The sequence below is a fragment of the Choloepus didactylus genome, chromosome 2 (genome assembly GCF_015220235.1).
Source record: "Choloepus didactylus isolate mChoDid1 chromosome 2, mChoDid1.pri, whole genome shotgun sequence".
Classification (NCBI taxonomy): Eukaryota; Metazoa; Chordata; class Mammalia; order Pilosa; family Megalonychidae; genus Choloepus; species Choloepus didactylus.
Window position 1 is genome coordinate 33461005 of NC_051308.1, and position 206591 is coordinate 33667595.

At 38.8% G+C, this 206591-nt stretch overlaps 3 protein-coding genes and 1 pseudogene across 7 annotated transcripts; 2 read left to right on the forward strand and 2 right to left on the reverse strand.

The window, feature by feature from the left end:
- Nucleotides 1-31325: 31325 nt before the first annotated feature.
- Nucleotides 31326-33197, reverse strand: LOC119515387 (annotated as a pseudogene).
- A 3171-nt stretch (nucleotides 33198-36368) lies between these two features.
- On the forward strand, nucleotides 36369-37165 carry LOC119515393 (transmembrane protein 128-like). The gene has a single exon (XM_037811288.1). The coding sequence runs from the start codon at nucleotides 36369-36371 to the stop codon at nucleotides 36852-36854; it is 486 nt and encodes a 161-aa protein (XP_037667216.1). The 3' UTR covers nucleotides 36855-37165.
- A 3832-nt stretch (nucleotides 37166-40997) lies between these two features.
- Nucleotides 40998-168457, forward strand: LIN9 (lin-9 DREAM MuvB core complex component). 5 transcript variants are annotated; one of them, XM_037811317.1, is made up of 16 exons: nucleotides 41050-41076; nucleotides 46307-46339; nucleotides 47357-47486; nucleotides 47841-47935; nucleotides 49479-49583; nucleotides 69353-69486; nucleotides 71161-71286; nucleotides 79523-79680; nucleotides 109428-109561; nucleotides 111093-111212; nucleotides 111484-111585; nucleotides 115416-115496; nucleotides 151489-151614; nucleotides 166638-166817; nucleotides 166947-167044; nucleotides 167556-168457. In XM_037811317.1, the coding sequence occupies exons 4-16, from the start codon at nucleotides 47933-47935 to the stop codon at nucleotides 167659-167661; spliced, it is 1473 nt and encodes a 490-aa protein (XP_037667245.1). In that variant the 5' UTR covers nucleotides 41050-41076; nucleotides 46307-46339; nucleotides 47357-47486; nucleotides 47841-47932; the 3' UTR covers nucleotides 167662-168457. The 5 variants fall into 5 exon arrangements, with proteins under 5 accessions (XP_037667228.1, XP_037667262.1, XP_037667245.1 ...); XM_037811310.1 differs by lacking the exon at nucleotides 41050-41076 and adding an exon at nucleotides 45591-45629; XM_037811300.1 differs by lacking the exon at nucleotides 47357-47486 and having other exon boundaries at nucleotides 40998-41076.
- A 24209-nt stretch (nucleotides 168458-192666) lies between these two features.
- LOC119511354 (coiled-coil domain-containing protein 191-like) lies at nucleotides 192667-197422 on the reverse strand. Its single transcript, XM_037805783.1, is given in 5 exon segments — nucleotides 192667-192882; nucleotides 195819-196431; nucleotides 196433-197041; nucleotides 197086-197275; nucleotides 197278-197422. Coding segments are annotated over 5 exon segments (1773 nt in total).
- Nucleotides 197423-206591: the final 9169 nt, after the last annotated feature.

Below are 206591 nucleotides of genomic sequence, written 5' to 3' on the forward strand. Positions count from 1 at the left end.
AAAGGAGGAGTAAGCTTTGCTTGTGTTGGGTGAATACAAGTAAACTCGTAGGGAATGAGTGGCCAGAAGGATATTGAACTCTGCTTCTGCATCATGACTTGTTCATGGCTTTTTACATTAGCTATCTGATGAAAGAGGTTGCTATTACTCCTTCAAAGAAGTGTTATTCTTCCTTGGCCTTGGCTCCATTACACAGATTGATAAAGAAAGAAACTTCCATTAACACACCAGTAAATTTTGCCCAGCATACAGTCTTTAGAACTAATGCCTCATAAATACAGGAAAGAACATTTAATTACCTCTGGGCACAATTTAGAGAAACAAGACATACGAAAGAGGGGCAGGGAGCCGATGTTTTATGTGCTGAGATGTTTTACCTAAGTGATTGCATTTAATTTTCACTACAGCCCTAGGAAATAGGTTTACTAATCCCCTCCCCGATCGTTTTTAACCAAATGCTACTTTTGTGTGGGTCTCAGGAGAAACCGTTATTTGGTGACCATCCTAGGATTCATTCTAAGAAAATGTATCTGCCAGGAATCTCAAGATGGAGCGTTTACCCTGGATTATTCAGATGAGACCTAAAGGAAAACACAAGGATCCTTATCAGAGACAGGGAAGAACAATGAAAACAGTTTGGAGTGATGTGCTTTGAAGATGGAGGAAGGGGCCATGAGTCAAGGAATACAGATGGTCCCTAGAAGCTGGAAAAGGCCAGGAAACATATTTGTCCCTAGAGCTCCAGAAGGAGCACTGACATGCTGACACTTTAAATTTAGCCCCAATGAAACTGATTTTCAATTTCTTATTTCCAGAACTGTAAGGTAATAATGTCATGTTGTTTTAAGCCACAGAATTTGTGGTAATTTCCTCCAGCAGCAATAAAAAATTTAATACATGAACCCAGTCTCAGTAATCATATCAGTTTTGTTGCATTTTATTAGTTACTAATGAATCACAAGACTCTAGATTCAAGGGAATAAATACAGACTCCACCTCTTGAAGGAAGAAGTGTCAAGGAATTTGCAATTATTACACCAGTATTATTAAAAATAATAACATTGACTATGAATAACATAGACCCTATTCTATCAACCCGATTATTGTAATACCAGTATTTTAGATGTACTAATCAGAAATATTAATAAAACTTGCCATGGGTAGCATGGATCTTAATCTAGCGACATTATTCTTGAATTTAGTCTAAGTACAATTTTCTTACTCTCTGGATTAGTGTTTTTCAAACTGTTTTGGAAATGGGACAACTGTAATTCTGGATAGTCTTTACAGAAAATAAAACATCAAGTTACTTAACTTTCTCTAAACCCATCAGCTTTCTCAACTGTAAAATATGGATAATAATAAATAACTCAAAGTTTTATTGCAGAATGAAGGGAACATTCCTTGGAGAGGGTCAGTACAAGGTAGATCAGACTTAGATTTCCAGAAGCCGAATTAGGGCTGTCAATGATGCATGGAAAGGAGAGTCCTAGAAGATGTGGTTTTCCAATTACCTGAGGTGAACATGGTTGTGTGTTGTAATGGGATTAGCAACAATAACATGAAAGGGGGTGGGAAATCAATTCTAGGATACAAAGTCTGAGGTTCCCAAATAAAGTTGGCGAAATGGTAGCGTCTAGAGCATGCACACTGTTCCTTCCATCAGCTAAGGCAGCATTAAACTAAGTCAAAATGATGCACACTGGTATCCTAGGTCCTTTGAGTCACGTTGGCTGTGTCATCTTCTCAGTTTCTGGTCCTTCTCATATCCATTGTCCTTTTCCTCCTGCATTTCGCCTCGGGCTCCTAATCCTGTGGTCACACTCAAACCATAACTCCAAACCAGTTCAATTTAAAATCTTTGAATACAGTTTCCCATTTTCTGATCACAACCTATATCCTCTTTACTTGCTCAGGTTTCCCCATTATGATTAGTCTTTAAATCAGTGTGACTCACTGATCCCACCATTTTTCTCATTGTGCCTCACCCATCTCATGTCTTCCATCTTGTCCAGAATAATGTCTATGTTCCCTTGCTATAATCTCCCTGCAGCCACTTGAGTCCACGAAGGAAAGCAACTTCTCTTTCTAGCATATTTTGCAGAAGAGTAAATAAACTCAGAAACAACAGAGTGTAAAGGAAAACAGCTTGTGATTGGTCTTTTGTTGCAACTATCATTTAAAACTGCCCAGCAGAGTGCCTCTTTGACTTTGCATATTCATTAAGTGGCTAGGGATCTGTAAAAAGAGACTGTCAGAACTTTTAGATTGAGATAAAACCCAAACTGTCTGAAAATAAGATGTTTTTGGTAGCAAATTTATTGAGATACAATCATACAATTCACCTATTTAAAGTGTACAGCAGTTTTCAGTATATTCGCAGCATATTACAACCATCACCACAATCAATTTTATGATATTATCAACATCCCTAAAAGAAACCCTGTATTATTTAGCAGTCACTCTTCATCCCCCACTCCACCCCACCCCCAACTTCCCCAGAGCCCCAGGCAATCACTAATCTGCTTTATATCTCTATAGATTTACCTATTCTGGACATTTAATATAAATGGAATCATACAAAATGTGGTCTGGTTTTGTGACTGGCTTTTTTCACTTAGCATAATTTTTCAAGATCCATCCATATTGGTAGCATGGATCAGTACTTCATTCCTTTTTATGACTGAATAATATTTCATTTTGTTGTTTGGATATACCACATTTTGTGTATTCATTCATCAATTGAGGGGCATTTGGGTTGTTTTCACTTTTTAGCTATTATGAGTGAATTATGCTGCTATGATCATTTCTGTTCAAATTTTCATATGGATCTTTAGTTCCATTTCTCTTGAGTACATTCCTAGAAGTAGGATTTCTGGGTCATATGGTAATCCTATGTTTCCTTATGTTGCTTATGATGTAATGTTTACTCTATGAGGAACTGCCACTGTTTTCCAAAGTGGGTACATCATCTGACATTCCCACTAGCAGTGTATGAGTGTTCCAATTTTTCCACATTCTTGCCAACACTTGTTATTATCTATCTTTTTCATTACAGTCATGCTAGTGTATGGCACTTGGAATCTCGTGGTTTTGATTTGTATTTCCCTAAAGACTAATGATGTTAGCATCTTTTCATATGCTTATTGGCCATTTTTATATCTTCTTTGGAAAAATTTCTATTAAAGTCCTTTGCCTTGATCTTTTTGTTGTTGAGTTGTAAGGGTTCCTTATATATGTTCTAGAATATATCAGGTATATGATTTGCAACTATTTTCTCCCATTCCATGGCTTGTTTTTTCACTTTTTAAAAATATCCTTTGGAACACAAAAGATTTTAATTTTTATGAAGTCCAATTTATCTATATTTTCTTTGGTTGCTTGTGTTTTGTGTCATATCTAAGGAACTGTTGTCTAATCCAAAGTTATGAAGATTTACACCTGTTTTCTCCTAAGAGTTTTGTAGCTTTAGCTCTTATATCTAAGTCTTTGATCCATTTTGAGTTAATATTTATATATGGTGTTCCAGTTTCCTAAAGCTGTCATTATGCCAAATACCAGAAATGGATTGGCTTTTATAAAGGGGATTTACAAATTTACAGTTCTAAAGCCATGAAAGTGTTCAAACTAAGGCATCCAACAAGAGGATACCTTCACTGAAAAAATCCTGAAGGTGCCCAGAACACCTCTGTCAGCTGGGAAGGCACATGGCTGGCATCTGCTGGTCCTTTGTTCCCGGGTTACTTTTGAAAACAGCTTTCTCCAAAATGTCTCTGGGGTTCTGTCTCTTAGCTTCTCTCTTTCAGTGCCTGTGCATCCTTGCTTGTTCTCCCAGGGCATTTCTCTGTAAGTATCTAGGACTACTCTCTTAGCTTCTCTGGGGCAAACTCTGGGCTTCATCTCTTAGCTTAGCATCTCCAAACATCCTTTTGTCTGTGTCTCCAAGCATCTCCAAACATCCTTTTGTCTGTGTCTCCCAGCATCTCCAAGAGTCTGTGTCTGTGTGGGCTCTCAGCTCTCTTAAGGACTCCAGTGACCTAATTAAGACCTACCCTGAATAGGTGGGGTCATACCTCCATGGACATAATCTAATCAAAAGGTCTCACCCACAGTTGAGTGGGTCACATCTCCATGGAAACAACCTATTCAAAAGCTCCCACCCACAATAATTCTGCATCCACAAGAGTGGATTAAAACAGCATGGCCTTTCCTAGGGTACATAACAGTTTCAAACCGGCACATATGGTATGTGAAAATAAGATTTTTTTTAACATTTTTTATTATGAAATATAACGTATATGAAGAAAAGTGATAAATTTCAAAGTACAGTTTAACAAGTATTTATAGAGGAAATTTCCAAGTATGGTATGAGTTACAGTTCCACAATTTCAGGTGTTTCCTTCTAGCTGTTACAACACATTTTAGACTAAAAAGAAATATCTATATGATTCAGTATTCATGATCAGTTGTTGAATCTCATATTCTCTGTTACAACTCCTCCCTCTCATCTGATTACTCTCTCAAACTTCAGGGATATTTGAGTAATACCATTGTAACTTCTTCATGTTGAAAAGGGGTGTTGACATTATAGGGTAGGGGAATGCAACTGGTTGATGTTCTTGGAGAGATTGGCACCTCTGGGTTTCCAGGCTTTTCTGGCATAGGAACAATCTGGAGGTTTTAAGTTCTGAAAAATAAACTCAGTGAGTGAAACTTTTATAGAGTCTCAGAGCCCTATGTATTCTTTAGGGTTTTCAGGAATGCTATTGTCTTGGGCTTGGCATACTGTGACAATTTGCAGTATCTAGCTGAAGCTTGCATAAGAGTAACCTCTAGAATAGCCTCTAACTCTATTTGAAATCTCTTAGCCACTGAAACCTTATTTTGTTACATTTCCTTTCTCCCTTTTGGCCAAGAAGGTATTTCCAACCACACTATGCCAGAGCCAGACTCATCCCTGGGAGTCATGTCACAAGTTGCCAGGGAGGCTTATAACCCTGGAAGTCATATCCCACATAGGGGATAGGATAGTGAGTTTATTTGTAGAGTTTGGCAGAGAGAGAGAGAGAGAGAGAGAGAGAGAGGGAGGGAGGGAGGGACAGAGAGGCCACATCTGAGCAACAAAAGAGGTTCTCTGGGGGTGACACTTAGCCATTATTATAAGTAGGCTTAGCTTTGCCATTACAGAAATAAGTTTCTTAAGGGCAAGGCTCAAGATCAAGGGCTTGGATTATTAAATTGGGAGTCCCTAATGCTTGAGAGAGTATCAGGAATTCCCCAGATGGGGAAGTTTAATAGTTCCACATTTTTTCTTCAGTCCCTCAAGAGACTTTGCAAATACTTTTTTATTATCTTCCCAGCATACTCTGGAATGTATTAGGGTATTACACTAAGCTATACACAATTACAAGATCGCATTCCCTATTCTAGGCTCCATGTGTTTAGGTTGTTTAAATGAACAGGCCAGACAAGTTAAGTTAGATTTTGTGCGATAGAAAATTTAAATTTTGTACAAAATAAACATCGCTTCCTTTGATCTCACATAGGAGGGGAAGTTTTAAAATGTAGACATTATCATCATTTACCCTGTATTCTGATTTACCTTAGTCCCAACCTGCTCTGCTTCATTCATATCTCTAATTGAAGTCTAACCTCTCTTTTGGCTTTTTTAAGAGTTGCTGTATGGAGTAATGCTGACTTTCAGAGCTGCAGAATTCTAACTCTGAATCTTAGGTGCCACACAGATACCTAACGTTCCAGGGAAATACCAGGTTATACACATAAAGCACAGCATCTCGTAATTTAGAGATGACATTTGAAACTCAGAAATAAATGTGACTGCTATAAGAGCTTACAATCCAGACCCTAATTTTCTTATAAGTATTTTGTAAATGAGATGATACAATATTTGTTCCTTTGTTTCTGGCTTATTTAGCTCAACATAATGTCCTCATGGTTCATTCGCCTTGTTGCATGCCTCACGACTTCAGTCCTTTTTGTAACCACACAGTATTCTATCATATGTATATGCCACAGTTCACCCTTCTGCTCCTCAGTTGATGTATGCTTTGGTCACCTCCATTCATTGGCTATATATATCGTGAATAATGCCGCCATAAACATCAGTGTGCAAGTGTCTTTTTGTGTCCCTGCTTTCAGTTCTTTTGAGTATATTCCTAGTGATGAGATTACCTAATTATATGGCTACCCTATATTTAGCCTCCTGTGGATCTGCTACATTACCCTCAGGAGGGGCTGCACCAGCATTGAACAGAAATACCTCTCTATCCACATTTTCTCTAGCACTTGAATCTTTCTTTTCGTTTATTTATTTTGAAGCTGTAAATTTTGTTGAGATATATTCACACATCACATATTCTATCCAAATTAAACAATGCCTCACAATATCCTCACTTAGTTGTACAATCATCATCACTCTCAATTTTAGACAATTTTCATTGCTCCAAAGAGAAAAATAACAGATAGACACACCCACACCAAAGAGAAAACCCAAAACACCCCATAACTTTTATCCATCCCCCCAATTATTTACCCTTAGTATTGTTGTGGTACTAGTGAGGAATTCCTGTTAAATATAGCCCATAGCATGCAATAGGTAGGTTTTCCCATATACCACTCTATTATTAACTCTTTATACAAATGTCATGCCTTTGAAGTAGTTCATGCAAGAGCTTATTTATATTTGTAGTGCTAGCCAGTGAGATACATGACTTTCAAACATATTCACCTTCAATACAGCACTATTACTTATAATCGCACTAACAAACTACCATCACTTCTTTCCATTTCCATACATGTAAGCTTAACCTTGTTAATAAGTCTGTACATTTTAGGTATCTGCCACCTGTTCTCTAGCTTCTATCTCTAGGTCCCCTATATTCTACATTTTAAGACTCTAAGTTTACACTTGCTAGGGAGCTCATATTAGTGAGATCATACAATACCTATCCTTTTGTGTCTGGCTTACTTCACTCAGCATTATGTCAAGTTTCATCCATATTGTCACATGCTTCAGGACCTCGTTCTTATTTACTGCTGCATAATATTCCATCCTTTATATGTAACATATTTTGTTTACTCATTCATCTGTTGATGGACACTTGGATTGTTTCCATCTTTTGGCAATTGTGAATAAGGTTTCTGTGAACATCAGTGTGCAAATGTCAGTTTGTGTCACTGCTTTCAGATCTTCTGGGGTTTTATCAAGTAGCAGAATTGCTGGTTTTTAGGGTAACTCGATACTTAGTTTTCTGAGGAACCACCAAAATGTCTTCCACAGCAGCTATACCATTATACATTCCCACTGGCAGTGAATGTGTTCCAATTTCTCCATATACTCTCCAACATTTGTAGTTTCCTGTTTGTTTAATGGCAGGCATTCTTATAGGTGTGGGATGATATCTCATTGTGGTTTTGATTTCCATTTCCCTAATAGCTAACGAAGATGAACATATTTTCATGTGCTTTTTAGCCATTTGTATTGCCCCTTTGGAAAAATGTCTATTCATATCTTTTGCCCATTTTATAATTGGGTTGTTTGTTCTTTTGTTGTTGACTTGTAGGATTTCTTTATATATACTTTATATATAGTGTGTTTATATATATTATATAAATATACTTTATATATATTTCTTTATATATACTGATAACCCTTTTCAGATATATGGTTTCCAAATATTTTCTCTCATTGAGTTGGCTGTCTCTTCACCTTTCTGACAAAGTCCTTTGAGGCACAGAAGCATTTGATTTTGAGGAGCTCCTATTTATCTATTTTTCCTTTCATTGTTGTGCTTTGGGTATAAGGACTAAGAAGCTACCTCCTATTACCAGGCCCTGAAGATATTTCCCTATATTTTCTTCTAGGAGTTTTATGGTATTGCCTCTTATATTTAGGTCTTTGATCCATTTGGAGTTAGTTTTTGTATAAGGCATGAGGTAGGGGTCCTCTTTCATTCTTTTGGATATGGATATCCAGTTCTGCCAACACCATTTGTTGAAGAGACTGTTCTATCCCAGTTCAGTGGATTTGGGGGCCTTATCAAAAATCAGTCTATTTCTGAACTCCTGATTAGATTCCATTGATCAACATGTCTACCTCTGTGGCAGTATCATGCTGTTTTGACCACATATGAGGCTTTATAATAAGTTTTAAAGTCAGGAAGAATAAGTCCTCTCACTTTGTTCTTCTTTTTTAGGATATTTTTGGCAATTCAGGAGCAATTTCTCTTCCAAATAAATTTGATAGCTAGCTTTTCCAGGTCTGCAAAGTAGGTTGTCAGAATTTTGATCTGTATTGTGTTGAATCTGTAGATCAATTTAGGTAAAATTGTCATCTTAATGACATTTAGACTTCCTATCCATGAACATGGCATATCTTTCCACCTACTTAGGTCATCTTTGATTTCTTTTTGCAAAGTTTTAGATATCCTTTATATCCTTGGTTAAGTTTATTCCCAGATATTTGATTCTTTTAGTTGCTATTGTGAATGGAATTTTTTTCTTAATTGCCTCCTCCATTAAGTCATGACTACTGTATAGAAACATTACTGATTTTTGCACATTAATCTTGTGTCCTACCACTTTTGCTGAATTTATTAGCTCAAGCAGCTTTGTTGTAAATTTCTCTGGATTTTCCAAATATAGGATCTATAATACGCAAATAAATAAAGTTTTATTTCTTCCTTTCCAATTTGGATGACATTTGTTTCTTTTTCTTACCTAATTGCTCTAGCTAGAAATTCTAGCACAATGTTGAATAATAGTGATGACAGTGGGCATTCTTGTCTTGTTCCTGATCTTAGGGAGAAGGCTTTCAGTCTCTTACCATTGATATGATGCTGGCTGTGGGTTTTTCATATTTGCCCTTTAACATATTGAGGAAGTTTCCTTCAATTCCCACCTTTTGAAGTGTTTTTATCAGAAAGGATGCTGAATTTTGTTGAATTCTTTTTCAGCATCTATTGAGATGATCATGTGATTTTCCCCTTTCAATTTGTTAATGTGTTGTATTACATTGATTGATTTTCTTATGTTGAACCACTTTTGCATGCCTGAAATGAATCCCACTTAGTTGTGGTGCATAATTCTTTCAATGTGCCTTTGGAATCAACTTGCAAGTATTTTGTTGAGATTTTTGCATCTGTATTCATTAGGGAGATTGGCCTATAGTTTTCCTTTCTTGTGGTATCTTTACCTGATTAGGGTGATGCTAGCTTCATAAAATGAGTTAGGTAGTGTTCCTTTTCTCTTCAATTTTTTGAAAGCATTTGAGCAGGAATGGTGTCAGTTCTCTTTGGAATGTCTGGTAAAATTCCCCTGTGAAGTCATCTAGCCCTGGGCTTTTCTTTGTAGGAAGGTTTTTGTTTTTGTTTTTAATTTGATTGAAATTTTTTCACATACCATACAATCATCCAGTGTAAAACAACTGTTCACTGTATCATCATATATTTGTGCACTCATCACTGCAATCAATTTATGAACATTTTCATTGTTCAAAAAAGTTAAAAAAATAAAAGTAAAGGGGAGAAAGAAGATGGCAGCACAGAGAGGAGTGGAAAGTAGCTAATCCTCATGGAATAACTAATAAACAACCAGGAACAACAAGTAAATAATCTGGAATAACTGCTGAGGGACAACCATGACTGTCCACACATGATACACCAACCTGGATTGGGAGGAATGCCTGAGATCACAGCACAAAATCTGTAAGTAAAAGCTGCAGAACCACACTGGGATCCCCTCCTCCCACAGCATCCCAACCTGCAAAACCTCACTGTGATAGAGAGCAGCACTCTCTGAACAAGCGAATATACCTCAGTCCAGCCCCAACTGGTTTTGATTAACAAACATGGATGGCTCAATACAAGCTACAAATCCCCACCAAGCAGACAGAGGCTTTTAGTGATGACTGACCTTTAAGAGCCAGAGGACCTCTCTGTGCCGGGAGGGGAGCCCAGGGGACTGGGTGCTATCTCTGGCCAGTGGGTGAAGCTGGGGGGACTGTGGACTAGCCCTGAAGGGGGGCTTTCTGTCCCTTTTTCTCTCTCTAAACCTGGGCATGTCAGTGAAGAAAGCCACAGCCATTTTCAGTTCATAGCACTCTGACCCAGACAAGGGTGGAGATAGCAGAGTCAGAGAGACAAAGAACCTATTTAAATGCTGAAGACACTCCCTAAGGGGTGTATCTTCCCTAAGAGGAAGGAGGTGGTGCCCAGCTCTACTACCCACCTTCCATTCAGAACCAGACCCCAGAGCCTGGGGAAAACAGCCAAAACAGAAACTAAGGACAAAGGGGGCCACACCTCCTTACACCAGTCAGGAGCTACAGGCTGACAGGTGCCACCTGATGGCAGGTTAGGAAAAGCACAGCAGCTTGAGGCCTCACAGGGTGTGTCAGTCTTCTAAGACACACCCTCAGGGAGACCTGATACTGAATTTTGCCCCCTTCTGGGGTCTGAGCCCATTCTAGTCTGGGAATACCTGGTTGGGGTAACCAAGGAAACCAGATACCTAGACAACAGAAAACTACAACCTACACTAAGAAAAATGAAGTTATGGCCCAGTCAAAGGAACAAACTTACACTTCAACTGAGATACAGGAATTGAAACAGCAAATGCCAAATCAATTCAAAAAGTTTAGGGAAGACATGGCAAAAGAGATGAAGTATATAATGAAAACAGTGCGCAAATATAAGGTAGAAATTGAAAGTTCAAAAAAACAACTGGCAGAATCTATGGAAATGAAAGGCACAACACAAGAGATGAAAGACACAATGGAGATATACAACAGCAGATCTCAAGAGGCAGAAGAAAGCCTCAGGAACTGGAGAACAAGACTCCTGAAAGGCTACACACAAAAGAACAGATAGAGAAAAGAATGGAAAAATATGAACAACATCTCAGGGAATTGAATGACAACATGAAATGCATGAATGTATGTGTCATGGTTGTCCCAGAAGGAGAAGAGAAGGGAAAAGAGGCAGAAGCAATAATAGAGGAAATAATCAATGAAAATTTTCCGTCTCTTATGAAAGACATAAAATTACAGATCCAAGAAGCACAGCATACCCAAGCAGAATAGATCTGAATAGGCCTATGCCAAGACACTTAATAATCAGATTATCAAATGTCAAAGTAAAGAGAATCCTGAAAGCAGCAAGAGAAAAGCAATCCATCACATACAAAGAAAGCTTGATAAGACTATGTGCAGATTTCTCAGTAGAAACCATGGGGGCAAAAAAGGAAGTGGTGTGATATATTTAAGATACTGAAAGAGAAAACCGCCAACCAAGAATCCTATATCTGGCAAAACTGTCCTTCAAATATGAGGGAGAGTTTAAAATATTCTCTGACAAACAGACAATGACAGAGTTTGTGAACAATATACCTGCACTATGGGAAATACTAAAGGGAGCACTACAGACAGATAGGAAAAGACAGAAGTGAGAGGTTTGGAATACAGTCTTGAGTGATGGTAGCACAGCAATGTAAGTACACTGAACAAAAATGACTGTGAGTATGGTTGAAAGAGGAATGTTAGGAGTATGTGGGACACCAGAAGGAAAGAGGGGAGATAAAGACTGGGACTGCATAACTCAGTGAAACCTAGAGAGCTCAACAATTGTGATAAAATGTACGAATATGTTTTTAAATGAGCAGAACAAATTAATGTCAACATTGCAAGTTGTTAAAAATAAGGAGGTATTGCAGGAAAAATACAATCAATGCAAACTAGAGACTATAATTAACAGAAACATTGTATTATGCTTCCTTTAATGTAACAAAGGCAATATACCAAAGCTAAATGCGTATAAGAGGGGGCCATATGGAAGGGGTATGGGACTCTTGGTATTGGTGATGTTGTCTGACTCTATTCTACTTCAGTTTAATGCTATCTTTCCTTTTGTTACTTCCTAGCTGTCATATTTTGTTTTGTTTTGTTTTTCTCTTTCTTTTTTTTTTTCTTTGGTCTCTCTACCTTCTTTGACTCTTCATCCTTTGTGGAAGAAATGGAGATGTCCTTACAAAGTGGTAAGGGTGAAGTGGTGAATGCATAAATACATGACTATACAGGGAACCATCGATTGTTTACTTAGGATGGAGTGTATGGTGTATGAACAAAACCTTCTTTAAAAAATGGGTGGATGAAGAAACCTATGTTGAGTGAAATAACTCAGACACATAAGGACAAATATTTCAGGGTCTCACTGATATGAACTAATTATAATATGTAAACTCATAGACATGATATATAAGTTACCAGGATATAGAATGAGGCTAAAGAATAAGGAGCAGTTGCTTATTATAAGCAGAATTTCAACTAGGTTGAATTTAAGTGTTTGAAAATGGACAGAGGTGATGGCAGCACATTGTGAGAATAACTAACAGTGCTGAATGGTGTGTGAATGTTGTGGAAAGGAGAAGCTCAGAGTCATGTATGTCACCAGAAGGAAAGTTGGGGGTTAAAAGATGGGAATGAATAAAACAGTGAATCCTATGGTGGGCAATGTCTGTGATTAACTGTACAAATATTAGAAATCTCTCTGATGAACTAGAACAAATGTATGACACTATAACTAGAAGTTAATAATAGAGGGGCACATAGGGATAAAATTATACCTGTTGCAACCTATATACTACAGTTAGTAGTATTTTAACATTCTTTCATCAATAGTAACATATGTACTATACCAATACTATGAGTCAATAATGGATGGGGGGGTGGTTAGGGGTATGGGAGGATTTTAGTTCCCCCCCTTTTTTTTGTCTTTATTTCTTTTCTGGAGTAATGAAAATGTTCTAAAAATACAAAAAAATTAATTGTGGTGATGGATGCACAGCTGTATGATGGTACCATGGGCAATTGATTGTACACTTTGGATCTTTGGATAATTGTATATTCCATACAATTCTCAATTTTAAAAAAAGAAAAGTAAAAAGGACACCCAAAACATCCCAAACCCCTCCTCCCCCATTATTCATTTATTTTTTGTCCCCATTTTTCTACTCATTTATCCATACACTGGGTAAAGGGAGTGTGCACCATAAAGTTTTCACAATCACACTGTCACACCATATAAGCTATATAGTTATATGATCACCTTCAAGAATCAAGGATACTGGATTGCAGTTCAACAGCTTCAGATATTCCCCTGTAACTATCCTAATATACTAAAAACTAAAAAGGGATTGTCTATAATGCACAAGAGTTACCTCCAGAATGACCTCTTGACTTGATTTGAAATCTCTCAGCCACTGAAACTTTATTTAATTTCATTTCTCTTCCCCCCTTTTGGGTCCAGAAGGCTTTCTCAATCCCATGACACAGAATCCAAGCTCATCCCTGGGAATCACCTCCCATGTTGCCAGGGAGATTTACACCACTGGGAGTCATGTCCCATGTAGGGGGGAGGGCAGTGAGTTTATCTGCAGTGTTGGCTTAGAGACACAGGTCACATCTGCAACAATAGAGGTTCTCTGGGGGTGACTCTCAGGCACAATTATGAGTAGGCTTAGCCTCTCCTTTGCAGTAACTAGCTTCATAAGGGCAAGGGCCATGATTGAGGTCTCGGCCTACTTATCTGATAGTCCCTAATGCTTGCAAGAATATCAGGAATTCCCCATCTTGGGAAGTTTAATATTTCCACATTTTCCTCAAGTCCCTGAAGGAGGCTTTGCAAACGCTTTTTATTCTCTGCCCAAATTACTCTGGGTTGTACCAGAGCTTCTTGGTAACCCATACAAACCAACCAGATCTCACTCCCAAGTCAAGGTTCCATGTAATTATGGTATTTGAGTAAACTGAACATACAAGTTAAATTATACAGTGTGCAACAGAAAATATATATTTTGCACTAAACAAACATCAATTCCTTTGGTCTCACACAGAAGCTGAAGTTTTAAAACACAGTAATATCATCCTCTACCCTTTAGTCTGATCTACCCCAATCTCAAACAAGTCCATATTGTTCATATCTCCAAAGTCTGATCTCCTTTTCAGCCTCTTTAACAGATGATTCATGGGGCAATGCTGAACTCTGGCTCTGAGTTCCAGGTGCCACATAGATACCTAAAGCTCCAGGGACTGACCAGGTCATACACAAACAGCTCAGCACCTCAAAATTTAGAAATTACTGTTACAACTCATGAACAGATATGACTGCTGTAAGAGCTTACAATCTAGGAATCTTTACATAAGCCTTCCCCTGATAACCCATGCTTCCAGAATTCAATTCTCAGAGTTTGAACATTTTTATTAGTCCACATTAGTGAGATATTATAACATTTGTCTTTTCATTTCTGGCTTATTTCACTCAACCTTCTGTCCTCAAGGTCCATTCACCTAGTTGCATACCTTACAACTTCATCCCTTCTTGCTGCTCCATTATGTAAAAACACTCTTATATTTGTACATTTAATCATATTCATTGACCAATCTAGGTTTCACTAAGTTATACAGTCCCAGTCTTTATCTTCTATTTTTCCTTTGGTGTCATACATACCCCTAACCTTCCTCTCTCAACTGTATTCACAGTCACCTTTTTTCAGTATGCTTACAATATTGTGCTACCATCACATAGTTTTGTGCTGTCCATTTCTGGATCTATACAATCAATCCTGTTAAATATTCTATACTCCATTAACATCAAATGCCCAATCTCTACCCTCTTTCTATCTCCTGGTATCTTCATTTCTACACTCTTCTCCAAACTGCTCTTTCTTGTCTTTTCCTATCTGTCTATAGCACTCCCTTCAGTATTTCTTGTAGAGGAGGTCTCCTGTTCATGAACTCTCTCAGTGTCTGTTTATCTGTAAATATTTTAAACTCTCCCTCATTTTTGAAGGACAGTTTTGCTGAGCATAGGATTCTTGGTTGGCAGTTTTTCTCCTTCAATATCTTGAATATATCATACCACTGCCTTATCACCTCCATGGTTTCTGCTGAAAGAGCCACACTTATTCTTAATGAGCTTCTCTTGTATGTGATGAATTGCTTTTCTCTTGCTGCTTTCGGGATTCTCTCTTTGTCTTTGACATTTGAAAATCTGATTAGTAAGTGGCTTGGAGTAAGTCTATTTAGATCAATTTTGTTTGGGGTATCCTGTGCTTCCTGGACCTGTAACTTTATGTCTTTCATAAGAGTTGGGAAATTTCCATTGATTATTTCCTCTATTATTCTTTCTGCACCTTTTTCCTTCTCTTCTCCCTCTGGGACACCCATAACATTTGTGCACTTCATGTTGTCATTCATTTCCCTGAGACTGTGCTCATATTTTTCCATTACTTTCCCTATCTGTTCTTTTGTGTGTAGGATTTCAGATATTCTGTACTCTAGCTCACTGATCCTTTCTTCTGCCACTCCAAGTCTGCTGTAGTATCCCTCCATTGTGTTTTTCTTCTCTGCTATTGTGCTTTTCATTCCCATAAGTTCGGCTCTTGTTTATTCAAGCTTACAAATTCTTCCTTATAATTACCCAGTGTCTTCTTTATATCCTTCATCTCTTTTGTCACATTTTCTTTCAAATCATTGATTTGATTTAGAAGATTTGTTTGAACATTTATAATTAGTTGTTTCAAGTCCTGAACCTCAGTTGAAGTGTTAGTTTCTTCCTTTGCCTGGGCCATATCTTTCCATTTCCTGGTGTGGCTCATGATTTTTTGCTGTCTAGGCATGTAATTTTCTTGACTGATTGATTCTGAAGGTTGTTTTCTCTCTTTTCCCTGGTTGTCTTTGTTTTGTTGGTTGTCTTTGATCTCTGTCTTTTCTTTGTTTCTCTCCCTGGAAAGTTGTCAGATTGGCTCTGCCCCCCAGCCCTCCCCCCAAAATCAGGCACCCATGGTGGCCTGCCACAGGGAGGAGAGGTAGGCACTGGGCAACCCAGCAAGTTTTCAGTGTGTGGTAATACAAATCTGCTGGCTTCCAGTGGTGCTCTATTTTCCACCAGCTAGCAAGACCTGGGTTTGTTTTAGAGCACTGCTTTAACAGTTGGGTCTTCCCTATTTCTCAGCAAAAACAGAGCTGGGTTTCCGTATAGGGCATGTTGATAAGCTCCTGTGCTCCTAAGAAAGAGTCTGAAGCATCTTTTAAACAGCATTTTACTTCCCTTGCACTTTCTGGAGTGTCTGGCAGATGGTGCTGTTCAGTAACTTAATCATCCTCAGTGGCTGCTTTGCCTCCAAGTGCAGGCTATATCTACCCAGGTGAGCTGAAACTGCAGGATTCCTATGCCCTCACTTTGCTGGCAAAATCTGACTCGATGTGGGGCTCCACCTGTGGCAAAGTATTCCCTCAGCTGACCCAGTACCCCAGCTTTCTCCAAGGCAAGGAAATGGCCACTGGCTGCTGCTTCCCTCAGGAGTGGGGGAAGGGCCCCCTACGTGGGACCCAACTCCCAGGGTTGTGGATCTCCCTGGCAATGCAGAGTATGACTCCTGGGGATGAGTGTGGACCCGGCATCGTGGGACTGAGAGTATCTTCTTGACCAAAAGGGGGATGCAAAATGAGACGAAATAGTTTCAGTGGCTGAGAGATTCCAAATGGAGTTCAGAGGTCACTCTGGTGGACATTCTTATGCACTATATAGATAACACCTCTTAGGCTTTAATGTATTGGAATAGCTAGAAGTAAATACCTGAAACTACCAAACTCCAACCCAGCAGTCTGGACTCCTGAAGACAATTATATAATAATGTAGATTACAAGGGGTGACAGTGTGATTGTGAAGACCTTGTGGATCACACCCCCTTTATCTAGTGTATGGATGAGTGGAGGAATGGGGATAAAAACTAAAGGACAAACGGGGTGGGGTGGGGGGATGATTTGGGTGTTTTTTTTTCACTTTTATTTTTTATTCTTGTTCTGGTTCTTTCTGATGTAAGGAAAATGTTCAGAGATAGACTGTGGTGATGAACGCATAACTATGTTATCATACTGTGGACAGTGGATTGTATATCATGGATGATTGTATGGTGTGTGAATGTATTTCAATAAAACTGAATTTAATAAAAAAAAAAGAGTGGGGGAAGGGCTTTCAGACTCAGGACTGGAAACAGTCTCTGTCCAGGTTTTCTGTCTCTTTGTCCCTCACTGATCTGGGCCTTGAAATGTCCTCCCCTGTCCACCAGGTCTTCAAACAGTGAGCGTATTTTTCACTTCTGTGAGAGATTTTTAAATCAGTGTCCCTGGTGGGAGGGGTCCCATCTGCTGCTTCTATGCCTCTGAGACTGAGTGAGGGGGAGGGGAGAGGACCAGCTTGTCTGGGAAGGAAGATTCCTACCTGATATTTCTTCTTTTTCTTCAATTTGGCATTTGCAGGATCTTTCTCCAGTCTATATCCTCCTCCAGAGTTTCAAATAATTCAGAATTGTCCTTTTATTTCATTGAATCTCTGGAGTGAAATTTCCAGTAGTTGTCTACATTACCATGTTGATGATGTTACTCTCTGTAGGAAGGTTTTTGATGACTGATTAATTCTCTTTACTTGTAATTGGGTTGTTGGGGTCTTTGATTTCCTCTTGAGTCAGTATGGGATGTTCACGTATTTCCAGGAAAATATCCATTTCCTCTAAGTTGTCTAGTTTATTGGCATACTGTTGTTCATAGCATCCTCTTGTGATTTTTTAAAATTTCTTCAGGATCAATGGTAATGGTCTTCCTCTCATTTCTGATTTTGTTTATTTGTATCTTCTCTCTTTTTGCCTTTGTCAGTGTAGCTAAGGGTTTGTCAATCTTGTTGATGTTCTCAAAAATGAACTTTTGGTTTTCTCTATTGTTTTTTTGTTCTCCAGTTCATTTATTTCTGCTTCAATCTTTGTTATTTCTTATATTTGCTTTAGGGTTAGTTTGCTATTCTTTCTCTAGCTTCTTCAGTTGTTCAGTTAGGTCTTTGGTTTTAGCTCTTTCTTCCTTTTAAATGTATGTATTTAGAGCTATAAATTTTCCTCTCAGCACCGTCTTTGCTGCATCCCATAGGTTTTGATATGTTGTATTCTCATTATTATTTGTCTCCAAATATTTACCAATTTCTCTTGTAATTTCTTCTTTGACCCATTTATTGTTTAAGAGTGTGTTGTTTAACCTCCATATATTTATGAGACTTCTTGTTCTTTGGTGATTATTGATTTCCAACTTCATTCCATTATTGTCAGAGAAAGTGCTTTGAATAATTTCAATCTTTTAAAAGTAATTGAGACCTATTTTGTGCCCCATCACATGATCTATCCTGGAGATCATTCCATGAGCCCTAGAGAAGAATGTATATTCTGGTGTTTGGGGATGCAATGATCTATATGTCTGTTCGGTCTAATTCATTTATCACACTGTTCAGGTTCTCTATCAATTTTCTTATTGTTCTTCTGCCTTATTGTTTTATCTACAGAAGACAGTAGTATGTCTTTTATAAGGGTTGGGAAGTTTTTCCCAAGTATCTCCTCAAATACACTTCCTAGCCTTTTGCTCTTCTCTTCTCCTTCTGGGATACCAATGACCCTTATCTTTGTGCACTTCATGTTGTCCATCATTTCCCTGGGATCAATTCAAAATTTTCCATCTTTTTCACCATTTGTTCTTTTGTGCATTCACATTTAATTGTATTTCCCTCTAGTTCACTTATTCTTTCTTCTGCCTCTTCAACTCTACTGTTATATGTCTCTATTTTTAATTTGGTCTACAGTATCATTCATTTCCATAAGCTCTGCTATTTTTCTATTTTCTCTTTCATATTCTTCTTTATGCTCTTCTAGTGTCCTCTTTTTTTTAAAATCTTCATTTTATTGAGATATATTCACATACCACGCAGTGATACAAAACAAATCATACATTCAGTTGTTCACAGTACCATTACATAGTTGTACATTCATCACCTAAATCAATCCCTGACACCTTCATTAGCACACACACAAAAATAACAAGAATAATAATTAGAGTGAAAAAGAGCAATTGAAGTAAAAAAGAACGCTGGGTACCTTTGTCTGTTTGTTTGTTTGTTTCCTTCCCCTATTTTTCTACTCATCCATCCATAAACTAGACAAAGTGGAGTGTGGTCCTTATGGCTTTCCCAAACCCATTGTCACCCCTCATAAGCTACATTATTATACAATTGTCTTTGAGATTCATGGGTTCTGGGTTGTAGTTTGATAGTTTCAGGTATCCACCACCAGCTACCCCAATTCTTTAGAACCTAAAAAGGGTTGTCTAAATTGTGCATAAGAGTGCCCACCAGAGTGACCTCTCGGCTCCTTTTGGAATCTCTCTGCCACTGAAACTTATTTCATTTCCTTTCACATCCCCCTTTTGGTCAAGAAGATGTTCTCTGTCCCACGATGCCAGGTCTACATTCCTCCCCAGGAGTCATATTCCACGTTGCCAGGGAGATTCACTCTCCTGGGTGTCAGATCCCACATAGTGGGGAGGGCAGTGATATCGCCTTTCAAGTTGGCTTAGCTAGACAGAAAGGGCCACATCTGAGCAACAAAGAGGCATTGGGGAGGAGGCTCTTAGGCACAATTATAGGGAAGCCTAGCCTCTCCTTTGCAGCAACCGTCTTCCCAAGGGTAAATCCTGTGGTAGAGGGCTCAACCCATCAATCCACCAGTCCCCTATGTCTGTGGTCATGTTAGCAACCATTGAGGTGGGGAAGGCCAATAACCCTGCATTCTCCACAGGCTCCTCAAAGGGGCTCTACATATTTTTTTTCCTTGTTTTTTTTTTTTTTTAACTTTTTCTTTTTAATCAACTGTATGAAAAAAAATTAAAAAAAAATTTAAAAAAAACATACAATAAAAGAACATTTCAAAGAGACCATAACAAGGGAGTAAGAAAAAGACAACTAACCTAAGATAACTGCTTAACTTCCAACATGTTCCTACTTTACCCCAAGAAAGTTACATAATATAGCAACATTTCAGTGAACTTGTTCCTACTACATCCATCAGAAATTAACAGACCATAGTCATTTCTGGGCATCCCCAGAACGTTAAATAGCTTATCTGTTCTTCTTGGATTATTGTTCCCCCTTCCTTAATTGCTCTCTACTGCTAGTTCCCCTACATTCTACATTATAAACCATTTGTTTTACATTTTTCAAAGTTCACATTAGTGGTAGCATATAATATTTCTCTTTTTGTGCCTGGCTTATTTCGCTCAGCATTATGTCTTCAAGGTTCATCCATGTTGTCATATGTTTCACGAGATCGTTCCTTCTTACTGCCGCGTAGTATTCCATCGTGTGTATATACCACATTTTATTTATCCACTCATCTGTTGAAGGACATTTGGGTTGTTTCCATCTCTTGGCAATTGTGAATAATGCTGCTATGAACATTGGCGTGCAGATATCTGTTCGTGTCACTGCTTTCCGATCTTCCGGGTATATACCGAGAAGTGCAATCGCCGGATCGAATGGTAGCTCTATATCTAGTTTTCTAAGGAACTGCCAGACTGACTTCCAGAGTGGCTGAACCATTATACAGTCCCACCAACAATGAACAAGAGTTCCAATTTCTCCACATCCCCTCCAGCATTTGTAGTTTCCTGTTTGTTTAATGGCAGCCATTCTAACCGGTGTTAGATGGTATCTCATTGTGGTCTTAATTTGCATCTCTCTAATAGCTAGTGAAGCTGAACATTTTTTCATGTGTTTCTTGGCCATTTGTATTTCCTCTTCAGAGAACTGTCTTTTCATATCTTTTGCCCATTTTATAATTGGGCTGTCTGTACTATTGTCATTGAGTTGTAGGATTTCTTTGTATATGCAAGATATCAGTCTTTTGTCAGATACATGGTTTCCAAAAATTTTTTCCCATTGAGTTGGCTGCCTCTTTACCTTTTTGAGAAATTCCTTTGAGGTGCAGAAACTTCTAAGCTTGAGGAGTTCCCATTTATCTATTTTTTCTTTTGTTGCTTGTGCTTTGGGTGTAAAGTCTAGGAAGTGGCCTCCTAATACAAGGTCTTGAAGATGTTTTCCTACATTATCTTCTAGGAGTTTTATGGTACTTACTTTTATATTGAGATCTTTGGTCCATTTTGAGTTAATTTTTGTGTAGGGGGTGAGGTAGGGGTCCTCTTTCATTCTTTTGGATATGGATATCCAACTCTCCGAGCCCCATTTGTTGAAAAGACCATTATGGCTCAGTTCAGTGACTTTGGGGGCCTTATCAAAGATCAGTCGGCCATAGATCTGAGGGGCTATCTCTGAATTCTCAATTCGATTCCATTGATCTATATGTCTATCTTTGTGCCAGTACCATGCTGTTTTGGCAACTGTGGCTTTATAATAAGCTTCAAAGTCAGGGAGTGTAAGTCCTCCCACTTCGTTTTTCTTTTTTAGAGTGTCTTTAGCAATTCGAGGCATCTTCCCTTTCCAAATAAATTTGATAACTAGCTTTTCCAAGTCTGCAAAGTAGGTTGTTGGAATTTTGATTGGGGTTGCATTGAATCTGTAGATGAGTTTGGGTAGAATTGACATCTTAATGACATTTAGCCTTCCTATCCATGAACATGGAATATTTTTCCATCTTTTAAAGTCCCCTTCTATTTCTTTTAGTACAGTTATGTAGTTTTCTTTGTATAGGTCTTTTACATCTTTGGTTAAGTTGATTCCTAGGTACTTGATTTTTTTAGTTGCTATTGAAAATGGTATCTTTTTCTTGAGTGTCTCTTCAGTTTGTTCATTTCTAGCATATAGAAACATTACTGACTTATGTGCATTAATCTTGTATCCCGCTACTTTGCTAAATTTGTTTATTAGCTCTAATAGCTGTATCGTCGATTTCTCAGGGTTTTCTAGATATAAGATCATATCATCTGCAAACAATGACAGTTTTACTTCTTCTTTTCCAATTTGGATGCCTTTTATTTCTTTGTCTTGCCTGATTGCCCTGGCTAGCACTTCCAGCACAATGTTGAATAACAGTGGTGACAGCGGGCATCCTTGTCTTGTTCCTGATCTTAGAGGGAAGGCTTTCAGTCTCTCACCATTGAGTACTATGCTGGCTGTGGGTTTTTCATATATGCTCTTTATCATGTTGAGGAAGTTTCCTTCAATTCCTACCTTTTGAAGTGTTTTTATCAAAAAGGGATGTTGGATTTTGTCAAATGCTTTTTCAGCATCTATTGAGATGATCAATTGATTTTTCCCTTTTGACTTGTTAATGTGTTGTAATACATTGATTGATTTTCTTATGTTGAACCATCCTTGCATGCCTGGAATGAACCCCACTTGGTCATGGTGTATGATTTTTTTAATGTGTCTTTGGATTCGATTTGCAAGTATTTTGTTGAGGATTTTTGCATCTATATTCATTAGGGAGATTGGCCGGTAGTTTTCCTTTTTTGTAGCATCTTTGCCTGGTTTTGGTATTAGATTGATGTTAGCTTCATAAAACGAGTTAGGTAGTGTTCCATTTTTTTCAATGTTTTGAAAGAGTTTGAGTAAGATTGGTGTCAGTTCTTTCTGGAAAGTTTGGTAGAAATCCCCTGTGAAGCCATCTGTCCCTGGGCATTTATTTGTGGGAAGATTTTTGATGACTGATTGGATGTCTTTGCTTGTGATGGGTTGGTTGAGGTCTTCTATTTCTTCTCTGGTCAGTCTAGGTTGTTCATATGTTTCCAGGAAATTGTCCATTTCTTCTACATTATCCAGTTTGTTGCCATACAGTTGTTCATAATATCCTCTTATAATTTTTTTAATTTCTTCAGGATCTGCAGTTATGTCACCTTTTTCATTCATTATTTTGTTTATATGGGTCTTCTCTCTTTTTGATTTTGTCAGTCTAGCTAGGGGCTTGTCAATCTTGCTGATCTTCTCAAAGAACCAACTTTTGGTGATATTTATCCTCTCTATTGTTTTTTTGTTCTCTATGTCATTTATTTCTGCTTTAATCCTTGTTATTTCTTTTCTTCTACTTGGTTTAGGATTGGTTTGCTGTTCATTTTCTAGCTTCTTCAGTTGAGCCATTAGTTCTTTGATTTTGGCTCTTTCTTCCTTTTTAATATATGCGTTTAGTGCTATAAATTTCCCCCTTAGCACTGCTTTTGCTGCATCCCATAGGTTTTGGTATGTTGTGTTCTCATTTTCATTCGTCTCTATATATTTAGCAATTTCTCTTGCTATTTCTTCTTTAACCCACTGATTGTTTAGGAGTGTGTTGTTTAACCTCCAGGTATTTGTGAATTTTCTAAGTCTCTGATGGTTATTGACTTCTAATTGTATTCCATTGTGGTCAGAGAATGTGCTTTGAATAATTTCAATCTTTTTAAATTTATTGAGGCTTGTTTTATGTCCCAGCATATGATCTATTCTGGAGAAAGTTCCGTGAGCACTAGAAAAGTATGTGTATCCTGGTGATTTGGGATGTAATGTCCTGTAGATGTCTGTTAAATCTAATTCATTTATCAGATTGTTTAGGTTTTCAATTTCCTTATTGGTCTTCTGTCTGGTTGATCTATCTATAGGAGAGAGTGATGTGTTGAAGTCTCCCACAATTATTGTGGAAACATCAATTGCTTCCTTTAGTTTTGCCAGTGTTTCTCTCATGTATTTTGTGGCACCTTGATTGGGTGCATAGACATTTACGATTGTTATTTCTTCTTGCTGAATTGCCCCTTTTATTAGTATGTAGTGGCCTTCTTTGTCTCTCAAAACATCCCTGCATTTGAAGTCTATTTTATCTGAGATTAATATTGCTACACCTGCTTTCTTTTGGCTGTAGCTTGCATGAAATATTTTTTTCCATCCTTTCACTTTCAGTTTCTTTGTGTCCCTGTGTCTAAGATGAGTCTCTTGTATGCAACATATTGATGGTTCATTTTTTTTGATCCATTCTGCGAATCTATATCTTTTAATTGGGGAGTTTAATCCATTTACATTCAACGTTAAAACCGTGAAGGCATTTCTTGAATCGGCCATCTTATCCTTTGGTTTATGTTTGCCATATTTTTCCCTCTCTCTATTAATATCCTTTATTGTACCCATACCGAATCTCTTTAGTACTGAACCTTTCTCCAAGTCTCTCTGTCCTGTCTTTGTTTCTCTGTCTGTAGGGCTCCCTTTAGTATCTCCAGTAGGGCAGGTCTCTTGTTAGCAAATTCTCTCAGCATTTCTTTGTCTGTGAAAAATTTAAGCTCTCCCTCAAATTTGAAGGAGAGCTTTGCTGGATAAAGTATTCTTGGCTGGAAATTCCTCTCACTCAGAATTTTAAATATATCGTGCCACTGCCTTCTTGCCTCCATGGTGGCTGCTGAGTAGTCACTACTTAGTCTTATGCTGTTTCCTTTGTATGTGGTGAATTGCTTTTCTCTTGCTGCTTTCAGAACTTGCTCCTTCTCTTCTATGTTTGACAGTGTGATCAGTATATGTCTCGGAGTGGGTTTATTTGGATTTATTCTATTTGGAGTTCGCTGAGCATTTATGATTTGTGTATTTATGTTGTTTAGAAGATTTGGGAAGTTTTCCCCAACAATTTCTTTGAATACTCTTCCTAGACCTTTACCCTTTTCTTCCCCTTCTGAGACACCAATGAGTCTTATATTCGGATGTTTCATATTATCTATCATATCCCTGAGGTCCATTTCGAGTTTTTCAATTTTTTTCCCCATTCTTTCTTTTATGCTTTCATTTTCCATTCTGTCATCTTCCAGGTCACTGATTCGTTGTTCAACTTCCTCTAGTCTTGTACTATGAGTGTCCAGAATCTTTTTAATTTGGTCAACAGTTTCTTTAATTTCCATAAGATCATCCAATTTTTATTTAGTCTTGCAATGTCTTCTTTATGCTCTTCTAGGGTCTTCTTGATTTCCTTCATATCCCGTACTATGGTCTCATTGTTCATCTTTAGTTCTTTGAGTAGCTGCTCTAGGTGCTGTGTCTCTTCTGGTCTTTTGATTTGGGTGCTTGGGCTTGGGTTATCCATATCGTCTGGTTTTTTCATATGCTTTATAATTTTCTGTTGTTTTTGGCCTCGTGGCATTTGCTGAACTTGATAGGGTTCTTTTAGGGTTTGTAGACCTATTGAAGTCCTTATCTCTAATTTATCAGATCTACAGCTTCGTGGAGTACACATTCTCTAACTAACCAGCAGGTGGCGTCCACGAGCCACCTGTTCTCCACAAGCCAGTTCTCCCCTGCTTAGCCTTTTTGGTGAGTGGGGGAGTGAGTCTTGTGGGGCCCAATTGGTGTACCAAGCTTGCGTGTGTAGTTGGTGTTGCCTGCCCTGTATGTGGGGCGTGTTTCTGGGCAGTCGGGGAGGGGGGGTGGCCCTAACAATCAAATCTCCCTGATGATCCTAGAGTTTTAAAGCTGCTGCAATAGTCTAATCCTTCAGTTCAGTCCTGCCACAGTTTGTCTCTGCCACTGACCCACAAGTCTTTGGTATTGGCATATGGCTCCTAAGACTTGCAAGTGGGCCCCTCTTCCAGGCTGTGCACCCCGGGTCCTCTGTTGAGGGATGACTGTGCTATGTCACAGGTGAGTGCCGTCCCCCCAGGGCAGTTCTGGGCTGCTGGGCTGTGTAGGGAGGCTCCCAGTCTGCTCAAATGATGGCTGAATGGGGCTTTGTTAATTCACACTGCTCCACCTTCCCAGCTCTGGGACATTCAGCTGAGGTTGCAGGGAAAGCTAATGTCCACGCCCAGTTTTGTGGTGTGTGCCTGTTATTTGAAGCACTTCCGTCACACTGGGTTGTCTGGGGCAGCTCTAGGCTATGGGGCTGGCGATGGGCAGGAGTGTTTCCTGTCCACCAGGATGGTGGCTGTGAGCGGACACCCCCCTTTTCTTGGGAAGTTGTGTTGTTTAGCGAATTTTCTCAGCCACTGGATTATTGCCTTTTGTCTCAGAGCTCTCTTAGTTCTGCTCTTGACTTGACGTGCCCAAACTGCAATTCTTTGAAGCTTTCTGTATTGGGCTTATTAGAGTAATTGTTTTAGAAAAAGAAAAAAGGATTTAAAAAAAAAAAAACGGCCCTCCTCAGAGATCTAATGGGTTATTGAAATGCTAATAGACAAAGCAACCAGGGCCATTAAGGAAAGGTCCACAGGGCAGAGAGATCAGCTTTTCTTCGGGATTTGCATATGCGCCTCAAGGCCTGAGCTCCACCCTTCCCCTTTCTGTGTTCACCAGAACTCCAAAAATCCTCTGCTTTTATTTTGGAGTTTTTCGTGTTGTTTTTTTTCTATGCCTGTCTCCTCTCTGCTGGGCTGGCTGCTCTCAGAGTCTCTGGTGTCTGATCTCAGTCTATCTATGATTGGAGTTTGAATCAGTAGAATGAGTTTCCGATAAGAGCAGCCACTGCAGTTTTCCCTTCTCCTTCCCGGAGCTGACAGCCCCTCCTCCCCCGGGACTGAGCCTGGCCGGGAGGGGCGCGGGTCCCCTGGCCACAAAAACTTACAGATTTCGCTGATCTCAGCAGTTCCACGTTTTCATGAGTGTTGTATGAAGTATGCCCAAAGACAGATTGCTCTGTGGTGTCCAGTCCACGCAGTTCCTGGCTTTTTACCTACTTTCCTGGAGGAGTAACTAAAACTTACAGCTCACCAGTCTGCCATCTTGCCCCGCCTCTCCTCATAGTATCCTCTTATAATTTTTTGAATTTCTTCAGGATCTGCAGTTATGTCATCTTTTTCATTCATTATTTTGTTTATACGGGTGTTCTCTCTTTTTGATTTTGTCAGTCTAGCTAGGGGCTTGTCAATCTTGTTGATCTTCTCAAAGAACCAACTTTTGGTGATATTTATCCTCTCTATTGTTTTTTTGTTCTCTATGTCATTTATTTCTGCTTTAATCCTTGTTATTTCTTTTCTTCTACTTGGTTTAGGTTTGGTTTGCTGTTCATTTTCTAGCTTCTTCAGTTGATCCATTAGTTCTTTGATTTTGGCTCTTTCTTCCTTTTTAATATATGCGTTTAGTGCTATAAATTTCCCCCTTAGCACTGCTTTTGCTGCATCCCATAGGTTTTGGTATGTTGTGTTCTCATTTTCATTCATCTCTATATATTTAGCAATTTCTCTTGCTATTTCTTCTTTAACCCACTGATTGTTTAGGAGTGTGTTGTTTAACCTCCAGGTATTTGTGAATTTTCTAAGTCTCTGATGGTTATTGACTTCTAATTGTATTCCATTGTGGTCAGAGAATGTGCTTTGAATAATTTCAATCTTTTTAAATTTATTGAGGCTTGTTTTATGTCCCAGCATATGATCTATTCTGGAGAAAGTTCCGTGAGCACTAGAAAAGTATGTGTATCCTGGTGATTTGGGATGTAATGTTCTGTATATGTCTGTTAAATCTAATTCATTTACCATATTGTTTAGGTTTTCAATTTCCTTATTGGTCTTCTGTCTGGTTGATCTATTTATAGGAGAGAGTGATGTGTTGAAGTCTCCCACAATTACTGTGGAAACATCAATTGCTTCCTTTAGTTTTGCCAGTGTTTCTCTCATGTATTTTGTGGCACCTTGATTGGGTGCATAGACATTTATGATTGTTATTCCTTTTTGTTGAATTGCCCCTTTTATTAGTATGTAGTAGCCTTCTTTGTCTCTCAAAACATCCCTGCATTTAAAGTCTATTTTATCTGAGATTAATATTGCTACACCTGCTTTCTTTTGGCTATAGCTTGCATGAAATATTTTTTCCATCCTTTCACTTTCAATTTCTTTGTGTCCCTGTGTCTAAGATGAGTCTCTTGTATGCAACATATTGATGGTCCATTTTTTTTTTTTGATCCATTCTGCGAATCTATACCTTTTAATTGGGGAATTTAATCCATTTACTTTCAACGTTATAACCGTGAAGGCATTTCTTGAATCAGCCATCTTATCCTTTGGTTTATGTTTGTCATATATATTTTTCCCCTCTCTCTATTAATATCCTTTATTGTACCCATACCAAATCTCTTTAGTACTGAACCTTTCTCCAAGTCTTTCTCTCCTTTCTTTGTTTCTCTGTCTGTAGGGCTTCCTTGAGTATCTCCAGTAGGGCAGGTCTCTTGTTAGCAAATTCTCTCAGCATTTGTTTGTCTGTGAAAAATTTAAGCTCTCCCTCAAATTTGAAGGAGAGCTTTGCTGGATAAAGTATTCTTGGTTGGAAATTTTTCTCACTCAGAATTTTAAATATATCGTGCCACTGCCTTCTCGCTTCCATGGTGGCTGCTGAGTAGTCACTACTTAGTCTTATGCTGTTTCCTTTGTATGTGTTGAATTGCTTTTCTCTTGCTGCTTTCAGAACTTGCTCCTTCTCTTCCATGTTTGACAGTGTGATCAGAATATGTCTCGGAGTGGGTTTATTTGGATTTATTCTATCTGGAGTTCACTGGGCATTTATGATTTGTGTATTTATGTTGTTTAGAAGATTTGGGAAGTTTTCCCCAACAATATCTTTGAATACTCTTCCTAGACCTTTACCCTTTTCTTCCCCTTCTGGAACACCAATGAGTCTTATATTCGGACGTTTCATATTATCTATCATATCCCTGAGGTCCATTTCGATTTTTTCAATTTTTTTCCCCATTCTTTCTTTTATGCTTTCATTTTCCATTCTGTCATCTTCCAGGTCACTGATTCGTTGTTCAACTTCCTCTAGTCTTGTACTATGAGTGTCCAGAATCTTTTTAATTTGGTCAACAGTTTCCTTAATTTCCATAAGATCATCTATTTTTTTTTTTATTTAGTCTTGCAATGTCTTCTTTATGCTCTTCTATGGTCTTCTTGATATCCTTTGTCTCCCGTACTATGGTCTCATTGTTCATCTTTAGTTCTTTGAGTAGCTGCTCTAGGTGCTGTGTCTCTTCTGTCTTTTGATTTGGGTGCTTGGGCTTGGGTTATCCATATCGTCTGGTTTTTTCATATGCTTTCTAATTTTCTGTTGTTTTTGGCCTCTTGGCATTTGCTGAACTTGATAGGGTTCTTTTAGGATTTGTAGACCAATTGAAGTCCTTATCTCTAATTTATCAGATCTACAGCTTCGTGGAGTACACTTTCTCTAACTAACCAGCAGGTGGCGTCCACGAGCCACCTGTTCTTCACAAGCCAGTTCTCCCCTGCTTTGCTTTTGTGGTGATTAGGGGACTGAGTCTTGTGAGGTCCAATTGGTGTACCAAGTTTGCATGTGTAGTTGGTGTTGCCCGCCCTGTATATGGGGCATGTTTCTGGGTGGTCAGGGAGGGGGGTTGCTCTAACAATCAAATCTCCCTGGTGATCCTGGAGTTTTATAGTTGCTGCAATAGTCTAATCCTTCAGTTCAGTCCTGCCACAGTTTGTCTCTGCCACTGACCCACAAGTCCTTGGTATTGGCGTATGGCTCCTGAGAGTTGCGGGTGGGTCCTTCTTCCAGGCCGTGCACCCCCTGGTCCTCTGTTGAGGGATGACTGTGCTATGTCACAGGTGAGTACCCCCAGGGCAGTTCTGGGCTGCTGGGCTGTGTAGGGAGGCTCCCAGTCTGCTGAAATGATGGCTGAATGGGGCTTTGTTAATTCACACTGCTCCACCTTCCCAACTCTGGGACAATCAGCTGAGGTTGCAGAGAAGGCTAATGTCCACGCCCAGTTTTGTGGTGTGTGCCTGTTATTTGAAGCACTTCTGTCACACTGGGTTGTCTGGGGCAGCTCTGGGCTATGGTGCTGGCAATGGGCAGGAGTGTTTCCTGTCCACCAGGATGATGGCTGTGAGCGGACACTCCCCTTTTCTTGGGAGGTTGTGGTGTTTAGTGAATTTTCTCAGCCACTGGATTATTGACTTTTGACTCAGAGCTCTCTTAGTTCTGCTCTTGTCTTGACCTGCCCAAATTGCAAGTCTTTGAGGCTTTCTGTATTGGGCTTCTTAGAGTAATTGTTTTAGAAAAAGAAAAAACGATTAAAAAAAAAAAAAAAAGGCCCTCCTCACAGATCTAATGGGTTATTGAGATGCTAAGAGACAAAGCAATTAGGGCCATTAAGGAAAGGTCCACAGGGCAGAGAGATCAGCTTTTCTTCGGGATTTGCATATGAGCCTCAGGGCCTGAGCTCTGCCCTTCCCCTTTCTATGTTCACCAGAACTCCAAAAATCCTCCGCTTTTATTTTGGGTTTTTTCATGCTGTTTTCTTCTATGCCTGTCTCCTCTCTGCTGGGCTGGCTGCTCTCAGATTCTCTGGTGTCTGGTCTCAGTCTATCTATGGTTGGAGTTTGGATCAGTAGAATGAGTTTCTGATAAGGGCTGCCACTGCAGTTCTCCCTTCTCCTTCCCAGAGCTGACAGCCCCTCCTCCCATGGGACTGAGCCTGGCAGGGAGGGGTGCGGGTCCCCTGGCTAGAAAAACTTACAGATTTCACTGATCTCAGCAGTTCCACGTTTTCATGAGTGTTGTATGAAGTATGCCCAAAGTCAGATTGCTCTGTGGTGTCCAGTCCACGCATTTCCTGGCTTTCTACCTACTTTCCTGGAGGAGTAACTAAAACATACAGCTCACCAGTCCGCCATCTTGCCCTGCCTCTCTAGTGTCTTCTTGATATCATTTTTGTCTTTAGCCAAGCCATTGAAGTTATTTTGGGGATTTGTATGTACTTCTTTGATTAGTTGCTCTAAATTCTGTGTCTCCTCCAGCTTCTTAATTTGGCCATTTGGCTTGGCCATATCTTCTTGCATCTTTATGTGCTTTATGATTTTCTGCTGATTTTTTGGCATTTGATTATTGTAATAAGATTATTTTGAAAGTTGACTTCCCTCGGTCACCTAAGACTTTTTTTGTTGGGGGTGGTGTAGAATGTTTATTAATTTTTATGCAAAACACTTAAAGTTTAAGTCAGTGGGAAATAATTTTAATCAAAGAATTGTACATTTTCTTCCAACGAATCCTGCTTTGTATTAGGAAATGACATTGTGATCCATTTCACTATAAGTAAAATATTACAAAATATTTACAGGAAAATATTTAAAATAATTCAAACACAAAAGCCAAGATGGGGTAAAATAAACCAGTTCCTCAGAAATCTCTACTCAGTTGACCACAGCACACAAGAAAGGAGAGAAAAACCAATAAGTAACTGAGGTCTCCTGATCACGTTACAAAAAAATTGGAGAAGAGAAAGAAATGGGATGGAAATGGTGATATGAAAGGGAATGGATGTTAGCAGCGCTGTTTCAATAATCAATCTATTCTGAATGAAATACCCTCTCTTAAATGCACTAAATTCTGACCAAGGCTAAATTTTAGGATATTCTTGGCACTGAAATTAGAAAACACCCTGACAGTGAAAGTAGCTCTTTCACCTAACCTTAATAAGAGCCTCTTTCTCCATGAACCACTGATATAAACAGAAACCTGTCATGTCATCAAAACCTGTCAGAGTAGCCCTTCCATTTCTTTCATGAAAACTTCATACACATCATCCTTAGTTTGTACTGAAACAGGAACAAAAGGACCAGATTTGGTGGCTGCTTTGGCAACAGGCACAGTAGAACCATCCTCTGACTTTCTTTGTGGAGTAGCAGTGGCCCCTTTATTCTCCTGACATACTCTCAGTGCAGTGGGCACAAATCAAGTAATCTCCACCTTGGGATTAGTAATCTGTGGCTTGGCACTGACAGTTGCTATGGCTTTCTTCTCAATGCTGGCTGCACTCATATAATCTGCCTTGGGTTGCTGAATCAAATTGGGTGGGGCACTTAAAACCCCTGGGTTTGGCAACAGAGCTGGTGGGAAGAGCCCAAGTGGTACAGGTACAAGTGGAAGCACCAAAAATGGGTGCATCATGCCAAGACGAGGTGGAGTGATACCTGAAGGCATGGGAAGAGGTAGTCTTAGTGGAGATACCCCTGGGGAAGGACCAGGGGTAGTGGTCCTGGAGGTAAAAGTCAGAGTAAAGGCCCCTGGAGTCCTGGCATTCCAGTTGTCCTCAGGAATGGAGGAGATCCTGGAGGCAACCCAGGAGGAAGGTCTATAGGTGGTCCAGGTGGCCGTAAAGGTGGTGCAGGTTGTGGTCCAAGAGGAGGTGGTCCTGGCATGGGAGGTGCTTGTATCTGAGAAGGAGGAACAGACTATGGAGGAGCCTGCTGCTGTGAAGAAGGTATAGATGTGCCATCAGAAAGAGAGTCTTCTTTATGCTGTTTATTGTGATTGCTTTTCTGCTTCAGAATCATCAGAATTATCTTCATCATCATCCTCTGAAAATTCTTCTAGTTTTTGTCCCTCCTCTGGGATTGCCTGACCTGCCATTCAAAGCATGGCTTGAAGAGGACTCAGTTCCTTCATGTTTTTCTTTTTCTCCTTGATTTTCCAGGCATATCCACAAACTGTACACTCAGCCCTGACTTTGTTTCTTTAATGTTGTCTCTCTAACTATTATCATGGTATACAAATTCATCCCCCTCACCTTCTCCATCTGATCTGTCAGTGCCACTGTCATCAGTGCTGTCATCATGTTTATCTTGATCCATGTCCTCAGGATAGCCGTCATCCTCACTGTTGCTGGAAACATCAGCATCATGATCTCACTGAGCAAGTTCAGAACTATATAACATGTCTTCATCTTACCAAAGAAGAGGAAGATCTAGGGCAAAGCCCAGTTTATGGTCATACATCTGCAAGACTTGAGGAGGAGGTAGACCAGGGGGAGAACCAGGAGGTTTTCTGCCAGGGGGCAAACGTGGAACACCATGTCCAAGAAGAGGAAGTATAGGAACTGCCTGAGATGGAGATTCATAGGCTGTAGTCTAAGATGGAAGGTGGCTGGGCAAAAGGAAGTGGAATATCCTGGATCAAGACGTGGAAAGAGCATGAGGCATATCTGGCAAAGGAATACTCTCAACTTTCATGTGCTGAGCATTCTTGACAGCATCAAAATATTGACTAAGTTGATCCCTCTTCTGTTCATATTCTACTTCCATTTTTCTCAATTCTTTGTAAATATCTGGATTCTTTTTATCATAAAGTCGTAGAATACATTCAAAGGTTTCGTGCAGTTTTTTACATTTGTCTTTCAACACCTTCTCATTTAACTGAGGCTGTTGCACAGATTTAAACTCCATTTCATCCAATTTCTCCATGTCCCAGATAATCTGCTTTGGGATCCTTCATCTTTAAAACTGCAGCTCATGCCATCATGCACTATTTTTTGTTCTTCTTTAATTCTCTCTTCCCGGCTTCTTTTTGGGCCTGGTCTGTGGGGTTCATCAATTTTCCACTCCTGGTGGATAATGTAGATGTCAGTCCCATGTTTAAAATCTGTATTGTTTACTTGTTCACTACAAAAAAAAAAAAAAAAAAAAAAAAAGGCGACACTTCTGCTGAGTTCCCTGGACTGCTATTTCTAAACCTGTGAGCGCTATGATTGTTGAGGAGTCATTGAACCTCTCTGCCTCGGTTTTTCCATCTGCAGGGTGGGGGGACAAACAAAACCACACTGTTCTAGTGGGCTATTTCTGGTGTCTTCTACGTCGTAGGGATCTTCACTTCGGCCCCTTGGTCAGCCACTCCACCACCACCATCTTGAAACCTCGCCCCTGCCTCCCCCCAACCCCTTCAGATTTTATAGTTGCTTGGATTTGCGTTGAAAATCTCCTTTGGCACTTGGTTTATCAATAATTCCCTGCCAGACCGAGGCCAAGGCCTGCCGCAGGAGCAGCAAGTCTATTTGGACATCTGCAGAGGATTTGGCAGAACAGCGATTTGCCAGAGTGCACTTTCACTGCCTTCCCAGCAGATGGCACTCTTGGGCCACCTCTTCCCCTCAATCTCTCTTTCCTCTGACTGTGGCAGCCCGCAAACCAGGTGATAATGCAGCAGGTCTCCGTGGATGCTGGAGACTGCCAGCCCCAGGGGTGGGGGTTGGACACTGTGCACCTTAGCGGAGAATCCGCTTGAGGGCATAACGTGTCTGGTGATTTTTATGCTTCTGATCGGGACAACCTCGGTCTGTAGGACTGAGATTCTCACCTTCCCCAGCCCTCAGCCAGACTGGAAACACCCTGCTATTTGTCGGCCCTGCCCGTCATGCACCCACGGGTCGCTGGTGTTGGGGAGGAACTTTTGGTGCTTCCACGTGGCTGTTTCCCTTGCCCCCGTCTCTGCCCCAGGGGCACCGTGAGTTCTGCAGGCCTCTGTGGAGAAAGGATGCAGGATGCGGAACAGAGAGCGTCTTTCTCACCTGCTACCGGTCGGATCCGGATCCGCTCTGCTCTGCCCTGTGTCCCCTCTCCTCCCGAGGGGAGGGCCCCCCAGTCTCCCCCAAAACCAGACTCCCGCAGCGGCCTCCCTCAGGGTTGTGTGGTAAGCACTGCACCCCGCAGCAAGGTCTCTGTGTGTGGCTAAATCTAGTCTGTTGGTTCCCAAGTTCCCACACGGGAGCTCCCGGCTGCAGGACTGAGAAGGGTGCTCTCCTGAGCTGGCTGCGGAGCTGGGAGTGCGGGAGTGCGCGGTTTCTTCTTTACCGACTCTGGCTGGCAGGCAGAAGCCGGCGGGGCTGTTGTGATCAAAAAACTCACCCCCTCATTTCAGTCGTAATATCTCTGCTTTTTCATCCAGGTCCTCCCTAGGTAATGTAGAAGTCCCTCTCTGGCCGCTTATGCCCTGGAGCCACTGTCCTGGTCATTTTCTGCCTTTTCCTAGTTATTCAAAAGTGAAGTTACCTCTGCCTCTCTTATTCTGCTATCTTCCCAGAAAACAAGATTTTAATAAATTTTTTAAATAAAATTTTTAAGTGCCAGTTTTCATTACCTTCAATACTAAACCCCATTCAATTGAGCGTTTCATCCATAATATCTAGTATATTGAGAGAATTTTATCTTTTGTTATCTCAGTTTTATCCACAGCTATCCTACATTGTGATCTCGGTAGAACAGTGAGGTTTTATGTGTACCCCCACCCCCACTCTGACCCTGCAGATGAAAAAACCCAGGCAGAGAGGTTCAATGACTCTTCAACAGTCATAGCACTCACAAATGATATAGTAAAGTTTAGAAACTCTTGCTCCTGGTGCCTGTTCCCACTGCTCGGTCTCGTAAGACGATTTTGACTAGCATTACCAGGATAGTCAGTGGGCACATTTTTGTGAATATTTGTGTTGTGAAAAGGGGGTTCTGGTAAAGGAAGGAAATCAACATTTACTAGAGACCTTCATAGGCACTTAATTTACATTGTATCACTTAATCCTCATAATAACCTTCAATAAAGGCAGGAGTGTTCCAGTTTGCTAATGCTGCCAGAATGCACAATACCAAAAATGGATTGGCTTTTATAAAGGGGTTTATTCGGTTACAGAGTTACAGTCTTAAGGCCTTAAGGTGTCCAAGGTAAGGCGTCTATAATAGGGTACCGTCACTGGAGGAAGGCCATTGGCATCTGGAAAACCTCTGTTAGCTGGGAAGGCACATGGCTGGCGTCTGCTTGCTCCCAGGTTGTGTTTCAAAATGGCGTTCTCCAAAAGGTCTCTGTGCAGCTTCTTGGGGCAAACTCTGAGCTAATACTTCCAAAGCATCAGCAAAACTCTGCTTTCAATGGCCGTCTTCAAAATGTCTCTGCAAATTGCAGCTCTTCCAAAATGTCACATTCAGTTGCTCTCTCTTGGCTGAAGCTCCTTCCGTCTGAGCACTTATACAAGTCTCTAGTAAACTAATCAAGGCCCATGCTGAATGGGCAGGACCACACCTCCATGGAAATTATCTAATCAGTTATCACCTACAGTTGGGTGGGTCACATTTCCATGGAAACAACCTAATCCAAAGGTTCCAACTTAATCAACACTAATACATCTGCCCCCACAAGATTGCATCAAAGAACATGTTTTTTTCTGGGGTACATAATATATACAAACTGGTACAAGAAGGAAAATAAAAACTCCTGGGAATGCTTAAGTAAATTGCCCTAGGTCACATACAGAAGAAGCAGGGGAACTGTAATTTGAACCTAGATCCCAGTGCTATCACAATCCCTGGCGTTATTGGATACTGGGACCAGAAGGGCTGAGGCTTGTGTTCTCCAAACAGCTAAGTTTTCTTTTCTTTTCCTTTTCTTTTTAAAATAAAATTAAGATGCTTCTCACCTAATTCTGGTTGAGATTTTCAAGCCGTATGGTCTTTATTTTTTCATTACCAACTCAAATTCCCATGAATTTATCGAAAATATTTATGAAATACTTTTGTATAATTGCAACTGGCTGTTCACACAGAAATAATTCAATATTTGATTAATGGGCCATGGACTAGAAATGATCAAACCTGATACATCTAAAATGTGGCCTTTTTAATTTTTCGCATGGTGTACCTTTGATTTTTCATGACTTAGTATCTGTATTTCTCCAAAGAAACAGAACCAACAGGAGATATACACATATATATTATATAAGAAAAGAGATTTAGACTTCCGTCCCGTTTCCGGGGCGGTGCGAAGATGGACGCTCAGCGGGCGCGGGAGAGTCTCCGCAAGCGGTACCTGTTCCCGCCGGACACCGAGGTTCCGCTGGACGAAGACGGTGGTTCCAGGCCGGCTGTTGAGAAAAAGGAGAAACCTCTTCCAAGACTTAATATCCGTTCTGGATTCTGGATTTTGCCATCCATTGTTGTGACCTATTACGTTGACTTCTTTAAAGCTATTAAAGAAAACATTCACACTAGTAGTTGGTTTCTCTCTGGTGGTGCTTTGTTGCTTGTCAGCTTATTGATTGCATTTTACTGCATACTCTATCTGGAATGGCATTGTGGAATTGAAGATTATGATACCAAGTACCCAACGTTGATACCCATTACGACAGCTGCTTTTATCGCAGCGGGAATTTGCTTCAATATTGCTTTATGGCATGTGTGGTCATTTTTCACTCCTTTGTTGTTGTTTACCCAGTTTATGGGGGTTATAATGTTTATCTCACTCCTTGGATGATTTCTAAAGGTTTGAAGGCATTCAAATTTAAAGTGAATGACTAACATCCAGCTAGCTGAAAGTGACACAGACAGATAATGAAAAAGCTATAATGTATTCTCCTATCTGTCAAATGAGTGGTTTCCTCGAATAAATTGTGACTTTAGAGATCCATAGTTGAAATCAGAATAAATTATATTTCATTGGCATATTATTAAGCTCAAGTGATTATTGAATTTTCCAGATGTCCATGTTACCTAGAAATAACTTTCGAAATGTTGATCCATTTGAAGTTTTGGAGAAAGTAGTGATGTAAAAATTTAGCAAAGTTTTATTGTAAGTGCATAATGCACTCCCAATATTGTAAATAAATTGTTTACACTGTTCTTTAAAGAATAGCAGGAGGCTAGTTCATTGTGTAACATGACTGGATATGTATATAAAGGGATGATATTGTCATGTGCCTTTTACCCACCTTACAAAATTACTCTCTCTTAATTTTTATAATGGCTTTTTTAGGCAAGAGGACCAATTTATAGTATTTTGTGTTTTCAGTGTCTTTGAAATCACTTTAGATTTTATCATTGTGTAAATTATTGGGCTTTTAGCATTTGTTTAACCTATGAACTTTTAATCATTTTTAAATATGTATAAATTTTTTCCTTAAAATTTAAATAAATTATTTTCATAAACTTAAAAAAAAAAGAGAGAGATTTATTATAAGGAATTGGCTTATGCAATCATGGGAGCTGGCAAGTCTGAACTCCATAGGGCAGGACTGAAGCTGAAAATTCAGGTAACGGTGATGCGGAAATTCTTAGTCTGAATTCCCCCAGGGAAGCTGGCTGGCTGGAAACTCCCGAGAGAGCTAATGCTGAAGTTGAGTCCAAATTCCTCTGTTGACTTCTGAAATCCTCAATTCTGGCTTTTAAGACCTCTACTGATTGAAGAGGAGACTCCCAACATTGCTAAAGGCAATATCCATTGTTGATCACTGGGGACTGAATCATGTACCCCACAAAAGATATGTTCAAACCTTAATTCCCTTTCCTGTGGGTGTAAACTAATTTGTAAATAGAACCTTGAAGGTGTTACTGTTAGTTAAGTATGGACTAATTTGTGAATAGGATCTCTAATTTAATGAAACCGAATCGAATCAGGGTTAGACTTAATCTGTATTACTGAAGGCCTTAAAAAGAGAGGAAATTCAGACACAGTCAGTCAGAAGAAGCCAGAAGTTAGTAGAATCCAGAACTAGGAGAAGCCAGAGAGAGAGGGGCCACGTGATGGAGGGCTGCCATCACCAGAACACTTCTGCCTCTGGGAGAAAGCAGGGTTTTTGCTGAAATCTTGATTTTGGTCTTCTATCCTCCAAACTGTGAGCCAATAAATTCTTATTGTTTAAACCAACCCATTGTGTGGCATTTGTTGTAGCAGCTCTGGTAAAATAATATTGATGGTAGATGTAATCAATGGATTATAGATGAAAATCCCACCTTGAAATACCCTCACATTAACAAACAGGCCAGTGCTTTACCACACACCTAGACTCCATAACCTATTTTGAGTCGTCATATGAAATTAACTTTCACAGTGTCCTTATCCAAATTTTAGCTTAAAAACAAAGCAAACAACTACACTTAAACAATTATATTATGGAGGAAATTAAACAACTCTGTGTTAATGTGTTTTCCTCACAGAACAGAGGGAAAAGCTGAGGTGCTGAGACTAAGCCAGATTTCTGATTCTATCACCTAATCACTGCTGTCCTTGGACATGTTGCTAGGTTGTCGAGAGGATCAGGTAAGTCCCTGATTGTAAAACCTTTCATAAATAACCAATAAAGAACCTCACTGAAAATAATAGTTAAGTGCCTGGCTGCTAATAAGTGGCAGATGTAGATCTGGAATACAGCTTCATTTAGAGTTTTTCCTTAAAATGCAGATTATCAGGGGAAGGGCCCAAAAATCTTCATTTAAATAGCATTTAAATAGCAGCCTTGCTGTGGGTTCTGTTTTTGTTTTGAGAAAACTGCCATAGGATAAAATCTGGTTAATCTTGATTTGATGTGGATATTATTCACAAAATTTTGCCTAGTGTGAGCTTCTCTCACTCAGCTAACTTATTTCATGTTTTGTTTATATCTATTCTTTCGTTCGCAGAGAGTTGGCCTTCTCTTGAACTCATCTCCAAATTGATAATGAAGTGCAAGTTGCTGAAGCTCCCAGACCACAGGGACCAGTGTTTTTCATCTTCTTAGAGAGCAGATCAGAATGTGTTTAGAAGGCATCGGAAGGGTTAAATTTGTCATGAATGAAGGACTGCTTTGGAAAATTGAAGTTTCACCCTCCCCATTCACACCCTGCTCCCCCTCCTACCTCAGTAAGTGGCAACACTATTCACCCACTTTCCCAAGGCAGAATCTTGGTATTATCCATGATACTCCATTTTCCTCACAAATAGTGAACCACCAAATCCCATCTTTTTCCACACCTCTGGAGAGACAGAATGCATCCTGTCCCTCCATCTCCTCCAATACTCCCTATTTAGAAGTAGTCATAGCAGCAGCAGTAGCTGTTTGACCAAAATGCATGTTAGGAACTATTATCAGGATTTTACATCTATCAACTCATTTAATCGTCATAACAACCCTATCATTATTTGAAATTTATGGATACGAAAATGAAGCACAGGGAATTAATTTAAGAAACTTGCCTGAGATTACACAGCTAGCAGCCATAATCCCAAACCAGTCCTTCTGGCCCTCTCTGAACTTCTGCAACCATTAGTGCAGGCAGATACCTCTCTCCTTTGCCTGCCACAAGTTTCTTTCTGACTGGTTTCCAAGACTTTCATCCTGTTCCCTTCCATTTCATTTTCCACGTGTAAGAAAAATGAAACCTGCTACCGCCATTATTTAAAACCTGACCTCTATTGTGCCGATGTTCAGCCAGTCCAACCTCTTAGCCTGGACTGGCTTCTGTGTTCTGCTCTGTCTTCACCTCAGTCTTTCTACCAGTTTTCAACTTTTTAGTTCCTGGAGTTCACCCATGCTGTATTTCCATTGCTTAACCGACCTCCTCTGCTACCCCACCCCCAAGAAATTCTTGAAGCTCTGTATTTTTTAAATTAGTTGTAGAAAAGCAGCAGTGGTTTATTACCGGACAGTGTTATAGACAGGAATTGTGAAATTTCTTCCTGGGCTTCTTTCAAAACAGGATGAATTCTCATCCAGTGTTTTTGTAACATTTTGATCAGAGTACTTTATCACCTTGTGTCCCTATCGGTTTTTTGTCTGTATCCTCACGAAATCTCTTGTATTCATTTTGTAATTTCTCTCCTAGCTCAGTACATGATCCAGCCTCGAAGAGATGAAAGAGCTGACCAGAACAGTTCTTTAGAGGATGGCCTAAAAGACTAACTTTCTGACCTCTCCAGGTCGCTCTTCCAGGCTACGCGCGGCTCAGGTTCCAACATTCCGAGTGGGGAGAGGCCCCTGGTTCGCGAGGGATCGCAGGGGACCCCAAGTGCTGGACGGACACGCTGTGTGGCAGCTGCGGCCTGATCCCTCCTCCCCCTTAACTCTTCCAGAACGGAGGAGATGGAAGAGAAGGAGAAACGTGGGTTTGGGGAACTGTGAAAAATTTACTCCGAGTAGGGTTAACTTGGGTAATGCGACCAAGAACCAAGCTTCTTCCCCCACGCCGGGCCCACAGGTGCCTCCTCCCTGCTCCCCGCCTCAGTCCGCTGGGGCCTCCCTCCCACCTTCCCTCCCTTTTCCCACTCGGAACAAACAGCCTGCAGTTCCCAGAGCTGCAGAGCGAGACGCGAAACGCGCGCCGGGAGCGAGACACGGAGTGGACCGGGAGTCGGGCCGGAGCGGGACTCGGGAGCTCGCGCTGCTCACCCAGCGCTTCGGGCCCGGGCAGGCACAGCGCGAGACGGGCTTCTCCGCGGGGCCTCCCTTCTTTCTCCCTCCCGCCGGGCCTGGGGCGGGGGCGGAGGGACGAGGCGCAGCCCCACTCTGCGGCACCCCCTCTGCGGGCAGGAGCGGGCGGAGTCCGGCCCGCCTTAGCCGGCCGCCGCGGGAGCAGCGCTGAGCGGCACCGCGGGCAGCGAGCTCCGCATTCGAACCTCCCTCGCAAAGACAGTCTCCGCCCCACAATGCACCGCGGCGGGCAGCCTTTGAAAAAGCGGCGCGGCTCGTTCAAGATGGCGGAGCTCGACCAGTTGCCTGACGAGAGTGAGTAGCACCTCAGAGCACCCCCCTTTCTTCCCGTCGGCCGACCGCCTCGGGGCTGCACCGGTCGGGAGGGATGGCGTGCCCTCCGCCGACCGGGTGGGCTGTCTGCCAGTCCCACTGTGATGCTCCTAGTCCTCGCACTCCGGTGTTGCTGCCGCGTCGCCGCCTTTGTTATGGTGTCTGTGTATTGGTTTCTGGGGTTGTGTGAGCGCCAGGGCCGGAAACCGAAAGCCCGGGAGCCCAGCCCGTGCCTGGCGGAGGCGGTGGCTGCTTCCCTGGCCTGACTTCGGCCCCCGGCCTCGGTGCGGGAAGAGCGGCCCCCGGCCGCGGGGGCTGTCCTCGCCGCCTGCACCGGTCTCCCGGCGCGGAAAGACGCCTGCCTGGGTTATGTAACTCGCCTGTCCCTGGGCCGGGGGAGAACTCGGGCCGGGGAGGGGGTGGTCACAAGCCATTTCTTCTTGCCCCAGCTTCAGACGGAGTCCTGTCCCAGTTTCTGCCTCTACAGGCACTTATGATCTTCTCCCTCCCCCTCCCCCCCCGCGGTGTGCCCACCTCTGGAAGTGTTTCCGTGTCAAGGGGCTGTCCCTTCTTCTGGGACCACAGGTGGCTGTGGATCCTTCCAGAGATAATCCAGACTGGACACGCAGGGCTCAAGTAGCCCTCATCCCCACAGACCTTCTTCTGCGTGTGTGTGACTTGAGAATCATGGGGGGTACCTTGTACATGGATATGACCAACCAGCACGTATGTACAGTACTCTTCCTGACTCCTAAGTGCATTGCTTCACTTAGCCATGTATACTCACTCTCCCATCAATGGGATCTCCTGGACATATATGCTCGCTTGTGTTTAGTATGTAAAAGCACCAATTCCGTAGTTTTAAACACGATGGAACTTAACTTTGTAATTTACTAAGTTGCATAAATTATATAGAAAAGCGAATATTTTATTTTAATGACAAAAAGATCCTGAGTCCACACACACACTATTTAGTTTATGTATACATTTGCAAGAGTTTTAGTTTAACAAAATCAAGGGTATCAATCACTGTAAAATCTGTCAGTACACAAGATAAATAGACTTTAAAAACGAGAGCCAACTACAGGCAATTCTTTGTGAGGTCATATTTTTAATGTGTTATAAAGTTAAAATTAAAAGTTCAAGTTTTAGTTAAGCCAAGCTGGTGAAAAGTTGTATTAAAAGTATTTTTTTACAACACTTATTTTAAAAGTACTTTTTGCTCTACCCAGTGCCAAAGTTCCAATAGTACTTTCTCAGTGATGGAAATGTTCTATTCTTTGATGTCCAATAGGGTAGCCTCTAGTCACATGTGGCTGTAGGGCCTTGAAATGTGACTAGAATGACTGAGGAACTGAATTTCATATTTTATTTAATTTTCATTAATTTAAATTTGAACTTTCATCCTTGTTATCTTTACCGAGAGATGATTTTATCACCTCTTAGATGTTAAAATAGACCTGCTTTAGTTACTATAGTCATTTTGTTGAGCAAAAGCTGTTTTAAGTGGCTTTCAATTTAACTCTCATTTGGAATATTTTCTTCATCATCATCATCAAACATTTATTGAGGACTTACTATATTTCTTTGTAGATTCAAATAGCAGCTGCTCTCTCAAACTATATGTCCTAATCATTTATATTACTTTGTCACATCTCTGGTACATAGTGTGTGTGTATGTTGGGGGACAGGGTGCACTTGAATGCATGTCTTGTTTAGCTAGACTACAGCTTTGTTGAAAGCAGAGATTGCTTTACCTGGCTTGTCACACAGTGCCACAAATCAAGGATACATAAATACTTGATTTATATGGAACTGAATATAGGATAAGAGGCATTATTAATGATACTGGAACAGGTCTTGATAAAGGAGAAGTGATTTCAGCTTGATTCTGGAAATAACAGTTTATTTCTTCGCCAAGATTAGGCAGGGGACTAGCTAATATATTAGCTTATAGCCAGCGTACTGTTATCAATAATAAAAGCTACCATTTATTGAGTACTTACTAAGTACCAGATACTGTGCAAAGCATTTTACATATATTTACTCATTTAATCCTCGTTTCAATTGAGATAAGTACTCTAAATAGTTTGGTTTTATATATGAGGAAACTGTGGCTATCTTCAGGGCATCTTTCCTCTGAGCTCCTATTCTTGACATCTCTTACCTATTTCACATCTCCTCTTAGATACCTCAGAGGCCCCTCAAACTTCACAAGCTCAAAATCTAACTCATAACACTACCCCAGGACAGAGATATTTTCAGTGGTTCCTGTCTTAATTAATGCCTCCACTGTGCATTCGTCTGGCACAGCAGAAACCTTGAGGTCATCTTTGGTACTCCTCTCTTTCACGTCCCATATTTAAGCCTTTACTAAGTCTTATAACTTTTCCTTCAAAATGTCTCTCAAATCTGCCTACTTCTCTTCATTACCCTAGTCCAAGCTGTCACCATCTTTTATCTGCACTAATCACTTCAGCCTTTCATTAATCCATTGCTCCCTCCCCCACATACACACACACTTAAGCCAGAGTGATCTTTTCAAAATGTAAATATGTCATCTTCCCTTTAGTAGCTACAAGATCCTGCATGGTCTGCCCTGCCCCACCTTTCCATCCTCATCTTGGACCTTTCTTTCATTTATCCCTTTGAAATACATTGGACCTTTTTCATTCTCTCTACTTACCAAGATCCCTTTTCTGCAGGACCTTTGCATGTGTATTCTCTCTACCTAAAATGTTCTTTTCTCCCCTTACTACAAAATTCTGTGTATCCTTTAGATTCCATTTTAAGCTTCTTCAGAGCGCTGTTTTCTGTCCTCCCTGTCTATATTACATCTTCTTACTAAACCTTCTCATAGCACTGTGTAACTCCTTAGTGGCAGCTGTCACAGTTGTAGTTTTAAATTTGTTTATGTGATTGTTTGGTTAGCATCTGGCTTTCTTACTATTTTAGAAGCCCCACCAGAGCAGGTACTGGTTCTGTTTTTGTCACTCTTCACCCTAGTTCTGTGGATGAGGCCTAGCTTACCTCTCTGACCTTTTTTCTTACCACTTTTCCCTTGCTGCTACTCTCCAAGCACAATGACATTTATTTTCTCTGTTCCTTGAATATATTCTAAGCTCATTTCAGGGGTTTTTGTTTGTTTCTTTGTTTGTTTGTTTTACCATCTGTTTCTTATGCATTGTTTCTTCCTCCTGTTCTTCTCATGACTAGACCGTCCCAGAGGTTACCTCTTCCAGCCTTTCCTAACCACAGTATGTAAAGTAACTCTCCCATATAGATATCACTGTTTATTTCCTTTATAGCAATTACAATTAGCTATGATCATCATTTTGTTTACTTATTTATTGTGTGTCTCTTCCCACTAGAATGTAAGCTCCCTGAGAACAGGGTCATTGGCTATCTTGTTCCTTGAGGTGTGCCCAGCCCTAGAGTAGTGCTTATGGCAGGCATTCAGAAAATATTTGCTGCATGAGTGAATAAATATGTCCAGCTAGAGTGGAGTTCTAACTTAACCAGATTTACCTGTCTGTAAAATTCATGTTATTAACCTAATAGGTCTTTTTGATTGATCAAAGTGATTCTAACAATAAACACTATATAAAAATTAGTCATGTGGTATGTGCCCTTTTCTTAGCACTTTTACATATGGTATTGAGTCATTTAATCCCCACTTTACAGATGAAGAAACAGCTGCACAGAGAGGTTAAGTACTTTACCTAAGGTAACACAGAAAGAAAGTGGCCGAGTCAAGATTCACATGCATCTAGTCTCCATCTAGAGCCTGTACTCTTAACAACTGTATTATACTATCTCACAAAAATGGAAAAAGGTTAGAGCTGATAGGTCAGAATCCCCAAGACGTGGTTCCTGCCTTCATGGAGCAGAAATTCTTCAGATACCTGCTCAAATGTCACCTTACCGGAGGAGCTAATCATGAGCAGCATATAAAAGTAGCAGTTCCCCCATGCACACACACACACACCAGTCCCTCCACACTCTATCCCCCTGTTATCTGCTTTGTTTTTTTCTGTAGTACTTATTATCACCTGACATGTGTTTGTGCTTGTTTGTGATCCTTCACTAGGCTGCGAATACAGTGAGAGCAGAGACTGGCTCTTTTTCTTGCTCTTGAATCCCTAGTCCTAAAGCAAGGACTGACATGTAGTCAGGACTCTGTATAAAATTTTCGTTGAATGAATGAATGGTTACTTCTTTTCCTTAAATAAGCTGATTTACCTTGGTAGCTACATGGATATTTGCACTGGGTACTACTACTGCTTCTTTATAGTGTTGTGTTATTTGAGGCTTTTAAGCAAGAATTTATGGCATCTCTTTCTCTCTTTTTTTTTCCCTGAATACTGCCTTTGGTTATTTAACTTCAGTTTGTTATAAAGAAGCTTATGAGTTGTCCTGTTATCCATTCTCCATATCTAGGCAAGTGAAATGAGTGAAAGAATGGTTTTGATGCTGATGGAATGGCTGTTCTATAGGCCTCTCATTCTGCCTGCAGAGGAAAAAATCACTTGAGGGTTAGTGTTTCTCAAAGTGGGTCTGGAGGTTACCTACAGCAGAATCCCCTGGGAAGCTTTATTAAGAATATATATTCTGCATTTATGAGGTGTTTCCTAGTTATTCTAATATATGTGAAAGTTTATTCTAGTCAGCGAACCCCTCCAACTTTTTGCTAGCCCCTCTTGGCTGTTCTGGACTCCCTTTCCAGGTTGAATCTTTCAGTGTTGCACATGCCTACATTCTAGACTTTCAAGGGACTTTTTACCTGCTGTGCCAATCTCTGGGTCATTTCCATTTTTTGTTTTCTCCATTCCATTACTGCTTCTGATCTTTGCTGCAATAAATGTCAGTTCCCTTTTTCTTTTTCATCTCTAGCACCAGAACCCTTCCAGAGGAAAAGCCAAAATTGTTTCTTTCACTACTCTTCTTTCCTCCTTTCTACATTTTCTCTTTTGGAAAGGTCTCTAATTCTCACAACTTCAACAAGACTTCCAGAAGTCTGTCTCTGGTTCTTCTTTATCTGAGCTCTGTTCTGTAGCTTAAATTGTCTACTAGTTATTTCTAATTACATGTCCAACTGTCACTTCAAACTCACTTTTGCTAAAATTAAGCGAATCTACTTGTATCCCCAAACCAAGCTACTTTTCTCTCACTTTGTGAAATAATTATTGATTTGTTTTATTTTTAATTGCAGGCTCCTCAGCAAAAGCCCTTGTCAGTTTAAAAGGTAAGAATTGTAGCATTTTTAGGCATGGCATAAGCTGAGAATTTAATTCGTGAAAGTAATTTGGATATAATGTTACTTTTTCCTCTTAAGTTGCGATGCATTAAAGCTTATAAGTATTGGTGTTTACTGATAACTTTAAATTCATATACTGTTATAAAAGAACTGGTCCTCAGTTATAAGAAATCATTAAGGAAGTTTTTCCCCTAAAATAATTGGACAAAGAACTTTCTAACTAAATATTATAGATAGATCTTATTTAAATTTAAGGCATTTATTAAACAATTATGCTGAACTGTATGTTTGCATAATAGTTTTTTCTTTTGTTTTGTTTTTCTTCAAGAATCTTACCTTCTATAATAATGCAAAACCTCTGGAATAAAAAAAAAGATAGTATTTTTGTTTTTCTAAGAAAAAAATTAGACATACTCCTTAGTCTTCCTCTTTGTTTCTGCAGGTACATTAGCTCAGCCCTCTTAATATAGTTTATTTTGTAGTTTGCCTCTAGGGTAAGATTCTAATAGGTAAGTAAACTTTGAACCAGGGTAGACATTCTTAAAGATTATTAGTACTTTTAGTTTTGGAAGTTTCTGTATCATGCTTTGGATTGGGGGTTTACCAAATTATGTCCTTCTGGCTTTAGAAGACCACTTATCTTCCAGGATGCCCTGATTTCTTGGCCTAGCAGGATCAACTACATCCCTTTTCTTTTATTTTTTTGTTTCTTAAAGTATACATCTGAAGAAGTATTTTATTATTCTTTTCTTCTGCAATATTAAACCCATTTCACTTTTTTGAAAATATAATGGAGAAAAATTACACAAGTAATATACATTTCTTGTAGGAAAATTAGCTAATGTTTATGAGCAAATAGAGGAAAATAAAAATAATTTTAGTGTACATTCATCCCAGGTTTTCTATGTATTTCTTTCTATATAAACACATCAATTTTTTTACAAAAATTAAACACATGCCTCCTCATTTTTATATGTCTAATTCTTTATTGAATTTTCTTTCTAGTTGCAGCCAACTCTGAAGACATTTCTTTGAATTAAGGAAAACAGAAATACCTCACTAATTTCAATTTAATATACCAACGGTTTCACATATTGAAGCAAAAAAACATTTAGAAATATGTTCTAAATTCAAGGTTAGAAGGAGTTTTTTCCAAGTTTCCATTGCTGTGCTTTCAATCAGAATTGTGCCAAAAATTTATGAGATAGTTCTTGGCAAATTAGAATGGAGGAATTATTAAAAAACAAAAATAAAGAAAAAAAGAAGCCACACATGTTTCAGTGTGGAAATGTAATACTTTTAAGATGCATTGCACTATCAGATTATTTAGGAAGTTTGAAAAAAAATACAGAAAATTTTCAACTGTAATAATCTAAAATTTTTAATCAGTATATTTCAGACATATTTCTCTTATTAAAAAGTCAGTGTTCATAGTATGAAATGCACTGAACTAAACTTACATCTTATTAATCATAATTGTTTGTTACAGAGGGAAGCTTATCTAACACATGGAATGAAAAGTATAATTCTTTACAGAAAACACCTGTTTGGAAAGGCAGAAACACAGGCTCTGCTGTGGAAATGGTAAGGAATGAGTTTTTCTTACATTTTAGAATAATGATAGCTAAGTTATCTGTATTATTGTCATGTCAAACTCCCTTATAGAACAGTGAAAACTTTCAAAGATTTTTCCCCAACCCCAAGCTTTTGAGTCCTGAAATGTATCATTGAGCTGGATTTGAGCATGTGTAGGTAGATTATCTGGTCATCATTAAGCATTTGTTAAGTAATTGTGGTTTCTTTAAATAATCAGAAAACAAACCAACAACCCCCAAACATACTTTTATTAGAATGCAGAAATTTTACATGGCTCTGGTTCCTGCAAAAAGATATATAAGTAAGTGGTAAGGGATTAAAATATTAACGTGTGTAAAGGCTAAGTTCATTTAGGGATGGGAAGTAGAGGTGAGCATATAATAGGCACGACTAACGGTTTGAGGGCCTCTGTTCCTCCCCTGTCCAGCCAAGTCTTAGCTGATGCAATAGTATGTAGTCAGAAGTATTTGGGGGTAAATCATGAAACAAGCCTGGAACTGAGAAAGCAGCAGACATAGTAGCCTTGGCAGCTGGCCCTAGTGAATGCGAGGGACTTTTTCCACTTTATCAGTTCCCTACCCATCATTCCCTTTCTCCTCTCTGCCCATGGTCAGAAGAGGGGATCAAAGTAAAAGGGACTTCCTGTGAGGGCTCTGGAGTCTTGAGACTCTAGGTGGATTTAATTCCAAGAGTCTGTACCTTTAACCATGACCCATTTACTGAGGGAATCCATTTGGATTCTGCCCATATGTTGTGAGCCCTAAGCTCATGTGAAGCCGTCTTTACCTGTCTTCTTTCCAGATAAGTATGAGATTTTGTCTTAAATGATGGGAGAATGATTTGAAAAAACATGTTGGTCCTATTGGGGTGTTTTTTCTGTTATTCTGTCTGTTAATGGAGCTTATGTACCTTGAGTGGACTGTGGATTTTTCATGTTACAGGCCTTTAAGTCTATGATGTTGTTGTCCTTTTGGTACTTAAAATTTTCTTAATTCTGTAGGTACTTATCAAGTATCTGTTATGTGTATATTGTATTTGTATTCAGGAATGGAAATTTGGCTAACACTTTTTGGCAGCAGCTCTAGTGTATTATATATATTTAGGCTTACTGTTCTAGAGGGAACTGGTACCTTTTCTCCAGCTCAGCCCTACCCAGCAGACACAGCATATGATATACCCAACTGGTATTAACCCAAACACCAATATAATGTGAACTGGAATTTCCAGAACTTATTTCTTATCTTTGCCATCCAGAGTTGCTGCCAGTGTACTAAGGAGACTTGGATTTTAATTTTAATTTAATCATCAGCTAGGTGTTTCATTTTTAAACAAATTGCATAAATAAGTATCTCATTGCTTTCTGAAGCCAAGATTATATAAATTTGTCATTGTGTGTTTTATATTACCCATACTTCCTCCTTCCATACTACTGATAATCCAGTTAGCTATATTTTCCAAAAATAGAATTATATTTTGGAATAAAAGAAGGAAGTATTCAGTTTTTTCATTAAATAAAAAATTTCTGTCATAGCCTTTTAGAAATTCGAAACGAAGTCGACTCTTTTCTGAAGAAGACGACCGACAAATAAATACAAGGTCACCTAAAAGAAACCAGAGGGTTGCAATGGTTCCACAGGTATGTGTGGGCTGAAATTTTAGTTTCAGTGAAAGGGAGTAATTGGTTAGCATAATAAGGTTTATTTATATTATTCTGTTACATTTTAATTAACAGGTTATTTTATTTAAATCCATACTCCAGCTTAATTCCTATTTTAGTTAATTGGAAAAGACCATGAATTTATCAGTTATCTTTAATCCTGAGTAGAAAGGGAATCTGCAATCCTGTTTTTGCACTTTTTTCTTTTAAGAATGTTGGTGGTGAATGTTAAGCAAATGGATTTGGCAATATAATCAGTTTGAAGTTTTACATGGATAATGAGAGGGAAAAATATGTTTTACTTTATCACTGAGGGAAGTATGTAGAAGACTTGCTGTATCCAAGAGGAAAAATTACATCATGAAATTATGTCTTTTTCACTTTTCGTGTATATATATGTATATAAAATCATAGTGGACATGTAAGAATCAAAGGAATGAAAAATAGGTAAGGAAATACTTCAAAAATGTCATAATTTTTCTCTTATCAAACTAATGAGCTCTGAATATGGTTATTCCCTACTTCTCTTTAATTATTTTTCCGAAAGTTTTATTACAAAACAAGATTTTCTAGCAGAATGGGTCAAAATAGAGGTGGTTTTCTTGACCAACAATTTGACATCAAACAAATTAAAAGCATGACCAGCAATATGCCCTATCAAAACCCAAAAAACTCTAACATACTTTTATGATAATTTCAAACAGTAAATTATATGCATGTTCTATAAAATCAACAAAAATGCATTTTCTACTCTTTTTAAAATGTCAAGGACAAGTGTACATAAGCCTCTAAAATGTAATTTAAAAATTTGACCGAGTTGAAACTAATACGCCAACATCCTGCTTGATTTAGTATGTGCTGAATAAGGTTGAAAGAATGCATGAAATTAAATAAAAAATTTGCTGGCTATCTTAACTTTAGAAGAGCTGTGTTAGGATAATTTGGATGAATTAACTCTACTTAAATATATATATATATATATTTTTTTCATTGTCCTTTTCTATTTTTTTTTTTTTTTGCGATTGTTCACATACCATACAATTCCAAAGTGTACAGTCTGTTGCCCCCGGCATCATCATCATCATACATCTGTGCATCCATCACTACAATTAATTTTTTTTCAATTTTTAGAACATTTTCATTACTCCAGAAAAGAAAAAAAGACAAAAAAAAAAAGGAAACTCAAATCCTCCCATCCCGCTAACCACTCCCCTCCATTGTTGACTCACAGTATTGGTATAGTACATTTGTTACTGTTGTAAAGAAGGTTAAAATACTACTAACTGTAGTATATGGTCTGCAATAGGTATATATTTTTCCCTATATGCCCCTGTATTATTAACTTCTAGTTATAGTGTCATATATTTGTTCTGGTTCATGAAAGAGATTTCTAATATTTGTACAGTGAATCATGGACATTGCCCACCACAAGGTTCACTGTTTTATACATCTCCACCTTTTAACCTCCAGCTTTCCTTCTGGTGACACATGTGACTCTGAGCTTCCCCATTCCACCACATTCACACACCATTCAGCATTGTTAGTTATTCTCATAACATGTTACTGTCGCCTCTGTTCATTTTCAAACATTTCAGTTCACCCTAGTTGAACATTCTGCTCATAATAAGCAACTGCTCCCCATTCTTTAGCCTCATTCTATATCCTGGTAACTTATATTTCATGTCTGTAAGTTTACATATTATAATTAGTTCACATCAGTGAGACCCTCCTTTATTTGTCCTTATGTGTCTGACTTATTTAACTCAATATAGTGCCCTCAGGGTTTCTTCATCACCCCATTTTTTTTAAGACAGTTTTGTTCACACACCATACATTCCATCCTAAGTAAACAATCAGTGGTTCCCTGTATAGTAACATATTTATGTATTCACCACCATTACCACTATCTATATAAGGACAGGTCCATTTCTTCCACAAAGAAGGAGGAAGTGTCAAAGAAGGTAGAGAGACAAAAGAAAAAGGTAAAAGAAAGAGGAAAAAAACAAACAAACAAAAAAACTATGACAGCTAGGACCCAACAAAAGGAAAGACAGCATTAAACTAAAGTAGAATAGTCAGACAGCATTACCAACGCAAAGAGTCCCATACCCCTCCCTTATGTCCCCCTCTTATATGCACGTAGCTTTGGTATATTGCCTTTGTTACATTAAAGGAAGCACAATACAAGGTTTCTGTTAATTATTGTCTCTAGTTTGCATTGATTGTATTTTTCCTCCAATACCTCCCTGTTTTTAACACCTTGCAAGGTTGACATTCATTTGTTTTACCTCATGAAAAATCATATTTGTAAATTTTATCATAATTATTGAGCACTCTAGGTTTCACTGAGTTATACAGTCCCAGTCTTTATCTTTCCTCTTTCCTTCTGGTGTCCCACTTGCTCCTAACCTTCCTCTTTCAACCATGCTCACAGTCATCTTTGTTCAGTGTTCTTACATTGCTGTGCTACCATCACCCAAAATTGTGTTTCAAACCTCTCACTCCTGTCTTTTCCTATCTGTCTGTAGTGCTCTCTTTAGTATTTTCTGTAGAGCAGGTATCTTCTTCACAAACTGTCATTGTCTGTCAGAGAATATTTTAAACTTTCCCTCTTATTTGAAGGACAGCTTTGCCGGATATAGGATTCTTGGTTGGTGGTTTTTCTCTTTCAGTATCTTAAATATATCACACCACTTCCTTCTTACCTCCGTAGGTAAGATTTCTACTGATTTCTACTGAGAAATCCGCACAGAGTCTTATCAAGCTTCCTTTGTATGTGATGGATCACTTTTCCCTTGCTGCTTTCAGGATTCTCTCTTTGTCTTTGACATTGGATAATCTGATTATTAAGTGTCTTGGCGTAGGCCTATTCAGATCGATTCTGTTTGGGGTATGCTGCACTTCTTGGATCTGTAATTTTATGTCTTTCTTAAGAGATGGGAATTTTTCATTGATTATTTCCTTTATTATTGCTTCTGCCCTTTTTCCCTTTGCTTCTCCTTCTGGGAAACCCATGACATGTACATTCATGTGTTTCATGTTGTCATTCAGCTCCCTGAGATGTTGCTCATATTTTTCCATTCTTTTCCCTATTTGTTCTTTTGTGTGTAGGCTTTCAGGTGTCTTGTTCTCCAGTTCCCGAGTGTTTTCTTCTGCCTCTTGAGATCTGCTGTTGTATGTCTCCATTGTGTCTTTCATCTCTTGTGTTGTGCCTTTCATTTCCATAGATTCTGCTAGTTGTTTTTTTGAGCTTTTGATTTCTAGCTTATGCACGCCCAGTGTTTTCTTTATAGCCTTCATCTCTTTTGCCGTATCTTCCCTAAACTTTTTGAATTGATTTAGCATTAGTTGATTAAATTCCTGTATCTCAGTTGAAGTGTAAGTTTGTTCCTTTGACTGGGCCATAACTTTGTTTTTCTTAGTGTAGGTTGTAGTTTTCTGTTGTCTGGGCATCTGGTTTCCTTGGTTACCCCAATCAGGTTTTTCCCAGACCAGAACGGGCTCGGGTCCCAGATGGGGGATATAATCAGTATCAGGTTTCCCTGAGGGTGTGTCTTAGAAGATTGACACACCCTGTGAGGCTTCAAGCTGCTGTGCTTTTCCTAACCTGCCCAGCAGGTGGCACCTGTCAACCTGTAGCTCCTGACTGGTGTGAAGAAGTGTGGCCTCCTTAGTTTCTGTTTTGGCTGTTTTCCCCCAGGCTCTGGGGTCTGATTCTGAAAGGAAGGCAGGTAGTAGGGCTGGGCACCACCTCCTTCCTCTTAGGGAAGATGCACCCCCTCCGGAGTTTTCATCTGCATTTAAATAGTTTCTTTTTCTCTCTGACTCTGCTATCTCTACCCTTGTCTGGGTCAGAGCACTGCAAACTGAAAATGGCTGAGGCTTTCTCCACTGCAGAGCACTGCAAACTGAAAATTACTGAGGCTTTCTCCACTGAGCTGCTCAGATTGAGAGAGAGAAGAAGAGACAGAAAGCCCACTTTCAGGGCCAGTCCACAGCTCCCAGTTTCACCCGTTGGCCAGAGATAGCACCCAGTCCTCTGGGCTGCCCCTCCCGGAACAGAAGAGTCCCCTGGCTCTCCAAGGTCGGTTGTCACTAAAAGCCTCTGTCTGCTTGTTGGAGATTTGTAGCTTGTATTGTGCAGTCCATGTTTGCCTATTAAAACCCCAGTTCGATCTGGCCTGAGGTATATTCGCTTGTTCAGAGAGTGCTGTTCTGTATCAGAGCCAGACTTTGCTGTTTGAGCTGCCATGGGGGTGGGGGGGGCTTCCATCTCAGGTCTGCAGTTTCTACTCACAGATTCCACGCTGTGATCTCAGGCATTCCTCCCAATCCAGATTGGTGCATGATGTGTGGACAGTCCACAGTTGTCCCCCAGCAGTTATTCTAGATCATTTACTAGTTGTTCCTGGTTGTTTATTAGTTACTCTGGGGGCACTAACTAATTTCCACTCCTCTCTGTGCCACCATTTTCTTCCGTCTCTTTCTAGTTTATTTTTAAAATATCCAAGTGTGTGGATTTTTTTAGTTTTTTTTCCTGCCAACTTTTTATTAGGAAAAATTCCAAACATAAAGAAAATGGAAAGAATAGTATGATAAACCTGTATACTGTCCACCTTGTTCAACAATTTACATTTTTCTATGGATGATTTATTGGTGTGTGTTTTTGTGTATACATTTGTATGTATATTTCTTTTTCTTAACCATTTATGTTGCATATATACTAAATACTTTACCATGCAGCTTTGTAGAGTAAGCATTCTCCTGCTTAACCATTGTTACCAACCACATTATCACCGCCAAGAAAATTATCAATAATTCTCTAATAATATCTAATATCTAGTCCATGCCCAAATTTTTATAATTATACCCCAAATATCTTCTAAGCTGATAAAGTTATCTTTTTGGTAATAGTTTTTAACTTGATTGCATTATCGTCAGAGAACATGATATGTATGATATTGATTCTTTGAAATTTTTCAAGTCTTGAATTAGGGTATACTATTTAGTCAGTTTTTCTGTGTTTGATGTTCATATGAATAGAATATATAGTTTCATTGTTAGACACAGAGTTCTATATATGTCTTTTAGATAAAGTAGATTAGTTATATAGTTTAAATATTCTATATCCTTATGATTTTTGGTTTGTTTGCTTTATGAGAGATGTTATTAAAATCTCACCGTAATTGTAGATTTGTTGATTTTCTTTGTAAGTCTTACCAATTTTTGCTTTATGTATTTTGAAGTGATGTTAGGTGAATACTGTTCATGATTGTAACATCTTCCTGACAAATTGTTCCTTTTATTGTTTTATCTCTAATGTATTTTGACTTAAAATCTGTTTGGGCTGATTGTGATACAGCTATATCAGCTTTCTTTTGGTTAGTATTTTCTATATCTCTTCTACTTTCCAATTTTCTGTGTCCTTTGTTTTAGACGGCTCCTAAAAAAAAAAATTAGATTCTGTTTTTCTGTGTAATTTGGTAATTTTCATCTTTTAAGTGTACAATTTAGTTCATTTACTTTTGTTCAGTTTTACAGAGATACATTCACACACTATACAATCCATCCAAAGTACACAATCAGTAGTGGCTCACAGTATCATCACATAGTTGTGAATTCATTACCACAATCAATTTTAGGACATTTTCATTAAAAAAAAAAAAAAAAGCATTCCCATACCCTTTATCCCCTCATTATTGACCCCTAGCATTAATGTGGTACATTTGTTACTGTTGATGAATGAATATTGAAATATTACTGTTCACTTTAGTCCATAGTTTCTAATAGATGCATTTTTCCCATTTCTATTATTAACTCCTTGTAATGGTGATACTAATTTGTTCTAGTTCATGAAAGAACATTTTTGTATCTGTGCTATTAATCACAGTCATCATCCACCTTGGGTTCACTGTGTTATACAGGCCCATGTTTTATCTTCTAGCTTTCCTTCTAGTGACATACAGAACTCTAAACTCCCCCTTTCAATGACAATCACACCCATAATTCAGTGCTGTTAATTACATTCACCATAATCTACCATCATCTCTATCCATTTCCAGACATTTAAATTCAACCTAGTTAAAAATTCTGCACACATTAAACATCTGCTTCCCATTCTCTACCCTCATTCTGTCTCCTGGTAACCTATATTCTAGATTTTATCTCTATGAGTTTACATATTATAATTAGTTCATATTAATGAGATCATACAATATTTGTCCTTGTGTGTCTGATGAATTTCACTCAACATAATATTTTCGAGGATCATCCATGGTGTCACATGCTTCAGTTATTTCATTCCTTCTTACTGCTGAATAATATTCCTTTGTATGTATATACCACATTTTGTTTATCCAGTCATTGGTTGATGGATCTTTGGGGTTGTTTCCATCTTTTGGCAATTGTGAATAATGCCATTGTGAACTTTTAAGTGTGCAAATGCTTGTTTGTGTCCCTGCTTTCAGTTCTTCTGGGTATGTACCTAGTAGCAGGATTGCCGAATCATATTGCAGTTCTATACTTAGCTTCCTAAGGAACCGCCACATGGTCTTCCACAGCAACTGCGCCATTTTACATTTCCACCCACAGTAGGATGTGTTCCTATTTTTCCACATTCTTTCCAACACTCATAATTTCCTGTTTATTTAATAGCGGCCATTCTAGTAGGTGTGAATTCATATCTCGTTGGGGTTTTAATTTGCATTTACCTGATAGCTACTTGAGCATCTTTTCATGTGCTTTTTAGCCATTTGTATTTCTCTTTGAAAAATGTCTATCGTGTCTTTTGCCCATTTTTTAATTGGGTTGTTTGTCTTTTTATTGTTGAGTTGTAGGATTTCTTTATACATCTGGATATCAAACTCTTATCAGATATGTGGTTTCCAAATATTTCTCCTATTGAATAGGCTGCCTTCTCACCCTTTTGACAAAGTCCTTTGAAGCACAGAAGTATTCAATTTTGAGAAGGTCCTGTTTATTTTTTCTTTTGTTGCTTGTGCTTTGGGTATAAGGTCTAAAATCACTGCCTATCACTAGATCTTGATGATGCCTCTCTACGTTTTCTTCTCAGAGTTTTATGGTACTCTTATATTTAAGTTTTTGATCCATTTTGAGTTAATTCTTGTATAAGATGTGAGATATGGGTCCTCTTTCATTCCTTTGGATATGGGTAGCCAGTTCTCTCAGCACTATATATTGAAGAGACTGTTCTGTCCCAGTTGAGTGGACTTGGGAGCCTTATCAAGGATCAGTTGACCATAGATCTGTGGGTCTATTTCTGAACTCTCAATTCTATTCCATTGATTAAAACGTCTATCTTTATGTCAACCCTGTGCTCTTTTGACCACTGTGGCCTTGCAATATGCTTTAAAGTCAGGAAGCGTGAGTCCTCCCACTTCATTCTTCTATTTCAAGATGTTTTTGGCTATTTCAGGCCCCTTGCCCTTCCAAACAGATTTGATAATTAGCTTTTCCATTTCTGCAAAGTAGACTGTTGGAATTTTGATTGGTATTGCATTGAATCTGTAGATCAATTTAGGTAGAGTTGACATCTTAACAACATTTAGCCTTCAATCCGTGAATATGGAATATCTTTCCATTTATTTAGGTCTTCTTTGATTTCTTTTAGCAATGCTTTGTAGCTTTCTGAATGTAGGTCCATTCTTGGTTAAGTTTATTCCTAGATATTTGATTCTTTAATTGCTATTGTAAATAGAATTTTTTTTTCTTGATTTCCTCCTTGGATAGCTCATTACTAGTGTATAGTGTATAGAAACACTGCTAATTTGAGGGTGTTGATCTTTTATCCCACCACTTTGCTGAACTTGTTTACTAGCTCTAGTAGCTTTGTTGTGGACTTTTGGGACTTTCTAAATATAGGATCATGTCATCTGCAAATAGTGAAAGTTTTACTTCTTCCTTTCTGATTTGAATGCCTTTTATTTCTTTTTCCTGCCTAATTGCCCTAGCTAGAACTTCTAGGACAATCTTGAATAACAGTGGTTACAGTGGGCATCCTTACTTGTTTCAGATCTTAAAGGGAAAGCTTTCAGTCTCTCACCACTGAGTACGATGTTAACTGTGGGTTTTTCATATTTGTCCTTTATCATGTTGAGGAAGTTTCCTTCGATTCCTACCTTTCAAACTGTTTTTATCAAGAAAGATTGCTAGATTTTTTCAAAAGCTTTTTCTTGTCAATAGAGATGATCATGTGGTTTTTCCCTTTCAGTTTGTTAATGTGGTATATTACATTAATTGATTTTCTTATGTTGAACCACCCTGGCATACTTGGACTAAAACCCACTTGGTCATGGTACATAATTGTTTGAATGAGCTGTTGGATTTGATTTGCGAGTATTTTATTGAGGATTTTTGCATCTATATTAATTGGAGAGATTGGTCTGTAATTTTCTTTTCTTGTAATATCTTTATCAGACTTTGGTATTAGGGCAATGTTGGCTTCATAGAATGAGTTAGGTAGTGTTCCATTTCCTTCAATTTTTTGGAAGAGTTTGAGCAGGACTGCTATTAATTCTCCTCGAAATGATTGGTAGAATTCGCCAGTAAAGCTCTGGTCCTGGGTTTTTCTTTGTTGGGAGGTTTTTGATGACTAATTGAATCTCTTTACTTGTGAAGTCTTCTGTTTCAGTGTAGGTTGTTTCATGTATTTCTAGGAAATTGTCCATTTCATCTTGTTCATAGTATCCTCTTACGATCTTTTAAATTTCTGTGGTGTCAGTGGTAATGAGCTCCCTCTCATTTTTAATTTTATTTATTTGCATCTTCTCTCTTTTTGTCTTTGTCAGTCTGTCAATTTTATTGATCTTCTCAAAGAAACATCTTTTGTTTTTATTGATTTTCTCTATTTTGTTTTGTTTTGTTTTTCCCAATTTCATTTATTTCTGTTCTAATCTTTGTTATTTCTTTCCTTCTGCTTGCTTTGGGATTAGTTTGCTGTTATTTCTCTAGTTTCTCCAGGTGTTCAGTTAGGTCTTTGATTTTAGCTCTATCTTCCTTTTTAATGTAGGCCTTTAGGGATATAAATTTTCCTTTTCAGCACTGCCTTCACTGCGTCCCATAAGTTTTGAAATGTTGTGTTCTTGTTTTCATTCATTTCAAAATATTTACAGATTTCTCTTGAAATTTCTTCTTTGACGTTAAACCGTTCACTGATTGTTTAAGAGCATGTTGTTTAACCTCTTTATATTTGTGAATCTTCTAGTTCTCTGTCTTTTATTGATTTCCAGCTTCATTTTATTATGATCAAAGAACATGTTTTGTATAATTTCAGTCTTTTAAAATTTATTAACAACTGTTTTGTGCCCCAGCATGTGATCCATGAACAATTGAATATAGTGTATATCATCCTACTGCTTTGCGGTGTCATGTTCTAAATATGTCTGTTAGGTCTAGTTCATTAGTCATATTATTTAGGTTCTCTATTTCCTTATTGATCCTGTTTAGATTTCTATCCATTTTTAAAGTCTCCCACTATTAATGTAGAGATGTCTGTTACTCCCTTTGGTTTTGCCAGTTTTTGCCATCCATTGTTGAATGGCTGTTCTATCCATTGTTGAAGTCTCCTACTATTATTATAGAGACTTCTGTTACTCCTTACAGTTTTACCAGTGTTTGCCTCATGTACTTTAGGGCACCTTGTTTGGGTGCATAGATATTTAATGATTGTGATTTCTTCTTGGTGAATTTCCCCTTTTATTAATGTATAATGTCCTGTCTCTTATAACATTATTGCATTTAAAGTCTATTTTTGTCTGATACTAGTATAGCTACCCCAGCTTTTTTTGTTTCTACTTGTGTGGAATATCTTTTTCCAGCCTTTCACTTTTAACCTATTTGTATCTTTGAGTCTAAAGTAAGTCTCTTGTAAACAGCATTTAGATGAATCTTTTTTTTTTTAATCCATTCTGCCAATCTGTGTCTGTTGATGAGGTAGTTTAATCTGTTAACATTCATTGTTATTACTGTAAAGGCAGTATTTATTTCAACCAGTTTTATCCTTGGGCTTTTATTTGTCTTAATCTATTTCTTTCTCTCTTTTTATCCCTTTAATTATCATTACTGATAATCCTCATCTCTCCACTTTATTCCAAGCCTCTCTGTCCTATCTTTTCTTTTCCACCGGCAGAACTCCCTTTAGTATTTCTTGTAAAGATTCTTGTTAACAAACTCTCTCAGCATCTGTTTATCTGAAATTTTAAGCTCTCCTTTTTTCAAGGACAACTTTGCAGGGTAAAGAATGATTGGCTGGCAAATTTTCTCCCTTAGTATCTTAAATTTATTGTACCACTGCCTTCTCGCCTCCATGGTTTCTGGTGAGAAAGTGGAACTTAGTCATATTTGGCATCCCTTCTATGTGGTGAATTGCTTTTCTCTTGCTGCTTTCCAAATTCTCTTTTTCTCTTTGGCATTTAACAGTCTGATTAATATGTGTCTTGGAGTGGACCTACTCAGATTTATTCTGTTTGCAATATGTTGGGCTTCTTGAATTTGCATATCTAACAATATCTAACAATAACTCTGTACCCATTAAGCAATAACTCCGCATTTCCCCTTCTCCCCCGCCCCTGGCAGGTGCTATTCTACTTCCTGTATCTAAAAATTGCCAATTCTAGAGACCTTATATAAGTGAAATCATATAATATGTGTCCTTCTATGTTCAGTTTATTTCATTTTGCATACTGTTTTTGAAGTTCATCTATGTTGTAGCTTCTGTCAGAACACAATTCTTTTTTTTTTTTTTTAATTTTTATTGTGTCAAAGGATAAAAGTGCAACAAATGGAACCGTTGGCTGGGAGTTGTGCATCCCCCACTTCTCCCCTTCCCCTCCTTCCCCCCCTTCCCCAAGGAGATTGCAGGAGACAAGGGAATGGCACGGATCAGCTGGGCCTTGGCGGAGGGAGGGTGAGATTGAGCCAGCGGTGCCGAGGGAGTTCTGGGAGCTATCACCCACCGGTGGCGGAATCGAAATTAGGCTCATTTGTAGGTTACTTCAAGGAGATCCGCGAGGGCTGCCCTCGGAGCTGCAACCCTCCCACGCGTGCGCGTGCACACACACACGCAAGTCGTTGTCCGCCCAGCAGCCCGGGTGGCAGCGGGGCCTGCGCTGCCGCCCTTGCCTGCCTCTGGGACTGGACAACCCCAGCGGAGCAGAGGGGTTTCTGAATTTGTGAATTTCGGTTTCTTTTTCTTGTCCTTCTGACCTTCTTTTTGTAATTGTTGGGAGGCTCGGGCAATTGCAGCCATGACCTCTTAGCTGGGAGAGGCAGGCAATGAACCTGCCACCCGGGTCGGGTTCGCAGTGGGCTGTACAGATGGCATTGTAAACGATTTGGAGCCAAGGACTTTTCCTTGTGCATGCGTCGCAGCCTCGGTTCCTCCTTTGCCCACTTCGCCACTGGTTTCCACAGAAGTTAAATCTTGAAGGCTTGTCTTCGCCCCGGCTGCTGCCAATCTCAGCTCCTTCCCCAGTACCTCATTTTCGACTTTTTCATATGCTAAGTCATTTAACTACTCTCAACACCATTCTTTTTAATGGCTGAATAATATTCTGTTGTATGTATTTAACACATTCATCTGTTGATGAACACTGGATTTATTTCTACCTTTTGGCTCTTGTGAATAATGCTGCTATGAACATTGGGGTACAATATCTGCTCAGGCCCCCCTTTTTTTTTTTCAATTCTTTGGGAAGTATACCTAGAAGTAGAATTCCTGGGTCATAGGATAATTCTTTGTTTAACTCTCACAAAACTTCCACAGCAAAGGTACAAGAGTTCCCATTTTTCCACATTTTCACAAACACTTATTTTCTCTTCTTTGATCATAGTCATCCTAGTGGGTTTGAAATGGTATCTCATTATGGTTTGATTTGCATTTTCCCAATGGCTAATGACCCTAAGCATCTTTTTATGTGCTTATTGGCTATCTGTATATCTTCTTTGGAGAAATGTCTTTTCAAATCCTTTGCTCATTTTTAAATTGGGTTGTCTTTCTGTTGTTGAGTTGTAGGCGTTCTTTAATATATTCTGGATGTTAAATGCTTATCAGATATATGATTTCCAGATATTTTCTCCCATTTTGTAGGTTGTTTTTTCACTTTCTTGGTAATGTCCTTTGATGCACAAAAGTTCTAGCAGCTTTCAATATTTTCTCTTTCCTCTTTGTTTTTTAGCAGTTTGCTGATGAACCTGTATGTGATTTTCTTTGTTTATATTCTACTTGGGGTTCATTGAGCATCTGGGATATGTGTTTTTGTAATTTTCAGATCTGAAAAAGTTCTGATCATCATTTCTGCAAATTCTTTTTCTGTTTCCCTCACCTCTGCCCTTTCTGAGTCTCAAATTATATGTATATTGCCCACTTAATTTTGTTCCATAGATTGAAGCTCTGTTCTTTCTTTCCAGTCTTTTTTCTCTCTGCTTCAGTTTCTATAGATTATATTGCATTTAATTGTCATATCTTTTTAGTCTTCTACAATCTGACAATTCCTTCACCTATCTTTGTCACTCATGTCCTTGACACTTTTGAAGAGTTCTGGTCAGTTATTTTGTAGATTGTCCCTCAATTTGTTTGTCTGACTTTTTTTTCATGATTAGATTATTAAGTAATCTTTGGCAAGATTACTATAGAAGTGATGTGCCTTTCTCTGTGTATCATTTAAGGGCATAAATAACATTATTATGTCTTACTACTAGTGATGTTAGCTATGATCACTTGTTTAATATAGTTTCTGCCAGGTCTCTCCACTGTAGAATGAATTGTTTTTTGCATTGTAATTTTTAAATATCTTGTCAGGAGATACTTTGAGTCTTTGTAAATACCCCCTTCATCGAACTTTCACCCGCTAATGTTAGCATCCATTGATGGATCATGCATGGTACTGTGAATTTTTCATATCTCCCATTTCTCTCCTTTTTTTATGTTTTCCTTTACCTTGATGGGTATATTGAACATTTTTCTTTTGTAGCTCATGCTTTTGGTGTAAAGCTTAAGAATCCATTGCTTAATTCAAGGTCCTAAATATATTCCAGTTTTCTTATAAGAACTTTATATTTTTAGTTCTTATATTTAGGTCATTAATTGATGTTGAGTTAATTTTGGTATATGGTGTGAGGTAGTGGTCCACCTTCATTCTTTTGCAGGTGGATATCCAGTTTTCCCAGCACCATTTGTGTACAAAACATTCCCCATTGAGTAGCTTGGCACTCTTGCCAAAAATCAGTTAACCATAGATGTGAGGATTTATTTTTGAACTCTCAATTCATTTCCATTGGTCTATATCCCTGTCCTTATGCCAGTATCACACACACTCTTGATTACTGTAGCTTTGTAATAATTTTTGAAATTGGGAAGTGTGAGTCCTCCAACTTTGTTGTTCTGTTTCAATGGCAAGGGCTATTTGGGTCCCTTGCCCTTCTGTATGAATTTAATGATTGGGTTTTTCAGTTCTGCAAAGAAGGCTGCTGGAATTTTGATTGGGATTGCATTGAATCTGTAAATTGCTTTGGGTAGTATTGACATTTTAATATTAAGTCTTCCTGTCCATGAACACAGAATGTCTTTCCATTTATTGAGGTCTTCTTTAATTTCTTTCAGCAGTGTTTTTTAGTTTTCCATGTGTAAGTCCTTTACCTTCTTGGATAAGTTTATTCCCAGATATTTGATTCTTTTAGTTATATTGTAAATGGAATTTTTTTCTTCATTTCCGTTTCACTTTGTTCATTGCTGGTGTATAGAAACACCACTAATTTTTTGTTTTGATTTTGAACTCTGCCACTTTGCTGAATTTGTTTATTAGCTCTAGTAGTTTTCTTGTAGATTCTTCAGGATTATCTGTATATAGGATCATGTCAACTACGAATAGCTAAAGTTTTACTTTTTCCTTTCCACTTTGGATGCCTTTTATTTATTTTTCTTGTCTAATTGCCATGGCTAGAACTTCCAGTAAAATGTTGAATAGCAGTGGTGACAGTGGACATCCTTGTCTTGTTACAGATCTTAGAGGGAAAGCTTTCAGTCTTTCACCATTGAGTATGTTAGCTGTGGGTTTTTAATATTTGCTCTTTATCATGTAGAGGAAATTTCCTTCTAAGCCTAATTTTCTGAGTGTTTTTATCAAGAAGGGTGCTAGATTTTGTCAAAAGCTTTTTGTGTGTCAATTGAGATGATCATGTGGGTTTTTAAAAATTTTATTAATATGGTGTATTACATTAATCAGTTTACTTATGTTGAACCACCCTTGCATTCCTGGGATAAATTCCACTTGGTTGTGGTACATAATTCTTTTAATGTTCTGTTGGATTAAGTTGGCTTGTGTTTTGTTGAATATTTTTGCATCTATATTCAGAAGTGATATTTACCTGTGATTTTCTTTTCTTGTGTTATCTTCATCTAGTTTTGGCATCAGGATGAGGCTAGCCTGATAGAATGAGTTAGGAGGTATTCCCTCCTCTTCATTGTTTTGGAAGAGTTTGAGCAAGATTGGGGTTAATTCTTTTCCTGAATATTCATATGAATTTTAGAATCAGCTTGACTAGGGAAAAATCCCATTGGCATTCTTATTGGGATTATGCTAATACTTTAATTTATGGGAAATGACATATATATAATTTTGAGACAACCTCTCCAAGAATTGGTTGTCATTCCAATTATTCAAGTCCTTATTGAAAGCCCTCAGATTTAAAAAATTTTCTCCATATAAATATTGCACATTATTTAAGTGTATTCCTAAGTATTCTTTTTATTCTTATCATTGTTGCTGTTGTAAACAATGTATTTCTTGTTTATTGGCTAACTAGTTCTCATATATAGAGGAGAAAGGTGATTTTTTAAGACTGATTTTTATCAGTTTTGCAGTCGCACACTTTATTAAATTCTCTTATTTTTTTTGTCATGGTTACTGTGATCCTTTTCGGTTTTCTGGGGCAGTTATATCATCTGCAAATGATAGTAGTTTTGTCTTCTCTTTTCCAATTTTTATTCCTTTTATCTGATTGGTTATTTCCTTTAAAGCAGAGCCAAAAAGTAGTGGTAGCATAGGAAAGCTTTGTCATGTTCCTCACTTTAATGAGAATATTTTTAGTATTTTACATTGGGCATGCTCCTGGCCTTTGGACTAACATGGAGAGAAATACAGTGCAGTGTGTAATTTATCAGGTTAAAGTATCCATCTATTTTGTTTTTCTGGTCATTCAAACTAAAGATTTATTGATTTTGTTGATCTTTTCTAAAAACTAACTTATGGTTTCACTGGGTTTTCTCTTTTTTTTTTTTTTTTTTTGTATTTTCTATGTCATTTATATCTGCTCTAGTCTTTTTTTTTCTTCCTCCTGCAGATTGTTTGCTCTATTTTCTCTAGTTTCTTAAGGTAAAAGTGTAGATTATTTATTTCAGATGTTTCTTATTTTCTAATATAGGCTTTTACAGCTGTAAATTTCCCTCCAAGCACTGCTTTAGTTTCATTGCCTAAGTTTTCCTATATTGTGTTTCTTCATTTATCTTATATATTTGTATTTTGTTAAAAGTTTTTCTTAATGGATCTTGAATTTTATTGTGTCTTACGTATCAGTGGAAGTAATATTATTTTTTCTTGTTTTACATCTTACAATGACAAATTATATTTAATAGTTTCCTAATTCTCAACAATCATCACATTCTGGAGGAGAATTCCACTAGGTTGTGTTGTATTCTTTTGATGTTTTGATCATGTTTATCAGGTAACTTTTTTTTTTCCATTCATGTCTTTATTTTTTACTCATCTGACCATACACTGGATAAAGGGAGTGTCAGTCACAAGGTTTTTACGATGACATGGTCACAAGATAAAAGTTATATAGTTTTACAATCATTATCAAAGTTCAAGGCTATTGGATTACAGTTCAGCAATTTCAGTTATTTCCTTCTGGCTATTCTAACATACTACAAAACTAAAAAGAAATAGCTATGTAATGATTCAGTAGTCATAATCATTTGTGTGTTTTTTGTTTTTTTATTTTTTTTATTTTTTATTTTGAAATAAATTCATAGTTATAGGAACAGTTGCAAAAACAATACAAACCCCATACACAGAACTCCAGCATACCCTGAACCCCCTCTCCCGATACCCCAACCTACCAACTTTAACATGCTGTCACATCGCTGTTTTTTTCCCTCCCTCCCTATCTATCATCCATCATCTATTGCTCTGTCTTCGGAACATATGAGAGCTAGCTGCACACATCCTTGAACAAACACTATACTTCACATATACACTTCCCATGAACAAGAGCATTCTTTTATGCAATCCCATTAAGCACAGCTAAGAAGTACAAGAGATTCAACAATGATACAAAGCTTACATTCTATATTTCCTTTTCCTTATGTCTCAACTGTGTCCCTTTGAGCCACCTGTCCTCCATCCTCCGATCCCATCCAGGTTCATCGTTGGCATTCAACTGTCATCTATTTAGACTGTCTTTTTTATTTTTTATTTTTTTCAATTGTGGAAACATGTATACAGCCTAAATCTTCCCATTCCACCCCCTCCCTAGCCTTCCATTAGTGGGATTAATCACATTTAGAATGTTGTAATGCTCTTTCCCACCATCCATTACTAGAAATTTCCCTTCACCTCAAACAGCAACCCTATACTCATTTCTTAACTCCCCATTGCCCCTTCCCCCATTTCTCTTAACCCATACTCTACTTTTCATCTCTATGGTCATATTCTCTGATAATTTCTTTGTGTTTACTGTGGGGCTTAAAATTAATCTCTTAAATCCATAACAATCTTGTTTTTCTTTGATACCACCTTCTCTTCAATAGGACACATAAACTATGTTCTTATACTCCTCCATTCCTCCACCTTTATATAGTTGTCTAAAATTACATATTTTACACTGAGTTCAAAACCACTGATTTGTCATTAGAGTTTGTGTATTTTCTATCATGTAGGAAGTAAATAGTGGAGTTACAATTCAAAAATTATTGACTTCTATTTGTATTCCATTGTGGTTGGAGAATGTTCTTTGAGTATATTCAAATTTTTTTTTTTTTTTAAATTTCTTGAGGCTTGTTTTATGTCCCAGCTTATGGTGCCTTCTGGAGAAAGATCCGTGATCACTAGAGAAAAATGAGTGTCCTGGTGATTTGGGATGTAAGGTTCTATATATGTCTGTTAAAATTCTCTATATCTCTTTCTCCTTTGTTTGTCTCTCTGTAGGTAGGGCTCCCTTTAGTATCTGAAGTAGGGCAGGTCTTTTATTGGCAGACTCTCTCAACATTTGTTTGTCTGTGAAAAATTTAAACTCTCCCTCAAATTTGAAGGAGAGTTTTGCTGGATAAAGTATTCTTGGTTGGAAATTTTTCTCTCTCAGAATTTTAAATATGTCATGCCACTGCCTTCTCGCCTCCATGGTCGCCGCTGAGTAGTCACAACTTAGTCTTATGTTGTTTCCTTTGTATGTGGTGAATTGCTTTTCTCTTGCTGCTTTCAGAACTTGCTCCTTCTCTTCAGTATTTGAGAGTCTGATCAGAATATGTCTTGAAGTGGGTTTATTTGGATTTATTCTATTTGGAGTTCGCTGGGCATTTATGCTTTGTGTATTTATATTGTGTAGAAGGTTTGGGAAGTTTTCCCCAACAATTTCTTTGAATACTCTTTCTAAACCTTTACCCTTCTCTTCCTTTTCTGGGACACCAATGAGTCTTAAGTTTGGACGTTTTATTTTATCTATCGTATCCCTGAGATCCATTTCAATATTTTCGATTTTTTTCTCTGTTCTTTCTTTTGTTCTTTCATTTTCTGTTCTGTGGACTTCTAGGACACTGAGACATTGTTCAGCTTCCTCTAATCTTGTATTGTGAATATCCAGAGTCTTTTTAATGTGGCCAGCAGTTTCTTTTATTTCCATAAGATCTTCTGTTTTTTTATTTACTCTTGCAATGTCTTCTTTATGCTCTTCTAGGGTCTTCTTTATGTCACTTATATTCTGGGCTGTGGTTTTCTTTATGTCCTTTAAATCCTTTGCCATGTTTTCGTTCCTCGATTGTAGTTCTTTGATTAATTGTGCCAAGTACTATGTCTCTTCTGATATTTTGATTTGGGAGTTTGGAATTGGATTCTCCATATCGTCTGGTTTTATCATGTGCATTAAGATTTTCTGTTGTTTTTGGCCTCTTGGCATTTGCTTTGCTTGATAGGGTTCTTTCAAGTTGTAAGAAAAGATACCAATCTAATTTTTCAGAACTACAAGTTGGTGGCGTATACTTTCTCTAACCAGCAGATGGTGTCTGTGAGTCACCTATACCCCTCAAGTTAGTTCTTCTCCACTTTGTCCCTGCGGTGTGTGAGGAAATAATTCTTGTGGGTTTCAGATGGTGAATTCAGTTTGGGTGTGTTGCTGGAGCCGACCGCCCTGAATGTGGGGTGTGTGTCCAGGTGGCCAGGGAGGAAGGGCAGCTTTAATATTCAAACCCCCCAGGTTCCCAGAGATTCAAGGCTGCCGCAAGAATCTAAACCTCCATTTCAGTTCAGCCCCAGACCGTCTCTCTCGCTGACCCACAAACCACCGGACTTGGCGTAGCATCCCTGGGTTTTCTGAGCAAGCCCCCTTTCTCAGCTGTGATCTTCTAGAACCTCTGCTGAGGTAATGCTGTGCTACGTCACCAGTGCGCGCCGTCCCTCAAGGGAAGCCCTGGGCCACCGGGCCGTGCTGGGGCGCTCTCAGTCTGATGCAAAGATGGCCGAACGGGGCGTCTCAACCCCCCCCCCCCCTTGCACAGTTCCTCCTTCCCAGCTCCGGGACAACTGGCAGGGCTCTGGGCCGTGGGCACGGCCCCGGGCAGTAGTTTATCCAGCCCTCCAGGGAGCCAGCTGCGAGCCGTGGGGTTTCTTTCTGCTTCCAGCTCTCCGCTCTGCTCCCCTGTCTCTGAGGGTATCTGCAGCAGGATATCCTCCAGGCCAGACACTGAGAGGCCGGGTCAGCCCTCTCATGCTGTGTTTTACTGCATGGTTCCCACTGTCACATCTGCAGCTGCTCCTGGGTTTTTCCCTTTTTTTTTTTTTTCTTTCAAAAGAACCAGTCAGTCTCCAAACGCCAACCCCTGGCTTCCCCACTCCACAGCGCGGCTGTGGGTCTTCCAGCTAGCTTACTCACTCATTTCAGAATGCAGACTCCTGGTTTCACCAACTATACGGCCCCTGTGGTACTAGCAGACCTCGTCCAGCTGGCGCATCGCTGATACCAGTATTCTGGGCCACTTTCTGTTTTTTATCTAGTATTTTTCATGGACGTGTTTTTTGCCCTGTCTCACCTAGCCACCATCTTAGGTTCTCCGATATTTTAATCCAGTCTTGTTGGGTGTGAACGTTTTGATTCCATAATCATTTGTTAAATCCTAATTTCTGTCTCCGTGGCAGCAGCGTTCTTATTGGTCTCTGGAGTGTAATGTTTACGAATATTTCTCACAAGTCTCTTACATGCCTAAATTGAAATAATACTGCAGTGCAGTTATGGTGGGGGACAAATGTTTCACCTTTTTTGTCAGAAAATGTTAAACTAGAGGTTTTCACTTTGAAAGAAATAATTAAAATGTTTATTTGTTGAACAGTAACAAAATCCATGTTGTTGAATATTGTTCTTTTGAATTCTTAACTGTAGTCTACCTTTTTACAAATGTATTCAGTGTTATGGATGTATAATTTTCACTTTGTGGAACTGTAATTAATCTCTTTTTTCTATTATAGAAATTTACAGCAACAATGTCAACACCAGATAAGAAAGCATCACAGAAGATTGGTTTTCGATTACGTAACCTACTCAAGCTTCCCAAAGCACATAAATGGTGCATATATGAGTGGTTCTATTCAAATATAGATAAGTATGTATCATGGATTTTATCATGAATATTACTTGAACCAAAAATTTGTTTTTCAAGTGTTAAAAAATGTAACATTTTCTGTACATTTTCAATCCTATTTTTTTCTGAATTCTTTTTTCTAGTCCTCATTCCAGTTCGATCTATTTCTATTTCTCAAAGTTTTCTGTTCTGTTAGTTTTGTTTTTTTCCTTACTGAAAAGAAGGTGTACATTTTTGTGAAAAATTAAATGAAAGAATCTTTGAATTATAATTAACAAAGGTAATAGAGTGGAGATATCCTTAAAAAAAAAAGCACCATTACTTGCAATGAATGAAAGTTATTTTTTAAATCTTGAGATTTTAAGTGCTAGTATAATAGTAGAGAAACCATTACTTAATGGTGAAAATGTGTTAAGTTTTTTAGGAGGATAGTCTTTCTAATTTTAAGGATATTGCTTAAGCACCAAAGTTATACAAAAATGTTTAAGTAGAACATAGTGAGAGATTTGGCTGGCATCCAATTATTCAACACCAGAATTAATGAAGAAAAATTCTGCAAGATTTCTAATCTGTCCTTGTATGTCAGTGTTTTCGTTTTCTTGGCTGCCTGAGCAAATAATATGGAATGGGTTGGGTTAAACAATGGGAATTTATTAGCTCACGGTTTTGAGGCTAAGATATCATCAAGGTGATGCTTTCTTCCTGAAGACTGGCATTCTGGGACTGGCTGACATGGCAATGCACATGGTAGCCTCTTCTGGCCTCTTTGTTCTTTTCCTGGTTTCGTTGCATTTCAGCTTCTTGCTTCAAGTGGTTTTTCTCTGTGTCTGAATTTCATCCTATTCTTAAGGACCCCAGTAATATGATTATGACCCATCTTGTTTGAGGTGGACCACACCTTAACTGAAGTAACCACACCAAAAAGTTCCTACTTACAATGTGTTCATACCCACAGGAAAAGATTAAGTATGTGTTTTTCTTGTGTAACTACAGCTCTAAACCACCACAAGCACTCATTGGTGCATGCTTTAATGGCTATTTATCTTTGCTTGCCTTCTCTGCTTTCCAAACTCTCATGGAAGTTCGTATTTGAGGCAAAGGCTTTCATGCATCACTGCTAAGACTGGTTCCTGGGTGCCAAATTTGTGAATTAAATTGTTTTATTATTGTCCACAGGTTTTTTTCCTTAGGCCTAGAGAGCTTTCAGATTGTCCTAGTATGATCTGAATTCTTCTGGGATTCCCAAGAACTAATCTAACCCTCTAGAGTCCTCCAGATTTCTAAAACTCATTTAACCCAAAGAGGACTCCTTGGTGATGATATTACCTTTGGGACAAAGTTACTCTATAGCTGGCAATTGTTTATCATTACCAGATACAATGCCAGTGCTAGAATAGCCTCCCAAGAAATATACCTGTATAGGAGATTTAACAAAAATCTGTATCTCCTAGAATCTCAAGCACAGAAAATATTCCTTGAGTAACTTTTTCGAATTGTTTGTTTCACAAATACCAAGGATTTAGTTCAGTTTTAGCACTTTAAATTTGTGCCTATTTTGTGTATGTATTGAGTAGAAGTGAACATTTGGCATTTTGTGATTAGTGTGATGTTGAAAATGCATATTTCTTATTTTGTGTCTCATAACAAAGTAGTACATTGCATATTAATGATTAGAATATCACTTCTGTTTTATAGACCACTTTTTGAAGGTGATAATGACTTCTGTGTATGTCTAAAGGAATCTTTTCCTAATTTGAAGACAAGAAAGTTAACAAGAGTAGAATGGGGAAAAATCAGACGACTTATGGGAAAACCACGGAGGTAAAAATGATGTTTGTTTGTTTAAAATAAAATCAGTAGATTAGTTGGTAGTCTCATGAATACATTAATTTTTTATTATTCAAATTAACTAATACCAAAACATAATTTTTGAAAATAATTGATTATATGTTAAATATATCTAGTTAACCAGCTTTATTGTGGTTGCTTTTCATGCTTATGGATCTTATAATTAACTGTATAGTTTCAATTTGTTTATATTATAGGCTTTGAACTTAATTTTATTGTTTTCAAATAATTAAAGATATATATATAGACACACACACACAAATATATATACCCTACTATGTTTGAAAAAATATTAAATAATGTCCTTAAGGAAGCTATAAGTATTTAAGGGAGCAATAAGGTTACACATAGCTTATTATCTTTTGTGAAACTTTTTATTGCCTTGAGTATTCCCATAAGAACTGTTTTACTTTATATCAAAACAGAAAGGTCATCTAGCTAATATGTTACTTTCTGGGAATTACTCTTCATTTGAAATAACGTTTCTATTCCTTTGTTATCCTGCTTTCTGACATATTTCTAACATTATTTTGAGTGAAATTATGGAATATGGTAGAAGAATAATTAGATCATTAGTTCTCACAATATATCTTTCTGCTTGGTAAAGACATGTGCAAGACTTTTCCATATGTACATGTATTCATGTACCTACTATGTGCTATGTGATTTTTTTAAAATGTTTTACTGTAGAATGATTTTGCAAATTCAATAAAGTTGTTAAATTTGAAAGAAAAAGAAAAGATATAATACCAGAAGGAGCTTAAAAGGAAATGTGCAAGATACATACAAAGAAGTAGGGATAAATATCAGTGGGCCCTTTTTCTTAACTAGGTGAAGTAATTTTAAAATTCACATTTACAAGGAGAAAAATCAAGAAAGAAGATCCAGAAATATTTTGGAAATGGAGATTAATGAAAGGAGACTAACTTTATCAAATATTAAAATAGATTATAAAAGCTTCCTGGACCAAGGTGGCTGCATAAGATGCTCCAGGGTGCCATTCCCCCATGGAAATTTGAACAGTTAGCAAAAAGTGGCAGACATGTCTTCCTCAAAACTCCGGAAAGCCCCGTTAGGGTTGTAATAACTGAGTGAATGCTGAATAGAGGAAATAGTTAGAGATGAATGAAAACAAAAATACAACTTACCAAAACTTATGATACATAAGGAAGAGAGTATTTAAAGGGAAATCGATAGCTATAAATGCCTGCACCAAAATAAAAACCAAATCTCCAGTCCGAGACCTAACTCATACCTTGAGGAGCTAGAAAAAGAAGAGGAAACTAAACCCAAATAGAGCAGAGTAAAGAAAAAACAAAAATTAGAGCAGAGATGAATGAAATAGAGAATTTAAAAATGGAATAGAATCAATGAAACCAAAAGTTGGTTTTTTGGAAAAATCAATAAAATTGACAAGCTTTAGCTAGAAAGACAGAGCAAAAAAGAAAAAAAAGAAAAGAAAAAAGGAGAGGATGCAAAAAACTAAAATTGGAAAGGAAAGCGGGGACATTCTACCAACTCCACAGAAATAAACAGGATTATAAGAGGTGATACTGTGAACAACTGTACCCGACAAATTAGATGGCCTAGGTAAAATGAACAAATTTCTAGACATGTACAAGCTACCTGTACTGACTCAAATATACATAGATCTCAACTGACCTATAACAAGTAAAGATATTTAATCAGTAATCAGAAACCTTCCAGCAAAGAAAAGCCCAGGGCCAGATGGCTTCACTGGTGAATTTTACCAAACATTCCAAGAAGAATTAATAAAAATCTTACTCAAACTCTTCCAAAAAACTGAATAGGAGGGAATACTCCTAACTCATTCTATGACACCAACATCACCATAATACAAAAGCCAAATAAAGATACCATACGAAAAGGAAATTACAAACCAGTTTCTCTTAAGAATATAGAAGCAAAAATCTTCAACAAATACTGGCAAGCCAAATCCAACAGCATAATAAAAGAATTGTACACCATGATCAAGTGGGATTTATCCCATGTATGCAAGGGTGGTTCAACTGTAAAAACACCACATTAATAGAACAAAAGAAGAAAACCACACAATCATCCTAATTGATGCAGGAAGGCATTTGACAAAATCCAGCATCACTTCTCAATAAAACACTCCAAAACTAGAAATAGAAGGAAACTTCCTCAACTTAATAAAGGGCATATTTGAAAAACCTACCTCTAACATAATACTCGATGGTGAAAGACTGAAAGCTTTCCACCTTAGATCAGGAACAACAAGGATGCCTGCTATCACCACTGCTATTCAGAATTTTACTGGAAGTTCTAGCCACAGCAATTAGGCAAGAAAAATAAATAAAAGACATCTAAATTGGAAAGGAAGAAGTAAAACTTTCCCGTTTGCAGATGATTTGATCCTATACATAGAAAATCCTGCAAAACCTGCAGCAAGGATTTAATAAACCAGCCTTCTGGTTTATTAACCAGCCACAGATGTCCTTGCAGTAATGGTTAGGCCAGTGCTTGCTTGAGCAGACACCTGGGTACCATCACCTGGCCAAGCTGACACATGAACCTAACCATCATAGTCAGAGGGATCTCTATTTGAATAAGTTCTGCTTCTCGCAATTCTATGACCATGGACAAGTAACTTAACTTGTAAACCGAGAATAATAACAACACTGAGGATTAAATCAGATGATATTGTAAATAAACTCCATTTCCATGTTCAAAAAAAAAAAAAAACCTGCAGCAAGGCAAGTAGAACTAATAAATTCGGCAAAGTGGTGGGATATAAGATCAACACGCAAAAATCAGTGGTGTTTCTAGACACTAGTAATGAACAATGTGGAAAGGAAATCAAGAAAAAAATTCCATTTACAATAGCATCTGAATAATCAAATATCTAGGAATAAATTTAACCAAGGATGTGAAGGACTTATGTATAGAAAACTATAAAACATTGCTAAAAAAAATCAAAGTCCTAAGTAAATGAAAGGACATTCTGTGTTCATGGAGTGGGAGACTAAATATTGTTAAGATGTCAGTTCTGCCCAAAGTGATTTACAGATTCATCACAATCCCAATCAAAACTCCAACAGCCTTTTGTTGCAGAAATAGAAAAGCCAATCATCAAATTTATATGAAGGGTAAGGGACCCCAAACAGCCAAAAACATCTTGAAAAAGATAGGAGTTGGAGAACTAACACTTTCCAATTTTAAAACTTACTACAAGGTTACGCTAATCAAAACATCATGGTACTGGCATGACGACAGGCATATAGACAAATCAAATCAAACTGAGAGTTCAAAAATAAACCTTACCTCTGATTTTTTATAACGGTGCCAGTTCCCCTCAATGAGGAAAAAATAGTCCCTTCCACAGATGGTGCTGGGAAAACTGAATCTCCATAGGCAAAAGGATGAAGGTGGACCCCTACCTCACACCACATACAAAAATTAACTCAAAATGGATTAAAGACCTAAGTATAGAATCAAAATAAAACTTCTAGAAGAAAACAGGGAAGCATCTTCAAGACCTTGTGTTAGACAGTGATTTCTTAGACTTTACACCTAAAGAATAAGCAACAAAAGAAAAAATAGATATATGGGACTTCATAAAAATTTAAAACTTTTGTATCAAAGGACTTCATCATGAAAATAAAATGACAACCTACAGAATGGGAGAAAATATTTGGAAAGCTTAATATTCAAAACCATTAGTTAACACTAGTGTAACTATAGACTATAGTTAATAGTATAATTATAATATTGTTTCATCAATTGTAACAAAGGCACTTCACTAATGCAAAGGTTAATAATAGGGAAAACTGTGTGTGTGAAGGGTGGTATATGGGAACTTTCTGTAAGCTTACAACTTCTCTAATTTAAAAAAAAATGCAGTATAAAGTAACAGTAGTACAACAGTGTGGTAGCAGATAGATCAGTGGAAAAGAAGAGAAAGTCCACATATAATCACAAATGACAATGGATTTTAGTTATGATATGGATTAGGTTGGTTGCATCTAAAATAAAGACAGATGAATTATTTATTTAATGGGAATTGAGACCACTGGGTAGCAATTTAGAGAAAAAATAAGTTCGTTTTATACATTATATCTTATACCGGCATAAATTTGAAATGGACCAAAGATTTGAAGTTTTTTAAAAAATGAAACAATAATTAACTACCAGAGGAAACCATAGGAGAAGTTTTGTTTAATCTTAAAGTGGGGGAGGTCTTTCTAGAAGACTCCAAGACTTGGAGCCATTAAAGAAAATATTGATAAGTTTATAAATTTGACTTCATAAAAATGAAAACACTTGCCATAAAACACACACAAAAAATTAGCAAAGTAAAAAGACAATGACAGATATATTTATAGCTCTTATTACAAAGGGCTAATTTCTTAATAGTTTATAAAGGACTCCTATGAATCAATATGAAAAAATCTGATAACTCATAATAAAAATGATTATAGGCAATTCATAGGAAAGGGAAGAGAAACGGCTCTTTTAAACTCAATCTTACCAAGAGAAATGCAAAATAAAAGTATTTTGAGATGCTGTATTTTAACTATCAGATTGTTCATAAGCTTTAACATGTTGGATTGACAGTTTTGTAGAAAAATAGTCACTCATTCTTGCTGGTGAGTGATTAAAGTTATATAACCTCTGCAGAAGGCAATTTGGTAATATCTATCAAAAATACAAACTTGCATACCTTTTAACCTGGCACTTCTAACAATTTATACCATGGAAATACTTGCACACAGGTAAAAGGACACATACAAGATTATTTATTGCAGCATTGTTTGTAGTAGCACAAGATTGGCAACAACCAAAATGTCCATAAATAAGGTAATGGTTAAATAAAATATGGTATCTCCATATAATAGAAAACTGTTACAACCATTTAGGACAAAACAAATAGAGAAATATGTTTATGTTCTGATATGGAAGTGATTGCCAATAACCATTGAGAAAAGAAAGCAAAATACAGAACAGTGTATTGTAGGTACTGAGAAAAACAGAAGGGGAAAGCAACACATTTTTTACTTGTGTATTCCTAAAGTATCTCTGAAGAATGTATATGAAACTTACAACAATGATTCTCCCTGGGAGGCAAACTAGGTGACTGAGAGTATTAGAGAGAATTTTCACAGTCTTTTGAACCTTTTAAATTTGAAATCATGTGAATGTGCTATTGAATAAAATGCTATTTAAATAAAACTTGATTGGTGAAAGTGGCTATTTTATATCCAGAATGTATGGAAGAACTCTCAAAACTCAATAATATGCCTAAGAGGCACCTCCAGGGAACCTCTTTCATCGCTCAAGGGTGGCCTTTCTCTCTCTAAACCCAATGCGGCAAATAAATTCATTAACCCCCCCCCATGAGGGACATGACTCCCAGGGGAATTAATCTCTCTGGCGGCATGGGACATGACTCCCAGGAATGAGCCAGGCCCTGGCAGTGAGGGATTGAAATGCCTGTTTGACTAAAAGGGGGGAAAAAAAGGTAATAAGCTGAGGTCACGGTGTCTGAGAGATCCCACATACAATCAAGAGGCTATCCTGGAGGTTTCTCTTAGCAAGCTCCAGCTAGATATCCCAAATGGCCACAGTATGCCATGCACTTACCAAATGTAGTTCCCAAATACTTAGGTCCCTACCTGAGATTCTAAAAATATTTACTCACTAAGTTTTATCTCTCAGAAACTTAAATCCACCATAGTGTTCCTATGCCAGACAAGTCCTAAAACCCAGAGGCAACAGCTTCTTTAAGAACAACAATCAGATGCAGCCCCCATTCCCATACTGTCAATACCCTGTTTCAATATGAATAAGTTAGGGTGCTCACTGTCTAGATAGATACCTCTGAAGATGGGAAAGAGATTAAGTGAGAGGAAGGGATAGAAACAAACAAGATTTAACAAAGGTCTGTGAGTACTGAAACTTTATGTAAATATATATATATTTTTAGATGCTGGAGTGTTAGAATAGCTGGAAGGAGGTAAATGACATGGTGGAACTGTAACATATAACATCCTTTGAAATGTGCTCTATAGCTGTTTGTTGAATTGTGCTTTGAAAGTCTTTACCTTTCTATATATGCCTTATATTGCATAATAAGGAAACAACTGAAACTGTGGAACTGTAACCCATAATAGTTTTTTAAATTACCTATATAACTGCTTGTTGAGCTATACATCGGAAGTTAACACTTTTCTGTCTGCATGTTATATTTTACAATAATGGAAATAGCTGAAGTTGTGGAACTGTGACCCACAATATTCTTTGAAATTTGCTAACTACTTGTTAAATCTTACTTTGAAAGTTATCACTATTATGTATTCATGTTAAAGTTAATACAAAATGCATTTTAGAAAAACCAATAATATGAACCAAACAACCCAATTAACAAATTGGAGAAGGTTTTAATAGACATTTCACGAAAGATGCAAGGATGTCAAATAAGCACATGAAAAGATATTCATCATCATTAGGCTTTAGGAAAATGCAGATTAAAACCACAATATCTAAAATTTACAACACTGAACATGCAAAGTGTTAGTGAGGCTGTGGAGCAACTGAAACTCTCATACACTGCTGGTGGGAATGTGAAATGGTATAACCACTTGGAAAAAGAGTTTTTAGTTTCTTAAAAAGTTAAACATATAAATACCATGTGAGCAGCCATTTCTCTCCTTAGGTATTTATCCTAGAGTAATGAAAGCATATGTTCTTACAAAAACCTGTACACGAATGTTGATAGCAACTTTGTTTGTAATGGCCAGAAACTGGAAACAACCCAGATGTCCACCAACAGGTGAACAGATTAAGTAAATCGTGATACATCATATAATGGAATACTACACAGCAGTGAAAAGGAATGCATTGATACATGTAGCAAAATGGATGAATCTCAGCATAATTATTCTGAGTGAGAAAAGCCAGACAAAAAAGTACACTACATGATTCCGTTTATATAAAATTTTAGAAAATACAAACTAATAATGATAGCAGCTTAGTTTTTGCCCAAGAAGTGGGGGTATAGGAGTGGGAGGAATGTGAAGAAGGGATAACAAAGGGGCAAGGGGAAACTTGGGGGGGATGGTGGATATTGTTTTGATTGTGGTGTTGGTTTCATGAATGGATAGATATCAAAACTTATCAAATTTTGTACTTTATTTGTGGTTTATTCATGCCAATTATACCTCAATAAAGCTGTAAAAATAAAGTAAAAATTTAATTGGGGAAAGTGGGTACAAGAGAGGAAGTGGGAATTATGGTATGGAAGGAAGCAATCAATTGTAATTGTCAACTAAAAAGGAATAATTTATGCCTTGGGTTTTTAGTGCCAAGAAGAACGATAAATGATGTATAGAACATAAAAAAATCAGATTTTATGGGACTGCTCAACTTGCTAGTATCCCATGATTCTTTGCCTGGTCTTCTCACATTCTTCCCATATATACTGTTTGAATGAATGTTCAACAAATGCAGAAATGATGATGTACAGAATTCTATATTATCAGCTAAAATTTTTCTATAATTTCCAGTCCTGATTCATTATTCACAATGATCTACTTTATAAATTATGCTCATCTCAGTTTCCTTTTTACTTGTCTTTATTTGGTTTCTGAGACTATTTAAGTGGCAATAAAGCTCATTATGTACCTTTGAAAGTGGTAACTATACCTTGGCATGCAAGCCATGTTTAAATACCTTTGCTTCATCCTAGAATTTGAAAATGGAAGCAATACAGGTCCTAATGATAAGAGTGAATTCAGCGTTCAGACTTCCAGGCAGGAAGTATGATTAAAAGTTTGCACAGTCACAAGTCTCTTTTTTAATTCCTATATCAATAAGCCCCCCAGGACACAGGAAAAATGTCAAGTTCTTCTAAATAGAACAATAAAATTGAACTTTGGCCTTAAAAGACCTGGGATCCAGGCACAATTTTGACAAGGGATAGTGAACAAATCCTGCTTTATGGGAAGGAAAAATCTAAACCTGCTTTTTATCTTTGAGTCTTGCAATGTTCTGTTTTTAAAAAGAGTCAATGTAGTTTCTTTCGAAGCGGAACAGTTATTTCTGAGAACAAGTTTTAACGATAATGCTCTAAAGAGTGAGAAGAAAGGGAGCAAGGATATGGATGGTCAGATTTTACATTTTATACAGGGTTGTTATCAGTTTATATGATTTTCATAATTTATTCTAGATGTTCTTCTGCATTTTTTGAGGAAGAGAGATCAGCATTAAAACAGAAACGGCAGAAAATAAGGCTCTTACAACAAAGGAAGGTTGCAGATGTTTCACAATTCAAAGATCTCCCAGATGAAATTCCTTTACCCCTGGTTATTGGAACCAAAGTTACAGGTATGCTTTTCAATATTTTGACTTTTAATCTTTCACCAAGATAATCTCTAATAGAGAAATGGCTTTTAAATGTAGAAAGCTTAAAACCTATACTTCTGAAGCTATTTACTATAGAGGTTACTGTTTTCTCATGTATGACGTCTGTTTTTAAAGTAATTGGAAAAAAAGTACTGGTTCAAAATAATATCTACTACAGTGTAAACTAAAGTAAACTGCCACAAAGATGAAATTTAAAATTCACTGGGATAAGTAGCGATATGTATTATTTAAATGTTAAAATGATTTCTAGTTTTTGCTTTCACATTCATTTTTCTTTACTAACCAGTCTTTTATAGTTAGTTCACAAATACCATTGTTCTTACAGTCCTTGAATCTAGAAACAGTCCATTTCTAATGAATGAATACAACTAACTTATTGAGTAGGTAGTTTGCTCAAAATTTTGTAAGAGTGCAAATTCTGTCAATTTATAGGAATGATTCTATGTACTTACTTGTTACAACACTTACTATTGGGAATTGAATCCTGTAACCCACAGAAGGCATGTCCAAGTTTTAATCTGTGTTCTTGTGGGTGTGAACCCATTTGTAAATAGGACTTGGAAAGATGTTATTAGTTAAGGTGTTGCCAAACTGAATGAGGGCAGGCCTTAATGCAATATGACTGAAGTCCATATGAGAAAAGGAAATTGGACATGGAAGTAGAAGCCAGAAGTCATCAGAAACACGAGAAGCAAACAGAAGGAGAGAGAGATCACCATTTGAGGAAAGATTACTAGAATGCTGTGGGACTCTGGAAGAAAGCAAGCCCTCCTAATATCTTAATGTTGGGTGTCTACCTTCCAAAATCATGAGACAGTAAATTCCTGTTCTTTGAACCAACCAGTTTGTTGAGTTTGTCATAGCAGCCCTGGCAAATTCAGATGCACACTATCTTGCCCTTTACAGAAAAAGTTTGTCAACTCTGGAGTTAGAGTAATAAGCTGCTTTAGAGTTACCTATAAGTAATGTTAATGGTAGACATGGAAAAGGGCATAAACTGTGTCGCCAGTCATAGTTTATATGTAGAAAATAGAAATCACCCCAGCTATTTTAAACAAAAGGAAATTAGTGCCTAAAATTCTGTTGAAAAGTTGAAGGAGCAGTCTTTGAACTGGACCTTGAGAAATGGCTAAGAATTTTACTACACCACTGGTTTGCCAGAGGAGTTATCTCTGCCAGTATCTGGAAGTGGGGGGATAGGAAAACTGCAGCTTTTACTGCTACTTTCAAGATGTTTGTACAGTTGGAGTCCAAGGATCAGGAAGCCCCTGATTCTACAACTGCCTCTTGACACTCATGGAGTTAGTGACCAAACAGTGAAACATTAATTCAGAAGAACCTGACATTTCCCTGCCTGGGTTTGCAAGCAGTAACAGCCAGTGCAGGAAGAATATGCTTCTGCCCACATTCTCACCAAAGTGCATCTGATTGTTTTAGAACCCTAGCTGCAGGGAGATCTGGAAATGTAGTTTTTAGCTGTTCGTCCCATGCAGTATAGAAAAGCACAGAAAGAATTGGAATAGTTGCTGAGTGCCAATCCATCATTATACCGTAGTTGTTTTGGAGTACAAAGAGATTAAAAGCTACAAGATCAGTAAAATTAAATATAACAGGATATTTCTGCTTCTGACTGTGATAGAGTGGTCCCAAACTTGACCTCCACCTAAAACAACTATAAAACTAGTCAAAATGTATGTTGCAACTGTTTTTAGGTATTAAGCAACAGTGTAGAACTGTAATCCTTGACAAAAGGGAAATACGTGAGGTGAACCCAAGGATCACTGCAGCTTTTTGCTGGGAGCACTTTTATGCTGCCGAGCAGGGAAGTGGAGCCTAAATATAAAAAGACGAGTGGTATTATGAGCTGAAGAAACAGAGGTCAGGGTTCTAAGCAGCTAGAATTGGGAGGATAGGTAACCTGAGAATAAGAGGCTGTCTGAAGGATAGAATCCCAGAAGTCTGTGGGGGAATTCAGTGTGTACCCTGGGCCGAAGGCTAGGTTGTTCATGCACAGGGCAAGAAACGTGGATAGGGACTGTGCCCTGAAGTTAAGAGTACTCTCTAGGATTAAGTTCATAACTGAAATGGACTAAGCCTAACAAAAAATAAAAGCAAGCATGATGGATCAAAAAGATCCACAAATAATGTTTTTCCAGCCAGAAAAACATTTAATACTTTCTCTGACATGTGATAAACAAATTACTGGACCTGTGAAGAAACGAGAATAGATTCCATAGACAAGAGGAAAAGTAGTCAATAGAAATAGACCCTGAGGTGACTCAGATATTGGGATTAGCAGACAGTAATTTCAAAATAGCTAGTATAAAACATGTTTAAGAACATAAAGGTAAATATGGTCATAATGAGCAGATGGGGAAATCTCAGTAGTAGATAAATAGAAACTATTTAGATGAAATAAATTTAGAATTGAAAAGTATGGTATCTAAAGAAGAATTCACTAGATGGACTCAAAAGCAGATTGAAAACAACAGAAGAAGGCATCAGTGAATTTGAGGTTAGAGCAATAGAAATGATCCAGTATGAAAACAGGGAGGAAAAAGAATGGGAAAAGAAACTAAAAGAATTTCAAAAACTTGTAGGATAATATCAGGTATTATAGCATATGTTTAATCGAAGTCCCATAAAAGGAGATGTGAGAGACAATGGCATTGAAAAAAAAAATTTAGACAAAGGCTTAAATTATCCCAGATTTGGTTAAAAAAAAAAATCCAAGAAATTTTGAACTCCACACTGGATAACCCATGTGCACACAAATCATACAATTAGGCACAACATAGGAAAACTACAGAGAACATCTTGAAAGCAACCAGAGAAATGTAGCTTATTACAAAAGAGGAACAGTGATATGACTGGCATCTGACTTCTTATCAGGAAAAAATGCTACAAGTAATGCCAAAGGAGATTGATTCTTCAGACTGAAAGGAAATAACACAAGATGGAAGCTTGACTCTATGGAAACGGAACACAGTACACCAGAAATGAAAAATTTATGGGTTAAAGGCTATAGATTTTTTTTCTTCTTGTAATTTCTTTAAAAGACATGACCTTTTAAAGAAAAATTACAAGTGTTTTAAGGGATTATTATATATGAATATTAATATATATTGTACGGTAGTACAAAAGACAGGCTAAATAGTTTTTACACGAAGGAGTACAATATTAACTCTTAAGAGAAGTGTAATAAGGGTGGATATTTAATCCCTAGAGCATTGGTTCAAAATTTACCATGCATCAGAATCATCGGGAGGGCTTGTTATAACACAGAATGCTGGTTCCCACCCTAGAGTCTCTGATTCAGAGAGTCAAGAGTGAGGCCTAAGAATAGTGTGACTGTGTGACTGTGAAGGCCTTGTGCCTCACACTCCCTTTGTCCAGTGTATGGACAGATGTGTGGAAAAATGGGAACAAAAATTAGATAAAGAATAGGGTGGGATGGAGGGGATGGAAAGATTTAGGTGTTCTTTTTTCCTTTTATTTTTATTTTGAAGTAAGGAAAAGGTTCAAAAATTGATTCTGGTGAAGACACAACTGTATGATGGTGCTGTGAATAACTGTACACTGTGGATGACTGGGGTGTGTGCATATGTCTTGATTAAACTGCATTAAAAAAAAGTAAATGAACAATGGGGGGAGAAGGGGAATGGAATGTTTTAGATGTTCTTTTTTATTTTAATTTTTATTTTATTTTTTGGAGTAATGAAAATGTTCAAAGTTTGTGGTGATGAAAGCGCAACTATATGACGGTACTGTGAACAGCTGTACACTTTGAATGATTGTATGTTATGTGATTATATCTCAATAAAATTGCATTTGGAAAAAAAAGAGCTTACAGGATATGGGTGGGGCACTAACCACATCTGCCATCTCAGGGTGGGTCCCTGATCTGCCACAATTGCTTACCTGATCTTGTACAAGTTATTTAACCTCAAATGACAATGAACATATATCATTTTAGAAGAATTTTTTTTGAAAAGGGGCTCATTTATCTTGCAGGATTTTCAAGAAGATTAAATGAAACAATGGCAATAAAAAATAATTAACATCACAAAAAAAAAGAGTGAGACCTAAGAATTTGCATTTCTAATAAGTTCCCAATTGGTGTTGATGCTGCAGGTTTGGGAACCACACTTTGAGAACTACTAGAGTAACCACTTTTTGAAAAATAAAAAGCGTTACAGTTAAAAAATCAATGAAGAAATTAAAATGAAATACTAACTAAATATTCAATTAAGTGAAAAAATGGCAGGAAAGGAAATAGAGAAAAACAGATGGGATAAATTGAAATTAAATGGCAGGATAGTAGACCAAAATCTAACTGTATATTCTAATTATGTTAAATGTTAGTGAACTGAGTACTTTTGTTTAAAAATAATATTAGACTGAATTAATTAAAAAAAAAAAAAGCCCAACTATATGCTGTCTTCAAGAGTTGTACTTAAAATATAAAATCAGGCAGGTTGAAAACAAAAGGGCACAAAAAAAAAGATAAACACCATGTAAATAGTAACCATAAGAAAGTTAGACTGGCTATAATATCAGACAAAATGAACTTCAAGAAAAGGAGCGTTGTCGGGGAAAGAGGAATATTTAATACTGATAAAAAGTTCAAATCGTCAGGAAGACATAACAGTCCTACATGTATATGTACCAAGATAACAGCTTCAAAATACATAAAGCAAAAACTGAGAGAACAGATGAAAAAAATACTCAAATCCACAAACATAATTGTAGATTTTAAATATTGATAGAACAATAGGACAAAAAGATCAACATAAATCTAGAGAATCTGAACAACACTATCAACCATCTTGATTAATACTTTTAGAATACTATAGCCAGCAACTACAACATATTCTTTACACTTGCACATGGATTGTTTATCAAAATAGACCATATATTAGCCAATATTAATAAATTTTAAAAGATTAAAATCATATGGAAAATTTCTTCAACCACAACAGAATTAAATTAGAAATCTAATACAGTAAAATAGCTAGAAAACACCCAAATATTTGGAAATTAAACAGTATACTTCTAAATAACTCATAAGTCAAAGAAGAAATCGTAAGGGAAATTAGAAAATATTTTTAACTAGATTATAATAAAAATAAAAATATCACAATTTGTGGGATATAGCTAAAGCAATAGTTAAGGGGAAATTTACAGCTTTCAATGCTTATATAAGTAAAAAGGAAAGGATTAATTTTCTACCTTAAGAATCTATAGAGAAGAGGATCAAAATAGAAGGAAGGAGATAATAAAGAGCAGAAATCAAGGATGTAGAAAATAGATGAACAATAGCTAAAATTTTAAAAGACAAACTTAGATCTTTGAAAAGATTACCACAGTTGATAAATGCCTAAAAGACTGATAAATAAAAAAATAAAAACACAATTTACCGGCTGTTCCAAATTGATTAAGTAGGATTGTAAATTTGGGTTCAGGTGGAGGTCAGGTACAGCACAAATAGGGAGCAAGAAGCAATAATGCACGAAACAAGATAGTTTATTACTTACAAGCCCTGGAAGGGAAGAAGAGTGCCATGAGGGGACAACAGGAAGCCCGAATGGCTCAGGGGCTCAACCAGCAGGCAGGGAACACACAAGCAGGCAGAGAGGGACCTGTGGGCTTGTGCCTTTTGTGCCTTTATTGTGGCAATTAGTAGATTTCCCATGGGAGTTAAGGATTAGTTTAAAGCAAATGTGTGCAAAACAGGAAAGGGACTAGGGATCTAAGGATAATGGGGATGGTTAGCTTATCATTGGGGCCAGCTGTGGTTCTGAGTAAGTCTTGTGGGTGGTGTGATGTAGGGGGGGTAGGGTGGGGTGTAGGGGGGTAATGGTTGGGCAGAGGTGACTGATAAACACTGAGGCTGGGGTGTAGAAGTGGGTAAACAACTAGAGCAAAGACCAAGAGGCCCTGGCAAAATGGATGCTGTTCTGGTTTGCTAATGCTGCCAGGATGCAAAACACCAAAAATGGATTGGCATTTATAAAAGGGGATTTATTTGGTTGCACAGTTACGGTCTTAAGGCCATGAAGTGTCCAAGGTAAACACATCAACAGTTGGGTACCTTTACTGGAGGATGGCCAATGGCATCCGGAAAACCTCTATTAGCTGGGAAGGCACATGGCCGGCGTCTGCTCCAAGTTCTGGTTTCAAAATGGCTTTCTCCCAGGACATTCCTCTCTAGGCTGCAGTTCCTCAAAAATGTCACTCTTAGTTGCTCTTGGGGTGTTTGTCCTCTCTTAGCTTCTCCGGAGCAAAAGTCTGCTTTCAAAGGCTGTCTCCAAAATGTCTGTGTAAGCTGAAGCTCCTCTCTCAGTTCCAGTGCATTTTTGAAAGTGTCCCACTTGGCTGTAGCAAGCTTGCTCCTTCTGTCTGAGCATATATGGTGCTCCAGTAATTTAATTCAGACCCACCCTGAATGGGTGGGGCAACACCTCCATGAAAATTATCCAACCAAAGGTCTTGTCCACAGGTGACTGAATCACATCTCCATGGAAACACCCAAAGGATTCCAAAATTTAATCAACACTAATAATGTCTGCCCACACAAGATTGCATCAAAGATAATGGCATTTTGGGGGACATAATACATCAAACTGGCACAGATGCTGAGGCAACACAGACATAATGGAAGCTCTGGACACCAACATAGGAGTGAAAGAGATTCTACAGACATTAAAAGGTTAATAAGGGAATATTATAAACAATACTATGCCAATAAATTTAACAACTAAGAAGAAAAGGGCAAATTCCTCGAAAATGGCAATTTACTAAAACAAACACAAGAGAAAGTAGAAAATCTTAATAGCTAGATATCTATTAAAGAAATTGAATCATTATCAAAAACCTTCCCACAGAGAAAACTCTAGGCCTGTCTATCAAACGTATAAGGAAGAAATAATATCAATTCTGTGCAGTCTTTTAGAAAATAGAGGAGGGAACACATCCCAATTTGTTTTATGAGGTCAGCATAACCCTGCCCCCAAACCTGGCGAATATATTTATGATGATAAAAAAACTCCAGCAAACAAGAAAGCAAGAGAACTTCCTCAACCTGATAAAATATGTAAATGAGAAACATACAGCTAACATGATGAAATTTTTTTTTAAAAAGGTTTTTATTGTTGTTAATTGTGATAAAGTTTTTTAAATACTGTAATATGTAATAAGGGTGCGTATTGATATCTAATACCTTTATTAATTTTTTCGGGGTTACAAAGTGGTGATATTCTTTTTTTTTTCATTTAATTGCAATATTTTTATAAAAAGACATTTTCTGTGTTCTTTTTAAAAACATTGCTGTAATACAGTACTGCATCTAAAAACTTAGCAGTAAATCCTTAATTTCATTAAATACTCAGTCTGTTCAAATTTCCCCAATTTTCTTATTTATATTTTTTATTAATACATTTGTTTTGTTCAAATCAGGATCCAAATGAGGTCTACATATTGCATTTGGGTTTAGTCCCTTAATTTTTAGTGTCTCTCTTCCTCATCTTTGATTCCTTGCAATTTATTGTTTGAAGAAAACAGGCCATTTGATCTGTAGATTTTGTCACATTCTGAATATTGCTGGTTACATCCCTATCTGGCATTTAACAAGCTCCCCACCTCCACATTTAATGTAAATAGTTAGTTATATGTGGAAGCTGATCTGATTTGAGTTCAATTTTTTTGTTTTATTTTCTTTTACAGGGGCAAACATACCTCAGGTGGTGGTGGTGCATATTTCCATCAAGGGTTACTTAATGTCCAGCTGTCTCTCTCCTTTTTGATGGTCATTGCCTAAATCCAAAATTGCATTAGGGTTCTTGCAAATAGTTATTCTATCATTTCTTCTTCACTCATTAGCTGGAATACATCTGGAAAGAGAAACTTGCCCTAATCATTTATTTGGTTACCATGAACACCATTGCCACAGAAAAGGCAGGAGAAATGATTGACTCTATTCTCTTTATTTATACATCAGTTTTCAGAATTATGATTGGTTCCCTGGCTTCCTCCAACAGGGGCCATTGAGTTTGTTGACTCTTTCTCGGTCCTTTTGACCTGACTCTCATGATCTTTAATAGTTTCCTTGCTTTCTGGTATGACAAGAAATCCTGGCTCATCCTGCCTCAGAACCAGAATCATTCTTTTCTCCAAGGAATCCTGTTTCCTTATAGTGGGAAATGGTTGTTAGGGTCTACAATTTGGGAATCAAGATTTATATAATGTTCTACAATATTTTTATTTTAAAGTTCCGTAAGAATATATTAAGTTCAGCCTGTTGTTGCTTTGTGAAAGTGATCTTTTTCTCCACTGCATCTTTCCTTCAATAAAAAGCTATTAACTTTTATATGTTTATTTGTGATAGGCCTACTTACTGAACCTTTTTACTTTTTCTAATATATTTTCAGTTGATTTTCTTTGCTTTTTCAGGAAACAGTCATACCATCTGCAGATAATGATAATGATAAATTTCCCTTCTCCTTCCCAATCACTATCCCTCTTATTTTGTTACTTTGTCTAATTTCATTGCCTGGCACTTTCAGACCAATATTAAATAGTAAAGATGATACAGTCACCCTAATTTTGCTTCTGAATTTACTGTTAAGTTGGCTCCCTACTATAAAAGATAAAGAAATTAGTGCTCAATGATGAAATATTAAACAATTTGCTACTAAGGTCTGGAAAAATATAAGGATTCACGCACATCATTTTTATTCAACGTTGTATTGGATTCTAACAAAGGCAATAAGACAAGAAAAAGAAAAGTCATAAAGATGGAAAGGAAAATGTAAAACTGTTGTAGCAGATGACTACATAGAAAATCCTAAGGAATCTACATTACCAGAATCAATACAAAGTCAACATACAAAAATCACTTATTTCTGTATACTATCAGGAAACAATTGGAAAATGAATATTTAAAAATACCATTTATGATATAATGAAAAATACCTAAGTAATTTGAGAAAGAAAGCTGTTTACAGAAAGCTCAATATTGTTAAAATGTCATTTCTGCCCAGATAGATCTGTAGAGGTAAACAGTCTTAATCATAATCACAGCATTTTTTTTTTTAGAAATTGACAAGCTGATTCTAAAATATACATGGAAATGGGAAGGACCTAGAATAGCCAGAACAATCTAATGAAACAGAATAGAGATCCCAGAAATAGACCCACACTTAAATGAGCAATTGACTTCACAAAGGCATTTCAATGGGGAAAGGAAGGTTCTTTCAACAAATAATGCCAGAGCAGCTTGATATTCATATGGAAATAAAATGAATCTTAACCCTATCTCATATTATACAAAAAATTAATTTGAAATGGACCATTGGGCTAAACATAAAAGCTAAAACTGTAAAGTGCCTAGAAGTAAATATAGGAAATATCCTTGTGATCTGAAGGTAGGAGGAGATTTTTTAGAATGGACAAAGAAAGAATTAACAAAAAAGGGAAAATAATGATAATTTAGGTTTAATTTAGAATAAAAACTTCTGCTCATTAAATAACACTGTTAAGAAAATAAATAGGTATATTAGTTAGTGTTCTCTAGGGAAACAGGATCAACAGGAGATATCTGTAAATATGAGATTTTATAAAAGCATCTCATGCAACTGTGGGGATGCATGAGTCCAAATTCCATAGTGCAGGATGCACGAGTCCAAATTTCATAGGGCCAGCAGCGAGCTGGCAACTCTGATGAAAGTCTTCGATGAACTCCCTGGGAGAGGCTGGCTGGCTGAAGAAGTGAAGGTTCTCTCTCTTCTCCTTTACAAGTCTTCAGCTGATTGGATTAAATCCAGCTAATTGCATTCTCTCAGTGGGGAAGACACTCCCTTCATTGATGTAATCAGCCATAGATGCAATCAATTGACTGATGATTTAATAAACCAGCCTTCTGGTTTATTAACCAGCCACAAATGTCCTCACAGTAATGGTTAGGCTAGTGCTTGCTTGATCAGGAACTGGGCACCATCACCTGGCCAAGTTGACACATCACAATAGGCAAGCTATATACTGGTAGAAAATATTTTACAAAACATATATCTGAAAAAAGACATCTAGAGAATTTTAAGAATGCCTATAAACTGCTTATAAAAAGACAGTCCAATAAAAAGTAGACAAATGTGAATGTAATTAACACAACTGGATTATACATATGAATTTGGTTAAAAAAGGAAATTTTAGGTTGTATATATGTACAATGAACCCTATTGTAAACTATGAACTGTAGTTGCTAGTATAATTATAATAATACTGTTTCATCAATTGAAAGGTACCACATAAATGCAAAGTGTAGATAATAGGGAAAATTGGGGTGGTGGTGGTAGGTATATGAGAGCTCTGTATTTCTGCATGATTTTTCTATAAACCTGAAACTTCTCAAATAATTTTTAAAAAGTCATCAAAACTAAAAAAATAAATAAATAAATAAGGCAGAACCCTTGAAGAGACACTTCCCAATGAAAGATATAAGAATGGCTGATAAGCACATGAAAAAGTACTCAATATAATTAATCATCAGGAAAACAAAAATTAAAAATCATTGAAATCTACTACTTTCACACACCAAAACAGCTAAAATTGAAACAACTGACATCAAATGTCCACAATTATATGGAGCTACATAATTTCCGAACATTGTTGGTAGGATTGTAAAATGGATACCACTTTGGAAAAAAAATATGGCCATTTTTGATAAACATACATGTGCCCTATGATCCAGCAATTCTACTCCAAGGTATTTACCTAAGAGAAATAACAGCTGTCTACATAAGGATTTATACAAGAAGTTCATAGCAACTTTCTTTGTACTTTTCTAGCCAAAACCTGGAATCAACCTGTATTACTTAGGGTTCTCTAGGGAAACAGAATCAACAAGAGATATCTATAAATATAAGATTTATAAAAGTGTCTCACGAACTGTGGGTGTCCACGAGTCTAAGTTCTGTAGGGCAGGCAGCAGACTGGCAACTCCAGTGAAGATGTTCGATGAACTCCTCAGGCAACGAACTGGCAACTTCAACAAACTCCTTAGGAGACACTTCGCTGGTCAGCCAAAGAAGAAGTGAAGGTCCTCTATCTGTCTTGCTTAAAAGTCTTCACCTGATTGGATTAAATCCAGCTAATTGCATTCTCTCATTGTGGAAGACATGCCCTTCATTGATGTAATCACTCACGGCTGCAGCCAATTGACTGATGATTTAATAAACCAGCCTTCTGGTTTATTAACCAGCCACAAATGTCCTTGCAGTAATGGTTAGGCCAGTGCTTGCTTGACCAGACACCTGGGTACCATTACCTGGCCAAGTTGACACATGAACCTAACCATCACACAACCCAAAAACAGGAGAATGGATAAATAAAATGTGGTATTTTCATAAAATAGAATACAACTCAGCAAAAAAAAATTGGAATGAACTTCTGACATATAGATGAACTTTAAACATTATGCTGAGCAAGAGAAGCTGAAAACTAAAGAACATATACTATATGACAGGCAAAACTAATCGATGGTGGAAAAGAATCATCAACCAGAAAAGGAAGAGGAGATTGAGAAAGGGTATGGGGAACTTTCTGGGATGATACACGTATTCTGTGACTTGATAAAGGTATGTTTCACACGGATGTATTCATTTGTCTAAACTTAAACAATCATATAGTTTAATTTTCATTTCACTATATGTACATTTTACCTAGAAAGAAAAAGTACTGTAAACAAACAAAAATCCACTTTCCTTTCTGGGGAAAAATATTTAGTAATCTAGGAGTAAATGAATTATTCCTCACAAACAACAACAAAAGGAATTTTTGAGGTAACTGTGTTAGGGAATAAAGAATCAGGCATATAAAAAGTGACTGGACTTTTGTACTTTGTAAGTAAGTAAGAGCTAATAGGTTTTTTTTTGTTTTTTTTTTTAAATTAAATTCAGTTTTATTGAAATACATTCACACACCATACAATCATCCATGGTATACAATCCGTTGTCCACAGTATGATAACATAGTTACGCGTTCATCACCACAATCTATCTCTGAACATTTTCCTTACATCAGAAAGAACCAGAACAAGAATAAAAAATAAAAGTGAAAAAAGAACACCCAAATCATCCCCCCCATCCCACCCCATTTGTCCTTTAGTTTTTATCCCCATTTTTCTACTCATCTGTACACTAGATAAAGGGGGTGTGATCCACAAGGTCTTCACAATCACACTGTCACCCCTTGTAATCTACATTATTATATAATTGTCTTCAGGAGTCCAGACTGCTGGGTTGGAGTTTGGTGGTTTCAGGTATTTACTTCTAGAGCTAAGAGTTTTGACAAACACACTGATACTTAAAATGATAGAAAATTTGAATTGTGGAAAAATTTGGGGGATATGTCTAGACAGGATACATTAACCACATTGTAAGTTGTTTGCCTAGTATCCATTGCTTTCGACAACAGTTCCCTGAACAACAGATAATCTTTTTTTTACACTTTTTTTTAATTGAGATTGTTCACATACCATACAGTTATCCAAAGATCCAAAGTATACAATCAGTTGCCCATGGTACCATCATACAGCTCTGCATCCATCACCACAATTTTTATTTTCAGTTTTTAGAACATTTTCATTACTCCAGAAAAGAAATAATGACAAAAAAAGGAAACTCAAATCCTCCCATACCCCTAACCACCCCATCTCCATTATTGATTCATAGTTTTGATATAGTACATTTGTTACTGTTGATGAAAGAATGTTAAAATACTACTAACTGCAGTATATAGTTTGCAATAGGTATATATGTTTTCCTATATGCACCTCTATTATTAACTTCTAGTTTATAGTGTCATACATTTGTTCTAGTTCATGAAAGAGATTTCTGATATTTGTATAGTTAATCACGGACATTGTCCACCACAAGATTTACTGTTTCATACATTCCCTTCTTTTAACCTCCAGCTTTCCTTCTGGTGACATACATGACTCTGAGCTTACCCTTTCCACCACATTCACACACCGTGCAGCACGTTATTCTCACAACGTGCCACTGTCACCTCTATCCATTTCCAAACATTTAAGTTCACCCTAGTTGAACATTCTGACATAATAAGCAACTGCTCCCCATTCTTTAGCCTCATTCTATATCCTGGTAACTTATATTTCATGTCTATGAGTTTACGTATTATAATTAGTTCATATCAGTGAGACCCTGCAATACTTGTCCTTACATGTCCTACTTATTCCACTCAATATAGTGCCCTCAGGGTTTCTTCATCAACCCATTTTTTTTAAGACAGTTTTGTTCACACACTATACATTCCTTCTTAAGTAAATAATCGATGGTTGCCTGTGTTTATGTATTCACTACCATCACCTCTATCTATATAAGGATATCTCCATTTCTTCCACAAAGCAGGAGGAAGAATCAAAGAAGGTAGAGAGACAAAAGAAAAAGAAAAAAGAAAGAGAAAAAAAACATGACAGCTAGGAAGCCACAAAAGGAAAGATAGCATTAAACTAAAGTAGAATAAAGAGTCAGACAACATCACCAATGCCAAGAGTCCCATACCCTTCCTCTATGCCGCCCCCCCCCCCATATGCATTTAGCTTTGGTATATTGCCTTTGTTACATTAAAGGAAGCATAATACAATGTTTCTGTAGATTATAGTCTGTAGTTTGCATTGATTGTAGTTCCCCCCCAATCCTACCTTATTTTTAACACCTTGCAATGTTGACATTCATTTGTTCTACCTCATGTAAAAACATATTTGTACCTTTATCATATTGAGCACCCTAGGTTTCACTGAGTTATACAGTCTCAGTCTTTATCTTTCCTTTCCTTCTGGTGTCCCATATGCTCCTAACCTTCCTCTTTTGACCATACTCACAGTCATCTTTGTTCAGTGTACTTACATTGCTATGCTAGTCTCTCCCAAAATTGTGTTCCAAACCTCTCGTTCCTGTCTTTTCCTTTCTGTCTCCAGTGTTCCTTTTAGTGTTTCCTGTAGAGCAGGTATCTTGTTCACAAACTCTGCATTGTCTGTTTGTCAGAGAATATTTTAAGCTCTTCCTCATATTTGAAGGACAGTTTTGCTGGATATATGATTCTTGGTTGGTGGTTTTTCTCTTTCAATATCTTAAATATATCACCCCACTTCTTTCTTGCCTCCATGGTTTCTATTGAGAAATCCACGTATAGTCTTAATCAAGGTTCCTTTGTATGTGATGGGTCACTTTTCTCTTGTTGCTTTCAGGATTCTCTTTTTATCTTTGATGTTTGATAATCTGATTATTAAGTGTCTTGGCATAGGCCTATTCAGATCTATTCTGTTTGTGGTACACTGCGCTTCTTGGACCCATAATTTTATGTCTTTCATAAGAGATGGGAAATTTTCATTGATTATTTCCTCTAATATTGCTTCTGCCCCTTTTTCCTTCTCTTCTCTTTCTGGGACACCCATGACACGTACCTTTCTATGTTTCGTGTCGTCATTCAATTCCCTGAGACATTGCTCATATTTTTCCATTCTTTTCTCTATCTGTTCTTTTGTGTGTCGGCTTTCTTGTTCTCCAGTTCCTGAGTGTTTTCTTCTGCCTCTTGAGATCTGCTGTTGTATGTCTCCACTGTGTCTTTCATCTTTTGTGTTGTGCCTTTCATTTCCATAGATTCTGCCAGTTGTTATTTTGAAGTTTCAATTTCTAGCTTATAAACACCCAGTGTTTTCATTATACGTTTCATCTCTTTTGTCATGTCTTCCCTAAATTTTTTAATTGATTTAGCATTAGTTGATTAAATTCCTGTATCTCAGTTGAAGTGTAAGTTTGTTCCTTTGACTGGGCCATAACTTCATTTTTCTTAGTGTAGGTTGTGGTTTTCTGTTGTCTAGGCATATGGTTTTCTTGGTTACCCCAATCAGGTTTTCCCAGACCAGAGTGGGCTAAAGTCTTGGAAAGAGGCAATAGTATCCAGTTTCCCTGAGGGTGTCTTAGAAGATTGTTGCACCCTGTGAGGCCTCAAGTCACTGTGCTTTTCTACCCAGGAGGTAGAGCCTGTTAGCTTGTAGCTCCAGACTGGTGAAAGGAAGTGTGGCCTGTGGCTGTTTTCCCCCAGGCTCTGGGGTCTGGTTCTGAATGGAAGGTGGCTAGTAGAGCTGGGCCCCACCTGTCTCCTCTTTAGGGAAGATACATACCCTGGGGAGATAACCTTTGCATTTGAATAGTCTCTCTGACTCTGCTATCTCCACCCTTGTCTGAGTCAGAGCCCTGGGAACTGAAAATGGCTGAGGCTTTCTCCAGTGAGCCAAAACAGGGACAGAAAGCCCCCCTCAGGGCCAGTCTGCAGCCACCCTCAGTTTCATCCATGGACCAGAGATGACCAGAGATATCACCTGGTCCTCTGGGCTCTCCCTCCCTCCCAGAGAGGTCCTCCGGCTCTCGAAGGTCAGTCGTCACCAAAAGCCTCTGTTGTAGTTTATATTGAGCAGTCCATTTTTGTTAATTAAAACCTCAGTTGGAGCTGGGCTGTGCTATATTCACTTGCTTGGAGAGTGCTGCTTTCTATTACAGTGAGGCCTTGCAGTTTAGGCTGCCAGTGAGGGGAGGGGGCTCTTGGCTTGGATCCATAGTTTTTCTTACAAATTTTATGCTGCGATCTTGGGCATTCCTCCCAATGCAGGTTGGTGTATGATGAGTGGACAGTCACGTTTGTCCCTCCCTCCCCCCAGTTATTCCAGATTATTTACTAGCTGTTTCTGGTTGTTTATTAGTTGTTCCAGGGGGACTAACTAGCTTCCACTCCTCTTTATGCTGCCATCTTCTTCTGGCTCTCCAGATAATCTTTTAAAACATGGAAATATCTTTTTATTCTTGATTTATAAAAGTGATACATACTTGGGAAAAAAAACCCATAGAAATGTAGAAAGTGAATGTCTCTGAAGTTTTTTATTTTTCCCTCTGAAATTTGATGTATTTAAGTATACCATATATGCTAGACTATAAAATGACCACTTCCCAAAATCATCCCTCAGAAAAAAGGGAGTTGGTTTGAGTTCCTGTAAGTTTCTCACGTTACAAGTATTCTCCTGTTTTGTATAATAAAGTACCACTTGGTAGACTCGTTGCTTGCTAATTTAATTTTCTTGTTAGAAAATATGCCTTGTATGATTTTAGTCCTTGTAAAGTTATTAAGACTTGTTTTATGGCCTAGCACATTGTGTGTCCCAGAGAATGTTCTTTGTGTATTTCAAAAGAATATGTATTTTTCTGTTGGATTGAACGTTCCTTTTATGTCAGTTATGTCAGATTGGTTGTGATAGTGTTGTTCAAGTCTTTGATATCCTCAGTGATTTTTTTACTGTTCTATCAGTTTCTGAGAGAGGAATATTGAAATCTCCAACTGTAATTGTTGAATTGTCTGTTTCGCTTTTGCTTCTTTTGGGACTCAATTAGCTGCATATACATTTTATACTTGTCATATTTTACCGAGGTATTGTCCCTTTTATCATTATAAAATGTCCTTCCTGGTTTGCAGTAAGAAACAAAATCTTAAAATTTTGTCTATTATTAATATAGCCATGCCAGTTCTTTTATGATTACTGTTACTTACCGTGTGTTCCGGTTTGCTAATGGTACTGGAATGCAAAATACCAGAAATGGATTGTCTTTTTTTTTTTTTTTTTAATCTTCATTTTATTGAGATATATTCACATACCACTCAGTCATACAAAACAAATCGCACTTTCGATTGATCACAGTACCATTACATAGTTGTACATTCATCACCTAAATCAATCCCTGACACCTTCATTAGCACACACACAAAAATAACAAGAATAATAATTAGAGTGAAAAAGAGCAATTGAAGTAAAAAAGAACACTGGGTACCTTTGTCTGTTTGTTTCCTTCCCCTATTTTTCTATTCATCCATCGATAAACTAGACAAAGTGGAGTGTGGTCCTTATGGCTTTCCCAATCCCATTGTCACCCCTCATAAGCTACATTTTTAAACAACTGTCTTCGAGATGCATGGGTTCTGGGTTGTAGTTTGATAGTTTCAGGTATCCACCACCAGCTACCCCAATTCTTTAGAACCTAAAAAGGATTGTCTAAATTGTGCGTAAGAGTGCCCACCAGAGTGACCTCTTGGCTCCTTTTGGAATCTCTCTGCCACTGAAGCTTATTTCATTTCCTTTCACATCCCCCTTTTGGTCAAGAAGATGTTCTCCGTCCCACGATGCCAGGTCTACATTCCTCCCCGGGAGTCATATTCCACGTTGCCAGGGAGATTCACTCCCCTGGGTGTCTGATCCCACGTAGGGGGGAGGGCAGTGATTTCACCTTTCAAGTTGGCTTAGCTAGAGAGAGAGGGCCACATCTGAGCAACAAAGAGGCATTCGGGAGGAGGCTCTTAGGCACAATTATAGGGAGGCCTAGCCTCTCCTTTGCAGCAACCGTCTTCCCAAGGGTAAAACCTGTGGTAGAGGGCTCTACCCATCAAACCACCAGTCCCCTATGTCTGTGGTCATGTTAGCAACCATCGAGGTGGGGTAGGCCAATACCCCTGCATTCTCCACAGGCTCCTCAAGGGGGCACTACATCTTTTTTTTTTTTTCCTTGTTTTTCTTTTTTTTTATTTTAACTTTGCCTTCTTTTTTAAATCAACTGTATGAAAAAAAAGTTAAAAAGAAAACAAACATGATAAAAAAAAAAAATAAAAAAAAAAATTAAAAAAAAAAAAAAAAAAAAAAAACAAACATACAATAAAAGAACATTTCAGAGACCATAACAAGGGAGTAAGAAAAAGACAACCAACCTAAGATAACTGCTTACCTTCCAACATGTTCCTACTTTACCCCAAGAAAGTTACCTAATATAGCAACATTTCTGTGAACTTGTTCCTACTATATCCATCAGAAATTAACAGACCACAGTCATTCCTGGGCATCCCCAGAACGTTAAATAGCTTATCTGTTCTTCTTGGATTATTGTTCCCCCTTCCTTAATTACTCTCTACTGCTAGTTCCCCTACATTCTACATTATAAACCATTTGTTTTACATTTTTCAAAGTTCACATTAGTGGTAGCATATAATATTTCTCTTTTGTGCCTGGCTTATTTCGCTCAGCATTATGTCTTCAAGGTTCATCCATGTTGTCATATGTTTCACGAGATCGTTCCTTCTTACTGCCGCGTAGTATTCCATCGTGTGTATATACCACATTTTATTTATCCACTCATCTGTTGAAGGACATTTGGGTTGTTTCCATCTCTTGGCAATTGTGAATAATGCTGCTATGAACATTGGCGTGCAGATATCTGTTCGTGTCACTGCTTTCTGACCTTCCGGGTATATACCGAGAAGTGCAATCGCTGGATCAAATGGTAATTCTATATCTAGTTTTCTAAGGAACTGCCAGACTGACTTCCAGAGTGGCTGAACCATTATACAGTCCCACCAACAATGAATAAGAGTTCCAATTTCTCCACATCCCCTCCAGCATTTGTAGTTTCCTGTTTGTTTAATGGCAGCCATTCTAACCGGTGTTAGATGGTATCTCATTGTGGTCTTAATTTGCATCTCTCTAATAGCTAGTGAAGCTGAACATTTTTTCATGTGTTTCTTGGCCATTTGTATTTCCTCTTCAGAGAACTGTCTTTTCATATCTTTTGCCCGTTTTATAATTGGGCTGTCTGTACTATTGTCATTGAGTTGTAGGATTTCTTTATATATGCAAGATATCAGTCTTTTGTCAGATACATGGTTTCCAAAAATTTTTTCCCATTGAGTTGGCTGCCTCTTTACCTTTTTGACAAATTCCTTTGAGGTGCAGAAACTTCTAAGCTTGAGGAGTTCCTATTTATCTATTTTCTCTTTTGTTGCTTGTGCTTTGGGTGTAAAGTCTAGGAAGTGGCCACCTAATACAAGGTCTTGAAGATGTTTTCCTACATTATCTTCTAGGAGTTTTATGGTACTTTCTTTTATATTGAGATCTTTGGTCCATTTGAGTTAATTTTTGTGTAGGGGGTGAGGTAGGGGTCCTCTTTCATTCTTTTGGATATGGATATCCAACTCTCCCAGCCCCATTTGTTGAAAAGACCATTATGACTCAGTTCAGTGACTTTGGGGGCCTTATCAAAGATCAGTCGGCCATAGATCTGAGGGTCTATCTCTGAATTCTCAATTCGATTCCATTGATCTATATGTCTATCTTTGTGCCAGTACCATGCTCTTTTGGCAACTGTGGTTTTATAATAAGCTTCAAAGTCAGGGAGTGTAAGTCCTCCCACTTCGTTTTTCTTTTTTAGAGTGTCTTTGTCAATTCGAGGCATCTTCCCTTTCCAAATAAATTTGATAACTAGCTTTTCCAAGTCTGCAAAGTAGGTTGTTGGAATTTTGATTGGGATTGCATTGACTCTGTAGATGAGTTTGGTTAGAATTGACATCTTAATGACATTTAGCCTTCCTATCCATGAACATGGAATGTTTTTCCATCTTTTAAGGTCCCCTTCTATTTCTTTTAGTAGAGTTATGTAGTTTTCTTTGTATAGGTCTTTTACATCTTTGGTTAAGTTTATTCCTAGGTACTTGATTTTTTTAGTTGCTATTGAAAATGGTATCTTTTTCTTGAGTGTCTCTTCAGTTTGTTTATTTCTAGCATATAGAAACATTACTGACTTATGTGCATTAATCTTGTATCCCGCTACTTTGCTAAATTTGTTTATTAGCTCTAATAGCTGTATCATCGATTTCTCAGGGTTTTCTAGATATAAGATCATATCATCTGCAAACAATGACAGTTTTACTTCTTCTTTTCCAATTTGGATGCCTTTTATTTCTTTGTCTTGCCGGATTGCCCTGGCTAGCACTTCCAGCACAATGTTGAATAACAGTGGTGACAGCGGGCATCCTTGTCTTGTTCCTGATCTTAGAGGGAAGGCTTTCAGTCTCTCACCATTGAGTACTGTGCTGACTGTGGGTTTTTCATATATGCTCTTTATCATGTTGAGGAAGTTTCCTTCAATTCCTACCTTTTGAAGTGTTTTTATCAAAAAGGGATGCTGGATTTTGTCAAATGCTTTTTCAGCATCTATTGAGATGATCAATTGATTTTTCCCTTTTGACTTGTTAATGTGTTGTAATACATTGATTGTTTTTTCTTATGTTGAACCATCCTTGCATGCCTGGAATGAACCCCACTTGGTCATGGTGTATGATTTTTTTAATGTGTCTTTGGATTCGATTTGCAAGTATTTTGTTGAGGATTTTTGCATCTATATTCATTAGGGAGATTGGCCGGTAGTTTTCCTTTTTTGTAGCATCTTTGCCTGGTTTTGGTATTAGATTGATGTTAGCTTCATAAAATGAGTTAGGTAGTGTTCCATTTTCTTCAATGTTTTGAAAGAGTTTGAGTAAGATTGGTGTCAGTTCTTTCTGGAAAGTTTGGTAGAATTCCCCTGTGAAGCCATCTGGCCCTGGGCATTTATTTGTGGGAAGATTTTTGATGACTGATTGGATCTCTTTGCTTGTGATGGGTTGGTTGAGGTCTTCTATTTCTTCTCTGGTCAGTCTAGGTTGTTCATATGTTTCCAGGAAATTGTCCATTTCCTCAACATTATCCAGTTTGTTGCCATACAGTTGTTCATAGTATCCTCTTATAATTTTTTTAATTTCTTCAGGATCCGCAGTTATGTCACCTTTTTCATTCATTATTTTGTTTATATGGGTGTTCTCTCTTTTTGATTTTGTCAGTCTAGCTAGGGGCTTGTCAATCTTGTTGATCTTCTCAAAGAACCAACTTTTGGTGATATTTATCCTCTCTATTGTTTTTTTGTTCTCTATGTCATTTATTTCTGCTTTAATCCTTTTTATTTCTTTTCTTGTACTTGGTTTAGGATTGGTTTGCTGTTCATTTTCTAGCTTCTTCAGTTGATCCATTAGTTCTTTGATTTTGGCTCTTTCTTCCTTTTTAATATATGTGTTTAGTGCTATAAATTTCCCCCTTAGCACTGCTTTTACTGCATCCCATAGGTTTTGGTATGTTGTGTTCTCATTTTCATTCGTCTATATATATTTAGCAATTTCTCTTGCTATTTCTTAGTTAACCCACTGATTGTTTAGGAGTGTGTTGTTTAACCTCCAGGTATTTGTGAATTTTCTAAGTCTCTGATGGTTATTGACTTCTAATTGTATTCCATTGTGGTCAGAGAATGTGCTTTGAATAATTTCAATCTTTTTAAATTTATTGAGGCTTGTTTTATGTCCCAGCATATGATCTATTCTGGAGAAAGTTCCGTGAGCACTAGAAAAGTATGTGTATCCTGGTGATTTGGGATGTAATGTTCTGTATATGTCTGTTAAATCTAATTCATTTATCAGATTGTTTAGGTTTTCGATTTCCTTATTGGTCTTCTGTCTGGTTGATCTATCTATAGGAGAGAGTGATGTGTCGAAGTCTCCCACAATTCCTGTGGAAACATCAATTGCTTCCTTTAGTTTTGCCAGTGTTTCTCTCACGTATTTTGTGGCACCTTGATTGGGTGCATAGACATTTACGATTGTTATTTCTTCTTGTTGAATTGCCCCTTTTATTAGTATGTAGTGGCCTTCTTTGTCTCTCAGAACATCCCTGCATTTGAAGTCTATGTTATCTGAGATTAATATTGCTACACCTGCTTTCTTTTGGCTGTAGCTTGCATGAAATATTTTTTTCCATCCTTTCACTTTCAGTTTCTTTGTGTCCCTGTGTCTAAGATGAGTCTCTTGTATGCAACATATTGATGGTTCATTTTTTTTTGATCCATTCTGCGAATCTATATCTTTTAATTGGGGAGTTTAATCCATTTACATTCAACGTTATAACCGTGAAGGCATTTCTTGAATCAGCCATCTCATCCTTTGGTTTATGTTTGTCATATTTTTCCCCTCTCTCCATTAATATCCTTTATTGTACCCATACCGAATCTCTTTAGTACTGAACCTTTCTCCAAGTCTCTCTGTCCTTTCTTTGTTTCTCTGTCTGTAGGGCTCCCTTTAGTATCTCCAGTAGGGCAGGTCTCTTGTTAGCAAATTCTCTCAGCATTTGTTTGTCTGTGAAAAATTGAAGCTCTCCCTCAAATTTGAAGGAGAGCTTTGCTGGTTAAAGTATTCTTGGCTGGAAATTTTTCTCACTCAGAATTTTAAATATATCGTGCCACTGCCTTCTCGCCTCCATGGTAGCTGCTGAGTAGTCACTACTTAGTCTTATGCTGTTTCCTTTGTATGTGGTGAATTGCTTTTCTCTTGCTGCTTTCAGAACTTGCTCCTTCTCTTCTGTGTTTGACGGTGTGATCAGAATATGTCTCAGAGTGGGTTTATTTGGATTTATTCTATTTAGAGTTCGCTGAGCATTTATGATTTGTGTATTTATGTTGTTTTGAAGTTTTGGGAAGTTTTCCCCAACAGTTTCTTTGAATACTCTTCCTAGACCTTTACCCTTTTCTTCCCCTTCTGGAACACCAATGAGTCTTATATTTGGACGTTTCATATTATCTATCATATCCCTGAGGTCCATTTCGATTTTTTCAATTTTTTTCCCCATTCTTTCTTTTATGCTTTCATTTTCCATTCTGTCATCTTCCAGGTCACTGATTCGTTGTTCAACTTCCTCTAGTCTTGTACTATGAGTGTCCAGAATCTTTTTAATTTGGTCAACAGTTCTTTAATTTCCATAAGATCATCCATTTTTTTATTTAGTCTTGCAATGTCTTCTTTATGCTCTTCTAGGGTCTTCTTGATATCCTTTGTATCCCGTACTATGGTCTCATTGTTCATCTTTAGTTCTTTGAGTAGCTGCTCTAGGTGCTGTGTCTCTTCTGATCTTTTGATTTGGGCGCTTGGGCTTGGGTTATCCATATCGTCTGGTTTTTTCATATGCTTTCTAATTTTCTGTTGTTTTTGGCCTCTTGGCATTTGCTCAACTTGATAGGGTTCTTTTAGGATTTGTAGACCAATTGAAGTCCTTATCTCTAATTTATCAGATCTACAGCTTCGTGGAGTACACTTTCTCTAACTAAGCAGCAGGTGGCATCCACGAGCCACCTGTTCTCCACAAGCCAGTTCTCCCCTGCTTAGCCTTTTTGGTGAGTGGGGGAGTGAGTCTTGTGGGGTCCAACTGGTGTACCAAGCTTGCGTGTGTAGTTGGTGTTGCCTGCCCTGTATATGGGGCGTGTTTCTGGGCAGTCAGGGAGGGGGGGTGACTCTAACAATCAAATCTCCCTGGTGATCCTGGAGTTTTAAAGCTGCTGCAATAGTCTAATCCTTCAGTTCAGTCCTGCCACAGTTTGTCTCTGCCACTGACCCACAAGTCCTTGGTATTGGCGTATAGCTCCTGAGACTTGCAAGTGGGCCCCTCTTCCAGGCTGTGCACCCCGGGTCCTCTGTTGAGGGATGACTGTGCTATGTCACAGGTGAGTGCCGTCCCCCCAGGGCGGTTCTGGGCTGCTGGGCTGTGTAGGGAGGCTCCCAGTCTGCTGAAATGATGGCTGAATGGGGCTTTGTTAATTCACAGTGCTCCACCTTCCCAACTCTGGGACAATCAGCTGAGGTTGCAGGGAAGGCTAATGTCCACACCCAGTTTTGTGGTGTGTGCCTGTTATTTGAAGCACTTCCGTCACACTGGGTTGTCTGGGGCAGCTCTGGGCTATGGGGCTGGCGACGGGCAGGAGTGTTTCCTGTCCACCAGGATGATGGCTGTGAGCATACACCCCCCTTTTCTTGGGAAGTTGTGGTGTTTAGTGAATTTTCTCAGCCACTGGATTATTGCCTTTTGTCTCAGAGCTCTCTTAGTGCTGCTCTTGTCTTGACCTGCCCAAATTGCAAGTCTTTGAAGCTTTCTGTATTGGGCTTCTTAGAGTAATTGTTTTAGAAAAGAAAAAAGGATTTAAAAAAAAAAAAGGGCCCTCCTCAGAGATCTAATGGGTTATTGAAATGCTAAGAGACAAAGCAATTCGGGCCATTAAGGAAAGGTCCACAGGGCAGAGAGATCAGGTTTTCTTCGGGATTTGCATATGAGCCTCAGGGCCTGAGCTCTGCCCTTCCCCTTTCTGTGTTCACCAGAACTCCAAAAATCCTCCGCTTTTATTTTGGAGTTTTTCCTGCTGTTTTTTTTCTATGTCTATCTCCTCTCTGCTGGGCTGGCTGCTCTCAGGTTCTCTGGTGTCTGGTCTCAGTCTATCTATAGTTGGAGTTTGGATCAGTAGAATGAGTTTCTGATAAGGGCTGCCACTGCAGTTCTCCCTTCTCCTTCCCGGAGCTGACAGGCCCTCCTCCTACGGGACTGAGCCTGGCAGGGAGGGGTGCGGGTCCCCTGGCCGCAAAAACTCACAGATTTCGCTGATCTCAGCAGTTCCACGTTTTCATGAGTGTTGTATGAAGTATGCCCAAAGTCAGATTGCTCTGTGGTGTCCAGTCCACGCAGTTCCTGGCTTTCTACCTACTTTCCTGGAGGAGTAACTAAAACATACAGCTCACCAGTCCGCCATCTTGCCCCGCCTCCGGTGGATTGTCTTTTATAAAGGGGGTTTATTTGGTTCCAAAGTTACAGTCTTAAGGCCATAAAGTATCCAAGGTAAGGCAACAATAGGGTACCTTCATTGGAGAGAGACCACTGGCGTCTGGAAAACCTCTGTTGGCTGGGAAGGCACGTGGCTGGCATCTGCTTGCTCCTAGGTTACGTGTCAAAATGGCATTCTCCAAAATGTCTCTGTGTCAGCTTCCCGGAGCAAACTCTGGTCTAGTACCTCCATAACATCAGCAAAACTCTGCTTTCAATGGCCCTTTTCAAAATGTCTTGACAGCAGCAAGCTCCTTCTGTCTGAGCTCTTATATAGGGCTCTAGTAAGCTAATCAACGCCCACGCTGAATGGGCGGGGCCATGCCTCCATGGAAATTATCTAATCAGTTATCACCTACAGTTGGGTGGGTCACATCTCCATGGAAACAACCTAATCCAAAGGTTCCAATTTAATCAGTACTAATATATCTGCCCCCCACGAGATTGCATCAAACAACATGGCTTTTTCTGGGGGACATAATATACACAAACCGGTACACCATGATATGTATTTGTCTATCCTTGTACTTTCTATCTATATGTGGCTTTGAATCTTAGACACATCTGGAAATATAGGCAGCATATAGTTAGGTCTTGCTTTTTTTAATCCAGTCTTCCAATTTTGCTTTTTTTCTTATAATTCTTTTTAATAGCATTTGATTGTGTCATTTACAGTGATATATATTAATTTGCAGAACATTAAGATTAATCTTGGGTTTTCTTTTAAAATTGAGAATAGAGGAATTAGTTATGAGTTCACGAAGATTATTTCAGGATATGTTGACTATAAACTCAAAAACTACACTGATATCAGTAGTATAAACAGCAAATATGAAGGTGACTTACTTAAGCCTATTGAGTCACATTTTTTAAAAGCACCCTCATTTCTCCAATATTAAGTGACATAAATGGCTTTTGAAAGTCCATTGCAGACATGGGGGCAGCAGGATGAATTTACATCACCATCTACTTCAGGGTCTGATTTAGAATTAAAATCAAACTGAGTTAAAAAAGAGTTAGCCAAGGCAATATAGTCAGTTCCTCAGATGATACTGCTTCCAAAGCTCTCATTATCCTGCCAAATTCTCCTTTATGCTTTTATTTGCATGTACCTGTCTTTAAAAGAGCCAAAAATATAAAGGTTCACCAAAATCCTGAATGTCACAGTTTATATAAGCACTGAATGATAGTATAACTTTGGCACTTGATATCACAAAGTCACTTTTACTATGACTATTTCAAATCAGAAGAAGCCAAAGTAAGAGATGCATGGGTGTGGTCTGGGAGAGTCTCAAATGCAAGCTCCCATATCCTCTCCACATGGAGTCTCAGACATCACTCTCCTGACACATTGTTGTCATTATCAATCTTAGAAGCTCCATATTTCTGCTTTTTGATTAGAGTGTTTAGTCAATTCATGTTTAATGTAATTATTGACGGTTGCATTTATATCTACCATTTCAGAATTTGTTTGCTACCTGTCATCTTTTTTGTCCCTCTGTTCCTCTTTTGCTATCTTTTGTGTTGAACAGAATTTTTAGTGTACTATTTTACTTTCACTGTTGACTCTTTTTAGGTATTTGTTTTTTAAGTTTTTACTGCGTGTGTGTGTGTGTGTTTGTTGTTTTAGGTGGTTGCTCTATGAATTACAATATGCATTTTTTAACACATCACAGCCTACTTCATTCAGGTTAATACTGACTTAATCCTGATAAAAGATAACAACTTTGTTCCAAAGTAGCTTCATTTCCTCCCACTTCCTTTTTGTTATTATCATCATATAGATTACATTTCTATCTGTGATAAACCCAACAACACAGTGTTATAATTATTGCTTTAAATAATCTTATGTTTTATAAAGAAATGAGAATAGGAAAAAATGTGTGTGCATTTTTATATTCACCCACATATTTACCATTTATGGTAAATTTACATATTTACCATTTCCGTTGCTGTTCTTTGTTACTGTAAATTGTAATTACTGTCTGGTATCATTTCCTTTTATCCTAAAGGACTTTTTTTGAGTATTTCTTTTTAACTGGTCTCTTAGTTTTTGTTTTTCTGGGAATGTCTTTATTTCTCCTGCATTTTTGGAAGGAAAGTTTCACAGTATACAGAATTCTTGGTTGATAGTTTTTTTGTCAATATTTTAAATATCTTATTCTCTTGCCTGCCTTGTGACCTTAATTGTTTTTGATGAGATGTTGCCCATTAATTACACTGTTGTTCTCCTATATTTTTCTCTTGCTGCTTTCAATATTCTCTTTGTCCTTGAATTTCATAAGTCTGACTATGATGTGTCTAGGTGGAGTACTCTTTGAGTTTATCTTACTTGGGGGTCATTGAGCTTCTTGAATCTAGTATTAATTTTTAAACAAATTTGGTAGGTTTTTTCTTCATTATTTCTTTAAATATCTTTTCTGTTCTTTTTTCTCTCCTTCCTTCTGGAATTTCCTTTACAAATATGTGGTATACCTGGCTTGTCTTACAGATCTCTGAGGCTTCATTCACTTTTCTTCAATTTTTTCCTCTGTGTTCTTTGGATTGGATCCTTTCTCTTAATCTGTTTTCAATAGATCAGAATACAGAGTTGCTACAATATAATATGCAAAGTGTCTGCTGATTTTTTTCTTCTGCTATCTCAAATCTGCTTTTGAGCCCCTCAAATGAATTTTTAATTTCAGTTATTATATTCTTTAATGTTAAAGTTCCATTTGGTCCTTTTGTATAGTTTCTATTTCTCTATTGAAATTCCCTATTGAGTCATTGTCATCATATTTCCTTTAATTCTTTGAACCTATTTAGAATATTGTTTTTGAAGTCTTCGCTAAACGTAACATCTTTGGCAGTTGCTATTTAGCATACTTTTCCTGAGTAAGGGTCACACTTTCCTATTTCCTTGCATATCTTTTAATATTTGGTTGAAAACTAGACATTTTAGATAATGTCTTTTATCAATTCTGGATTCTGATTTTTTTTTTTTTTTTTTTTGAGAGCTGGTAAGGTTTGTTTCAGTAACTGCATATGCAACCACTGATGTCTCTGCTCATGTTTTTAATTCTTATTTTTATTTATCAACCTGATTTCCTAGGGGTCTTCCTAAGATTTGGTCTATAAATCTTAATGGTCAGCCAATGATTTGGGCAGAAGTTGTGCCTCAGACATCTTGAGCCTGAAAACCTCTGATTGATCTCTGTGTGGGTTGAGGAACACATTCAAAGTTGCTGCACAGTTCTAAGTCATCCTTAGCTTTTACATTTTGTCAGACTCTTTTGGGTCTTTACATAATTTCCCAGTTAGCCAGGGATGTATAGAGAGCTTATCTCAGCCCTTTTATGGCTCTCTCATTCTCAGGATCTCTCTGTTAAATTTCTGGCTAGTCTGCTACTCACCCCAGCAGAAACCACAACCTTAGGCTTAAAAAGCTGCAGATTTTTCCAGTTTGTTGCACATCAAGTTCACCACTTTTAACTGGCAAAGCTATTGGCTTTTTCCCGTGGCCCATATTAAGTCTGCCCCCGTCTGGCAGCAACGCTTCTGGTGTTCATGACTAGCCTTACACTAGTAAAACTACCATTCTTGCCAGCCAAGTTATTGGTGATGATGGCTGGGATTAGCCTCATGCAAAAAGACCACTGTCTTTACCTGAAGCTCTAGCAGTGTTTCAACAATAAACGTTTCTTTATTTGTTGTCTGCATTTGGTTATTTCCAGTACCATGAAATGGTCATTTTTTACTATTTTGTCTGGGTTTATATTTGTCTTTTGTGGAGAGGTCCTGACCTCTTCACGCTGCCATGAGTGGAAGTCTTTTTTATGTTTATTTTGTTTATTCAACTTTATTTATTATTCATATCTTCTATATTCGTATTTATTTTTCTGTTAATTTATCCATTAGAGACTGAGGGTGATATCCAAGTTTCCTACTAATATTGTGTTTTTGTTAGTTGATCCTTTATTTGAAACAGTGTTTACAGTGCATATTTCTGTGGTCTGTGAAATGATATTGCATATTGTACTTTTTGTCAATATAAAATATGTCCCTTTGCTCAGTTTAATGCCTTAAATTCTACTGTGCTTATATTTTTCACTAAAAATTCTACTTTCTTTAATTTTTCACTCATGCTGGATGTTTGTTTGGATTTTCCTGATTTCAGACTGGACTTAAATAATAATGACACAAGTGGACATCTGTCAGAGGTCCCCAAGATCCACTCCCAAGTTTGGTGATTCACTAGAAGGACTCAGAGTACCAAACACATTTGTACTCATAGCTAAGATTTATTACAACAAAAGGATACAAAGCAAAATTAATAAAGGGAAAAGTACATTGGGTAAAGTCTGGAGGAAACCAGACACAAGCTTCCAAGATGCACACAGGATATGCTTAATTCCTCCAGCAACAAGTTGTAATAGCACATGTGAAGTGTTGTCTACAAGGGAACTTCATTAGAGACTCAGTGCCAAAAGTTTTTACTGGAGGTTGGTCATGTAGGCACCCTCTGCCTAGTACATACCAAAATTCCAGACTCCCAGAAGGAAAACAGGTTCAGCATAAACCACATTGTTTGCACAAACTGTCTAGGCACAGTAAACTGCTTTTATCAATTAAGGAACAGTGGGAAACATTTCTGAAATCCAGTTTCCTGATGTTAGCCAATGGCCAACCTCCTAGGTAGTCGTTTTAAGGATAGCAGCCTCAGGCCTGCTACGTTAACTCTTTTCTGCACAGCATCATTGTCTTGGTTTTTTTTTTTAGTTGACTTGATCCCAGCGTTTCACTCATGAGTAAAATGACAAAAGTTCTTGTTTTGTCTTTTGCTAATTAGGGCTTCAAAGCAATGAATATTAAAAAAAGTTTTTCTTTTAAAAATAAACTTTTTAGTTGGATAGTTATATAATTTTATGCATATAGCAAATTATTGATAATTTATAGCCTTTTTGTTTCAAAAAATTTTTGTTGGTTCTCTAAACCTAAAATTTGCTTGTTTTAAAACTATAATAGATAATAGTAGACAATAAGACTGTACTCTCTGCTGTTTAAATTACATTCTTGGAGCATTTTTTGTCTCTTTCAAACATTATAGTACCTTTGTTTCTTTTTTCAGCACGATTACGTGGTGTTCATGACGGTCTGTTCACTGGACAAATAGATGCTGTGGATACTCTTAATGCTACTTATAGAGTAACTTTTGATAGGACAGGGCTTGGAACTCATACCATCCCTGACTATGAAGTTCTTGTAAGTAGTATTTCATAATACATTTGTGTTTTATGCCTATTAAACATGTCATGTAGAGTTTTCAAGGAAATTGTATTTTATGATAGAATCAAGACTTCAGGTCATAGGGGAAGAGATCTTTAGGGGTTCCCAGCCCTGTCTACTAGACCCCTTGAGCAGAAGTAAAAGCTCCCCTCATTCGCAACCTATACTTCAGTCCTCCACACTTTTCAGAATGTGAAAGATTATAGTTTGGATCCCTTTATTGTACCTTACCCACACAGCACTTTAGTACGACAGAACTAATCACTCTTAACTGTGTAATATTGGGGTTGAAGCTACAAAATCCTTTCATTCAGGCTGTTTGGTTAAAATGTAATTCCTCTTATAAATACTTTTAAAAGTAAGAAGTAGCATCTTAACACTTTTAACTGTGTTCTTCTGTTTTATCCTGAGTTATATACGCTGAGTATTAATTACCCCAGCTTTACACTTGATGACACTGAGACATAAGTATGTTAAATAATTTATTCAAGGCTCTAGAGCTGGTTTTCTGTCAGGCTTTGGCCAGAATTCAGATCTCTTCAACTTCTAGTACAGTCCATTAAACTATTGGACCATTATTCCATGATTATGCTTGATTTAACAATGTCATGAAAATTATACACCTTTTTAATAAGTTAAAATAATTTTGAGAACTGGTTTAAATCTGCAATCTAATTTTTAAAAAGTGAATAATGAACTTTTTATAATAAAGTAGTCTGCCTCTAAGCATGATGTAAGTTAGATTGTTCACTTTTAGCTTCCCTTTTATCTGTGTTATAAACTTGATTTTTAGGGGTTATGAATTTATAATTAAAAATCAAAATTTATTTTTCTCCCTAGTTCAAAAATAGAAAAGAATTTTCCTTTTCTGATACATACTTTTTAAAAATCATGACTCCTTATTTATATTGAGGACTTTTTAAAACTCATAACTTTCCTGTTCATTTTTAGAACAGAGAAATAGGGGGGAAAGAAGATTACAATTAAATCTAGTGCAAAAGACACCAACCTTAAATTTTACATTAAAGGATGAAATATTTAAACTTCCCCTTTAAAGAAAGGAAGATTGCTTTTTCTGTTCCATTCATGTGATTTTCTTTGAGATCACCCAAATATTTGTCTTTGACCAGATGAGAGTTGACTATAATTACAGTAGGAAGTATTTCAGATACTCTGAGATACTTGCACACAGATAACTGTTATCTGTGTGAAATACTAACAGATAACCAAAGGTGGTCACAGAATAATTTAATATTAATTGATTCTCTGAATTGTTTGATCCTTGGCCTTTTTCTTTTCTTAATTATTCTTCTGTTTTGTGGATTCAGCCTTTTGGCAGCAAAGCAGTGTTTTCATACTCTGACTTACGTTCTAGGCTTTGATCTTTATAGAACAATATATATTCTGTGATAAATCATAGTATATATCTCAAGCTGAAATATAATGTTTTTAAAGCTTAACTGGTTGGTAAAGTTAAGGTTATGTGGACTATTCTTTTTTCTCAAAGAGTAATGAGCCTCATGAGACGATGCCAATTGCTGCCTTTGGACAAAAACAGCGGCCTTCTCGATTTTTCATGACTCCACCACGGTTACATTATACTCCCCCTCTCCAGTCACCTGTTACAGTGAGTAATATTTTAGAAATGTCATCAGTAATTTAAATGTTATTATGAATTATTATGCAGTACACGTATATTATAGCAACTTCAGCAAATAGCCAAATTATTTTTAGTTGTTAAATAAATTATTAAATATAAACAGTTGTCTCGACTCTGGAAATATTTTCCTTTTTATAGGATTTAAAATACTGTATCAGTTGTAATTTGCTCTTTATCTGAAAATAAGGTGTTCCTTTTAAACAGTCCATAATTAAATGATTGCCTCTTATTCCCATAGGATAATGATCCTTTATTAGGACAGTCACCTTGGAGAAATAAAATTTCTGGCTCCGACACTGAGACATTAGGAGGTTTTCCAGTAGAGTTCCTTATCCAAGTGGTAAGAATTGCTCTGAATATCTTGGTTGCCTGTTAAAAAATTCAATTAATGTCTTTTGTGTTACTGAAATTGAAAAATTTTCTAAGACCAAATATTTCTGCATATTCTTATTTTTTTAATTTTTTTATTTTTTACCATTGCCTCGATCTTAAGAACTGTTAACAGCCAAAAAAAGACTTGGAAGTCTTGTTTCTCCACCGTTTTTTTGAGCGTTAGTTCTTATTATTGCCCTGTACTAAGGACTCAAACATTTTAGCATATGCTTTGTGAAACTCTGAATGGTTAGCTGCTAATAACTTGTGTTATTTAGTAACCTCAATGCATCCTGCCATTTTCATCCTACTCACTAGCAGTTACGATGTCTTTGCTAGCTGTATGGTTAGAAGGAACTTGGACTTTTTACTGAGACATTTTACTTTTTTTTACTGAGACTAGAAACAGCTATTCCATTGCAAAGTACTTAGGATTAGACACTGAAAACCTAAGCCTAAATTGAAATAAGTGTAGAATTATCATATAGAGCATTTTTACTGAATAGCCTGATTCTGAAGAATATAAGTAGTTGTTTTGTAAATTAGGTTTAAAAATGTATTTAGTTTTACTCATAGTCTAATGATGTTTGGTTTGGTTCTTTTACTTTTTTAAAAGAAAAAAAAACTACTTTGGCTTGGGATAGATAGGGTCTCTATAAATAAAAATGTAACAATCCATTAAAATATTTACAAGCATTTGCTTTTTACAATTAATGTATTTTAAGGAAAACCTGGTCATTTGTGTGTGTGTGTGTGTGTGTGTGTGTGTAAGTATGGAATTCTGTTTTCCTTGATCATACGTTGTTAATTATCCTTGCAATGTAGAATTTCTTATGCCTTTTAGCTTCCAAAAGTAGATACTTTTATGTGAAAGCATGAAAATATGAAAGGAGCCAAGCCTTATCCTTTTTTTTTTTTAACTTTTTAAATAGTGAAAGTAAAAAAAAGCTAACATGTAGTATTGAGACAGGTGTCTGTGTGTGTGTGTGTGTGTGTGTGTGTGTGTGTGTGTGTGTGTGTGTGTGTGAGAAAGAGAGAGACAGAGAGAGAGAGAGAGAGAGAGAGAGAGAGAGAGAGAGAGGGAGAGAGGGAGAGAGAGATCCACCAGCAGAGGGAGCCAGAGTTTAAGTACTTTTGCACTGTATCTAACAGTGGGCTACTGCATCGTTATTTAAAGTATCTAAGAGGACATTATAGATAAAATTAAAGTGCTTTAATGTACTTGCCTTTTATCTTAATATTAAACTTTGAAGTAGATGAATATGTTCTATCTTTTTCTGTTCCTAATGCATATTTTTTCTTACGACAAAATACCATTGAATATTTGAATTTCCTTTTTGAAAGAACTTTATTTCTTGGGATTAGGAGCTTTAAGGATTCTAAAAGGACTGGTCTGCTTTCTGAGGGATGACATTTTGAAAAGAATTAAAAGAAAGCAGTATCAGTTTTCTATCAAAATCAAGCAACTCAAGAAAAACCAAAATAGAAACAAAAAAGGGCAAAGAAATTGTTAACTTTGTCCCAACCTCCTTTTACTGCTTCTGATTCTAAAGAAACACACAAATTTCCATTAAAATTAGAGAAGAAGGCAGGCCAGCCAAGAGCTCTGTGTCTTCTGAACACTAAATAAAGGTGTTTGTTTGAGAGAACAAATATATATATAACAGCTCTCACCAGCCCCTCTACCTGCATCAACATAGTCTAATTTTTTAATATTTTTTATTATGGAAATTTTAAAGCATATACATATAGAATTGTATGTTTATTGCATTTCTGTGTACCCATCACCCAGCTATGTCCAGTCCTGTTTATTCTATTCCCCTATCCATTTCCTCCCTCCTGTATTATTTGGAAGCAAATACCAGACGTGAAATCATTTATCTATAAATGTGTCAGTATGTGTCTCTAAGAGATAAGGACTTTTTTTAAAGAATCTTAACTACAATACCATTGTTACACCTCAAAAAATTAACATAAATTTCTTAGTGTCATCAAGTTCCAGTCAGTTCAAATTTTCCAGTTGTGACTTTAATGTTGAATGCTCTTTTTCCCCCACACAACTTGTTGAAGAAACTGGATTATTTGTCCATAGAGTTTCCTACAGTCTGGATTTTGCTGATTGAATTCCGGTGCTATCATTCAACATGTCTTACTGTCTTTTGTGTCTCATGTAAATTGGTAATTGAATTGAAGGAAGAGATTTGATTAGGTTCAGTTTTGCTGGTTGGTTTCATTGTTACTTATTTATTTTATTATTATTTTATTATTCTATTTTATTAGAGCAGTTGTAGGTTTATAGAAAAACCATTCCGATAGTACAGAGTTCCCAAATATACCCCTCCCCCACAAAGTTTTCCCTATTATTAACGATTTTGCATTAGTGTGGTACCTTTGTTACAGTGGTTCTTATAATTATATTAATTATTGCTCATTGTTTACATTAGTTTACTCTGTGTTGTACAGTTCTATGAACTTTTGGTTTTTGTGGGTTTTTTAAAAATTTTTTGTGGTAACATTTATACACTGTAACCTTTCCCATTTTAACCACTTCCAAGTATACAATTCAGTGGTGTTAATTACATTCACACTGTTGTGCTACCATCACCACCATTCATTAGAAAACTTTTTCATCACCCCAAACAGCAATTCTGTACTGATTAAGAATTAACTCCCTAGTCCCCAGGCCCCTGCCTCTGGTAACCTTTATTCTAATTTCTGACTGTCTATTTACTTGCGTGTTATAATTATTTCATGTAAGTGAGATCATATGATATGTGTCCTTTTGCATCTGGCTTATTTCACTCCTTTTGATATTTAAGGTTCATCCATTTTTTCACATAAATCAGAGCTTCATTCCTTTTTACGGCCAAATTATATTCCATTGTATGTATAAACCACATTTTGTTTATCTGTTCATCGGCTGATGGACACTTAGGTTCTTCCCGCTTTTGGCAATTGTGAATAATGCCACTGTGAACACTGATGTGCAAATATCTGTCTGAGTCCCTGCTGTCAGTTCTTTTCGGTATATACCTATACGTGGGATTGCCAGTCATATGGTAATTCTCTACTTAACTTTGTGAAGAACTGTCAGACTTTTCCACAGCAGCTGCACCATTTTACATTCCCACCAAAAAAGTATGAAGGTTCTTATTTTTCTACATCTTTGCCAACACGTTATTTTCCATTTGCTAACAATAGCCTTTCTCGTGAGTGTGAAATGTTACTCCTTATGGTTTTGATTTGCATTTCTCTAATGGTTAATGATGTTGAGCATCTTTTCATGTACTTATTGTCCATTTGCCTACCTTTTTTGGAGAAATATCTGCTCAAATTCTTTGCCCATTTTTTAAGTTGGGGTTGTTTAGGTTTTTTGTTGTTCTTTGTTTTTATGTGACTACTCTTATATCATTATGAACTTATGGGTTTTAACATATTTATGCTTGAATCCTTTGCAATTATTACACAAAAGTTTGTGCAATAAATAATAAAATTATTTATTTATTAGTAATAAATTATTGTTTATTGATGCGCAAATTATTCCATTTTTGGCCACTAGGAACCAGTTCAGGTTGACTCCTTAGTTCTTTTAACATGGCCTGGTTACAGTGAACTTCAAAATAATATTTTCCTGTCAGCCAATCAGATTTATGAAAACAAAATACCTTTGCTCTGTTTCTATTGAAATACTAAAATCTACTCTTAAAATACCTTAAGGAAAAATTAGAAATTTGATGTCTAAGTGATATACCTAAAGGCCTCTATTTATTCTAAAATACTTTTTTTCTTTGTCTGTAGACCAGATTATCAAAAATTCTCATGATTAAAAAGGAACATATCAAGAAATTGAGGGAAATGAACACAGAAGCAGAAAAATTGGTAAGGATTTGTTTCTTTGTTTTTCTTCTTTCTTTGCTGTCTGATTTTGAAATGGTGGGGCTTTCTCTAAGGATTTAAAAATATTTTATGGAAGGAAATCTTAAGATAAATCTTTATTTTTAAATCCTTATTATTGTCACTTATTACTATCTAGTTATACTGAACACATTCTGTATAAGCTAGCAATACAGTGTAACACCATTGACTATATACTTGAATAGAATTAATGGCTCTATTAGGTTCTTTGGCAGTTTGCCTGAGTATATAATCCTTAGGACTGGTGCCTCTAACAAAAGAAGTCATAATGACAGAGGTTATAAAAAGAAGAAAATACTTTCGAAAAAGTAACAATTAGTCTGGCAGTTGACTTTCCACAGAAACAACAGTGGAGAGAATGGAATGGCATCTTCATAGGGCTGAAACAAAATAACTGCTAACCTGGATTTCTATATCCAGTGAAAATTCCTTCCAAAATTAAGGTAACATAAGGATATTTGCAAATAAATTTGTAGAATTTGCTACCAGAATACCTACACTAAAGGGAATATTAAAGATTTTTGTTCAAGCAGAAAAAAAAAAATTATCCCATATGGAAGCTTGAAGTTTCAGGCAAGAATGAAGAATAACAACAAGGGTAAATATGCAGATTAATATAAGTGACATTTACCATATAAAATAATATCTTGTGGCATTTAAAATATAAAGAGAATTAAAATACAACCTGATAATTGACTTATGGTCCGGGTAGAGGCGGTATGTGGCATTAAAGTGTATATAAGTCCTTGCACTGATCAGGAATAAGATAATACAAGAGCAAATAATATTAGACTTTGATAAATCAGGGATGCATACTTTAATCTCTGAGGCACCTATTAAAAGAATAATAAAAGATGAATAACTACCAAGTTAATGGTTGGAGGTGAGTGGGAAATGGAACCATAAATAATGTTCAGTCAATCTACAAGAAAGCAAGAAAGGAAGGAAAAATGACCAGAACAGGTGGGACAAACTGAAAGAAAATGGCAAGATGGTAGATTTGGATCTAAATATATCAGTAATAATATTAAATATAAATAGACTAAATTTTCTGATTAAAAGACATTGTCAGATTGGCTAAAAAATAAAATCCAACTCTCTGATACTTACAAGAGACACCTTTAATATAAAAGGATCCTGAAAGGATAAAATTTTATATATATAAAAAGATATACAGTGCAGTTTAGAAATAACAAAAGCTGTTTTAGCTATATTGATAGCTAACAAAGTAAAATTCAGAGCAACAAACATTACTGGATATAAAAAGGGACACTTCATAATGATGAAATGTTTAACCAGAAAGAAAGCATAATTTAAAATTTATTTGTCCCTAAAAACTTAACCTCAAAATACATAAGGCAAAAATTTACAAAACTGAAAGGGAAGGATGTAAATCTCCCTGGCAACGCAGGATATGACTCCCGGGGTTGAATCTGGACCCGGCACCGTGGGATTGAGAATATCTTCTTGACCAGAAGGGGGATGCAAAATGAGATGAAATAGTTTCAGTGGCTAAGACATTTCAAGTGGAGTTGAGAGGTCACTCTGGTGGACATTCTTATGCACTATGTAGATAACACCTCTTAGGGTTTAAAGTATTGGAATAGCTAGAAGTAAATACCTGAAACTACCAAACTCCAACCCAGTAGTCTGGACTCCTGAAGACGATTGTATAATACTGTAGATTACAAGGGGTGAGAGTGTGATTGTGAAGGCCTTGTGGATCACACTCCCTTTGTCCAGTGTGTGGATGGATGGGTAGAAAAGTAGGGACAAAAACTAAATGACAAATAGGGTGGGATGGGGGGGGGATGGTTTGGGTGTTCTTTTTTTATTCTTATTCTGATTCTTTCTGATTATAAGGAAAATGTTCAGAAATAGATTGTGGTGATGAATGCATAACTATATGATCGTACTGTGAACAGTTGATTGTATACCATTGATGATAGTATGGTATGTGAATATATTTCAATAAAACTGAATTAAAACAACAACAACAACAACAACAACAAAAAACTGAAAGGGAAAAAGAAAACTCCAAAATTGTAGTGGGACAGTTTCTGTACCTCTTGCGGTAACTGATAGAACAAGCAGGCAAAAAATCAATAAAGATTTAGAAGATTTGAAAAACACAGTTAAACTTGGCCTTATTGGCATGTATAAAATATTATACCTAACAGCTACACAATACCCATTATTTTAAAGCACATGTCTACTATTTATAAAAATTCATTTATGCTGGCCTGAGCAAGTTTCAGCATATTTCAAATGATTGGAATTCTCCACAATATGTTCTCTGACAACAGTGCAAATAAGCTAGAAGTCCCTAATGAAAAGATACCAAGCAAAAATTCTTATGCTTGAAAATTAAATAATACTTCCAAATAAACCTTGAGTCAAAAAATCAAGTATAAGGGAAATTTAGAAAATATTTTGAATTGAATACAAGTGGAGTTAATGTACATCAGCACTTGTGGGATGCAGCCATGTCTGTATTCAAATTTTAAAAATGTTTGACTTGAAGAAAGACTGAAAAATTAATGGGTTAAGCAAAGTCAAAAGTTGGTTGTTTGAGACAGAAAAAGCATGACATTAGGAAAGGTTAACCCAAACTCACCTTACAGTCTTGTGAACTTTACTTTTTTACCATCTGTCCTGAGTTCTCAGGGATTTATATGTTTGTCGCAGGCAGTACTGGCAGGTAGAAGTAAGAGTCAAGGGGCAATAGGCTGTAGGTTTCTGTAAAGACTCTTTCCCCCAAAATGCTGTTTATTACATTGCCATCCTCAAAAAATGGATGCTGGTGAATCCGGCTCTGGCCTTACACCTTGTTGCTATAGATAGAATAAAATCCTATAAGTTGGGAGACATTTCATTTTCTAATTTAGATAATAGATCTCTCATTGATACTTTTACTGAAATGTTTAGAGAAAAACTTAGGCCTATTTATTATCTATTGGATCTATTTTAGATCTTCTTACAATCCATATAGTAACCACTGAATGAAGATCTACTTGGGAGACTTTTCTGTATAGATATTTTTCTCCCTATTGTTCATACATGATACTTAGAATACTGCATATTTACTAATTGTTGCAATGATCTGATATAAATTATGACAGTGTTTTGTGAGTTGTTTTTCACCTTTTCGTTTTGAAATAATTACAGAGTCACAGGAAGTTTACCAAAATAATGCATTGTGGTTTTTTTTTTTTTAAACACGAGAAGGCAGTCATTTTCTGTCCCTCTGTTTCTGTGCCTAAACTATAACGTTGATCATGCCTATTTCACAAGAACATTGGAAGAAACCACTACCAAGTGTTTTTGCAGTTCTAAAATAAAATGCTTCCAAATTAAAAGAAAAAAGTTGGTTATTTGAAAGAACTAATAAAATTGATAAACCTGGAATGCCAGTCAGGAAACATATTTTAAGGGTAAAAATAACTGTTACCAAGAAAGAAAGGGGACATTACTGTAGATCCTAAGACATTAAAAAGATAACTGGGAACGAGGCGGGGCAAGATGGCAGACTGGTGAGCTGTAAGTTTTAGTTACTCCTCCAGGAAAGTAGGTAAAAAGCTAGGAACTGCGTGGACTGGACACCACAGAGCAATCTGTCTTTGGGCATACTTCATACAACACTCATGAAAATGTCGAACTGCTGAGATCAGCGAAATCTGTAAGTTTTTGCGGCCAGGGGACCCGCGCCCCTCCCTGCCAGGCTCAGTCCCGTGGGAGGAGGGGCTGCCAGCTCCGGGAAGGAGAAGGGAGAACTGCAGTGGTAGCCCTTCTCGGAAACTCATTCTACTGATCCAGACTCCAACCATAGATAGACTGAGACCAGACACCAGAGAATCTGAGAGCTGCCAGCCCAGCAGAGAGGAGACAGGCATAGAAAAAAAAAAATAACACGAAAAACTCCAAAATAAAAGCAGAGGATTTTTGGAGTTCTGGTGAACACAGAAAGGGGAAGGGCGGAGCTCAGGCCTTGAGGCGCATATGCAAATCCCGAAGAAAAGCTGATCTCTCTGCCCTGTGGACCTTTCCTTAATGGCCCTGGTTGCTTTGTCTATTAGCATTTCAATAACCCATTAGATCTCTGAGGAGGGCCCTTTTTTTTTTGGTTTTTTTTTTTTTTGTTTTTTTTAATCCTTTTTTCTTTTTCTAAAACAATTACTCTAAGAAGCCCAATACAGAAAGCTTCAAAGACTTTCAATTTGGGCACGTCAAGTCAAGAGCAGAACTAAGAGAGCTCTGAGACAAAAGGCAATAATCCAGTGGCTGACAAAATTCATTAAACACCACAACTTCCCAAGAAAAGGAGTGTGTCCTGCTCATCAGCTACCATCCTGGTGGACAGGACAGCACTCCTGCCCATCGCCAGCCCCATAGCCCAGAGCTGCCCCAGACAACCCAGTGTGACGGAAGTGCTTCAAATAACAGGCACACACCACAAAACTGGGCGTGGACATTAGCCTTCCCTGCAACCTCAGCTGATTGTCCCAGAGCCGGGAAGGTGGAGCAGTGTGAATTAACAAAGCCCCATTCAGCCATCATTTGAGCAGACTGGGAGCATCCCTACACAGCCCACCAGCCCAGAACTGCCCTGGGGGGACGGCACTCACCTGTGACATAGCACAGTCATCCCTCAACAGAGGACCCGGGGTGCATGGCCTGGAAGAGGGGCCCACTTGCAACTCTCAGGAGCCATACGCCAATACCAGACTTGTGGGTCAGTGGCAGAGACAAACTGTGGCAGGACTGAACTGAAGGATTAGACTATTGCAGCAGCTTTAAAACTCTAGGATCATCAGGGAGATTTGATTGTTAGGGCCACCCCCCCTCCCCGACTGCCCAGAAACACGCCCCACATACAGGGCAGGCAACACCAACTACACACGCAAGCTTGGTACACCAATTGGGCCCCACAAGACTCACTCCCCCACTCACCAAAAAGGCTAAGCAGGGGAGAACTGGCTTGTGGAGAACAGGTGGCTTGTGGACGCCACCTGCTGGTTAGTTAGAGAAAGTGTACTCCACAAAGCTGTAGATCTAATAAATTAGAGATAAGGACTTCAATAGGTCTACAAACCCTAAAAGAACCCTATCAAGTTCAGCAAATGCCACGAGGCCAAAAACAACAGAAAATTATAAAGCATATGAAAAAACCAGACGATATGGATAACCCAAGCCCAAGCACCCAAATCAAAAGACCAGAAGAGACACAGCACCTAGAGCAGCTACTCAAAGAACTAAAGATGAACAATGAGACCATAGTACGGAATATGAAGGAAATCAAGAAGACTCTAGAAGAGCATAAAGAAGACATTGCAAGACTAAATAAAAAAATGGATGATCTTATGGAAATTAAAGAAACTGTTGACCAAATTAAAAGATTCTGGACACTCATAGTACAAGACTAGAGGAAGTTGAACAACGAATCAGTGACCTGGAAGATGACAGAATGGAAAATGAAAGCAAAAAGAAAGAATGGGGAAAAAAATTGAAAAAAATCGAAATGGACCTCAGGGATATGATACATAATATGAAACGTCCAAATATAAGAGTCATTGGTGTCCCAGAAGGGGAAGAAAAGGGTAAAGGTCTAGGAAGAGTATTCAAAGAAATTGTTGGGGAAAACTTCCCAAATCTTCTAAACAACATAAATACACAAATCATAAATGCTCAGCGAACTCCAAATAGAATAAATCCAAATAAACCCACTCCGAGACATATACTGATCACACTGTCAAACACAGAAGAGAAGGAGCAAGTTCTGAAAGCAGCAAGAGAAAAGCAATTCACCACATACAAAGGAAACAGCATAAGACTAAGTAGTGACTACTCAGCAGCCACCATGGAGGCGAGAAGGCAGTGGCACGATATATTTAAAATTCTGAGTGAGAAACATTTCCAGCCAAGAATACTTTATCCAGCAAAGCTCTCCTTCAAATTTGAGGGAGAGCTTAAATTTTTCACAGACAAACAAATGCTGAGAGAATTTGCTAACAAGAGACCTGCCCTACTGGAGATACTAAAGGGAGCCCTACAGACAGAGAAACAAAGACAGGACAGAGAGACTTGGAGAAAGGTTCTGTACTAAAGAGATTCGGTATGGGTACAATAAAGGATATTAATGGAGAGAGGGGAAAAATATGGCAAACATAAACCAAAGGATAAGATGGCCGATTCAAGAAATGCCTTCACGGTTTTAACGTTGAATGTAAATGGATTAAACTCGCCAATTAAAAGATATAGATTCGCAGAATGGATCAAAAAAAATGAACCATCAATATGTTGCATACAAGAGACTCATCTTAGACACAGGGACACAAAGATACTGAAAGTGAAAGGATGGAAAAAAATATTTCATGCAAGCTACAGCCAAAAGAAAGCAGGTGTAGCAATATTAATCTCAGATAAAATAGACTTCAAATGCAGGGATGTTTTGAGAGACAAAGAAGGCCACTACATACTAATAAAAGGGGCAATTCAGCAAGAAGAAATAACAATCGTAAATGTCTATGCACCCAATCAGGGTGCCACAAAATACATGAGAGAAACACTGGCAAAACTAAAGGAAGCAATTGATGTTTCCACAATAATTGTGGGAGACTTCAACACATCACTCTCTCCTATAGATAGATCAACCAGACGGAAGACCAATAAGGAAATTGAAAACCTAAACAATCTGATAAATGAATTAGATTTAACAGACATATACAGGACATTACAACCCAAATCACCAGGATACACATACTTTTCTAGTGCTCACGGAACTTTCTCCAGAATAGATCATATGCTGGGACATAAAACAAGCCTCAGTAAATTTAAAAAGATTGAAATTATTCAAAGCACATTCTCTGACCACAATGGAATACAATTAGAAGTCAATACCATCAGAGACTTAGAAAATTCACAAATACCTGGAGGTTAAACAACACACTCCTAAACAATCAGTGGGTTAAAGAAGAAATAGCAAGAGAAATTGCTAAATATATAGAGACGAATGAAAATGAGAACACAACATACCAAAACCTATGGGATGCAGCAAAAGCAGTGCTGAGGGGGAAATTTATAGCACTAAACGCATATATTAAAAAGGAAGAAAGAGCCAAAATCAAAGAACTAATGGATCAACTGAAGAAGCTAGAAAATGAACAGCAAACCAATCCTAAACCAAGTACAAGAAAAGAAATAAGAAGGATTAAAGCAGAAATAAATGACATAGAGAACAAAAAAACAATAGAGAGGATAAATATCACCAAAAGTTGGTTCTTTGAGAAGATCAACAAGATTGACAAGCCCCTAGCTAGACTGACAAAATCAAAAAGAGAGAAGACCCATATAAACAAAATAATGAATGAAAAAGGTGACATAACTGCAGATCCTGAAGAAATTAAAAAAAATTATAAGAGGATATTATGAACAACTGTATGGCAACAAACTGGATAATGTAGAAGAAATGGACAATTTCCTGGAAACATATGAACAACCTAGACTGACCAGAGAAGAAATAGAAGACCTCAACCAACCCATCACAAGCAAAGAGATCCAATCAGTCATCAAAAATCTTCCCACAAGTAAATGCCCAGGGCCAGATGGCTTCACAGGGGAATTCTACCAAACTTTCCAGAAAGAACTGACACCAATCTTACTCAAACTCTTTCAAAACATTGAAAAAAATGGAACACTACCTAACTCATTTTATGAAGCTAACATCAATCTAATACCAAAACCAGGCAAAGATGCTACAAAAAAGGAAAACTACCGGCCAATCTCCCTAATGAATATAGATGCAAAAATCCTCAACAAAATACTTGCAAATCGAATCCAAAGACACATTAAAAAAATCATACACCATGACCAAGTGGGGTTCATTCCAGGCATGCAAGGATGGTTCAACATAAGAAAAACAATCAATGTATTACAACACATTAACAAGTCAAAAGGGAAAAATCAATTGATCATCTCAATAGATGCTGAAAAAGCATTTGACAAAATCCAACATCCCTTTTTGATAAAAACACTTCAAAAGGTAGGAATTGAGGAAACTTCCTCAACATGATAAAGAGCATATATGAAAAACCCACAGCCAGCATAGTACTCAATGGTGAGAGACTGAAAGCCTTCCCTCTAAGATCAGGAACAAGACAAGGATGCCCGCTGTCACCACTGTTATTCAACATTGTGCTGGAAGTGCTAGCCAGGGCAATCCGGCAAGACAAAGAAATAAAAGGCATCCAAATTGGAAAAGAAGAAGTAAAACTGTCATTGTTTGCAGATGATATGATCTTATATCTAGAAAACCCTGAGAAATCAACGATACACCTACTAGAGCTAATAAACAAATTTAGCAAAGTAGCGGGATACAAGATTAATGCACATAAGTCCGTAATGTTTCTATATGCTAGAAATGAACAAACTGAAGAGACACTCAAGAAAAAGATACCATTTTCAATAGCAACTAAAAAAATCAAGTACCTAGGAATAAACTTAACCAAAGATGTAAAAGACCTATACAAAGAAAACTACATAACTCTACTAAAAGAAATAGAAGGGGACCTTAAAAGATGGAAAAATATTCCATGTTCATGGATAGGAAGGCTAAATGTCATTAAGATGTCAATTCTACCCAAACTCATCTACAGATTCAATGCAATCCCAATCAAAATTCCAACAACCTACTTTGCAGACTTGGAAAAGCTAGTTATCAAATTTATTTGGAAAGGGAAGATGCCTCGAATTGCTAAAGACACTCTAAAAAAGAAAAACGAAGTGGGAGGACTTACACTCCCTGACTTTGAAGCTTATTATAAAGCCACAGTTGCCAAAACAGCATGGTACTGGCACAAAGATAGACATATAGATCAATGGAATCGAATTGAGAATTCAGAGATAGACCCTCAGATCTATGGCCGACTGATCTTTGATAAGGCCCCCAAAGTCACTGAACTGAGCCATAATGGTCTTTTCAACAAATGGGGCTGGGAGAGTTGGATATCCATATCCAAAAGAATGAAAGAGGACCCCTACCTCACCCCCTACACAAAAATTAACTCAAAATGGACCAAAGATCTCAATATAAAAGAAAGTACCATAAAACTCCTAGAAGATAATGTAGGAAAACATCTTCAAGACCTTGTATTAGGAGGCCACTTCCTAGACTTTACACCCAAAGCACAAGCAACAAAAGAGAAAATAGATAAATGGGAACTCCTCAAGCTTAGAAGTTTCTGCACCTCAAAGGAATTTCTCAAAAAGGTAAAGAGGCAGCCAACTCAATGGGAAAAAATTTTTGGAAACCATGTATCTGACAAAAGACTGATATCTTGCATATACAAAGAAATCCTACAACTCAATGACAATAGTACAGACAGCCCAATTATAAAATGGGCAAAAGATATGAAAAGACAGTTCTCTGAAGAGGAAATACAAATGGCCAAGAAACACATGAAAAAATGTTCAGCTTCACTAGCTATTAGAGAGATGCAAATTAAGACCACAATGAGATACCATCTAACACCGGTAGAATGGCTGCCATTAAACAAACAGGAAACTACAAATGCTGGAGGGGATGTGGAGAAATTGGAACTCTTATTCATTGTTGGTGGGACTGTATAATGGTTCAGCCACTCTGGAAGTCAGTCTGGCAGTTCCTTAGAAAACTAGATATAGAGCTACCATTCGAATCCAGCGATTCGCAGCTTCTCGGTATATACCCTGGAAGATCGGAAAGCAGTGACACGAACAGATACCTGCACGCCAATGTTCGTAGCAGCATTATTCACAATTGCCAAGAGATGGAAACAACCCAAATGTCCTTCAACAGATGAGTGGATAAATAAAATGTGGTATATACACACGATGGAATACTACGCGGCAGTAAGAAGGAACGATCTCGTGAAACATGACAACATGGATGAACCTTGAAGACATAATGCTGAGTGAAATAAGCCAGGCACAAAAAGAGAAATATTATATGCTACCACTAATGTGAACTTTGAAAAATGTAAAACAAATGGTTTATAATGTAGAATGTAGGAGAACTAGCAGTAGAGAGCAATTAAGGAAGGGGGAACAATATTCTAAGAAGAACAGATAAGCTATTTAACGTTCTGGGGATGCCCAGAAATGACTATGATCTGTTATTTTCTGATGGATATAGTAGGAACAAGTTCACAGAAAGGTTGCTATATTATGTAACTTTCTTGGGGTAAAGTAGGAACATGTTGGAAGTTAAGCAGTTATCTTAGGTTAGTTGTCTTTTTCTTACTCCCTTGTTATGTTCTCTTTGAAATGTTCTTTTATTGTATGTTTGTTTTCTTTTTAACTTTTTTTTCATACAGTTGATTTAAAAAAGAAGGGAAAGTTAAAAAAAAAAAAAAGAAAGAAAGAAAAACAAGGAAAAAAAATGATGTAGTGCCCCCTTGAGGAGCCTGTGGAGAATGCAGGGGTATTCGCCTACCCCACCTCCATGGTTGCTAACATGACCACAGACATAGGGGACTGGTGGTTTGATGGGTTGAGCCCTCTACCATAAGTTTTACCCTTGGGAAGACGGTTGCTGCAAAGGAGAGGCTACGTCTCCCTATATTTGTGCCTAAGAATCTCCTCCTGAATGCCTCTTTGTTGCTCAGATGTGGCCCTCTCTCTCTGGCTAAGCCAACTTGAAAGGTGAAATCACTGCCCTCCCCCCTACGTGGGATCAGACACCCAGGGGAGTGAATCTCCCTGGCAACGTGGAATATGACTCCCGGGGAGGAATGTAGACCTGGCATCGTGGGACGGAGAACATCTTGTTGACCAAAAGGGGGATGTGAAAGGAAATAAAATAAGCTTCAGTGGCAGAGAGATTCCAAAACGAGCCGAGAGGTCACTCTGGTGGGCACTCTTACGCACACTTTAGACAACCCTTTTTAGGTTCTAAAGAATTGGGGTAGCTGGTGGTGGATACCTGAAACTATCAAACTACAACCCAGAACCCATGAATCTCGAAGACAGTTGTATAAAAATGTAGCTTATGAGGGGTGTCAATGGGTTTGGGAAAGCCATAAGGACCACACTCCACTTTGTCTAGTTTATGGATGGATGAGTAGAAAAATAGGGGAAGGAAACAAACAGACAAAGGTACCCAGTGTTCTTTTTTACTTCAATTGCTCTTTTTCACTCTAATTATTATTCTTGTTATTTTTGTGTGTGTGCTAATGAAGGTGTCAGGGATTGATTTAGGTGATGAATGTACAACTATGTAATGGTACTGTAAACAATCGAAAGTACGATTTGTTTTGTATGACTGCGTGGTATGTGAATATATCTCAATAAAATGATGATTAAAAAAAAAGATAACTGGAAGATATTGTAAACATCTTTCTGCCAATATATTTGAAAATTGAAATGAAGTAGACAAATTCCTAGAAAATACAGCTTGTTAACTGTGATACAAGAAATAGCAGAAAATCTTATAACTTTCTTTTAAATTAATCTATAATTTAAAAGTTGCCACAAAGAAGCTACACCACCAAATGAGTTCTTCCAAACCAGTGAATTCTACCAAAATATTTGTCGTTAACATCAATCCTTAAATAATTCTTCTAGAAAGTAGGAAAAAACCAGAACACTTCCCAACTCATTTATAATGCTTGACTAATTCAATACCAAAACCTAACAGACATTATAAGAGAGAAAAATTACAGGCCAAACTCATTCATGAAGATAGATTTAAGAATCCTAAACAAAAGGTTAGCAAATAGAATTTAGCAATATATTTAAAAAAAAATAGATCATCACAGCTGGGTAGAGTTTATTCCAGGACTGCAAGGATGGTTTTATATTCAGAAATAAACAAATGGAGTCCAGGGAACTGTGATGATTTCCACAAATAAATTGTGAAAACAGAATACACTGCCTGCATGTTGGAATGACTTAAGTACCCAGAAGCTCTTCAGTTTGTTAGATTTGTAACAAAACTTAATATGAATGGAATAAATTATTCTAGTGGGATGGTAGATGCACAGAACATACCAGTGTTAACAAAGTGACTAAATTCTTAAAGCCGTAAAATTGTACTTTAGGAGCTGATAAATAATGCTGTCCAAAGAAAATATGAAGCTTCCATAGCCAGCAGAACAAATGGACTTCCGTTAATTTCAGAGAGTCTCTAGCTTAAGTCACCAACCTAGTATTCATTCGTGTTAATGTCTTAAGTATCACAGTGCAAAACACCCAAACATTTAACAAAAGATTCCAACAGGTAACCATGACCGGATAATTGGTAATAAAATATTTTAAATTTGTACGCCCATTATATTTTCAAACAGGAGGAAAAATATACCTCAATTTTTTTTTTTCTCTTACCAAGGCTCTGTCATTTAAACATAAATCTGGAATTCAGGTTTACAAGATTAAAGCAAGGCAATGGGTATCAGATTGCTGTGGAATAATGTATGCATCCAAAAGAAGGAAAGCATAAGTAACATGCTTATCTCATGAAGGAGCTTCAGGTCCAGGTTAAATTATTTAAAATAGGAAGTACAATGAATACTCTTGCAAATTGAGTTGATTTTTGAAGCTGTGCTAACTATTAGTAGTATCAAAAGTACATTCAGGTGGGAGGGTGGTCGGTCAAGGTGGTGGTGGCGGGCAGGCCCAGCAGGTGAGCACCGCAACCTGTGGTTGCATCCCCGCCGGCCCCCCAGGGACCCTCCCTCACGGGGAGGTGCATACAGCCAGCCCCGGCCATCACCATAAACCCCCATCCCTTGCCTCAAACCCCCCTGCTTCTAGCCAGAGCCATTTGGGAGCCCCAGGGGCAGTAGAAGGTGGGGAGAATGCCACCGGGGGTGGGTAAGTGCAGGGCTTTGGTGCTGCCGGCACTCATCCCTGTCGCTTACCACACAGCCCCTGAGCCTGCAAGTGTCTCTTCCTTCTAGAGGTGTGTGGAGGCTTTGTGTGCCAGCTCCTGGCATTCAAGATAAGCTCTGTTATTACACTAGCTGGATGCAAGCTTAAGGAACAGATGGCTCAGAGTCTAAATTCCAGCAGTGACACATTAAAATATCAAAAATGTCTGTGTATCAACAAAAGATCACAAAACAGACAAAGAAACAGGAAGTATGGCCCATGCAAAGGAAAAAAATATGAAGTATTAAAAACTACCAATGAGGAAGACCAGACCTAGGACATATGAGGCAAAGATTTTTTTTAATGGTCCTAAATATACTCAAAGAGCTAAAGGAAAACACAGACAGAAAACTAAAGGGAACCTGGAAAATGATAGATGAATACATAGAATATCAGTAGAGAGATGGAAATTATGAAAAGGACCCAAACTGAGCTCAGACTGCAATAACAGAAATAAAAAATTATCTAGAGGGATTCACCAGCAGGTTGGAGCTGGCAGAAGAAAGAATCAGTGAGGTTGAAGATAAGACAATTGAAATCAGAGCCTGAGAAGAAGAAGGAAGAAAGAATGAAGAAAAGTAGGAGAGCTTGAGGAACCTGTGGGACACCACCAAGCATATCAGTAATGCATTGTGGAGTCCCGGAATGAGAAGAAAGAGAGAAAGGGGCAGAGAAGATATTCAAAGAAATAATGACTGACAACTTCCCAAATTTAATGGAAGGCATGAATATACACATCCAGGATGCTCAATGAAGTCCGAACAGGATAAACTCAAATAGACCTATGCTGTGGCATGTTATAGTCAAACTGTCAAATGCTGCAGCTAAAGAGAATTCTAAAAGCTGCAAAAGAGAAGCAACATGTCACATACGAGGGAGCCTCGATAAGATTGTGCTGATTTCTCATTGGAATCCATGGAGGCAAGAAAGCAATGGGATGACATATTTAAAGTGCTGAAAGCAAAAAATTGCCAACCAGGAATTCTATATCTGGCAAAACTGTCTTTCAGAAATAAGGGAGCAGTGAAGACATTCCCAGATAAACGAAAGCTGAGGGATATGGTTACCACTAGACCAGCCCCGCAAGAGATGCTAAGAGAAATCTATAGTTTGAAAGGAAAGGACAATGAACAACTGATTGTAGCTGCATGAAGAAATAAAGATCTCCTGTGAGGGTAATGACAGGGTTAAATATAAATGCTGGTACTATTGTATTTCTAGTTTGTAACTCCACTTTTTACTTCCTACAGGATCTAAAAGGCAAATGCGTAAAATGTAATGAAAAGTCAGTGGTTTGGGCTCATAATGTATAATAAACATGTAGTTTGTGACAAGAACTACATACTGATGGGGGCTTGGTGGGGTATGGGAACATAGTTGGTGTATACTATTGAAGTTAAATTGGTATCACAGTAGATGAGATTGATACAGATTTAGGATGGTAACTACAAAGAAAATACCAGAAAATGTGCACAAGCTCACAGACACAGAAATTAGAGTACCAGTTGCCAGGGATAGGAGTGCAGGGGGAATGGAGTTAATGCAAAATGGGTGTAGGGTTTCCATGTGGGGAGATGGGAAAGTTTTAGTAATGGAAGGTGATGAGGGTCCTGCAATATTGTGAATGTGATTAATCCCACTGAATGGGATGCTTGGGAATGGTTGAGATGGGAAAGTTTGTATTGCATATATGTTCCCACAATAAAAACAAAATAAAACAAAACAGAAAGTACAACTCAAAGAAACAAAAATTAAAGACAATATGTGACCTTGGATGAGTCTCATAAGGAAAGAGAGAAGGCTCAAAAGGACAATATTGGGGCATATGAAAAAAAAAATGGAATATAGATTAAGTTTTACATCATTATTAAATTTCTCAAACTTGGTAAGTTTACCTAAGGTGGCTACATAAGTGAATTTCCTTGTTCCTAAGAAATGTACATGGCAGTATTAAGTGTCCAGGGAGCATGATGTATACAAATTACATTCAGGTGTTCAGAAAATGGATTGATAGATAAGCAGATAGAAGGAAAGATAGATGGATTGATGGAATGATGGATAGAGAGCTAGAATGATATGAGAAGTGTTGCAAAATGTTAAAATTGAAGAATCTGGGTATCTGATCTCCCTGGGGATAGGGGTATATTTGAGTTCTCTGTATGGGGTTTTTATTATTTTTATAATTGTCTTGCAAGTTGAGAGTATTCCAAAATAAAAAGTTTTGTTTCTTTTTTTTAAAGTATATTCAGGATTGTCTTGATGCCTGTATTTATTAAAAACAAATGGTGGAAGGGGATGGATTTCTGTTAAAAGTAGCTCCTTTGTGTGGTATATACACAAAATGGAATACTGTGTGGCGGTAAGAAGGAACAAGCTCATGAAACATGACGACATGGATGAACCTTGAAGACATAATGCTGAGTGAAATAAGTCAGACACAAAAAGAAAGATATTGTATGTTACCACTAATGTGAATGCTATGGAAAATATGTAAAATAAATATTTTATATTGTAGAATGTAGGGGATCTAGAGATAGACAGCAGCTAGTGAAGGGGGAATGATAATCTAATAAGAAAAGATAAGATATGGAGAATAATCTTAATGATATGGGAATGCTCAGGAATGACTATGGTTTGTTGAGTTTCTTGGGGTATGGCAGGAACATGTTGGAAGATGTAGTTATTTTAGGTTATTTGTTTTTCTTATTCCTTTGTGTTGTCTTGTTTGAATTGTTCTTTTTTTATTTTTTTATAAATAAAGTATATAAAATTTAAAAAAATAGCTCCTTTGGTATTACATGTAATAAGCATGGTAAATACTTGTTTATAGTCTTTATTTAATAAACCGTACATTTAAGTTTAAGTGGAATTATCAAAAAGGAAATAACTAGATGGATATGTGAATTTGAGATTAGTCTTAAAATGTAAGTAAAATGTGGAACATTTTCTCAGAGACTGCCATTTCTATTATATTTATGTGATATACATACGGCACCTTACAGAACTAGTAAAAATCAGAATATTTTTTATCTTTTAATCTACATACATCTATTATTTATCCTATTTTGTATATTACTTGTGAATTGGAATTTTGCAGGGTATCTCAGGAGCAAATATGTATTACCCAATTAGTTTAATTCCTTCTTTGTAGAAGGAGGAATCTCAGGTATTGTATTTTGAGATTTTACTTTTAATATCTCTAGAAATATTATTTAAAAGACTTTCCAAAGAATAATTCTTTCAGAATTCTAGATTACAAGTTACCTTGGTATGCATTCTGTTTTTTCTTATAGTATCTTTTTTATTCTGTGAAACATCAGCTTAACAGCATTGAACTACCTGAACATTTACATCATTAACTCAAGTATTTTGTTGTTGTTGTCTTTTTTTTAATTCAATTTTATTGCGATATAGTCACATACCATACAGTCATCCAAAGTGTACATTCACTTGTTCACAGTGCCATCATATAGTTGTGCATTCATCACCCCAATCTATTTTTTTGAACATTTTCCCTGTACCAGAAAAAGTGAAAATAAGAATAAAAAATAAAAGTAAAAAAGAGCACCCAAATCACCTCCCCACCCTATTTTTCATTTAGTTTTTTGTCCCCATTTTTCTACTCATCCATCCATACACTGGATAAAGGGAGTGTGATCCATAAGGCTTTCACAATCACACTGTTACCCCTTGTAAGCTACATTGCTATGCAATCATCTTCAAGAGTCAAGGCTGCCTCCCCTCTACGTGGGCCCCAACTCCCAGGGTTGTAAATCTCCCTGGCAATGCAGAATATGACTCCCAGGGATGAATGTGGACCAGGCATCGTGGGACTGAGAGTATCTTCTTGACCAAAAGGGGGATGCAAAATGAGACGAAATAGTTTCAGTGGCTGAGAGATTTCAAATGGAGTCGAGAGGTCACTCTGGTGGACATTCTTATGCACTATATAGATAACACCTCTTAGATTTTAATGTATTGGAATAGCTAGAAGTAAATACCTGAAACTACCAAACTCCAACCCAGCAGTCTGGACTCCTGAAGACAATTATGTAATAATGTAGATTACAAGGGGTGACAGTGTGATTGTGAAGACCTTGTGGATCACACCCCCTTTATCTAGTGTATGGATGAGTAGAAAAATGGGGATAAAAACCAAAGGATAAATGGGGTGGAATGGGGGGATGATTTGGGTGTTCTTTTTTCACTTTTATTTTTTATTCTTGTTCTGGTTCTTTCTGATGTAAGGAAAATGTTCAGAGATAGATTGTGGTGATGAACGCATAACTATGTTATCATATTGTGGACAGTGGATTGTATACCATGGATGATTGTATTGTGAGTGAATGTATTTCAATAAAACTGAATTTAATAAAAAAAAAAAAAGAGTCAAGGCTGGGTTGCAGTGTGATAGTTTTGGGTATTTACTTCTAGATATTCCAATATATTAAAATCTAAAAAGGGTTGTCTATATAGTGCATAAGACTGCCCACCAGAGTGACCTCTTGACTCCATTTGGAATCTCTCAGCCACTGAAACTTTATTTCGTTTCATTTCACATCCCCCTTTTGGTCAAGAAGATGTTCTCAATTCCACGATGTTGGGTCCAAATTCATCCCTGGGACTCATATCCTGCATGGCCAGGAAGATTTACACCCCTGAGAGTCAGATCCCACATAGGGAGGAGGGCAGTGAGTTCACCAGCTGAGTTGGTTTAGCTAGAGAGAGAGGGCCACATTTGAGCAACAAAGAGGTACTCAAGAGGAGACTCTTAGGCACAATTATAAGCAGGTTTAGCCTGTCCTTTGCAGTAACAAGCCTCATAAGGGCAAGTCCCATGATAGAGGGCTCAGCACATCAAGCCACCAGTCCTCAATGTTTGTGAGAACATCAGCAGTAATCCAGGTGAGGAAGCCCAACACCTCTGCATTTCCCTCTAGCCCCTCAGGGGGGCCCTGCATATATATTTTTATTCTCTGTCCAAATTACTTTGGGATGTGTCGCTATTTCACACTAACCTATGCAAACCTACGAGGTCTCACTTCGTATTAAAAGTTCCATGTAATTGTGGTATTTGAATGAGCTGTACGAGTTAAATTGTTTACGATATGTAGATCTTGCACCAACTAAACATCTCTACCCTTGGTCTCACATGGAATTTGAAGTTTTAAAACGCAGTCAGTATTGTCCTTTACCCTTTGGCCCAATTTGCCCTAGTCCTAACCACTTCTGCTTCATTCATATTTCTAGTTGAAGTCTGGACTCTTTTTCAGTTTTTTTAACAGTTGCTATATGTGCTAATACTGACATGCATATCTGCCAAGTTCTAGCTCTGAGTTTCAGATGTCACACATACCCAAAGTTCGATCAGGTTATACACAAAGAGATGAACATCTCGGAATCTGGAGATAGCCATTACAATTCAGGAATAGATGTGACTGTTGTAAGAGCTTACAATCTAGGGACCATTACAATAAGTGTTCCCTTGATAAGCCTGTGCTCTAAGGATCAATTCTGAGTTTACATATTGTAGATAGTCCATATTGGTGAGGCATTATAGTGTTTGCATTTGTTTCTGGCGTAGTTCACTCAAAATGCTGTCTGCAGGTTCCATTCACCTTGTTGCATGTCTCACAGCTTCACTCCTCGCAGTTGCTCAGTATTCCATTGTATGCACACACAACAGTTCACCATTCTGTTCCTCAGTCAGTGTACCCTTAGGTCACCTCCACCCATTGCATATCATGCATGCTCTCTCCACAGACACCAGTGTGCAAATGTGCATTCATGTTCCTGCTTTTTGATCCTCCAAGTAAATGTCGTCTAATGAGGTTGCAGGACCTTAACTCAAGTATTTTTAATGCTAATGAGAATTAATTTTATCTGCCTACCCCCACCCACCCTCTGCCCTAGCAAATATTTAATTTTATTTAATTAATTAAATTCTGAAGTTGAAAACTAATTTATAGTCTGCTTTAAACAAAATGATGACCAGGTCAACCTGTTCTTCACTTCAAAGGTATATACCACTGTGTTGAAAATACTTCTTTCTTATGGATTTTATAGAGAAAAATAGAAAGTTGATCTAATGAAGTGATCTAATGAAGTGTCCTTTAATTTTTGAAAGCTTAACCATTTCTTTCATACTTCGCAAAAATGAACTAAAGCCCATAGTAGTCAAAATATAAAATTAGAGGTTTATAAAGTGAAAGGGACTGATGACTTTAGATTATATTATAATACTTTAGTTATTTTTATAATACAACAAGGATAAATTTCTCTTCACAGTCATAAACCTGAAAAGTTTTTTATCAAGTTCACTCATACTTTGAATTGCCTTTCCTTGGTTAAATTATATAGTATATTAAAATCAGTGACAATTTCTCTAAATTTTATTTTCAACATGCCTCTTCTATTTTCAGATTATTCAAATATGTTGAAAATATTTTAAAATGATGCATAGAGTATTCACATATTAATAGTGCATGTGGAATTTATTAAAATAGATTTGAATTGCCTCAACTGTATATAAAAGTGGATATTGAACTGTCTGAATCAGTCTTTCTAATGATTGCTTGTCCACTTTGAAAATTTATCTTGTCATGCATAGATATTATAGTAATGCAAGAGTGGGAAAGGAGATTTTCTCTCTGAGAGCACTCTTTTTCTTTCCCTGAATATGTTGTCAGAATTAGCAGTTTAATGTTTGTTAGTCCTCTTTTATTTTTGGTATTATGGATCTCTACAGGAATCTGCTTGCCTGTTAACCAGTCGTCAAAGCAGAATCTGTTTTGCGTGTCACACTCAAGCTATATATGGCAATCTAAGACACACTGGTTGATTATAGGAGGGGTTGATGGAAAACCACTCTGATTATAGTAACATTATCTAAAGAGGGCAGGTTAAGTTTTTTTATATTTTATCTTTTTTTTTTTTACTTTTTATTTTGAAATACTTTCAGACTTACAGGACACTTACCAAAATAATAGAAACCTCATACAGAGAACTCCAACATACTCCTACCCACCTCTACTCCAGATACCCAGAACCATCAGTTTTAGCATTTTGCCACATTTGCTATATCATTCTATTTATCTATATATCCATCTGTCTTTTTATCTATCAGTCCATTTATGAACTTTGAACATAGGTTGTATACATCATGCTCCTTGAACACTTAATACTGCCACGTATATTTCCTAGGAACAAGGATATTCACTTATGTGACCACCTTAAGTGCAGATATTAAGGTCAAGAAGTAAAACATTGATACAAAGCTTATGGTCTATACTCCTCCCTTGGAGCCTTTTCTCCTCCCTTGCTAGATCCCATCCAGGATCATGTATTGCATTTAATTGTCATTGTCTGTTCAGTTCTCTTTCTTTCTTTTTTTTTAATTGTGGGATTATATATACAACACAAATTTTCCCATCTCTGCTACCCACAAGCAAACATTCAATGGTATTCACAATATTGCGGTACCCTCATCACTTTCCACTACTAAAACTTCTAGTTCCCTAAACAGGAACCCTGCACCCATTATGCATTAACTTCCCATTCCCCTGCCCATCAACCCTGGCAACCTGTACTCTAATTTCTGTCTCTATAAGCGTGCATATTCTCTGATATATTCTCTATAGTTACCATGGGGCTTAAATTTAACATCCTAAATTTATAACAATCTCGATTGTTTCAATACCAACCTAACTTCAGTAGTAATCACAAACTGTATTCCTTTACCCTTCCACCCCCAACTTTGTGTTCTTGTCACGTATTACATGTTTATGCATTATGAGTCCAAAACCACTGATTTATGATTACATTTTATGCATTTGCCTTTTAGATCCTATAGGAAGTAAAAAGTGGAGTTACAAACCAAAAATACAATAGTGGTGACATTTTGATAGTTACCCTGTAATTACCCTTACTGGATTTCTTTATTTCTTCACATGACTTCAATCTGTTATTTATCATCCTTTCCTTTCAATCTGCAGAACTCTCTTCAGCATCTCTTGTAGACTGATTTAGTGATGAATCTCTAAGCTTTTCTTTATCTGGGAATGTCTTCATCTTTCCCACTTTTTTTTTTTTTACCTTTTTTTATTGAAATATATTCACATACCATAAATGATCCAAAGTGTAAAACAATTGTTCACTGTATCATCATATAGTTGTACATTCATCACCACAATCAATTTTGAACATTTTCATTACTCCAAAAAATAAAAATAAGAATAAAAATAAAAGTAAAAAGAACACTCAAAACGTCCCATACCCCTCCTCCCCCATATTAGCCATTTAACTTTTGTCCCCATTTTTTTACTCATTTGTACATTCACTGGGTAAAGAAAGTATGAGCCATAAGTTTTCACAATCACACAGTCACACCATATAAGCCATATAGTTATACACTCACTTTCAAGAATCAAGGATACTAGATTGCAGTTCAACAGTTTCAGATATTTCCTTCTAACTATTCTGATAAACTAAAAACTAAAGAGGGATAGCCATATAATGCGTGAGAGTTACCTCCAGAATGACCTCTCAACTCCATTTGAAAACTCTCAGCGACTGAAACATTATTTTGTTTCATTTCTCTTCCCCCTTTTGGTCCCGAAGTCTTTCTCAGTCACACAGTACAGGGTTCAGGCTCATCCCGGGAGCCACAACCCACGTTGCCAGGGAAATTTACATCCCTGAAGTCGTGTCCCATGCAGTGTGGAGGGCAGTGAGTTTACCTGCTGAACTGGCTTAGAGAAAGAGACCACATTTAACAAGAGGCCCTGTCAGGGTGACTCTTAGGCACAATTATGAGTAGGCTTAGCCTCTCCTTTGCAGTAACAAGATTCATAAGGGCAAGCCCCAAGATCAAGGTCTCGGCCTCCTAAGCTGGTAGTCCCCAGTGCTTGTGAGAATATTAGGAATTCCCCAGCTGGGGAGGTTGAATATTTCTGCATTTTCCCCCAGTCTCTCAAGGGGGGGTTGCAAATGCTTTTTATTCTTTGCCCAAATTACTCTGGGTTGTATCGGGGCTTCATGCTAATCTGTACAAACCAACAAGATCTCACTCTATTGTCAAGGTCCCATGTAATTATGGTATTTGAGTAAACTGACCATACAAGTTAAATTATGTAGTGTGCTACAGAAAATATAGATTTTGCACCAAATAAACATCTCTTCCTTTGGTCCCACACAGAAACCAAAGTTTTAAAACACAGTTAATATCATCTCTACCCTTTAGTTTGATCTACCCCCAATTTCAACCAAGTCCCTTTTGTTCATATCTCCAATCGACGTCTGATCTCCTTTTCAGCCTCTTTAACAGTTGATTCATGGGACAATGCCGACACTCAGCAGCCAGAACTCTGGCTCTGAGTCCCAGGTGCCACAAAGGTACTCGAAGCTCCAGGGACCAACCACGTCACACACAAACAGCTCAGAATCTCAAACTTTAGAAATAACTGTTAAAACTCATGAATAGATATGACTGCTGTAATAGCTTACAATCTAGGAACCTTTACATAAGCCTTCCTCTGATAATCTATGCTCCCAGATTCGATTTTCAGAGTTTGCACGTTATTATTAGTCCATATTAGTGAGGCATTGTAATATTTCTCTTTTAATTTCTGGCTTATTCACTCAGCCTACTGTCCTCACGGTCCATTCACATGGTTGCATACCTCAGAACTTCATTCCTTTTTGCTGCCCCTTCATGCAAATGCATTCTTACATTTGTACATTTAATCACACACATTGACCACTCTAGGTTTCACTAAGTTATATAGTCCCAATCTTTATCTTTTATCTTTCCTTCTGGTGTCATACGTACCCCTAACCTTCTCCTTTCTACTGAGTTCACAATCATCTTTTTTCAGTGTACTTGCAATATTGTGCTACCATCACACAGCGTTGTGCTATCCATTTCTGGATCTTATACAATCAGTCCTCTAGAACATTCTATACTCCTTCACCATCAAATGCCCAATCTCTGCCCTCTTTCTATCTTCTGATATCTTCATTGGTACACTCTTCTCCAAACCTCTCTCTCCAGTCTTTTCCTATCTGTCTGTAAACACTCCCTTTAGTATTTCCTGTAGAGAAGGTCTCCTGTTCACTAAATCTCTCAGTGTCTGTTTATCTGTAAATATTTTAAACTCTCCCTCATTTTCGAAGGACAGTTTTGCTGGATATAGGATTCTTGGTTGGCAGTTTTTCTCTTTCAGTATCTTGAATATATCATACCACTGCCTTCTCAGCTCCATGGTTTCTACTGAGAGATCTGCATTTAGTCTTATTGAGCTTCCCTTGTATGTGGTGGATTGCTTTTCTCTTGCTGCTTTCAGAATTCTCTCTTTGTCTTTGATGTTTGAAAATGTGATTAGTAAGTGCCTTGGAGTAGGTCTATTTGGATCAGTTCTGTTTGGGGTACGCTGTGCTTCTTGAACCTATAATTTTGTGTCTTTCATAAGATTTGGGAAATTTTCATTGATTATTTCCTCTATTATTCCTTCTGCTGCTTTTCCTTTCTCTTCTCCTTCTGGAACACCTATAACGTGTATATTTGTGCGCTTCATGTTGTCATTCAGTTCCCTGAGCCCCTGCTCATATTTTTCCATTCTTTTCCTTTGTGTGCAGGATTTCAGATATCCTGTCCTCCAGCTCACTGATCCTTTCGTCCACCTCTCCGAGGCTGCTGTTGTATATCTCCATTGTGTTTTTCATCTCTTCCTTTGTGCCTTTCATTCCCATAAGTTCTGCCATTTTTTTTTTTTCAAGCTTACAAATTCTTCCTTATGATTACCCAGTTCTTCTTTATATCTTTCATCTCTTTTGTCACATTCTCGCTCAACTCATTGATTTGATATAAAAGATTTGCTTGAACATATATAATTAGTTGTTTCAACTACTGAATCTCAGTTGAGGTGTTAGTTTCTTCCTTGACTGGGCCATATCTTCCCATTTTCTGATGTGGCTAGTGATTTCTTGCTCTCAGATGTGCTCTGCCCCCCAGTCTTCCCCCCAGATCAAGCACCCACCATGGCCTACCACAGGGATAGGAGATACGCACTGAGCACTCCAGCAAGTACACTGTGTGTGGTAATACAAATCTGCCGGCTTCCAGCAGTGCTCTATTTTCCCCCAGCTGGTAAGACGTGGGTTTGTTGTGGGGCCCTGCTTTAACAGTTGGGTCTTTCCTATTTCTCAGCCAAAACAGGGTCAGTTTTCCATACAGGGCATGTAGACCAGTTTCTGTGCTCCTAACAAAGGGTCTGAAGATCTTTTTAAAAACATTTTACTTCCCTTGCACTTTCTGGCCTGCCCAGCAGATGGTGCTATTCAGTAACTTAATCATCCTCAGAGGCTGATTTGCCTCTGAGCACAGGCTTTGTATGACCCAGCGAGTTTGAAACTGTGGGATTCTGCCCTCACTTTGCCTGCCAAAATCTGGCTCGATGGGTGGCTCCACCTGTGGCAAAGTACTCCCAGCCGACCCAGCACTCCAGCTGTCTCCAAGGCAAGGAAATGGCTGCCAGCTGCTGCTTCCTTCAAGTATAGGGGAAGGGCTTTCAGACTCAGGGCTGGAAACAGTCTCTGTCCATGTTTTCTCAGTCTCTTTGTCCCTCACTGATCTGGGCCTTGAAATGTCGTCCCCTGTCCACCGGGTCTTCAAACAGGGGTGTATTTTTCACTGCTGTGAGAGATTTTAAAATCTGTGTCCCTGGTGGGAAGGTTCCAGTTTGTTGTCTCTGTGCCTTTCCCACATGGAGACTGAGTGAGGGGGAGGGGAGAGAACCAGTTGGTTTGGGACAGAAAATTCCTAGCTGATACTTCTTCTCTTTCTTCAGTTCAGCATTTGCAGAGTCTTTCTGCTGTGTATATCCTCCAGAGTTTCAAACAATTCAGAATTGTCCTTTTTGTTCATTGACTCTCTGGAGAAAAGTTTTCAGTAGCTGTTTACGTTGCCATGGTGATGACATCACTCTCTCCCACATTTTTGAAGGGCAGTTTGGCCAAATAGAATATTCTTGGTTGGCAGTTTTTTTGCTTTCAGCACTTTAAATATGTCATCCCATTGCCTTCTTGCATCCGTGGTTTCCAAGGAGAAATTAGCTCTTAATCTTACTGTATAATATGTGATGTGATGTTTCTGTCTTGCAGCTTTCAGAATTCCTTATCTTTGGCATTCAAACAGTTTGACTATAATATGGCGCACTGTGGATCTCTTTGGGTTTATCCTGTTTGGAGTCCAGAACATTTTGTTTGTGTATGCAGTTATCCCTTCCATATCATGGAGGTGAAGAGCATGACAACCGCACAATCTGGAAAATCCGTGTAAAAAAAATTTTTTTTCAGGGTTTTAGGAAACTCCTTAGTTGCCTCTCCTGATACTTTTACATTTTGTAGGCTAAACCTTTTTTTTAAATTTTCAAACCAGCCTTTGCTGGCCTGAAAATCCACAGGAGTAGACCCTTCACCTTCATTTTCCTTTAGGGAATCATAGAAGGACTTAGCCTTTTCTCATATGATGCCATGGTCTATCATAATACCTTTTTTTATAACAATCCTGCACATTTCTAGCCTTTCTATGTCATCTGCAGCTTCCCCAAAACTCCCAAAATATTCTAATTTAATTTCTTATGCCAACCTGTGATATATCAAAACCATGGTGGGAAAAGTCTCAGTGTGGAAGGGATAACTGTTTTCATGTCTTTCATTAGATTGTACAGGTTTTTACCCATTATTTCTTTGATTTTTCTCTCTGCCTTTTTCGCTCTTCTCATTCTTTGACTCCCACAATGCATATGTATTGGTATGCTTGGTGGTGTCTCACAGGTTCCTCAGGTTCTGTTCACTTTTCTTCATGCTTTCTTTTTTCTGCTTCTCAGGCTGGATGATTTCAATTGTCTTATCTTCTGCCCGTTTCCATCTGCTGTTGAGCCACACTAGAGAATTTTTTAAATTTCTGTTATTGTGTCTTCAGCATTGAGTCTTTTTCATAATTTCCATCTCTTTATTGATATTCTGTGTTCATATGTTGTTTTCCTGATTTCTATTAGTTTTTTGTCCATGCTTTCTTTCACTCTTTGAGCGTATTTAGGATTTTTGTTTGTTTGTTTGTTTTTGTTTGTTTTTTTAGGTCTTTGGAATGTCCCAGGTTTGGTTCTCCTCATTGATGGTTTCTTGTGCTTGAATCTTCTCCTTTGCCTGGGCCATCACTTCGTGTTTCTTTGTATGCTTTGCGACCTTTTGTTGTAACCTGGACATTTGAATATTTTTATTGTTATAACTGGAATTTAGACTCAGAGGCAGCTGTTCCTTGAGTTTGTAGCCAACTCTTATGACAGAGCTTTCCTTAAGTGCTAGGGGCTAACAAAAAATAAAAGGAAAAAAAGAAAACACGTTTCCCAGTCTTTGCAGATTGACTTTTGAGAGTGCTCTTCTTTAGGTCCTATCCATGCAGTGAGTTTAAAGAATAGCTCAAAACCAACACTGAGGGGCCTCCATGATCTGTTCTGCACATGTGTCTTGTCTTGGACATTCACACGTAGCCCTAGGAATTCCTTTGTATACACCATTCCTAATGTCTCCCCTTCCCCAGTCCCATGCAGTGTACGGTAATCCTTACCTGGGCAGACATGACTTGACTGGTCTTCCACAGCGTTCTGTAGGAGAGCCCGGTAAACTGCCTTCTACATACAGAGCAAGTTCTAGGATGAGTCCCTCATGCCACCACCAGAAAGATTGTGCCATACATACATGCTTCTAGTATGTGCATGACGATTACTCTGCTCCTTCAAGGACCAGGGAATCCACACTGAGAACATGGGCCAGCTCCACGCCTAACTGGTGATGGGTGCGGAAGGGAATAGCCAGTGCGCCACGAGATCCTACTACTTTTCCTGTGGCAGGGGTGGGTGGGTGGGGGTGGGGATAGAGCCCAGAGGTGTCTCACACCACCATTTTGATCTTTTTTTTTTTTAATAACAGCTTTATTGACATAATTCACTAATTTGAAGTAAGTGTATAGTTCAATAACTTTTAGTGTATAGTTTACCTCAGAGTTGTACAACCATCACTATAATCAATTTTATAATAATTTCGCCACTCCAAGAAGAAACTGGTACTGTGAACAGTTGAATGTACACTTTGTATGACTGCATGGTATGCGAATATATCCCAATAAAAATGAATTTTAAAGAAAAAGATTGGGGTGATGAATGCACAGCTATATGATGATACTGTGAACAGTTGTTTGTACACCATGGTTGATTGTATGGTATATGAATATATCTCAAAACTGAATTTTTAAAAAAAATGTAAGAGAAGCATCTTCAGGACCTTGTGCTAGGCTATGGATTTATTAGAACTTTACACGCAAACCACAAGCAACAAAAGAAAAAATAGATAAATGGCATCTCATCAAAATCAAAACCTTTTGTGCATCAAAGGACTTTATTGTGAAAGTTCAAAAACCTACACTATGGGAGAAAATATTTGGAAACCACATATCTGATAAGGATTTAATATCTAGAATATAGAAGCATACCTCAGAGAAATTGCAGGTTCAGTTCCAGACCACCACAGTGTATTGAATATCTCAGTAAAGCGAGTTACAAAATATTAAGCTTTCCAGTACATATAGCAGTTATATTTAGTCTATACTGTAGTCTGTTAAGCATAAAGCAGTAGCATTATGTCTTATAAAAAATGTATGTACTTTAATTTAAAAATACTTTATTTCTAAAAATTGCTACACATCATCTGAGCCTTCAGTGAGTCATAATCTTCTTTGCTGATAGAGGGTTTTGCCTCGAAGTTGATGACTTCTGACTGATCAGGTTGGTAGGGTTGCTGAAGGTTGAGGGGGTGTTTTGGTTTGCTCAAGCTGCCAGAATGCAGTATACCAAGAATGGGTTGGATTTTTCGATGGGAATTTATTAGGTTACAAATTTACAGTTCTAAGGCCATGAAAATGTCCAAATTAAGGCATCAAGAGGAATATACCTTCTTGGAGGAAAGGCTGCTGGCATCTGGGGTTCCTCCGTTTCATGGGAAAGCACATGATGACATCAGCGGGTCCTTCTCTACTGGGCTCAGGTTTCAATGGCTTTCTCTCTCAGCTCCCCCAGGGACTTTTCCTCTCTTAGTTTCTCCGGGGCAAACTGGATTTCATCTCTTAGCTTCTCTGAGCTCTTTGAGTTTCATTTGTCTTTTATCCTCTCATAAAGGAACTCTAGCAAGGGAGTTAAGACCCACCTTGAATTGGATGGGTCACAGCTCCATGGAAACAACATAATCAAAAGGTCGCACCCTCAATAGATCTGCCTTACAAGAATGGATTAAAAGAACATGGTGTTTCCTGGAGTACATTACAGCAATAAAACAACAATGAAGTTTGCCGTATCAATCGACTCTTCTTTTCACAAAAGATTTCTCTGTAGCATGCAATACTGCTTGATAACATTTTTCCTACTGTAGAACTTCCTTCAAAATTAGAGTCAGTCCTCTCAATCCCTGCTCCTGCTTTTTCAACTAAGTCAATGTAATATTTTAAATCCTTGATTGTCATTTCAACAAGGTTCACAGTATCTTAACCTTGAGTAGATTACATCTCAAATAACCACCTTCTTTGCTCATCCAGAACAAGCAATTCTATATCCATTCAAGTTTTATCATGAGATTGCAGCAATTCAGTCACATCTTCAGGCTCCACTTCTAATTCTAGTTCTCCTGCTATTTGAACCACATCTGCAGTTACTTCCTCTGCTGAAGTGTTGAACCGCTCAAAGTCAACCAATGAGGGTTGGAATCAACTTCTTTCAAACTCCTGTTAATGTTGATATTTTACCTCCCATGTGTCATGAATGTTCTTAGTGGCATCTAGAGTGGTGAGTCCTTTCCAGAAGGTTTTCAATTTACTTTGCCCAGATCCATCGGAGAAATCACTATCTATGACAGTTACAGCCTAATGAAATGTATTTCTTAGATAATAAGACTTGAAAGTCAAAATGACTCCTTGATCTATGGGCTGTAGAATGGATGTTGTATTAGGCATGAAAACAACAAATTAGTGTCATTGTATATCTCCATCAGAGCTCTTGGATGACCAGGTGCATTGTCACCCACAATCTTGAAAGGAATCTTTCTGAACAGTAGGTCTCAACAGTGGACTTAAAATATTCCGTAAACCATGTTGTAAACAGATGTGCTGTTACCCCAGACTTTGTTGTTCCATTTACAGAGCACAGGCATAGTAGATTTAGCATAATTCTTAAGATCCCTAAGACTTTTAGAATGATAAATGAGCAATGGCTTCACCTTAAAGTCACCAGTTGCATTAGCCCCTAACAAGCAAGTCAGCCTGTCTTTTGAAGCTTTGAAAGCCAGGCATTGACTTCTCTATAGGTATGAAAGTCCTAGGTAACATCTTCCAATAGAAGGCTGTTTCATCTACATTGAAAATCTGTTGTTTAATGTAGCCACCTTCATCAGTGATCTGAGCTAGATCTTCTGGATAACTTGCTGCAGCTTCGACATCAATACTTGCTGCTTCACCTTGCACTTTTATGTTATGGAGCTGGCTTCTTTCCTTCAACCTCAGGAACCAACCTCTGCTAACTTAATGCATTTCTTCTGCAGCTTCCTCACCTCTCTCAGCCTTCGTAGAATTGAAGAGAGTTAGGGCCTTGCTCTGGATTAGGCTTTGGCTTAAGGGAATGTTATGGCTGGTTTGATCTTCTTTCCAGACCACTAAAACCTTCTCCATATCAGCAGTAAGGCTGTTTCATTTTCTTATCATTTGTGTGTTCCCTGGAATAGCACTTTTCATTTCCTTCAAGAACTTTTCCTTTGCATTCACAATTTGACTAACTGATAAATTGAACTACATTAAAATTAAGAACCTCTGTTCATCAAAAGTCACAGTTACAGCAGGAAAAAAAAGATAAACCACAGAATGGAAGGAAATACTTATAACACAAATATATGACAAATGGCTTGCTTCCAGAATATATAAACTCCTATAAATAAATTAAAAAATATGCTGCCAGTAAAGAACAAGAGAATTTAACAGGGATTTTACAAAAGAGAATATTCAAACAGACAATAAAAAAATTTGAAAAGACACTCAACCTCATTTGTAATCAGAGAAATGCAAATTAATACCTGTGTGAGTTACCACTCACATCCTCTAAAATGGCTTACTATTAAACAGATGGATGATGCCAAGGATTGGTAAAGATGTGAAGCAACCAGAAGTTTCTAACACTGCTAATAGGAGTGTATATTTGTTCATTCCTTAGAGAACTGTTTGGCTTTGTCTACTAAAACTAAATAAAATGTTCACAGCAGCACTCTTCATATTTGCCAAAATTTAGAAATAGCACAAATGCCCGAGAATAGTAGAAGAGTAAAACACCAAATATATCATTTTTCTAGAAAGGAAGGCTGTACAGCGCTGAATGAACTGACTACAGATATGCACAGCAGTGTGGATGAATCCTACACACTTAAAGTTAACTTAACAAAGCCAGGAACAAAAGAATAGATACTGTATAATTGAATTTTATTAAATTTCCAAAACTAAACTATAATGTTTGATGTCTGGATAAAAATGTTCCTTGTGAGAGGAAAGAAAGAGAAATGATTGGAAGGTGACCCATGGAGAACTTCTGGGGTGCTAGCAGTGTTCTGTGGCTTGATCTGGGTGGGTTTTTTCCCATTATTATTTTCCTCAACTTTGTTGATATGTAATTGAAATACAGTAAACTGCAATTGTTTGAATTGTACAATTCAATCAGATTTATCCATGAAACCATCATTATAAGCTAGATAATGAACATTTCTATCACCCTTAAGCAACCACTAATCTGCTTTATCTCCTAGATTAGTTTGCATTTTCTAGAATTTTATATAATTGGAATCATATAGTATGATTTTGCGTGGCTTGTTTCATTTCAACATGATGATTTTGAGATTCATCTATTTGGTTGCATGTATCAAAGTTCATACAACATTGTTCATTCCTTTTTATTCTAAGAAATATCTCATTGTATGGTTATACCACAATTCATCATCTACCTGCTAGTGGACCTTTGGGTTATTTACAGGTTTTATCTATTTCATATAAGTCTACTATGGATATCCTTTGCATGGGCATGTTTTCATTTCTCTTTGGTCATATGGTAGGTGTGTGTTTAACTTTTTAAGACCTGTTTTTTACACAAATAGTTGCTTTGATTGAATTGCACATTTATATTTTACACACTTTTCTCCATGTGTGTTATACTTCTTAATTAAAAAAAAAAAACAAAAACTCCTAAGTTTTCTAGTATGAAAGTACTATGTAATAAAGCTGGAGAGTAAAGCTCTCATTCTGGGATTTAGGGAGCCCACAAACTGATAGTTGCCCTTTACCCACTCACCCTAAAGTGCAGCTCACAGCTGACTGTCCCATTGTTTACACTGGTCTCTTATAAGAGACCTAGAGAAAGAAAAATACCAGGGAAACCCATACAGGCTACCCATTCCTTTATTAAATATGAATAAACAATCAAAGATCTCAAGCCATATGAGAAAATAAATAGCATGAAAAAGAAAAACCAAGAAAAACTGACACTTAAGAAAATATAATTCAGAGACTAGAAGGTAAATTTTAAAAATTGTTATACATCATTGATAATATACAGTGCTGTGCCGGGATGGTGATGCGTTCTGACTCCACAAAGAGAGGACATGGAAGCTTGTATTTGAGAACCTGCAAGACTTTGCCCTATTTTCTTCTGGCTGCTTCTGATTTGTATCATTTTCAGTATAATAAAACTATAATCAAGTTGGAATGCACCATTTTCCCTTCCTAGCCCTGTATTGTTCTGTGGAATGGAGCCCAATAGAACTTTTTTGCTTTGCCTTTTACACTGTGATGTAGGGGGGTGGGGGTGGAGGAGCAGAGGATGAGGAGAAAATAATAAATGACAAAGGATAAGTAATGCTGTCGGTGCTGGTTATCTCAACTGGTGTTATGTTTTGGGAATATAGCAATAGCCTAGAAGGCCTGTTGTGGATATAGCACTCAAAAAACCCAGAAGTTTGTGACAGCAGCACTCAGAAGGTCTGGTGGTTTCCGAGCTGGTTTAACAATGGGACCCACAACTATCAGGGAGAAGAAGATGACATACACAAAGAAAGAGGAAAAAAGAAAGGAAGATAAAGAAGAGTTACAGCTAAGGAACTGATTTAATGCAAAAAAAAACAAAAAACAAACAAACAAAAAAAACACCTAGAAGTTGTGCCAGTGACCAGAAGGAAAGCACCTGTTGTATGGAAAGGCACTCAAATCAGAGCCATATTAGAAAACTATTATGCCAAACAGAAAATTCCTGTGGGGTTGATGGTTTTTTGCCTATTGGAAGATACATTGTGTGTTACATAGAGGAGTTCATGACATCTGCTAATAGGTACTTCATGGTTGGCCACAAAGTCATATTTTACATCATGGTGGATGATGTCTCCAGAATGCCTTTGATAGAGCTGGGTCCTCTCCACTGGTTCAAAATGTTTGAGATCAAGCCTGAGAAGAGGTGGTAGGACATTGGTATGATGCACATGAATACCATTGCGGAGCACATTGTGGGCCACATCCAGCAAGAAGTTGACTTCTTCTTCTTCGTGGACATGGACCAGGTCTTCTAAGACAACTTTGGGATGGAGTCCCTGGGCCAGTCAGTGGCTTAGCTACAGGCCTGGTAGTATGAGGCACATCCTGACAACTTTACATACGACAGGCAGGAGTCAGCAGCATTCATTCCATTTGGCCAGGGGGATTTTTATTACCATGCAGCAGCCATTTTGGGAGGAACACCCATTCAGGTTCTAAACAAGGGACTCCTCCAGGACAAGAAAAATGACATAAAAGCACAGTGGCATGATGAAAGCCACCTAGTATTTCCTTCTCAACAAACCTACAGAAATCTTATCACCAGAATACTGCTAGGATTATCATACAGGCTGCCTTCAGATATTAAAATTGTCAAGGTATCTTGGCAGACAAAAGAGTGTAATTTGGTTAGAAATATTTGACTTCCAATTGTGCCAGTAGGTTTCTGAATTTGAGAAAGTGTTATTCTTGCTACTTCCTCAGAAAAGTAACGCTTAAATTCTCAGTGATTTCTTATCTATTCTGAGTTTGAGGGAAATACTATCAGCTGAACCAAAAAGAATTTGTCACAAGCAAAAAAAAAAAAAAAAAAGCCAGCAAGAAGTTGACTTCCTCTTTTGCATGGACATGGACTCTACCATGTGCCAGACAAGTACTAAAAAAAGAGCTCTAAGGAAAGTGTTTGGCAACATGATATAGTTGCAGGAGGGATTGTCCCCTTGATTTCAGTGTCTTCTTTTCCTTGGCAAGTCTAAAGCAACATAGAATGTTTTACAGCAGAACTTTTAGTAAGAACACAATCCGACTTGACAATTGTGATGGTTTGGAGGCTTATGGACCCCAGAAAAGTATGTTCTTCAGCTGGTCCATTCCTGTGGGTGTAGACCCATATGTTGGGAATTTATGATTAGGTTATTTCAATTGAGATATGACCCACCCTATTCAAGGTGGATCTTAATCCTCTTACTGGAGTCCTTTATAAGGATAAAACACATACAGAAGCTAAGAGTTGAAATGCAGAGAAGCACCCCGAGAAGCTGAGAGGCAAGGACACACCCACAGAAGCTGAGAGAGGAAGTCACTGAAGCCTGAAGCTGGAAGCAACGAAACCCAGACAGAAGGACCAGCAGACGTCACCATGTGCCTTCCTGACAGAGGAGCTCACGCTCACCTGTAGCCGGTCTTCAGAGTCCAGGTATCATCTTGTTGATGCCTTAATTTGGACATTTTTCATGGCCTCAGAACTATAAACATGTAAGCTAATAAATCCTATTGTAAAAGCCAACCCATTTCTGGATTACAAACAAAAATAGCAATCCTCAAAAACTTTCTACAGCAGATTGGTTCAGGCCATTTGTGGTCCACGTTCTTTTCTCATCAGGGTGTTTCTTGGCTTCTGTACAAAAAGATTGGTAGGGATTCCCAGTGGTTATCATGATGGTGAATGTTCCAAGTCACAGGGGGTCTGAATAAATCAGTGGGTTCTCAGGGTGAAGTGACAAGAAAACCTCAAAGTGACCATTCCATTAAATTAGCAAAGGAAGTGGAAAGATGGCCCATTCACTGTGGGGCAGTGCTACCATGAAAGGTGGGGCAGTGCTACCATGGGGTTGGCATCTAAATACGTTGTGCTTCCAAGTGATGAATGGAAAACAGTGTGGGTGATCTCCAGCCTCCTCAACCCCACAACTATCAGAGTAGCAGGGACTTGAATGGAAGATGCTTCTTGTTTTACCCAAGTCACACTCAGTCTGCTAAACTCTGCAACTTGGGTCTTCAAATCCATGACAAAAAGTGGATGGTATCAGAGCAGGGAGAGGCCTGCAATGAATTGAAGAGACCTATGAGGGCCTGAGCTTCATCAGAGGACAGTCAGGCCCGAGGCTGGTTCTCACCCTCAGGACCTCTCAGGCCATCAAGCCCTAGCTTGGGGGATTGGAGGAAAAGCTGTCCCATCATGTATCCTCTCAGTCAATATCTGATAGTGATCATCATCATCAAGTTAGTATGTACTATTAAACAAGACTTTTAACTTTTCTAGGCCACAGTTTTCTCATCTGTAAAATGACAAGGTTGAACTAGATGATATCTAAGTTTCTGTTAGCTCAAACAATCTTTAAGTCTGTGATTTGAGACCCAAGAAGTAGTTGGCCCCTGTACAGACTATGTATGCTTTCTTTTCTTAACCATACTTCCTAGAAGAAGCAGTTGTGCTTCCCCAGTTCATGATCTCTTTTCTCTGGAAACATAGTTAAATTTGGCTTGACAAGAGAAGTCTCATTTCTAGCATTTATAGCTGGAGTAGAATGGAAAGTGTAATTTATTGGCAGTATTTGAAAAAGAGGAAAGGAACTGAATCAAATTCCATTTACACTTCCTGGTAGGAAGCAAATGTAAAATGATGGCAATGATAATTACAGGTAATAGTTATTCAGCATTTTCTCTGTGGGAGGCACTGTGCTAACGTGGGTTATCTCACTTAATCCTTGCAATAACCCCATTAGGTAGATATTCTTATGATCCCCATTTTATAGATAAGGAAACTGAGGTACAGAAAGATTAAAGAACTTGCTTAATGTCACATAGCTAGTAGTGATGGAATTGGAATTTGAACATATATAATCTGGTTCTAACACCCATGCTCTCAACCGTTATACTATATTAAATTGATTCTGGGTTGGAGAATCTAAGTAGAATGCATCAGGTGAGTACACAGAATTTTTTACCAACTTTTTATTTTGAAAAATGACAAATCTATGGAAAGACTGATGAATGACTAATGCAAGGAACATACATATAGTTTCAACTATTTAACATTTCCTGTATTTACATTCTCTGACTTTCTATATAAAAATATCCTTTAAAAAAAATAAATGGCAGATATCATGATGGCCCTAAATAACAATAATACCATATTACACCCAAATTGTAGAGGCTTTTTTTTTTTTTTTTTTTTACTTTTCAAACAATTATATTAGCTTTATTTTATTGCAACCCCAAAATACTCAAACTTCTACACATGCCAAAAGGAAATGCAATCTGGAAGGCCTACCAAAATGTTATTCTAAAAGAAAACACAAAGGCAATGCAGAGCAAATTATTACTTAAGCCTGTTGCTTCATGTTGAGGTATGCTCTAGTTTTTAATACCAGAGCACAATCACTACTATTTATTGCTAGAGCAACATTATTTATCACTGCACTCCCATCAGGAGGGTCACCTTTTTCTGTCAGCCATATGGCTTAATGAAATAGTCTTTCCCCTTTTGAGGCCTAGAGAGACAATTTTAATATAACCTTTAGCTAGTTGTAGATAAGTCATGTCTCCAATAAATAATTGAAAATTGCATTGCGCCCAAAAAATCTTATCAAAATCTGATTTTTTTTTTCTTCTCAGAAATCATATTCCATGCCCATTGGCATTGAATTTCAGCGGAGATATGCAACCATTGTTCTAGAGCTTGAACAGCTGAACAAGGACCTAAACAAAGTTTTACATAAAGTTCAACAGTACTGCTATGAGGTAGGTAATTTATATGAATTTCTCTTGAGGGGTTATGCCCTCTACTGTTTTATTGGAAGCTTATTAGTGCTGCCTTCACATTTTGGAAAATCCAAACTAAACCAGTATCTTTATAAGGTCTTTTAGCAGAACAATATTTTATATACATTTTTACTCCTTGCAGCATCAATGTGGAAGAGTGCTTTACACATAGTGACCAATCAATTCTGTTGTTTGTTTGAATTACAAATGATATAGCTCTCCAAAAAATTTTAGCAATATCCAGAAAAATAATTGCTCTTTATTCCATTACCCCAAGGACCATGTTTTGGTTTACTTCCCGTTGATCTTTTTTTACATACTGTTTCATCACACATAGTGATACTGCTTTGCATACGATTTTGTTTCCTCCTTTTTTAAACTTTACATTACATGGATCACAGGGTTATTTGTGAATTATCATTCATATATGATTATATATGAGAGAATTTCAACAGTTTCACCTAAAAATTACATTTCTTACTACAAGGTATCTGTACTAGTTAGGATTCTCTGGGGAAACAAAACCAACAGGAGATACTTGTAAATATGAGATTTTATTAAAATGTCTCATGCAGCTGTGGGGATGCACAAGTCCACATTCCATAGGGCAGGATGCACGACTCCAAATTCCATAGGGCCAGCAGCAAACTGGCAACTCCGATGAAGGTCTTTGATGAACTCCACAGGAGAGGCTGGCTGGCTGAAGAAGAAGTGAAGGTTCTCTCTCTTCTCCTTTAAAAGTCTTCAACTCATCGGATTAAATCCAGCTGATTGAATTCTTTCATTGCAGAAGGCACACCCTTCAATGGTGTAATCAGCCCAGATGCAATCAGTTGACTGATGATTTAATAATCCAGCCTTCTAGTTTACTAACCAGCCACAGATGTCTTTGCAGTAACCTTAGGCCAGTGCTTGCTTGGCCAGACACCTTGGCAGCTATACACATCACCTTAAATCATATGTAATCTCTAAATAGCACACAATAACAGACACATGTTTCAGCTAACAATACTCAGCTGTCCTGCATACAACCGGAAATGCACTGAATCTCTCCAGAATAGGGTACAACTCCTTGGGTAACATTCACTCTTAAACTTGATACCCCATAACTTAAATACGATGAAATGAAAAATACAACTTATGCCATATGATAAAGGGATAAGATAGAGAAGAAAACAAAGATATATACTTTATGGACAAAAGCAAACATTCTCATAACAAAACAAGGAGGAAATATTCATGTCATCATAGTCCTCATTTCTGTATCTGGTCATGTGGTTGTAGTTCATATTTATCACTACCTTCTTCCACTACCCATTCCATGTTCCCCTTACCCTCAGCAAGCACTTCAGCTGGCCGTGGTTCTTTGCCTGGTGGGATGACCCAAACCTTCATTCCTGAAGTTCCTGGGCCATTGGTAGTCCTACCTGGATTGGGTTGTTGCAGTTTTCCATTGACTTTAATCACAGGGCATGATAGTACTAAGAGATGCCCTAGGAGATCTCCTGTATTCCAGGAAAACTCTTCTTTACCTCCATTGTATAGTTGCAGTCCTATTTCCCTTTGATAATCAGGATCATTCACCCCAGCCAGTACAGTAATCCCCTTCCTTGCCTGTTGATTCAGAGGCATGAGAAGCCCAAAGTGGCCAAGTGATGGTCTTAACTTCCAGTTCAGTGGAATTATTGTTGTATCTCCTGGTAGGAGCACTCCTCCTTTTGGAACAAAGACGTGTAGACCAGCAGAGCTTAAGGTTTCAGGGACAAGAAGGAAAAATTTTCCTACTGGATCACTAGGAGTGATAGTGAGTAGTGCCACTCCCATTTCCACCCCTTGATTCCTGGACCCGTGAATCCTGGCTATGGGAGAAACAGCACCATAGAGTGGACGCTGATTCAGAGCATACACAGCCTCCTGGAGAACACTGCCCGGCTCTGCAAGGTATTGCCACCTAGTTGGCACTGTAATTGAGTCTTCAAAAGGCCATTCCACTGTTCTATCAACCCAGCTGCCTCTGGATGATGGGGAACATGGTAAGACCAAAGAATTCTGTGAGCATGTGCCCGTTCCCTCACTTCATTTGCTGTAAAGTGGATTCCTTCATCAGAAGCAATGCTATATGGAATACCATGATGTTGGATAAGGCATTCTGTAAGTCCAAGGATGGTAGTTTTGGCAGAAGCGTTGCATGCAGGGAAGATAAACTCATATAGGGAGTTTATGTCTATTCCAGTTAGAACAAATCACTGTCCCTTCCATGATGGAAGTGGTCCAATGTAATCAACCTGCAACCAGGTAGCAGGCTGATCACTGTGGTGAATGGAACCATATCAGGGACTGAGTGTGGGTGTCTGCTGCTGGCAGATTGGGCACTCAGCAGTGGCTGTGGCCAGATCGGCCTTGGTGAGTGGGAATCCATGTTGCTGAGCCCATTCATAACCTCCATCCCTACCACCATGACCATTTTGTTCATGAGCCCATTGGGCAGTGACAGGAGTGGCTGGATAAAAAGGTTGACTAGTATCCACAGAACGGGTCATCTTATCCAGTTGATTATTTTTTCCATCCTTTCACTTTCAGTTTCTTTGTGTCCCTGTGTCTAAGATGAGTCTCTTGTATGCAACATATTGATGGTTCATTTTTTTTTGATCCATTCTGCGAATCTATATCTTTTAATTGGGGAGTTTAATCCATTTACATTCAACGTTAAAACCGTGAAGGCATTTCTTGAATCGGCCATCTTATCCTTTGGTTTATGTTTGCCATATTTTTCCCTCTCTCTATTAATATCCTTTATTGTACCCATACCGAATCTCTTTAGTACTGAACCTTTCTCCAAGTCTCTCTGTCCTGTCTTTGTTTCTCTGTCTGTAGGGCTCCCTTTAGTATCTCCAGTAGGGCAGGTCTCTTGTTAGCAAATTCTCTCAGCATTTGTTTGTCTGTGAAAAATTTAAGCTCTCCCTCAAATTTGAAGGAGAGCTTTGCTGGATAAAGTATTCTTGGTTGGAAATTTTTCTCACTCAGAATTTTAAATATATCGTGCCACTGCCTTCTCGCCTCCATGGTGGCTGCTGAGTAGTCACTACTTAGTCTTATGCTGTTTCCTTTGTATGTGGTGAATTGCTTTTCTCTTGCTGCTTTCAGAACTTGCTCCTTCTCTTCTGTGTTTGACAGTGTGATCAGTATATGTCTCGGAGTGGGTTTATTTGGATTTATTCTATTTGGAGTTCGCTGAGCATTTATGATTTGTGTATTTATGTTGTTTTGAAGATTTGGGAAGTTTTCCCCAACAATTTCTTTGAATACTCTTCCTAGACCTTTACCCTTTTCTTCCCCTTCTGGGATACCAATGAGTCTTATATTTGGACGTTTCATATTATCTATCATATCCCTGAGGTCCATTTCGATTTTTTCAATTTTTTTTCCCCATTCTTTCTTTTATGCTTTCATTTTCCATTCTGTCTTCTTCCAGGTCACTGATTCGTTGTTCAACTTCCTCTAGTCTTGTACTATGAGTGTCCAGAATCTTTTTAATTTGGTCAACAGTTTCTTTAATTTCCATAAGATCATCCATTTTTTTATTTAGTCTTGCAATGTCTTCTTTATGCTCTTCTAGAGTCTTCTTGATTTCCTTCATATCCCGTACTATGGTCTCATTGTTCATCTTTAGTTCTTTGAGTAGCTGCTCTAGGTGCTGTCTCTCTTCTGGTCTTTTGATTTGGGTGCTTGGGCTTGGGTTATCCATATCGTCTGGTTTTTTCATATGCTTTATAATTTTCTGTTGTTTTTGGCCTCTTGGCATTTGCTGAACTTGATAGGGTTCTTTTAGGGTTTGTAGACCTATTGAAGTCCTTATCTCTAATTTATCAGATCTACAGCTTCGTGGAGTACACTTTCTCTAACTAACCAGCAGGTGGCGTCCACGAGCCACCTGTTCTCCACAAGCCAGTTCTCCCCTGCTTAGCCTTTTTTTTGGTGAGTGGGGGAGTGAGTCTTGTGGGGCCCAATTGGTGTACCAAGCTTGCGTGTGTAGTTGGTGTTGCCTGCCCTGTATGTGGGGAGTGTTTCTGGGCAGTCGGGGAGGGGGGGTGGCCCTAACAATCAAATCTCCCTGATGATCCTAGAGTTTTAAAGCTGCTGCAATAGTCTAATCCTTCAGTTCAGTCCTGCCACAGTTTGTCTCTGCCACTGACCCACAAGTCTTTGGTATTGGCGTATGGCTCCTGAGACTTGCAAGTGGGCCCCTCTTCCAGGCCATGCACCCCGGGTCCTCTGTTGAGGGATGACTGTGCTATGTCACAGGTGAGTGCCGTCCCCCCAGGGCAGTTCTGGGCTGGTGGGCTGTGTAGGGAGGCTCCCAGTCTGCTCAAATGATGGCTGAATGGGGCTTTGTTAATTCACACTGCTCCACCTTCCCAGCTCTGGGACAATCAGCTGAGGTTGCAGGGAAGGCTAATGTCCACGCCCAGTTTTGTGGTGTGTGCCTGTTATTTGAAGCACTTCCGTCACACTGGGTTGTCTGGGGCAGCTCTGGGCTATGGGGCTGGCGATGGGCAGGAGTGTGTCCTGTCCACCAGGATGGTGGCTGTGAGCGGACACCCCCCTTTTCTTGGGAAGTTGTGGTGTTTAGTGAATTTTGTCAGCCACTGGATTATTGCCTTTTGTCTCAGAGCTCTCTTAGTTCTGCTCTTGACTTGACGTGCCCAAATTGCAATTCTTTGAAGCTTTCTGTATTGGGCTTCTTAGAGTAATTGTTTTAGAAAAAGAAAAAAGGATTAAAAAAAACAAAAAAAAAAAAACCAAAAAAAAAAGGGCCCTCCTCAGAGATCTAATGGGTTATTGAAATGCTAACAGACAAAGCAGCCATGGCCATTAAGGAAAGGTCCACAGGGCAGAGAGATCAGCTTTTCTTCGGGATTTGCATATGCGCCTCAAGGCCTGAGCTCCGCCCTTCCCCTTTCTGTGTTCACCAGAACTCCAAAAATCCTCTGCTTTTATTTTGGAGTTTTTCGTGTTATTTTTTTTTTTTTCTATGCCTGTCTCCTCTCTGCTGGGCTGGCAGCTCTCAGATTCTCTGGTGTCTGGTCTCAGTCTATCTATGGTTGGAGTCTGGATCAGTAGAATGAGTTTCCGAGAAGGGCTACCACTGCAGTTCTCCCTTCTCCTTCCCGGAGCTGGCAGCCCCTCCTCCCACGGGACTGAGCCTAGCAGGGAGGGGCGCGGGTCCCCTGGCCGCAAAAACTTACAGATTTCGCTGATCTCAGCAGTTCGACATTTTCATGAGTGTTGTATGAAGTATGCCCAAAGACAGATTGCTCTGTGGTGTCCAGTCCACGCAGTTCCTGGCTTTTTACCTACTTTCCTGGAGGAGTAACTAAAACTTACAGCTCACCAGTCTGCCATCTTGCCCAGCCTCCATCCACTTGATTATTAAGGTCTTCCTCTGCTGAAGTTGCCCTCTGTTGAGCATTCACATGGGACACAAATATCTTCATGTTTTTTGCCCATTCAGAAAAGTCTATCCACATGCCTCTTCTCCAGACTTCTTTGTCACCAATTTTCCAGTCATGTTCCTTCCAAGTCCATGACCATCCAGCCAAACCATTAGTAAAATCCATGAATCAGTACACAAATGCACCTCTGGCCAGTTCTCCTTCCAAGCAAAATGAACAACCAGGTGCACTGCTCAAAGTTACGCACATTGGGAGGATTTCCCCTTACCATTGTCCTTCAGAGACATCACAGAAAGGGGCTGCAGTGCTGCAGCTATCCATTTTCGGGTGGTACCTGCATATCTTGCAGAACCATCTGTAAACCAACCCTGAGTTTTCCACAATTAACTGATTGTAGGGAACTCCCCAAGAGGCCATAGCTCTGGGCTGGGAGAGAGAAGGTAATGTGGCAGGAGTGGGAGTCATAGGCATTTGGGCCACTTCCTTGTGTAACTTATTTGTGCCTTCAGGACCCGCTCGAGCTCTATCTCGTATATACCATTTTCATTTTATGATGGAGTGCTGCTGTGCATGCCCAACTTTATGGCTTGGTGGGTCAGACAACACCCAGCTCATGGTGGACAACTCAGGTCTCATAGTAAATTGGTGGCCCATGGTTAAGCCTTCTGTCTCTACTAAGGCCCAGTAGCGGGCCAAAAGCTGTTTCTCAAAAGAAGAGTAGTTATCTACAGAGGATGATAAGCCTTTACTCCAAAATCCTAAGGGCATACATTGTGATTCTCCTATAGGAGCTTGCCAAAGGCTCCAAACAGAATCTCTGTTTGCCACTGACACTTCCAGCACCATTGGATCAGCTGGATCATGTGGTCCAAATGGCAGAGCAGCTTGCACAGCAGCCTGGACCTGTCACAGAGCCTCCTGTTGTCTCAGTCCCCACTCAAAACTAGAAGCTTTTCTGGTCACTTATAAATGGGTTAGAGTAGCACACCCAAATGAGGAATATGTTGTCTCCAAAATCCAAAGAAACCAACTAGTTGTGCCTCTTTTTTGATCGTAGGAGGGGCCAGATGCAACAGCTTATTCTTCACCTCAGAAGGGATATCTCAACATGCCCCACACCACTGGACACCTAGAAATTTTACTGAGGTGGACAGCCCCTGAATTTTTGTTGGATTTATCTCCCATCCTCTGACACGCAAATGCCTTACCAATAAGTTTAGAGTAGTTGCTATTTCTTGCTTACTAGGTCCAATCAACATGGTATTATCAATATAACACACCAGTGTGATGTCTTGTAGGAGGGAGAAATGATCAAGATCCCTGCGGACGATATTATTACTTAGGGCTTAAGAGTTGATATACCCCTGAGGTAGGACACTGAAAGTAAACTGCTGGCCTTGCCAGCTGAATGCAAACTGTTTCTGGTAGTCCTTATTCACAGCTATTGAGAAAAAAGCATTTGCCGGATCAATAACTACATACCAGGTACCAGGGGATGTGTTGAATTTGTTCAAACAATGATACCACATCTGGAACAGCAGCTGCAATTGGAGTCACCACCTGGTTAAGCTTACGATAATCCACTGTCATCCTCCAAGACCCATCTGTTTTCTGCACAGGCTACATAGGAGAGTTGAATGGAGATGTGGTGGGAATCACCACCCCTGCATCCTTCAAGTCCTTAAGAGTGGCATTAATCTGTGCAATCCCTCCAGAAATTCAGTATTGCTTCTGATTCACTATTTTGCTATGCAAGGGCAGTTCTAGTGGCTTCCACCTTGGCTTTCCTACCATAAGAGCCCTCACTCCAGGAGCCAGGGAACCAGTGTGGGGATTCTGCCAGTTGCTGAGTATGTCTGTTCCAATTATGCATTCTGGAACTGGGGAAAAAAAACACAGAATGGGTCCAGAGACCCACTGGACTCACTGTGAGATGAACCTGAGTTAAAACTCCATCAATCTCCTGACCTCCATAAGCCCCTACTCTGACTGGTGGACCAGAGTGACGTTTTGGGTCTCCTAGAATTAATATCACTTCTGAACCAGTGTCTAATATTCCCTGGAATATCTGATCATTTCCTTTTCCCCAATGCACCGTTACCCTGCTAAAAGGCCATAGGTTCCCTTGGGGAAAGCTGGGAGGAAAATTAACTATAAATTTTGGGCAATGTAACAGGGTTCTTCCCCAAGGGTGCCCGGCCTTTCCCTCACTCAAGGGGCTCTGGGTGTGTAAACTCTCTCAAGTCTGGGAATTGATTAAGGGGCCATGACTCTCTGTTTTTGTAATTCAAGTTAGACTTTTGTTCACTTGACCTAGAGTTCTTCTGCTTATACATATCAAACAAGAATTTAGTAGATTGCCCATCTGTTTTACTTCTAGGTACTCCATGATCTACTATAGCCAATGCCATAAGTGTCTGCATGTCAGATTATTTTGACTGCTGCTTTGAGCCTACTATCCATCATGGTAGCCACAACCAGCTTGCCTTTGGCGATTAACTGCTGCCACATGGCTTCTGCCATCTCGGGATCCGATTATCCCCATTGTGTTTAAGGATTCCAGTGCGGTGACAGCAGTTCCTACAGTAATATCTAACCTACAGAGAAGGGCAACTACAGAGTTCTTTGAGGATGATGGAGCTAGTCTCACAAATTTATTCCGCACAGTCCCAGTAAAAGGTGTGTCCTCTGGACATTCCTGGGGTGTGTGAGCAAGTCTTCCATGATAAATCCACTCTAACATCCCAGTGTCTCTAAGCCTTTTTATTCCCTCCTCTACATTATACCGGGGCAGTTCTGGCATTTTGACCTCAGGTAACGTCAGCCACCGTTTGATCCATGTTTCAGCCAACCACCCAGACAAGCTGTTAATACTCTTTCTGATCCCTTGAGCCATAACACTGAATGCAGGATCTCTGCTTAGTGGGCCCGTATCAATAAATTCAGCCTGATGCAACTTTATATTCCTTCTACTGTTATCCCACACCCTTAATATCCATTCCCAGACATATTCTCCTGATTTCTGTCTATATAAATTGGAAAACTCATGCAGTTCTTTCAGAGTATAGTATACTTCCTCATGGGTCATACTTTGTACCTTACCCTTTGGGGCCTGTTGGGACTTTAGTCTAGTTATAGGTCTTGAAGAAAAGAGTGGTGGGAGTGTTGGTCATGAAAAACATTAGAAGTCTCCTGCAAGCCAGTTACCTCAGAACATTCCATTGCAGTTTCATCTGGTAAAACAGGATTAATCTCTCCAGACAAAGGAGTGAGGGCTGCTTCCTCAGAGAAGGTGATTACAGGTTTAGCAGGCACTGAAAAGTTAATCTCTTTAGGCAGAGGCAGGATGGCAGACTCCTCAAGTCAGACTGGAGGTCAGGAAGCTGTTTCCTCAAGGCAGGCTGGAAGTTGGGTAGCTGTCTCCTCAGAGCAGACTGGATGGGGTGGGGGTAGGGCGCTGTTACCTCAGGGCAGACCATTACAGGTGTATCTAGCAAAGACTCAGCAGAATCCAGGGTTCCAATGTCCCCACTGCCATTATTATCATCCCATATATACCCATCCCAAGTTTCAGGATCCCATTCTTTTCTATCAATTCCTTTACTTTAACAGCAAACACCCTGCAAGGTTGAGATTTAAGTTTACATTGTAAATCTGCTATTCACACAAGACTCTGGGTTTGGTTTTCAGAGATCTCAAGTCTGCGACCATAGGAAATAAGATTTTCTTTCAGGGCACGCATAGAAACCTTTATATCTGTTAAGATTCAAATTTGAAGCCTTCAGCTTATCCCTTTCTCTTATAACTTTATCTCATGTATCTAAGAACAACCAGCCAACATCGTTATACCTCTTAACTCTATAAAACTCTGTTAAGGTGTGAAAAACACTGTCACCCAGAGACTTGCCTCATACAAGAGTATGATGAGGGGAATCAAATGGCCATATTTTGCTTATCTCCATTGCCAACTTACTCCATGGACTGTCAGTGCCATCTTGATTATTGGAAATGGGTCATTAGTGCCTTTGAATCTAATCAGAGTAGAAAACCAATTGTAAAAGCCCATTTAAGTTTCTGTTTCTCAAGAACCACTCCTGGTACCAAGCTGTATTAGTTAGGGTTCTCTAGGGAAACAGAACCAACAGCAGATATCGGTAAATAGGAGATTTTATAAAAGTATCTCACTCAACTGTGGGGATGCATGAGTCCAGATTCCATAGGGCAGGATGCACAAGTCCATATTCCATAGGGCAGGATGCATGGGTCCAAACTATGTAGGGTTGGATGCACGAGTCCAAATTCTGTAGGGCAGGTAACAAGCTGGCAACTCCAATGAAGGTCATCGATGAACTCCTCGGGAACGACTGGCTGACTGAAGAGGAAGTGAAAGTTCTCTGTCTTCTCCCTTAAAAGTCTTCAACCGGTTGGATTAAATCCAGCTGATTGAATTCTCTGAATTCTGTTGTTGTGGAAGGCATGCCCTTCATTGATATAATCAGTCACAGATTCAATCAATTGACTGATGATTTAACAAATCAGCCTTCTGGTTTATTAACCAGCCACAGATGTTCTTGCAGTAACGGTTAGGCCAGTGCTTGCTTGACCAGACACCTGGGCACCATCACCTGGCCAAGTTGACACATGAACCTAACCATCACACCCATCAAAACTAAATAAACTGAGCCATGAAACAAGAAGCTGAAAGCAAATCTGGGAGAGAAGGGAGAGACCAGCAGGTGCTGCCATGTGCCTTGCCATGTAGCAGAGGAGCCAAGGATCACCAGCAGCTGGATTTCGGGAAGAAAGCATTGCCTTGATGGTACCTTGATTTGGACATTTTCCCACCTCAAAACTGCAGTAGCTGTGCCACAAATAGTGCCCGTACAGACAGAATGAATGGTGGACAGGGAAAGGGACAGGGTATCCCCACCGTGGCCTACACTTTGCCCCTGGCTGCAGTCAGAACCGGCTCCGGTTTCACAGCCTCCGGGCCCAACAGTGTCTGGCATAGTTCCTGGCTCCTCACTCAGGGGGCTGTAGTCCAGGCTGTCACCAGTGGAGAAATTAAAGGCAACTTCTTCACCATGTATCTAGCTGCTCTCTGGCCATGATGGTAGCCATCTACATGGTTGGAAACGTCTCAGGGGCCCACCTGAATCTAGCCTTTTCCTGGGATGCCTCCCCTGGGCCAAGCTCCCCATTTATATGTTGGTGCAGCTGCCATCTGCTTTCTGTGCCTTAGGAGCTACCTATCCCTTTACTGCAATGCCCTATAGAACTATACAGGTGGGAACCTGACAGTTTCTGGCCCCAAGGAGACAGCTTTCTTTGCTACCTACTCTACCCTCTATCTGTCCCTTAATAATGGCTTCATAGATCAGGTTCTGGGCACCAGGATCCTGATTATGGGGATCTTGGACATCCTAGACCTACAGAACAAAGGAGTGTCTGTGGGTCTGGAGCCTGTGGCAGTGGGGCTGCTGATCCAGTCATTGGGCTATCCATGGGTGTCAACTGTAGATTCTCACTCAACCCTGCCCAGGACTTGGACTCCTGGCTTTTCACCTATGTAGCTGGCAGGGGCTCTGATATCTTCAGTGCTGGTAATGGCTGGTAATGGATGCCTGTGGTAGCCCCTCTGATGGGTCCCATGCTTGGCTCAGCCCCATAGCAACTGCTGGTAACTCTGCACCACCCTGAGGACTTGGAGCCAGCTCACAGTCTGGAGTTGGCCCTAGACAAAGCCTCAGACTTGAAAACTCCTTCCTGCATTCAGATGCCAGAATGTAAGCTATGATTATGACAACTCTCACCTCCCTCCTGGAAATGAGTGGGCCAGCAGCCCAGGCTTGGTGACAAGACAAACATTCTCTTTCTCTTTATTAATTTTTCAGGCCCTGGGCAGGTGCCTGGATTTCTCCCTTCACCCATCTAGGCATCTCTTCCTCCTAAACTGGTCCTCACCCCCTCCTCTACTAGCAGGTTTTCTGACTCTGAGGGACTCCAGTAACGTAGTTCCTCAAAGTAGCTGCAAGAATGTGCACACCCTGGATGTTGGATTGGGAGGGTGGTGGGAATCTGCAGGGTGGAGGGGGCCAGCCATCCAACTGGGGGTACATAACTTCCTCCAAAGCTCAGTCCCCACTGACGGACTCCCAGCTCTCCTAATTCCAGTGCGCCTGCGTTGACCTCACAGGGGTGTTACACACCCACCCATCCAGATTCAGGCATTGTTGGATAGTAGTTGGGGGCAGGAGAAGTGTGATGTGGGGGGCTGGGAGAGGGCAGGCAGTGGAACATAGCCCTTCAATTGTCTTGAGACAGGGAGAGAAAAGCAGAGAAACTGAGGCACAACTCCATACCTAGGCACTGCAGTGCTGTGTCATTCAAGGAGGGTGAAATACAATGAGATGACACAGGGCGAGACAAGAAGGTGAAGGAGCAGAGGGGAGGATGGCTCTGAGGAGCATGAGTATAAAAATAAGTCGGGAGCTAAAGGGAAATGAGTACTGAGAAACATCCTCTTAGTTCACCGATTCCTTGACTCTCACACACCTCCCCGCAGGAGATGCTCTTTGCAGAGAAGGCAGTGTTCTGTTGCCTTTCTTCCAAATAAAAAGAAACCTTAGAGCCAAAAATAAAACAAAGAAAAAAACTAAATAAACTTTGGTATAATGACACAAGGAAATACTATCCAACAGTGAGGATAGATGAACTCAACTACATGAACACCTATGGTGAATCTCACAAATATAATGTTGAACAAATGAAGTCAGACACAAAAGAATATATAATGAATGTATAATTCTAAGCTCAAGGCAGGCAAAGTGAATCTACGATGTTAGAAGTCAGTCTGGTGGTCACCCTTGGGGGATGTAGTACTGGAATGCCATTAGGAGGGCCTGCAGGGTACTGGTAATGTTCTGTTTCTTAATCTGGATGCTTATTTCTCGGGCATGGTTGATTTGTGAAAATCCACCGACCTATACCTTTTATGATTTGGGCACGTCTATGTATTTATGTTGTACTTCAATTAAAAGTTTTAGAACATATTGAAAGATGAGATTATTCATTGCAGCATTATGGCTACTTGCAAAATATAAGAAAAAAATCTTATGTCCTTACATAGGCAATTAGCTAAATTAATTATGTTACGTCCAGAAAATAGAATACTTTGCTGCTATAAGAAAGAATGAGGAAGCTCTCTATCCATTGGTATGGAGTGACTTCCAGGATATATTTTTAAGTGAAAAAAACAAACAATAAAGTATGTATAGTATGTTGCCTTTTGAGATAAGAAATAATCAGAAATAAAATATACATGTATCTTTTTAATTTTTTAGAAAGAAAGAATCATAGGAAGGGTAAATCAGAAATTTTGGGAATGGGATAGGGATTGGGGAGCAGTAGGAGTGACATTTCTCTTAGTCCCAACAAATACAGTTAAACTCTAAAATGGAATACAAACAGAAATAAATGAACCTAACTATATTTCAAAGGACACACTGAAGGGGAAAAAAACTAATCCAAATAACTTAAACACAGTATGTTGAGTATATACCTTCAGTCTAAAGACAAAACATGCTTCAAACAAACATTGAATTCTGGGTGGTAAGTCCCCCCTGCCCCCCCACCCCCCCCCCCGCAGTGGTATGGATTAGCAGTTCTGAAACTCTTTCTGTATATTCTAGGATTAAGCAAATGAGTAAATATATTAAGGATAATGAAAGCCAGGTTTCTCACTGTTGGTGAAGGTAGTTATTGAAGAGGGCAAAGACTAGAATGACCTCTAGGGTGTTGGATTGGAATAGAAAGTCAGTGTGAATTCGTGGTTTATTGTGTGTTTATAATACTGATATAAATAAATGTGTGTGTCTGCTGAGAGAGCCTAGAAGCAGTGATACCCTAATAGCAATGAACCTGTCTAACAACCAGATCTTGGTTTCTAAATACTGTTCCTAAATAAGAGGAAGCAGGGCTTCCTGAAAAGGAGACCAATTCTAGGGCTAGGGCTGAAAAATTACAGGATGAGCCTGGAACATCTTACTATGCCAGTAAGTTAAAAAGTGCCCCTACAAATGATGAGGATGTCAAAAGGAACCAATTTAACAGGATTCCCACTGGCCAAATCTGGGTCAGTTAGAGCTTCAGAATGAATAATGATAGTAACAGATTAAGACCCACTGAATAAAATAAGAATCCTTGAGTCCATGCTGAAATAAATAAAAAAGGGAGAGAGGAGAGAGGGAGGGAAGAAGGAAAGAAAGTTCTTAGAGTAGAAAGCCAACAAATAAATGTAGAAGGAATGAGAAGAGCAAGAAAAACACCATTTGCCAACCATCTTACTAATAACTGATAGAGGCAAGAATTATCAATGGATACTAAAATTGATGGGTGTAAATTTGATGAGGAACAGGATATTTATGTAGCTTCCAAACCTCTCCTCACAAATACTGATTAATTACAAAGGAGGGAATGATAACTTTACAGTGGAGAAATCTGGCAGATATTTAACTATCTTCACAAGTGATCAAAGATAACATCACCTTGGAGGAGAGGAGGCTCAAAGGGACACAGCTGGGACATAAGAAAAAAAAAATATATAGAATGTAAGCTTTGTATCAATGTTGAATTTCTTGAACTTCTTAGCTGCAGTTAAAGGGAATGCATAAAAGAATGTTCTTGTTCATGAGAAACGTATATGTGAATTATATTCTTTGTTCAAGGATGTGTGCAGGCTGCTCTCATATGTTCAGAAGACAGGGCAAAGATGATGGATGATAGGGAGGGAGGGAGGGAGGGAGGAAGGGAAAGAAAGAAATGGTGGTGCGACAGGATGTTATAGTTGGTGGATTGGGGTATCGGGGGAAGGGGGTCGGGGGTATGCTGGAGTTCTGTGTATGGGGTTTGTATTGTTTTTGCAGCTGTTCCTGTAAGTTTGAATTTATTTCAAAATAAAATTTAAAAAAAAAAAAGATAACATCACCAGTAATGGGGTAAGCCAACATCATGTGCTTCCTAATAATGATGCACTAAGAAAAACTCAGCGTCACTTCGGTGGTATTCCTGCCAAAAATGCACGACCGCAATCTAATCATGAGGAAACACAGACCTACACTGAGATATATTATACCAAATAATTGGGCATTACTCTTCAAAAATACCAAGATGATGAAAGACAATGAAAGACTGAAGAAGTATTCCATAATAAAAGAGTCTTAAAGACACCTGACAACCAAATGTATTCAGGGGAAAAAATAGCTATAAAGGGCATTATTGGAACAGTTGATGAAATTTGAATATGGATTGTGGGTTAGAAAATTGCATTACATCCATTTTGAGTTTCCTGATTGTGATAACTTGCACTCCGGTGATGTAAGAAAATATCCTTGTACTTAGGAAATACAAACTGGAATATTTAGCGTAAAGATGCACAGTTTTTGCATCTTATTCTTAAATAGTTTGAGGTGGGGTATACAGGATACAAACACACAGAAGTAATTGTGGCCATATTATTGTACATCTTATGTTCCAATCATCTATATTCAGCTTGCTCCAGACCAGGGTCTCCAGCCTGCAGATCAGCCAACAGATATGAGACGAAGGTGTGAAGAAGAAGCACAGGAAATTGTCCGGCATGCAAATTCCTCAACAGGACAGCCCTGTGTTGAAAACGAAAATCTTACAGACTTAATCTCCAGACTTACAGCTATTTTGTTACAAATTAAGGTAAATTTCAGAGGAAAATATTTTCTTAATTTTAACACTAAACAAAACTATGCTAATTTGTTACTAAGAAATTACAATCATGCCTATATTTGGACTACAGTTAAATTTTAAAATATTTTTTTCCTTTAGTGTCTAGCAGAAGGAGGAGACCTGAATTCCTTTGAATTCAAATCACTTACAGATTCATTAAATGACATCAAGAATACAATAGATGCTTCTAATATCAGGTAATTCATTAGGTGCACTCTACACATTTTTATATTAAATTTATAATTATTCCCAGTATAAGTTTTAAGAATTATGCATTACTTGAAGTATTCATATAATACTATCATGTAAATAAATGTATAAAGACTTTTCCATTTTATTCAGTCTATTGACAGAATAGAAATTTCACATGGATTTTTTTATATAAAGGATACAAGAGGCATATGTAATATTTAAGTTTTGATTTAGCATAGAAGTTCAATTTAGAAGTAGAGCTTCCCTATTCAAAGAGAAATTTGTCCTCTCTTTCCATGAGCTCTTGTGGCTCCCCTTTACCTCTTTAGAGCATACTTTTTCAGTTACCACTGAAATAGAATTATGGCTAATTTATAAAAGGAGATTTAACTTATGCTTTCCCTAAGGTCATCCTCTTGGCTATTTCCCAACTAAAATTTAGATCTTTCTTTTTGTAAACTTGTTTTCCTTAATTTTGTGAAATAAAGTAGTTAATCATATTTCTTCTCTCTTTAGTTGCTTTCAGAATAATGTAGAAATCCATGTGGCACATATTCAGAGTGGCCTGAGCCAGATGGGAAACTTACATGCCTTTGCAGCAAATAACACCAACAGAGACTGAGAAGATTTAATTATTTCAACTGCATAGGACATTGTTTTTGTTTTCCTTTATATAGGCTCCCAATACCAAATAACTGAACTGCTGGAAAACAAGGGAAATTAAAATCTCCAAATAAGGCATTTTAATATACTGTACTGCTTCTTAAACCAGCATTACTGACCAGCATTATATTTATTTTTCTTTTATTATTCTGCTGCAGTAGTATTGCTTATGTTACTTTTGTTTATTAGCACGTATTTTAAAACTGAAAATTTCTGAACATATTAGTATAATTTCATGGAAGAATATATTGACCATTTTTTTAATGTGCGTGAGTTCAACCCAACGCATGCAGACAGCTACTGCAATAGAGAACATGAAGAAAAATGGTCTTTGTGTGCATATTGGTGGCAATTGGGAAATTCTGTCCAGAAAATTACAAATCTAGTTGATTTAGTTGATCAGCATCTTAGTCTTTAAAAGATAACGCCATAAGGTGTGCAAAGTCCTAGTTTTAAGGAAGCCACTGGAATATAGATGGGAAATATGGACTTACAAGTATATATGATATATACTTGCGATGTGACATGATTCTGTAGATCATTTTATAATTTTAAATATTTTAATTTATCATAATTTATAAAAGAAACCTTTGTTGTTTGTCTGTTGAAAGAAAATGAAGGAACAAGAAAGAAACATTACTGCAAAATCCTAAATTTCAGCAAGTGGATTTGGCATGTGCTTTTCCCGTCAATTCAGGGCAAAAAGTGCTATTGTTATGAGATTTATTAAAAAAAAAAAAAAAAAAAAAAAAAAAGACTGATAATACACTATTTTCATATTTTTGTTTATTTGCACAACTTAAACCAGATTACTGGTTAAAATCTAACAGTACACAACCTATAAAGTAAAAAGGATTTTTATAAGGAAAACAAATATGATAACCAAGTGCTGTGAAATGCAGAAGAAAGGTTTATTTTCTGTTTTTGTTTTGTTTTTTTTAAGGAAACCCTGCCTAGAATGTTAATCTTGTAAAAAGTGTGTATTTGGAATTTTGTTTTTAAATAGAGTATTATAAAGTATAATAAATTGTTTTCAGATTGGAGTTTAGGAAATAGGTGTAGAGATGGTTTTAATTCTTTTATCTGTCTCATAAAATGAGACTTTTTATATGTTAATGTATAATAAAACTTAAGATTATTTTCCATTTGAGATTTTTGTATAGTTTCAGAATGCTTCTGTATTCTTTGTTGTTATTGTGTCACTGCAAAACTTTAGTGCAGAGTTTATATTTAGCTAAACTGCTATATTAATTAAGAAATGTATAAATCTTTTATTCTTAATGATATTTGTAATTCTAAATAAATTGATCTATGAAAATTAATATTGTCTAAATTCTCAATTAATAGCAAGTTTATAAGCATTCCTCCTATTAAAAAAAAACATTTGAAGAATTGTAATTTCCACTAAAAGATATTTTCAATTTGGAGTACAATACCATCCAATAATATTTAAGCGAGGGTTTTTTTTTTCTATGAGCAAGTAAGTTACTTGGCTTAGTATAGAGCCGGTAAGAGGTTGATTTTAATATGTTCTGTCTAGAATTTTTTTAATTATTTCTTTTACATTATTTATAATGTAAATTATCTCTTTTACATTATTTATTTCTCTTACTTGTCATGCTTAAATAGTACCTCGTTTTATACTTATTTAGGTAAACATTATTCGTGTCTTTTAGTGCCATCATGAGCTGATGGTAGGGACTGTGCCTAAGAATATATTTAAAGTTTATATCTGTTTAGGGAAGAAATAATCTATATCATTCAAAGAAGTTATTTTGGGTTAGCTGAATGTAGATTTGAATGATGCTACCCCTTTCTTAACACATTTTTGAAGTCTCTAAAGAGTGCTATTAAAGTGCTTGGTTGAGCAAACAACCAAGCCTGCTTTTTATTTATATAGATTTGGTTCTGAATTGCTTTAAGCTAGTTCCCAAAATCACATTTACTTGTTTTCACCAAGAACCACAAAATGATTTACCTATTAAATTTTTTCTCTGGAATCCATGTCTCTCTCTCCATCTTCATTACCATCACCACTTTCAGCCCAGCTACCTCCAGCACTAGGCTGGACCCACTGTTGTATCCAAACTTGTTTCCCTGCATCCATTCAGCCCTCATCAAATATATTTCTACCCTGCAAATAGAGTGATCTTCTTAAAATGTAAATTTGGTCATTTTATCTCCTGTCTGAAAGCCTTTAAAGTCTTAGGACACTCAGGACAAATTCAGAACTCCTTTACATGAGTTACAAAGCCATGATGGGTCTGGCCTCCCTTACCTATTGCTCCATCCTGCTTATTCCACAGGGTCTTTGCACACACAGTGCCCTCTGGGTTCCCTCTCCTCTTCACCTAGGTAACTCATGATCTTCCTATAAATTTTACCTTCAGCACCACCTCCTCAGGAAAGATTTCCCTGACCACACACATCTCCTGTTACAGTGTCTCCAGGTCCACATGGACCTCTCCTCCAATACTTGTCACATTTGAAATTTTATATTTCTTGGAGTCATCTTCTGTCTTCACCCTGGGCTCTCTGCACCATGACAGAGGGGACTGTTTCTGGTTTTGCTCACCATTTTATAGGCCCTGGGAAAGAGCCTAATCGTAGACACCAAGAGTTTTGAAACAAGAGTTTCAAAAGAGCTCTAAGCTCTAAGCAATGCTAGTGTCACCTGAATAATATTGCCTTGCATAATGATTGCTTTGAAAGATGAGACAATAGTAGTTTGAATGTAGAAATTCTGATTTGGGCGTTGCTTTTAAAGCCATCACATTACTTTATCATTAGTCCTTACTAAAAAGGCATGTATGAGGCATGATAAAATGGTGGATAAATAGGTGGGCTGTGTTAGTCCTAGGTTTGAGTCTTGGCTGTGCCACTTACTAGCTCTATGATTGTGAACCAGCTACTTAGATTAAGTTTCTTCACCTTTAAAATGGGAATAATAGTCCATACTTTGTATGGTAGTTGCAAGGATTAAATATATAATGCCTGTAACATATTTAGCAGTCAGGGCCTCTTAGAGTTTGAGAGAGATTCAGCCTACTTCTGCTTCTAGAGGATCCTACACTAAAAAATTAAAAATGTGGTGATAGGACTTAAATATTTGTGTATTTTTAATTGTTTAGAAAAATAGAATTTATAATATAACTGCACTAATATAATTCATAAGCTAACTGTAAGATTTCTTTTTAATTGTGATTCTTAGTGGACAACAGGTTTAAAGTTCTGTGATATATTTCTTTTGGTATTGAGAATGTATTTGTATCATCTCATTTGCCCTCCCCAGCACAAGTCTAAATGTAAAGCTCTCTGTAGTTGTGAGTCTTCCTGATCACCCCCACAAAAGGCCCTGAGCACAATGTTTGGCAATAGTTAAGTACTTGAAATTATAATAATAGCTAATGTTTATCTTATTTTGGCTTTTCAGACCATTTTCAAAGGGCTTAGAAGTCCAATATGCTGCTAAAGCCTGAGCTGTGTTCTCCTGGTTGCTTTTAATAGTGAATTTGCTTCCCTGAAAAGTGCAAACCATTTGCCCTACAAAAATTAGGGCAGCTGGCATATAGTTGACATTCAGTACAGCTCAGACTCTTCTGCTCATCATTAGCCATGATGTCCTGCCCTAGCCATGGCTTCCCCTGAGTCACTTCTAAACCAGTTTACAGAGTACCTACCCATGATTACATAAGATACAGTTTCCTTTGGCCCTCAGTCTGAAAACCCTCAATATATCAATATAATATTTTAATTTATCTTAAGCTAATTTAGGAACAGTAGTTTACATACATTAAAAATTATAAATTGAGAAAGAGAAATCTCTCAAAACCAAGAAACTCATAAATGTGTTAACTAAACTTTGAACAAGTAAAGACATGCTTTTAACCAAGTTAAATTTCTCAGCACTGTGGCCTGCTATATATAATATATAGATATAGATATAATGTTTATTGCTGGCTATAAACTACATTTGCAGAAACTCCTCTGAAACTCATTGAAATGTTTGTGAAAAACATTTAATAATTCACTGAAGTTGCACAGAAATACAGTAACAAATGTTGGAGTAGTTGAATTACCAGACACAAAATCAGGATTAGAGAGCTTCAGAAAGAGGGGGTCTTGAGTATTTTGAAAGAGATAAAGGTAATAATTTAGCCCCAAGACTGAAAGGAGTGGCTTTTGAGACAGGCATATATTGTGGATGGATGATCATAAGCAGATTTGTATCATCTTGTATTCTAAAGATGTTATCAGTTGGCTGTCTGGGAGAGAAACCAACGAGTTTTATAATTTGGTAGCAAATGAAGCTACTATAGCTTTCCAAAGAGCACTTTTAAAAATAGTTAAGAAGCAAGAGGCAGGGGAAGGCTCTTGAATTCGCAGAGTCTTCAGAGGTACAATTGAGTATAACAATGACAGGCCAAATTTTAAAAAAATAATAAATGTTGGTGATAGGATGAGGATTGAAAGAGATGGTTTAAAAGTGAATTCAACATTATAAGCCTTAGAGGAACAGGGACACAAGAGAGAAGATGACAGCTGTCAAGCACAAGGGGAAATTGAGAAGCTGAGGGGTTTCCATGAAGCAGATAAGCACTCTAAACAACTAGTCCAAAAAATAAGAATAGGACTCATGGAAGGAGCACGGATGTGGACCAAATTGTGTATTTGGAGATATCCAGGTAAAAACGAATGCCAAAACTCATGAAGGGTGGAGGGTACTACAAGTAAGAACAGACCATGGACAAAAGTTCGTAGGTGAAAGGGGGGACCCCTCAAACATGAAAGATGATAGTCAAAACCATCATCAAGCTTAACATGGAAGTGTCCTTAGCACAGAAGCCAGGAAGAGCAATATGTGTCTCTACGGCTGTCAATCCTGGCTCTTCTGAGCTTAGCCTGAGTTCTCCCAGAATCCTCAAGAGTTACCAAAGGCAGAAAAGATGTGTGCCTCCCATGAGTCCAGCTTTGAACCATTGTCTTCAGAGAGAAAGACATAGGTTTCAAAACTCTGACCTTGGGAACCAGGGTCAGGGAGGTCCCCTCCACCCCTGCTAGGATCAGGGTGGCAGGTCGCATCTACCTCAAGAGGCAGCTGGGGCTTCAAACATTTTGCTTCAGTTCCCAGAGCAGAGTGGTTGAGGAAAAGCTCTGGTTTGACTGAGGGTTGAAAGGATTTCCCGCTCTGACGCCGTGACTTGGCACGCCTGTTTTGGAACCACACCTAGAAGGAAGAAAAAAACTGCTCTGGGTTGGAGTTCTTATGCTATCATTATGATCATTTATAATAATAAGCTCCAGTTTAACACTTCCTGGTTCCCTGCTCCAGAAGCCTTGAGGCTTTCAGAAAGCACTCAGGCTGACAGTTAGAAGCACACAGTACCTGGCTTTCTCTGTCTTGCCATTCCCAAATGGAAAATTTGAATGCCTATTTCTACCTATACTTTATAGGGACATTTGCAACGATAAATGGACTCACATTAGTAGAGTACTTAGAACTCTTAAGAATAATGCTACACTTAAAGATTATAGATGTTAAAATGATTTAGAAAATTGTTTTTGGAACTCGTTTTTCAAATTAATCAAAGGAGTATTTTGCTCAGTGGACTTCACTTCTGTGAATAAATTTTTCTACTCACCATTACCTCACAAAGGCTGAGCATGTCCTGCTTAGGAAACCTTTGCCAACTGTTGAAACTGATAGATGAATTGCCACCAGGAATGCAGAGAAAACAGGTCCACTGTCTCCCAATGTTAAAATGTAAAAACTGCACTTGGCAAAAAAGGCAAGCTTCTTATGACCACCAATCTCCGGGGTTCTGATCTTAATTATTTTATGCAATAAAAGCACCTTGCCCAGGATTTTGTCTTGAGTCTCTAGACCCAAGGTTGAATTAAAATCCCAGAACCAATACCTGCCAAGGAAATGACGTAGGGGTAATTTGGTAAACTAGCCCTGTCCTCAGTCAGTTCGCATTCTCAAACTCAAAGCCAGAGAGAAACCCCCCAACTGTCCCTTATCTGTTTCTTCTTCCTGGATGAGGAGAAAGTGTAAAAATACTTTCTGTTCCCTTCCTTTTTGGGATTTACTTTCTGACAATTTCAAGGACCTAGTTAACGTCCTCGGAAGGTCCCTTATTATACTTAATAATGAGAGTCATTGAGTGCATGCCTGAATTGTTTCATTTATGTCTCACAATCAGCCTATGCGGAAAGTACTGTTATTTTACAGCCTAGGACACCAAGGCTGGAGGTAAGCAACCTGCCCAACCTCACGCGAATAAGTGGGCACTGTGGTCTGCTTAAGGAGCCCGAGAATCCAGACTTCCACCCCCCAGCGCATCCGCTCCAGGCCGCCCCGGGCCGCTCACCTGGATCCTGGACTCGGGTAGCAGGGTGAGAGCCGCTAGGCGCTCGCGCAGATGGATGTCCGGATACATGGTCCTGCGGAAGACGAACTCCAGCAGCTGCAGCTGCTCGGGGCTGAACGACGTGCGCTTGCGGCGCTGCGGCGCCGACGGGACGGCCTCGCGTTTAGCGGGCGCAGGCGGCCCCTGGCCGGAGGGGCTCGGCACAGCGGGACCGGGGCCCCTCCGGAGAAAGCCCGCGAGGGCCGGCGTCATCGCGGAGGCACAGCGCTCAGGACCGGGGCCCGCGGGGGGCGCAGGGAGCAGGATAGCGGCGGGGCTCCGGGGCTGCAGGAACGTCCCGCCAGGGTGACCGGCGGTGTACGCGGGAAACGGGGCGCTCTCCCCGAAGTGGAGCTGGTTGGACTCTGCTGCGGCCATCGCTGCCTGGACCCCAGTGCATCACCCGGGAGGGGGCAGTCTCTGGTTATACAGGCCTGGGGGCCGAGGGAGGCGGCCAGGCCGGGGCTGGGGGTGGCGGCACGATCAAAGGGATGGACGCGGGGAGGCCCGTGTCTCTTCGGGGTGCGAGCCCGCCCCCAGCCCCGCTAGACACCGGTGGGGAATAATCGCTTCCGCTGATCTTGAGATGGAGGGAGGGAGGCGTGAACCTGGGCCCCCAGCCCGTCCCGTTCCCTTCCCCGTCCAGCTCCGCCACCTCAATCAACATCTCCAAGAGAAGGTTTGCTTGGGACGGGGCAGCCGGGGAGGGGGGCTGGAGTGCTGGAGTGCATGGGGTGAGTGCGGGCAGAACCTCCCTCGTTTGAGTCAGATCACCCCCTCAGCGGCTGAGGGCCTTGGGCCGACCCTATTTCTCCCATGACCAGGGCATGGAGCCTTTCTGGCTTTGCTCCTTGTCATCGTGAAAGGTATTTATTTGCACCCTCACTCCCCCACTATGTGCTAGACCCTGTACCAGGTTGGTCAAACAGCCCAGCCCCTGCCCTCCGCAAGCCTCCCTAACACATCCTGACTCAGAAGCCGGAAATGAAGGGACCTCAAAGCAGGCAGTAAACTCACCCTGTGAAAAGGAAGGGGGGGGGGGCGTGAATCCTTATGCCTGGAAGGTCTAGGAGGCTAAGAATAAGAATCCCCTTGGCAGGGCAGGGTTGAATATGTGCCTGCATTTAGCAGACAAGTGCTTTGGCCTTTCTGAAGATACCCAGCAGTGCTCAGGACCTGTCTAGCTGGAAGGGAGGAGATGAAAGGCACTCCATGAAGTTTTCACTTCCTCTGAAGTAATCGCTCTTTCTCTACCCTTTGGACCTCATTTAAGGTCCCTGTTTTATCCCGATTTGTTCTGTAGTTAAGTTAGGGTTTATGTCTGCTTCCCATACTGTATTATAAAGTCCTTGAGTGTGGGAACCCATTTCTCTCATTCATTCATTCTCGTCTACTGAGTGTATTACTGTGGATATCTGCCATATATAACCTCAATAAATCTATTGAATTGGGTATCACTGAGGTAGCTTCATAGAAAAAGAAACCCATGGTCTGCTGTTGGAATTCTCCACCACAGTGCAAACCCACAGGAGGAGAGCACAGATGACCAGGTCTTCTTGCTCCCAGCACTGAGCCCTGGTTTCACGGGACCATTCCCTGCCACTGACTCAAAGGGGGCTTTATGTTGGGAAGCTCCTTCAGGGCACAAACCCCAGCCCTTTTCTCTCCATTCCATAATGTTAGTAAACATCCTCCTCTGGAAGAGCCTGGCTGTTTTCATACTTGGTGGACATTCCAGTGTCAAAGCACAAAGTATTCTTCCAGCTGCTTTTGCAAAAAGGAGCTCTGGGCTTGATGCCCTCCTGGTTGGGATGGGGTGGAGGGTCAGGGACTAGGGCCGAGACCCCCTGAGCAGCCCCTGAGGTTCTTTGTAGGCAGTCTGACAGTATTCGTGGCCTGTTCTTCCACCACTCCTTTTCCTTTCTCTTTCTCCTTCCCTCCTCCTTTCCTCTTTCATTATTCCTAAGCCAGGGCATATATAGGATGGGAGGCCAGACCCTCTATTTTTCTATGCTCATTCATTGCTTTATTAACTCAAAAAAAAAAATCCATGAACTGTCAATATGCTTGGCTGTGCTTCATGTGTGTTATCTCGACTGATCCTATGAAGTAGGTACAGATCAGGAAATACTCCGCAATCTAGACAGAGGCCCAGATGACTCCAAAGCCACTGTACCAAACCGACCTCTAGACAGACTCTGCGGTCTCTGCCAAGTTCCCCCTGCCACCCTCAGGAGGAGGGTGAAGGCCTGGCCTCTCTCCAGTCTTCCAGGTTGTCTTTCCAGCACATTGAGTTCACCCGAAGCAGTGATGGAGGACAGGCCAGACCCCAATGTTTGTTGCTGTAGCTATCACGAATTTCTTACCACCAGTCTCACAAGACAGGAAAATAAATAAATAACAAAAAATAGGTTTACATGTTTAGCTTGCTTCCCAGACCATCACCAGCTCCCATTTATGACTGGTTGTTTAATTAGTCCCCACAGGTCCATTTTCCCTGGTCTACGGCAAAGCAGGCAGGTTCTGGGTCCCCTGCACGAGTGAGCAGGAAGAAACCAGAGGTTTGCTGACTGCCATGTGAGGATCAACCACGAGAGACAGTGAGCTCCCAGAAACTGCCCAGGGGTCCAAGTTCAGGGGAATTCTCCAGCTTGTTCTGGAGAAATTTCCCTGACTCCTCTGTGCAAGCTTCATTCCTCCTCTGCTGTCTGCTCCATGGAGGAGACCGGACAAAATGGACCTGTGATCAAATGGAAGCTAGTGATGGTTTGGGGAAGTGCTCTCAACATGTAAGACTGTGTTTTCCCCTGTCTTTTAAGAATGGTGGTCTTAAGTTGGGGTTTGATAATCCTCCATATGGACTAAGCAGGCATTATCTTCTCATGACTCTTATCTTCTACACTGAAATAAGATTTCAGCTTTCTCGTCTCTCCTCCTTTTGTTCTAAAATAAATTTTTAATTTCATATGCTTGCATATCCCTAAAAAATAGACTCTGTGAAGATACAGTAGAAACCCATGGAATTGGGAGTTACGGGTTTAAGAGGGAGACTTTTATTTACATTTATTTTTTATTTTATAACTTTCGGTGCTGTTTTGTTCCTCTTTTTTTTTAAATCATGTACATGTATTGTAGTTATAAGCACATTTTGTAAACCTAGTTTTTTGGTGACTGAATGCAATGTAGAATCCTGGATTGGATCCTTGAAAAGAAAAAGGATATTAAAGGGAAAACTGAATAAAATCTGTAGTTTAGCTAAAGAGAAAAAAAAAAGCTAGTTTTGAAATGTGAAGCAGGGAGCGCAATGTAATGTCTCTGGAAAAAGATACTGCTTAACTGTGGGAATCTATTTGCCAGTTCTCTTGGAATTTTCATTGACTAGGGTTGGGAAGATACAAGCCTTTGCAAAAAAAAAAAAAAAAAAGAGAGAAAAAAAAGCTCTCCAAAAGCTCTACTGTGTACATTCACTCTTGTCGGTGAAATTGAAAGTATTTTCTCCTTCTCTTGTTTGACAGAGAGTTGTAAAATATTAAGTGGTTTTCACTAAATCCAAATTCTAGACTCCTTCCTCAATAACCCTGCTGCAAACACACAACGAATATTCATTAATTTTTCTATACCTCTGTTTCCCCAATTGGAAAATGGAAAGAGCCCTATCTTTGGCAATATCCTACCAAAAAAAAAACTTGTTAATTGCCTCTTTCAAATTTGCTCTCTAACCACTTGTTAAATAGCACTTGGAAAGTTATCACTTCCCTCTCTCTCCCTCCTCTCTCTCTCTCTCTCTCTGTGTATGTGTGTATGTATATATATATATATATATATATTATATTCTACAATAAAAATATTATAAAAAGAAAAAAAGAAAAGAAAATTGTTATTGCGAGTTATTTTTCCGAGATAGGTAATCTGTGCAATCTAACCATATTTGATCTGTGAAATTTCCATTTGAAATAGTTTCCAGAAAGTACTTTCTTCTAAGAAAGCATGCCGGTTTATCGATTTCATGATAGTAAACTGAAGCCTGGGTCAGCTGGAGACAGCGAGCACCACGCCTAAGGCCTGGGCTCTGCCTCCCCAGCGCTAGGGCTCCTCACCATGAGATTTGCTGATCGCTCCTGGCCATTCTTTATATTTGGTCTGTCAGTAACATCCATTGAAACGCACACAAAGGAGGGCAATGGTGAAATAGAAGGCAATCCTCAGAGATGCTTCTCCTGTAGTGGCGGAAGGCCAGTAAATACAGGTAAGGAGGCAGTAGCAAAGCAATCAGTACTCATTTGGGGCCCTGGCTGCCTCTACAGCACCCCAGGGCTGGTGGGGATGGAGCCCTTGGGGTTGCTGGCCTGCTCTGCATCCTCACCGTTTCCCACCACAGTCCTGTCATGACTCATGCCAATATCACAGAGGCCTTGCCTTTCCAAGTGCTAAGTGCTCTCTTCCCTGGGTCTCTCTTTTTTTTCAAGTTAGGCCCTCTCTGCTGCCCTAAGACAGGTGGGTAGGTGGGTGGGCCGGTGCAGGAGTCCTGGGTGTTTATTAAAGAGAAAGCCAGGAAAAGGCAGCCAAGGGGAGTCGATGGCTCTACTTTCACCTTGTGAACCTCAGAGCTGTTTGCCCCTTTGATCCTGGCCTCGCTTTGATTTCATCTCCCTTGGGCCGGAGCCTATTCCGTTTCTGAAGTTTATTTCAGAGCCAGGGGTTACAAGAGATTGAAAGACAACACCCCCAAAAGGTATGAATGTCCCAGGAAAGTGATAAAATGTTAAGAAGCGTGTTTTTTGTTGTTGTGTATAAATTCAAAAGACAAACACAAAATAGATTTTTGAACCCAACAAATTGAGGTTTTTAAAATTAGGATTCCTGTATGTCTAATTATTTCTACCCAAAGCCTCTAAGTAGGAAAGCCTCTTCTATGTGAGTCTTTATCGACCCCAGTTCACATAGCTGACCAGTAGAGTTAAAGGAACATTTCAACCTCAGCAAAATGAAGCTGTAAAATTTCCAAACATGTGTCTACACACTTGGAATGAAGTAGAAAACACAACTAACTAGCAGAATTTTTGATCCCAAACCTTTCACTTTTTTCTGAAATTTCTTTCTGTAATCTGGTTATTGAGCACTTGAAGTATGGCTAGTGCAACTGAGGAGCTAAATTTTTTATTTTGTTTCATTTTAATTGATTTAAACTTAACCACACATGGCTAGTGGCTTCCATATTTGACAGCACAGTTCTATACCATCATCTTCTTTGATAATTTTATTCTGTGTAGATGCAGAGAGGTGTCTAGTTGATGCAAAATCATGCACCAGATTTGGATTCTACGCTCTCATTTTTATTATTTAAACAGAACTCCGGATTATCAAAATGATGACCCCATTTTCATACCAGACAGTCTCATAGATTTGACTAAACATACTATTAAATACTCCTATAGAATTCACAAATGGTATTTCTTCAAAAGTGTTTCTTGAACATTGTCATCTGGCTTAAATCCTATTTAGTTTTGATTGCTTTGTTCTCTTCTAACCATATAATAAAACTTGTCTTTGGAAGTTCTCTGACTCTGTGGGATGTGATATGGTATGTGACATTGAATTAGTGTATATCAAGTATCTTGCATGTGGTCATACTGGGAAAGGACAAATAAAGAGAAGAGTGTCAGGAGAACAAAGAACTTGCCACTATCTGTCTTTTCTGATCCCAAACAATTTATTTAATTGTCATCAGACACCCAGAGTAACCTAAGATCACCTCTGCACTATGTGTCCCAGCTAGCATAAGTATATTAGATGTATATTTCCAAAATGCCCTCTTTTGCTGCATTGCCTTAGTAGCAGCGATATCAGTGGAGGGAAAATCCTACCCTAATACCCAAACACAGATTCTTAGTGGATATGGGATATAGTAATGTAACCTAGAAGTTAGGATTTAAGGCTGGTTATGATTACTGAATCAGTATACAGATATTCCTTTTAAATTTCTGGTATATTAAAGTAGATAGAGGGAAATACCTGAAACCTGAACTGTAATCCAGCTGCCTTGATCTCTGATTATGATGGTGTAGCCTTTATCTTGTGCTCTTGTGATTGTAAAACCTTGTGACTAACCTTCACTTGTACCTATTTATCCAGTTTTTCAACTTTAAAGTCTTGTGATCACTAAAGACAGCCCCTAATGTTTGTTAATGAAGGGTCTTCAGTCAGCCCAGAACCACCCCACCCCAAGTCCAAAATTATCTTGATAACGGAAACTGGATCTAACCAAAATGGGCCGCCTGACATGCACAGTAGCTTAAACTTTAACCTACAAGTCACCTATTCCTCATTATAATACTAAAAATCATGCCCATCATCATATTAAGACCGCCATTTTCTTACATTTATTCTGTGACTAAGCATGTAATCAATCTGTGCATGCTCAATAATTAGATCATCTCTAACCTCATCATCTCAAACCATTGTGCTCATTATCCTAAAACATGCCCACCTTTTGATATTATAAAACTATTAAAATTACTGCAGTTCGGGGAGATAGATTTTGGGCTCCCCTGCTTTGTGCCTAGCGATAAAACTCATTCTCTCTTTGAAACCCCGCTGTCTCAGGAATTGGTCATTTGAGTGTTGCAAGCAAAGAATCCATCGCCTTGGTCCAGTAACAGTAAGATACTTTCAAATAGATATTAATCCATTTTAGTGTGCTGTAGGAAGGGGTGGTTCTAAATGAACAGCTCCACTCTCCCAGGCAATTGAGCATTTAGCTTTTATGGTAACCTGAACTTCTGGTACCCATTTGGATGGAAGAGGAAGTGACATTGGCCTCCCCTTCTTTCAGATTCAGCTCTGTGCTCCCCATGCCGGGCAATGGGGGGTGGAGTGGGGAGGGGACTCTCCTCCCCACTGGGTCTGGGGGTGGGGGGTGGACGGTGGGTGCCCATCCTGTGGTGTGAGGCCTTACTTGGACCCAAACTCAGCTCACTCCCGCATGTTGCCCAAAAAGCTTTCATTTCGAGTTTATCGCTCAAAATGTACAAATAGTGCCAAAGAGGGCCCTGTTTTTAATTTGGGATTATTTAAACTCATCAGCAATCAGATTTTGGTCTTCACATACTATTTCCCTCTGAAAGGAAAAGAAATGCTCCTGTGAGAAGTGGCTCATTCTAGCCTTGGGACAGCAAATGTATGAGCCTGGAATATTTTGTCATATCTGAAAATGAGAAAACTGCAAAAACCTACTGAGGTAGTAAACACTCTCAAGAAATAATTTGAAGAGGCCCATACTGGTCAAACATAGGACAATCTGACCACCGGTAAGAATAACTTTCAATCTGTGGATTGAAATACATCAAATATGTTAAAACCCATTATTTCATAATGATCATAAGAAAAACAAAAACCTCATAGGTTACTTTTGGAGGGCTTTAGGGGACAAACTCTTTATTCCCAAAACTGGTAAACAAAGGGAAAACGGTAGGCACGTATCCTGCATTTTCTGAATGACTGTAACAAGGTAAACTGTTGATGATGGAGAATTTCTCCTTTAGAAGCATTCTGATGACGAATGAAAAAGGAATGAGAGAGTAAGAATATTCCATTTTACAACCCACAATGAAATAATGGACCTAAGGAATGATCATCAATAGCTACCAATATCTGCCTCCCAGTAGAAATACCTACCCTCGCCTCTGAAGCATTCTTGCCAAAATACAGAACCAGGATCTAATCAAGCAGTCAGAGCTCACCACCAGTCCAAACCAAGCACTGGGAACAGGAACATGTCACACACCACCACAAGAATACAGTGAACAAAACCAAGAATGTGGGAAATTCTCTAGGACTAACAGCCAGTTTCTCCATCAAATATATTATAAAGAAAAAGAGTGAGAGAGAGAAAAAACATAATCTGCAGCTTAAAAGATACCTAATACATCAACCAAATGCAATGTTTGGATCCCAAGACAAACAAACCAACTGTAAAAACAAACAAACAAAGAAACAAACAAACTTGTAAGACAAGTTGGGACATTTAAACATTAGATATGTGATGATATTAGCAAATTGTGGTTAATTTTTGTTGTTATGACAGTGATTTTGTGATTGTACACACTTTTAAAGATTCCTTGACTTTTAGAGATATGTGCAGAAATATTGGCAAATAAAATAATAAGATGTCTGAGATTTGCTTCAAATTACCTAATTTGGGTTAAGAGGAGGACTGGGGAAAACTAGAAGAAACAAGATTGGCTACGAATTGATAATAGTTGAACAGCTGGGTGATGAGGTTTCACTATACTATTCTCTCTACTTTTGTGTTGTTGAAATATCCCAGAATAAAAAATTCAATAACAAAAGCAGTAGCCGTATTATGGCAATAGATAACAGTATCCTTGAAAGAAGTGGGAAATATCAAACAAAAACACCGCTCTGGAAAGCAAGGTCTGCTGGCCTGGGAAGGGCCCACAGGGGAGACAGCGTCAGTCACCCATTTGGAGCTGGGGGCTGAGGGGAAGAGTTGGAGCCCATTCAAACGCAGGGCTGGATCCGTTTAGAGCTCCCAGGAGAGGGACTGGGGTGCTGACTGCAACTGTTATTGAATAGTGGTTTGGTTTTGTAGGTATTTCTGATGGGAATGGGGAAGCAGTGGTTATAATGGATCAATAGGAAACCATCTTAGACTGGTCCATCCAGCAATACCTTGTCTTTATTCAGGACTGAGGGCAACTTGGGAAGCCATGGCTGATCTCGGGAAGGGTAGGAGGACAGTGCAGGAAATGAGCAAGATCAGTAGCTGGGTTTTTCCTCTACGGAATCTGCCAGAAGCCAGGCTGCACACAGTCACCAAGTCAGTATTTACTGGGAACCCAAGGACGCCTGGCCTGTGCTCAGCAACCCAGAGGACACGGGGGAGTTGGGGGGTAAGTGGTGGCAAGAGGGGGGCAGGCTTGGAGAGCTGGGGGAAGGCTTCCTGCATGAGGGGTATAGTGGCTGAGCCTTGAAGGGAGGCAGGGGTTTAGGTAGGTTGTGAGGGAGACATTGGAAGAAGAAGATAGGAACAAAAGTACAAATGGGGGAATACATAAGGCCATATGGAAAGCCGACCCGTGGACAGGCTGGGGTGGACAATGACGGCTCCCGTGTGGAGAGACTGAACTTAACCCAGGACCCCGAGAGCCCAGCACTCCAGAGGAAGATCCAGTACACCAGGCAAAAGATTTGGTTTCTCTACAAAGAAGGAAGATCCAGGTTCTTACTCAACTGCTCTTGGGGAGCTTTTTCTCCTTCCAACAACATTCCTTCATATGAGAGTCCCTTTTCTTCTCCTTAACCCCTGTAATCTGCTTACCCCCCACCTTACCATTGCACTGAGTTCCCTATTGTCTGTAGGAAATTTGTCCTATCTGTTGTTCAATTTCCCCAAAATGATGATGATATGCTAGGAGTCAGGTCAATCGGCAAGAGAACCCATCAGAGGGTCAGCTGAGAACAGCTGTTCATTTGTAAGTCTGAGAGGAAAGAGAACGCTTCAACCACAGGCCTAAAAGAGACCAGGGTAAGGTTTAAGGAACTGCCCACCATACCATACCTGCTGCCCCTGCCCCTGCCTCTGTGGGGTGCCCAGGCCCGGAGCCTCCCCACCTAGGGGCACTCTGAGGGTGGTTTTTGGTTTTTGTTTTGCTTAAAACAACAATATATATTATCTCACAATTTCCTTGGGTCGGGAGACCCGGTGTGGCTTAAACTGGGTCCTCTGGTTCTGGTTCTCACAAAGCCCCAGACACCTCCAAGCTCAGGCCTGGTTGTTGGCAGGATTCAGTTCCCCGAGGGCTGCAGGACCAAGGCCCCCCAACATGGGCCTCGGCACAGGGCATATCACAACAGGGCCACTTTTAAGGTGTTTCCCCCTTTCCATTTTAACCACGTGCAAGCCTACAATTCAGCAGTATTAGTTACATTCGCAATACTGTGCGACCATCACCAACATCCATTACCCCAACTTTTTCAGCACCTCAAACAGAAATTCTGCACCCATTGAGCTACAACTCCCCCTTTCCACTCCCTCCCTGGCCCCCAGCCCCTGATAACCTGTAATCTACTATCTGTCTCTATGAAGTTTGATTTTTCTAGGCATTTCATGTAAGCAAGATCATTCAATATTTGTCTTTTTGTGTCTGACTTATTTCACCCAGCATGATGTCTGACAGCGTTTTGAGAGGCTGCAGACAGCTGGGCCCAGCTCTGACTGCACCCCTCCTCCTGCACCTTTGGGCCTGGGTAACTCTTCCCACCGGTACTGCTTGGAGGAGAACACCAGGTCGCTTTCCAGAGTTAGGAAGACTGCCTCTAGCTCACAGCAGCAGGGGAACCCGTTATAAATTCTCCAAGTTGCCTTCTGTAGGCCTAATGGGGGATTTGCCAGTCGCTGCTCAGCCAGGAGGTCCTTGGATGCCCCTGGAGGCACCCATGGCCCACAGGCCCTTTACACGTGTGATTTCACGTAGTCTTTCCTCCCCGCACCTCTGTGGGGGACAGGGAGGTGACCCAGGAGGAGAAAGTGGGCTCGGGAGCCGGAGGTGACTGGGATCCGAGGCCGGCTGCTCAGAGCCAGGGTCTGCACCACCCACTCCCCGTTTAGGTCATCCCTCCCGCCGCTGAAATCCTACTGGTCTCTAAGGGAACCCAGCCCCTCCTCTGGATACTTGTCCAAATCCTGCCCATCTGCAAGCCCTGGAGCAAGTCTTTCCCCAGGAAACCACAGGTTTCTTAGAGGGCTGGTCCTCGGCTGTCTCGTGAGCTTCCTCAGTTAATCGTACGCTTATAGAAATACTCTATGCTCATTGCAGAGAAATCAAATATAATCCACAGGGGTGGGGGGAAGACTCATAAAAAAATCTTTCTGGGGCATCCATTATTAATCCTTTCAGGTAAAACCTTTTTCTGTGTGTGTGTGTGTGTGTGTGTGTGTGTGTGTGTGTGTGAGTGATTTCATGCATAGTTTTATGTAGACTAATCTTGTTTCCCTAACCAGAATATAATTTATTCATGGCCATGAATGTTTAATACTACTGGCCCCCCATGTGCCCAGCACAATATAAAATCTATAATAGGCTCTCAATACATATTTGAGTGATTAATTGAAAAAATCATCTCAGTGCTTCACGATCTAAAAACTGTGCGTGTGCACATCTGCTGGGGAAGGGATAGGGGAAGGAAGGTTCACACTTTATCTTACACCTATTAAAAGTATTTGCTTTTTTTTTTTTTTTTTTTAAATAGCAATAAACTCTTCGGTGTGTTTTGGCTTTGAAAGGACTCAGGATAGCCAGAATGTCCTGGGGAAAATCTCCTGGGTACTCCAGTTCTGAGAAGACACTGCCTTGATTGTGGCCTGTCCTGCCCTGGAGGCATCTGCTGCTGCCCCAGGGGTGGGAGAAGATGGCAATTACGGTCACTCTAAGAGGGGCCTGAGTCAGGTCTGGTCTGAGCTGGGTGGGACCTTTGGTCAGACTTTGTCTTGACCCAAAGATGTTTTGAAAGCCTTGAGGTCAGGAGAGGAAGAAACAGATGGGCAGGCTTCTGCCTTCTGGTGGGTCTGGAAAGAGAAATAGGCTTAGTGGGGAGCATGGGATGAGGACAACTTGCACCTTGGGGTCCAGGAGGCACCCTGAGTCTGGGGGCTAAAGGGGCTGAAGTCAGTCAGGGCCTGGATGAGGAGGGGCTGGCTAAAACTATATGGGGAGTGTCCATCTCAGACTCTAAAAGGCCTCTTTCATGGCTTTTCCTCCAGGCAGGAGTCTGTTCAGGTAAAATACTATAATAAACTGAGCCTGGGTTTCATTCTGCCGCCTCAAGCCAAACAGGAGCAAATCCCCTCACTGCCACCCGCCACCCCAGCCCCATCTGAGGGACTCCCGCTTCTGTCCCATGTAGAAGTGTGTCTGTCCGTGCCTGTGAGGCGGAGCACCCGGGAGGAGCCCTGACCCCAGGACAGGATCGGGATCTTCTGCAGGACAGCCGGCCCTCCTGCAGACCCTCCCCATCCCACTTGACTGGGAATCCTTTGGTAATGGTCTTCCCCAGGAGCCTGTCAGAAGCTGGGTCTGACTTGTTCACCAACACCAGCCCAGTATCTGGCACATAACAGAGGCTCAATGAGCCCAACAAGCATTTCCTGAATTGTCCGGGGAGCCTCTGTTGCAGACTATAGGAACTCTGGCAGCTCCCAGCCCCCTCTGGATCAACAGGGGCAGATTCTTGAATTTGTTTTCACATTAGTCCCTTATCAATTGTCAGACCTCAGGCAAGTCCCTTGACCTCTCTGAGCGTTGGTTGGTTTGGTCGTGTGGCCTGCAAAATGTGCCTGAGAGGAGCAGAGGAGCTTATCTACGGGAGGCCTTTTGAAGCTGCATAGCCCTACCCAAGGGCAAGCTCTGGCTGACCTGTGCATGGGAATGAACACCGTACCAAACTCGGCTGGTGGTGCATCTGGCTGATCCTTAATACATTATTGTTGGTGCTCATGTCCTGGTGCTGCAGACCCTGCTCCCTCACTGTGGCTCTGCCCACCCCCCTTGCTGCTCTCCTGCCCTCCGCCCTTGCCCTCCGTGGCCAACACCTGGCCTGCTCCTGGCAGGCGCCCTTCTGCCGTCTGGCACATCATGCACCGCTTTGCAAAGTCAGTGTTTTTTCAGGTGTGCTCTTCTTGGCTCCCATCTGGCCTGTGAGCTCCTGGTGGGCAGGGTCCCAGGTTTATGCCAAACTTTGGGGCCAGCTCAAAGGGCCGACTCTCTGTAGGTGGTCGTATGAGAAGCCTGGGCCGCCACTCAGGGTGCTCAGGCACAAGCAGCCTGGAGAGCTTCTATCCAATGGCAGTGTCTGGGTCATTATCTCTTTCTGGAAGACCCAGTGGAGTTTCTTTGAGTCCCTGCATGTTTCTGTCAACCAATTTACCACAAGAGGAACTCGAGGACTCTGCTGACGATTTGCCTAGGGCAACTGACAGCTTCTCCCAGAGCCTCAGTTTTGCCAGCTGCAAAATGGGGAAAGTGGTGCCTCTTATCTTCTTCCTGCGGGTTCTTTGTTACTTGAAGCTTTTTGTTACTTGAACCCTTTAAGGGCTCAGATGAAAGGCACTGGGGAGATGAAAGGGTGTAGGGGCCAAATGAGGTCTCTCGCAGTTCTTGAAGCCCATAACTGCAGGAGCGACTGGAGGAAGTGGTCAGCTGACAGGTACTTGTGAAGCTGCCTGGAGGGTGATGCAGGTGGGGAATTAGCATGGCAATGAGCAGTGCCCAGGGCGTGAGGGCCGGGAAGCTGGGGCGGGGGAGCCCGTGTAGGGGTTGGAAGTCCGCCATTTCCCCAAGGAGAGGGGCTCAGGGCCGAAGGCTGAGGAGCTGGGCCCAGAATGGACAGCAGCCTGGACCAGCCCTACCCCTCCCTGGGCTTCATTTTCCTGGTCTGTGGAAAAAGCAGACTGAGTAGGGGTGTGGTTCGCAGTTTGGGCTGCATATCAGAATCTCCTGGGGAAATTTTTAAAATACTTACATCAGGCTGCACCCCAGAGGGATTAAATCTGAGCCTCTGGGAGTGGGACACAGAGTTCAGTGCTTTTTAAAGCTCCCCAGGTGATTCCAATGCCTGGCCTAGTTTGAGGACTAGAATAGAAAATTTCTTGAATTCTGTGATTTGCTAAGCTTAACTCCCCTTCCCACCAGACAAGGCATCCCTGAGGGAAACATAATCCCTATGTCTGAATCTTTGTAGGACCCTATGAATACAGAACTCATTAGGAGACAGAATAGGGCATAATCGAAATCCATGTATAATCTTTCCAATATTCTTTTCAGTTGGATTTTATTCTCCCCCTTCACCAATCAATTTTTTAAAAAATCAGAGTTGCTAGGTAACCACTAAGAAAATAAGTTTAAAAATATAGAGAAAAGGAAAGAAGAAGGGTATTAAAATGGTAGGCTACAAAAAAGCAACTAAATATTCTTAACAGGCAGTAATGGAGTAATTAAGGAACATAAAAAATTACAAAACATACAGAAAACAAATAGCTAAACGGCAGAGGTAAATCCTTCTAAGTGAAAAGACAACCTCCAGAATGAGAGAAAATATTTGGAAGCCATTTATCTAATAAGGATTTAACATCCAGAATATAAAAAGAACACCTACAACTCAATAACAAAAAGATAAACAACCCAATTAAAAAAATGGACCAAGGATATGAATAGACATTTCCCCAAAGAAGATACTTAAGTGGCCAATAAGTATTTGAAAAGGTACTCAACATCATTAGGCATTGGATAAATGCAAATAAAAAGCAAAAGGAGATACCCCTTCATACCCACTAGGATAGCTTTTATTTAAAAACTGAAAATAACAAGTATCGGTGAGGATACGGAGAAAGAGGAACCCCCGTACATTGTTGATGGTAATGTAAAATGGAACAGCCACTGTGGAAAACAGTTTGGAATTCCTCAGAATAAAACACAGAATTACCATATGATATGGCAATTCCTCTTCTAATTATATACCAAAAGAATTGAAAACAAGGACTCAAACGGATATTTATAAACCAATGTTCATAGCAGGGTTATTCACAATAGCCCAAAGGTATCCATCGACAGGTGAATGGATGAATAGAATGTTGTATATCCATACAATGGAATACTACTTGGCCATAAAAAGGAATGAAGTTCTGATACATGCTATAATATAGATAAGCCTTAAAAACATTACGCTAATTGAAATACACCAGACACAAAAGGGCAAATATTATATGATTCCACTTATATGAAATATCTAGAATAAGCAAATTCATAGAGACAGAAAGTAGATTAGAGGTTACCAGGGGCCAAGGGGAGGGAAGAATGGGAGGTTATTACTTAATGGGTACAGAGTTTCTGTTTTGGGTGATGGTAAAGTTTTGGTTAGGGATGGTAGTGATGGTTGCGAAACATTGTGCATGTAATTAATGCCACTGAACTGTATACTTAAAATGGCTAACATGGCAAATTTTGTGGTATACATGTTACCACAATTTTTAAAAATTAAAAAAAAAAAACAAGATCTACTCCCCAAAGAATCTGCCTCAAAATTAGGCCACATGCTGCCCCATCCCCTCACTCCTCAGCAAGGCACAAGAGAAGGCACCCTCTAGATTTTCAAAGCTCTTCCCAGACCTACTGTTTTAGTTTCCTAGGCTGCTCAAGCAAAGACCATGAAATGAGTAGGGTTAAACGATGGGAATTTATTCACTCACAGTTAGAGTCCTGTAAAATGTCCAAATCAAGATGTCATCAAGGTGATTCTCTCTCTCTCTCTCTCTCTGCCTGAATTTCACTCCACTTATAAAGGACTCCAGTAATGGAGTAAGACCCATCCTGATGGAAATGGGCCATAACTTAACTGAAGTAACCTCATCCAAAGGTGCAATTTACAATAGGTTCTGTTAGAAACAAGCATTATACCTTTAAAACGCTCACCCAGTTGTGGAGGAGAAAAGAATTTATTCATGATCTTGCAAGAACAGATGCACAGCCAGAAACATGGCAGGTGTGCCAGAAAAAGAACATGGCAATAGTTATATCCTACTCCTAACACACATGTACCTCCCGTTTCCCCATTGGCTGGGTACTCCAGAGGTTACAGCCTATCCGAGAGAGCTAACTGTCTGGCTTTGAGATTCTGAATTGTACAGCCTATCTGAGAGCTCATCCAGTTTAAATTTCCCGCTGAGAGTTCCCGCCTTTGACCATACCCCCACCTTCTTTTACATTCCAGTAACCCTGGTTATCTTTCCCACGTAAGGAACTGGCGCTGATTCTAGACTTACGTCAGGGCGCTCTCTCTCTTTTTCCTTCCCTTCACTTTGGGGCTAGTTGAAGCCAGCGCTTCAGCCCAATCTCCATTTTCTCTATTCCATGTGGTCTTTACGTGAAAGCTAAACTTAACCCTTTCTTACAGTTCACAACCACAGGAATGAATTATGTGGTAGTTTGAAGTTGTATGTACCCCAGAAAAGATCATGTTCTTTTAATCCATTCCTGTGGGTGTAGACCTACTATGGGTGGGACCTTTTGATTAGGTTATTTTAATTGAGATGTGACCCACCCCATTCAAAGTGGGTCTTAATCCCCTTACTGGAATCCTTTATAAGAAAGTAAAATACATATAGAAGCTAAGAGATGAAATAAAGAGAACCTCACAGAAAAAGCCCCCAGGAGAAGCTAAGAGAGGACCCACAGAAAACAGAAAGGAAGCCATTGAAGCCAGAAGCTGAAGGTGATACTGAACAAATGCGGGGTTCTCTGCCCGATGCACATAACAGCCAATCCGTAACACCAGCATTTCAAAGAAAGAAAGAGTGTATTACTACACATGAAGCAGAAGATCAGAAGGCCTATAGGTCCAAAAATCTGTCTAAGGAGTTCAGGGTTTTTATGGATTCAAACAAGGGGGGATGGAGTTGTTACCATTACAAGAGAAAGTATTAGCAGGGCTGAGACCAGGCGAGAATGACCATAACAATAATAAGTATAAACAAGGGTGAGACTTAGTTTTGTTTCAGTAATCTCAGGTATTAACTTCTGCCTATTCTACAATATAGAAAGAAAAATACATATATAGTAATTCAGTAATCATAATCATTTATTAATTCTTAACTTCTCAGTTACAAAGGCAATGAAACCTGGGGGAAAAGGACCAGCAGACAGCGGTCATGTGCCTTCCCATGTGACAGGTGTCCCAGATGTCAGCAGTCTGTCTCCAGAGTCCAGGTATTACCCTGTTGATATCTTGAGTTGGACATTTTAATGGCCTAAGAAATGTAAATTGTAAGTTAATAAATCCCCATTGTAAAAGCCAACCCATTTCTGGGTGTCTAATTTCAAAACAGATTAACTTTAAGAACATGCTTTTCTGGGGTACATAGAGCTTCAAATCACCATACCTAAAAAGGCCCTTCACCCTTTCCTGTCACCAGGGCGCTGATGGTCTGTCTTGGGTCACAACCCCTGGACAGGGGCTCAGTCTTTCCCTGATTGGAGCCTGGTCTGGTGTAGTCTCCAGGTGGAGTGTCGGACTGGGGAAGATCTGGGGGATCAGCCGAGCAGGATAGGAATCAAGTAGGGACTTGGCTACCCCTTCACCAATCAGATTTCCCATCTATATAGGGTGGGCACTGGACTCCTAGGGTCGCTTACAATTCCATGACTGAAGCCCTTACCTAGATAGTGCTGGGAGCAGAATAATTACACAGCACTGTCACCTTCTAGAACATGACCCTTTTGCCCCTTCCCCAGGCATGCCTGAGAGATGCATGCATGGGTGAGCTCCATTATGCCAGGGCTGCCATGCACTTTACCACGCCAGATTCCAGTGTGTGCCTACTCCCTCGTTCATTGAAAATCTAGACATCACCAAAAAGAATCTGTAGCTTTAGATGTACCATTGTAGAAAGAGATCTTCCAAAATATCGTGAAATAAAAAAACCAAATTACCAAACAGAATGTATGGTATGAGCACATCTGTATTTTTTTTTTTTTAAAAAGGATCTATAGATTTATACCGTATATACATGTATATCTCTGCTCTTGCATAGAAAAAATTTCATGGAAGTATATATATAAGAAATTCTTACCTCTGGGGAGCTTAAGGGATGGGGAGGGAAGTTTTAGTTTTCACCTTAATTCCCTTCAGTGTTGAGTGATTTTTTTTGCCACAAATATGTATTATTTTTTTACTAATTAAGAAGTAAATATATTAAAAAGAAATTAAGGGAAACAAATTTTTAAATAAGGAGAAGAAAGTTGCCTAGTCCCACCAACTACTTTTTTTTAAAATATACTTTATTTTTAGAGCAGTTGTACCTTTATATAAAAATGCAAAAGGCAGTTTCCATATCTTCACCTCCCCCCTCCCAGTTTCCCCTATTAATAACATTTTGCAATTTTACATTGGTGTTCACCATTTGCTTTTTTTTTTAGTGTTGATGTTTTATTGTGTTTTTTTTTAAATTCAGTTTTATTGAGATATATTCACATAGCATACAATCATCCAGGGTGTACAATCAACTGTTCACAGTGCCATCATATAGTCGTGCATTCATCACGCCAATCTATTTTTGAACATTTTCCTTACACCAGAAAGAATCAGAATAAGAATAAAAAATAAGAGTAAAAAAGAACACCCAAATCATCCCCCCCATCCCACCCTATTCACCATTTGCTTTTAACTATTGGTGTATTCCCTGGTGCTCTCGCCCGCCCGGCTCCACACCCCGACACAACAGGGACCACAGTCCTGCTTAAACATTAAAAAAACAAAAAAAGGTGTCACCGCAGCACAACGCTGTGCCATGGGGGAGGGCACGGCTGGCCCCCACTCTGCGCATTTATTTTAAGTTCCTTTATGATGGGGGTTTAATTTGATTATCACCTTCATATTTGACTCAGCCAGAATCCTGCCGTCTGACACCTGGAAAGCCGACACCCAGGGCCTGGTTTGGATACCACACTTTCCCTGGGCTCAGGACTTCCTGCTGTTTGATGTTATGCGGCGTGACTGTGCTGGTTCTGACTCTCTGCAGCGCTGCCTCTGGAACCTCCGCGGCCTCCCGGGGAGCCAGGGTCCTCCGGCGGCGCCCGGCCCTCTAGGCGGCGAGCCTGCCGCTCCAGGTGACGGGGCCCCGTGCCTGGCGCTCGGTGGGTCCTGACCCCGCGCCCATCGCCGCGTCCCGGTCCCTGGACCACTGGACAGTGGTGAGACTAAAAGCCAGAGTGTAGTTACCAGAGAACAGAGCCTGCATTTGCACGGTTTTAATAGTTAATATTTTCAGGAAAGTATTACCTTATAAACTAATTTTTTTTTCTCAAGCGTTGTTAACAATTTAAAAACAGCGACACTGCTATCAGTTTGCCACCTCAAAATTTCCTACAATAGGCTTTGAAAAAAGATTAAATTTTTTTAATCTAAAAAATGTACATATCAGTGACAGATGTTTCCATGGTGGGTCTGTGTATAAGCATCTAACCAATTTGTTTTTGTCCTAGGAAGTGATGCTTAAACATTCACGGTTTTATTGTTAATTGCTTTTTCTTTATTTTTGCTTTATATTGCAATTAGGACGTTTAAGAAATCATTGTGTAGATTTGTTTTATCTGTGAGCTTTTTTCCAGATACTAAAAGGGATAATAAAAATTATCTGTTATTCATAGAGGTTTTGGGTCTGGTTTGCTTGAGATTTATGGCACTTGGACCTCAGAGTGCCATGTAGGGGCCGCGTTTATTTTGGCCAGCTGCTTAGCCCCTGCACCCGGAATAAACGGTAGGCGCTCAATAAATATTAGGCAAATGAATACCGTCACTAGAAAAATATTGGGGGGAAATTAACCCCAGTCTCTTGCACTGTTTAAGAGAACCTTGTCAGGTAACCTGCTTTTCGTGGATTGTGGGAGGGCTTAATGCAGTGAATTTAATTCAGGAAATATTCTCTGAAGGGAACTAAAGATAAGAAAGAAATGCTTCTGACCTACAGATTATATTTATTCATTCACTGAACAAATGTTTACTCAGAATCTACTATGTGCCAGGCACTAGGACAAAGTAGCAGCTGTAGTAGCATTAGCAGCTGCTACCACAAAAATGCCTGCAATAGGCTTTGAAAAAGATTAAGCTTAAAAAAAAAGAAGTTCACAATAGAAAGATTTTTTAAATTAGCCATAATCTTCTTTCCCAGATAATTCCCAATGACATTTAAAAAATAATACATGTATAAATTAGAAAATTCAAACAGTACAGAAAGGTGCAGACTGAAAGGTTAAAGTTCATATATCTCATACATAGCTACTTTTATCTTATCTATATAAATATTTTAACTCAAAAGAATCATACTATATGTGGTTCTGCAATTTGCTTTTGTAACATAGTAATATATTTTTGAGATCTTTCCAGATCAGCATATCCTTATTCCCAGATATCAGAACTCCACTAAAGAGATGTACCATTATGTATGTCACTTGGCCCTTGTTGATGGACACTTCGGTTGCCTCTAATTTTTTTCTGTTATAAACTTTGTTGTAAAAATATTTCTGGGCCCCTATCTTGACTTTTGAGGGACTCTCAGCACCCCTTGCGAAGAGATTGGAGGATTCAAATTTGTCCTCACCTGGCCAGCCCCAGGCTAAGCGAGGGGCGTGGGAGGAAGCGTTATTTCTCAAACAGCGCCCTCTGCTGGGATCGGGGAGGAACGCACACCGTTAGGAAGCAGCTTTAGTAGTGCTCTGTCGCTCGCCCTCTGGGTGGAGGATTTTGCGTGATTTGTTTCTTTATATTAGTCTTGTTGACAAAACTTTCTACAACGGATATGTACTTTTACATTTGGAAGAAAAAATACCCTCATTTTATTTTAAATAGTTTGCCACGCCGTGAAAGGAGGTAGGAATGCCGTGCCCTTTTTTTAAAAAATTCTTTTTTAATGCAGTTTCATTGAGATATATTCACACACCAGACAAACCATCCTAAGTGTACAATTGCTGACTCACAGTATCATCATATAGTTGTGCATATATCCCCACGATCAATTTTTAGAACACTGTTCTAAAATTGGGGCATTTTTATTACTCCAGAAAAGAAATAAAAAAAAAGAAAACCCAAATCCTCCCATGCCTCCTATCCCCCACATTATTTTTTTTTTCACTTGAACAACCACACAAATTTATTTTACCAACTCAAATTTTCAACACACCAAATAATAGTTACCTCAAGGCTGGAAGGACTTTCTCATTTTACTGTGTGCATTTATGAACTGCTTAAATTTGTTGTAATAGACATGCATTTTGTCGTGGGAATTTTTTCCTAGTTCTCTAAGACAGTTCATAGAAGGGACCATTTTATCAGTCTTTTATAGTCTTAGCACTCCAAAGATTAAAACATTTTGAACTGAAGATAAATATTTTGATATCTAGATCAAACTGAGCTGAGGACTAGAAGACCATGTATTATGTAGACATTGCAATCAGGAGCATCAGTAGACGTTTTAATGTGTTGCTAGATTGTCTTTGATCGAGTCATTAGTTTTTGGAATATTGCTTCACGCTTATCGAGGTCCACTGAAGAGAAGTATCTTTGGTGTCTCTGTTTCTCTGAAATCAGGATAAGCTGCCAATTGTTACCAACCATACAGAGGACCTTTGCTACGTGGGGCTGGCCAGAGGCATGGGGTCTGTTAGGATGCCGAGCTCTACAACTAAGGTTCTAGGAAATTGACAACCTCTGCCTCCTTTTCTAAGTATTTATTACTTTTAGAACAACTAATTAAATTATACAGACACATGTTTCCTTCTCATGCTCAAGCAGGCAAACACGCATCCTTTATAAAGTTTATTCTACTAAAACGAGGATGCATTTTAGCAGTGGGGCTCTAGACTGTTCCTTTGGAAGGATCCCACTGTGATAAATGCTGAGCTGCTGAGTAGCAATCCAGGAGACATCAAAGAAAGAAGTTTCTAAAATAATTCCTTTAATCATAGAAATATCTGACAGGGAGCAAATCAGGTGTGTATGCATAGGGATGGATGTGAGTGGGTGGAGGTACACACAGTGCACCGACCGTGATTTCCCTCTTCCCCTCTGCACTGGTTTGTGTCCACTGGCATAGCAAAGGCTTGTCTCACATGTGGGCTGAGTAGCAAATGGCTGGTACAAACAGTAGTCGCAGTGGGGCCAGCATCTGGAAGTCTGGAAGAATTTCAGCTACCTTCCTACGGAGTTGCTGTCTCCTTTCTTCTTTTAATCTCTCCTCTTTCATAAATTTTGCAAACTTCCACCATGTCTTAAACATGATCCAGCAAATCCTCCTGTCACTATGCTCCACTGCAATCTCATACTTGCTCTGAGAATCGATCTTAGCTTCCCTGACCATGTTAAACCAGGCCTTGAAAATCTTCTTCTGAAGAAAATGTACATGAAGTTTTCTTACTTCTTCCTCTAGATCAGTCAGGTACTGTAGCCAGCTCCGGGAGACTCTCCTAAGCAATATTTGGGAATAAAGTTGATCATCCTGGGCCATCTTTCTAATCAGGCTTTCCTGACTATACTGGAACCAGGTCAGTAGGCGTTTCCTCTGTAATGTCACAGAGTGATGTCCCTCTGCCACCTGGATGTTTTGCTTGCTTTGCATTCTGAATCTCTTCCAAGGCTCTAGACCTTTTTTTCTTAGCAAGACCTTTTCATACTGTTCTTTGGCAACTGCTTCCAGCTGCTGGTTCCTCTCTATTTTCTTCTGCTTCTCTACTTCTTTCATTTTCTTCAGTCTCTTCTCGTTTTCTTTCAAGCTGAGCCTCCTTTTCTTCTGCCTCCCTCTTCTGACGCTCCTCTTCTTGGGCCTTTAATTGGGCCAATTTCTCCTCTTCTTGTTTTTTCTTCTTCTCTGCCAAGATCTCTCTACGTTCAGCTCGCTGAATTGCTCGCTCTTCCATGGCTTTCACTGTGGGATGGGGTGCCATCAGCTGCTTTGGGTTCCTTTTGGATTCAGGAAGAGAATTTCGGGAGTTACTTCTACTGCCTTCAGTTCCAGGGGGAGCAACAGGTGAATTTAGAAGCACCTGGCATGCTATTTTTGGTTCTTCTTTGTCTCTGAGATTTAACAGCAGGCAGCCCTGGGTATCTGTAACCGCTGCAGCACGCTCTGCTGCCCAGCGAGCCTCTGCCAGCCGCTGATTTTCCTTCGGCTCGAGAATTGTTTTCTGCTGTTCCTGAAGTTTCTTCTTTTGCTTCTCAGTCAGCTGTTGCTGGAAGACGTGGCGATTATGGAAATGGCCCATGCAAATAGGTTCTGCTTTCTGGTTGCTGGTTCTGAGCTTCTCACTGCCAAACTGTTGGGAGGGCTCAGTGTACAGGATCTCGGGCTGTTTATTATCAGGGACAATAAAGATATTAAGATAGTACTGTTAACTATAGTCCATAGTTTGCTCAAAGGGACATTCTGAAGGGAAACCTGCAAGGTGCTCTTTGTTGGTCTTCCTAGAGGAGGGCTGGGTATACAATCATTGCTTCCCGAAAGAGGCTTTTCCCACAAAGGGGGCACGGCAATCACCTCTCCACTTCTTACAGCTGGATCCACAGTGGCTGTTGCCTCCTCAAGTAGATTTAAACTGGATAACCATTTGCATTGAGCTTCCCAAGCGAAGCTGCTTTCAGCAGCTCATTCATTTTCTTCCTAGTTTCCTCCTTTGTTAGAGCCAGCTCTCTCTTTCGGATCTTGCCATGGTGCCAATACTGCCATTCTGTAAAGCTTATCCCCCCCATTATTGATCCGTAGTATTGGTGTGGTACATTTGTTACTGTTGATGAAGGAATATTAAGATAGTACTGTTAACTATAGTCCATAGTTTGCAATAGGTACATTTTTCCTAAATACCCCTTGTTGTTAACTCTTTGTAATAGTGTACAATTGTTCAAACTCATGAAAGGACTTTTTTATATTTGTACAGTTAATCACAGACATTGTCCACCACAAGATTCACTGTGCTATACGTTCCCATGTCTTAATCTCCAACTTTCCTTCTGTTGACATACAGAACTTCCCCTTTCCATCACACACACCATTCAGTACTGTTAGTTATTCTTACAACAACGTGCTACACCATTTCCTTCTTGCACAGGGTTCCCTGAAGGTGCTTCACCTACAGCAGCTCAGAGATGCAGTGGGATCTGGGTTCCTCATTGCGTTTTGGGGGTTTGTTGACTCAGGACTCTGGAAGGGTTCTCTAAAAATAGCAATAATAAAATGGCTGACATTTATGGAGAATTTACTGTGCCAGGCACTCTTCTAAGAGTGTTTACAGGTGTAAAGTCACTTAATCCTATAACACTGCTCTGATTAGGTATTATTATTTTTGTCCCCATTTTGCAGATGTTGAAACTGCGGCACAGACTGGTTATGTAACATGCTTAAGATCACACAGCTGGGAGAGTAGTGGAACTGGCTCCAAAATTGTGCAGACTGGTTCTAGAGCCTGTGTGCTTAGCACTACAGTCTCTTCCCTCTCTGTTAACTAATGTTCTGTATGGCTCAGTCTCTCTGTACTTCTGTTTCCTCTTCTGTAAAACAGGGTCATAACACGTGCAACATGGAGTTTTTTGAGAAATAAAGGAGATAAAGTATGTGAAGTGCTTGGGGGCATCATATATGTGAAATAAATTAAGCTGTTATTATTTTCCTGGGAGCCCCCATTTACCAGGATGGGGTTCCAGAAGAGCATTATGTCCACGGACCCTGGTTTTAAAAGGATACATTCCCTTGAGAAATGCTCTTGATCAGATCTGGGGAGGGGAAGGACAGCTCATGGCTGCTTAGGCTCCAAAGCAAAGCACAAGAGAAGCCGTGTCTGTGGTGTCCAGAGCACCCATCAATAACTCGGGCTCTGACCTTACCCTGGCAGGGCCTCCTGCAGGTAAAAGACCCAAGAGGTACAGGGCGGAGTGGGACAGGAGGCACTGTCAGACCTTCAGGATGGCTTCTGGTGTGTCTTTGGAGTCAGACACATCTGTTCACACATCCAGCCCTCTCCACCATCTTTGGGTAAGGGCCTGTCATCTTGTGCTCCTTGCATACCCAGTGTGACATGGTTTCCTTATTTTTAAATGAGGACAGCAATACTTATTTCAAACAGCTATTGTGAGGCTCACATGAGGAAATATATATAAACACTTTAACACAGACCCTGGCATATGTGAAGTCTTTGGTAGCTATTACTGGCACTTTTAAATGGTCAGTCCTAATTGTTAGAAAGTTCTTCCTCTTTTTGAGTTGAAATCCATCTCCTTTAATTTCCTCACATTGCTATGAAATCTACATGCTCTTTCAGTCATTCAACAAAAATTGACTGGGCATCTTCTCTGTGCCAAGGTCTGGGCCAGGTCTTTGAGCACAATTGAAGATAAGTACCAGTCTCTGTATAGAGAAGTACCCCCTACCCACATAAGATTCATTGGGAGATGTAAAGATAGTCATCATGGCTCCCTTGACATACCTCTTTCCCAGGCTCAACCTACTTCTCTGCAATCCATTTAGCTGCCCTTCTTCTCCATCTCCTTCTCCTTTTTCTTCTTCTTCACTATCCATTACCAAAACTTTTGTATCACTCCAAACAAAACCTCTGTATCCATTATGCATTAACGTCCCAATCCTCTGATGCTCTTCTTGCATCATGTTGGCTGTTGATTTCAATTAAGGCTCAAAAATACCCGTCCTTCAGGAAACCCTCCCAAATTGCACCAAGCAATTTGGATCACTTCTTTCTAGTCATCCTGTCAGCGATTGAGGACCTAGTTTCCATTCTTCCTATTTGTTTGCACTTATTAATTTTCTGGTGTTTTCTCCCTTTTTTGGTTCTCAGGCACTGTGGAAGAAAGTGGAAGACAACACTATAGAGTCACAGCCAGTAGCCTTCAGGGGACCTTGGTCAGTCTTCATTTTGGTCACCAGGGGCTTCAAGCATATGTACAGGTATATGAAGGCTGCTCTGTATGAGTAAGAGTGGGTGTTGAGCTGTAAGGAAGCATGGACTGGCTCCAAGTTACAGGGCCAGTGAGTGACAGAGTCAGTAGGGTCTCCTGGTTTCAGTTCTGTGCTCTTTTGAGAGCAGACTTCACAGATACCCAAGCAAGGGTGTATCAGACTTTTGAGGTGTCTGAACTTATACAGTTGTGGGGACAGGGAGGCTCTGTTAAGAATGCAAAATTAAGTACACAAAGAATAAGTGTAATTCACCTCTATAGTACTTTTCCTCCTACATTTTTTGGGGTTACATACTTCTTGGCTTCCTCCTCATATGATAACAATTTCAAACTTTAATTGTCTATAGAAAAAAATAGAAAGATAATTCAGCCTGTCCTTTAGTGTGGCTGATTAAAACTTTTTTTTTTTTAATTGATGGGTTTAGAAAAGTTTGCTCTCCTGGGGCAGACCCTCCCGGAGTCCCAGCCTTTGCCCTGGCTCTGCAGCTCCCAGACGGGGCCAAAGCGGCCGACCCTCTTTCCGGTGCCCGCCCATTCCTCTCCCTGAACCCAAGAGATGGCCGCGAGGGGCAGAGCAGCGCCTGGTCCGCAGCTTCCCCCTGTGGCCAAAGGAAGGATCCAGATGCTAGATGAGGTCCACGAGCTGGTGGGCACCCCAGCCGTGGATGTGGAGGCAGCTCTGGCAGCACCCCCAGGAGCATCGCCCGCTGGAGCGTGAGCCCGGCAGGGGCTGCGCTACCGCCTCCGGCCAGCAGGTGGGGCAGAGGGGCCCTGAAGCTTAAGCATTTGTAACTTCTCATAAATTAGTCTCTGAGAACAGTAGCTTTGGAACAGGTCCTCGGAATCAGAGCCGCTGTTTGACAAACCTTTCACCTCTTCTCACCACAGCTGGGGGATATTATTTAACTATAATTACTAATATTATTCTATGAATGCTAGTATTTGAAGACAAATGGAAGAATATGCCTCACATTGTTAATGTTGTTACCTCTCAGTAATTGGATACAGGAAACTTTTGTTTTTTAAAATACACATTTCTCTCAACATTTGGTTACTTTTATTAGAATCGTTTTTACTTTTGATTTTGAAATATACATTATTTCATAACAGAACAGTGGCCATTAAAAGTGTTTTGGATGTGAAGGCAGGAGAGGAATGGTAATAGAAGCTGCAAGAATCATTCTTATCTATTTATGGCATTTTATATTTTCTAAAGCACTTTCATAGAGATTAGTTAATTTAGGCCTCTCAACATCTTGTGAGGCCAGCCAAGACAGAAACCAATTCTGCCTTTTACAGATAAGAAGACAGAGGCCAGAAAGATAAAATGACTTGCCTAAGGTCATACAGCTAAAAAAATGAAAAAACTTGGACCTTTTACTACTCTTAGTGCCAGATCCTTACTGCAAAGGCTATTTCTGGATTCCATTAGCTTTCATGTTCATAGTTCCTAAAGTGTACATTCCTGCTTTGCTGGAAAACTGAATTCATGGGACTCTGCTCTTCCTGGGGCAGCCTCCTAAAAGTTGCTGTAAAGTCGCTTTCCAGCAGCTCAGTCAACACTTTGCATTCGGTCAGGATTAAGAGCTGAATAAATAATATAGTCCCTGGATTGTCACTGCACAAAGTTGGAGTTTTGATTTGTTACAGAATATTTTCGTGGCTATAAATCATAGCTCAGTGTGGATCTCAAAGCATTAGAGTGTTTTGAACTTTAATTATCCACATAGGACTTGTTTTACAAAAGTAAGAAAATAGTATTTCCAGCCTGAACTCTCCCTTGACCTCACGGCTTTAGGTAGCTCCCAACCACCATAAGGAAATATTTATTTTTGTTTTTTGAGGTGTATTTCAAATTTAACATGTTCAAAATCCGAATCTTTATTTCCCTAGCAATTCAACTGCTATTTTTTTACCAGATATTTTCTTTCCCTCCTATTACCAGCCTATTACCAAATAACAATTTGACTAGAAATGATTCGGTGATTTCATTTTCATCAGGGATTCAGGCTCCTTCTAGCTTTCCATGGCTTCTACCTCATGCTCTAATACGGCTTCTCCCATTCCAGCCATCAAGATCACACTCCAGTTAGCAAGAAAGACAAAACAGAGGGGAAGGGCATACAGTCTCCCTTTAAGGACACCTTCTGAAAGTAGTATCCATCTCACTGGCCAGAACAAGTCACATGTGCCTAGATGAAAGTCAGCAGTTCCATTACTGTAGAAGAAGAACAGAACGGGTATTGGTGAGTGTATTAGTTTCCAATTGCTGCTGTAAAAAATTGCCTCATACTCAGTGGCTTAAAACAACAGAGATTTATTCTCTTAAGGTACAGCAGGTTAGAAGTCTGACAGTTCTCGCTGGGCTGAAATCAAGGTGTTGACAGAATTACATTCCTTCTGGAAGCTCTAGGAGATAATCCATTTCCTTTCCTTTTCCAGCGTCTAGAGGCCACCTATGTGCCTTGGTTCGTGGCCCCCTTAATAGCCAGCAACCTTGCTTTTCTCCAGCTATTCTTCCATAGTCACGTTTCCCTTTGACTCTCCTCTTATGTGTCCCTCTTCCACTTTTGTTTGTAGGAGACTATTTTTTAGAACAGTTTTAGATTTACATAAAAATTGAGAAAATAGTACAGATAGTTCCCATACTTACTGCTTCCAATTTCTCCTATTATTAACATCTTACATTAGTTTTGTACATTTGTTAAAATTAATGAACCAATATTGATGCATTATTATAAATAAAGTCCATAGTTTATTCAGATTCCCTTAGTTTTACCTAATGTCCTTTTTCAGTTTCAGGATCCCATTCAGGACACCACATCACACTTAGTTGTCATGTTTCCTTAGGCTCCTCTTGGCTGTGACAGTTTATCAGACTTTTCTTGCTTTTGATGATCTTGACGGTTTTGAGGAGTATTGGACAAATATTTTGTAGGATGACCCTCTAATGGAATTTATCTGATGTTTTTCTCAGGATTAAACTGGGGTTATTGTGGATTTTGGAGGAGGAAAACCACAAAGGTAAAGTGCCATTTTCATCACATTATATCAAGTGTAAAATCTATCAGCATGGTTTATCACTGTTGATGTTGACCTTGATCACCTGGATGAGGTAGTATGTATCAGGTTTCTTCACTGTTAACTTACTCTCTTTTCTGCCCTTTTCCATATTATGCTCTTCGGAAGGAAGTCATTACACGCAGCCCACATTTAAGGAGTGGGGATTTATGCTTGCCTTCCTAGAAGACACAGTATCTATATAAATTATTTGGAATTTTTCTATAAGAGAGATTTATCTGTTCTCCCCCATTTATTTATTTATTCAATCATTTATTTATATCAATATGGATTCATGGATTTTTATTTTATACTTTGAGTTATAAACTAATACTGCTTTATTTTGTTGATCAATTTTTTCCAGCTTTGCCAATGAGAGCTCTTTAAGTTCGCTCCTGTGTGTCTTTGACATATAACCCCATCTGTGTAGTTTTTGTTGTTTGCTTTGTTGAGCTCTTCCTTACTTCCTGACACTACAAGGTACTTTCCTAGTCCTAGAATCAGCCGTTTCTCCAAGGAGTCCTTGTTCCTTTTATTGGAGAATGAATGGTAATAGAAATCAAACGAAGACCTAGGTGCTAGGTGTGCTCATTGCTACTGGGGCATCTTTGTTCCTAGACCCTCTCAGATGACAGAACAAGGAAATACATGTATTTATACTAACCTGCATTAGATATATGTTGGTGGCACATATCTATAAATATTTCTGTATGTATCCATCTGTATGTGTATTAAGTTAAACATGAGCTAACACCGTCTCCAACTCTAATGGACTATCACAGGGTTCATTCTAGCCTCCTCAATTAGAGAAGTTGTATGTTTACAGAAAAATCATGCAGAAAATACAGAGTTCTCATATACCATCCTGTTATTAACATCTTGCATTGGTGGTATATTTGTTGCTATTGATGGAAGAACATTTTTATAATTGAACTATTAACTATAGTCCGTGATTCACCTTGGACTTGTTCACTGTTTGTGTGTACAGTCCTACAGATTTTTAAAAATATTTTATTCTAGTAAAATATATACAACTCAAAATTTTCCCCTTTTAAGAACATTCAAATATATATTTCAATGCTGTTAATTACATTCATAATATTGTATTACTGTTCTAGTTTGCTAATGCTGCTAGAATGCAAAACACCAGAGATGGATTGGCTTTTATAAAAGGGGGTTTATATGGTTACACAGTTACAGTCTTAAGGCCATAAAGCGTCCAAGGTAACACATCAGCAATCAGGTACCTTCACTGGAGGATGGCCAATGGTGTCCGGAAAACCTCTGTTAGCTGGGAGGGCACGTGGCTGGTGTCTGCTCCAAAGTTCTGGTTTCAAAATGGCTTTCTCCCAGGACATTCCTCTCTAGGCTGCAGTTCCTCAAAAACATCACTCTTAGTCGCACTTGGGGTATTTGTCCTCTCTCAGCTTCTCCGGAGCAAGAGTCTGCTTTCAACAGCCGTATTCAAACTGTCTCTCATCTGCAGCTCCTGTGCTTTCTTCAGAGTGTCCCTCTTGGCTGTAGCTCCTCCTCAAAATGACACTCACAGCTGCACTGAGCTCCCTCTGCCCGTGAGCTCATTTATATGGCTCCACTGATCAAGGCCCACCCTGAATGGGCGGGGCCATGCCTCCATGGAAATATCTCATCAGTTATCACCTACAGTTGGGTGGGGCACATCTCCATGGAAACATCCAATCAAAAGGTCACACCCTAATCAAAAAGACCAATCAAACTGCCCCACAAGATTACATCAAAGATAATGGTGTTTTGGGGGACACAATACATTCAAACCAGCACAATTACCATCACCACCATTTATTACTAAAACTTTTCCATCATCCCAAATAAAAACTTTGTACCATTTAAGCATAAAATCCCCATTTGCCACCCCTACCCCAGCTCCTGGTAACCTGTATTCTAGTTTTCCCACTCTATGAATTTGCTTATTCTAATTATTTCATATAAGTAAGAGTATACAATGTTTTTCCTTTGCGTCTGGCTTATTTCACTCAACGTGATGTCTTCAAGGTTCATCCATGCTCATGCATGAATCAGAACTTCACTCCTTTTTACAGCTGAATAATATTCCATTGTATGTATACATCACATTTTGTTTATCAATTCATCAGTTGATAGACACATAGGTTGCTTCCATCTTTTGCAATTGTGAATAATGCTGCTATGAGTATCAATGTGTAAATATCTATTTGAGTTCCTGCTTTCAATTCTTTTGGGTATATACCTAGAAGTGGGATTGCTGGGTCGTATGGCATTCTATACTTGACTTTCTGGGGAACCATTAGGCTGTCTTCCACAGTGGCTGCACCATTTTATGTTCCCATAAAATGGGAACAGTGACAGAAGGTTCTTATTTCTCCATATCCTTTCCAACACTTGTAATTTTCCATTTGTTCAATAATATCCTTTCTAATGGGTATGAAATGGTATCTCATTGTGGTTTTGATTTGCATTTCCCTATGAATGAAGTTGAGCATCTTTGCATGTGATTTTTAGTCATTTGAATATCTTCTTTGGAGAAATGTCTATTCAAGTCTTTTGCCCATTTTTTAATTGGATTATCTTTTTGTTGCTGAATTGTAGGATTCCTTTATATATTCCAGCTATTAAACCCTATTGGGTATGTGGTTTCCAAATATTTTCTCCCATTCTGTACATTGTCTTTTTACTTTCATGATAAAGTCCTTTGATGCACAAAAGTTTTTTAATTTTGATGGGGTCCCATCTATCTATTTTTTTCTTTTGTTGCTTGTGCTTTGGGTGTAAAGTTGAAGAAACCATTGCCTAATAAAAGGTCCTGAAGATGCTTCCCCATGTTTTCTTCTATGAGTTTATAGTTTTGGTTCTTGTATTTAGATATTTTATTTATTTTGAGTTTTTTTTTTTTTTTTTGTATAGGGTGTCAGGTAAGGGTTCACATTCATTCTTTTGCATATGGACATATAGTTTTCCCAGTACTATTTGTTGACAAGACTATTCTTTCCCAATTGAATAGACTTGGCATCCTTGTCAAAAATCAGTTGACCAGAGATGTGAGGGTTTATTTATGAATCCTCAATTCAATTCCATTGGTCTATATGCCTGTCCTTGTGCCAGTACCATGCCATTTTTATTATTGTGGCTTTGTAATAAGTTTTAAGATTGGGAAGTGTGAGTCGTCCAACTTCGTTCTTCTTTTTCAAGATGGATTTGGCTATTCCAGGCCCCTTATACTTCAATATATACATTTGATGACTGGCTTTTCAATTTCTGCAAAAGAGGCTGTTGGAATTTTGATTGGGATTGCATTGAATCTGTAAATTGCTTTGGGTAGAACTGACATCTTAACAATATTTAGTCTTCCAATCCATGAACACAGAATGTACTTTCATTTATTTAGTTCCTTGATTTCTTTTAACAGATTTTTGTAGTTTTCTGTGTACAAGTCCTTTACATCCTTGCTTAGATTTATACCTAGATATTTGATTCCTTTAGTTGCTATTGTAAATGGATTTTTTTTCTTGATTTACTCTTCAGATTATTCAGTACTATCGTACAGAAGCACTACTGATTTTCGCAGGTTGATCTCATGCCCCACCATTTTGCTGAATTAACTTGTTAGTTCTAGTAACTTTATTGTGGGTTTTTCAGAATTTTCTGTTTATAGGATGGTCATCTGCAAATAGGGAAACTTTTACTTCTTCCTTTCCAATTTGGATGCCTTTTTTTTTTTGTCTTGCCTAATTGCAAGAAGAAAGATCTTCAGTCAGAGACCTAACCTCATAACTGGAGGATCTAGAAAAAGAAGAGCAAACAGACCCAAAGAGAGCAGAAGGAAGGAAATAACAAAGATTAGAGTGGAAATAAATAAAATGAGAATTAAAAAACAGTAGGG

What these genes read in the sequence shown, in the direction of transcription:
- LIN9 (XM_037811300.1), top strand. Translation starts at nt 40,998, where the DNA reads ATGCACCGCGGCGGGCAGCCTTTGAAAAAGCGGCGCGGCTCGTTCAAG. An exon ending in CGACCAGTTGCCTGACGAGA is followed by an intron (nt 41,077 to 46,306) that starts GTGAGTAGCACC and finishes TTTTAATTGCAG; the next exon opens with GCTCCTCAGCAAAAGCCCTT. An exon ending in ACACAGAAGCAGAAAAATTG is followed by an intron (nt 115,497 to 151,488) that starts GTAAGGATTTGT and finishes TTTTCTTCTCAG; the next exon opens with AAATCATATTCCATGCCCAT.
- LOC119515393 (XM_037811288.1), top strand. Translation starts at nt 36,369, where the DNA reads ATGGACGCTCAGCGGGCGCGGGAGAGTCTCCGCAAGCGGTACCTGTTC.